The 242866-nt window shown below is 40.0% G+C and overlaps 8 protein-coding genes across 15 annotated transcripts; 1 reads left to right on the top strand and 7 right to left on the bottom strand.

Annotated features, from left to right (window-relative positions):
• Positions 1–5603: 5603 nt before the first annotated feature.
• urod (uroporphyrinogen decarboxylase) lies at positions 5604–12035 on the bottom strand. Its single transcript, XM_072364651.1, has 10 exons — positions 11866–12035; positions 9884–9996; positions 9659–9738; positions 9335–9397; positions 8928–9125; positions 8675–8836; positions 7790–7924; positions 7330–7430; positions 6880–6946; positions 5604–6326 (listed from the first exon to the last, which is right to left on the bottom strand). The coding sequence occupies exons 1-10, from the start codon at positions 11886–11888 to the stop codon at positions 6162–6164; spliced, it is 1107 nt and encodes a 368-aa protein (XP_072220752.1). The 5' UTR covers positions 11889–12035; the 3' UTR covers positions 5604–6161.
• Positions 12036–12985: 950 nt separating this feature from the next.
• lyn (LYN proto-oncogene, Src family tyrosine kinase) lies at positions 12986–30858 on the bottom strand. Of its 3 annotated transcripts, none has more exons than XM_072363940.1 (13): positions 30686–30857; positions 25951–26084; positions 25348–25390; positions 24265–24370; positions 24016–24114; positions 23809–23912; positions 23539–23688; positions 22902–23054; positions 18685–18867; positions 16514–16590; positions 16013–16166; positions 14199–14330; positions 12986–13895 (listed from the first exon to the last, which is right to left on the bottom strand). In XM_072363940.1, exons 2-13 carry the CDS (start codon positions 26077–26079, stop codon positions 13693–13695), a joined length of 1533 nt encoding a protein of 510 aa, XP_072220041.1. In that variant the 5' UTR covers positions 26080–26084; positions 30686–30857; the 3' UTR covers positions 12986–13692. The 3 variants fall into 3 exon arrangements, with proteins under 3 accessions (XP_072220041.1, XP_072220042.1, XP_072220043.1); XM_072363941.1 differs by having other exon boundaries at positions 26011–26084; XM_072363942.1 differs by lacking the exons at positions 12986–13895; positions 14199–14330 and having other exon boundaries at positions 15891–16166; positions 30686–30858.
• A 2154-nt stretch (positions 30859–33012) lies between these two features.
• On the bottom strand, positions 33013–39421 carry LOC140268748 (cAMP-dependent protein kinase inhibitor alpha-like). Of its 2 annotated transcripts, none has more exons than XM_072363722.1 (3): positions 39138–39421; positions 38516–38727; positions 33013–34644 (listed from the first exon to the last, which is right to left on the bottom strand). In XM_072363722.1, exons 2-3 carry the CDS (start codon positions 38697–38699, stop codon positions 34571–34573), a joined length of 258 nt encoding a protein of 85 aa, XP_072219823.1. In that variant the 5' UTR covers positions 38700–38727; positions 39138–39421; the 3' UTR covers positions 33013–34570. The 2 variants fall into 2 exon arrangements, with proteins under 2 accessions (XP_072219823.1, XP_072219824.1); XM_072363723.1 differs by having other exon boundaries at positions 38537–38727.
• A 7773-nt stretch (positions 39422–47194) lies between these two features.
• On the top strand, positions 47195–193825 carry ctnnd2b (catenin (cadherin-associated protein), delta 2b). 5 transcript variants are annotated; one of them, XM_072364637.1, is made up of 25 exons: positions 47195–47432; positions 82976–83112; positions 98464–98576; positions 123684–123718; positions 126042–126158; positions 133461–133612; positions 133810–133983; positions 134914–135059; positions 135987–136231; positions 136501–136632; positions 141237–141480; positions 144222–144278; positions 156053–156185; positions 160162–160375; positions 170186–170372; positions 174245–174362; positions 175456–175638; positions 180110–180283; positions 181058–181208; positions 183740–183989; positions 186082–186166; positions 186340–186466; positions 187800–187928; positions 189456–189532; positions 190969–193825. In XM_072364637.1, exons 2-25 carry the CDS (start codon positions 82981–82983, stop codon positions 191230–191232), a joined length of 3639 nt encoding a protein of 1212 aa, XP_072220738.1. In that variant the 5' UTR covers positions 47195–47432; positions 82976–82980; the 3' UTR covers positions 191233–193825. The 5 variants fall into 5 exon arrangements, with proteins under 5 accessions (XP_072220738.1, XP_072220737.1, XP_072220741.1 ...); XM_072364636.1 differs by having other exon boundaries at positions 135987–136237; XM_072364640.1 differs by lacking the exon at positions 144222–144278.
• A 4506-nt stretch (positions 193826–198331) lies between these two features.
• ankrd33bb (ankyrin repeat domain 33Bb) lies at positions 198332–205901 on the bottom strand. The gene is made up of 5 exons (XM_072362980.1): positions 205557–205901; positions 202531–202660; positions 200375–200515; positions 199075–199238; positions 198332–198988 (listed from the first exon to the last, which is right to left on the bottom strand). Exons 1-5 carry the CDS (start codon positions 205899–205901, stop codon positions 198332–198334), a joined length of 1437 nt encoding a protein of 478 aa, XP_072219081.1.
• A 4296-nt stretch (positions 205902–210197) lies between these two features.
• On the bottom strand, positions 210198–225862 carry LOC140269512 (E3 ubiquitin-protein ligase MARCHF6-like). The gene is given in 27 exon segments (XM_072364641.1): positions 210198–212926; positions 212928–212975; positions 213184–213319; positions 214141–214273; positions 214492–214581; positions 216982–217116; positions 217226–217407; positions 217508–217577; positions 217671–217863; positions 218014–218151; positions 218243–218343; positions 219009–219128; positions 219216–219350; positions 219524–219598; positions 219771–219839; positions 220085–220165; positions 220275–220333; positions 220541–220592; positions 221118–221150; positions 221439–221500; positions 221844–222090; positions 222477–222657; positions 223002–223074; positions 223848–223991; positions 224113–224186; positions 224465–224564; positions 225618–225862. Coding segments are annotated over 27 exon segments (2931 nt in total). The 5' UTR covers positions 225637–225862; the 3' UTR covers positions 210198–212745.
• Positions 225863–225915: 53 nt separating this feature from the next.
• Positions 225916–227712, bottom strand: atpsckmt (fATP synthase c subunit lysine N-methyltransferase). The gene is made up of 4 exons (XM_072363589.1): positions 227200–227712; positions 226816–226953; positions 226659–226709; positions 225916–226475 (listed from the first exon to the last, which is right to left on the bottom strand). The coding sequence occupies exons 1-4, from the start codon at positions 227473–227475 to the stop codon at positions 226254–226256; spliced, it is 687 nt and encodes a 228-aa protein (XP_072219690.1). The 5' UTR covers positions 227476–227712; the 3' UTR covers positions 225916–226253.
• A 371-nt stretch (positions 227713–228083) lies between these two features.
• Positions 228084–241178, bottom strand: LOC140268208 (neuropilin and tolloid-like protein 1). The gene is made up of 10 exons (XM_072362979.1): positions 241151–241178; positions 240868–240933; positions 240234–240368; positions 239315–239563; positions 233092–233133; positions 232189–232316; positions 231461–231689; positions 230500–230613; positions 230236–230380; positions 228084–229107 (listed from the first exon to the last, which is right to left on the bottom strand). Exons 1-10 carry the CDS (start codon positions 241176–241178, stop codon positions 228540–228542), a joined length of 1704 nt encoding a protein of 567 aa, XP_072219080.1. The 3' UTR covers positions 228084–228539.
• Between the last annotated feature and the right edge of the window lie 1688 nt (positions 241179–242866).

Genomic DNA, 242866 nt, shown 5'->3' with positions numbered 1-242866 from the left:
AGAGTCGTTACATCGGTTTTGTCCTAAGTTTTTCTGGTTACAACAGCAGAGGTGTAACAAGCACAACCTACACAGTTAGTAACATATTCTGTATCAACGGTTTAGAATGTAAAATTGAATCATTATGTGACAGCTTGACACAGTCCTCAAAAATATGCCCATGTGGCATTTGCTCCTGCTGTCAGATGCAGCCAATAATAACACCCAAAGAATATATGACCTCTAGTGGTCATGGACAGAAACTACATGTGGGGGGTAAAAATGGTGTCGCATTGTAAAAAGATTGTTTTCTAACCCAACCAAAGCATTTAAGAAATGTTTAATTAAGTTAAGTTATGGCCTAAAGACAACCAGGAAATGACAGCAGAGGAGAGCTGGGGAGTTTAGCAGCTTGAGTGCGGCAGATCTGAGCTGAATAGCAGAGATTTAAACTAGCAATGTCACTTTCCTCCATTTTGCTAACTAACAGCTTTGCAGATGAGTTTGAAGCCATTATTCAAGATGTTAACCATTTTCCAGGATGCAGATGGGAGGGTAAGGGTAATCGCAACATGGCGGACATACTGGAATAGGAAGGTATCATCAGCAAAGGAGGATTGTCACAGCTGTCAGCATCTGCATTAGCGTGAGGCATCTCAAGGAGTTTCACTCCCTGCCTTTGTCTCCCTCCACACAAACACCATGGTAATAATGCCTATCAGTCTCTGTCACTGTGGGCTGTGTGTGTTCGTTCATGCATGTGGTCATTGAAAGATATGGTGTGTGTGTGTGTGTGTGTGTGTGAGGGGGCGGTCACTGATAAAGCGCTGATAGTGTCCATCCATGACAGATGATGTACAGCTTGCTGTCTCTCCAGGCAGATTGGATTTTCAGGCCTGCTGATTTGTTGAGAGATGGAGCCTGGACCTCCTTCAAAGACACCCACCCACACACACATGCACACAAACACACAAACACACAAACCCACATGCAGAAACCAACAAACACACACCCACCTGTTCAATCTCTGTGCACAAAATAAGCACATAAAAGCCCACACACAAAGACACTAATACACGAAATGAAATGATCTGCGCACATGTTCACATTCAGACGTGCAAACACACACACACAAACACACACACACACACACTTATATATCATTCTCCTGCCAAAGCCTTGAAAGGTTCCACGTGGAAATTGATCTCCATTTCTAAAGAGCACATATTCATTGTTACAACCTTCTCTCTTTCTCTCTCTGACTAACGCACACACACACACACACACACACACACAGCCTGTCACTTTATTCCCAGATGGCCCACTGACACAGCCCCAGCCTCTTCAGTCTTACCTGTCGCCAATCAGCAGTGATTTTTGTTCATTTGTCTTCGCTATTTATGGGGCCACAACAAAAGCGTGTGTGTTTGTGTGAGTGCGCAAGTGTGTGTTTATGGTGCTACAACAACACAAAGGGCTGAGATGAATAAAGCCGCTGATTGTCCCCCCCCTCCCCATCGGCTGCTTTGAGCTCTGTGTGTTTTTGTAAATATTAATAACACTCACTGTTGTACAGTCTTCATCTTTTGGAGGCTCGATTTCAGCGTTTCCATTTTAAGCTGAAGTGCGTTCAGCAGGCGAACCAACAAAGGATCTCCATTGATCCTGCACGGCCTCGGTGTTGCGCCGCGTGGCCTTGATCAGTGTATTTTGATTCAGGCTCACGAACGCCATTGTGAAGCTGTAAACGTAAACACAAGCTCAAGAATTCTTTTCATATTGAGAAGCTGAACATTAGTTCCAAAGACAAGCACGGTTTGAAAGCCATCGCACATCAACACTTTGTTCAAACCCCTCAGTTTATCTCTCCATAATGAAATATAATCAACTTTAAAGCTTGAAGGTATATAGTAAAAGACAAAACAATACAAATTCGAGGCCCTGCCATGAAGACAGATTTGTCCACCTATATTGTTTCCAGCTGGCAGGTTTAGACGGGCAAAGCAAGGTATGTTGGAGTCCTTTACTTTTTCACAGCAAACTTTGATCCCTTTAATTCATTCAGTGTTTTCAAGGTGTTAATTCCAAAGCTTGAGAGGTATTTAAACATATAATAATCTTTATTTCTTACAGTTCATCTAGACCTAAATTAAGGCTTTGTGAAAGCTGTTTTTTTATCCTCAAACACGTCTTGAATCCTGCATATAAACTGATGAAATATCTTCACATATCGCAAAATCAAACAGACAAAAAACTTAAAAGAAGAGAGAGTCGGCTCCGTGATATCTACAGCTTCACTAGAATAAAAAAATTCAGTCACGCCTCTGTTTTGAACATTTTAAACAGTTTTTAAACAGCTCTGTCAGGACTGAGCCTTCTTGTGGAGAACGCTCATCCCAGTCAACACCAGCAAAAACGATGGAATTCAGTGACGGCCGGTGAGGAAGAAACTGCATGGGTCCCCTTCCTTCACCCCCACATGAGGGGGTTGCTGGAATCCGACACAGCAACAACACCATCAGCAGCAACAACAAACGGATTTACCAGAATCTGCTTATCTGGCGTTCTTAGCTGCCTCCCAGAGAAAAAACATCATTTTGGATTAACTGGTCTCTTCGCTGATACTCACGATTACAGTAATGAAGCGCATGACTTCTGCGTAATAACATGTAGCTTTCTATTTACTCCCCATTTACTGATTTGTTAAATCCACTTGGAGACAAAGGACCTTGAGGACTGGGATTGGATGCTGCATCTCATGCATGGCCGCTCTTAAAACTGTGAGAGGCCCTAATTGGCAGAGACAAATTTGGACTCAAACACCTCGGTCAGTGACTTTAAAACATGGAAAACATACCAGTGCTCCCAAACAGCTACATATTAGTGGCAGAAATTGTGTGAGCGTTGATGCATGTCTTCCTGGAAGAACAGCTTTTTTCTACCTGTAGTTTGGGTTCACTGTTCCAGTGTTTACATTCCTGGTCTCCCCTTCAAAAAATATGACAGAATGTTTTTATTTGAACCGTGGACCTCCCGGGAAGTGTTGCTCTACTCTAAACCAACTTTACAACCACCCTGGATTTAGTCCAGGTAGCTATTTGGACTTTGTGCAGTTTGCAAGGAGGCAAACTTCCACTTGCCGGCACGGATCATTAACTGCTAACTGATGTAATGTTTCTTGGCATTGGCCTTCAGCATAATTTCAAGCTGATTTTGTGACATAACAGAGAAATCCAGCTCCGAGGCATCACATGAGCTACTGGTTTTCAGGCTTTAATCCAAACACTGTAGCATATGGTGTTTTGTTTGTTTCCCGAATGATCAGTCAAGCCATCATGGCTCCAGTAATTCTAAAAGTTAAAGTAGAAAACACGGCATGCTACTTATTGTTGGCCAACATGCCAGTGTGAGGGAGCTCCACTTTCTCCCTCATCTGCCAGGTGATCCGATTCTTTTTAATTGAGTTCAACTGCGTTTAGGACTCACTTCATTTGATTAATACATTCATTTATTAAGTAGGTTCAATCGAAGCATGTTTACTCATATTTCCATTTACTGTTTTCTCTGGAGTCCACTTCCTGGTTGAAGACGGTGTTCTCATGAACGTGAACACACGAACGCCTCTTCCTTCTACCAGGTGTTGGTAATGAGGTGTCAGAGGAAAATTAACAATAGCCTTGACTGTTACTGTCTATATTGACGTCTATGCGAGTTATAAATGGTTGACAAATATACATCAGCTTTAATAGTCCTTTTTATTTGCTATTAGACAAGCAGATTAACCTGGAATTATTTAAAGCTGGTGTGCAAAGGATTTGGCCTTTTGTCAGCAGCTGTGTTGGTGAGTTTCTCTTTTTATCCTTCTGTGGAGGCAATTGAAAGACTCTTAATGGGCTTTAAAAGCGTTTGTACGAGATGTACAACTTGCCAAAGGAGGTGTTTTTCTATTTTCTTGTAAAAGAAAGAAAAAGTGAATTTGGTTGAAATGAATGTGTCCTTTTTACAACCAGATCATGTCTTACTCTTAACTGTTCTCATGAGTTTCTCACATATTGCTTCCAAAACTTGTAAATGCCACTGAATTATGTTTAAACTAAAATGAAATTGTTATGATTGATTATGGATGTGCGAGTCCTTTTCACGATTTGATTTCAGGCCTTTATTCAAAGAGCTGAATGTTGCACTTGGAATCAAAGCCGAGCTTGTTACAGATTCCATTTCTCCACTGCAGCGAACTGGCTTTATAACAGGAGCAGATTGTTTCAGTTTCCAGGTTCTAACCAAGTCTGAAGGATAAACAAGTTATGAAACCCACTGTCGGAACACTTGAAAGCCGTAGAGGTCGGGGGGGGGGGGGGGGGGCTGTTTTGTACTCCTTACTGGAGGACTGCCAAGGTCAGGCAGACAAAAATCAGCGATGTGTTAAATGTGTATTTTGACAGATGTTGTGTCACTTTCAGTCTTTCTCTAAACGTATTGATTCAGAAAAGGTCCGATTACGCTGTTCCAGAGTCCACTCTGCACTGCAGAAGATGTTTATTTCTATAGACCTTCATTACAAAGTATTTCTCAAAGGACTTCGGCGGGGCGGATAAAAACAGATCCCCACACCTTCCGGCAGGACACTCTCACTTCTGTCCCAGTTTCAGCCCCAATCACTGTCGCGTCCCTGTCCCATTTTCTTAACCAGGCCTCAGTCTCGAACTGCACTCTCCACATAATCCATCAAAACAACAGAGAGAGGAAAGGTGGAAAAAGTTTCTCATACAGCTTAACTTTCGTTCTAATTGAAGAATAAGCTTGAACTCCAGCCAACATTTGTACATGGGGCCTATATAGGTAATAATGGGCTTAGGAATAGGCCCCATATGGGATTGGACCCCATGTAAATTGTCCATCTGGGTTCAGCTATATGTGGTCTACTAAATTGGGCCCCAGTTAAGATGCCCATGCCTAAAAGGTAACGATGTACCCAAGCATAACCAATGCGACCAACTCACATGTGGCCGCAAGGTAATCCGTGAACAGTCCCATATGGAGGTCATTACCCACACGAGCTCCAGATACAAAGTCAAAATGAAAGAGCAGCTTGAAATTGGATTAAAACAAACATCAGTCTTTATTAATGCTTGGGGGAAAAAAAAGACATGCTGTGTGTTTTCTCCTGGTCACTTCACTCGCCTTTCAGTCAGGGCCGTAACAATCACTTCATAAACCACATTTAGTACAACAACTCGATTTAAAAAAAACAAAAACAAAGAAACATTTTAGCCTGAGTAACAGACAAAAGCAGCACAAGGCTCCCACGATTTGTATTTCCTGAAAGATTTTCAATCGGCAGGATGAAATAAAGAAAGCTCTTCCCGCTGCGCTCCAGCGGGGGACTGGCTCTGTTGAGATGTTCGGCAGTGGAATGATGAACCACTGCTGTGTGCCGACACTTTTCCTCAAACATTTTTTTTTTGTGACGGTAGTGGAGGGTCCCTTGCTGAGACCCCTTTTCATCAAATCACCAGCTTTTGTTTTCAGAGCAGTTTTCTTTTCACTGCAACAGCCTCTGGGAGGATGCGTTTGGTGCATTTATGCATTCTGAGGTTGGTCTTCTTTTGTTTTTGCAAGTGCCCGAGTGGCATCATTGGGATAGGATGAAAAATAACAAAAAAAACCGGCACGCATACCATTAGTCAAAGCTGTTAAAAGCTTTTTCCAATAGATCCAAAACTATTACAAATATGATCCAAAATGCCCCTGTATGTGTACGTATACATGCTTAAATCTCTTTTTCAATCCAAACATATAATCCACTCATGGTCTGATAAACACATTACAGATGAAAAGAAAATCTCATGTTGAAAACCAACATGTTTATCCTGAAAGGCTGTAGTAGATAAGAATGTATTTCTACGCGTGCCGATTTCGATGTTTTTCATCTCGTACTAATACTGAGGCGATGTTTTCTTGTTTTCCTGCTTGCACAGGCTCATCGTGATAAGAAATGACAGAAAATTGATTTTCTTTTTCCATCGACTGAACACCAAAGCAAAGCTGGACAACTCCTTAGTCCGTCACACTATTAAAAACATTTACTTCTGTCTTATTGCAGTTTATATGATCGGAAATGCCATTTTGGGGAAAAAAAAACAACAAAAAAAAAAAAACCACTTCATAAGACGCATCTGTCATCATATCTGTTTGATCATGAGCTTAGAGTGTTGATGGACAGCTTCGACGAAGGCGCCGACGTTCTCTGGGTCCATGTCGGGGTAGAGGCCGTGGCCCAGGTTGGCGATGTAGCCCCGTGTGCCGAAACCCTCCAGCATCTTCTTCACAATTTCAGAAATGCGCTCCTGAGAAGGGACAGAGTTAGGTATCAACTAAAAGTCGGTTAAAGACCAGTTTTTCAGCCAGCAAGCCTGACAACAGCTTTCAGAACTGTGTGCAAACACCAAACCTTTTTGCTGTAATACTTGGAGAAAAGGGCCGAAATGAAAGATTCAGCCAGGAAAAGGAAAAAAAAAAATGTAGGAAAAGCCAATTAATATCTAACCAAGTCATGCTAAACCACTTACAGGATACAACATGTGGTCGCTACATGTCTCCACAGTTTGGCCGTGTTTTCATCATCACGGTGACAAAATGGCAAACGGCACGAACATTTGACAGGAAAAAAAAAAAAGAAGAATCTCGAGATCCCTTTGGGAAGACCTGGATTACAAAATGTGGTCTGATCTTTCAGTTATAATGAAAGCTAAAGTAAATCTGACTAAAATACATGCAGGTATACTTTTCATGTAAACCGATTTGACCAAATTAGAAAAACCAACAACTTCTTCAAAAGCTACTTGAAGTTGGTGGTTTTTTTTTGGTACTTTTTCTAAACAAAGAGGGGGTAGAAGTTACCTTTGGTGCATACAGAGCACAAGGGTCCATGTTCCCCTGCAGGCTGACCTTCCCTCCTGTGCGATCCCTGAACACACACACACACACACACACACACACACAAATCACAGGACACTAGTTAATCCTTTAACCAACAGGTGAAGCATTTGATGAGTAGAGCAGGAAACGCCAACGTTTGTTCACTTGAATTCTGCACCCGGTGGCAAACCAGGATGAAGGAGAGGTCACCAATAGTTAACCTGCTGCTCAGCAGAGCAAGCATCCCAACTCCGACTGAACACATGAGCTTCCTGCTGCCTCCCACCTCACAGGTGACAGCTCAGAGAGCTCCATTCATCGACCTGGGATGGTGTGGTGCGTTTGAACACAGAGCAGCAACTCACGGGTAAAAACAAAAACATCCAAGTCGGGACACTTAAGTGTAAAACAGTGTTTTTGTGCGTGTATTACCGTGCCGACCGTGGGTCAATGGTCCAGTCCAGCCCGACCGTCTCGTAATGAGACTCGGAAAGATCTTCCAGACCGTAGTGAGCATCCTTAGCGAACACAATCTGGAGCACACACACACACACACACAAGCACATTCACAGGAAACTTAACGGAGCAGACTTCCAAACTTCTTCATGCAGCATTTATGGTGAAATGCTGCCACCTACAGGTAACAGAGTATAACAGCATTTTACATGTCCTCTCGAGGAAAACTGGGCTGATGAAGCATCGCCGCACCAATAACGGACAAAAGAGGTGAACGTACAAATAAAACGACTGCTAATAACAAAAAGATGGAAATAAATTAACAGCTCGATGCAACAGAAACCGATGAAGGAAGCTGCTTTCACCGATTCGTTCGCAGGTTTGGCGGCTGATGCGCTCGTCAGGTACGGGTGTAAAAATGTTTTTTTTTCCTCACCATGGGAACATCCTGCCCGTCCTCCTTTAGTTTATCTTTGACACGGCGAGCGATGTCTCTGAGGTAAGGCAGAGAAAACTCTTTGAACTCGGCCGGTCCCAGAATGCCGGCGTGGGACTCGAACACCTGCAGAGCCTGCACCACACACACCAGAAGAGGAAAATGAGACTTAAACCGTTACACAGATGAAAGGTGGCTGCTTTTAGTCTGGAGTTCAGACAGCCCGTCTGAGTCATTCCAGGGAAGGAGACTTGTGAAATGTCAACTGAAAAGGCATTATTCATAATATTAAAACAGAATTGTATCAAAGTTCACAATGGCAGACATGATGTGATGCAACCCTACTTTAAAAGAGAAGTGAAGAAAAAAACAAGACTGACTGCATCGTTACTTTGAGCATATTCAGCAAGTTTTAACACTTGTTTTCAGGAGGTTTCCATGTCATCAGAAGCACACACATTAACCGAGTGAACTAGTTTTGAGTGAAATCTCCAGCAAAAGTATGACTCCGCAAAAGAAAAACGTCTAGACGTGCTGTAAAAAAGGTTTGTGCTCCCAGCCTGTGGTCCATTTTTGGGGAACAACGAGAAGAAAGAATGCTGCCTCAACTGTATTTAGTGCTGATACTCGGAAGCAGTTTTGTTTCCATGCGGAGTGTAGGCAGCAGCTGGCACAATCAGCAAATAATGTTTGTGTCCATTTCTCAAATATGCTGCCCTATACAGAACAACATATGCTGAGTTTTACTGCGGCTGGTTGGCACCAGCAGCTACTGACACACAAACAGAGGACGTGTTCTTCCTTTCAGCTTCAGGTTGTAGAAAGAAAAAAAGGATTTGCTAACTTTCAAAATGTTTCTACTGACTTGAAGGCAGAGGGTCTGACCTGAGCTCCAGCTGCTACCTGTCCCAGCAGATACTCAACAATCACATCTGTCAGCATCTTCAACAGCGTGTGGCTGGCCTCAGGGTGCCGATAGAGCCAAAACTTGGCCTTAGAGTGGGTGTTGGAGCCTCCGCCTTCTATCATGTAGGACATGAGGGTCCACTGTGGAGGCACACAGTAAGAGGTCAGCTTAATGCGTTACAGCTTTTTTATTACCATGTAAAGGTTGATTTGTTTTGGGTTTGTATCCAACCGGAGCTCCTGTGAATCCTATGAGGGGCACTTTCCCCTCTATCTTGTGTCTGGTCAGTGTGATGGCTTTGAAGACGTAGCCCAGCTCCTTGCCAACGTCCACGTTGGCCCGCAGGCGCTGCAGGTCATCGGGTTCCTTCAGTGGGTCTGGGAACGTTGGGCCTTTACCGGCCACCATCTGAACATCCATACCCAAGGCCTAACGGGAGGAAGGAGAAGGAAAGGTACAGCATGATGCTTATGAAGAAATGAGAGAACTGAAACCGAGGTAAGCATCTTCAGCTTCTGTAATGTGAGATTTACACTAAAGCAAGGGCAAATATTTCTAAGCTTATCTAAAATGCAAGATAAGAACAGGATAATAAACAACATAATGCCCCTGATTCCCATGGTGAGTCTGGTTGATACCTGTGGGACAATGAGGATGTCGGAGAAGATTATGGCAGCATCGAAGGGAAACCGTCTCAGAGGCTGAAAAGAAACAAAATCAAATAAGAGCAGTCCAATCTAAGGCCGAATTAAAAAAAAAAAGAAAAAAACAGTAATTAACAGTAATCACTTCTGACGCTTCCAAATTGGGCCACACACCACCTCGAGTAAAAGCCCACAACTTTGTGGAAATAAAACAAAGTACCAACGAAAATACAGTTTTTTTTATTTTTTATTTGCAGGGTTTTAAGGGAAAGGCTCGACAGTGAAATTGGACTTTTCAACATGCGTCGAGGGTTTTACCTGCAGGGTGAGCTCACAGCACTGCTCCGGGGACCGACACGTCTCAAAGAAGTCCTTCCCTGCTCTGGACTCACGAAACTCTGCAGAAGAGATTTAACGAAAGACAGACGATCTATGGTGTGAAAAAGCGATTGCCCACGCTGAGCGGCTTTTGGAAATGCGTCTCATTTTAAGTTGCGTGTCGCGGAGAAAAGGAAAAACAAAGCTCTGATGGGAGGTCTGTACCTGGCAGGTATCTTCCAGCCTGTCTCATGCACCATACCGGAACATGTTCGGTTTGTTCTCCGCGCGCCGCTCGCAGGAACGCATCATTCTTCAGCTCAGGAAAGTCCTTGGGCCTGGATGGAAAAACATTGCAGGTTAGCATCAGTGTCTTCTCTGTGCAGAAAGAGGACATGCTATTCAGCCCTGGTGCTAACATGTGTCCTGAGCAATCCCATCACAAGCGGCCTCGGCCGCATTCTTATGACGGTGTAAATGTAATTGTGTCCTGTGTGACAATCTCACAGAAAACTACCTTTTCCAGCAGAAGCTAACAAAGCAACTGAGAGCAGTGGCCAAGCTTCAGATCTGTCCCATCCGTCCTTAAAGGTGCCTTTTGGCGACCCGTTGTGTTGCAGTTGCCAAAGCTGCTGTTTACTGTGAACAGATGTTTTGCGTTTCTGTTGCCAGAGTGACTCAAAATGAAAACTGAGAGTTTAAAAGCTTCCATTTGTGCACCTTTAGTTAGTGTCTACACTGAACTCTGCATCATCCCAACATATTTAGTTTAAGCTCCTTTTAGTTTTCTCACAGCACATCTGTTAAGATTACAGAGTTTATTCAAATGTCCGTATAACACATCTGCAATAAATGTCACTCAGGCAAAAGGGAAACATGGTAATATCTGAATAATGACACAGTCACCAGATGCATTTGTGATTTTATAGAAACATCACGGACACTGTGGTGTTCACCTGTAAGCTGACTCTGGGATGTGGGCGGTGCATTTATGGTCAATATAGAGCGGGTAACTGTGATCCAATCACAACTCAAGTCTCCATGTGGTGGCGCATTTTCTCGCCAGATCTGATCACACATACTTGGAGCAAGTTAACGGGTTCCAACAGCATGTTGCATCAAACACTAAAGAAAATCCTGCCATAATAAGAGGAAACTAAGGTGCTGCTAAGGTCCAGTCACAGACTTGGAATGATGTAATCTTTTAGTGGGTTAGTTACATGAGTAGTGTAGCTCCCAATGACTCCCATTATCCAATCGTTCGCACTGACTCTACTAAAATAACTTCTAAACAAACTGATGCACATTTCTACAGAAGTTTTACGATATCCTAATTCTAAAACTGTGAGGCCTTGCTGGTAGTGCTCTAAACCATGAGCATGCTGTAGTTATCTACACTATGTGGCGTACTCCTCCCTCTCTCTGCAATCATCCTGAGCATCCAGCTGACCTGCTCTCAGTGATTATGAGAGATAATTCTCCTCTGCTTTCTTATCATCTCCCAGCAGTAGAAAAAACGGTTGAATCAGGGGGATGGTGTGGATGCGCCAGTGATGTATCACAACTGTGTCAGACTAAATATTGTCGTTACATGGTCAAAACCAGAAACCTGATAAGATAACTTTAAATGATGTACCGTAGACACAAAATGCTGTTTGACTTCTGTGAAATAGACCCTATCTGGTAAAACACACACTATCAGTATAGGTCTTTGTCTGGGATGAGTGACGCTGTGATCTGGCCTGTCTCTGGGTGTTCACATAAGAGTTCTCTCGCATACGGGAACATTTAAATTCAACACACGTCGACTAGTCCGTGTAAGAGTTTGAAAGCACAAACTAACCTCTGCGTGTATGCCGAATACATTACAGGGTACTCGAAATGGGTTAAAGCTTATCATTTCTGTTGCGAAGACAGGTCATCTTCAATAAGAAGCAGAGTTTATCAAACTGCTGGGTTTCTAAACGTGGATTCTCCTAAGAAGAGCAAGATGAGCCAATGCCGGTGTCACGCGGCACTACAGAGTGAAACATTTGATGAATAATATTGTTTGAGGAAAACATGGCGCTAAAACGATTAAGTCGCCATCAAGAAATGTTTTCATAAGAATGACACAGGAGGTTTTCATAAGGTCACTCTGGACAGGCCAAAATACTGGCGTGAACCCAAACGTTGAAACGTTCAGAAAAAAGAAAATAGGTACTCACAGGATTAAATCGTTCTTGCTCATGTCAGCAGGAGTACAGGGGTGACGGACTTTCTTAGAAACTTCTTCGGCAATCTCTCACGATATCAATTGAGACCGGCAGCTTCATTCACTGTCATTTAAACTGGTTCTCGTGAAGCTACTGTCTTAAGTGGGCGCGGCCATCTTGAAAGACCATGTGACCAGACCAGGAAGCGAAGTGAGGCTTCAAAATAATAGATTTTCGTCTGCTCTTACACAGAAAATACAAGCACGTATATATGTATATATATATGTATGTATGTATATATCTTATATTTTATTATATTATAATAAAAAGTCCAAATGATTTTACATTTTGATTATATAGACACACACATATATATATATATATATATATATTACCTAAAAGGGGAAAAGCCTTTTCTCCCTGTTCCCCTTCCTTAAGAATGGCTCCTTCCATGGACACAACTTCTGATGAGACTTTAGTGGACAGCATATGTATCAACCGAAGGTCCTCTAAGGTCCTTTTTCAGGTCTTTGCTGGAACCTTTTTCTGTTTCTTCAGGACATCGCTTTCAGATTTTGTTAATCTACTGTAGCTTCTAAAGCCTAACACTTCTTCTTTTTCCCATTACAGTTTCCTCAAATTTTCAGCAAACAGCTTTTTGGAAATCACTATGTTGATTTAAACACTATTGTATGCCTGTCAAAAAAAAAAGTCTCTACCATAGGCTGCTTGTAACAAAGTGACTAAATATAAACATTGAGCTAAATTTCTAAAGAATTTCAAATTGGTTCTTTGCTAAGTTGTCTGTTATGTGTAGACACAACACTGTTTCATCCCTCGATTCATCCCCAAACAGAAATTCAAACCCACACTCCTCTGATAATCAACGACAAGACTGAAAATGAGTGAAAAAGCAATCGATGTCCAAAGAATATAATTCACTGCATGCAATTTTAGTTCATACTAAATTTGTATATTCTCATTAAAACGCCTAACATGAATAATGATTCCATTAAAGACAAACTGTGTTTCCACATAGCCCGTACACTAATATTATACCTTTCTGTTAAATACCTCCATTTTATAGGTTTGTATTTCAGTTTCACCAGTTTACTATCAAACCCAATCCAAGTTTCTGTAGATAAAAGATTTTATTGTTCAAACAAAGTCAATATTTGAAATGATCAAGGAAAATAAGCTTCTATATTCACCAAACAAACAAGAGCTATGCACAGCACTTCAACATGAAGTGAGCATAGAGATGATTAAACCCTCACTGGCTGACAAAACAGAAGGTGACAGGCACTTAAAACAGCAGAATTTAAACCAAAAGTCACGGTCTTATTGTTAGAGCAGAGGTTGAATAGTCAGACCTGAAATGTAAGTGTCTTTCTACCAAATGTATGACCTTTTATCGTCTCCTTTCCTTGCAAACTCTTTGTATAATGTCTGCTCTTTGTTCAGTCACTCTAACAATGAAATTGAACAAATAGTCCATTTGCCCCATATATTGAAAAGCCTATCTATAAGACTCTACTATGAAACGATAAATGAAAAATAACATTTTGACAGTTTCTTTATGTACAAAAGTGCTCGAAACAGACAACCATCATACACAATTACTCTTTATGTGTATCAGAATATGCTTAAACATATGTTTTCATCGTCATAGATGACACTTTCATTGGTCACGGTAAAGTATATCCTGGAACCTGCAGAGTATTTTGTCAACAAATGAACAAATTAAATGAAAGTGCAGCATACTTTACAATCTGACACATAATGTTCAGGGAATGCGAAATGTCCTTATGCGTGAAAAGTCTTTATGGCTTGGTGTCCTCATGGCTGTTGCTGGTACTGTCCCTCTGTGGCAGTGTAGAAGTCACCCAGGGTGTTCTGCATGTAGTCAAAGGTGGGTCTGTCCTCTGGTTTGTTCTTCCAGCAGGACATCATGATGTCGTACAGCTCGTGCGGACAGTTGTCAGGCCGGGGCATCCTGTAGCCCCGCTGCACCGAGGAGATCACCTCTCCTTTAGTCATGCCTGGAGACAATGCAGACACAGAGTGAATGTTGAGAGCCTCTGCAGGAAAATTGAGAGGGTGTATGGCGCTGAAAAGTGGCATCAAAGACGTAAGATTAACCACTAGAGGGCAGTAAGTATCAGGTAAATGCTCATGACATCATTTCATTCCAACACTAGTACTATCACAGCAGTAAAATCTTTCATAAAATTCTATCTTATTATATTAGCCATATGCTGTAAAATTGATGTGATCAAAGGTTTAGTTTACAATGGTGCTAATAATGCCTCACCATGGTGACACACAGTCCACTTCATGTTTACCTGGGTAGGGGATTTTCCCGTAGGTGATTATCTCGTAGAGCAGGACTCCGAAGGACCACATGTCTGATTTGATGGTGAAGCTACCATAGTTAATGGCCTCTGGAGCGGTCCACTTTATGGGAAATTTGGCTCCTGAGGTGGTGCACACATGTATATATGCCATTAGAAAAAATCTATAGAGGATACTGAGATTCAAATGAATCCATGTAAATAAGCTCTTCCCCCACACACGCCCACAGAAGATTTCCATTACAGTCCTATAGCTGTAGTTTTAGTGTCTCCTGGTTCCAGATCAGTGACTAGACAAGTTTCATTTATGATGCAGAGATAGATTCAGAGAGAATTTACGCACTTTATTTATGCGTGGATTTCAGTCTAAATGGTCTAAAGTCGGCCAGTAATCTTCATTCAGTTACCCATAATGATGAAGTGAAAACATGTTTTAAGAAATATTTGCAAATCTGTTGGAATTAAAGATTAAAACTGACAAAAAATGTAGATCTTATACATTTGTGTGCTATGTGCCCTCATTACTGAGCTATGTGGTCACCCTGAAAGGCCAGTCTTTCAAATGTCTTTTGGCAAACTTCATTCAGGGTGTTATGTGTGTTTTACTCAGAGAGCAGAACTCCTGCTGAGTTTCATCCTTCTGGCAGGTTAATTTGTCTCTGGACTTTTGAAGCTCTGTGGAATGGCCTTTGGGTTCTTTTCACCTCTCCGATATGGGCCAGTTTTGCTTAGAGGCATGTTTTGGCTGCGCTGAATCATACTTCGAAAGAAATGGAAATTTCTTCCACTCTTTTTTTTTTTTTTTGCAGTTCCTGGTGTCACATCGGTTGGTTTTCTCATGTTTTACTTTGGTTTCCCTTGCCCTGTCACTCTTGATCATTAGTTCACTTACTTTACCTGTCTATTCCCCCTCAGCTGCACTCCATCACTAATCACCTCCCTTCAGTATTTAGTTTCCAGGTTCTCCCATGCACAGTGCAAAAATCCTCACCGTCTTTCATGTTTGATGTTCATAGGCTGGTTTTGTTTGTTTGGTCATCATCAAGTTTTTTGTCACAGTCAAGTAATCCGGCTCAGCTGCGCTTTGTGTTTTTTTTTTTTTTTTTTCACTTTAAATATCTGCATCCAGGTCATAAACCTCCACCACGCCACATACCAACCTCATGGGAATGCTTTTTGAACCGTTGTACTGATCTATGTCTTACCACTTCATCAAGGAAATCTGCAAAAAGGTTTTTGTCCTTAAAATGCAGAATATTTTGGGATCTTACATAACCAGGTGCGTGTCTTTCTGAACTATGTAGCTCAGACTACCACAGTTACTCCAATTCCGTTGACACCGCCATTAAGAATAATTTAAATTGGATTGATGTAAGTGCAAAGCAAACTTTTTCGAAATTAAGTTTGTGGCACAATTCTCCCTTTTCTCACTGTTTTTTTTCTCCACTTATTTGTACAGCACAGACCCACAGAGATTGCCTGTGAGAAAAAAGGGAAATGCCACTTGGGCTGGTTTTAGGGCTGACAAAGACGTTGGCCTCTGTGGTATTAACACATCATTTAAGTCAGAAAGAGTGGCGCAACCACAAAATGAAACTATGTGTTCATCTTGTTTCGCTGCACAATGACCTGTTCGGGAGGTTCAAGCTCTCACAGGGTTTCTTTTTACTTTGACTTTTTTTATTTTTATTTTTCAATTTCATTGTGTCTTTGGAAGTGACTCCTCTGTGTGATGAGAAAATGCTTACATGACACAATAAATGGATACAGACTGATATTACCACACACACGCGCGCAACATTTACCTTCTCTGGCGGAATATTCATCATCCTCTATGACTCTTGCCAATCCGAAATCAGCTATCTTGCACAGCAGACTTTCAGACACAAGGACATTAGCCGCCCTCAGGTCTCTGTGAATATAATTCTCCTTCTCTATGTATGCCATTCCCTCTGCTATCTGAAATGGAAGACAAAAAAAGGTAATTATTACCTGTGTTAACATCATCATCACACTCAGTCTTAAAGGGTTATAGGCAGAATGCAGCATTCATGCAGACAAGTCTCACATGAGAATGTGTCCAAAGTGTAGTAGAGTCAGAATAAGAGACTGATTTTTTTTTTTTTACTTAAGAAACTGTAGTATTTTATAGCGTTGGACCCTTCATTATGAAACTGCTACGTTTTGGACAGTGGACCAACATAGCTGCTGAGGTATTGCATGATGTACTCACAACAATGAGGAGTGAGAATAAGGTGACACACACAAGAAGCATGATGTGAATAATAACCAAAACAAAACCCTACCTGTGCTGAGAAATCAATGAGCTTGGGTAGTGGCTGATTGCATCCTGTGTCACTCTTTAAAAAGTCTAGCAGGCTCCCTGAAGACGAGACAGAATGTAAAACGGCATCACTGTTTGTATGTGGGAGCCTGTATGCGCTGGTGTGTTGCATTTTCACTTCTATATGCACATGTTAGCTCTTATCCTAGAATAGTGTCTTTATTTTGTGAAATGCAGTCACCATAAAAAGAAATGAAGATCTATTTAAATTCTAAGGTTTTATCCTGAGTCCATAAATGTTAGGACACTGTGTAAAATGTAAATGAAAACTATGCAGTCATTTACAGATCTCATAACAGGATGTCTCTTAATCAAAACAGAACATAGAAAATTTAACACATGTTGAATGTGTGACATTTTGAGTGAATTTGAAAATGCAAGAAAAAAATCTTGAATTTGATGGCAGCTACACATCACAAAAAAGTTGACAGGGACATGTTTACCACTTTGTATTATCCCATCTTCATTTATCAAGTCCGTAAACAACTGGAGAACTGAAATGACCAGCTGCTGGTCCTAATTGTCCCATCCCTGCCCAACATAGGATTCTAGCTGTTCACCAGTCCTGGGTCTTTTGTCATATTTGGTGTTTCAGTTGGTGAAAGGTCTGGACTGCTGGCAGGCCGGTCCAGCACCCAGACTTTTCTATTACAAAGTCATGCTGTTGTGATAGATGCAGTGTGAGGTCTAGCATGGTCTTGATTAAATATGCGAGGCCTTCCCTGGATAAAAAAAAAACGTAATTTGAATGGGAGCATATTTTGCTCGAAACCTGTATATGCATTTCAGTATGAATGATACCTTTCCAGATGTGCAACTTCCCATCTTCATAGGCAGAAATGTACCTTTGTGCCATCAAACATGTGCTTTTTTGTACTGAGCGCTGATAACAAGCTGGATGGTCCCTCTTCTTTTTAGTCCAGTGGAGGTAGGGTCCATGATTTCCAAAAGAATATCAAATTTTGATTACTCTGACCACGGAGCATTTTTTCACTTGGCCTATAGCCATTTTAAGTTAGTTTAGAGAAGACAGTGCTGTTTCAGGGTCCCGATCTCGTATGGTTTCAGCTTGACATGTTAGAACTTTAACCTACATTTGTTGATGGCGCAGCTAACTGGGTTCACAGGCAGTGATTTCTGGAAGTGTCCATGCAGTGAATTCAGTGACAGAATAATGCCTGTTTTTAAAGCAGTACAGCCTGATCACGGATCACGGATCACAGGCATCCAATACTCATCTTTAGTCATGCCCCTTGTGGTTCCAGTTTCTCTGAATCTTTAGATGATAATATGTACTGTACATGACCAAATTTTCAAAATCTTTGCAATTCTATGTTATAAAGTATTTTTTGAGCAGTTTTGTTTGGCAGATTGATAAACCTGTCTGTTTACTTCTGAGAGACTTTGCATCTCTTAGATGCTCTTTTTATACCCAATGATGCCACTGACCTGTTGCCAATTAACTTTCTTAGTTGAAACATGTTCCTCTAGCTTTTTTTTAAATGTCTTTTGTTGCCCCTGATCAAACATTGTGAAATGTTGCTGCCATACAATTCTGAATGAGCTCATTTTTAAAAAATACTAAAATTCCTCAATTTCAACATTTTGAGTTAATAAAAAAAAAATGGTTAAAAATATTGTTCATAAAACTATTTGCATTTTGCACAATGTCACAACATTTTCTAATTGTCAATACAATAATGAAACAGTCATGAACTTTAACATTTAACATGCTAACTTTGGCCTGTTTAGTCTTAGCTGTAGCTTCCAGGATTTTTTGGCAGTTTCTCCGAGTATTGCATGATCAGACCTTTCCACTCCCGGAAAGCCTTCTATCTGTCTTGAAAGTTTTTCCTTAGTGAATTAACTTACTCACTGTCGAATGATGAACTCTAAATAGCTTGGAAATGACCGTTTTACCCTTTCCAGATTGATGGGCAGCAACAATTGCTCGTCTGAGATCATTGCTGAGGTCTTTCCTCCTCGACATTATCTTAAAACACACCTGAATCCTTAAGGCCGTTAAACTGTCCATGGAGCCACAAAGACATTGCTGATGCTGCTCTCCATATTGCTGTGTAAAGCAAAAATCTTTCCCTGATCAAAATGGTATGAAATAAACACCGTAGTTACCATTTGACATATATTCAGTGATGATGTAGATGGGTTCTATCTTGGTCACGACAGCATAGAGCCGCACCAGCCTGTCGTGTTGCAGCGTCTTCATGACATTGGCCTCCTCCATGAAGGCTTCAACTGTCATGGTGCCAGGCTTGAGGGTTTTCACTGCTACTTTGGTTGTGTTGTTGTAGTACGCTGAAAGTGCAGAAAGTACAGACGTGGCACAGGGAATGGAGAGCTTTAGTATATATATGGATCACAGCAGGGAATTTTGCTGGCATGATGTGCTCTCATTAGGCTTATTTTAATTTGGAAAGCTTGCTTCAGTAGAACAGTAGTGATGTCCAATAATTTTAGATTGAATTTTCTTTTTGACCTGTAAACCCTGTTAAAGTGTAAAATCAGAGCTAAGACTGAAGGTGGGCGGGTCCATGTTGGATGTTCGGTTACAAAACTCCACAAGGCAAAACGGTGCAAGCTCTTCCACCATAATATGCACAAAATAAGAGCTGCAGGTGGGCCAATAGATCAAATCAAATCAAGCAGTCTGTAAAGGTCTACACTTCAAGGCGATGGGCTCGTGGTGGCTTCATTTCCCATTAAATTCTGTTGTAGCCAGTCTGCCAGTAAACTTCCTCTTTCAGACTCGGGTGCAAGTTCACCTTTGTTTGACTTTAACTGAGAAGATTAGCTTGTTTGGCCAAAACACTGCTGCACTCTCAGTGTGGCATGTTTACTCTGATTTATAGTAATATTCTAACAAATTACAAATTGTATGATCACTCTCATATTAATAGGCTTATATTTCAAAACATTTCCCATATTAGAAATAAGTGCAGGTGCATTTTATTGACTGGGAGCATCATGTGACATCATCAGCATCAGTGATGACACCTGTGCATGTGCGCTAAGGTTAAGCATTGCCTTAATTATTATCAGTATTAATAATCAATTAAAGACATTGCTAATGTTGGGGCAATGTTGATGATGCCATTCTCACATGATATATTTATTAACTTGTCATAAACAGCCAATTAGAATTAAATGTGTGGGCACCCAGACATGTTGGGCTTCGTTGAACCTGACAAGGTTAAATTTTGACTCTAATTATTCAAAATTAGTTGAACTTTGTAGTTGAACCTGACAAGGTTCAATAATTAGATTGAAAGGCTGCACTGAGTTATGGAGAGCCTTTATATCCCAGTGAAATCACTGATTACTCATAGCAGCTTAGCAAAGCTTCAAAACACTTCTGCAGAGCAGTTATGAAGATTTCAGAACTTTCCTCGGCCTTCAAATGAACTATTACTCTAGACAAGTTCAAGTCAGGTCCTTTTGTTCAACCTCGAATCTTTAAACTGTCAAGAATACAACATACAACTCATATTTGAGAGAGAACAAAGAAGAAGTTTGGACGCAGTTTACGTGCTCGTAAACTTGCTGGATAATGTACAATGAAGACGGGACTAAGGAAGCATCCTGAGGCAGCCTTAGGTGACTTGTAGGACGTTTTGGACCCTTCCTCATATTGTGCAAAGTATCCAAATGTAAATCCTCTAATATATTGTTTTTTTGTTTTTTAAATCACTCAACAGTTTTTCTATGCATGTTTTTCTACTCTGGCTCTACAGTAAACTGGTATCTTTCATGATACACCTCCTATCTGGAACCAGCACCTTAACTTCCCCTGCTAAACCCACTCAAATAACAAATCTCAAATAGCCTTTTTCACTGTTGTCACTTACTGTACTTCCCTTATGTTTTAAAGAACTTCATGCCACGGTAAACACAGACTTGCTAAAAAAACATGACCTACAACTTGTTTCTTCATAAGAATCTGAAATGTTTTTTGGGAATCCCTTCACAGACATCACAAGCTACGTTTAACATTACTGGCCATATTGTCCAGTTCTGATTCACGTCATAACCACATAACCAAGTGTCTTGCATTTGACTTGTGTTCGGAACTGCACACATGTGCTCGAGATAACTTAAGTCTTTTGGATAACAGCAAACATAATTTTTGTTAGATCACTCTGGACAGTAGCTTGAAACACACATTGAATTCTTACGTCTAAGGTATCGTAGCCAACTTTTGTATGACATTTAACTCATCAAAGCTGTCATCAAGACAGCTTTATACCAACTCAGAAACATCAACAGAATTAAAGGTTTTCTCTCCCAAAAAGATCAGGAGAAACTCATCCATGCATTAATCTCCAGTAGACTCGATTACAGTAATGGTCTTTTAACTGGACTTCCCAAAAAGAGCATTAAACATCTGCAGCTCATCCAGAACGCTGCTGCTAGAGTTTTAACCAGGACTAAGAGATTGAACACAGCAGTTTTAAAATCTTTACACTGGCTTCCAGTCAGTCACAGAATAGATTTTAAAAGCCTACCGATGGTTTACAAATCCCAGAACGGTTTAGGCTGTGATATGTTCAGAGAATATAAACCCTACAGAGCTCTTAGATCCAAGGACTCAGGTCAGCTGACCCAGTCCAGAGTCCAGACTAAACAGGGAGAAGCAGCATTTAGCTTTTAGGCTGCAAACAAGTGGAACAAACTGCCAGTGGAGATTAAACTGTCACCAAATGTAGGCATTTTTAAATCCAGGTTAAAAACATCTCTTTTCTCATGTGTCTATGCATGAAATCTGCACGGTATATTTTAACTTATCAAGACTGTAGCTTGTTTATATTCATTTTAATTATTTTATTTCTTTCTATTTATATTCTTTTACATATTTTCAATGCTTTTTCTGCTCCCCGCTGCAATGCTTTTATTTTACATAAAGCACTTTGAATTGTTTTGTACATGAAATGTGCTATACAAATTAATTAGACTTTGACTTTAGAGCATGGCAACTATTTGTCCAACTTTATGTAAAAAAAAAAATTGTACAGCACAATATAAGCCAGATGGCTAGCTTTGGCTGTTTTAACGGCTATTGGTAGTAGTGCTGTACTCATGCTGCAGGCCCAGCGTATTAACAAAAAGCCACACGGAATCCATTCGAAGCGTCACTACTCATGTTGTATAGCCATCTATCTGATCTAGAAGCACATATCAGATTTGAACATCAGAACTGACGATTGGTTTTCTGTGCCCACACTGTGCTGAGATACATCATGCCGGTAATGAGAACACAACTTCATGCATGAACGATGTGTTATCACCACTTTTCAAATTTCCAATGCAAATCACCCTTTAGATTCAATCCTCTGTAAAATGACACTGATCTACATATGAATGGGATCCTGTGTACCCAGCGGGAGACATAGGCACAGTTAACGGTTCTTTTTTTTCTTTCTTTTTTTTTTTATAAGATAAAGCTGTTCTAAAATGCATGAAACACTTCATGGTTAGCTAGAGGAGGAAGCAATGTTGAATATGTATACAGGGAAATGGAACTTCCCCACAATATTTACTTCTGCAGCTCTGAATTTATAGTAAATAAGAAGGAGGATCTGAACTAAGCACAATGAGGCACACACAGATATATATCAAATCACCAAATTCAAGCTACTGTTGGTAGGATAATAAAATGTGCTATTACAAATTAATTTGAATGAGAATTTGTTAATTGTGTGAAAGCCACAACTTTACATGAACAATTTCACAGATTTATTTATTTTTTTTGGCTTGAATATCACCCGCCAATTATCTATATTTTATGCTAGTAAGTAAATATTCAATCCTTTCATATCATATTTGTTAACAGACATCTGCCAGTTATTTACTGATGATAAAATGCCACAGACTCTTTGAGACACTGCTTTTCATTCTGCTGAGAAGCCATGACCTTTGGATGCTGGATGCTACTTTGACTCACTCCACATACCTAAAAATGAATACAGACCAAGCATGGCACCAGCCGATCAGTGTGCCCTATCACATCACAAAAACTGTTCAGAAATTACCAGAAAAACAGGGTAAAGAGATGCAGCTGATGACCCTTCATGATCCAGATTTAATCAGACATCTGCAGGGAAACTGAAATGAGCCTAGTTCAAAGGCCCCACCTGGCAACACACAGGATCCAAAGAATGTTCAGCCAAAGTCCAGGTGCCACACACCGCAGGACAACTCTAAAGCGTCCGTGTCTGTGCCCCCAAATGATATTAGGTTGATTGGTGCATTTGCCACAGGGGATTACGGATATGTAGGTTTTGGACATGAGATTCTGTTTCTAGACAGAATTGCAAATTGCATTAATTACTCACCCATCCAGACTTCTCCAAACTGTCCCGCTCCAAGCTTTTTCACCATCTTAATAGACTCTTTGGAAATCTCCCAAGCATCTTTATCCCATGGCTTCTGAGCTTTGGGCTTTACACACGGACGATCGAGTTTCCGACACAGGCCATCCGCTTTGCCTAAAGCAGTTTTCAGAGAAAATTTCTTAATTTCAGTGTTCAATATCATTTGGTAATGATTACAAAATAATTTTCAAAGGAGAACACTGACACCACACTCAAAGTTTGAGTAAAATAAAGACCTTTTTGTGTTTTTGTATAGAATAAACAAATAAGATTACACTCATAGTAAAAGTGAAACCCAGGTAGCTCTGTGAATCATATGCAGTCTAGTCTGTGAAGGACAGTGAATAAAGGTAAGTAAGATAAGAAATCTATTTTCACTGTCAAATGAAGGTCTTTGGACAGCCTAGAACGAAATCAGCAATTGGTCGCTGCAAGTTTTTAAAAATATCAAAGAGACTGGAGTCAGAGAGTATTTCTAATTAAGAGTATTGTGCATTTTCCAATAACTTCTCCTCTGGCTTAACTGCTAACTTTGCTACGGAGATGAACAAGTGCACCCGGTGGTGGCCTTTCTCTTGAATTTCAGAGCCATACTCACTGTGATAGTGTGTGATCATGCTGCCGATGTCCTGAAAGGAGATTTTGGGAGAAATGTAGAAGCCACCATTATCCAGCTTCCTGATTTTATAATGTTTTACTGAATCCATTCCTTGGACATTCACGTCTCTGATTGACAGTGAGTAACTACCTGTGAAGAAGTCAGAATAAAATTGACTATAACTAATGCTCCCAAATGGTTAAAGTAGGCACATCTGAAGTCCTTATGTTGAGTGTGGATAATGCTTGTCACTTGTTGGGAATGCTGTACCTTCTGATGTTTCACTTTCCCTGATAAGATAAGAGCCTGGTTTGTTTGCTGGTGCCAACAGCTGCCTCTCTGCATCCTTCCTTGTAATATCCTTGAAAAACCACCTGTAATGAAATGGAAATACTCTTACAATATTTACCCTTGATTAGCGTTATTCATCAGTATACTCTGAATAACACAATCATTTATTAGGATGCAGTTACGCACTCCTCTGTTTCCATGGTGTCAGCCTGGGCAACATAATTGGATGGGATGAATCCTTCTTTGTTGCTTATCAGAGACCTTGCTTTCCACCATTCGCCATGCCTGCGAATGGACATCAACACATGTCAGTGCAATGACTATTTAATTTTTGATGGTTGGTCCCACCGGAGGTGCTCTCAAAAAATTTAAACACTGTAACGCTGTAACATTTTCTGCAGTTCAGTCATTCTATAATAAATATCAGTCACTTACTCTTCCAAGATTTTCATCTTTTCTCCCTTTTTGAAGCCTAAGTCATCAGAATGCGTGGCTTCGTATGGGTAAAGGCTGATCATGATTTTACCGACCCCTTTTTGCTCTGAGACAGGAAACAGAAATATGTTGACATGTCCAATACTGTGTGACAAGGTAAATGATCGAAATGCTCAGTTACCGCCATCAAACTTGCGTCATATTGAAACTTTAAATCTATAGAAAAATGTCAAAACTTGATGAACAAACCCTAAATAGTGACAAAAAAGACACCAGACTGGCAGCAAAACTTTTTACTCATCAGCAGTTATCTTTTTTAGAATTTTATTTTCTCATTTTACATTTTCTTGAAGTAGGAAGCTGGAAATGCTGATTTTCTGTTTGCTTTGAGTGTAGCATCAAAGGCATAGTAGGAATTCGCCATCAACAAAACCAAACTTGTAAACACTGGTGAAGCTTGTGCCAACAATAGTTATAGAAAAAGGAAAGCTGGTTACACATTTTGACGAACGCTGGTAAAAATTTTGAAACACTTCACGATAGACCTAATAACGTGATGCCACCATTTCTGAAAACAGCTATAGAAATAAATGCTAAAAAAAGTCAAGTTTGAAAGTGCAGCCATGATGATTAACACAAAGAAAGAATTTTGCTCTAACTAAAGCTCTGCAATATGGTCACTAAGTTTGCAGAGCGTAGAATTTTACAGCCACATCAAGTTCGACTTCACTTTAGCAACAAAACCACCCAAAACAAGAACTGTGTTTTGATCTCTATGCTGGTGTCACAAGAGAGTGATACTTTATGACCGGAATGAAAAGTAACTATTGATTATGTACATATTGCATCTTTTTTAATTTAGTCTCAATAAAGAATAAAAACCGATCAGTATAGTGACATTATTATTGACTAAATACACAGCCAGCATAGCTCATAAGTATAGCTTATGACCAATAGCAAGTAGGCTTCAGACTTTAGTTTCTTCAAGTATCATAACTTTTGTTGCTTTGTTATGACATACTTTCCCTGGATAAAGTAAGGGGAAGTAAATACACTCAAGAAAACGAAAGAAAAGTGAAATACCCTCCATCTTTTGGAACACTTGACCAGGTAACAGGAAATTATTCTGCAACGGCAAACAAAACATGTGTTACATGGTATCTCTGCCTGCGTTTCATCCATTATTTCAGCAAAGTTATTAATTCAGGCTCCACACTTTCACAGTCTGCTCATTCAATTCTGACCCACATCATCATTTAAGGAAGGGACATTCTCTCTATTAGGAAATATCTGAGTCACTTTCCTGTAAACCAGTAGGAGAGAATATGTGAAATGGTTACTCGAGTACTGAGGGTTTTTTTTATACACAGTACAAAAAAACATTTAGGTTCAAGTACCCTGCCTTTCAACCAATGACGGTTGGGATAGGCTACAGTTCCTCTGCGACCCTGAACTGGATTAAGCAGGTATAGACATATATCATACATATGGATGATATTTCTGCCATGATTACGGGCAGTTTGTATTTTCACATTCTATTTGTTATATTTCTTAATTCACAGGGCATGTTAAAAGCCATGAAATGCTTGATCACTATCCCCATGGTTTTTCTTTAGTTTTCAGTTTGGGCTAAAGTCAGCCACATGAAATTCTGCTTTTGCTTTGCCCAGTTCTCTGGCTACTTACTATGTTGTTTTTTGTATTGGAGGTGGGGTCTCTGACATATTGCATTTGGTCGGTACGTACAGTCTGCTGGATGGTTTTGTCCCCACCACTGCTCAGACCGTCGTTCAGCGTGGACTTCATACAGCCCATCCTGCCTGCATGAGGAAGTGAGAGAAAAAAGGAAGAGTGGAGTAGACCGTTGCACATTAACAGCTGCTGAAACTAAATGTTTGGCACCAAACACCTGTGACTTTTCAGTTCTTGCATGTAAAAATAACACAAACAGATGACATCACTATATTTAATGTATACGTGCCATATTGTAACAAAAAGCTAGCAGCAATAATATGCTGAGTACTTTTGCCTCAGACTCCACCTGCTCTCAGATCTACTTGTAACGCTGTATAAATCATAGTCTGCACTGAATCTAACAGGAAATGCCCAATCATCATTTAATCCAAATCACATCTAGTCATGTAGTCAAAAAGTAGGATAAGTACTGGTAAGAATAGCTCATACATGTGTAAGCATACGTGGTATGTATGTTTTTCATCGTGTGACATGATTATAAATACATACATATAAACAGTTTGAAAATTAAGATGGGTATGGGCTGCATTAAGCTGTTTCAGAAAATCCATTATGTGGAAATCAATGTTGAATATATTTAGAAAATGTATTAGTAAAAGTCCATTATCTGCTTTATCCGCTGGTTAGTGAAATAGAGTTCCTCTTCAGTTTTGTAGTACCTCAAAGCTTGAGGCACTATCGACTGCAGTAGTGGTCGATTGCAGTAGTGGTTGCTTAAGTTATTTTCAGACATGACAACCAGACAATTTCTGGTGAATGAGGTTCCCTGATGACTGTTGTTGTGTTGCCATAAGTACCACATGCACCTGGATATATCCATGAAATCATCGAGAAAGTGGAGAAAAATCTCCATGACATCAGCTGCAGCCTTTATCAATAAGTGTCCTTGATTGCTGTGAATACGACAGAGTATTTTCTGCAATATTTGCGTATATTTTCACTTTCTACTAGATTGCTTGTTGGATTATCTCTGCAAGAAGTCAGGCAGACTGATCGGAAGTAATGTCGTTTACAGTTTACCCAAACCCAACCATTTGGCGAGTCATTTTCATGGCATAAAAAGACGTGCAAAAGCCAGACATACCATGCTATTTAGTGTTATGACATTATGTTAAAGAGAGAGCAAATGTTTCAAACCCCTCCCCTCTCAGAACATCTGAAAAAAATGATTAGGGATTTGAAGGACCAGTTTGGATATATTAGAAAACTACAGTATTTTCACATTTTGTCATATATTCTTATTGGCCTTCAGGAAGGTATCACTCATTATGTCTGTACATGAATTAGAATATTATGAACCCCTTTTTTGGACTGATGACAACCTATAATGTTAATCTTTAAACTGTTAAACTGATACTTAGACTGTTACTTTAATGCAAACAGTTTAAATACAGGTGTGAATTGGAGTGCTTTGATATAAAAGGTTGAATCCAATGAAAGTGACATTTGAGTGCTGAACTGAGCTAAGCTTGATGTTTACATGTCATCAGTTGTTAAAGCTATGTTAGGCTAATCACTGATTAGCTCCACCTTTATATCAAATGCACAAAGACATTATCAAACTCTATGACAACCACATATCAAACAAAGCATCCACTGAAGTAAACCTAAAAATACACGGGGCATGCAACAAAAACCTTTAGCCGTCTCAGGTGTGTGAGGTTCTACATTTCACACCAGACTACGCCTCTATTTTGTTTTCTCTTGAATTGGGAAAACAAAAATAAAATTAGGTTGAAGTAACCCAGTGATTTTTTTTAACTCGGATTTCCTGTAAAAGACATCCTATGAATAAGAAATGGGTGCATTTTGAGTTGGAAGAAATTAAATAGGATGAGATTTGGAAGCTCTGCTTCAAAACAAACAACAAAAAAAAAAAGGTTTTCAAACTATGCTGTTGACCAAATGATGTATTCACTCTGGTGAGCTTTTGACAAAACAGTTCTAACATTTGTTTTGAAAAAAAAAAGACCTCGAAAAGTGTTTCTCGGGTATTTCTACTGACTGCATCAGGTAAACTATATTATCGTGAGTCTTTAGAAAACAAAGTGAATCAAACTGTTATGTTAGTACTGCTAGTGTTTTCTGTCCAGTCAGTCATAAAATATTTGCAGCTACTGTGATCCGTTTGTTATTGTGATCTTTGACTTGTCTATTAATAGGTCATAAACCCACAAACTGCCGGTGACGTACCTTAGCGTTAGTATGCAAGCACAAATGACCTAGTATGCACACATGACCAAACTTCAAAAATAGAAAGTGAAGAAAAAACAAAAAACCTCATCCTAACCTTAGAAGAGGTTGTATCTCAGGTTTTACACAGTGGTCTTGGGAGGAAAAACACATAAAAGACCACATAGTAGATATCTGAAATAAAGATGAGTATGGCGTGAAGGAACAGTTCTTTTTCATGCAACTCAAAAGCTCTGTGGCATTGCTTGAGTTTATAATCAGATGGACATGCATGCATTTGAATTGTTTGCAGTGTGTTGTAATTCAAAACTTTGACTTTTATTGTGGCAAATTTCTCCATGTCATAAGGAAATGTGATAAGAATGCTCTCGACAGTGCAGACTGTGGGCAAAGCTTCTGTTTATCTCAGAGGGCAAAACTGTGTGAAGAGCCACCGTAACAGCACTTACGTCAGCTCATGTGGCTGGAATGAGTTAAGCTATAAGAAGAGACTGAAAGCCGTCATTTATTTATTGAACTGATGGATTAAATCCAAACATAGAGACCGAAGATGCATAAAACACAACTATATTCAGAACTAAACATAAAGGTAGCACGTTGTCTGATCCCAAATAAACTAAGTCACAACAATGTTATTTGCAACAAGTTCTCAAAGAGATTCAGCATGAAACAAAATGAGAGAGAAACTCTTCACGGGCTTGTGGCTCACTGAAGTGGCAGCATGTTTGCTATGATGATGGCTAGTTTGCACATGAAGTTAGCTATAATTCACCTTAACACAGAATCACGTAAAATGCCCATTTAAGGGTAATTCTTGATTTCATTGTTCTACTTTTGCAAATCTAAGTTAAAGCACATGAGCTTGCCTGCAGCTTTGCTTACACTTTGCAATAAAATATGGCTTTATCCTTCCACTTAATCAAATGCCGCTGCTTCTCAGCTCACGTAGAGTACACATTTACGTTGCCTGCGCCCTCTCAAAAAAAGCCCACGATGCTCTGAAGGTGCAGCTCCAGGTCTGAGCACACACCGCCCACCATGGAGTCCCAGCTCTGCTGATGTTGTTGTTTATAGTCATTATAATCATGCAGAAGGGAAATTAAGGAGAGATAATCAAACAAGTTGATGCTTTGCTGTGCTGAATTGCCTTCTATGTCCTGAATAAATTCAGCAACAACACAACCAAAGGATAAACAACATCTGGAAAGCTTCGGTCAGTGAGGAACAAGCTCATGTGGTGCAACGTGCTTTTTCAGGTAAGACAGTGAGATCCCACAGGTCAGAACTCAGGGAGTAGACTGGTTGTCGTTCAGTTGAAAGGTGGATTTCCAGCTTCCCCTGTTCACATGTCCAAGTGTCCTTGGGTAAGATACTGAACCCCACATTGCTCTCAGTGACTTCCTCAGTGATAAGCCGCTTCAGATAAAAACATCTGCTAAATAATTGTAAAGCATTTTTCCTTTCATGATTTGAACAGCTGAAGAAGAACGCACCAACCCCAGGAGTAACGTTTACCATGTAATCCATTTTAGTCACAGCTTTTCGAGGTTGGTTTGGCTGACTTAGTGTTAACTTGAACGAAATAATACAACTTTGTAGGACACATCACGATATTACATCCAGCAGTTGCTGAGACATTTCTCTCAAAACAACTGTTAGTACAAACATCAGTTCCAATCCATCCATCAGTGGATACGTTTGTGTCTTGGACTGCCTCAGAATGGCACTTTTTGGAACTTTGCACAACTGGACCTGGTTAACCTGATTTTTGGTTGTTTGGCTAAGGGAAGGGAGGGGGTTGGGGCACACCTCTAACCCAGCTCAAACAAGCTGAACAAACACCTGAAAAACTGCATTACCTGTCTAAGTTTACGTTTCAAAATCTCAGTGAGTAAGTGCAGGTTAAACACTGAATTCTTTCCTGTGTGAGCCGGTCGGTGAACTCAGGTGCAGCTGCGGGTAATTCGGCTCTTTTCAAAGCCTTTTTGCAGGCTTCTTTACGGCTGTGTTAGTTATATATTTTTAATTTTACCATGAGCAAACAGCCGGAAACTGAGGGTTTAAGTGGATCAGGAGCCCACCCTGTGACCAGTGCACAAACTTCCCCCTTTAGCAGTGCAGCTAATCAAATATGAGAGGTATGAAACAAAAGGAAGCAGAGGACAGAAGATAACCGAGTGTGGGATTTAAATGTAAGATTTTGACAAATGGGGACAAACTGAATTTGACACAATGATGAACACAAAACAAACTGAAAGGGAACAGATACGTGATTCACCTAAACAATCAGAGGCTGTGCCTCACAAAAATGTTAAGATTAACTAACTCCACCTCTCTCTGTGACATTAACCTCCCTAAACCCCCCCATAAAGACAGTTATTTGCATTGGTTTTGATTCTAACAGTGCGTACCTGTGTGTGATGTGTTTGTCTCTCACTGATTTCATTCACATCTAACATGCATCAGTGCTCACCTCTCTAAGCGCGTTTTCCTGCTGCAGGTAATCCACCGAGTAGAATTGTCGCAGTCCTCAGTGATCTTCTTTGAGCTTTTTATCAAGGTGCTGACACACTCAGAGGCATTTGACAAGTGAATCACTTAGTCGTCATGGACTGTTGTACCAGAATGAGGAACTTGGAGTAACAAGCCGGGGATTTTTTTCTTGCCAAAACTTCCTGGTACAATTGTCAAACCATTATTTGCATAATCAGCAGCTTTCTCTCTCTCTCTCTTTCTCTCTCTCTCTCACACACACACACACTAGCACACACAACAGACGTATTATTTTTCATGAATATAAAAGCTGAAACACAATATTTGATGAAGCCGATGTAAAGTTAACAATGTGAATCCTATTTGATGAATTCTGACGCAATTTTTAAACCTTGTAGTGACTTATCATGTTCCTTTAAGCATTTAATTCTATTTGAGATATTTGACTTCATTGTATCCTTACAGATATGGTGAGAATAATATAGACACATTAAAAATTCCAAACATAGTTCAGTGTTTAGCTTTCATAAATTCCCCCACGCTGCCACCTGCTGGTCGAGCTCTAGAAATGCAGCGACACGGGAGGCTTCCCCCTCTTTTTCTCGTCCGGTTTATTTGACTTTGTTTGAGAAGAAAATGAGGTTACAGACAGTCTGACAAACAGCTACTTGTTCAGCAGAATCATGCACCTGCCCAACATCTACATGCTAAGTAATGAACAGCTAGGTTTTACACAGTCTTCTTGACGCCCAAGTCACATGTCAGTTTACAACTCGAGCACCTGATTGAATAAAGGTTACAAAAGAAGAGCTACATTTGCCTCTTCTGATTCCGTCAGCATGAATGAATCCCAGTGAAGCTGCAGTGTCACAGGAAGGTAAAGGAAACTCTAGTGAAAAAAAATAAAAGACATGGATAACGTATGGGTGCATGCACAATGGCCTGTACAGATGCTGATTACATAGAAGCTACTACACAGGGTGGCAGAAATGCAGGTCAGCCTCAGTGTCAGAGATAGAAACTTTCACACAAAAAGACAAATGTTACCGTTCCTGGAAGCTCCACTGAGTATTGCATATCCACATTTAGGAATAGTTTGACATTTTTGGAGAATGCACTTACTGTTACCACTGCTGAGAGTTAGATGAAAAGATGTGTACCACTCTCATGCATGTGGCGTGGAAAAGAAAGTACACCCCCCTTGGAATTCAAGGGTTTTACAAATGTTGTCACAATAAACATCACCTGTTCTGTTCCTTATCAGTTTTTAAAAGAAGGTAAATACAACCTCAGATGAACGACAACACATGATATATTACACCATTACAAAAACCAAGGCAAAATGTAGAAGCACCATGAAGCACACCCCTCAGCTACGTGGCTTAAAGATCCACCTTTAGCAACAATAACTCACAGTAGCTGCTCCCTGTTTTCCCTCTTACTTTGCTGCTGGATCATTTTGTCTTCTCTTCTTGACAGCGTTGCTACCTTTGATTAAAGGTGTGGTGTCATTCCTTTAATGCTGTGCATTACTACCATTATTATTGCTTCTATAGAGGTGCTCACACTTGAATAATAAATGAATAATGATCTAAAGTTAATTTGATCAGAGGCACCAGCCTGCAGTGTCCCGTTTTGTTTTTACACCCAGTTTCGGCTTTTCATATTAGTTTTAGTGAAATAATGACACATACTACGTCATGGGTTGCTGTCCATATGCTGTATTTGCTTTATTTTAAGACCTGGTAAAGACCAGATGTTTTTTTTAATTTTTTATCATGACTTAGTATAGAAGTACTAAATGAAGGAGAACTGTTTGCTAAATATGTAGCTGGAGCCAGCAGATGAGCTGAGCGTACGTTTATCTACCGCAGAACATAAATCTGAACCCATTCTGTAAAACCATAATAACAGCAGCACCACTCCTTCACCAGGAAGCCAAGGGACAGAAAGACAGGAAGAGCACACTCAGGAGCTTTAGTCCTAGTTGACTTGTTGTTGGTGATTTTTGTGTGTGGTGTCCTGTTTGAACAGTTCATTCGTTTACTTATTTTATCACTAAATAATCACAACATCGCTACCTTTCATTTGACAACGCTGCGGTTGCCCAGCAATTCGACACTTGCGCTCCGTACAGAACCACAACAAACCGAACAGCAGAGCACAAGCCCACAGTAATTAGGTGAACAAGGCAAAAAGACGGGAGGAAACGTAACTGACTGGTGGAGAAGACATATGTTGCATCTCTGTTCTAGTCATTTGGGTCCCAACGAGTCTGGCATTACGCTCAGTGTTTCACAGAATTTTCTTCAATGCAGCACGAAATTTTCCCAAATTTGCAGTGGAGAAAAAGACCTTTAAGCAGACTCTACTTCACATTGATGCTGCCTTGTGATCAGGGGTATAGGCAGGTTCTGTCGGATCTTCTGTTCACTCTTCAGACACAGTTTAAAAACAGCCAGATCACTACATCCAAAACTGAAATGTGAAATTATTTCCTCAGTTTCTTTGTCACATGGAACCACAATGCGGGTAAGCAGAGAAAAAAATCGAAATAAAAGTCCAAACGTCTGAAACCGAGGGTGTTCTGGTGTTTGTGGGTCATTTCTATAACCATGTCCCAGCAGTAGGGTGAGTAGGAAATCTGATATGTTTTGATTTTGCTTCAATATCGAAATGTTTTCTAGCTTTTGCGCCTGGGACCATAGGCGTTTCAGTTTTGAAGCATTGGGTTTTCTTCTTTGGAAGCCTTTGTATTTAATGGAAAATTATCTGCTTATCAACTTAGAGATGATGCAATTACAGTAAAAAGACTGAATGATGAATGATCTGATATCCAGTTGCTTCCATATGTACAATCACTGTTTTTGCTTGTTTCTCAAGCTTTGTGAAAACGAGATATTTAATGTTAATAAGCTTTAGATGTGAAGGGAGGTGGATTTTATCATCTTTGGATACAGCAAATCTATATGCTGTACCCCCCCCCCCCCCCCCCCCCCCAAGTCAAACTACTGAACTCCAGCTAAATACAACAAAGAGACTTCCTCTCATCTAACTCCTGATAAGAAATGGAATAAATGTATTTACAAACCTGACAAACTACCCCTACAATGTGATAAGTATAGCATTGTTAGAAAAGTTTAAAAAAAGAAGTAGAAACATTTTGAAGGATCCTACTCCATCGCCACCTCTTGAACCGCTGCGTGACAAATATTGTTGGCGTCAGCAGAAGACTGTCACATCACCATCATGCTGCTCTGCTACAACCTGCTGCTTTCTACAGTATAAAACACAATCCGTGAACACACTTCAGCTTATATGCGGCTTATAAAGTCTCAATGTTTTTGTTCTAATACAGCTGAGTCCTAATCCTTCTGCAACATTGTCAGTTCAAAGGAAGCACAAGCCATTAACTGGTAATACAGTCCCTATCAGCATCACTACCTCTACGAAAATGCTACTCCCACTGTGAGCCATTACATCAGCGCGTCTCAGTGGTCTTACAAATTGCTTGAACTACTACAAAACTCACCTAGGAGTCCTGTCTGTTCCCTCTATTGTTTTACTCGTTCTGCCCGTGTGTTTGACAGCAAAGACTAAAAGTTAAATCAAAGACCTACAAATTTCTCATTCTGTGTTCACTGAAAAGCACCTTTGTAATTCTAGTTCACACAATGCAGCACCTCTATTGTGAATTTGGGGGGGGGGGGGGGGGATTGGGGTCTTGCTGCTCCATTTAAAGGCGTATCAGCAGCGATGGCACTACCCTCCAGCTACCAACCCACTTTGGACAAACAGATTCATCACCATGACATCTGTAATGCATTTTGCAGCTCTCTGTCTGCTGGCAGGAGTGTGTGGAAGGTTAGCTATTCCTCTGCTCTGCCTCCCTCTGGGCCGAGGCCGAGGAGCTCTGGCTGTCCTCGGTGTCGTCTCCATCTGCAGAAAAAGAAGCAACAGTGGCATAATTCCCCAACTCCTATGTTCCAAAACTACTTTATAACCTTTTACTCAGCGGAATACATTATCTCTAAATCTCCAGTAGTGACAGATTTCAGTCATGAACAGAAAGCAGACAAACTCAATTCAAAGGGAACTGTGAAATGTGTAGGGAAGAGTTGAACGTTTCTTCATCACTTCACAAGCTGTGCTCTAATGTTCACATCCGATGTTCCCTGCTTAGGGAATGTCAGCTACTGTAAGAGAATTTCCCTGACAAAAATGAATATATTCAGAACATCCTGCAACGTACCAATGCAGGCAGCCTTCCCTTGATGCACTACACTGGTCTACCATTCATCTCAGAAGTGTTAATGTTGCGGTTGTAATTTGATCGCAGAAAGCTAATAGCGCCACAGCTAAGCTCTAGCTAGTGCTAGCTTAGCCTTCTAGCTTGCTTTTCAGAGATAAACCTTCAGAATTTTTGAAGAGTTTTGAAAATGGTTGTTTCTTGAATACGGCAATAACATTAATTACTATCGTAATACTCGTGTAAGCTGTTCAGCAAGAACTGTATCTCTCTTTTTTTGTTTTTCCAATTAGGAGCTCAAGCAAGCTGCAGTGACAGGCTGACCTCGTCAACTGAGTATGTCTTCTTTACAGTCTGGAACATTCACATGCAAGCAAACCCTGTGCAGTCTACTTCACAGGAAACTACACTTCCACAGTAAACTGAATAGTAATATTACCCCAGTGTAATATTATATTAGTATAATAGTATATTTGCTAGTTTGCAAATGAGTTTCAGTATGAACTGCCATAGTAGTTAATGTCATCATTACTGATGTGATATCATTACTGAAGCTGTGTTGACTACTGCTAAATATCTTTAGCTGTTGGTGCTGAAATTACAACAGCAGAAAAAAAAGAAAGATATCCAAGGTGACTGGGTTATCAGGGCAATCCATTGAAGAGGGACAGTCTGTGTTTGTAATGTTGAAAGGTATTCTGAATCAAAGATTTTGCCAAACATTCCTTGAGTAGGGAGTAAAAGGTACAGTTTATGTCGACTGTTAAACAGAGTGCAGAGATAGGTTGCACTGACATAAATCTGCACTGTTAGTTTCAACAGTGCCTTTAAAGCCATGAATAGACTTTTTGTTTGAATGCTCTGCTGTTACCAAGTCCTTCAATCTGAAGACACCATTTGTCTCTCTAAAAACAATCAATTGGAGTGTTTCCTTAACTGCTGTACCCATCAGCAGCTCCAAATACAGTATTTCCTCACTTCAGTTCGGTTCAGACATAAAAACATCCGAGTTTGGGTTCAAATCGAGGGCCTTTGTTATTCCAGTCTCATGTGTTAGAGTCAAACTTTCTGTCAACCCCAGACTTGGCTCCCATGAATACATCATCTCCTGTTTTGCTCCATGCATAAATAATGTAGCCACTTGCAGGGAATGTCACAATGAAACATAACTCTGGGTTGTAGAACTTTCCTCGCCCTAATGATTCATGGTTGTGTGTAAAAATAAAAGTTTTACTTTTAAAAAGCTCAGAAAGGCATAGATCCCCGTTTTTCTTTTCTTTTTAATCAAAATAAAAGTACACTACATTTTCAAATCAACTGCGAATCCTTGAAGTGTCATGATATACGGTTCTTTATGTTTCATTTTCTGTTTTTTTTTTTTTTGGGGGGGGGGGGGGGGGGGGTTCTAGTCTTTTCTATGGTTTCATTATTTCTTAGCTCCTTGGTTTACTCTCTGTTCTATGTTCTTAGTGGGTATTTTGTTTAAGTTTATACTTTCCATTGTGTTTTAGATTCGTGTTCTGGTCATTACCCCGAGTTATCCTCAGTTCCCCTGTTTGGTCCTGAACTGTCACACCTGTCTCCACTCAATCAGCTACAGCTGCAGTCACTTCTTCATTAGTTCCCCTCAGTATATATCCTCCTTTGTGAATCTCTGTTCTTGCAGATCCTTGACGTTACTGCCATCAGTGGCAAGCTCTGGTATTCTGTTCTGGTTTTAGCCTTGTCCCGGCTCAGCTGCACTTTCTATTTCTTTTAATGACAACCTCAGTAATTTATTCTTGGGGTGGCACTGTCATATCATAGCAAGAGCAAACCTTGGTTTAGCTGTCTCTGTATGGTTGGGACTTGTTGTTTTGTTGATTGGACGTTTAATTTAGTTCTCTTTATCTTATTTTAGGAAAAGCAAAATGTGTTTAAAAACTGTACTTCCCTGTGAAGTACACTGACTTACTAGAACAGCGATTCTCAACTGGTGGGTCGCGACCCAACAGTGGGACACGTTCTGGGCGGGTCGCGGACAGCTTGTTTTATTTTTATTTTTTTAATTAAAAACAAATAATGGGGAGACAGAGAGAGGCACACGTCAGTGCAGTATTCTTGTTGCCATGGTAACCACATTCATTTGCAGGTTACCCTTCTCTTTAAATTTGCTATGATGTTCGGAGGCAAGATGGCGAAACGCAAATATAACCCGGAGTATTTGAAATGTGGATTTTCGTTCATTGAGGACAAACGCGGACAGAAACTCCAGTGCGTTATTTGTGATGAAGTGCAGGCACAGGAGAGCATGAAACCATCCAAACAAATCCGACATTTAAAAACGAAACATCCCGCATGTAAAGACAAGCCGGTGGAGTTTTTTTTTTCCAAAGACGACTTCATGAGCTGAAGGTATCACAGAAGTGTCTGACAGCATCTTGCTCCAAACAAGAACAAGCGCTCCGGGCGTCTGACCACGTAGCTCACCGTACTGCTAAGGCCAAGAAACACCACACCATAGCCGAAGAGCTTATTTTACCAAGTGATGGAAATGGTAAGAAGTGCTGGATCAGTCGGTGGCAAACTATACTCCCGTCCAATGATGCTGGAGCTCGGCGTGTTGAAGACATGTCTGGTAACATAAAACTACTTGCAGTCAAAACGATCCTACCATTCAGCACAACCTATCGTTGTGAAAGTGGCTTTTCTACCTTGGTCCAGCTCAAGTCAAAGCAGAGAAACGGGTTGAACACTGAGCATGATCTGACAGTAACTCTGTCTTCTGTCACCCCAGACTTTTAAACTCTGATCAAAAGTACATGCCCAACTGTCTCACTGACTTCCACAAAAGACAGGTTAGGTGAAAGCATCTTGTTACTCCTTTTGTGCAATTTTGATATCTAAATCTATTGAAGTAACTTTTATACATGCAGTTGGCATGTATAAACTTGTCTTAATGCTTTTAAATGAACTTGCATGCATATGTATGTTTAAATGTGTTTTTGAGGGCCATTTTTCAAAAAGAAATGTTTGGTTTGTATTCTATAAAATGTGGGTCCCGGGCTGAGACCAGTTGAGAACCTCTGCGCTAGAATATGCTTTTAGCACATGAAAACGTGTCAAAAGGGTAAATAATAAAATTGACTTCTCACACAGTTAGGTCTGAGAACGCAGCTTGTTTATATCATTTGCAGTGAAAACTTGATGTTGACTCCTGAGTGACTGCTGTTGTCTGAATTTGGTGCACGGTTTGGCACACAATAATGAATTTATTTCAGAAAAAAGTGATTACAAAAAGAACTGGAATCAAAATGATCCGGTCATTCACAAAGAGGACACAAATTAGTCTTAACACCTTAATCTTCATGGTAGATCATCGCAGTGAGGGTTCACAATCCTCTCAAACTCCTCCAAAGTTTGAGATGTGACTTTAAATTTGGAAAATCTAAAAATAACTGCTTTATGATGATATGACACCGCATAGTTCTATTAGCGAGGGACAGTCACGCTTGAATTGTGAACGTTTAGAGTGCATTATCGAATGCAGGTTCCAGGACGTATGCAACACACAGCACTTACTGTAATGATGCGCTGGCTTACCTCCCCCTCCTGCATTGATGTGGAGCTGGGACAGAGACAGGGTGAGGGGCAGCTCTCGCCCCTCGGGGTCGGTGGGACTCTGCAGGATGTCATGCAGAGCGTTTCTGCGTCCCGTCCTGCCAGAGGCGATGAAATCTGCGTATGTGGCCTCAACATCAGACATCGCTCGTGCATCGCTCACACAGCAACACCTACAAGAGAAACTACAGCTGTATGTCCAGTGAAGGTTCAAGCATACACACCGCACTGTGTGTACTGGAGCTCATGTTGTAACATCACAGTTGAGTGGAGCTGTCCTCACATGACTTCCTATTAAATTTACATCTGCACATCTTTACATGTTACTCTACAAATAACTTATATGGCTGAAAAGAAGGCTTTGACAGGACTATATCATTTAGCTTAATAATCACTTTCAACCCTGCACAACTCGATGATCAGGTCAGCTTTACAGACTGGATTAACATTGCAGCACGGTTGTAACTAGGCCCAGAAGTCAAAGATCGGGAATTAAATCAAGACAACAAGTCAAATCCCATTCCCATAATAACCCAGAACACGATTTGATTGCATTTAAATGCAGTTTGTAACATTTCCTTACCTTTAGTGACGACACTTGCAGTGTAACACCCTGAAGCTACATTTTGTAGGGAGTGACTTTACCCAAAACAGCGCAACGGCCCGACATGACATCAAACGATCCAACAGAATAAACAAGACAAAACCAGTGAAGTAAGAGAAAGAAAAAACCACCACGACCGTCAGCGTCCTGCGGTCAATAATTCCAAGCAGACTGCACGACACTCTGCGACGTATCGAAGCATGAAAAAGTGGATTATCAATCACATCAGCTGGACGGTTTGAAAAGTCCTCAGTCAATTCTCCGTGGACATAGCATCTTCCTCCTTTGCGACCAATCAGCAGCCGGCATCCCGTTTCTGGCAGCTGATTGGACGGCAGACACAAAAGGATGAGAAGAGAGAGCGCTGAGCAGCACCGAGGCTCATGATGCATTCAAGGTCACCTCGTAAGGAAAATATGAAGGGCTTTAAAAATTTATTAATTTATTTTTAAAAAAGCAACAACGCTAGAAAATCTATTTATACACGTACTGTTGTTTACTTTTAGGTTGCATTATTACATAAAGCAATGACAAACCATACAGCTATTATATGATTTTGATGGGAACTGAACGGTATAAACTGTTAATCAGAAGAAAATGCAGAGTACGATTTAGAAACGAACAAAACATTAAACAGTATAAACGGTTCTCACAATCAATCAAAAAAAGGGCCAAATAATGTTTCCATCTTTTTCTGTCCCAACATCACAGTAAACTGGTTGTCTTCAAGTCCGACTAATATTTTATTTTTTTTTTCCTCTATTTATTAATTTGTTGAGAAGAAGATGATTAGGATTGATAGAGAGAATAACTAGCATTATGACCAGTGATTTTAAAAAGTCTAAAAAAGAGAAGTTCACAAAAACTACTCAGCCTGATTGTGGCCTCTGTGAAGGTAGGCCTTAGATGAGAATGAACAGTTGGTAGTACAATGTGGGTTCTGCAGATGAACATGGAGATCCCAGTATAGGCAACATTGATGGAGAAAAGGCATGCATACTTTGCCTGTTCTATCATGACAGAAAATCTCCCATTTGAATATATTGGTTCCTGTGTATGATTATAAGCAATATAGTTGCATAGTACCAGGATAGCTCTGCTGTCAGCATGAATATTAATAAATGTGTGTACTATTGTTCTTTACTTTCCTCTTATCCTTCACCAAGTCTTCCCAGTTTGAGAAGGAGCTCTCAGAAGACTATATTAAAAACATTTGTGTTTTACAATCTCATTTACCCTGAACTCTGCTGACGGAAGATCTGGATCTGAATCGGTATGAGCTGGGAATTCTGCCAGGCAACTGTTTTCATGCAGTACACAAAGCTGTCTGATGGTTTTAAGGATTTCTGAGTACTTTTTTTAAAATCCTCAGAATGAAGGAGACTTTTCTATTTCAAAAGGATTTGTTTTTTTGTGTTCTGCATGTGAGATGCTTTATAGATCAATTATATTATTGCAACTCAATTTTACTGGTTGAAGAGGACACCTTTTTATCTCCTCAGCTAACCATTTAAGGAAATACATGTGTAGAAATGTGTGTTGCATAACTTTTGGAGAAATTTTTCAAGTAGCAATTAGTTATAAATGTATTTATCAACATTTACATAAAGATATCTAACAATGCTTTCGGTTAAGTTGTTGTTTGAATAAGACAAACTTTTGAGTGGTTTTTCATGGTTTCTGTTGGTCAAGCAACATTTCCACTTGTTAAATTAGTTTGAACATTAGCGGTTAGTCAAACTAACTTTCAGTTTTTTCATGTGTCAAATCAATCTTTGATGTCAGATTATGGTAAACTGAACAGTGGTCTTCCAACTAACCACTGTTTGTCATTTGTTTCGCAGGTTTCTAGCACAAAACCTAAATAATTGTATTCTGCTGTTTAAGTTTAAGAATGTTGAAAGTTGAGGATGTGGTCACATGAGACTGTCTTCCTACACAAAAGTTGCTCATTTGTTCATGTGTGCAGATACGGCCAATAATTACATTCAAATGACCTCTAATAGTCTTAAGAGTAAAAATGGTGTCATCATGGTATGGTCGCGTTGTAAAAATGATTTATTTTACCTAAGAGGTAAGAGGTTTTGATTTCAAACGCCAAACTAAATATTTCTTCTTATAACTAAGCAGAATGTGACAACCTCACAGACTCTCAAACAAAAGACTTGACAATAACAAGTTTACTTTTGCCTTATGGAACACTTTAAGAGCACTTAGTAGGGAGCTACAAGCAACTCCCTCTTCCATTTTTCGTATTCTCTTTACTAAACTTAAAGCAGATATATCGAGTAATATCTTATAGCAAACAAAAGGGAATGTTTATGTAAAGGCTTTTGGCTCAGGGGACAAACCTTTTAGAGATGGATGTCCATCTGACAGCACTAAGAAGCTGTGTGGGAGCAGTGGTTGAACCTCATGAAGGTTGATTTCTAATTCCTCTGCTTGCACCACTGTCCATCTCATTAAATGTGAGTATGGTTCGAGGCAGTTTGGAGTAGATCAATGAAATTTGCTGTGTTTTCCAACCATATGTTCAGTAAACATTGCAACTCTCACTCCCGTGCTAATAAAGTCTCTCTCTGCCTGAAGCCTCTTCCTGTCTCTTTGATTTTTGCGAGAAGGGTAATCTTCAGAGAAGACTTTCTTTACAAACTACTTTGAGAGAAAGTGACATGATGCAGACATCTGTGAATGGAATGTCATGTTTAATTCTCTGCTCAAGATGTAGCCGGACCTGATTCTGCACACAAATTCGTCAGAGAGAGAGCTGCTCATGATATATTTAAAAAAATAAAAAAATCTTACACATTCAACTTTTAATTTAGATTAAAGATTATAAAAAAAATTGCTGGTCCATTGATATTGATATTTTTAGAGTTCTTGCAGGAAATCTATGTATTCATACATTTCTGTATGTATATATCCACAGTAAAGAACACAGCCTCCTGTCAGACCATATTACTGATACTATGGTCTTTTTTTATTTGATTTAATTGTATATCATGTGTGGAGAAGTAGTGGAGTTATGGGGCTGCAGCTGTTCAGAGTAGCAGCGAGACAGGAAATGAAGTGTCTGATGCAAAGTACCCTGTCAAAGTTAATAAAATACATCTAAAAGGCAAAAAGCTTTGCAAAAGGAGAAGAGGTAAGAGGTTCTAGAGCTGCATTAAACTAAGGAGTATTTTCAGTGACATGTCAGTGCTTCATTAGCCTGGCAGAGATCCCCAGAATTGTGCAAATTACCGCCCTATATCGCTAATTAACGCAGATATCAAAATTTACTCCAAGGTTATCGCTATGCGTCTGGACAAAGGCGCATGGAAGTTAATCTGGAGGCAAGAAGATTGCCAAGGAGTCAATCTGGACCAAACTGGGTTCCTTAAAGAACAGTTGGCATCAGATGATCTACGCCGACTTTTACATCATCGCCGATGCCAAAAAGACAGGCTTGCCAGGTGGACAATTTCTCAATGCGGAAAAAGCATTTGATCCCTTGGAATGGGGATATCTGTGGAAAGGGTTGGTAAAATTCAAATTCGGTCCAAATTTTATTAAGACATTTGGACAATGGGAGACATCACGGGCCAAAACGCAATTTTGGATTTTCCCAATCTAATATCCCATTTTGGTATCCCAAGAAGCTCACAGTTCCTCTATTTCAGAGTAAGATCAGCACTTAATTCCCTCAAGGTTCCTTGGGGGGCTGAATTGAGGACTCACCCTTTAATATTACTGATGGAGAGAGTTCGCCAAAAAAAACCCCATGTGTGTTCCATGGGGGGGGGGGGGGGGGGGGGGGGGGGGGGTACTCAATGTGTCTGTTTGTTTCCTGTATAATTATTGTTTAAAATCAATAAAAAGTTGATTACAAAAGAAATAAGGAGAATTTCAGAAAATCAGGAAAGGAAAAATATGATATAAACCTTTTTCTTCCATACTCTAATGTGGTGACAGTTTATGGGACCAACAAGCCAAAAGGTGATAGAACTTTCTCAAAATGTGAACTTGAGTCAACTTGTTCTTGTGCTTTTGTGAAACCTCAACATGGTCTATGTACTGTTCCGCTACAATATCTTGCCAAGTGTAGTATAAGTACAGTATATAGGTACAGTCTCAACTAAAAAAACTCTAAAAAAAGAATATATATATAATTTTTTTGTATGAATATGTTTCCTAACCTTTTAAAGAATCTGTCCAGATGAGTATGCTGAAATTCAGGAGAATTCAATGAAAATATTATGACTGACCAGTAGGTGGCGATACTGTCTACATAGATAACACTAAAATACAAGAGAAGAACATTCTCAGCATGCCTACTGAGGTGATTCTTCTTGAGCAAATTTTCAGTACACAAACGGTTGTTTGTGCAGTGACAAAACAGAAAAACAAATACGATTTGTTTGTGTGGACGGACGAGTTGTTTCTCACTAATATGATAAAGTATAAGGTGACGAAAGAGAAGCCAGTATATAGATGCCCTTGTTGCTATGGTCTCCAGAGTGTGCTCATTACACCAAGTAATAGTGTGCATGCACAAAGGATCCCGTAATGCTCAAAGCCTTTGTGTGTCATGTACAAACTCTTAGACTAAGAAAGGACTTTTCAAACATCCTCACTTTGGACAGTGTGTTTAAAGATTTCTGTCTGAAAACAACATTTGTGTGTGAATGAGAGGTGCAAATGCAGATGAAAACTCTTACTTTGTCTAAATACCCATCTTAGTGTAGGCAGGAATTTGCAGAATGCATTTCATACCAGTCAGTAGTGATGGTGGAAATAAGCTGTGAGGCTGTAAGGAACCTGGCTGGGGAATACCAGCCAATTCTTGCTGAAAGCAAGAGACCGTTGCATCTCAGCAATAAGCCCCCCAAACAATGAATTTGATTAAATCTAGCTCGCTTCTACTGGAAATTGCAGGAATTTTACAGTTGCTAGAATTTAGACATTTATATTTCTGCACCAATATGTATAATCAAAATATTTCATTGTCCCAGCTGCTGGATTGTTTAAAGATTTACTGTGCTGTCAAAGCTGATGCATACTAGTTATTTTGGAACCTGGCCCATCTGGACACGTAATGGCAGATTATGAATATTTAACCTAATCTGTCTGGAAGGGCGGGACTGTGCCCAAAAAACTTCTCCATGGATCATTTGTTCATGCAGGCACATACGACCTACAATTACATTTAAATGTGCAATTCCTTATGGTTGTGAGAGCAACTGCAAGTGTGAAAATGGCATCCATTAACGTGGCAAGAATGTATTTTATCATAGTTTTTAACTTTAACCATGGAGCTTTGCTTTTAGTTAAATTAAATTCAACTCAATAATACTTCCCTTATCAGGGCTCCAAGCTCGTCCATTTGATCTATTAGTGATCTCACTTCCCATGACAATCATGGGGAAAAACGTCCCACTCCTTTCTCTTCCTTTTGCTCCTGCTCTGCATGCTTGACATCTGCTCTTTAGCTCATTTGGATTTGAGGTCTTAGGCTGCAAAATATACTTGCTGTTTCACATCACGTTCGTGTAAGCAGCTCTCCGTTCTCAGCTGATGGCTCATTTTTACCGGAGGATTCCACAAGGGGGCACACCTGTCGGATTTACAGAATGTAAACATAAGCACTCTGATAAAGATTAACATGGCGTTAGTAGAATAGGTTAGCATTTTCTTTATCTCAAGCTCACGACAGAAAAAGCGATAGCAGTGGTATCACAGATGGTATGTGAGGCCTCTAAACCAAGCATAGCATGAAAAATTCACTATTAAAAGAAAAAAGAAAAAGAATTCAAGCAGCACAGCATCCAGACCAGCAGAGGAAAAAATATTTAAATATTTTTAATATTTTATGGCAGACATAACATTTTTTTAAAAAGATAAAAATATGTCCAGAGCTTGTGCACCAGGCAGCGGCATGTTTTTTTTCCAGCCATAATCTTTTCCTAACTCTAATGTAGTGTGTGTGTCTAAACCAAGCCAATTTTGGTGAGAAAGTAAAAAAGAAAAGGTGTCACTGAATTTTCAGCCACTGAGACATTTGAATTTAGACCCATGCTTGGTTGCACAGTGGAACAAACCGTTACCAAAGTTGGAAGGATTCATCACTTCAGGGCCATCACAATTGAATTTGGTTACTGTTGATATAGTTTACTTTGGGTCAGAGCTGTGGATAGACAGACCAACCGACACTGGCATCCATACAGCAAGGCCTCTCGCATGGCTACAACACAGAAACATTTCTCCTACTATGAATGTCACATGTTGCCATGATTTTTCACCAGCTTTGTGTGTGTGTGTGTGTGTGTGAAACCAGTCTCACACCAATCTTCTTGCCTCAGTTCAATATAGGTTCATATATGAATTTGTGTGCACTAGTCCCCGCAGCATCCTGCATCGCACACAAACGCCCACCCATCCTGACACCTGCGAGCTGCTTCTTCATACAAATCCGTTCCCCTGCTGATGGACAATGAGCAGCTCCACTGAAGCAGACAAGTGCCTTGCTTAAGGGGACTTCAATTTTTAGGTTAGGTCAGATGAAACTTTAATGTTACCCGTGGACATGTCAGGTCATTAGATCAGCAGATGATGGGTTACAGATAAGAATAGCTCAAACAAAGTATACGGCAAGAAATAGAGCTAGGAAAGCTTATTAGGAGTAGTGCAGTAAATAAATGAGAACACAGACTCTTTCCAACATATGTATTCATAAAAAATAAAAAAATAGCCCATGCAATTTTCAAGAATGAGTGCTGAGGCAACATAGATGCATCTGCTTCTGTTTGGGGATCCTTTATTGTTAGCTTTAAATTAAAATTACTGCTTCTTAGAGCATCACGGTATGACATTTTGGCTGTGTTTCGTGGTTAATTTGAAAATCCAAAGCCATTTGTTGCTCAATGAAGCAAACGGTTCATATGAGAACATTGTCTGCAAGATTTATTTAGCCACTGACACCGCTGACAGTGGCATTTGGAAAAAGCTTACAGCTGAATGAACAAAGAAATGTTATACAAACGGGAACAGAGAGAATGGAGGCAGAATGAGACGGAGACGAATATAGATGGATCCAGAGATAGAAAAGAGTGAAGGGATCTGTATATTCTCCGACTCGCTCAACTCAAGTAGGTTACAAACTTTTTTTCCCCAGCGTTCTTTTGTGCTCCAACTCCCTCTTGTAAAAGCTTTGTCCTGATTTGGCACACGATTCTGCATGTATTGTGTTCTTCCAGCCAGTTTAACAAAGGGGTTAGAGTTTGTCTGCGTTGGTAAGAATGCACAATAGACTATGACTGAGAAATGGTGTCAAGAGGTATGGTGTGATACGATGTGAGATTCTGCTTCCTGGTGGCTTCCGCTGTGCTGCTGGGTGTGATGTTGTATTACCACTGCAGCCACTGGGGTTTGAGGACTGTGCTGCTTTTGGCTGGTATAAAGAGGCATTTTGAGGGTGAGTAAAGATATTTTCATTGATGTTGTCACTACGTTGTCTGAATTACCCACCCCACCCCCCCTTTTCTCCCATTTTCAACATTTTAGCACAGTAAACCTGTACCTCAAATATCAAGGTACAGTTTAAAAAAACGTGTGAAAATATGCTGTTTTATAGGTCACATTAATGCCAAATTATTGGAATTGTTAAGGAGTTGACAATCTTTAAGCTCCATTGTAATGACCCAGGTGTGTCTTTTAGGACTATAATGTACACCCAAGCTTACATCTTCAGTTGTTTGAGAAGCGTAAGAGTTGCATATAAGCCCTTTTTGTTTGTTTATCAGCTAAACGTTTAGGCACCTTCAGCAGAATACCTTTTACACTCTTCTCTCTTCCAGCTGTTCCGGGTCTGTGGCACTAATCACCCCCCATAATGCAGTCCCTCCCATCACCGGTGGGTGTCGCTGCTGACACTGGTACCCGAGCCGTCTGTCAGTCTGTCTGGCAGAGATGGGGGGGATGTTTTATTGTGAACTTGGAGAGAGAGGGAGTGAAGCACCTCTGCCGCTCTCCTTGCCTCCTCTCCTGTGCGCAGTGCTCTGGCCCTGCCGCTCCTTCCTTCCTCCCTCATTTCCTCCCCACAGCTGGCTCTCTCCTCTCTCGGATGCTGGCTTTCCTTTTCCCACTCAACCGAGCAGGAGCAAATACTTCGGAGGGGTGGAATGACTGACTACCTGTTTTGCATGGTCTGAATTTCGGGAAATTCGCTCGTCGGAAAGGAGGAGAGTCAAGAGGGAAGAAAGGAAGCTCTCCATTCCCCGGGGAATTTATTTTACAGTAAGCAGGCGCAATGTCATCCCACTTTCCACATTTCGCTCCTCTCACACCTCCCAAATGAGTAAATGCTTGACATAAGAATTTGCTTGAATTTGACAGCGTGTTGGGAATATGGCTGGCTCTTGTATTTTGGCTTAAGTGTGTCCCAGGTGTTTGGATTTTTTTCTTTAAATTTCTGCTTTATCTCATGTCAGTTTCTCCCGAGGTGTGATGTGGATTGTGTTAATTGTAATGATGCATTGAAGGGCTGCGGTGCGCTTGCATTGATCATGGACTGAAAATGGAATCCCCACCACCACCACCACCACCACTACCCCTCCTCCCGCCCTCTATTTCATCTCAACTCGCCGTGCATACATCCATAGGCCGGTATGTGTGTATGTGTGTGATGGGGCGGGGGTCGGAGCAGCGGCAGGGATGGAGAGACCAGGGGGTTGGCTGCTCCGAAAACACTATTACTTTCTGATTGACCTAAATTTGAGCGACGTTCGTAAGATTATTACGTGACAGCGGCTCATCGCTTCGCGTCTTTGTGCTGCCTTTGCGGTGCCATGCTTGGACGTTCTGAAATGTGGCTCCCCTCGGCCATCAGCTAGGCATGTGCACGGATGAAGAGCATCTTGCCGCCTGTGTTCTCCGTGTTGAGAGCCGAATACACCCCCATATCGTGTGTCTGACAAGGTTGTTTCTGCCCTTCACGTGGAGTAATTAATCACATTCATCACGTTGCCAAGAGTACTATGTTTCAGCAGAGATCATCACAACATTTGCTCGCGCTAATTATCTGTAAATTTCTGCTCCCTGACCTGGCAGACATGGGGGGGCCCTTCCTGCTGCCTGAGCTGTGATATTTCACCAAGTTTTTCAAATGGACCATAGTGCTGTTGATCACGGGACCTGATAAGAAGTCTTATTTGATGGATATTGCAAACATAGCAGTGCTGGGGTTGGTAAACAGCGGAGCAGATTAAGCTGGACAGTGAAATGTCCGATTAAGTTGCTTATGCTGCTTGTTTCCTGTACAGTATGCTTGGTTTGAGTGGAGAATCATGAAGGATTTGTAGGTATTGTAGCTTGAACATCAGTTTGTCAGTTTGCAATACTTGTTTCTGCAGTTTATGAACTAGGCATCCTACCACAGGAGTCATTGGAGTCTCTCAGCTGTTATTTTGTGCTTGAACCAATCAAAGCTACTCAAGACAACCTCTTCATCAGACTTGGTTGTTGTATCTACAGTAAAAGCAACAGTTTTACCAGGCCTCCTGATTTTTTTAAATTACTACAGTGGCTCCCAGTGGTACATTAGCCTAATACAAGCCGACAACAACACCTGTTAGGATCCCACAGAGGCTCCTGGTATGGTGATGGCATTTTTATGAACTTCTGATGGGGTTCCTGCTGAGGAAGAACAGCAATCACTAGAAGTCAGATGAGGTTATAAATTTGGCATTGCTTTACTTGACGGCTGTGCCTCTGCTTTGGCACTTGGGTAGGTAGTTAGGGGGTGAATTTGTAGATTTATTGTCAATTTAAAGAAAGGCAAAAGAGAAGCCACAACTTGCTGAATTTGACTTTCTGGAAATAAAAACAAATTGAGAAGAAACAACTAGTGCTCCTTCATATTTATCTTGTTACTCCACATAGGACCTCACGCTTCACATTTTGTAACAGGCTTGCCAAAGACTGACCTCGTAATGAAACATTGGCTTTATTGCCATTATCTGCATTTTAATGCAAGCTGTTTTCTCATGTTGCAACTCAGAACATGACCACAGCGTCACCTTCTTGTATCCAGTTTTCATTTAGTCTGCCAGAGCACACACAGTTTGTTTACTGACTGCTGCAAGTTAGGTTTTCAACATCCCAAAGCAGGGATCTGAACACTCAACACACACGCACACACACACACAGGTGAAACCGCTAGCCAGTGTTCTCATCACACAACATTTAACGGATCAAAGAGCTTCTTTCCTCTAATGTAGCATTCTGGTAACATGCTGGGCAGCATTACGGGAAGGCAGAAATCTTCAGAGAACAATTCTACTGCTACTCTGGGATATAGTACCCCTTATCACCCCACCACCATCTCCCATCTCTCCAGCCTCTTTCTCTCCATTTCTCTGCCTAATTGCCAAAGATTCATGATATATGGTGGAATGACCCTTTATAGCAACGTCCCTGGAGGAAAGTCTGAAAAGTGATTCACTCCGCCACGGTACAGGGAAGTGTTCGGTGGATGCTATCATCCTTTTCCAAAGACTCGCCTCAGCTGCTTCTGCCTCAACAGGCTTCATTAAGTTTTTATATTCATAAGATGATACATGTGATGTGGACAAACTTCTAATGGCCTCTCACTGACTTCCCGGGACATATAGCTTCCTGCACAAGACTCGGAATCAAAATATTTTCCTTGACAGTCTCAAGCCCAAGATCAATTTATATAATTTGCACATCTGATTTAAGACCAGAAGGAAAGGGAATGAGTAAAATAAGTGACTCTTTAGATACAGTGCTGTTATCCCCTATAGAAACAGTGATTGAAACCCCAAAAAACAAGACCCACCACTAATATTCTCCATCTTTAACAGTGTGGTAACATAATCACAGTACTTCAAAGCTGGGCCACTTATAGGTGGACATCAGCCTTTCAATGTGTGAGTATTTGAAGTGTTTAGCACCATTAGATGATGTATGTGTCTTTGTCTTAAATCAATCAATGATTCAATGAGAACAGAGTTTAAAAAAAGAGGTCAAGCTACTCGGAGGAAAGAACTTGTGGAGAGAAAACCATCAGGGATATTGCAGGTACCATATGCACATCCTATAGGTTGTTTGGCAAATAATTTATTAGTAGAAATCATCCGGTGACCCACTTTGGAGGCAGCATTACTATAGCGTGCTTTGGTATCTAATGTTGTTTTTATGAGTGCTTATGTCATTTAATTTTTCCCTGTAGACTCTCTGACATATTGCATAAAAAATAATAGCTGCAAGGAGATTCTCTACATTGATATTATTATAAATAATAAATACAACTGGATGATGACAGCAATATTTCTTTTCTACAAGGCTATTCCCATGACACTATTGTGCTCTCTTTCTCCTGTTGTTGCAAACAGTAGCAGTTTCAGAACAACTGCAGTCTAATGTGATATAAAATGACAATGCGGGACAACTGAGATACTTTTTCTTTTCTTTTCTTTTTTTTTTTTTTGGCAAAACCATTTGTGATACGAACCAGTCAGCCATCATCCTAACCTGATAATCTCTGCTGATAACCTTGTTCTGACACAGAGACACATGGGGAGCTCGACTCTGTTGCCAGGTCATTGTATTTCAATTGTTGCTGCATCTGATTCATATCACAGCAGGCACCCCCCTTACCCCGGCATCAGTGAGTAGATGGTGAGATGCGTTGCCTGGTCAACTGTCTCCTTCTGTGAGCCACTGAGAGCAAAATAAGATGGTAGGAGATTAAAAAAAAAAAGAAAAAAGAAGCAGGACAAGCACAGGACCACATTTTCAGTCAAAGCTGACACAAAGAATTTTGAAATAATAAGTGAAAGATGAATCATAAAATTGAAACCGTATGATGCCATGAATTTGGAGCCAACAGCATATTTATTAATGAAGTGTCTCCAGTTGGACCTGTAAATAACTTCATACAAAGTGTTTCCTGTTAATCTTTGAAAATGAATGCGGCTCCAGTCGTGAGTAACAATTGGAATTAACATTTTTGCACAAGATCCTCTCCTGTCTTTCACTCTTTCGCTTACTTTGTTACACTCTGATTTTGATCTACATTTGCTCACACTCAAAATTTTCCTCTGAAGCTACATTTTCCAATCGGATGGGAATGGTGTGCATGAGAAAACCTGAAACTAAACTGAGTAGAGAGGTTAGGTGTTGGCAAAAGGAGGAGCACATTCAATTCTGGTGTAGATCCAAATCACTTTAAAATTGCAAGATGGGTGCAGATAGGACTGCGCTCTGAGTGCCCTTATAGTTTATTCATGAAATAAATTCATCTCTCGTTTTCCAAGCACACAGCAGTTTATTCCATGATGCTGGAAAGGGTAAGGATGAATGTTAACTCCATATCTGTCACTTAAAGGCAAAACATCTGCATTTAATCACACAAGTCTTCTCTGACCGGCTTTATAAGGGTTACAACACCTCCTGTATTGGCACAGAAGAAAAACCTGGCAACTTAAGAGACCAGGTAAAGAGCGACATTTGAGTGTGTGTTAATGGAGCACCTGCAGCACTGACCAGGCGCAGAGCTCAGGTGACTGAACAACCACAACCATATTCTCTCTCTTCCACTCGTGAGTCAGGCTAGTGCACTAATGGATGCTGGCGAGTAACAACAGCACTTTGCTTTTCTGTCTCAGGCACTGAGTGGTTTTCCCTCCCCTCTGTCACAAAAATAAAAGGAGAGCAGATCGCTGTATATGGACGGGATAATGGCTGTTTGCTGGACACATCTTTTTGTCACTTGAGTTCTGTTCTTTTCGCTCTGTGGTTGAGTGTGTGCACTTTCCAGAGGGAAGACTCCCTTCGCAAAGTCACTTTGCACCATTATTTGCTATGACTCCCATCCTGTTGTGGAAAGAACAGACATTTGAGGGAAAAGGCGCCTATGTCTCGTTAAGTTAAATGATGATATTTAGTTAAGCTTAATAACTGCTTAGCCAGAAGCTCTCCAAACTATCCTTTAATCAATGCAGAACATAAGCAATTGAATTAGTATTGGTTAAATGAGAGGCATCTTTCATCTCTGTGTTAAGCAGAGTTCAGGCCAGGTCTCTCATCACTGTTTCAGTGAGTCCACAATCCTCTCAGTTTCTGGCAAAGCTAAGACCCTGCGTGTCCCTCTGCACTGAGGGAGACAATAATACTCCTCTTAATCCACCTCTCGCTGCATTGCTCACCCAATCAATCCCCCACGGAGTGGAACGTAGCCAAGTTGTGGATGCCAAATTTGCGGTTGCCCTGGCAACATGGATTTGTCATGATGTCATCCAGGTGCGGTCCGGCAGTTTGGACTCCAACAAGGCCGACCTTTGTTGGAGATAATGAGCCAGACTCTGCTGTCATGGCGATGACTCTTTTTGTGGATGAGGTGAGGTCAGCAAGGGGTGACTCCCAATTAGCTTGGCGTGTGTCAGGGAGACAGTGAGTGGGTGGATGGGAGTGGGAAGGCAGTGTTCCCCTTCAGGTTTGTTGCTGTAAGATTGTGTGTGGGCACATGATCTTCTTTATAACACATAATAATAAACCTATGTGGCGCATAGATATCCTAAAACAATACAATGGTCCTTGGAGGTGTATTTAAAAAAAAATTTTCTTTTTGAACAATGCGACAACGAAAAATGCACATTATTGTTTGTTGATTTAAAAATAAATAAATAATCAAATTTTTAAATTTTTGTAAGAATGACGGTAGTGACATTACTGTTAGTGGAACTTCTCCTTCGCTTGATGCAGATGTTTGCCTTCTAACATGTAGTTAACCTTGTAAAACGGTATATTTGAACTTAACCCATGATTATTTATTTGATTTAACCAAGGAGTTTGGGAGCTTAGACCTACTTACCAAACAAATCGGAACCAAACAAAGAAGCGATAAAGCAACAAGTCCTCTAACCGAAATAATCAAATCAGCCATTTGTTTTAAATCACGATGGCGTCCAGTGCTGTCAGTCATTCATGTGTTCACGAGCAACATATTGGTAACTTTAACAGCACAATCATTACCTTCATGGTGGCCGCTTTGCTGGTTACCATGGTTGCATGGAAACACAACATATTACGACAAAAATTGGTTACCTTTTGATTGAGTTTAGGTGATAAAACCTAGTTTAGCATTTGTTGAGCTGTGTGTGTGTGTGAGCTCAATTGTGAGAAGCTTGGTTCTGTATGATTTTGGTCGGACTAAAACGTTTGAAAAAAAAAAATCTTGTTTTGGACAGATCAAGTTTTTTTTTTTCTTGTGTCATGCAAGTTTGCCTAATATCAGATAGTCACTATTGTTATGTTTTACAGAAATGAAATGTAATCTTAAACAGAAAAAAAGCTTGAATTTAAGCTAGTCTAGTGTGATGAGAGTTTATGGGAACATGAATAAATGAGGCTAAAGGGGTGTCAAGAAGGGGTCCATGTCCTGCAGTTTTTAATCTCTTTTTGTGGGGGAGAGCTGGACAAGTGGCGTGGAGCATTTCTCAGACAAGATCATTGATAAAACTTGTGATTCATATTTGGTGTGAAAACCCATGAAATGATGCTGACCAAGTAATTGATGCAGTGGTTACCTTTACATGGAATCATGTGTCGATTTGTAGTTCGTTAATTTGTTTTGTAACCCCCCCTTACATCTATTTCCCTTTACATGAATAAAATTCCAGCACAAACAAATAACCAAAACAACGGAAGCCAAGAATGGCCGCAGATTTTTTTTAATTTTTATTTTTTTAATGCACTTTAATCTCGTGATAACAACTTATTATCTCATTATCTCGATATAACAAAGATTATAACTTTATGGCTCAAAACGGTGTGCATTTGTCTGATTTACAAATAACACATTTAAAGCTAGATTTAAAATTGGAATTGCTTACTGCTCTTTATTTACTGTTCATGATTCCCGTGGACTGTACAGTTGAACAAAGGCAGCATACTTTTGACACATTTACCAGCTCACACTACTGTCCTGCCAAGGGGGAAGTGCTCCTTTCAATATGTTTGCTTTTTTGGTGCCCTTGTTTCTTCGTAGATGTGTGTTTTGGGCCTGGTGGGTGTTGGAGGACTGTCAGCTGCAGCTCGACAGCTCTTTGTTCTCACTCTTACATGTGAGTGGGCCTTACATAATTACAGATGAGCTTCTTATGGTTTATGCTGCTGAGGGAAAGCCATTAGCCATTATGTCCAGTGGAGCTTTTGGAGCTAGAAAGTTTAAAAAAAAAACAACCCAAACACACATTGTGGTCAAACTCCCATTTATCACTTATCACCTTGATGAGAGCAGTTCTCCCTCTGCTGTATGATACTTCACTGCCTTTGTTCTGTGAAACGGGCTGAGGATAAGTTCATACGGACTTTTCACAGACAGATCATTTTTATCTGGTTGACGGTAAGTGGTTTCAAAGAGGGCATAGTAGCCCTATTAATGTAATGTTTTGCTCTTGTTGGCTAAATAAAACAACACATTAACACTAAACACACTGACATCAGATTGTGATGATCTTTTTTAACTTTTGCAACTGCGACTTTCTTCTCGTTGTCCCCAGCAGCTCCACCCTCCGTGCCTCTGTGGCTTCTTTCTTCCTGTCTTTATCATTTTTCCTTTTTTTTTTATTTGATTTTGCTGACTGGTTTGTATCGGGTCTGTTGCAAACTGTATGGTGTCATTGTTTTCCATTGCTCCAGTATGTGTCCTCGATAATTTTGTCACCAATGGCACTTTGAATGTAATATGTAAAGAAAAAAAATCACTTAAAGTAGACAGAAAGTGGGGAAAAAAATAAACGGAGAAAGAAAGGTCTTCAAAAATGAAAGGCTGTGTTATCTGTTCTTTCTCAGAAAATGTTTGTCCTAAGCATTTTTCATACTTTAAATGCATTTTGTTTATCAGAGCTTTTATTTACTTCTAACCCTTTGCGGGCATTTGCTTGCTTGCAGGTTTTCAGTGACTGGGTTTGTGAGTGTACGCGTGCAGCAGAGGAAGTGGCGTCTGGCCAGTGAGAGCCAGCTTTGTCTGGCTTTAATGCCTCTTCATTCACTGCTCTCACATCCAGCCAGTGCCCTGACAGACACTAATCTCCTCTTTATCTTAAAGGTTTGCTCAGCACTTTGCTGCCCCATTCTATTTGCTGCCGCCCAAAGATATTGCATCATGCTTCTAGTTGACTGTTGACTATTCTGTTCATTAGTTATCAGTGCACTTCGGAGCATGGGACAATTCTGTTAAATCCAGACAGACATTTCTCAGTATCTATTGAATGGATTGCTGTGGGTTATACATCCTATAAGCTTCATACTAATGACATTGGTGACTCTTGTCTTATCCTTTTGTGCTACTGTGAGCTTGACATTGTAGCTTTTTGTGAAATGACTAGCAAACATTACAAGAATGGCCATTAAATCTGTATGAAATTTTCATAGTGCACAAAGAATAAATGACTGCAAACGATACCGATGCTTCCTTTTATGGGAACTCCACTGATTTTGCAGTCCGTATAATATATATAATATTATATTATAATATATATTATATAGTGTATATATAATACTACTGCATAAGAGTAAAATGTTTTGTATCACTGTCTTTTGTGGATCCAGAGGAAACTGTAGAGTCATGTTACTTGGGGCAATGTCATCTGGGGCCAAGGACAACAAGTTTGATAAAAGTAAAAGGGGGATGTGTTGTAGAAAGCACAGACTGCAAACAGTAAATGGTTGGAACCACTGAGATCACACATTAAACTGGGAAGCCTCAGGTTGAGCAGAAGCCATGAATGTGCAGTGGATGACTGAGACCGATGAAATGATGTAGTCCCACTGGCAGCGGATTATCAATCACAACAAAGCACCAAACTAATACATAGCATGCTTTAATCATCTTACTATAAATGGGACCATAATTCACAAAATGGACATCATGCTCCGTTTTATGAAATGTGAAACTAAAACCACAAATTTCTTAGAAAATTATTGCCTTAGGTCATAAAGGTTTGTGTCAAACTGCAGTAGAAAGTGATAGTATTTAAAACCGTTCTTACAATTTCATGGACAAGTCCGAAAATTAATTTGTGCCTTCTGCCATCCTGCAAGCGCTGCCATTATTATGATGGCAAGTCTTAGACATCCAGTATCTACTGCTACCTCCTCACATTGATGGCAAGTCTTAGACATCCAGTATCTACTGTTACCTCTTCACAATGATGGCAAGTCTTAGGCATCCAGTATCTACTGCTACCTCCTCACAGTGATGGCAAGTCTTAGGCATCCAGTATCTACTGCTACCTCCTCACATTGATGGCAAGTCTTAGGTATCCAGTATCTACTGCTACCTCCTCACATTGATGGCAAGTCTTAGGCATCCAGTATCTACTGCTACCTCCTCACATTGATGGCAAGTCTTAGGCATCCAGTATCTACTGCTACCTCCTCACATTGATGGCAAGTCTTAGGCATCCAGTATCTACTGCTACCTCCTCACATTGATGGCAAGTCTTAGGCATCCAGTATCTACTGCTACCTCCTCACATTGATGGCAAGTCTTAGGCATCCAGTATCTACTGCTACCTCCTCACATTGATGGCAAGTCTTAGGCATCCAGTATCTACTGCTACCTCCTCACATTGATGGCAAGTCTTAGGCATCCAGTATCTACTGCTACCTCCTCACATTGATGGCAAGTCTTAGGCATCCAGTATCTACTGCTACCTCCTCACATTGATGGCAAGTCTTAGGCATCCAGTATCTACTGCTACCTCCTCACATTGATGGCAAGTCTTAGGCATCCAGTATCTACTGCTACCTCCTCACATTGATGGCAAGTCTTAGGCATCCAGTATCTACTGCTACCTCCTCACATTGATGGCAAGTCTTAGGCATCCAGTATCTACTGCTACCTCCTCACATTGATGGCAAGTCTTAGGCATCCAGTATCTACTGCTACCTCCTCACATTGATGGCAAGTCTTAGGCATCCAGTATCTACTGCTACCTCCTCACATTGATGGCAAGTCTTAGGCATCCAGTATCTACTGCTACCTCCTCACATTGATGGCAAGTCTTAGGCATCCAGTATCTACTGCTACCTCCTCACATTGATGGCAAGTCTTAGGCATCCAGTATCTACTGCTACCTCCTCACATTGATGGCAAGTCTTAGGCATCCAGTATCTACTGCTACCTCCTCACATTGATGGCAAGTCTTAGGCATCCAGTATCTACTGCTACCTCCTCACATTGATGGCAAGTCTTAGGCATCCAGTATATACTGCTACCTCCTCACATTGATGGCAAGTCTTAGGCATCCAGTATCTACTGCTACCTCCTCACATTGATGGCAAGTCTTAGGCATCCAGTATCTACTGCTACCTCCTCACATTGATGGCAAGTCTTAGGCATCCAGTATCTACTGCTACCTCCTCACATTGATGGCAAGTCTTAGGCATCCAGTATCTACTGCTACCTCCTCACATTGATGGCAAGTCTTAGGCATCCAGTATCTACTGCTACCTCCTCACATTGATGGCAAGTCTTAGGCATCCAGTATCTACTGCTACCTCCTCACATTGATGGCAAGTCTTAGGCATCCAGTATCTACTGCTACCTCCTCACATTGATGGCAAGTCTTAGGCATCCAGTATCTACTGCTACCTCCTCACATTGATGGCAAGTCTTAGGCATCCAGTATCTACTGCTACCTCCTCACATTGATGGCAAGTCTTAGGCATCCAGTATCTACTGCTACCTCCTCACATTGATGGCAAGTCTTAGGCATCCAGTATCTACTGCTACCTCCTCACATTGATGGCAAGTCTTAGGCATCCAGTATCTACTGCTACCTCCTCACATTGATGGCAAGTCTTAGGCATCCAGTATATACTGCTACCTCCTCACATTGATGGCAAGTCTTAGGCATCCAGTATCTACTGCTACCTCCTCACATTGATGGCAAGTCTTAGGCATCCAGTATCTACTGCTACCTCCTCACATTGATGGCAAGTCTTAGGCATCCAGTATCTACTGCTACCTCCTCACAGTGATGGCAAGTCTTAAGCATCCAGTATCTACTGCTACCTCCTCACATTGATGGCAAGTCTTAGGCATCCAGTATCTACTGCTGCCTCCTCACGGTGACTGCAGTATTAGAGGCTGAAATGACTGTTAGGCAGTGGCTTCCAGTTACTGATGAATGTGAAGAAGTAACCATTTTAGTCTGGCATAAAACGTTGACTTTATCCACCGTTAAGCTCCTCTCCCACAAATGTTTAGCTCTAAATGTACATGTTCTGTTTGTGATGCTGATTGAATTATATTTTCTTTGTAGTTTTTGCGTTGTCCTAGTCAGAGAAACTAGTGTAATTTCACAGTAACTTGTCAGTAAGTTGACTGAGTACATTTATTCTGTTCGACCTCCACAGCTACTGGAGTGCCTTAGCCTATAAAAATTTGCTAACGTAGTAAATGATTCCTGTTCCATCATGTTTAACCTGACAGCCACACGCTTGTCATTGTACAAGGAGGTCATGTATTTAATCAGGTCTCAGACAGAGGTACAATTCTAGTAGTAAAAGCTTGATACTGTTTTTTTATATATTTTTCTTATATATCTAATATTCTGTTTTTTTCTAAAGTTGAAGTTTATCACTACTGTTGGAGTATCAAGAACTGTGTTGGTTCTTCCTGATTCCCAAGACACTGCAGTCAAAATTAACTTGGCTTATCTGGTACTTAGTCAAACTAATTTATATAGCTCATGAAGGCACTTGCATATTAGCTTAATTTTTTAAAACGGGGCATCAAGTCCATAACTCCCTTGACTCTACTCATTCAGTGGCAGGGATGCCTCTGAGCTGCTTGCTCCTACGCAGTGTTGTCATGTGTGGTATTAGAGGCCTGCAGATTGTGTGAGAAAACTAGAGACATTCTGCCACTTCTTACTTTCCCTCGAGGTGATCATCGTTTAACTTTTTAACATGTCCAGAAGATGTTTTTTTAGGCGTTATAAGACATCATAAGCAAGGTCAGTTATCAGTGCTATGGCTGAAGTTTTCTGATTTAAACACTACTGAAAGTGTTTGAAATGTCAGACAAGCCTGTATGTGTTACTTAAACTCTAAAATTCAGAGGTACACAGATGGGTTTTTAGAGGCCGTATCTAAAAATCAGGATTTTGTCAGAGCAACAGCAATCTTTGAAAGAGATAGGGTTACTTTTCACTTTAAGTTTCAGATGCGTTTCTGACAGAAACAGAAAAAATATATGAATGAGAGCACCTTTTTTAGGGAATTTGTCTTTATACAATATTTGTGAGCCTTGAGAGCATGAGTAAAGGAAAGATGAGCTGCCATGAACCAGTGTGGAGATTAAATATGGTGATGTCATAAATATGCTAATCAATATATGATGTAATCTGGCAACATTTTGCACATTTTTAAAAAATGATTAGTAAGCTTTAGCTGCATTCCATTGAAAGTAATTGGCACACTGTCCAAGACATCGTGTGTCATCATCTCCTCTCGAGGCCAGTGGCTGGAGGCAAATACTACACCATGATATCTCTTATTTAACTGTTGGTAGTCATATTACATTGTGGGGACTGTAACCACCAGGATCTAACAAGCTAACATGATGTATATGGTTCTGTTCATACTCGGACTTGGAGCTAGTTTGTCTCTGGGGCTTCTAGCCCTTAAATAGCCTTATGTCCATAAAGCTTTTTCTCTTAAATGTAGATACTGTTTGTCTATGAAAGACATGACAGTAAAACAGTCAACAACACACCGTAAACTGCAAGCAAGGTCATGTCATGCAATATTACACCTTGTTTCTTTAATTTTGAATTTGTGAGGGTTTTATATTTCTAAAACACCCATAACTTGGAAAATAACATGTGTGCTGAGCATAGATTTGCAGGCAGAGCCAATGGAGGAAATATTAATGTGTGTGTGCACTGTGGAATCAAACCCAGGGGCGAGAAGCCTTTTTTGCTCATACGTCAGACAAGTAATTTTCATTTAACAGTCACCATCTTTACTGCAGCTTTTTTTTCCTTTTAAAGAAATACTGCATATTGTGAGTGTGGAGCTGTTATAGGACTGACTTTCAAAATATTTTTTAACTTTTGGAATCAAATAAATGAGTTATAATTTTCAAATGCACTTCATCTGCCTGATAGAGGGTTATACAGATTCAGTTTTTTTACATTGGTCATCTTTGGCCAGTACGGACCCAAACATATTGTAGACCCGGACGAAAACATCCAAACCTTTGTCCAAACTGGCGAGATGAGACCTGTTGGAAGAGAAATGAGAACATTTTTTGTGACCAAGACACTTGAATTGGGTGAGGCCCAGATCAGTTAGGTGTATCTGGATATGTGTGTCCATTCAGCTGAACAGCACATTCTTTTGTCATTCTGCTACCACAATAGTCAGGACGAGTTTATACATTTTCAAGATTAGTACCATTGAAGTTCATAGGAGAACATAACATTAGTTGTTACTGTTCGTAGGAAACATTCACATAGTTGGTTAGCTGGAATTATCTTGTTATCAGACGTTTAGATGCAAAATGAGCATTGCAAATAATGAGGATGTTGTTTCTTGTCACTGCCTGTGAAGCCACCCCAGCTCACACGGCCACAGCAGTGCTCTTAGTGCACTGCTCTGGATTGGGGATTAGCTGAAAGCTGTGTTGATCAGCCCACACAGATAAAATCATTGGCAAGCCCACCTCAACTCAATGTATATTTTATGAGCATATGAAGGCTGAAATTATAGCACACATGGTGTTTTTGCTATTGGCACACTTAGCACTGCATGACATGATTACATTTAACCCTGAGTCCTTATTCATCTGGAAAGTTATTGGAATACAGATGAAACGTGTTAGCTGTGTTGGTGTTTTTCTGAAGCTTTTTAACCAAAGCCAATCAGGCAAAAAGTGTTCCATTTGCTAGTTGCTTACTGAAAATCTCACACACTCCCTCTTAACAAAAAGGCCTGGAACAAAGAATGAGCTTCTGAATAGAACTTAAGTCTTTTTTCTTTCTCTTTTTCCCTCAGCTCTTTCAAAGTTTACTAATAAGGATTTGTCAGGTTAAGCTGAGCTTCTCGCTGATGAGAGAGTTAGTTGTTTATTGGTTAAGGGTCAAATCCCTCAGAGATTTCCACTCAGCTGGCTAACATACAGCACTCCATGTGCTTCAATACACGAGTTAGGACTGGGATTTCCTTATTTGCACTCCACTCAGCTGCTTTGGTAAAATAACGGTGTACCCTTACTTATCTTGGCCTTCAGACTAAATTAATGGATGTCATTGATTTGTGGCAGTGATATAACACTGTGTTCCCAGTTAACTGTCTTTCCAGCTTAATTAATGGCAGCCATTGATCAGACAATGATGAGATGAATGTATGCATTACCAGCATACATTACCTCTGTCAGTGGCTATGGATGCCACCCATGATTTTCCCCAGTATGCTTCCTATATCAAAAACATGTACCATCCAGGCACAGCTGTAACCTGGAGCTTAATAATATGGTGGTTTTCACAATTTGTGGATGTCTGATCAGATGAATCTCGGCGTACTCCATCTTTCACCATATCTTTTTCTTTATATCTTGAAACATTTCTTTCTCTCCTTATCTATAGCTTCCCAAAGTCTCCATTAAACAAATCTGACATTGCACACAGTTAGTACACACAGCTAGTGTTCTAACAAGAGACTGCCCTCTCATATATATATATATATAAAAAAAAAGAAAGATCCCAGAAGTCGTCTCTGTGCAAGCCATTTATTACAGCTCATACTTCCATTTCATTGTGTTGGCTTTCTCTAGTGAGCAGTAATCATAAAGTGAGCAAAGGAGGAAATGTGGGGATGTAGTTACAGAGTCACAAAGTCCAATCTGGGAGGAGTGCCCTGGAGGATAGTTGGTGTCACATCCAACTGGACTTTACTGCTGGAAATTGCTATTTGTTTCCTCCCTTTTTCTTTATTTATCATTTCTTTTCATCTTGGCTATACCTCATGCTTGTTGTTGTGGTGTATAACCATCTTAACCAAGCTTCTTTAGTGTAACACAAATCCTAATCTTTATCTAATCTGACCCAGCTGTTTTTGTCATTAATGAGTGAGACACTGAGTGTCATTAATACCACTAATGAAATGTCGACTAAAAAAAGTCTTAAGATAGACTTTTACAGCAGGTGTGAATATATAAACCTCATTGGAACAGCTGGAAAGATCTTTGCCCAATTACTATTTGATAAAGTATGTCTCGGATAATATTGTTTGAACTCAATCAATCTATTGCCAGATTTGACTTAAAGAAATGCCCAGTCATTGTAAAAAGTAGCCCAGCTATAGTTTTTATTTAGTTTTAGAGAGCACTTAAGAAATCAAGTAACAGAAAGCATAGAATGTGTGAATGTTTTAGTCCATTTTTATGTATAATCTGGAATATTAGGTGTGATGAATTAAGTTATTAACAGGTCCCATTTATTAGTTGATCAATCACTTGAATGCTAAAAGTCTCAAGATATGATGATTTTCAGGCAAGATCTGAAATGATAAAGATTGTCTGTCTGTTTTACTTGTGTCAGCTATCTGATGTACTTGGAAAAAGTTACACAAACTAAATAGTCATATACATGCCATTTGTTCAGATTTGACCAAGAAATGACAAAAATCAGTTCCAAATGGCTTTCTTAGCAAGCTCCATGAGCTTCAGGTCATAATGTTGAGGAGCTATTGATGAGCAGGGCCAAGGCACCTCTTTGTGGGTGGGGACTCTTAATAGTATCACAAACAAATCAGTCCTTACTAACTCAGTTTAAAAGTAGCAGGAATCCAGTTTGGCTCATGAAAGGATTCCTCTCTTATCTGCTAGTGTTTGCATAAAGAAAAACTACTGACATGAAAGAGTACAAGAAAAGGTCACTATTAATTTTCGCTGTCCTGTAAAACGATAAGTAATGCTTGTTCAGTCACCAAGTACATATTCAGTCTTTTTTTTTTTTCTTTTTTCTCCGTAAGCTGCCCTACATAGGATATCTCTGGCTACTTGAAAAACACGTGACTCGAACCTGGTCTACAGGGAGGAGGCATGGGAAGGAAAGAAGAGAGAAGGAGCAAACCATTAGACTGCAGAATGTAGACTGAAGAGGTGCATGCAAGCACAGAAGGATGCAAGAAGAGACTTTATGTGCGCGGTGAACATTCTTCACTCGTGATTGTGGGAGCCACTGACACATGAAATATGAGAGACAGCAGCACTCTCCACTATTTATAGCACTGCAAGAGAGAAAGATGGAGAAAGCGGCTACAGCACTTACACTCCGGGGCAGAGCTGGCATGATTTTTTCATTCGCTAAAGAGGAAAAGGAGGAGTTGTGCCCAGTTTTTAGAATGCACATATATCGCTGCAATTGCTTTGGACAGACCAGTTGGGTTTGTGAACATGCGTGTGTGGTGACTAAATATGCCTCTGCATCTCCTGTTTTTAAACTCGCGGAGCAAAGCAGATGCTTCGGGGAAGCACCGGTTGTGGCTTTGTGTTTCTGTTTCAAACCCATCTGTAGCCCGGCACTATTTTATGCAAACCGCTAAAAATGTATCTGTGCTTCTGGGAAATCAACAGCATGTCCTGTCAAGAGGGAGACTGTGTGACGAGAAGACAAAAAGCAGCAGAGCGAAAGTGGCCTTTCGCTTAAGAGATTCCAGTTACGCAATGTTAAGACTTATGAGTAATAAACAGACGAGACTAAAATTCATTGAGCTGTTGTGGCCTCACAGGCATAAACAGTAAACACGGTCGCCAATGCAAAATGAATGGGGGTCATAAGGTTAGCTGTGGTTATGGATGGACTGATGAATTATTGGAGAATCCTTGTTTGACATCGTCTGCTGGGTTTTCCTTTGATACAACATAATTTAGTTCATCAATTTAATTAATCAAAACATGAGATAAAGGCAACAAACATAGGAGGAAACCTTTTATTTAGGATTCACAGCAGCTTTGGGGTTCATTAAGAAAGCAGCAAGCATTCCTATCTCCCTGTAATAATCTAGTCCCAAGAGAGTGTAGAAACTCTTACTTTTTTTTTTTTCTTGAAATTTCAGTGATCCATAATGTGTGTGAACTTGCATTAAGTTGTGATCTTGGTTAACGCAGTTGATCTCGCTCTTACACTCAAGCTTTAGCCACAGTCCAAGGCAGAAGCCAGAGGCAGCTGCTCCTCTTTGATGCTGCTTTCCATAAGCCATTTCTTCAGTGATGTCATTTCTTCTGAGAAAAACCCTTCAAAGTCATACTGATGTTTTATGCATTGCACTATAGTAGGCAGCCAGTGTGGTAGTAGTGCTTTGGGGTGGTAATGGTGATGCTCGTTGTGCTGAGAATAGCAATAGAAATTTGAACTGAAGGCTCATTCGTAGGCTGAAATCTTCTATGGTCAACCTTTTCTTCCTTTAAATGTATATTACATGTGTGACAAGATCATCAAATGCATTTTCATAAATAATCTTTACATTTGCAAATCAGAAGAATATGTATTATATTATAATACATCATGTAGAATGCCACTTATTTTCTTGCTTTAGATGCATTTTGAAATACGACTCATTGTTGGTTGTCTTTTCTAATTTAAGCAGCCAGGACAAAGGAGCGCAGATTTTTCCTCAGTGTCCATACAGAAGTGATGCATTGTTCTTTTTAGTTTTTGACTCAATGTTCCTATTATGTTGAAAGTACAATTGACCAGATGCCCAAAGACTGAAGTGTCTTTTGTGAAAGCAGTAAATCACTCTTCGTGAGCTAATGAGTCGGCAGAATCTGGAGCATAAACTGAAGAACACATTGCTCTTCTATACACTTAAGCCAGATACACTAGTTAATTACTTTGGCAACTGAGGTCCTTAATCATCTTTTGGCTTTTTTACACATTGTGTATTCTTCACAGGGATTTGTTCCATTTTTTTTTTTTAATTGTTGCATTAAAAATGAAAATGCTCATCTCCACTTGCTTCTGACAGTACCCATATATCAAGCCAGAGAAGAAGTGCAAGCTTTTTAGCTGCCATGCTAAAGGCAGTGGATAAGAATGCTCTTAGTTATTAGCATGAATGTAGACCAGCAGCAGTCATCGTTGGTTTAAATCCTGTTTTAAAGCTCATGGGTAAATTATCAATTGATCGATCCTCTGTCTGGACAACTTTTTCCCACTTATTAAACTCAAGAATTTAGTTCTAACAAACCTCTGGCAGCTTTTTTAACAAACGTCACAGATTGGCCAGTGTGGTTAACTTTGAAGTGTCTCAGTTTGTAACTTTCATTCCTGAATCTTTGTTCACAGCTTTGTCACAGTTTTTCTGTCGTCAAGCGGTTTGGATTCCTCTATGGGTGGAGTTGCATTTTAATTTGTCATTGCAATATGTTTGTCTCCGCAGTTGTAACCTCTGTAATTATACCATGTGATGAAGCCTCTTGCGCACACAGCTCACCCAGAGGATCTGTGGAAAATATGTATAATTCATAATGTTGATTGTATTTTTAGCTGCTCCTGTTGGTTGTTTGGAGACAGAGATGTAGCATTAAACATGAGAAGCTTTGTAATGAAGATGATGATCTACTTCTTCAGTGAATAGTTTTCCTTCTGGTGACACATCTGGCCATTTCCTGCTGTGAGGCTGTGCAGACACAGTCAGAGATGTGAATCTTTGCATGGGCAACAGCAGAAAAAGAAACTTCAATTTTCCCCTTAATTTCAAAACTTAGGCTATTCCAGCTTAAAAGAAATAAGAATGAGTTCTACAGTAAATTCAACGCAGCTCCATGTGTACCGTATGTATCTGTGCTTGAGATGTGTTGGTAGTATTCATCCTTAGTAGGTGTTGCTGCTGAGAAAATGACACGGCTACACCTTAGGTACAGTGCAAGAAGAAGTCATGCAGGAAGTACATTATTCATACACAAATGTAACTACATGGTTTTAATTGTTCAGTTTACTTTGAGCAGGTATTTAATGTTGTTCATTGTTCATGGCTACTTTATTCCAAGGGGATATTTTGAGCTCAGCAGCCATTCTATTGTTTTGAAAATGCTATTTTGCTGTTTTGAAATGTCACCTTGGTGCAATAAGGTAGCCACGAGTGGAGCTCTGCAGTGTGTGTGTGTGTGTGTGTGTGTGAGCCGTCTTTGTTTTTTCTGTCATGATTCTTCTATGCGTTTTGGCCCAACACCTGCAGCCTTCCCTGGCGTGTTTTGGTTCGCGCTCTCATTGTTCAGTTATTGTAACATTTGCAATAGTTGTTCCCTCTTGGGTTTTGATGGTTCATACACTTGACTGCAGGGACTGGCTTGCGTGCACGCTTTTCCCTGCAGGTCTTCATGTTTTTCAAACATGCCACTAGAGTGTGACGGCTTAAAGAAAAATATGGACCGACGGAAAAGACAAGAAAGGGCTCAATGCACCAGGTATTGTGATGTCAGTTTTGGCCTCCGCTATTGTTTGCGAGGTCTAGAACAATGAGCGTAACCATATGTCCTTAAGGTTGTTCAGAGGTGTGCCCGTCTTGTTGTCCCATAACCTTGACTATAGGGGTCTCTCTCGGGAATTCTATATTGACAGCCAATCACAGTGAAGCTCTTTGGCTATGTTTGACATGCTTCTTTCAAATGCGTGGCAGAATTATTTTTTCTTTTTCTTTTTGGTTCTTGTGGGCTTTATTCAAGAGTGGATAAAGACAGCAGAGGACAGAGAAAGGAGGATGACATGCAGTAAAGCAGGGGTGTCAAACTCAAATACACAGTGGGCCAAAATGAAAAATTATGCCTTTCTTGCATTCTTAGTTAAATTTCAATGGTAACCTTTTTTTCACAGACTAACAATAGTAATAAAATATATTTTTTTGTGAACAGATTTTCTGTTTCCCACCTGTCCAGAAATCTCCGGTTTTCCACCTTTCCTTTGGCCTTTTTTTGGGAGGCCCAATGCAACTGGTAGCACGAGGTCGCTAACGAATGGCAACAGAGGAGGGGGTGCTTGTGGGTCCTGATTGTTGTGCCAATGCACCAGTAGAGCATTCTGAGATTTGTAGTGTTAGTGGTGCATGCGCTGTCTACCGGCAGGCCAGCTCTAGTAGACATTTGGGATTATCTTGTGGGCCAAATATAATAACACTGTGGGCCAGATTTGGCCCGCAGGCCGGAGTTTGACATTTATGCAGTAAAGAGTCAACGGTAAGTAAGTTCTAACAAGTTAAGTTTTACACTCGGGCAGGATGACCTTGGCAGAACCTTCCTGAAATAATACTCAAGGATTCATCGTTATGACTCTGTTATCGCCATCAGGGGATCAATGCACATCCCAAGGATACCTGCATAGGAGATTTGCTTTGATATGGCAGCAGTTTGACACTGATATCTTTTTTTTTGACCAGTTTTCATGTCTTAACTTCAAATGTGCAGATAGATGTGCAAGTAGATGAGAATTAGGACTTGATGAAATCTTAAAAAGCCTTTTCAACAAAGGTATTTTTCTCAGGAGTATGGCAAAACATGGAGAGGCTTGTGTGTGTGTGAGAGTGAAATAGATGACGAGAAATTCGAAGTAGCAGTTAGAAGAAAATGGTTTGGGGTTTATTTCTGCTTTTTGTTTTCTGTGTTTGGATAACAAGGAAACAAATGCATTCCTTTCGAGTTTAGTACAACAAATCTCAAGGGGCTTAAGGAAACATCTGTATTCATACAAAACGGGAGAATACACACACACACACATATATACAATGTTTCATAGATATCTTCATGAGAACATCTCCTTCCTTTTGTTTCAGTAAAGTTTCACACCATACTAACTGTCTATAATACTATAATACACTTGCTGACATGAGTACATGAGTACAAAGACAAGGACTGTCTCTCTCCTTTCGTACAAAATATCAATCTGTACATGTTGGCTTTTTTTTTTTGTGCCAAGTATTGTATTTCTATATTCAGTTCACACAGCAATTCCCTGATGGAAAAGCACATTCCCAGTTTAAGTTATTTCATCTCCCACTGGCTGCATGACTTTGACCTCTGCCCCTGGGGGCTTTCCGCTGAGATTGACTGACATCTTACTTGTGATTGTCTCATCGTTGCTGCGCACATGAGCTCATTGTCAGGGCTTTTTACACACCGATGTGAAGAACCAAAGCCGATGAGAGGCACATGGGTGGGTCTCCTTGTGTCGGCTGGCCAGAATGTCTTCACATACACGCATTTGCTATGCTGGCAGACTCTTTCACTGACAGAAAATAACACCATTTCCATAAATTGTTTTGACTGAAAAAAGACACTGTTGGCGTTTTACAATGGCGACAGGGTGCAAAAACCAAAAATACAAGAGACAGACTTTCACCAATATTCCAGACATGCAGGACGGCCGACTGTCGGCTTCATGAATAAGGCCCTGAAACTACGCTGCTCCGTCTCTCCCTCACATAATTTATAGATGCTTGGCCAGGCTCACTTGGCATCACTTCTTTACATGGTGTCACTTTTAAGTATTTTTGTAACATGCAGAGTTGTCCCACAGACTCCAAAAAGTGTACCTCAGCATCTGATGGCAAGAGACGATAGCCAAATGTTCTCTGCTAGTAATGTCACTGTCATAGGACCAGTTACTGTGGTAACCCAGAAAATGGAGGAGAAACTTGAACAGTTTACAGTTGAAAGACGTGGTTAACATTGTTAAAAGTTGTATTTTTTATTCAAACCATGATGTATTCATATAAATCGGTAGTTTTAAGAGTGTAAGACAAAAAGCACTCATGGCTTGCTAGCTTTAAATTCGCCACGAATCAGGGTATTTTTTTTTTTTTTCATTTTTGTAATTTAACCTGCCATCATAAGGCTGTCTGTTCCCATTCAAATACCTTTCATGAAAAGTTAAATGCTGAAATTCAAAAAAATATTCAATAAAATACAAATAAATTGGAAGTCCTGTGTCTTACAATGTTCTCCCTCCACCCTTTTACAGACTTTTTTACAGACTGTTAACGTTACTCGGCAAGATCCTGATCAGCATCCTGCACATTAAAAAATGTAGCCAGGAGGTACCACGTTTGTTTGAATGTGTTGGTAAAGCAATTTTCTTTACTGTTATAGGATATATGTGGACCTTAGCATCAAATAAAATGCTCAAGAGTTTTCGAACTAGAGGATACACAGTTAAAGCATGATTTTAAGACTTAAAGTCCATCTGCTGATCCTAGCAATCTACAATAGACTATGTAATATGCTAAGTTAAACATTACATTAGCACACTAACATATTTGAAAAATTTAACAATCTTGCAAGAAGACAAAGCACAAATTGATTTTCTTTTATGGTTGTCTTACATCGAACCATTAATGTTATTGGAAATATCTCAGTTATTTATTAATGGCCTCACCTGCTTCGGGTTATGAAGACCTGCTGTATTCGTTGCCTTTCTTATCTGAGATGGACATACTCGAGCTGTGGAGAAACTAACTTTCACATCAAACTGAAAGCATCCCCAAGGAGATGTGTGGGGAAGTTTTTCTCATGAAATGTAACGGCAATGCACACAGATCAGATTTGTGCCATAGTAGCAAGATGTTTCGTCTCCCCAACAGACTGACTCAGTGTGCTGAGGTGAAGCGTTGTTGGCTCTAATGACAGTGATGATCACATAGCGACATATGGTGTCTGTGTCTGTGTCTGTGTTCAACTGATGTTTAAGTATACTGATATATTACTCAGCTGAAAAAATCTCAAAATGGGTGAAGTTGAAGTGTGACAAGATAGAGTGTGTGTGTGTGTAACCATTTGCATGGATTTGGCAGAGTGAAACATGGGATTCCTTTTTCTTTTGTGTAAATGTTGCAGTTGGACTTTTCTTGGACTGTTGAATGACAATGATAAGATTATGTATATATGAACAATTTTATCTATACAGGACATTTCTCCTATTGAACAGTCACCTTAGTCTTCCATAGGTTTTTAGAAATGTTGACGATATTAATGTCTAAGTTTAAGGGATAATATATTTTCTGTACGGTTCCGTTTTTCTTTTTTCTTTTTTTTTCAATTTATTTTCCATTGTAGGTAGTAGCACATAACTCAACCTAACTGATGCTTTTTTTTTTTTTTTTTGGTGCTATCTCAGCCTAGGTTCTGAGATAACCAAACCAATAGTATGTGATGATGTGGAAACAGCATTCTGCTTATTGGTCAGACAGAATCATCATTTCTCTGTGTAAACAACAACGTCTCTGAAGTGGCGCACACAACGACACATTGTCTTGTTCTACCAAGTTGTTTTGAAAGTCCAACACACAGTTTATAACAGAAATCCCAGATGTCTCTTCTGTGCACAGACTGTGCGCCGTGTGGATTACTTATAAATGAATGTTTATTAACCTTGAGATTTACAGACTAATCTTTTTTTCTCCACTGACCGGAGTTGAGCTCCAGCGCTTAGTTATTATGCGTCCTCCCAAAAGGTATTCGACTGTTCTGCATTGCTTCTGCGTCCCTTGCGTCTTGGTGACAAAGAGACAACTTCACATATGCTACAGTGCTAAAGTTAAATCGATAAAGTTGAGTTGATACCGTCTGCATCATAAAATGAGGCACAGGAGAGCCATGTAGAGTTGAACCGTACAACACCACATTATACTGTACCATGTTATAAAAAAAAAATACCATATGAGAACATGTGAGACAGCTATAACACAATGAGGTCTATCTTTAAAATCTGTTGAGGATGTCATTTTGTAGACCCAAAAAAGTCAGTTGTGTCGTGGCTTTTTGAAAATGAACTGAACTATTTGATTATTTTCATTGGGCTTTCGACCTTTAGAAATGCAAATAGAACAGAAGGAACCTTTAATTCCACTTAAACTTCCCAGAAGTTAGCCACTGCAATTAAAAGTTTCAGGAGGTCCATTTGACGATTGAATAGAAGTTAAAATGGGTATATGTAATGAATGAATGGATGATTAAAAATCATTAATGTATGCTGCCACTCTGATATGTGTGTATAGATAGCGATTTGCAAGTCCACCTTAAAGGTTTTATAACTGTGTTTTGGCCTCTATATGTGCAGTGTTGGCATGTGAACAGGTAGAGATAATGTAACTCTAATGAATACAGTTGACTCTGATTACAGACGAATTCAGATAACTGAACTCCATTGGAGGTTTATTTTAGCCTGTGTGAAGTTTAAATATAGAACAAATGAACTTGAGCTTTCATCAGCAGCTGTGAAGATGTGGAATGATACAGTTTTACAGTCCAGTCAAATGATTTGAGAGCATATACAAAACATACATTTCTTTAAAATGGCTTCATATCAGGGAGAACAGTAAGCTTCTTTCTTTTCTTTTTTTTTTGCCCTAGATTAAATAAGCTGTGCTCTACTCTTTCTGTTTCATGTAGTGCTAAATAGATTTAAAGACATTGCAACCTTTAGATGCATTTGTAGTATACAGACTGACTTTAAGTACACTGACTGAATTTTTTTTTTTAATCATCTATTGTTGTACGTCCAGTTAGCTCAAGAGCAGTCAGTTGTTGGTCCCTGAAATCACAGGTTGTGTGACGTCGACGTTTTCTGCTGTGGTGTAGCCTTGTTGGCCTTTTTATGAGCTCTTATCAATCAATGTTTTTATTTGCGTTTTACTTTTTTGGCGCAAGTCTTGGTTTACTTTGTTGTGAAAGACATGGAAAAGACGAGTCTAGTTCTCCAAGTAGCTTTAAAATGCTTCTCAGCTGTTCTCACTTTGTTAATGATGCTGCAGCTTGTGTCTTTGGCTTCTGTCATCTAAATCAGTTCACAAATCTTGAGCATAGTAGAAACCATGTAAACTACATGGTTTCTACTATGCTCGTCATAGTCATCAAATGAAAAGTTAGAGTTTGAATGTGATGCACAGCTCCAAAAAAAGAAAATCACAATGCAGTGAGCAATTAAAAAAAAACAAAAAACATTTTGTGGCATGTAAATAAAGTAATGTATAGGAAACTCTACATCGCCCATGATTGTGCAGGAGTTGTTACAGTTTTCTTGCCAGCTCTCTCTCCAGTGTATTCTGTACTCTTTCAACCCAGTCTCCTGACAGAATGTGAAATATCTGCTATTGGAATCAATGACAGATTCACATTAAAGACATCTTTTCTGTATACCATGTTCCGTCTTACAAAGATGCTGCTTAAGTTTTTCTACTACATTTCTTCTTCGTTCTCACCTGCAAATGGTTATGGTGATCAGTTCTGCGCTGTCTCTTATAAAATTAATTTTGTCCCGTTCTGTGTCATTATGTGCTAATAATGTGTGTCTAACAGCCAGATTAGCACAGCTGCTTGTGTATTGTGCCTGAAGGTTTGTGAAACCTTAAAAAGGATCATCGAGCTTCTGTCATCTCTGAGCATCTATTGCTGTTCCACAGCTTCCTTATTAGTCACATTGTTCTCTGGATTTGCACCACCTTAGTTGCAGTGTGATAGTTGATTATGCTACTATAGGTAATAAATCATATGCATGTGTAGAATGACTGTGTTGGAGAATAAGAAAAAAATATCTAATTGTTATTATTTGTCCTTGAATCATTAACATGTTATGATCAAAATTAAATTAAAGCACAACCAGAATCAACTGGATTGTGAACATTTTTTCAATGTGGCAGGCAGTACATTAACAACACATCAGCAACTCTCTGAGGTGGTTTGGCAAGTGTTTGCTTTGACATGTAAGTGGCTTTCTGCTCTCAGGCTTTTAATAATACATTTTTTATTAAATAATAGATTTTTATTGTGCCCAATTACCTTGAAATGGTTTGTGCATGGCTCAGAATATCACTTAAGGATAGCAGCTCTGATGACATAGTATCAGTGGAGTAGGTACAGTTAAGGTTTGTGAGCTCTCTTAATGGTATAAATGTCTTTTAGCATCTGAACTTTTTCCGCAGTAAGCTTTAGTTGAAGGGTGATTAGCCCTTATTAATGCTCATCAAGATATCTGCTATTGCCTGCCAGTGACAGCTCTGTGGTGAAAAGTTTTACTTTGTATGTGGATATACGGATAATGAGTGATGTCATCACACTGAAGTTATCACTGTGAATGTAGACAGATGTTTTGGGATGAAATGAGTTGGGGAATTTCTACCTTTTATAATTCACTGAGAGTCACAGATTGTATGTAAAGATAGACAACAGATCCACAGGGATGAAAAAAATCCCTGAAAATGGAAGCTACCAATTTCTGCTTTTGATGCCAGGAGTTCGCACAGCCAACATGAGTGAGATTTTGGGTTGAGGGGCTCCCTGCCTAGTCCTCAATACAAAGCTGAGAGCACAACACAATTTATTTTGAAAGAAAGCTATGCAGTCAAACTGTGAAACAAGTTGCAGTTATTGATCATTTTTATCTAAAAGATGGCAAGCTTACAGTAAGAATCAATTACAGATCAAGACAGCCAGCACTGCAGTGGCTGGGGTTAATTTCTTTCAAGCTGTGTGTTCTGTGCTCACATTTTGGCCAGACAGGACCTCAGTACTACCTCTCCATACCCCAGTTACTAATAGCTAGACTGTTTTTTACAAGGGAACCTGCACAAGTAGGCAGAATCTGTTTCTGTTATATTTCACCTAAACTTTTCTTTGGTGGAAAGAGGTAGTGATGCATTGAATGTCTTTTTTGTTAGTCTATAATTTTTACAAGGATTACACGTGTCACTCTAGCTCCTACTGAGTTCAGCCTGAGTGAAGGTTTGCAGGACTTCAGAAAATAGCTCTAGACAATCTGGTAATTGTATTGCTCTCGTGCTGCACCCTACAGTTGTGGAATGTAACTCCACTGTTGTTAAACAAATACTCATCTGAGCCATGCACATGTACAACCATGCACATTAATTCATTGTCATGCTTGAAAAGACTGACAAGACACCACCACAAGACACCAAAAATGTCATGGGGTCATGTTACAGGGTCATGTTACAGGAGAATTTTAAAAGATTAATAATTTTGTATATAGTCATATATGCAATGAAGACCACTTCACCATTTCATACAAAACAAACTTGTTTGTCTGTAATATGGTTTGCTTTTCTTGGTTCACATTTTTTTTTAAGCATTTGAATGTGGCATATGTGTGAAACCAGTACGTGTGCAATGTATTGCACATTGTAGATATTATTGTATTGCCAGATAGCCTTTGGAAAGGCTGAAAACATTCAAGATTTTTGAGTGCGATTAGAAAAAAACTGACCAAAGGTTTTTACACGAGAAGAATGTATTGACATGGTGGTCTAAAACAGGATGGAGGTTGCTTACCGAGGCTTCAACTGGAAGGCAGATAGTCTCTGGTGAATAATATAACTGGGATGAACATGTTGCTGTTGTTTAATTCCCAATAGCCATGATACAGAACCCGAAAGCAAAGTCTGAGTAAATAAACATGCTGCAAAGCGGCATTTGCATAGAAATAATACATACATAATGGCATATGAAAATTTGTCTGTTTGATGTTTCTTTCAGTTGTTTTATTCTAGGGATTGAACACTGCTTCAGCTTCCTCTGATTCACCACCTACACAGAATCGTAAAATGCTAATCCAACAATAACTGTAGCAGAGATGATATACTGCTAAAATAACATCTGATTGAAAACAAAGAATATTTTAAAGATCACCTTTAGGATTTTTAAACAGCAGCTAAAATTCTGTTGAAATGATCAGAATCTTTGCATGATTATGAACCCACAAGTGGACAAATTTACTGACAAAGCAAAGCAAAGTGACAACACAGAGCAAGAGACCTAATCCCTTACCAAAAGCAACCAGTGACATGATATCCATGACATGACATCTGTCTTAGATCCTGGTTTTATGTTTTTTTTTTTTTCCCTCTAAGCGCTCTGCAGCGATCAAATATTTACACTTGTTTGGTTTCTTTCTCTCTTTCTCTACTTTGTTTCCCCAGATAGGGTCATTTTAAGCCTCTTCATCCCTTCTGCCATGGTAATCGTCTGTAACGGCAAAATTGTTTTTTTTTCTTTCTTTTTTCAGCTTCTTATTTGAAAATAGCCTCTTTCATTGCGAAAGTGTCTTGTTATCCTATGACACTGTATGCTAAAACAAAATGCAATTCTCGCAGGAAATGACTGTTGCAAACTGCAGTATGTAAGCCACCAGGCTCTTCAGCACAGCAAAAGTATTGTCAGGCACACATATATAAGGTCCTTATTCTTCTCTGGTGTGTCTTTAATGTACACTAGTATGCGACTTTGATCAATTTACATTATTACTTTTTCTACAGTGACATTTTGTGAAATGCATTTTGTGTGCTTTGTGTGCATGCTATGTGTGCATGCTATTTAAAGCCTGAACATCTATATGGTTACAAGAAGGAAACTCAAGCACAATTCACAAAAGAATTGAAGCACATGCCAGGCTTTTTCAGTATTTGATCAGAATAATGTTGCCTCAGGCTTAGACAACTGTAACATTTATCTAAAACTAACAACATTTGTTTTGTAAGACAAAAGCCTTTGTCTCCAGTGTTGAACTTTTTTGATTTTAGTTTAAAACCCTTTTTTAGAAAATAAAAATATAATGAAGTTAGAGCTTTGTGCCAGCAGTTGCATGTAATGTTAAACAGTTAAACCTGTTATGTTGATTGATAACTTCCTTCCATATTCTTTCAAAACATCATGGCCTCTGAGCTATAACTTGAAGGAGAGATTTATTTATTTATTTTTAAATCTTCCTTATCTGTAACGATTAGTATGCTCCTTACATGGAACAACAAGCTCATTCAATAGATCGTAATCTTAAACATGATAAGGCTGTGTCACCAGGCTCGACCTCAACACCAAGACAACCAATTCATCTGCTGTCAGATTAACAGAGAAGGATGCATGTCCAAAAGCTGCTTTACTCCAACCTGTGCCCGGTAAATTCAGTTCAGTATCAGGAGTTCAGTATCAGGGGTCCAGTGTTCTGACAAGATGAGGTCTTGACTCATGCTGTCACCTACATCACTGTGATGGGACCTCTGTGGTAAGGCAACACTTTTTAAATTGATCTTTTGCCCCTTCAAGGCTGTGAAACAAGTTTTGACAACACAGACTTACAAAGTTAACATTAAGTCTGACATTCACTCACACATTTAGTTTGTTTTACTGATACAAGTCAACTTTGAAGCTAGATATACAGTTAATGTAAGGGACACTGGAAAAAAAGCAGTTGCAAGTCATAAAATCAAAACCATGAGCTTAAAGATGCTAAAATACTTTGTGGGCCATTTTATTTGAATAACTACAGTATATTATGTACTGTAGAAGTATTCCTGTCTTGTTTATAGCAATCAGTGCAAGCTTAATCTACTGATCTGTTTAAGGATGAAGGACTCACAGAATTCTTTAAGGTAAAAATGGATTAAAATAGGAACTGAATTAAAAATTTAACTCTCCTTTGTGAATCCTGGAGCTTGGTAAATACAGTGTGACACAGACAGTGCTAATTACATTACTAATGAAAGTGTTAAACTATTAACTTACAGGCAGACCCATGGGCAACCGGTCCAGACAAAGGGACAGATGACTGACTAAACAAAACACTGCACAGAGTTTTAATGAGGCAACAAGGGACTGTCCGTCAAACCGTTTGCATCTCAGAAGGGATGCATGAATACACACACAAGCATGCTTTAGTGCTCTATGTACACATGAACATGCACAGAGGAGAAAACACAGCATGTCGTACATTCACTACACAGTGGTGAGTAAGACAGTAAAATAAAAACATCTACATGGCGGTTTGTTGCTGATCTGTGATGAATTCCATCTTCACCTAAACATTCCTGTCTCAAAGCGAATGGATGAGCTTAAAGGTTCAAGAGGTTAAGCTCAATGTTCCCCATGTCAGGCATGTCAGTCATATCATGGCTAGCTGCATTCACAATGCAATAGCAATATCAGAGATTACCGCTTTGAAATGCAGGGCTAAATACCCCTGCATTATGACGCTGAAATATAGACCTAAAAAAATCCAAGATTATAGTTGAGTGAAATAAAGCCTTTTGGCTTAATCCATATTCAAAGTCTTGTCTGTAGCTTCTATAGGCCTCAATAACCTAGTTCTGATGGGGGAAAGCTGCTTTGTACTGGTCAGTTGTGTGATGAGGGCTTGGACACGGTCTGTTGTGTTGACCTATATCTGGCTGGCTTCCTTGTCTGCACAGTGGAAAACCCAAGCTTCCCCCATGTTTTGCTCTATAGAGCAACTGGGCTGCTGGGCATCTTCCTCTGCTCTCATCCACTTCTCTGTTTAAATTTAAGCTCGATTGTAATGACAAGTGACTATAAGCAGAGGACTGATACGCAGGTGCAGAAGAATTTTGATGCAGCAGTGCTTATCTGTTGTCAAATGATGCTTTGAGTTAAAAGTTAGTATGCCAATTTTTTCAGTGTTAAAATGTTAAGGATTGCTCTCTTGATTTAATGTTCCAGCTTAAAGGGGCTAGTTACTGGTATATTAGGCCTTAGACCGAACTATTACCGATTGAAGGGGTCGATGGAAAGTTAAAGGATCACAAGGCTTTTAATTCATCCTTAAAGGATGATCTCATCATTAAGACCTCTGTCAGAGATTTTTTTTGCATCCAGGTAACGTGAAATGAAAATTCTTTAAAATCGCTTAAGTCATTAGGATTTATCTCCAAGTAACATAGAGCTTATACTTGACCTAAAAGAAACCCAAACTAGTAAAACCTGTAGGGCTTATTGCATTAACTCTGGTACGTGATATTTAATAGGCTCAAGATGTGTTTATTTTTATATATTCAGGAATATTTTTCACTCCTTGTTGTTCATCACAATGCATCATTGGTAGTAGTCAGCTGGCTGGCCGGAACAGCTCCAGTCTTTGGACACAACCGTGGTACAAATATGTCTTATGTTTGACTTTAATTTGAACTTAAAATATAAGAGGAAGATAACCAAGTTAACTTTAAGTGAACGAAAATTAAGAAGGAGCAGAGAAGTGAGTTAAGTATTGAGCAAAGTCTACAAGCATGCAACAGTTACAGTTCAATGCTAGCAGAGGAGCTCCATCTTCCATTATCAGTTGTTTCAAGGAAAAATACAGCTGAGATGGGATGCAGCTTTGACCGAGGACAGTTTCAACCTATTAATGTAAAGTCTGAGTAAAGCAGAGAGAAATATTAAGTCTCAGTTTATCACACAATAAACAAATGTGTTATAAACCACTCAACCAAACATGATTAATGAAAACTGTCACCTAGTAAACAGAATGGGGTAAATGAATATGAGCAGTCCTCTCTGTTCTTACACATAGCTTTCATGTCTCAAATAAATTACAACAAGCAAACTGCTTTGTGTTTTAGTTGTTGAGGTTTTTAAGGTCTGTTGAACGCATCTTGTCTCAAGGAACTCTTCTTGGTGATTGGACATTGAATGATTGAGAGCAGTGTTATGTGTCAAATAGCTATAGTTGACAAATTGGTCAAATATATCAGAGACGGAGTGGTGAGAACACAGTCATGGGTCTTTTCTTTGTTTGGAATCTAGAAGTGGTTGCAATAACGGGCTTGACTTACCTGGTTGCTTTTCAGCTGGAAACTACAACCCAAAGTAGCACCATAAGGTACTGAATCGATATCTTTAATTATGGCTGGTAAAAATCGCAACATAATCAAAACAGTAGCTGTCGAGCATGTCAGGATCAACTCACAATACATTGTGCACATAAAGTAATGGCAGGTAGTTCTGTAGTTCAAATTTTGTAAAAATAGTCAAGGATTTTTTTTAAATGATCAAAATATCCTGCGTATTTGACAAGGCATTTTAATAGGAAAAGGTTTGGATTAGAAAACATTAAGGTCTTAAGTTGTTGTCAGGGTTTAATTTAGCTTTAATAATGTATTTCTGTCCACCCTATACAGACATTTTCCCACCAAAACTTTTCTTTTTAGAAGTACTCTCCAGCATAGATGCTTTAGAAAATGCCTCTGACGTGCTGCAAAGTCAAGAGGAAAAACAAAGCTTTCTATAATCTCCTGCTCTTTTTCTGTACGTTTTCTATTTCAAGGGTTTTAATGTTATTCAGCCTGACTTCCTCTGAGTCCTTATGAAGATCCTGCTCTGGTACAACACAACACTTTAGAATTGTATTGATAGTAAAAAGAGTAATGCAGGCTGAGCAGATCAGACACACAGTAAAAAGGAGACGTAGCGAAAGGCCTGTGCAATCACAAGGACTTTATCATGGCTGTGTTTAATATTACTTAATTATATCTATTGCTGAAATGAAACAAAAGACATCAGCAGTGATATAAATGACGCTTATGTGATCAGCATGACAAACTGCAGCAGGTCTTTACTCGCGTCTAAAAACTAAATGTCATTTCTTAACAATGGTTTCTTAATGGAGACACGATTGGCCCTACTTTTTACATTTTCATAAACAATGACCATGTGGCTGGTGTTTAAACGGTCTATCTCCTCTGTATTTTAACAACGCATACATGACTTATTATGGCTACGGTGAATGTTGGATAAAAGGAAACTATGATTCTGTTGAGGTAACTTGGAAACCCTCCAACTATTCTGATTAAATAACATGTCAAGTAATTTCAGGCAAGTATTCTGATAGTACTTTTGAAAGGGATGTCTTTTCTCGTTCCATTCCAATGGTGCTTGCTTTGAGGATTGTAAATCTAATTTGATGAAGCTTGTTAGCTGATCGAACAATAAGGGTACACAGTTTATATTCCAAAGAGGTATTTGCCCCATAACCCTTTGTGCCATATATACACAAACCTCTGTTGTGGAGCAGTCCAACAGGTTGAAAAAAAACAACAAAAAAAAAACCTGGATGTTGCAAGCTAATAAGATGTAACAGCCTTCTCCGTTTTGGAGTCTTTTGCTTTTTGTTATGTCAAAAGTCAGCACTGTCAAGATTATTTGCATGCCAAGTTTCTCTTTGCACCCCTGCAAGCAAATCAACTGATTCCTGCGATAATTTTGAAATCATCTTTTGGAAATTGAGGTAAATTTCAGTGTACTGTTTATCTGCAGTGATCACATATGACCACAGGGGTCGCTGTTCAGCAACAGTTATTGATTCCTGCTTCAAATATTAAAGATTGGCGTGTTTAGCAGCAAACATGCAGCTTGACTGACATATCGCCACAGCTACTGTAATCCGTGGTCCTCTTCTTACAAAAAGTGAAAATTGGAGTTAAAAAGATATTTTGGAATTATATTCTATAGAGAGGGAGAAATATGAAGACAGTAGGATTAGACAAATTGGTAATGAGAGAGATGACTTTATGTCACAACAGAAGCAGCAGAGACCAAACTAGACACGTGGGGCTGATTTAAAAGAAAACGGCACAGTTGGATGGAAAAATTCCAGAAAAGAGAGCTGACGTGAAAAATATCAAGCATGCAGTGGTGTCACAGGGCCAAAAAAGCAGTGTCTCAATGAAAGGTACAGTGCATGCTCAGAGTAGTGGAGAGGAGGGCGCTTAAAGGGCTTGGGTGCACTGTAGCGTTGCAGGTTCCAGTCAAACCTTTTGGGTCATCCTTTATCTGTCACCCTCTGCTAGATGCAGCGTACTAAAGCAGACCTAAAGCAGGTCAAGTGAAGAGAAGTGGGCAAAGAGAGCAGCATGGAGGGGGAGGATGCAACCAGAAGAGGCATGCGGAGGAGACGAGGACAAAGTATAAGTAGCAAGGTAGATGGTTATGAAAAATTTAGTTTTTCAGAAACAGTGACTGGAAAGATGGATAGAGAGGAAAGGGAATACTTTCCGAAATGGAGGACAAGTAAAGCCAGGTCAGCTCCATTAACAGCCTTCAATGGCCAAAGATTGCTGCCTTACAGCATGTAAAAATAGTTGTTTTCTTCCTTTCTCTTCATCTCTCATCTCTTCTTCATTCCCCATCACACTCCTACTCTCCTTTTCTCCTCACCTCGCCTCCATCTCTCTGCTGGCCTGTCTGTGCTCTGTCATTCTCACACTCAACCTTCCACTTCTTTCCTCTCTTTTCCCTCCGCTCTACTTACACTATTTATTTATTTTTTTTTACCTCGGCACAGGGCCGACGCTGCTTCATGCCCACAGCCAGTTTTTCTGTATGCAAGTTCAAATTCTTCATGGCATGCTTTTCATCAGTGTGGAGAGCCGGCTGATGCAGCCGTTACACCAGCTCTGTGCTGCATCAGGATTACATGGCACATGTGGAACGCGTGTCCTCCTACACTTGATCAAATACAGGATGACACATGGCATCAAGCAATTAATTCTTTGTTTGTATTCTAATGATGGTCCTTCTGGGGTTGGGTCTCTTGAAACTAAGAATCTGACAGAAATATAGTACATGGGTGCAGCAATTTACACACTGCATTTCCAGTTATGTTCCCAATTGTGATTAAAAAGGCAAAATCTGACACTTTTTCTTTTGCCCTCCACTTTAAGGACACCCCGTGCACCATGCAGAGAGATGTTTTTGGCTTGCAATTTTTGGGAAAGACCTTGCTGATCCAAAAAATACGATTTTTAACCCTGTCAAGCTGCGTTATCCTTAGCATTTTTTTCGTAAATAATTTTTTCTGTTCTCTCAAACCCCAGCTGGTCGAGGCAGATGGCCACCCTTCCTGGGTCTGGTTCTGCCAGAGGTTTCTTTCTGTTAAAAGGGAGTTGTTTCTCTCCACAGTTGCCTCATGCATGCTCGGGACTAGAGATTGGATGGAAGAGAACTTTCGGTACAATTTGTTGGGTTCCTTAGCTTAGAAATTGTTTTTGAATTGGATTTCTATGTAGGAATCAGACTAATTTTGAATGTAATTCAATGGATTATGATTACAATGAATTGGACCCTAATTGTCTTGAATTGGACTGAAGTGCCTTGAGCATTTTTTTGTGATTTGGCGCTATATTGATAAACTGAATCGAATTGAATTGATGCGTCTTTGTGACAAGTTACTAGTGACAAAGAGCTGAAAGGTAGAATTTGATTTTCCTTCAACACTCAAAAAACAGAAACAATTAAGTGCATTTTTCTAAGCTTGAGTGATTAAATCATAATCCCTAAAAATGTAAAGCTAATGTAAAGCACTTCATGGTGATTTCCTTATAAAATAACCAAATACATGTGCTTACAGTACGAGTTAAGTTTGCACACCTATCCATTCCTTTTGATGTCTAAACGTTTGACTGCCAGTGTTTATTCAATGATTTTTAATGGCCTAACAAACTCAATACCCATGAGCAGTAGATTACTACTTCCATGTCCAACTGAAAATAAAATGTCTGAAAAGGACTTTTGAGACTAGTACTGATTCTTCTCTTATGATTAGAAATTCTAATGTTAAATATTCCTTTGCTCCTGCCCACACAGCCCACAAAATTGAAAAAAGATGAATTTTTACCCTTAATATTCATCTTTTTGTCCATGGGGGGGATTTGAAGTAGTCTTCTTTAATCTTGGCATTACAGTTCAAACAGAGAAAATGATCCGAGTTAAGAGAGGTTGAGAATTTAAATCAGTCTTTACCAGACTGTCCCTTAGATAACTTGAATATTAATCTTTATATATGTGTTTCAAAGCATGTGATTTTCTGCAGCTCACTCCAACATCCATATATAAAAGTATGGGTGAGTACTGAAGTGAGGCAGAGTGTAGGTGTGACAGTGTCTCAGCCTAAGTGCTGGCCTTTCAGAATGACTTTAACAATGGTAAAAGAGTTCTACGCTCTCTTGTTTTCCAGGAGGTATGCCAGTGCCTGAGGTGGCGTCTGACACTGCTAGCGCTGCCGCCATGTTGAGTCCTGTCCTCAATGCCTCCAACGGAGACGGCTCAGAGTCTGAAACCACCTCCGCCATCCTCGCATCCGTCAAGGAACAGGTTTGAAGATTTTCTTATGCATGTTTCTGTGTGCAAAATGCATGGAACGTTGTCTCAAATTAAGGGAAGATGAATGCCAGAAAGTAGCGTGGATAATTCCTCCATCCTTTCAGGGTAAAAGAATGTGACAGTAAACAGTAAACACAAATGATGGAAAATCCATCTGAGCTGGTGTGTCACAAATATGTCACCCCACCTTGATCTGGTAGGAGAGAGCCTTGGGGCACAGCTACCCTAAAGTGGTGGAATGCAACGTTTCCTCGCACTTTATCAGAGTCTGAGCAGCTTTGTTGGAGAAACTGCATGTGATGAGTAAGCATGGAGAGTCACCTTGATTTTATTTTCAGTATAGCTAAGATTAGGCTTCAGAGCTCGGCTCTGTTTGATGTTTATGTATTAATGAGGGATAGAATATTCATCAAAGTGCTCTGAATGTATTCAGATTTTTTTTTTAAACTGCACTTTTATTTTCGACTTTGAGATACTTTAGGCATCTTTCAATAGTGTCAGCAGCACTACTATGTGATGGAAAAATGGATCACATGTGTCATTTGTGTTACTCTGCCAGGGCTTCAACATGTGAGTCCAATGTATTTATGAATTCAGTTACGACAATATAGGTCTACTCACAAGTGGCAGACACATTTTTGCAAATAGCTACTGTCTTGGATTTTCTGTAATTTGCACTGGTTAAAATTCAAAATGCACCAATCCGTCTGAATCCGACATTGCGTCTTGTACATATAGTAATGTTACTAGTGATTTGTGAAAATGAGCAAATACTTTGTCACAATATTTCTAAACAAATCATATCCTCGAAAGATCCTGTTTGTTTTATTTGTCTGAACAGTCAGTGTCTTACATACCGTGGACAGTAGTCAGAGCGCTCTCAGATTGAAGAATTACAAAGGAGTTCTGATGCCCAGCTAAACTAACAGCGACTTTGTGTCGCTTTGCGACATGAGCTTTGGAAATATTTTGTCCACTGAAATTTGGACATGTTGGTGACTGAGTCAAAAGTACAGGGAGTGCCAGACTCATCATGTTTTTAGCCACTACAGGGCATTAATACACCAAAGTTCATGTTAATCCATCCAGCAGTTGTCCACATTTTAATCTGGACTAAAATATTAAACAGATGGGCCAACATTGTCACCCCAAGAGCTACAACACTGCAGTATCTAAAACTGCTTTCAACAGGCTTACTCTGCACTGGGATAAGTACCTATAAGTATGAAGTAAAATCAAAACAGATTTGCAAATATGTCAGCGTGAGATCCCATTATGTGCTTTAACCTAAATTTTACATTAGATTCTGTTTACAGATCTTGGGGAGGACTCCTAGGGGAGTACTGCTGCACTTGTATGAAGCCCTTTGAGGCTCCAGAGGGAGCTGTTAGAGATCTGTTGAACTGTCTCATGTGTGTCAGTAACAGTTGGGACTGAATACTAGAAGTCTGGACTTTAAAAAATGTGGAGGAATTGTGTTAGGACGAAAAAGTGATCTTTTCAGAGGTCTGCAGCACATACTCCTCGCTGCATGGGGCCAAAGCCTAAGGTCTGCGTTAGCTACAAAAAAAATCCATCTGAATTACCAACTAAATTGAAGGCAGTTGGGGTTGTGGTGTGAGTAACGATGGTGCCAGGTTTTAATCATGAGTAACAATGTCTGAGGCATGTTATGTGAATCAAGTAATCTTCCTTAATGACAGTGGAAGTTTTCTGAAGCTAAAGATAGATAAAGGTGACAGTGAAAGTAACAGAAAGTATGAATCCTGCATGTTTTTACACAAACCTACATCTGAGTTAACACTAAATTCTTGAAGTAATCAAAGTAGTAGACTTTAAACACAGACACAAAGGCATGGGCCAATATGACATCCGGACAGCAAGATAACCCTAAGAAAAAGTATCACACAATTAACCACCAGAGAGCCAGCTTGCAATTTTAAAAAATTGGTGTGATTTTAAACTGATGAGCACAATGGTAGTCAATATAAACAATGGTATAGAAGTTATACCTGCTAAATGTAATTATAATACTAAAGTAATTCAAAATAAAAAAAGATTTCTGCAAAATTAGTACTTTTCAGCTGATGTTATCTGCTTTTTTGCTCTGTGAAGTTGCATTAGGAGGGTAGCGAGCCGTGTTATCTACCTCATAGCAAGACTATGTATAGAAATCTGTGTGCTATTAATGTCTTAAAAACCTGCAAAATTCTCAGACAGCTTAATTGGTGTTTTTTCGAACTGGGGAAAAAAAGATGGTGAGGGGGGTGGCCTCCTTAAGCCATGTTACACAGATGACTGACTGCTTGCATCAACAGGAGGGGAAGGGGAAGCATTACTCTACGCTGCACCCAGCTTGAGGGTTTTCAGTACTTTCTGTCCTCAATGAGTCATAAAAAACATTCCGTACTGTATGATGGAAAACATTTTTAAGAGACATAGCTTTGAAATCAGAAACTAGACCATGCCTCCTCACACCCAGATACTTACACATGATGAACATCTCATGTACACACACCTTTACTGATGGTCTGGGGCCAGATAATGGCCTTCTGATGAGAATGTATACTGTTTGGAAAGAGTAAAGATGAAAAGATCGGTCCTCGCTCACTCCTCCATCTCCATCCTCTGCAAGCTCTATTTGTTATATTTCATGCTCCTGCACCATAGTGAAGTTATTACTTTTTCAAAGCAGCCATTTGACATTTCCTTTAATACTTGTTTTTGCAGTGTGTAATTTTTCAAAGTGTTTGGGTTGGTGCCAGTGTTTGTTACTGGGCTATAAAGCAAAATAAAACAGGCATGTATTATTTTAGGCAGGGAGCACAAGTAAAGACACACACAACAAAGTTTACTTTTCAGTTCAGTTCATGAAGACTGGGTCAGACACGAGAGACCAAGAAAAAGCCTAATGCACACTTACATACACAGACTCAGCCTCTTGTGCCTGTGCACTCGCATCAGGAGATCCCGTCTGCTGTTCTTTCACCATTTCCTTCTACCCACACTAGATTGATTAACTGTTCAGTGTTGTATTTATCACATCTGTCAGCTTTTGTCTTCATATAGTTCATCATCTCTGCTGTCACCATGTCTGATATTGAGAGAAGCTCAGTGTGAAGTATAAAAGAGTTTAATTCTGATGTGAGAAAAAAAAATCAGACACATTGTCTTATTCAGTGGCAGACACAGTGAAAGTGGTACAAGGTATTGATTTTCTGTTTTTTGCTTGTGGCTTTGTAACATTTGATAATCCGGTTCAGATATAGTCATCCAATCAAAAGGAGATGACCCATAACAGATGAAAATTGTTTTTGAGAAAGGACGAAGACAAAAAAAGCAGCACAGCTGCATATTATGTTGTGTGTTGTCTAGTATTGCATGTTCGTGGAGGTTTTCTTTGGTGGCATAATATAGAGGAGATAGCGAAAATGATTCTAAAATTGCAGCTGCACCTGATCAAACATAACTGCTGGACCAATGTGGAGAGGGAACACCTGTTAAACTCAACATCTGTGAAAAGCAGGTGTACAATCAGGAGTGCATAAAGAGTTCAGACTGTTGTAAAAATAAAGTTAAGATTTTAAATCAAGTCAATATCACATTTCATATTCTGAGTCAACCCCTCTCATCAGGTGCAGAAAACAGTCTCTCCTTGCACATTTGTGACATCTCTCGCTTGGTTCATCCGCCACTTTTGCCTTAACTTAAATATCCAAAGGACAACTGGATGGACTTACATTCTAATTTTTGATACACTTTATTGAGCTTTTCTGTGGGATTTTGCGACAGAGGAAAAATATTGATTTACACAAAATGTATTAGATATTTATTTATTTATACACATATCTGAATTCTTCTGTTAAAATATGTATGTTTAACATAACATGTTATAACATGTTTTATGTAAATAACAGATGTAAATCAGATGTGCTACAGCTTATGTATGTAGTCTTGGTAAGTCACCATTTTAACAGAAAAATTGCTTTGATGTAACATTTTGTTCATTCAAGCTATGCATTTAGCTTTTAGCTTCTTCCATGCTGAAAACATGACCTCCTGCTGTGTTTTTAGATGTTTCAACGGGGGGTGAAATGTAAGTTTGGAAAAAAGAGATGTTGTTGAAGTTTGCCTCATTAGGGAAGGAAAAAAATTATATCACCAGGGCTGTTTTATGATTATCATATCAGAGATTTTAAGGCAAAATGTGATGGTTTCTTTAGATTTTCAACCTCTGGATAATCAATGTACATTATGGCGCTCAGTGGAAGCAGCGCAGCTGAAAATAGATTCTCTCAGGTCGGAAATGTGAATCATATGAACCTATATGATAGTGTCTCCCGAGGTAGATTAATTTATACTTTAATTTTCACTTCAACTAATTTAGCTCCTTTTTGTTCATTGCTTTACACACAGATACATCATTGTGAAATCTGTCACACATTTGATTGATCTTTGTCTTTACATTAAGAAAAATATACACATAACACATTTTAAGTCTTCGTATTTGGCCAATATAAACTTTCCTATACACTTATGATTTGTGTTCTGGTATATGGAATAATAAGAACATAGGATGCATTTTAATTCATTAGGTTAGATAATTCATTAGACTGTTTTTATTAGTTGTTGCTCAGCAGCCTTGAGAGAATAAAATTATTATCCTCCAACTCACTGCTACTCTTTCATTTCCTTATTAGGAATTAATTAAGATTTGTTTAGCATTGGCTAACTCATTAAATGACCAAATATAGATATTTTCATAGTTCTCAGTTAGATATTCAAGTTGTTTCAAGTGGATCAAATGTTTATTCTATTTTACTTCTTTCACAAGTGGGTGTGCAGTAAAGAGAAGAGCCAATTATTTGCATTATTAGGGATTTTGGAGGAATGTGTTCTCTCCCTTCATCTCTGGCATAGTATTGGTATTTTGGAAAGTCTTGACAGTGCTTTGTAGTGAATGAAAGCCTCCAGTGCACCATCAGAGAAATATGTCAATATCTCTCATCTAAGCTCAGTGTCATACCCACCTAATCACTCATTGGGGCTTTGTCAGGACGCCCATCTGTTGTGTACAGATTTCCCTTATTAAAGTGTGTATTTAAAAAACAAACCATGATCTCACTTTTACATAATCAAAGTTCTTGCACCAAAGAGTATGAGCGAAACTGAAAATACAACAGTATTACCATATAACAGATTTACCATATTTACTTAATTTTTTTCCTCTGAAATTGGCAGTGGCGTTGCAGTCTATAGATTTTACAGCTTGTTGCTTTGCTAACTTGGTTTTTAAGTTAATATCAGCTCTTCTTGTCTCAATTTGGAGTTTTCAGTTGAAAGTGGTTAAACACAATGATGGAAATGGAACTGCTCACTTAGAGCATGAAGCAAAAAGATTTTCCCAGTTTCTGTATTTGCTTCTGTGTTGCTTAACCCCATTTGCATGCCAACAATTGTTATATGAAATTAGAAATTCTAATTATTTCTTTTGGGAATAAGGCTTTTCGGGTAGACATATTTGCATGCATGTGTCTTTCAAAATGGAGGTAGACTGTGTTTAGTTTGAAGCGGAATGCAGCAACAGTGGAGGCAGAGCAGTGCATTATGGGTCTCTCCATGAATGACCAAGGGGATTTTACATTTGGCAACTCAATCTTTTTGTCGAGTTTTCCTCTGGTACCTGCCAAAGCCAGAAAAAGTTGGTGACTGGAGGTTGACAGGCAAGTGTGTGTGTTGAGTCTAGCGCTCCAGACTTGACTTGTGGTGTGCTGTATTATGCAGAGAGAAGAACAGATGGCTAACACTGTGATGGATGAGATACCAAACTTGATATATGAACATAAGTCTAGCAGTAGATGTTAATTATTTCATTACATGCAAATGAAGACAAGGCAAAGATTCAGCAATATGGCTTGAGCTGGGATTTCAGCTCATTCATTAAAGAGCACAGAGCATTTATCTAAATCCTCTTCTCCTACCATTTCCACATGAAAATATCCTTTTCATTCAAAGTTTGTATTCTAGTTTATGTACTGGAGAAACATTGATTAGCTTCTTTTATGAGTTTTTCTGATCTCAAAACTTAATCAGAACTGTTTAATTCAAGGTCTCAAGCAGCTATACCAAAACGTACCATTCTTGTACTTCTTTTAGGAAAATAAAATGTATTAATCCACAGCTTATTTTATCATTAACTGAAGTTTCAGTTACTGAACGCAGGTACCAAAGTGTAAATGGCATGAGGTATAAACTTGCTGTAAAGAAAGACTAAATCATTTGTAGTCTCCAGCTGCTCTTGGTCTTCTCACGTTGTCTGGCGTTAAAGTTTCTTCTCCCACATACACAATGTGCATATTAACAACCGTCCTTGATCAAAGCATGTCCTCTGTGCTAGACTCATCTCCTTGACGTCAATGAAAAACATGAGAAATTCCAGAGTGAATAACCTTTTTTATTTTCTTTTGATATTGCAGTCTTGTGGATATTGCGGTCTACAAGCTCACATTTGTCTTCGTTAATACAGAGTATACTGAGTTTAAATGCAGGAGTTAAAGATTTGCTAAGCTAAATACCAATATATACATAAGTTCATAATAAATGCAGTCTGATGTTGCATTTTAATGGACAAAATAACATAATCTCAATTGGGTAGCAGGATTGCATTCAAGAATGACATAATTTCAAAATAAAAACTGTATTTGAGGCTTATATTATCCACCATCATCTCTGGTTGATTCAAACAACACGCAGGTAGGGCAGGTGCTAACCGCTGTTATCATCATTCATTCATTATCATCAACAGAATCTCCTTAAATCCAAGGTGACATAATCCTCATCTTTGTTGAGCAGAGGCAAAACCCAAAGATAATCATTCCACTGAGTCATTTGATCAAAGTGATTTATCAGAGTAGATCTTTCAATTAATTGATTACACGACAGATAATGATAGCTTTGTACACATGGATTCGTATCCACACAATAAAACTACAGCAAGAACATCGGGCTAGATATATAACTTATGTTTACACAAAAAAACATGCAAATGACTTTTCCTGCTGTCAAGTGTAAGCTGATATTTATAAAGGAAGAATATGCAATGATGTGCACAACTCACACTTTCTTCAGACCATGCATACACATATTTTTAGAGTAGTAAGCCTGACATAGTGAAGTGGAAAAATGAAAAGGGGCACATTTCATAAAACTAAACAGACCAAAGCGAAATAGCAGTATATTTTTTTTTAACTCAAATTTAGCTTCACATTCATTATTCATTAGTTTTTAGAACATCCGCTTCTAAGATTGTAATTGCTATAAATGACAGCAGCTGTGTGCCACGGTCATGTGTCAAGAATACCGTGGAAAACTTAGCGAATGAAGACTTCATTAAACTGAATGTGTATTTAAAGATTGTTCTGAACATTTTGCACAAGATTGGCTCATGCACTGCTTTAGGCTTCCTAAGACCATTAAATAAAATAACCATCACAGAATAATCCATCTATACTCCATGTCTCCCTTCTGATTATCTCCCTGCAAAATTGTAAGACCCAGTAAACAGGTCATGTGTTCATCCGTTGCAGATAAAGCACGAGTTGTCAGTTCTTGAGTTTTCAGAATGCTGGAGGTTTCTTTAAATTTCACCATGATACTGTCTGAACACTTGCACTAGCACAAACTCAACGAAGACGAAGATTCCTGAATATTTTACACCCGCTCATAATTTGTTTCCCTTAACGTATGCAAAAAACCAAAAGTGTGTAAAACAAAATGAAACAGCTCAAGCTAGCGCAAGATGAGACAAATGCTTCTGGATGAACACTTTTTTGTGTCGTTTCTGGGAAGAGCTAAATCTGCTTGAATCTTTTGTCTCCATCTCTGCAGTCTCCTTCCACTTCATTCTACATGCACATCTTCATCCCCGCTACACCTCGCTCACATCTATCAACACATCCTCTCATATTAACTTGTCTTTCTCTCTCTCTGGGACAGCTTTGTCATCAAATTAACTTACTCTACCTAAAAAATTTCCATCCTGAAACAATATCCCCAAAGTACACAGTTTTAGCTGATACCGCCAGTGTGACATTTTCTCATAGAAAGCAACCCCCCCCAAGTCTAAAACCTCTAAATGCCAGGCCGGCACCACAGGGCCCAATTAGACCACTTTATACTGGAAGGAAGAGGGAGGCCGCGACAACTATGGAACACACGATCCAAATCTACTCTTCATGCTCCCTTCTACTGTCCTCCAATCATTCGTTTTATTTTAGTAATATATTTAATGGGGTTTTCAGGGTACATGGTCCTGTAAGCCCGTGACAGCATGCTCTGACTCTCTCTCACCCTCTTTCTCCAGTCAGAGACTAAGGTCAGAGCTAATCTTTAGTAATGCAATCAGCTGACAAGTACTTGATAGTGGAACTCTCTTATTAAGACCTAGTTAATTGTTGTTCTTCTCCCTAAATTGCTTTTTAAGCAATTCATGATCACATGCACACACACAGACGAGTGGAAAGCAGTCATATATTAATGTTGTCAATTGACATGACAATAACATTTGAAGGAAAAAAAAATCTGGTGATTCATACATAAAACTGTCCAGAATTCACTGATATCAGCTTTAGTAATATGCAGATAATAAACAATAAATTGAAGCAAGTTTAGGTTGTGAAACAAGATTTTTTTTATGGAAGAATTTGCGCAGCTGGGATTCAGTGTAACAAAATTCAGACAAATTAGCGATAAATCAAATTATGTAGAGCTTAAGTAAGTAAAATGGATTAAATCTACAGCTGCCCAGTTGGTCACTAAACCCTGGTGAGGCCCCACCGTCAGTTACCCTACTCCCTCAGTCTGAGCTCCGCTCAGAAATGCTGTGCATTAAATCCAGCAGATGCAGCACAGGAGCCATGTAAACTGAGCCTATTCAAATTTGAATAAAGAAATGAGGCGAGCTTTGCATGTGCAGAGTATATCTGTTGTCATGTAATTGTCAATTTAGTTGGTGCCAGTCAGAAAGCGGGCAAGTGAACAAGTCGGATAAAGGAGAAAAATGAGAAAAGGGGCTTCTTGGCACATTACGGGGTAACTGGCGCCTGTTGGGAGGCCATGGGTTCAGATTTCGAGGCAGACTGTATCTGGGTAAGAGACTAGTGCATGCTTGTTTTTTTTTTTTTTTTTTTTTTAATGCTTAGCATTCCTTCCTTATGAGGGCTATTTGGAAAACAGCTCTCGCTGGTGAACTCGCATAAAGAACAGAGGGAAAAACTTATATTGTCCATTTTTATTAAATATCACATTTACATAAGCATTCAGTCACTTTACTTGGATCACCTTTCCTTTGAAAGTTTCTCCTATTGTTCTTGACAGAAAGATTTGAGATCACCCAGGTCAGATGAGGAACGTCAGTACACAGCCTTTTTCAGATAAAAAATGTTGTTCTAGGTTGCGGAAATTCACAAAGTATTCCTGAAGCAGCTCTTGTGTTTTCTTGGTGGCTCTGTATGTGTCAGGTTGTTTTCCTGTGTCAAGGTAAATTATAGATAAACTACTACTACTTCATACATTTCTGCATCCATCTTTGCCTGTAGTATGACTCTCTGCCAAGCCTCTGGAAATTCATCCTACAGAATGATGCTGCCATCACTTTGATGATAACAAATGATAAACACGTTTGAATAGGTGCTTTCCACCATACAAAATGTTGGAAATATTCAAATCTTGATTTCATCTGATCAAAGGATTTTGTCTCTTGAGTCATTCAGGTATCTTTCAGCAATCTAATATTGGGCTGTCATGTGCTTTTTCATGAGGAATAGCTTTTGTGTGATCGCGCTACCATAATGTCCTGATATGTGGAGTGCTGCACCAATGGTTGTTCTTCTGTAAGGTTTGCCCATCTCCTCAAAAATTCTCTTAATATCATTCAATTGGTTTGTTTCAACCCTTCTCCAGGGATGATTCAACTTGATTGAGATGCGGGATAAAAAAAATCGTTGTCTGTTCCAAACTATTAAAGAATAAGGGAATCTGCTTTGTTTTTGGCACTTTAAGTACATTACTCCACTACCACATTAGTCACAGCTACATCCACTGGACCAATCCAGCAGGTGGAGAAAAATCAACAATAACTGGGCATTTGCAACAGGTTGTCTGGGATATTACAGCCTCAACCAACCGCTGAGAGTTTGATTACAAAGTTACTGTGTCATTAAATCAACAGTACAGCCGTTTATGGTAAAACACAGTTACTTTTGTTTAGAGATCACTTTTTAAGGCCCTTATATACAAAGTTGACATTTGGCCGTAGACCATGTTGAAATTCATGTCCAGTTGCATTGTAAAAAGAACATATTTTAGAACCTAACCAAGTAATGTTAGTGGCTAATCTAAACAAACATCTTCACACAAACGTCCACGGTTTAAAGAGCAGCACTTATCTGCTCTATCCAGCTAATGTGCCCTTGGCCACCATAGACCCCTCGCTTCCCGATTCAGGCCATAGAATTTCACTGAGGCAGAACACGTGTGTGTGTCAGAGTGTTTGTGTGGGCATGAGTCTTCTGTTTTGACTATGTGAATGGGCCTCCCTCCATACCGTTCCATATCCATCTTGAGTCTCTCTCGATTCACCCCCTTTTCTTCAAAATAGTTCTTTGCTTTTCAATGATGGTGGAAAAGGGGAAGGGGAGGGAGGTCGTACGGAGGGGTACAGATGGTCTGGTCAAAAAGAATTAGACAGAGGAGGTAGAGTGAAAGGCAGATAGTGATTGGCAAACGGCGGGATTTTTTGGCAGGGTCGGCCGGTGGGAGGGCACATTGTGATGCAACGTTGCATAAATAATGCCACGGGGCTTCTAAATGCTCCGTTGCCATGGGGACCTTTGTGCCTCAGTGAACAGCCAGCGTATTTGTGTGTGTGTGTGTGTGTGTGTGTGTGTGAGTGTGCTTCATGGCCCCTGAGGAAGGAGAGAGAAAGACACAGACATAGAGACAGAGAAGGGGGGGGGGGGGGGGGGGGGGGGGACTGAGTTGCAGTCAGCTCAAGTGACACTTGTGGTCTCTGAGTCTCTATGTGTTCCTCTCTGTCTCTCTATCACTTGCTGTGTTCTGACCCCGGACAGATGAGTGTTTGGAGGAGGGTGACGGAACGTTGCTGTTGCTTTTTGACCAGAAAGGAGCACAGAAAAGTGGGATACTTTGTGAATTTGTGCTTTTTTTTTTTTTGTTGTTGTGAAGCATGGTCCATGTGAAGGTATGTGTCCTCACAGCTTGCATTTCTCGCTTTACATCTTCTCTTTCTGCCATTTCCCACCAGCACTTTTTTTTTTCTAAATGAATTCCATCACAGTTCCTGCTTCTCCTTCTGCAGTAACAGGTGTCTGCCTGTCAGCTCTGAATTGGAGGGAGCAGAGATCGGAGGGGCAGTAGGGGGTGGGCTGGGAGGTTTGGAGGGGGGGCTGGAGGGGTTTGAAGGAGGGAGCAATCGCTTTTGTTCTGCTGTTTTTAAGAAGACTTACATCTGAATTCTCACGGCTCGCCATCAAGCTAGTCGGTCAGTCTCTCAGTCTCTCGTTATTTGTCTCAGCTAAACAAGCAAAAAAAAAAAAAAAAGGAAAAAAACTGCTTCCACATATTCTCCTTCATCTGCTACAGAGATGTTGCCTCAAAGTAGGTTTCTTTCTTCTTGGTCTTTACATCCACTGTTTAAGGGGTTTCAGATTGATTTGGTTGCACAAAAAGTCTGCTCACACAGGGGAAAGCATGCTGGTTTTCCTGCACAGAGCAGCGTTTGAGATGTAAATAGGAAAATCAGCTTTCAACTGCCTTCGTAACCAGTGGCTGGTTTGGCTTGACATCAGAGGACTGAAGCTTTTTAGTGATGTGATCATGCACACTGAAATGATCAGTGTGCTGCCAGTGGCTGATTGGCTGCTTGTTAAACTTCACCAAATACTGTAGTGATTGATTTTAGACTCTACATGCTTACAAGATTGGTGGCAATGAGCTTTTATTTTCCTTTAATTCAAAGATAATTTATTATCAGCTTAGTAAATAAGCCAATTTCACAATTGATCTTGATTTTCAATGCACAGCAAACACGTCCATGTAAACAGGAGAGTCTGCGTGTCGCTCTCATTGTTAAACAGTGCTCGCACTTTAAAGACCTTGCATCACTGTGCATTTTAACATCAACAGACTGGTGCAGCGTTTTCCCCTCCACCGCTGCACCAAGACGTTAAATTCAATGTTTCACAGTAGACTATATTTGACATTTTACAGTTGCACAAAGGACTTAACTTTGTCATGGAGTCTGTGGGAAGCTTTTTATAACCTGTCACTGTCAGTGACTCTTCTGCAGTTGTGTGTCCTCGTGCGTGCAGTGCAGAATCCATGCAGATGCCTTTATGTGTCTCCATTTGCACATGTGCACATGGACATATTGTGCTCGCGTTTGAGCCTGCATGTATGCCCAGTTAATACTGGTGTGGGGCAGATGGTGCATAATTACAGTGAAACATGCAATCTGATTTGTGAACTTATTACATTAATGAGTCATTATAATCAAATTGTATTATTATGGTGAGAAGCCTGGAGTTGCCTCAGGCAGTATCAGAGTTACATCTACCCCAAACCAGCACTCCATTAAGCATTCTTAGCCAGGAGACGCACATTGTGCAAGTAGATATAAGGAGAACTGATATTCCTTCTTTCTTATGTTGAGACCATTCCAAAAGTTTGGTTGCTTATCTGACAGTTTCTGTGCCATGAGCCTTTTTATACACTTTTAATGATATGCAGTTGCTGTCTAAATGTATGAGGCATAATTTAGCTAGAAGCTTCCTGAGGGTCTGTATTCTTGCCAAATTATTGTATAAGTTAAATATAGTTCACAGAGAAACTGTTGTTTTTGTCTGAGTCAGTAAGAATGACATAATTTCTTACTTTACGGCACAGAATTTAGCAAAGCCTTGTGCAGTATTACACTCATGTCAAATAATTTAGAATTGTATCACCTTACAGTAACTGCATTACTAATGTTTATTTTTTTCTTGTTTATAATTTACCAATAGTTAGAATTTACTTTATCCAAAATCCAGGCCCCGCGGTTGTAACTAAACACTAAAGTCAAGCAGATTTTATGTTGTTTTTTCTTTTACTTGTGATTAAAAAAAACAACCCAAAGGGTGTTCTGTTTGGTTCAAGTAGGGTTTTTACATACCTTTGTGTTATTCTCCCAGTAGGTCTCGGGTTGTTAACATAATGGGGAATTCCTTCTCTGCTAAGTATCTGGGGAATGGGGGCCATCTTGCCAGTCAGTATTTTGGTATATCCCCTGGCATTCATGGCGCCAGTCATAAATGTCATCTCCTGCACACCTTTACCTCCGTGCCTCAATCTTTGGACCATGCCTTCACCATGGTAGGACTGATCAAGTTCATGCCAAAGATGCCCTACCCCATCTGAGCTGTTCAAATTTGCTCGGGCTTCCTCTGATTAAACATGCTTCTGAAACTCACCAGTCTTCTTCGACATTATTCAATGTAGTTTAATCTTGAAGTTTTGTGTTGAAGGCCAAGCTGGACAGGCGATGTGAAGAGATGCCATTCGCAGATGTTGACATTGCGCAATGTTTTTCCAGTTGTCATAGAAACTCTTTTCACTGATAGCCTCTGTACCCATCCTGAGGCTTGCTGTGTAAGACTCAGTGCAGTGTAAGACTCAAATGCAGATTTTCTAGTTGATTATTTCCATTATGGAGCCACAACGGCTCATTTTATTACCATGGTCACGCCGTGAGGCTAACCGGAAGTCAAAGATGTACTTAAATTTGCTTTAACAATCAAAGGTTTTCTAACTTATTTGCGAGTAATTTCTGGTGTATTCTTGGACACACTGATTCCCTATCTCCTGATCTGACGGGCTTTTGAGAAATAAAACCTACCTCTGAAACCAAGAAGAGAACCACTCTGTTTTCCACTAGATTTGAAATACTCCACCAGCCAATTTGATTGGTTTGCTTTTTGTATTTTCTTTTGTTAATGTTTGTTGAATCTTTTGGGCATAAATTGATCAAATCGATTTTGTTTAATCTGTTATAATTATCTTCAGCAGCAGGCACAAATACTCTGATCAGATGCTGCTTTGTTTGTGTGCAACAGCTAATTAGTGGTTGTTCGTCACGTATAAATCAAGCATAAAAATAAGGGTCTTATTCCCAGAGTAACCCAAGGGAAGAGAATTGTTTTCATCTTATTTTCACAGATGTGATTAAAGAGCAACCGTTTTCTTGTATTTGAAATGTACATCATAGATTTGATCAAAATTCTCAAGTGGTCTAATAAAATTGGCATCACACCTACTAGTGTAGACCACACCTAGGATAGTCACACATTCCAACAGCTGCTATTGTTATTGTACCGAAATGCAATGGAAAAAGATAATTTGATCATGACTGAATCATAAGGCATGGCACGTAGACTACCACTCATGTTTCTCTGTTGTGGCAAAACTGTTATTATTTTCATCATGCCGCTGCATCGTTTTTCTTAGAATTGAAGCTTGATTGAAGCTTCTTGAATTGTGTGAGCTTGTGGTCTTTCTTCTGCTAAGGTTTAATAGCAGTCAGTTTGAGATTTAAGCCATTTTCACTCATGATCTTCAGACAATGTGGAGAGATTCAGGTAAAGCCCCTGTTTGGGTGCCCTTTTAGAGATGTATTGTCGACCAACAGAGATCTTTGCATTTCATCCACCTTAAAATGTTACTTGCTCTATATAAACTTGGGATCATTTGGACATTTTACAGCCTTGGGAGATGATAGGGTTAAGTCTGCTGTTTGCACTTTCAGATTGAGCCATTAACAAGGGTGATAGGACAGACAGCCTTCTCTATCACTCCCCTCACATCAGCAAGCTCATTGTAATGACAAGATAATCCATACTGTGCCATTGTATAGATGGTTTCGCCAGAGTCTGTCTCTTTAAGTAGAAAAAAATACACATATCTACTTCCCAAATCCCTCAAACTTTCATGTGTGCCAGAGCTTTGTCAGTGGCAGAATAGCAAATGTCACTTTTGCGATGGCTTTCGTCCGGTGTCACAGTTTTGCAACATGTCAAACTCTTCTCTGTGAATATCTGGCAATATGACACTGGCAGACACAATGATATCTGGCATGTTTTCCCACCGCAGACCGCAAAGTCTCTTTCACAACAATTAAAAATGTGTCTGAGACAACGCAGCCAAAATAATGTTCAGGATGGCTGTAAATGTGATGGGAAACAAACAGACAAACAGACAGACTCTTCTGACACGTTCTCTTTCTCTCTTCAGGAGTTGCAGTTTGAACGTCTGACCAGGGAGCTGGAAGCCGAACGACAGATTGTTGCCAGTCAGCTGGAGAGATGCAAGCTTGGCTCTGAGACTGGAAGCATGACTAGCATCAGGTGTGTGTATGTGTGTGTGTGCACGCGCTTCTAACACCTGTCGGATCCTCTTCTGTACCTTTTTCCTGTGTGTCTGTCAGCTGTGCTCTTGCAGGTGACTGGCTTTACAGCTGGTCACATTAGAGTTCCGCTCCTTGATGTGTGCTGGAAATCACAGTTCAAAATTGTGTTACTTTGCTGCCGCATTTGTGTGGCGCACCAGATCTCGTTCACTGTCCTGTTTCCACACACTAGCTGCACTAGATCTGCAACATGGACTGACATAGTTTCTTTTACCCATTCCTGCTTCATCAGGCTACTAATGTTGTTAATTATTTTTTTCCCTGAGTCAATGCCCAAAGCTCCGAGTCAAAGCGAAAATTCCTACGGCGGATTGTGGTGTTTCATAATGCAGTCAAAGTGTGTGTATTTGTGGTGCTATATTTGTATTTTATCATTGTTGATATCTTATTTGTATACCTCTTCCATGTTTCCAGAAAAAAAAAGGTGGCCATATACAGGTCCCCTTTCATGGTGACCCAAATACCGGCCTGGGAAAACTCACTGATGCTTGTGTTATACAGTAATAAGCATGCATTAATCATCAGGTATATTTGTATGGCTTAAGGTTATTTGCAAAACATATACTTAGTGTTTGGCAGTGTTCAAAGTGACCCAACAGTGGCATTTGATTCCGTCATTCTGTTCCACTTTGTTTTGTCCTTCTTTCCTCTCATCCAGCTGTTGTCACATCTGGTATTCCTGCAAATCTTTCACAAAAAAGAAGTTCTGTTAAAAAGTCAAGGTTATATTTGGCCAGCTGGATGCAAGAGGGCTTTCAGTTTGAAACAAACTGTTTGAAACAAAAGTGTTGAGTTTTTGTTGACAGCAAAATGCAGCAATTCAAAAAGAGCAAACAGGAATGAATTGAAACAAGGCATCAAAATGTGAATTGATCAGACAAAGGGAAATAATGCTCTTCCTGTCATAAAAGTCTGATTTAGTAAAGACGCTACCCACTGCAGTTAAGGTTAGTATCAGTAATTATTTCCCTTCCAACATTCAGTGATTGTTAGGAAGCGTACATGTCAAATTATACATTTGAAGGTCTCACACACACATGCAATGAATAGATAAAAAAGTCATCTTCTTTTTCATCTGTCTTGACAACAGTGCAGGAGGTGAATCCTTGGCTGCTAATTGCTTGGCTGTATTCAATGACTATAATCTTTTGGGTTGCTTTTTCCGAACGAGGCAGCCACTAAACATTTGGTTTGTTTATAATGCCAAGAACAAAAAGTCACCCAGAAGGGTTTAAACTTCTGTTTACTGTGAGGTGGAAGCTGTTTAAAAAAAAAAAGAAAAAAAAGAAATAAAACAAGAGCCGAAAGGGACTAAAACACCTCGTATCTGAGAGGAACTGCATTGTCTGGTGAAATTTTTGTTGTTTTTGTTACCTCAAGTGACACTTTTCACATTTTCCTTGGTCCTCTCATTTATAAGTGTTATAAACATAATGATTTTTGCAACTTTGAAAAACTCAAAAACCAAGTTAGTATATTGCTAATAATGCAAGCTAGCTAACCCCACTCATGGCCATGGAACTTTGTTTATTGGTAGATAGATTATTTTATTTAACTAGATACTTTTTCCTCTTGAGCCGCTTCGTCTCCTAAGAAAATGTTCAATCTACCAATTTCAGCTGGTTAGCAACACGAGGAGCCATATTTACTCATCAGGTTTTATACCACTTCAATCTCATAATTACAGTATGTTCACTTAAGCTGACCTCATTTGAGGAACACATGCTTGCTGTTGTCCGCTCTTACTATTATTATCTCTCTTTTGGCCACTCAAATTAAACATGCGGGACAACAACAGGGCGGTGACAAAGATGGAGAGCTATTAGGTTGTCATTTTGTCAAACAAGTTGCTCAGTCCAGTCATTTTTAGAACCTCACTCGTGTGCTCTGTCAAAACCTCACTGGCAGATATTGCACAACATAAGAAGGGAGGTGTGTGAGTAATGGATGCTTGAAAGGCTTTGAAATCAAATATCAAATTGACATCTGATTTTATGAAACATAATGTATATTTGATATGATTATGTAAAGATCAATGCATGCTTCTTATGCAGGTGATTCACTATATAACCTGTATTAGAGGTTATGAGAAACATGTAAACCTAAACTGTAGACCATACAAAAAGTACTCAGTGTTTCATTAGTGTGCTAACTCTGTAAGCATTAGTTTGATCAAAGTAGCTGCAGTAATTTGAATTCAACTCAAATTTTGGTTCATGTTTGACAGCACGGAAAAAAAATATATTTTTTTATTAATCCATCAAAAAAGAGCAATAAAAAATGTAATAATGTGCAGGAGCCTATTCTTCTGTTTAGAGCTTTCTTATTTCTTTGTGATAAGAGAAAGAAAACTGTACACGATGTGAAGTGATTGTCATAATATCTGCTGCTGATTGAGTTTGGGCATCAGTCTGCTCTCTGCTCTGAGCCCATATAATTCAGTCTATGCATTCTATACCAGCCCCAATGTGAAAACGGCACACTTGACACAATAGTGGTAATATACTTAAGTCTGCCTCTCAGGACAGTGTAACACGATTAAAGCCTCACGCTCTTTTTCTGCCTCACCCCCTCTCCCATACTTGCACATAAACACACTCACGCAATCCATCATCTTTATTCTTCTTTGATTCTCTTAAGTGAGCGGGGATTCTGTCTGTCTCAAACTAATTACTCATCTGCTTCTATTGTCACTGTCATTTCAATTTGAGGGATGGACCAACAAAGAACAGCAAGATGGTCGAAAACTGATTCATTCAGCAGTCTAATTAACTGGTGCATGTATTTAGCTCTTTAACTGTGTCACGGGGCTGCATTCAGGGCCCCAATTTCAAACAGCAGCAAGATGGTATGTAAGAGGCTTGGAGTCCAAAAAAACCACGTCTGCCACTTTGTCACCTAGCTGCACAATGACAGAGCGAATACTGCAGCCTTGCTAACTCGATTAGATGGGTTTATTATTTAGTGAGTGGTAGAGTGTCCCGTGGATTGCACAGTTTTTTTTATAGTTCATCCACTTGATTCGACTTGGAGGTAATTGCTAAATGGAAAAATGGTTTGACAAACAAACCAGTCGACCAGGGCAATACGTTGGAGGTTTGTAGTGCTTGATGTGTTTGGAATTTATCGTTCAATTACCTCTGAAATATTTAATTTGCCGCCATTCTGTGCAGTTTTGTTTAATGCTGCTTGTCCTGGAGATCAGTGGCTAACATACAGTGACTGGCATCTAGAGTTTTGCTGCAAGAGGCTTATGATATTTGATAATCAGTCCAGTGATACTCCAGTCCTTCTTTTGCAGTTTAAGCACATGGCTTTAAATAATAATGCATCATTTGGATTTTCTGACCCTTTAAATAGATGTAAATGAGCTACATGTGCAAAATGTTTCGGCCATTGTCTTTCACAGAGAACAGAAACATTTTCTCGCGTTTTTTTTTTTTTTTAACCAGAAGGAAGTCTTGGGCTGTAAAGGCTCTTATCCACCTTAAATAAAGTAAAGAAGTAGTGGCAACAAAAGGCCCCTTGCGAGTTTCCTCCCGTCACCTGCACCTGTGCAAACAAAATGGCAGATGAACACACAGCAAAGGCAACTTCCAACTGCTGGCGACGACGTATAATGTATACTCACACAAAAAGACATGGCTCACCTGTGCAGAAGGGGGTGATCGTAGCATAGTTAACATTAAGTGAGTTTTCTTTGTGTTTTTCAAAAATGTTATGCAAACCTGGACTCCCTTGCATCATTTTTATAGCCGGTCTTCAGTTCCTTCTCTCCACATGGCCATGTTGTTGTGTGGTTTTCTTCAGAAAATTAAAATGACAAATGGGAAGGGATTGTGTATGACATGCAAGCTGTTTTGTTTTTATGCCACCATGTCGCCTGCCTTCTAGTGCCCTCTTCTGCTTTATGCAGACACTCTCGCAAACAAAAACAGCGCTGATTCAGATACAGTATCTGAGCACAGTGGGAGAAGCAAAAAGATGACTGGGGTTGACTGTGGGCAAAATGCAACATGACATAGTAGATATGAATGTTCAGATTCATGAATGATGTAATCTGCAATAATTCGGTACATTTCTGAGAAAGGTCTTGTTGCCTTCAGTTTGAAGTTGCTAGCAAAACAGAATGCAACACCATTTGTTGCAGGACACACTCGTTCTCCCTTACTGTGTGAATGATTCAAATTTCAATTAACCTACTGTGATGGAATTATGGCTAAATTCAAACTAGGGTTTTTAGTTGATTCAGTTTGTGATCTAAATGTATGGCATTTGTTTTTTTTTTGTTGTTGTTGTTCCTTTTCTTTATACACTCTCTTTGTTTAGCTAGGTTAACACAAGCATGTTGGCGTACCTCAGATATATTAAAGCTAATACGCAAGTCTTTTGTTTGTTGTTATTTGCTTAAATGGTCATGTACTAAATTAGATACATTGCAATTTTGGGTAGCGTGCAAATTGTTTTTCTCTGTCATGTAAAGTTGTTTTGGGGTACTTTGTATTAGCATCACTTCCGCAAGCATTTCTCACAGAACTTCTGTCTAACCATGACTGTCAGTTGTCGGCCTTGATGGAAACCTACAGAGGGAGACAAGTGTCTCGTACCATTAATTTGCAGAGCGGATTGTTGTGGCACACACACATCACTTACACACTCACCTTACACCAGGTGAAACCTCGTTCATTGATTTTAGTGTAAGAATAATATTGCTGCAGCTGCTCCGCAGACAGGCACATTATTACATGCTCAGTGCAGCCACAGCTTTAGTGTATTTCCTCCCTTGTGGTACTGCATCTGCACTCTTTCTTTTAAAAGATGTTAGTACGTTATATAGTCTAGTTACTTTCACAAAAGAATATATCCATTGTGTTGTTCTTGATCTTGGAAACAGCAGTTCAGTGTAAAATCATGAAACAGATTGCTGTACTTTGATCAGACAGGCTAAAGAGAAGCAGGCGTTTGTTAAGGTTTTCTATTTTGCTAAACTGCACCATACCTTTTCAATCGGTAGTGGTGATTAAAAAACGGATTACCTCTTACTCTCAAAAACTAATCAAACCGATCATTAAATGTACTGTTTGAGGATAATGTAGGCAGTTCAAATTTCCACACCAAGAGAAACCACAAGTTAATAGACTGAGGCACAGCAGATATGACAAAAAAATGATAATACCAGTGACTGTGTGACAGTTTCAAGTGTCTTGACAGTGTGCTATAATAAAAGGTCAGGAAAAAGTAAGGGATGGGCTATGTAACTTTTTTAGTAGGAGTTCTCATATTTGAATGGGTTAGACAATAAGTATTGAACGAACTAATGCATTTTGTACATGTCGAGAACAGGTAACGCACAAAAAACTAAATGTGAATCATAGACCAAACTTTTCCGGAAGTTCAGTCTTCTTTCTTTGTCTTGAATGTTAAACTTTGGTATCTCTATGAAAGAACCAGCAAATTAAACATTTAACATAGTGGAAAACCCAGATGGGCAGGTTAAGACTGAAATGTGAGTGTTAGGAGTGGCCTTGCAGCCGCAGGGGTGCTGGCAGTTCACAAATCCAATCCTGTTGTGTTGTGGAAAATGAGGACTTTCAGAGGTGCTAATGAGTTGTTCAGCTCTCTTTGTTTCAGGTCTTTATCAGTCACCACAGGTCACCATGTCTGCCCTGGCATATGCTGCTACTTTATTACACCAAAGAGCACATACCCATGGCTGTGTGACTGTATCATTCACACTGTAACGGTGTCTGCACAAAGAAATGTGCAGCATATGTTGCGTTAATGTGTGATTAAGCATGTGATTATGGTTGCATTGCACACATTCACCTCTGAAGCACAATTCAATCACGTTTGTTACATTGATCCCATTAACGACTAAAATCTGGTGCAGCTGCTGTTTCACATATTTGATCTGATTTAATGTCAACATGATTCTTCTATTGACTGATTGATTTCCATTAAGATATCTTACCCCTGATCTTCCATTGAGCTTCTCTTGTTGTAAAGTTTCTACTGTTCTATTACGTATCACTTAAAAATCTAGTATTTCTAAAAAGAAAAGAAAAAACACAACACTTCACATTAAAATAATAATTTTTTGTTTGATGTTATAAGTTTCTTACATTGTTGAGAAGGAATTTTGGCCCGCTCTGATTTACAGTGAGGCTTAAGTTCATTGTGGTCTGCAGACATTTGTTAATGCACCAGTCTGTTAAGGTTCCGCTACAACATTTCAATCAGGTTTAGGTCTGGACTTTGACTGGTTTATTGCAACACCTTGCTTCTTTTCTTTCTCAGATGTTCTGTTGAGGGTTTGCTGCTGTGTTTGGGATCATTGTTACTCAATTTCAACCAAGCTTTAGCTGTCAGACAGATGGCCTCACATTTGACTCAAGAATACCTTTGCGGCCACAGAACCATGAACTCCTCTGTAAACCAAACAATCCCAGATCATCAGCCCTCCACCACAATGCTTGATAGTTGGTATGTGGCGTTTGTGCTGATATGCTGTGTTTAGTTCCCCCCCCAAACCTTGCACAGTGCATTATAGACAGATATATTGTAGAGTTAAAGAGGGTACACTTTCTTTTTCACCACAATAGAAACTCAAAACAATCTGTAGACAATCTGTCACAGTTAATTGATTTTATTATCATGCCTCATGCATCCTAGAGGGGAACTGACATTGCTAAGAGCTGCACTGTTCAAGCTTATTTATCTTTATATTATAGCAGACTCATAAAGCCTTGGCCAACCAATTATATCAGAAATGGACAAATGGACATTTATATGGCTGGCCCTACTGTTGTTGATGTTAATCCCATCTATCAACACTTTTCTCTTGTTTTCAAGCTGTTGGCTGTCTTTCTGATCTAAACACTAGGTTGGTTGCTTCAGCAGTGAAGTTAAGACATATAACTTTAGGCCCTGTGGCTGTTTTCAATAGTTTGGTTGTTCAGAATGAAAACACTGTCATCAGTCAGTGCCAGACACTGCTTGGAGCAGGATTTTGGTCCATGTTTAAAGCAGCTGCAGAGTGCTTGGTTCCCTTTGATCACCCAGCTACTGTACATCTGTCTATGACCTGGAGACTTGAAATATGACAAGGAGTCAATTGCATCTCAGCCCAGAAAGTCTCTCTCTATGGAGTCCCTGTAGGTGTACCTCTCTGCGTGTTGTCAACCTGCTCTCTGGTTACATCTCTCTAATCATTTAAGTGGACCTTTAAGCACATATCCCCTGTGGGCCTATAGATATCTTTGCTTTAGTGACATTACTGTGGATGGCCACCTCCAAGGCTGGACGGTTTGTCTGCCTCTTTTGGCCGTGCCCATTTGGCATTTGTTTGGTAATCGGATTCACGGCTGCTTGCTTGTCTGGCTGCTGAGAAGTGATCGTGTGTGTTTGTGAGCTTGCACATATAAGCATTGGCCATGACAGTAGTACCCGGCGAGATCCACCACCACTTGTCTGCCAGTAAAATGTGACCTGTCTAGCGAGCCCAGCAAGGGCCTATTACCCAGGAGCTGTCAGGGCTCTCTGCTGCCAGCTTATACTCACAGATCTGCGACTCTCTTCCCAGCAGTAATATACTAACAAGGATGTGTGCAGAGACTTGCAGCTTTGCTGAGAGCCACAGAAAATACTTTCTCACTCACAGATTAATGAGTAATGTTTTTACATGACTAATGGGAATTTAACTGATCAGTGACTGTTTGGACTTAAGACAGGTTAAAACATCATAAACTGCAGCAAGGTTCCTTAAATCTTAGTTTTTCTATTTGACTCTATTCACTATATAAGGCACCACACATGTCATCACCGATTACAGCTGATGTAGTGGTCAGCTTAGATCTTCAATATTTGTGGCCAAAAGCTTTAAATAGAATGCAGATGAAGTCACAATGACATCAGCCAGTGGTTTGTTAATTACAAGTTTTGAAGCCTTGGATTTTTTTGGCATTTGGTCGTTGCCATCTTATGACCATATTTGGACTGGAAGGTGAAGTCTGAAAGTGATACATGAAAGCTGATTAAACAAATATATCGATTTAACTATTGTGTCTTTTTAGATGAACCTCCAGCACACAGTTCAGAGGGAGCATTTTCAACTAATGATGCTAGAACAAGGGGAAAAAAGTGAAAAATGTTTTCAATTAGTACTTCACAAGAGAACTTTAGACTTTTTGAATGGGAGGGTTTTGGAACCATCACCTATCAGTTGTGTGTTCTGGTACTTTATTTATTATTATTATTGATTTGTATTTTATTTTTTTGTGGTATTGCGCTTTAATATCAGCTTTCCATGTCTGACAGCAGATTACTTTGTCCATTTTTTTCTTCAGTCTTGTTGCTGTTAACAAACGGAGGTGATGCAATCTTTAGCTGCTAACTTCATTCATAATGAATTTAATTAAATCAAATTTTGTGTCAAAACATGTTACATGACCTGTGTTATGTAGATTTATTTCACTGTATTGGACAGGGATGTAATTTTCAGCATGCACTACTAATCCAAAAATAGCAACGTGGGGTTGTCCGTGACCTCTAATGTGTTGCAGATATTCTTGCATTTGCAAATGCAACAGAAACAACTGCCTGTATCCAGCTGGTGTCTGAAATGTATGAAGAGCTGTCTTCCCTTATCCCCTTATGAAGCTTCTGTATAGCAGATTCTATACAGAGGGGGAGCGAGTGAACAAGTGGATAATTCAAACACAGCAAAACTCGATTTTTATTAGTCTATTTGCCTAAGGGCCCTCTTCCTAATAGAGCAATAAACATACATAAGTTTGCTTTATCAACTTGATACTGTCTCCTTTTTTATACAGCAGTGGTTTATAAACACGAGTTTGATATGATGATATAATCCCAAGGTCAGCTGACTGGTCCTTATATTGGATTTTAAAATGTTCTGTATTTTCTCTGATGGGTTTGCACAGTAGTTCTGATACACAGGGAACACAATAAATGAGTTGAGTTGGGTGTCTTAGTTTTTTTTTTTCCTCTCTCTCTTTGTCACTTGTTTTCATATCTTTTGCCAGTTATATTTCTCCTTATATTCCACATTATTGCTGAACATTTGGCTTTTGTATGAGGCAGCTGCACCTGTTGCATCATCGTCATTATAGATTTGTGTTTGGGGCTTTTATCCAAAGAGCTCTGACCATCTGATTCATCTATAATAGTTGAGCTCTCCTGTGTAGAAATAACCTGACCATTGAGAGCTTCTTTCCAAACTACTTTATGCACGGAGAACATGCATTACTACTGGTGTACCTATGTAACATAGCCAACTGAGTCACACTTTATGTCATTACAAAAAGTCCCATCATCCAAAACATTATCACTGGTCTCACTGTTATAAGTAGTGATTCCAGTATATTGATCACATTTATCTGAATTGTGAAAATTCAGATAATTCCATTCCATTTTTTGCACAATTATGATAAAGGCTCTCTGAGCAGGTGTGCCTTGGATAGAATTAAACCTCTCAGCCTATTAATTGTATTAGTGATAACAGTATTCATCATGATGTTTGGGGTGATAATATGCATCTTTAAACCTCTATCGATCCACAGAAAGCAACTTGCTTGATGATGAAAGCAGTGGGTTTGTCCATATGTTCTTGCCGTTAATCTGTGTCTCAGAGGAGATGAGAAGGATGGGTGCGTGTTACATTTTAAACGCCAACATTGCTGGTGGTCTGCTCTTAACTCTACGTATTGATCGGCAGTGTGACTGTGGAGAGAAGGAGAGGAGGAATGGGAGAGGTAGTTAGTCATTAGGGTGTGATCTACGGAGGGCTCTCCCTCTTGAAAAAATGAGGGGATAGAGGGTGGAGTGATAGGGAAGACAGAGGGAAATGGAAACAACATTACCAGTCAATGCTCTGTGTTGAATAATCCACCAACTTGTCATCTAGCCATAGACACAATGGGATTTTACAAAGAAGTAGAGTCAAATTCGGCCAAGCTTCATCCGTTCATTATATGACAGAGGCTGGATTAGCCTTAGGGTGACAAATTCTAAAACAACTCATATTCTGTTTAAACATGAGTGACATGCTATCAACACATCGTTTTTTTATTTGCTATCATAATTCTTTCATATTGAAAAAAAAAAAAGGTTACTTTGTTTGGGGCACATTTTACTCTAGTTGTCAAGAGTGGTGTCACCTTTGGGTTGATCAAAATGGAATAGTAATACACACTGAGCGGGATACTTTATGCCATTTATAACTCAGTGAGGCATACATTTCAGCTTTGTTATTTATATTTCTACAATAAGATGCTATGAACACAGCATGCATTGTTTCCAAGCTGTCAGAAGCTGCAGGGCTTTTTTTCTTTTCTTGTAACAAAAAAAAAAGAAAAGAGCTTGAAATTTGAGACAGGGACACGGAGAGGAAGAGGACAGAGGAGAGAACATGGAGTCAGCTCACATGCAAAGTAAGGAAGGAGGCTGACAAAGAGAACAGAGGGGGTAAGGGAGTAACAAGATGAGCCAGGAGGCAGAAAAGGCTGGGGGTGGGTGCTGGTGGTGGGGGGCGCATTCTCATGTTAAGCCCCTTTAACCTGCTGCCCTCCAAACACATGCAAACACACCCGACTTAGTACGAGTCACTTGGAGCCCAGACACTCTTAGTAAGATTAATATCCTCCACAGTCACAGACAAGCTCTGTCTGTCACACATGGATGTTGGTTTGAGTTTGTTTGCGTGTGTTTGTGTATGTGCTAACTGCCTCCTAGTGTCAGCACAGTCACATTTGACTATAATATTACCAGGAGAACAGAGACAGGAGTGTCATGGATAAGCTCCAATGAAAATTGTCTTAAACCACAGACACGCCTACACAGTAAGACCTACTGCACATTTTGTTTTTACAAACTCACAAACAGACCTTCAAACACACAAATGGATCATAATGTTGACATGGAAGAAGCTTCTTTTGAAAAATGCGAGCTTAAACGCAGTATCTGTTTACTGTTTCCTGGGAATGTGCAATGCAAAGCTGCTAATTCAGATTGTTGTAAAAATTGTACAAACCTCCATGTTATAGAACATTTCTTTCCCTAACTGTGATTTGGTTTCAAGTAATTGTTTGTTGGCCATTTCATTTTGATCTTTTACATTCAAATAAAAGGTATTGGGTTAGTAATACCCCAACTTTTCGTAAATACTTTTCGTCTTTTAAGTTTTTGGGATAGCTTGCATGCACAGATATATTCTGAAGTTTGTTTAGGATCATTGTCCTTTAGTAAAAACAACAATATATTCATAATCACCTATTTTTCCCTGTGATGATTGTTTGTAGAATCCATGTTTAACTGAGTCCATGCTTCCTGACACCAGTAGAATATAACTGTGGAACTAGCTACAATGCAGTTTCTGCATCCCTTTTTCTTCATATTTGTCTTTGCTAATTCCAGTTGTTTTAATCGCGTCATACTTCAGGACTTCTGGCTTTTACAGCTGATTTATTTTAATTGTTTGAAAATCAGTTTAAAAAAAAAAAATTCATGACTCAATAAATAAATAGTAAATAGTAAAGCATTGGACTTTGCACCTGTTGTCTACTTGTAAGGAGGTCTTGTTTGATATATATTAGATATAGTATACCATTTATATAGACCAAAGATAAGTCACAAATGGTTGACAAAAAGACATATATTTAATCTATTGATTTGTATCCGCAGATTTTAGTGTTTATTTAGAGTAATATAATGTCAAGGCATTGGAGAAACAGTCACATTTTGACTGATAAATCGCATTTAATTGGCTTCAAAGTCAGCATTCTGAGGTCAGAGGGCATGGGAATGGCACCACACACCTACTGCCAGGTGGGAGAGTCAAGATTGAGTAGTATTGAAAATATAGGTTTAGCATTCGGTTGCTATTTCCTTGCATTTTTGCTCACTGTTTTGATTCTGTTTTACACATTACAAACTACTTTAAGGTTAAGGTTAGGTAATGAAACAAGATTTTAAAAAATGGGTAAGTGATGGTTAAGAAAACATTGTGACTTATAATATGATGGCAGGGCCAAACTCAGATTTCTGAATGCTCTCCGTTGGTGTCTAACAAATCTACATCTACATATCATTTTACTGTCTAATAAATGTGTGGAACAGTCTGAGCTTCGGGCTGCTCTTAGTTGTGTTGGCACTGTTGTTGTTCATTTAGTTTAGCTCTTCTTCGAAATAACCATCAGTAAAAGTGAACAAAGATTTGCTTTGTGACGGAATTAGACTGGTAAACTAATAAAGACTATTCAGTGCAGCTTTTCTTACTGCTTTTCTGTTACTGTTTGACACTCAACCAGTCAGCATTCAATTAGAATGTAGCGTTACTGACTGTTGAGTCACACTCCCTCAACTTAACACACAAAACATGCTGTGCTTATGAACCAGACGTCCCTACCGAAATGCAGTACTTTGAAAGACGTGCTGGATGGCACATATTCTGTCTTCATCAGCACAAATATCTAGTTTTCTGTAGTTTCTGTTTTTCACATTTTTACCGTGAGATTGGGATATAAGAGCTATAAGTCAGTCACTGAACTGCTTAGATATCTTTAAGGTGTTTCCATCTGTCATTCAAATTATCTGCGGCAGCACTCATACTAGCTTTTGATTGCCAAGGACTGTTCCCTGATTACTAATCAACAAGGATATGCAGAACCTTTGGAGTCAGTCTGCAATAGCTTCTGTACCAATAGCACCAGAAAAACAGGTTGATGTTGTCTTAATTGACTTGGTACTCACATTTTCTTTTGTATGATGTTCCTAATCTGAAAACAGTAAATAAAGAGTCCCATTGCTTACGTCTTCCATAGACATTCATCAGACATATGGGTAGTATTTTAATACTTCCACATACAATATTTCTACTTGCACGCAAGCTTTCTCAACTGCCCAGTCATTCAATATGTGAACTCTACCTCAAAGCTTATGTATCAAGAATTGAGGGAACAACTTGCTGACATTCCTACTGTAAACTGAAATTAAGCTCTCCTCATCTAGAAAATTAATCATTTTTACTCAATGCTGAAAGAGCATCAGTACAGATGAGAGATACGACATGCAGTGTTTCAAATGCACCAAATCACAAAATACAGCAAGCCTACTCATTACAAAGTAAGGTCTGTATTTTTTTTCTTTTGAGCGCCAAGAAAGAAGTGTTTTGTTCATTTCCCTCCGGTGGTTGACCTTTAATTAAAAGGAGCTGTGATTCTAAGTCAATGTGAGTTCTTTATGGGTTGCAGTTTTATTGATTTCTTTATACACATATAGCAGCTACCCCACTGCGAATGTGCAGATGTGCACGCAGCTGCTCCAACTTTTGTAAATTCTTACCAGTTTTTTAAGTCAAAACCAGCTGCAAAGGAGACTGAAACATCACACCTCAATGTTTCTAAACCAGTTGATACTTGGTTATGTGGACTATGCTGGTTGTTGAAAATCATTCATCAAACTGAGCACTATTTGGACTAATTTGGATTTATTTTTTTCACCTTATTTGGTACTGACAAGTGTGCCTCATTTACTCGTGCCTTTTCAAACTAATGCTATCACATATTTGGACAATAGGACAGAATGAGAAAATTACACTCAACACTTGGAGATGAATAGCTGGTAACAAAGCTTAATTAACTTAACTCCTTACATGCACTCTTGATGATTATTTTAAAGCTCAGCACGCATGGGACTTAGCTGGAGAAGCACTATGAAACTGACAGCAGGTTGTCAGCAGTTTTGGCAACAAACTGATGTTTTCCTTTATCTAGCTTTGGAAGTTAGCCATCCAGCAAAGTGGCTCTGCTGGACCCGATCGATCCTGATAAGGACACCTGGCACCCAGTTGGTGTGAGCGGATGTACAGTAGCGAATGTGGGTGTGCAATGGGCCAAAGTCCAAAGCCAGCAGATTGATTTGACATCTAGCTAGCTGGCGAGTAGTTGACTACTGCTTTGGCTTGTCAATCTAAAAAGAGAGCACGAAAAACAAATTTGCTGCTTCTAAATCTCTAACAGCTGGATTGAACACAGTGTTTGGCAACAGAGATACATCACATATCGTTTTTGTGGGTGAACTTTTTCAGGCAGCAGCACTTGGGATTTAAATACCAAGCTGAAATGATGGAAGCAAAATGGCATCCTTTCGTGCACCATGTTGGGAAGCATCACCCTACCTTGAAATATGCTTTTTTTTTTCCATTTAACATCAGAGGATGAAAGCATGTCAGAATGTATTGTATGAATGATTTGTAACTAAACTGAAGTACTCAGCCCAGACAAAACCTCAGTTCTTGCAGAGAAAAGCTCTGCTGTAATTTTTCTTTAATAAATGGCCTCTGAACAATTATCCCAAAGGGATTTTTTTTGTCTATTGACAGTCACACTTATTTATAGCTCTTGACAGACCCAGCATTTGGGCCCTTGATAACTGAAAAATCTTGTGCAGTGCTCAGGAAATGGACCCCATCTCGGACTCTATAGTCTTGCAAAGGATTTTGATTCAGCCAAAGAAAGGTTCAAATGCTAACACAGCACTAAGAGACAGTTGTATCTCAAACGATCAAAAAAATATGTCAATCTGCATTTATTTATTTTCCTTATGTATCTGTGTTGGAGAGTATGGACACAAGGCTATTTATTTGCCAAGTAGTGGAATGGTTTTGAAAAATACTGGCTGGTCTCGCACTGAGAACCAACATGTCCTCCTCCTCGGCTCTCATTTACCTCCTGGCCCAAAGTCAAAATGGCTGCCTCCCACACTGGCTGACTAGGGAGTCAATTTGACCAATTTAGTGGGTCACAGGAGACTTCTGCTTCCTTCTCCCTCTTCCTCTCCTCTTCCTAGCCATTCGTTTGGGGCATGTGAATGGGGTATTAGAAATGGTGAGCTGCTCTTCATCCTGCTAAATCACTTGATGAAAAAACACGCTTTAATCACTTGCTTCAAAGGGTCCCGTGTTCCTCTTCCTCTTTTTGGCTGTGTGGAGGAAAATGAAGCTCCACTCCACCTTACCTCTGTGCCTGTGCATCTGAACCAGATGAGATGGATATCTCCCTTCACCTTCTCTGTCCTAGCTTCAGTTTGGCAGCACACACTGAGTATGTTCTGTTAAAAGAGAGGAAGATTTGACTGTAAGGGTATTATCAGTTGTAGCCAGACACAGAGCTCTGCTTTGGTGATTGAAATCTGCTGCAGCACGGCTGGCATTCAGTATTTTTTTGTATTTACTGCTGCACAAAGTTGAGTTTAAATGCTCTTTTCTGTTTCTCTTTCCTCACAATGAAGAATGCTCTGACTCTAAGACTCAAGCCAAGAAGTCTGACTTTGCGACGTTAGTGCTAACACATATATTTGCATGTACATCTCAAATAATTTTTTTCTCTAGACTAAGAATAGCTGACTGGAGTGGAACAACAAAGGCTACCAGCAACATATGACCATTATAAAGATTATCAGTATCATTATTTCTCATCTGCTGCCTTTGACTATGTTTACCATCTTAATGGTTAATTTAAAGCAACTTAAACTCACTTGTCATATGGGCATTAAGGAAACCATATGTAACATATCAACTGATAATATGTTGAACTTGTTGGCAAATTATTGCTCATTAACACATACAGTAGCTGGCAACATTATTGTTCATTCAGAGTTCTGCCCAACTGGCAAATGTAAGTCCAATAATCACTCTGTTAGCTCTGTTTTTGATCGTGTCCAACCGCTGAGGGAAGCTGTCTCTTTAGCTGCTGAATGCTCCTCTATGTTCACCAGCTTATGGCTAACTATCTGTCTGCTGTTTCCAGCAGGTCTTGTACAGTGGATGTTTAGAGGTTTTTAGCTGAAAACAGCAGCCTCCTGTGGCCATAGACGGCACAATGAGAGCAGAAGACGTTCATTCAGCACTTAATTATTATCAAAATGGTTATTTTCTGGTTAAGGTTATATGTCCACGATGGACCAGACTTTAGACCAACTGAAGAATTGGTATGCGGGGGCTAAGAATTCCACAGAGAGCCACCTGTGTGAACGTATAAAATGGTCCAGACACCTAACATGCCCGACCTGCACCTGTTGTTCTAAATATGCTCTGTCATGTTATTAGATTGAAATAGATCTAGCACTCAGTGATTCATTCAAAGTTTCTTACAATACTGAAGATTGAATGTTATTCTTCCTCTATGAGTCACTGAGGCTAAAATTGTGAAATGAATAAATGTACATTTGAATATAGTATAATCTAGCTGTTAAAATGTTGAAAAAGATATAACATTTCCATTGGTTGACTCCATATTGTATTATTATATTAAAATGCAAGTATTTCAGCAATATTGTCTATGCTGGCAGATCAATCAGAACTGATTTAACATCAATCATTGGTGCAAATCTTACATTTAGTCAACCTCCCTTGTAACAGGCCCTTTCAAGTTTGTTTCTGTGTCAGCCGTCAAATAGATTCAATAACTATGCCTGGCACCATTTAGACGTCTTATTTTGTCATCAATAAAGTAAATTTGTCAACTGCACAGGTAAATGAAGGAGTGAAATGCACTATAAAGCTCTGTAAAGAGCTGCAGGGTGAGGGGGAGCTGCACATAAGGATATTGATTTCAATAAAGGCTTGTGACCAGCCCTAGAATTCAGTTTGTTGCTCATGGCCCCCCTTACGGGACCAACTCCAACTCGCAGGAAGCCTTAGACCTTAGGTTGAGAAATTTCCCATCATCTCATAATGTCGTCCTGCCATGCATTATGCACCATACAGCCTCTCTGAGTCATGATGTTCGTCTTTCTCCTGAGGATTTTGACATTTTCAACCTGTTCATTTCTGCCCTCTCTTGAGATATGAGACACAGCCGTGTTAGATAGTACCTGGACAAAGCAGCAACAGTTAGCTATTGTTCCTATGTAATGCATAATTAGGTAAAACTTGTGTGTCCAGGTGAGATAAAGCACCTAGTTACAGAGTGCAACAAGATACTCCATCTTCTGGCTCTGGCTGTAATTAAAGGTCCACAACTGGTGGTGCGAGTTGTGCCTGGGTTTCCCCCTCTGACTGTGATGTATTCTGTGACCGCCTCCTATAACAACAGGAAATATACTGTTGATGCACACTCAGCATATGCATATTCCTCTGCCGAAAGAGTGTGTGTGTTTATCTGTATTTGCCAACAGCCTCTGAAATGTATCATGGTGTCTTGTTAGAAGTGATCTGCAGAGTTCCAACTCAGTATCATATATGTCATGTGGAGTCATTTATGTCTCAAAGGTCGAAGCTCCCAATGTATGCACTCAAACTAATAGACTGACAAAGCGGCTTGTGTGTAACCACTTAGTTTTGCACTATAAACAGTTCTTGGTCCATTGTTGTTCAGCAAACAGCTGCCTGGCGACTCTTCTTCTTCGGTGTGTTAAACACAAAGCAACATCATGGCACACTTTAACTAAGACTACCTCCATTCTTCTAATGACCTATACCACTACAGGCTGCTGCTATCCACCTCCTCTTATTTCATCTGATATCTTTTTAATCTGATAGTTACAGTAATAGAGAGGACTGAACCTTAAAGTGGCTGCAGTCGATATTCTTATAATGATGTATCAAATGGCAAATGTGGAAACAATGTAAGAGTACTTACCCATTCTGAAACAGCCATGATCCAAACTCGCAGCTCCACCTGGGTTTTAAACAGGTTTATTTCAAATTTAGCTCTATATAGTTGTACAGTCTGATACAATAATACGATGGGCCTAATTCCTGTTACTCCAGTTTGGGACATTTTCTCTCCGGTATTGTGTTATATGACAATTTTTATAGGGTTTTTAGCAGACACACTACCAGTTTCATTGCCTTAAGAAAACGAAAAGTTGACATTTTCACACTGCTCGCTGTAGCAAAGTGCCCTCTGGTCTAAAGTGTATAAATGCACAGAGCAAGTATAACACCAGATCCATTCCATGTAAAGGTCACATTTTAGACAATATCCTGTTCATGTTCGTCCTCCACGTAGCAGCAGTGGCAGTACACTCTGGCTATTACCACAGCAACAAAAAGAAAACACAATGGATGGTATGTTGCAGTTATCAGCCACTTGGCTATTATATTCAAGTTTCTCATAAACAGGACTTTGACTTATCGGGGTTATTGTAAATGTAATATTGTATAATAGCCTGCACAGAAATTCAACAACAGATATGCTGCTTGCTGAATAATGGGAACCTTCAGGTTGGTAATGCAGATGGTAATGGATATTAGGGGACACTGTGAAGGTGACTGAAACTCTGGTGAGGTCTCACAGATTCCCACTGAGGTTTTCCAATGCGAAGACATGTATGCTGGATGTTGCTGTACTGTGGCTCTGACAAATGTGTTCACAAGAACTGACACATTTCTGACTGAAAACTAGTTTTACTTTCAAATCTTTCCTGTCTTGTGGCATTCTGATGAGAAAAAGTTTGGATTTAAAAATCATAAAATTAGATGGTACCATTGGGTCCATATTTACACTGCTATATTACTCAGTATTTTAATAATTACTGAGGGTAGGATGGCTACATGGCATGTGAAAAGGTGATAATGTGGATTATTACTCTGCTCTACAGTCCCACCTAATCTTGTGTAACCTAATTGACTGTTTTGCTGGGCACTGTTGTTTTATGGTCCACAGTTTAGCTGTTTAGCCACTGTTATTAACTCTGTTTTCAGCAGTAGCAAAAGCATTCGGAAGAATCTCTCCCGTGGCCTCTATCAGGTTCTTGAGGGAAATGCGCAGCTCTTTCACTGCTTAATCTTCCACTGTCTTCATCAGCTCATCGCAAACTGACTGTTTAGTGCAAATGTTATAAATGTAATGGATATTTAAAGACAGACAGGCTCCAGGAGAACCTAAAAATTCAGCTGAAACTACTAGCAGAAGTAGTGGACTTGTACACTTACTACAAAAAGGCCTCTTGAAAGTAGAACATTTTCCCTCAAATCACCATAACTCTGGAGTCTATGTGCATTAATTAAGTTAACAGAATCTCAATTAACAGCTTCACAGCACTGAGGAAAGCTCCAGCCTCTCTTCTCAAATTTACATTCTAACTTTGCTTTCACGTTTTCAAAACAGGTTCAGTACTCCTCGTTATAGAAATCTACTATGTACTAATTTACTAATCACACCTTACTGCAAGACTGACAGTGGTTTACAATCATCTCGTTTTAACAATGATTCATACCACTCTCCTTTTTACTTGGACAGTGTCAGTCTGACCTCATTTTGTGGTACAAATCAATAGCAGCATCACTGTGTTATCTGAAAGAAGCAGGAGACATCGCACGACTAAGCAAAAAGAATGAAGAGCATGAACATCGATGAAGCTATAAGGATTTGGGGAAAAAAACAAAAACAAGTATGCCTTTTCTTCTATTTAGTGTAAAAGAAAAACTTGGACACATTTTGATGCAAATTCAGACTTTATTTAGATGCTTTGAGCTTCTCTAAAGTGCAGCGTCAGTGGCTGTGACGAGTGGGAATCAAACAGCGTGAGAGGTGAGCAGCAAAGATAAAGTGAACTGTGACGGCTGCAGCTGACAGCCGATGATTAGTGTCAAATTAAAATGAGGCGAAAACAATCTTTCTACAGAGGTCTTTTTTTTTTTTTTTTTTCAAACCAAAGCTTTCCAGTTTGCGTTGTTTTAAATGTAATGTGTGGAAAATGACTGAGTAAAATAGCAGCCGTAGTTTTGCTTCAGTATTTAATCTAAACCGGTGTCTATTTGTTCGACGCTTTCCAAGAGCTCAAAAAGCCTTTGCCTTACTTTATGGATCTCTATTTTGGAACAGCTCTGTCTACATAAGGGCCAGTCATTGTGGTCAGCAAAGATAACAGATAATATGCAAGGCACTGAAATAGATGGATTATATGGAGTGGTTTCGAATGTGTTTATTGGGTGAATAAAATGACAGGATTTTCATCGCTATCTCTGGCATTCACTCCTTTGAGCCCCCCTCATTGGATTTAGCAGGGCTCTCTTTCTTTCTTTCTCTCTACCCATCATATTCTCTCTGTGCTGTGTTTACCCTTTTTTCCTCTCTTTATATTGTATTATATTACCCCCATCGTCCTCTACCTCCATGTTTCCCTTTTGTTCCGTCTCTGGCTGTGTCTGTATCATATTCCTTTTCTCTTTTCTCACTTTCATTTCCTTATCTTTCCATTCTGAGGTGGTGAGAGAGCAGAGGTTTCATTTGCAACACTCCTTTTTTTCCCCCCTCTTCACGAGGAACGGCGTCAAATAGCCAAAAATGTGCTTCTTAATGCAGCTGAAAATATCTGGCCAGATGGTACAAAAGGTGGTGATCATTATTTGAAATTACAGAGCATCACACTTTCATCTCCTCATTCATCCAACTGAACATATCAAGGAGAGCTTTTTACTTCGAGAGACGTAGCTGGGCTCAAGAACTGTAATAGAGAGCTTTTACCCAACTTATTTGCTTGATTTTTCCCTTATCTTGACATGTACAGTCTCATTCTGTGGTAAAGATTCATATTGTGGTCCAAAGATGGCAGCAGCAGAAACATGGTTATGTGCTGTACTATATAATTGGCCCACTTGAGTAAAGTAGCACTCGCAATCTCTTTTTCTTATCTTGTTTCTAATCTTGATAATGCTCTCGTTTGGACTATTTTGAAGTCTGTACATTTAGTCTTACCCCAGCAGATCTCCTGATTGCTTATATGTGTGCGTTGTGCTGATGTTCTTACTATAGTGCTTTCAAATCATTCTTTTTTGTTCGTTGGTAACTTTAGTATGAGCATTAACTCTCAATAGAGTCATCCATGTGTTGCCATGACTGTTTTTATTGCTCTGATCTGTGTTGGAGGTGATGTAATGCACAGGATTTTGACACCATAGGGAACATTTTGTGCTTCCTTTTTTTTTTTTTTTTTTTTTGCTTTAGATTATAGGTTTACAACATCTGGGCGATTAATCAGCACCAGGGCCTAGAACGCTGAGACAGATGGATTGGGGCTTCATCAGAAGCCACGCTGGTCCGATATTGTGAAGAGGGAGCTGAGCCGAAAAGGCAAAGCCTTCAATTTACTGCTCCATCCTTGTTCTAGCCCTCACCTGTGGTCACGAAATTTGAGCAGTCAATGAAAAAACGAGATTACAGATACAAGCAGCTGAGATGAGTTTCCTTCGGAGGATGGCTGAGCTCAGCCTCAAATATAGGGTGAGAAGCTCAATCATCTGGGGGAGTCCAGATTAGAGCCGCTGCTCCTGCGCATTGAAAGGAGTTAGCTGAGGTGCTTTAGGCATCTGTTTCGAATGCCTCCTGGTCGCCTCCCTTTGAAGGTTCTTTGGGCACGTCCAACTGGTAGTAGACCTCAGGGCAGACCCAGAAAACACTGGAGGGATTATATATACATTCTGGCCTGGGGACAACTTAGAATCCCACAGGAGGAGCTGGAGTGTGTCAGTGTGTGAAGTATGGATGGATGGATGGATGGATGGATGGATGGATGGATGGATGGATGGATGGATGGATCGATTTTCCCACTCAATATGACCTAGTCCTAGTACTGCACATGCAGGCACATGGTCATGACCTACTGTGGCACTTAACAGAACTGAGACATAATAACATTTGTTTTGTCTCCTTTTCTGCTGTTGGGTTTGTACTCGCTAAATATCTGTGAGGTCTATCCATTTGTTTTTGCCAATGTTAACATGACTTCTTGCTAGTTTGCTTTCTTAAATCAGCAAATGTTCGTGTAAACTTCATTAATTGTTTGATTTGATGTGTTTTAGTAGACTGAGATACACAGCTAAAGGTGAGCATTCTCTCCACTCATATAAGAAATGGAGGCAACAGAATATTGTCTTGTTTAGGGAAATGCAGGATCTCTCACTGAAGTATTTGAAATTTAGTCGAAAATGAGGACTGAGCTTTCCGTTTGACTTTCACACTCCAGTAGAGTGTGAAAGTTTAGTTGACCTTGTTCAACTCTAGTTTGAACTCTAGTTCAACAAGGTCGGTCTGTTCAGATAGTGGAAAAAAACAGCTAGAGGCATTTTTAGATAATCGGGTATTGCTGCTGAGCTGTTTTGCAGTACGTTGTCCTTTTCACTTCAAATTGCATTGTTTTGGATGATGTAATATTCTGTTTTGTGAAAAGAAGCAAATGTTCAGAGCAAATTAATGTTATGTTGTTGTTGTTGTTGTGCATCTTCCTGCTAATCTGTAGCTGCAGCATATGTCTGACTCAAATGTTTGTGATTTGAACAATCACACATACAATTCTCCGTGTTGTAGTGTATGCACACAAACTAAACCGCACTCACACCTGCAGCCACACAGCATTATGTCATTAGTAGTGATGAAGTACTATGTTGTGGCATGACCTGCGGCAGGAGAACTGGTCACACTGTCAATTAGTCCTCACTTGTTCCACTAATTATACTGTCAGATTCCATTGATGCACCAACGAGATTCAGTAGGGAAAAAGACCTTCTATCTCTCTGTTTCCTGGACCAATAGGTCAATAAGCTGTTTCAAATAGTGAGCACTGATTAGATATACCTGGTGGCCAGTAGAGGAAGAATTGGTAGAGGTGGGAGTGCTGACAGGCTATTAGTCTTAAATCTGCTGGGTCAGTCCCAGGACTAAAAGGGTTTTTGAGCTTCCTCCTTGAGGAAATGGGATGATCCTCTTGCTCTCTCAATTTGAGCCCACATAGCAGCATCACTCTCTGTCGGGCCCATAGACAGCGTGCAGGACAAAGATTCCCAACCTATCTGTTGGCTCCTGGACAAATAATTGATTTAACTTTGTTTAAGCATGATCAAATTCTCTTTTCCTTTGAGTCTTTTCCTTTGAGGTTTTGCCAGTTTTGTCTTTCTTATTGTGGCAGAAATCTTTCGTAAAACTCTGACACCCTCTCTGCTGTTTAATATTCCACCTTCAGCCCTCGGTACTTGAAACCACTTGATGTTAACAACATTTGGCTTCTATCTTCACAGTTTGAGCAAGGTTTCCATGTGGGCCCTCAGGTTGCATTTAGCTTTTTTTTTTTTCTTTACTTAGTCAGACACTGGCCATTGGTAAATAACACACAATCACCTCATTCGGGCCTTTTCGAGAGCAATGAGGCAACATTTTAACACCGGCAAATCCAGAGAACCAGTGTGTCTGTCTCTGAGAAAACAATGACTCAGCCAGTGCTACCAAAAGTGCCATCTTCCTAATCAAGCCAGGCTGTCAAATAAATACACACTATCCTCAAAGACGCCAAAGTTCAGTCTCAATCTCTTTATTCCACAGCTTGTGTGTGCACATGAAGGGGGTGTGTTCGTAACAATGCCTGATGAATGAGGAGTCTGCTATGCTGAAAGGGGGCCCTATTAACATGTGCTGCTCGGCTCCCCCTCACACTTTGTTACTCGCTGTATACACCCACACAGAATGGTGGTAATCAGTGGGATGATTTAGCAACATCTGTTGTTTACAGGTAGTGAATAGATGACAGTCACGGAATTAGTCGTTTAAGGTCTGGAGCTTTTTTGTCACCAATGTGGAAGATTTTATCCCAAAAATACATTTAATTTTCAGCTAAGTATTATTTGCAAGACAGTTGTCATTACCTGAAAGAAAGGGGGGGGGGGGAATTGGGAAACTGATATTTGGGGAAATTTATACGTTAGCTTTTTTTATATTAACAAACTGAAAAGATTGGAACCACTTGTATGTCTGCGTGCTAATCGGATAGGTTACATGCCACTGACACTTAATTTTCTATCAAACATCCCGTCATTCACATTTTTTTCCTCCTATGGTTGGAATGGCAGTATGTTTTATTATTTTTTTAAACATCCCGCCTTTCAGACAATTCCTTTAGCAGCCTATTAAATCCTATTTTTTTTAGAGGAACTCCACAACCTCGCAAACCAACTTTAATAATCTATGATCTATAACCTTTACCTTACCCGCTTCATCATAATTTAGGATGTAGTTCACCTCTGAGCTCACTGGCAGAGTAACTCGCCTTCACTACCTCCATCATATTAATAAGTGGCAGTTCATCCACTATTTGCAGCAAATTTGGCAATAGAACATTTTCAAGGCATTACTTGAACAATAAGCCTCAGAAGAAGATCTATTTTACATCGGTGTTTAACTGACATTCTTAGTGAACAAGAGACTACATGTGATGGCATTTGAGATTGTCTGACACTGGTTGGGCATTTTTTAAGCACTGTGGTTGCTGTGGTTGTTGAACCTCGTGTGTGTATCGTTTGTAGGAGGGAACAATGTGAACTTGAAGGGTAAAAAGTTACGCAAATTCAGTTAAACTTGACTTTTAATGTACTTCGTTTATCTTACTTTATCTTTTCACTTTGCTCACATCTCTTTTTGCTCAGTGCTGTAGTTTTAAAATTGCAGTTGTGATTAGATTTCATAACCCGCTAAGGTAGGTGATAATGCAGTTAATTAAACAAATGCAGGATAAAATGTAATAATTATTCACCAAAAAATAAATTATTCCCACCTGAACCAAAGTGTTATTAGCAGTTTGCGTGTGTGAGTGTGTATGGAAAACTATTATCATTTCATATGACATGTCATTACTGTTTCTCCTTACAGAGAATCCAATCCAGTACTATCTACACTTTTAGAAACTGTTTTATTATTGTTTTTTTTTATCTCACATGTCTCTGTGCTCACACTTCTGAAATCTGTCCAATGACAAAATAACACAACTCTTGGGTAAATATTTGTGGTTCAACATATATTAGCCTGACAATATCGTCTTTTGTAGTGACTCTGGGAAGTCTTTTTTTATCTGAGGTATTTAAGAAGTCTCACCCTTCAGTTTCAGGTGAAAAACAGAGGAACTGAAGCTGAACTGAATGCTGTTACAGTGTAGAATTATCCCACTGATGCTCCAACACACAAAATTTGAAAAAAAAAAAAAAAAGTATAATTGATTATTTTTCTAACCCTGTTTTCTCCTCGTTGTTTGTCTGTTGCAGCTCAGCAGATGAGAAGTTTCGCTGGAACAACCAAGGTAACTTTCCATCTTAAATACTTTCCTACTTCCCTCAATTATTGTCCTTGTAACATTGGTAGCATTTTTAATTTTGTACTTTCAATTCACTGATGGAATGGTGGCTACTCGTGAATAAAACCCAATTCATTCACCATATTGAAACTCAAGTAAAATGTGTTTGTTCACACAAAAAGCTCTTGTCTCACAAATTCTCTTTGTGGTCCTTTGTTAAAGTTGAAAAGGCATAGAAAGTTTTTCAAATAATTGTCAGCATTTGACCAGATGGGATTTTTTTTTTTCTTAAAGGACAACAAGAATCAATGAGCCTTTAGATGATTTAGAAGTCAAACTCCTCTCCAGGCTTGACAACTTCTCTGACAGCATTTTCGTTGGAAAAAACACCAGCAATGCATGACACTTCGGTCACTTTCTCTGCTTCTTTGTCAGACATGTGTTGAGAGTAGATTGATGAGTAGGTCCATGACCTCTGCCAACAAAGAGGTGGCGAGCACAACTAAACCCAGAGGTTTTGTGGTGAAAGCTTTCAGTGCTGCAACTCGACAGCTAGGAAGACTGAATTTATTTATCAGGAAAACCCTTCCTCACTCCAGTCAGGCGTCTTGATCTCATCATCACTCACAAATCGATAAAAACCAATTGCATCTGAGACAAAAAATATTACTCCTTGCTTTTCTGTGCGAGGTTGAGAGTAAATCCAAAGCAACGTCACAGTCAGCTCTGCTATTGTTTTACCAGCAGCATCAGCATCATCAGTCTCCAATCGCATCAGTCCAAGTCAATAAAACAGGCCTCCTAAATCCTCTCACTAAGGACACAACTATTACCGTTTCTCTCTCCATCTCCGTAAGAGATTGATGTTGCTCCTAAGACTCATTTGTAAGCTTTTATCCTCCTTGGCAGCCCTCTCTAACCGGAAGACACTGGGCACGTTGTCTGTCTGACAGACAAACGGCTGGTATCTAAGTACAAAGTGGACCTAAATTCCACAAGATTAGTTGCTGGATTATCAGTGAAGTTTTTACCTTGACCTGTAGTTTACCCTTGCATACTGCTTGGTGATGAGATGCAAGTACAGGCCACTTCTTTACTAACTAATGAGCAGCTGAGTGAGAATCGATGTTAAACTTCTAACAATGGGGTCTAATAGGATTTTAATTAGGGATTGCGCTGCCACTGAGTCAGGTGGTTTGAACGGTCTCGGACAGTTTCTAAGTGTATTTACTTAAATGCTGTTTACAAGTACATAATTGTATTTGCGATCTTACCATGGCAATTCTGAAAAACTGGACATATTTTTCCACTTCTTTTTTCATGTGTTCATTTACATATTTGGAAGGAGCAGCTTGAAATATCAAAATGATTGCAATTTTATTATATTTCAACAATAGTCTTAATCAGGGATGCGCTGATTGTGAAATTTTGAGCTAATACTGATGTTGTCATTTGGCTGGTGCCCAACAGTCAATTCAGTTGTTTTTGCCCTTTATTTTCCCTGTAAAAAATATATGAACAGTTTCAAACCATTTCTGCCTCTCATTGTTCTTCTTTGAATGGACACAAATCACACTAAAGCATCAACAACCTTTACAACCTTTCACCTAAAAAGATCGTTTTGCCTCTAAAAGCAGTTATATACATATATTTTTGTTTTTTTCAAGACTTTAAAGCCTTTTAAACCAATGCCAACCCAAAGACTTTTCAGGATTTACATGGCCCTGCAAACCTTTTTCTTTTGGACCCAACAATGTTAGATGAAAATAAACCAAAGTCAGTGAGACTCACCCAAGATGTTTTTTGCAAACAGGCCGAATACAGTCAATAAGCTGAATAGTGTCTGATTCCGATGTTCGGTGGTATATCTGTGTGTCTCTAGTCACAATCACCAAAAGTCTTGTGAGCTTGATACTTTGAGCACCAGTGTGGCTTTGTTCATAGACGTAATTGTTTAGCATACATCCTAATTAGATTACAAATTAACAAGGTTTTCATAAGGCTTCCCAGGATGTGAATTATAGGCGACTGTCCCTAACCTCACGGCAACAGCCCTTGTCTGTCCCTTCTAAAACTAAAACATAAACCCGTAGAAATCTTTAAAGAAACATTTTTTTTTTATCTTCTTCGATGATATGAGATTGGACCCCATAGGTTGTTTTTTCCAAACAGATTTTACCCACAGATGTTTTTTGATGTGACAGCACCTCCTAGTGATTGAAGTAATTATGAAGGTGGCATAATAGTTAATAATAATTGAATGACACTCGAAATTGTAAACAGTGTCTTTATTTCCACTGATGTTTCCTCTTTTTGTCTGAACATAAAGATGGACAGAAGGACATAGAGGAGGAGCTGACGACAGGCCTGGAGCTGGTGGACTCGTGCATTAGATCGCTCCAGGAATCGGGCATCTTGGACTCGCAGGACACTTCTACAGGGGACAGTAAGATGAATGTTTTGAGTGAGAAAGCCTTGTTTTTTTTTAAACTGTTGCTAAAATTACAGAATGGTTATTGTATTTAGAAGGGTCAATGAAAATCAACTCAAAGTCTCTTGAGTATGATGATTATTTAGTAGACTTTGGAATGACCAATAAGACAGCACTCCACCTTCACCATCAAATCACCAAAAGAATATAGTTTATTTTCACCCGTCTGTATTTCTTCTGGTACTTTTCATAAGACAGTTATGAGGAATAGCTTGGAAGAGGAGCAGTAACGTGCACTGTAAAACAGCAGAAATGTCTATTCCTACCTTGGATGATTATCTTATTCACAAAGAAAGGGCAGTTCCCAGTGCTGGCCTCCATGGTGAGGCATGGCATAGCACTATGGGTCCTTTTTGAACAAGCCCAGAAGATCACTTTTTGTACTCAATGACTGATTTGCACAAGCATGTCACCATCTAAAGGTCCAACAATATGTTGTCTTTCTGGAGATTTCATTGCTTCCTGTGAAATTGATGAAATGCACTGACTTTAAGAACCAATGGGAATCCAAAAAATACATCACTCTTTTAAAAAAAAAAAAAAAACACATTTCCAATTCTTGTTTTAAATCCAGAGCGCAAAGTTGTTTCCAGAGAGAATTCTCACAGAGATCCCAAACCACTCCATGTGCCTCCTTGCTCTACTCTGATCTTTTTGCTTTCAGTCCAGGAGATGATACTTGTTTCTTTGCAAGATTCGACCCCATGGGAGAGAGGTAGCTGTCAGCAGACATGCAGAGTTGTGCCAGTAGTCTGATATGTTAATCCATCCTTGCTGAGATGTCAGCTGGCCTGGTGTTCACAGTGCAGAGAGAGGAGCCACTCCCACAAACTTGCAACTACTGTACACAGCACAGGCACATGAAGCCAGGCAAAACGCACAGAACCTAACCGCATGCTCAGGAACAGAGAAACACATACGGGTGTATAGGCTCGCGTGCTGTACCAGCTATTCAACACTCACACAGCTTCATGCGTCAGCACTCACACTTTTGCAAAACTAGTAACACTATTTTTTTTTTTACATCTATAACGTTCATATAACATTTATGTAACCAACCACCTGACTAGTCTCAGGAAAAGAAAAAAGAAAAAGAATGAATATACAGGCCAGACACAGATGGTAGTATGAATGCAACAAGAGGAGAGTGGGAGAAAAATAAGTTTATGTAAGGAATGGATCAAATATTATTTTGCTCTGTCATGAGATACTAGCTTTAGGGTGTCCAGATTGCTAACTTACTGTCAACAGGAGACAAGCTGCTTCCATATCGTATGGGATGGTTTGGACAGGTCCCATGTTTATTCCTCACAAGCTTTCCGGTTATTAGAAAATGTAAGATAGATGTTTGAATTGTTGTCCCACTTCTACTCTCACAAATAAAAATACACAAATAGGAACAAATGTTAGCAACATTTCTTTTTTTAACGGCTACTAAAAACATGCGGGTTGGACAAAGCGTGTCAGTGTTGAGTGGTAGTTGGATGTTGTGCACTGTAGTACTGTATTAATTAAAGTACAGCATTTAATTTACCCTGACTGTAGAGAGACTTCAGAATTTGCTTGGTAATGCCTGTACTATTGTAAAAATTCTGGACTTTTCTTGCTTGCAAGTGGAAAACTGACATGCTAGCATGTATCTCCAGTATGACGCAAGCAAATAAACACCTCATTAGGTAGGTTATATAAGTTTGTGTTACAGTTGCAAACACCTCTCACAAAAGGGAAATCTGTTTTGTCGTTTGTTTTTCAGACCACTGTTTGGAAGCTTAGGCATGGATGCTATCATGTTAGCGTTATCAACTCTGTCTTGCTCTTTGTTGAATATAATGAAGTTCACAGGTTAAACAAACCTTATTTAACCTCTGTGTTAGCCCTGTGGTAAATGGACTGTACTTGTAGCTCTCGCTGACCACTCAAAGCCACTACTCCATGCAACATTTACACACTTATATAGTGCTCTATGCATAACTCATAACATGCTTCTACTCATTCATACACCGATGGATGCATTGGAAGGCAATGTGGGGTTCAGTGCCTTGCCCAAGGACGCTTTGACGTGGGAAAGGGGAAGCCAGAGTCAAACCACCGATCTTCCTATTGGTGGGCAACTGCTCTTCCTTCTGAGCTACAGCCACCTCTCTGAAAACATCTAAAAGCATTTTTCTTTAACAATACGAGCTTGAATAGGTGTATCTTGTCACGATTTGTGTTTGTTTTTTCTGTTTAGTCTCTATTTTCCAGTTAGTTTTGTCTTGCCATTTCCTCTCCAGTCGGTTCATCAGCTTCACTCCCTTCACCTGTGTTTCTTCCCTCAGCTGCCCTCACTCACTCATCACTCTCCTCTGCATTTAAACTCCCGTTTGTCATTTAGTCATTGTCAGATCCTCTGTTCTCCTTGGACTGTTCTCCCGGTTTGCTATTGCTGTTGTTTTTGGTTCCTACTGATTTTGTCGGTTCCTGAGTTTGGTTTTTGTTAGTGTTCCTTTGATTATTGTATCTGGCTTTGCTGCACCTTTTGTTTGAAATAAATAGTTATTTTTTCACTGACCTGCCTGCTCGTCCCACCGCTCACTCAGAGCCACGGTACCACAGCCAGCACCCTCCTCTCCTACCTGGATTCCCCTCTGAACACCTGTCTGCAATTGGGTCCTCACAGTTGAAAGGGACGGCTAGTAGACCTTGCTGTGACACAACTGGACAGTCCAGTGGCCTCTTATTATTACCACGACCAGAATCACCGAGAATCTTCATCAACATTTCTCTCTTTAACTTTAAGTTAAAACTGTTGATATTTCGGGTGTGGTTTTGTTAGAAAATATGACTAAATTTGTTTGGGTTAATTAAGATGTTATGTGGATAAACTGAGCTGTAATAAGTTGTCATAAAAGTTGATATTGTCAAACCAACTAATTTAAGTTAATTGAACTTGGAAAAAACAAGTTTTATGTTCAGATTTTCTAGAGTAGCCTAGAATTTTCTACAGTAATATATATATATATATATATATATATACATTCAATTAACATGAGAAGACTGTTTTACAAAGTCAAATCTGCAATACAAGAAACTCTCAGTTTCCTATTCTAACGTATATTCTTGCACAGTCACCATTTTAGCCAAGCCGCCAAGATGATATTAGTAGAGTAGTACAGTAGCTAGCTGTCAAAGGGGACAAAGTTTTCTTTTTGCCTACTCTTGTTCAGTCAGATGGTATTTATTTATTGTGGTTGGGGAAAAAAAAAAGGGGGCAAAAGCTGCTTAAACACTTCTATCTCAAACGCAAACATATGCACACTACTTAACACATCGAACATGTGTAAGCATTTGACACCCATACCGCACTAATGAGGATATACATGCACACAGATCCATGCCTCACACATACGTTGGCATCAGTGGAATCCGTGCCTTCGTTTGTGCTGCTGAGCAGATTAGTGCAGCACAGCAGCAGAGTACAGCGAGCATCCTCATGCTTCATGCTGCTTCATGCTGTTGATGCTCGCCAGTGTTCATGTTAATCTTTGTGGTTGTGATTTTTCTGCATGCAGCTATTGGGGACTGTGCATGCACTTGTGTGTGTGTGTGTGTGTTACAGACTTGACGTGTCTCAAAAGGGTATCTGAAATAGGAAAGTGATGAAATATTCAAAGGTGTCAATCGAGAAGCCTACCTCAAAGAAAAGCCACTCAACTTTATGTCCAAGTTAGTGACAGAAAAGGGGATGAACAACAAGAGCAAATCTATTCCAGTCGGACAGTGCACGACTGCGTGCGTCGAGTATCCACGGATGTGCTGCTTACTCGCGCATGAGGTCACAAGGCATGTGTGTGTTCACTCAATTCTGAATATCACAGATTTAAAAATCTTCTTATGACACCACATTACTGTTTACTACACAAATGCCTCCACCTCTTCCTTCCCACATCAAATGGATTTGGTTAAACCTTCCGTGTTTGCCATCTGAGTGATAATGCTATATGAGGACTTTTGATTGCCCAAAAGCTCTGTGACCCCAATGAAACACACCTAAAGCATCAAACATCGCCTGGCTTTGAACACGCACAGGCTTTGTGTGCATATTCGTGTGAGCGTGAATCCATGTGAGACAGCCCAGCAGCACGGATCCCTTCAACGGTGATGTGTTTTATACGCGAATGCATTAATGCGAATACTCTACCAAGATGAGCCTATACCAGACACATAGGCACAGCCTGGACTGTTAACTTTATATCACATTTTTAATAATGCGCCACTACCAACTATATGGCCATACAGAGTTATTGGCTGTATTTTAAAGTGACTTTTCAGGCCACTGTCATCCAGAGTGACTCCTCCGGCCGTGGGCTGCTGACTTAATCTGTCCCATGCAGCGGATACTGACCGCTGGCACTGAGATTCCGCTCTTTTAATAATTGCAAACAAGCAAAAACTTCTCATGCCTTTTGTGGTTTGAGATTGTCTGCTGGCAAAAAGGTGACATCAACAAAGATGAAAGAAACCGCCATTGTTGACAGGGGACAGCTCAAAAACTCATAAATTCCTAGCACTCAATATTTGTGCTCTCAAATAACAGTACATGGAGCTGGCAAATGCAGTAAAGTGCCAAAGAGCTGCAGCAGGGAACAATACAGTAGCTTTTCTGTGTATGCACAGTTGCTGAATGAATGTATTATTGCTGCCACCGGGGTACCAAATGTTCCAAGTTACATTTTGGGTGAAAAACTAAAGATTTTATTTCAGTAATTAAAGCTATATAGTAGGTACATCAATGTCATCATGGCCAAAACTGAATTAATCAAGGGTGCATTAAAAGTTGAACAGCACTTTAGTAAGAGAGTTGTGAGAGGTTTGGTTGTCTGCCTTCCTGTCTTCAGATTTATTGGAACACCCAGGCGCATGAAGTTTACATTTCACAGAACAGAGTGCATTCTGTCATTTTTTTTTTCTCATTCTCTTTTCTGTGCGTGCGCCGTCATGCGTAGCACTCTATGCGTGTTGGTCTATTCGCACTGGAAAATAAATGGTCTGAATAATAAAACTGCAAATGCCTGAGAAACTTTAGGATGGTGAGGCTGCATCTAAAATCAGCAGTGAAGCATTTTATATTGTTGTGCTTTGGCTATTAGGTCACAAGATGTGCTTGTGCAACTCTGTTGTCAGTCTCATCAGTTTGCTCTTCACTGTCATTAACTAGTTTACCATTCCCTCCTGTCTTACTTTTCTAAAAAACATGGACATATTTGGTGCTGACACAAACAGGATGCATCTATTCACATATATTTCCTCCAGTTTGCGACTCTTAAAAACAGATTTCTTGCTGGCTGTTGTGAACCAGTACCCCTACTGTGCTTTGGTCCCAGAAACTAGACTCTAGTTCTACACTAAGCTGATTAACATTGGATAGAACTGGTTTTGTTAGTCCTACCAGAACCAGACTTTTAAAATGTATGTAGACATGTTAATCAGACCCAGCTTCTCAAGCTAACATACCCTTATAATGTGGTTGGGGTTTAAATTATTCCTGCATGTATTTGCTAAGTTAAATGGCCTCACTGAGTTGTAACCTTAGCTTGGTAACCTTTGCATTTGTTTCTTTCCTACCAACTTTGTTTTTGCATCTAGTCAATGTGGCTTAGATGTCCAAATCATTCTAATTTGGGTATGTCAGTTAAGATGTGGAGTGGAGGAGATTTATCAGCCACATTCACAAAGCATCACTCATGATGTTTTCTTTGTTGAGATCTTGGGAAGCTATTATAAAAAGCTTAAAGGCAGCCTGAATAACTCAATGACTTGAGGGCCAAGGCTGGCTGCTCAGTGTGATTGGCTAAATAAGGTAAGATCCGTTGATCTTTGGTTGCTTTGGATAACTGTATGCATGTAGAAATGGAAAACATTTAAGAGTGAGAAGGAGTTGAGCAACTGCAAATCACTGATCCTTGCTTATTCTATTTGCCGGAGGAAGAGTAGAAGCCGTGAAATTATCTAGAGACTTCGCTGCCTCCACGGGAGGTAGGAAGATTTTCACACAATCAGCAATTCCATGATTTATAAGACTATGATCACAAGAGAGAGGTTTTAAGCTAACCTGTGGTAGACTCTGATAAACCACTGGTTCATCCACTCAGCTGTTTTCCAAAGAAGATGGTAGGTGGTACAGTTTGATAAACTATTTTTACAGAGGTATTAGTAGACAAGCAGATGCGTGTGACACCCTCGGTAATGTCCCTTTTTCAATTCAAGACCACCAGACACCATTCTTCAGCTATAAATTTAGGTAATTTTGGCCTGCATGAGCAAACAGCCCATGTGCTCTTACTCATAAGAAGGACGGTATCTGATGTGAAGATAGAATTCACCCAAAAGTTGAGAGGAGACGGAGAGTTAGACAGGATGAGATGAAGGGATACAGTGAGAGAGTCTTGAAAAATATCTTTTAAATGCAGGTCAGGATTAGAGTGAGATATAAGGGTCACAGAGCATTAGAGGAGGGGAAAGGACAGAGGCCAGAATAACATAGTGGGTTAAAAGCAAATGGCTGTTTTAAAACAGGCGGACAAAGAAATTAATTTAACTCTATCTCAGCTTTCCTTCTGCTTTTTCTTTCTGCTCTCTTTGTTTCATTTCAAGGTCTGTTCCAAACGGACATTCATACCGGTTGTATTCCATTCTCTCTTTTTCCCATACAAAAGAATTACATTGTATAACATGTGGGATGCAAACTGGGTTACAAAACGCCTTCGAGGCCATGAAAAGAATAACTCTTTATATGAAGAGTGACTGTTGGAGAAGAACATGGTGATATGAAAGTAGCTTGACAGAAATTAAACCACATAAGTGTTGGTTTCTCTCTCTAAGTCCAACTCCTCTCACTAACACAACCAAAAGAAGAAAAGTTAGCACCTTATGTTTCTGGAGACAACAGATACGTGTAATCTCAACATTTCTGAACCAGAAGAGCCCAGTTCTACTCCAGCAACATCACTCACTGACTTTTGTTGGGACAGGCTGGATTTTAAGACAAAGCACAGTGTTTTCCTAACCAAGTAGTTTTGGTACTTGAACCCAGCCAAAGAGCAATGTTTGCAGAGAGACATCAAGATTACTTGCGTCATGGTTTTAACTCAGGCGAATGAGTTGCTCTCACAAAACATAAAAAAGAAAAGGAGATGCTGGAAGATTGCACCCTTTGATGTTGCTCATCTCCCTTTCATGCTATTTTAGGTCTTCTCCTCTTTTTCTTTTCCCCATCAGGACAAGGACTTCTGTCCCAAAGCGCTTTGCAACTCAACAGCCAGGATGCCTATGCAGCAGCTGGCTACCATAGTAATCAAGGGATGGCACTTGGGGAAATGGTGTCGGCACGCAGCGGGCATGTTGGAGGGGCAGTTCATAGCTACAATCAGGTGCGTGTTTCTTTTTAATCGTCACTTTATTTTCTCATGCCTTCCTTTTCCTCCCATTCAGTTTCCTTCCTCACCCCTCTCTCTGTTGCCATTGTCCACTGTGTATAGTGCCAATATTTGTATTTCTGTACCCCCTCCCCCCCTTTCAATCACTGCTCTAATATTTTTAATATTTTCCACTCTCTACACCTCCCTAGGTGACATCCAGTCGTGCAACTGCTCAGTTAGTGGGCACAGACTCGCCCTCTCAGTCCCAGAGAGACTCGTTTGCCCAGCAGGCCCTTAGCAGCGCCTTCCACATGCCCACAGACGGCGGACCTGCACCTGGTGGACCATCCATGTATTATTCCTGTGCCACTTTGCCTGCACAGGTACAAATCTCTGAAGACACTGCTGTGTTGCCTCAGTTGTTGTCTGACACACAGTGTTATAGCTAGTAAAAACCTGAAGCAACCAAAGAATATTGAGAGGTTTCATGTGTTCATTGTATCATGTCTCATACACTTAATAATGTCCTGAGAATCGAATAATCCCCCCTGAAGGGTTGAAATGCTTCTCTGCAAACTCTGTAGTTTCCTTTTTTGCAGAGAATAGCAGTGTCCTCATCCTGTACACATTTTTTACATTCAGTTCAACAGCTGGTTATGAAATATTCTAAAGAAGTGTGTTTAACTGTCTGAACTGATTGCCCATTTGGCCACCCATTAAACACAGAAGAGGTTGCTATTCATTTGTTTCAGAGCCTCTTTTCAAACCTAACCGCATTTTTGATGATGATTTTCCTTGTTATTGCTACTGCACTGTGAGTGACTCTTTTTCTGGGTTGGTTTCGAGTTAAGCATTTAAGGACACACTAAATCATAGATTTTTCTCTTTTTTTTCCCAATTTAAACAGTTTTTACATCACTTTTCAAGAGTATAGCATCAGTTTCCGTCCGTCCATACTCCTCCAAATGAACTTAAGTTCTGCAACAGCAAGACCTCGCAAATATTATTTCAACTTATTTCCCCATGAGACACAAAAAACATCTTCAAAATTCTGATGGAAGTTAATCCTTACTCGCATTTCATGTTCATTGGTTTTTTAAAGTTCAGAGTCATCCCTTCATGTTTGGCCTGATAACCCTCAGCTCTTCATCTGCAGGCTGTCAGAGATTAGCGTTTCTGCTCTCTGGTTTTCCTGCTCCAGGGGGAGTTGTTCATCTCTCTGAAAATAATGATATGAATGAAAAAAAAAGAAGATGAATCTTTAAACTGACGCTCCCCTTTTAATGAGGTACAAATCATCCTCTGCATTACAGCGTGTGAGCTCTCCTCTGCAGGCGGTGGGATCCCCTACCAAGCTGCAGCGCCTGGGATCGGCCTCTGCTGACATGCCCAGCTACGCCACGCTACAGAGAGTGTCCTCGCCCAAACAGTCACCCAGCCGACTCGCCAAATCTTACAGGTTGGTTCGATCTCCACCTAACTGATTGAGTTACCTTGGCTCTGTTGCCAGAAACAGATTAGGTAAGAATTTTGCCAACCCCAAGGCAAAAAAGAATACATCTGAGGAAGATCATTATGGTTGTGGAATAACACCAATGACTTGACAATTACTTTACACGTCTGGCTTTAGAAGATACATCCAGGCCGGTAATCTGTTTCAGTTAGTTGGAGTAAAATTCTTTTGCTAGTATTAGTCACACCAGAGCAGATACTTTTGTAGCAGACTGTTGGTGGGCCAATCTTGCCAAGCTCATACTGCGTAGCCAAATGTGGTTCAAACCCACAGAATTTTATTTTAGTTTCATGCACAGGTCCCAGAGTTTTCAAAAATACCAAATATGGTGTACTGATATCTGAGAAAATTCATATGGAATATATATGCAATACTTCTAATATATATATATATATATATATATGAGATATGAGATACTTTGGAAAGTGTTTCGTTGTCAGCTTGTCATATTTGGCCAAATTCAGAAATCAGTGGTTGTTTAGGTACCCACAGCACTTTGATAAGGTATGGGAAAGATTTACAATTTTTTCTTGTTAATGTTGAAAATGTGGACCGAGTGCAGCAAGAGGAAGTGTTTATCCTGTTAATATTTAACTGAGATCATAATCTTTCTGTGACTAACAAATCGCTTCTAAACCAAATTGCACTTAGATATCTATATAAAAGCAGGACTGTCAAGCTTTCTCGACTCTTTTTAAACAGGTCGTCGTCTCTACTTTCAAGCACCCAATTTATGAATAGATTCATATTTTAAAAAGCAATTTCCCTTTTTTATGCCTAGTTTTTTTTTTTTTTGAAGATAATCTGCATTCCGACTGAAGCGTAATTTGTTAGAATGAGCCCTCTCATGCTTTCATTTCATCCCTCCCACAGCACCTCATCACCCATCAACATGGTAGCATCAGGCGCTGCTGGTTCCTCCTCTCCACTTCCCATGGCTGCCTCTCCTGGGGGAAACCACACCTCGTCGCCCATCCACCAGCTCAGCTCGGTCGTGGGAAGCTATGCCACCCTGTCGCCCACCAAGCGCATGCTACATCACATCGGAGCCGATGGTTACAAGATTTCCCACGAGCTTTACGCCAACGCAACCCTGCAAAGGCCTGGTAGCCTGGCAGGTAGAGGTCAAGACTATTTAATTTCTACTTTCTCTGTGTGCTTGTTGGTCATGTCATGGAATTACTTTTGGGAATTATCCATTGTAGATCAGTTTGTTTATTTTCTCATTGACATTCACCTGCTATCATTGTGTTATTTTACAATAATTAAAACATATGTATTGTGTGCTCGTATTTGTAACACTGGTTGTCTAATTTGTTGTTTATTGAGAACATTTCCTTATGAAATTAATTAGTAAATCTAACCTCCATTGCTATATGTTCTCCAGGCTCCAGAGGTTCCTACAGCAGCCAGCATAGTCACCTGGGGTCTGAACTGCGACCCCTTCAGTCCCCTGAACACCACATCGACCCGATCTACGAAGACCGAGTCTACACCAAACCCAACCTTAGAGGACAAGGTGAGAGGACATCAGTTGGCAGAGGTTATGTGTTTAAAGCACAGTGATGATGTCTATAAATAGACTGGGGCATAGACAGGGGGTTTGACCAGAGAATAAACACTTGATAGACAGTAAAATACCGTAATAAGATATTAATTTAACTATAGTTCCTAGAGTGAGTACAACTCAACCTGGGAAAATAAAATAACATTTATTTAGTGTCCTCTGTCGCTGTGGAAGGAAGAAGAAATGCACCCGATCTTTCTGCAGGGTTTATCTCAGCTTTGACAAAGCAAGAACGTGGGCTTGGAGTTTAAAGGGATATTTAGTTTAGCTTGAACTACTTTTGGGTAGCTTACCTGCAGTCTCAGTTTTCAGAATCAGGAAGGATTTCAGATGAGGTACCAAGCAAACAGCTACTAATACTGAGGGCCACAGAAGAGCACAATTTCACCGGCTAAAAGAGCTCGAAGCTCAATGTTGTTCAGCTGAGAACATGGTGACTTCGAACACAGCTGTCTGCTGCGGAGTGAAACTTGCTCCTCTGTGGCTCTGTCTCTAACTCTTATCTTGGTTACCTGATCCTCCCTGATCCTCCAAACCAAGAACGTTCTGAAGTACCTATAGGTACTTTACAAAACCCCACATAAGAAAAAAGAAATAGTTCATGTCCTTTAAAAGAGTATTTGCATATAGGTAAAGTGTAATATGTGACCTGCATTATGTAAACTGTAAGCATGTTTTGCAGGTATGACTCGGGCTATGTTTTGCATGAGTAAAACTTGTTGCTAAGTATTAGCCTGTGTTTTATTCAGGCTAACTTACTGCAGATGTACAATACTGCACAGAACCACACACATCACTTTGAACAGAGGTATTCAAACTCTTGCATACTGCCGTAAGCCACCGCTTAAAGGTCCACTGTGTAAAATTTAGCTTAGACAGTTTAGTGGCAGAAAAGTACACGACGACATTCATAACTACATTTCCATTAGTTTAGAATAGCATGTGATCGAGAATTGTATTTCGGGGCATAATAGGGGCAATTTATGTCCTTAAAACCAAAAAACTGTGCTTGAGCTTGTTCCTCTACTTGCCCTTTACCATGTTAAATACAAAACACACTGCTTCAGTGGTTTTTGTGACCATCATAGCTTTTCCTACATTTGAAGGGGAGTCTGACCCACTGGTCACGGGAGCTAAATGTGCATATCCCAAATCTAATTTGGCGATGAAATGATTTTCAGAAGGGCCATCAATACACGGATCTAGCTAATGACATCAAAACAACTTGTGAGAAGGTCTACAAAGAATTTAAAGGTAAAAATTATGAACCTTTTGTGGCATTTGCATGTTTTGGAATCAGTTCCTAGCACACAGTGGTGGTGTTGAATTTTAAGGCACTCTTGCATTGGCTTTGCTTTTGAAGTGGTGAGAAAACAGACTAGGAGTAGTAGTAGCAGTAGAGGATGCCTCAATTACATCTTTTCGTTCAAACACCAAAGGATCACAGTGCACGTGTCATATTTCTATTTTTTGACTTCTTATCTGCTTTGATAATACCAAGCCACGTGTTTCAGCTAGGAAATTGGTTATTGATTTCAATCTTGATGTAGATTTTGGAGGCTGCATTGCTGATTTTCTAACATAGGGGACTCAGATGTTGAGAGTAAATGACTTTCTGTTAGAATGTCTCTCTTCCACTGCTGGCTCTCCTCCGGGCTTGGCTTTTCTCTTCTTTTACATCAGTGACGATAGAAGCCAGCGTTAAAAGAGGCACAAACACTAACAATTCACTGAGGATACAATGATAATCAACCTGCTCTGTGAAGATTCCTTTCACCATGAGCAGAACCCCTTGAGTGATACCTTTGACTTGTAGGTTTTCCACAAGGCCAGGTCTGCGACTGATTTCTTCATCCCCATCTTTTACTTTGAGTTTAAAACTCTTCCCTAGGGTCTTGGATACGCTTCAGATTCACAGCAACCTGGGCTGAGCCCAACAAAAGGGGCTTGTTCATCTATTTATTGTGCAACAACCTTGCTTAGTATAAACATGTAATTTTAGCATTTTGAGATTGTTTTATTGTATTCTAGTGTTCTAAACATAATAGGCACAGAGGACAGATTCATCATTTGTCACATCTTTTAATATTTGTTTGTGTTTTTTCTTTAATGCTGTGACCTGTTTTTTTTAAAATAAAAGACAGGAACTGAAAATTACAGAAAATTACAGTTCTACGTCACTGCATTAACATGAAGTTGTTTTTTTTCTCACAATCTGGCAATTTGTAAATGACTTACCAGGCATTAGTTGTGCATTATGAACTGTTTACAAAGGTGCCCTTGGTAAAAGGAAGAAGGCAAATTAAGGAAAATCTTGCTATAACGCACACTAGGCAATAACAAGAGGAAGAAGACTATCGGACAATAAAAACTATAAATAGCTGCATTGTCTTCTAAATCACACCCTGAACCTTCACATTTGAAAGGGAGAAGAACAAGTCACCGCAGGATACTGCTGAAGAAAAGAGAAGAAAAAAAAAAGCCAAATGGCATGAAAAGACGAGAAACAAATTCAGCCCGGTCCCACTCAGACATTTGTTGTTTAATGGTGTCGTGGTATATCTAAAGCTAATACACATAAGAGATTCTCTTATTGCATCTGATCGTGTAGCACAATTTACCAGATCAGGTAGGTAAATCCAATTGGGGTCTCAATGGCAATTTGTCTCTCAGTCACAGTCTGTTAACTAATTAGTTTCAAGACTGAAAATTAATCTCAATTAATCCCATGGGTGTTAGCCTGGGTGCTTTGCAATCAACATAAATCAACCGTGTCCTAAAAGGCTGTTGATGCTGTGCCTCCAGTTTGGTCGCATCGGTGTGGCTGTGGAAAGAAATGCAGAGGGAGAGAGAAATCTTACTGAGCCACAAAAAGCTTCATTCCAAGCTGTAGAGTTTCAGACAGATTATTTAAAGGATTTGAGGCCGTATTTGTTATGCTGGAGCTCACTGATAGACCACTTTGACGGATCAAATGAGCTCAATCCTCCACACTTCTGTGCCTGCAAGAGGAAGTCACGATAGCGGCAAAACACCACATTATCTGTCAAATGCAGTTTTGCTGTTGCAGCTTGGCCATTTTGAGGTCAATTTAATTAGTTTCAACATGATGAACAGAGTCGGGAACAAACAGGTGATGCTCAGGCCTTGTTGAGGTGACACAAAGAAATAATCCAGCTCGCTTCCCTCATAACAAGGCATTGTACCAATGGTGCAAAGGGCCTTTACAGTTCTGTGTGTTGCAGTGTTTTTTGTGTCTTGATAAAAGGAATTGAGCAACTGATCAAGCCCCTGCTTTGTGGAAATAAGAAAGGAGAACTATGGTAAACAGTAAATGCATTACTAAAGCAAAAAAACAAATGGGTGTATAAAATCGCTCCAACAAAAGTCAGCATAATGTTGCATAAATGTTCCATTCAACCGTTATGAGGTTTTAAATGTTTTTAATTCCAAAAAATTAAAAATAGGTTTCTCTGTGGCATCATTCTGATAACTCAATAATGTGACAGAGAAAGCCTAATTTGGTCTATGGCTAAAAATGTAGCAGTTTCACAATAACAAATAAAAAGTTGTACTACAGCCCTCTACTGCGTTACAGCTCAATGTTGCGCCACGCTACGCAAAACCGCTTCCTACAAAAATGTATCAGCTGTTAGCTTAGCTCTCGCATCAGAATTCTTCCTGATTGTCCAAAGTGAGAGAGCTCTGACTGCCGTCTACTGCTGATAAGATACTGAAGTTCCTCACACAATTCCACTTCAAAAAAAGTTACAGTATAATACAGCGCTGAACCACTGATGGCTGCTAGGGACTGACTTGAAAACCTACCTCATTTCCGTTCTTAAAACATCAGATTTTGCCGTTAAACACTAAGTTAATAATTTTTTCCTGATAATCCATTATGGTGTCATTAGTTAGATTCACTCCTTCTGATCAGCTGGTGGTCTTTCTGAAAATTAAGTCACTTCTGTCTCCAGAAAGAGCAAATGGCACTGCAGCTCTGGCCATTGTTTATTTACAGTGTGTATTGCATTACAGTTGAATTCCTTTTTCTCTTGTAATCACCCTATTTTAAATGTATTTTGTAACCATGTTTATATGTCATCATAGATGACATACAGTGGCATTTTTATTTTACCCCATTTTTTTTAACATTTCTCTTTAATTTATCTATTTCTGTCTGTTTAAGTTGAATAATTACTGTTATATTTTTTCAATTGAGAAATAAGATCAATTGGTGAGTTGAGCTTTTTTCTCCTGAAGTTGCTCCACCTGTTCAGTTGAAGTTGTCTTTGTAGTTTGCTTTTATTAATTTGTTTCATGACTTTTGTTTTTTTATGTTTCCCCTTTGTTCCATTGGTGCTGATGTTGTTGCTTTCTGCTACCCCTGCTTGTTTATACGCACCCTCGTGTTGGGGCTCGTGTTTGGTTGTGATTTCTGCTTCCTCCACTCCCCGCCCACTCAAATCCTGCGATTCAAACCCCAGTGGTGAACCAGTTGTACCAAGAGGTCCTCAACTATCTGTTTTATCCCTACACTCCTCTTCCCACTCTAGCCCCGTCTTCTCCCGGTGTTGATCCAATCCCCTTGCAGCGAACGGGAAGTCAGAGCGCCACCGCCACCTTTCAGAGAGGCAGCTTTGCTACAGGAGGCGGGGTGGCTGACTATGCCAATCCGTACCGCACTCTGCAGTTCTGCCCATCCACCGAGTCGCCTTACAGCAAGTCAGGCCCCGCCCTTCCCCCTGAAGCTTCTCTAGGCCGGTCTCCATCAGTGGACAGCATCCAGAAGGACCCAAGGTGAGAAAAAACATGATATTTGTGTTTAGGGATGAGTTTTGGTTTGTTGATGAAGCCCTTTGCTCTGCTCCCTTTTCACTTTCACTGAACTTACTGAGGGCCAGATTCACCAAAGTAAACGTGATTATTCAAGAAAATACGAGCGTTACCTGGCAAACATTAGGCTTTAATGCTGATTGCGTTAAAATGTAAACCAATATAAATTCAGTGCCAGAGCTACTTGTTGCTACAACAGTTTGTAGTAAAAGTTAAATGTCAGGATTTGACATTCAGATCCAGTGAAACTGGCTGAATCTGGGCTTTAGTATGAAACACACATCACACCACATCTTTCACCGTCCTCTCCAGTTTGCCTGTCGTTGGGGCTTGTTCACACTGTTTGAATGCCTGCACACACCTCCAGGTCCAATTTTAAAAGTTTGCTGTCGCTTGTAGGAATTGAGCCCCTCAGTCACGTTCTGTGAAGCTGGTCGACACAGTTGATGTGGAGAGTCTGCACCATGTGTGCTTTTAGTGGAGCACAGCTGTGTACCAGTGTGGGTGTGTGGTAGAGAGACAGTGACAGACAAAGAAAAAAAAAAAGACAAATACATACAAAGACAGCTTAAAAGCTGTTTTTCCCCCCACTCTTTTTTCAGCTGAATCAAGTTTGAAATACTATTCCAAATGTCTTTGAAGTTTCTCTGGTTTAGCCTTTTTTATTTCTGACTAATGACTTCACAGACCACCTGTCAAAAATAGACACAGCCTCATTGAAGATGAAGTGTCTCTTTGCGACATTTCAGCTCAGGTGTAAGCTGCTATTATACTTTTTTTTTTCCCCCAAATATAATATTTCTAATGAGGATGTCACTCTGCTGAATTGCTGTATATTTCACTGGAAACTCAGAACTGTCCCTGTGTCATTAGGACAGGTGACTCCTGTCCCTGCTGTTGTCATTGCTCTTTCCTTCACCCATCGTCCAAGTGGTTATTTCTCTGTGCACATTGCGCTCACATTGTGTGTTTGCTCACTCTTTTTGTAGCTTCAGCACATCTGCCCCACTACATTAAAGGAACTGACTTGCGATGCATGACATTCTGCTTTATGTTCACCACATGCACTCTCAACATCAGTGCTATTACCATTTGTAGCTATCTCAGAAGCTTGCTCTCCTTGCTGCATTAAAGGGAGGGTCCCCCAAAGACCATAGCCATACAGTAACAGCACGATCCATATCAACATGTCAAAAGGATAAGTCTGATGTGATTCTATATCTTTATCTTTGTTGACAAATCCCATTGAACAAGACCTAAAACAACTTTTTGTCAGTCCTTCTCTTATTATTCTCTAATTTCTTGACATTTTCTGTGACACTCCAAGCTACTGAATTAAATAACTCTAAAAAGCTAGACACAAGTATGCTAAGTATTTCATTACAACAGCTCGGAAGCTAGAGTGTTTGCCAACATTTCCGTGTCTTTAATGAACTGGGCATTTCTTGGCAGATATTAACACAGACTGAAGTAAATTGGAACTTTTTCTTAAACATGTAGTGTTTGTGAGATTGGCCCACACGTCAACATAGCTTTTGAGTGGTTGGGGGGGTGATTGACAGTGGACTTCCACCACAGACTGTGACACAACATAACCGAGGCTGAGTCCAATCCAACCCAGCATCACCCAATATTCTATTTTCTGTCTGTCAGTGTTGGTTTGGGTTAGAAATCAATAGAAATGTGGTTAGGGTTAGGGACAAAAAAAAAAAATGGTTAGGCTTTGATATTAGTCATGCTAACGGGTTTACATCACATTACTGGACTGCTTCCCTTTACAAAACAGCAGGCGATATAAAATGCTACCATGTCACAATTTTCACACCTTTATAGTGACCTTGCTATGTTTTGAACAGTCGCGTGAACAACCGCACCTGCTCTGCATTTTTCCTGTGAAACTGAGCTGTAGCACTACTTAGATTATCATGTACTTCATATATATATAAGATATATGTCATGGCATCATAGGATGCATTCTAAAGCTATAGGAAAGGTTGAAAAACTGAAATGTGTGTATTTATAGCAGCTTTATGTTTTCTGAAATATTTTCAAGTGAGTAACAAAAATGCATTCAACACATTAGAGTAGTCACCTAATTCGTATAAGATATATGTATAGCTTGTAAAATCGCTCTAAATTGAACTGTAACCAATTATAACCAGTCTACACATAACAGGCTTTACATAGCTTGTCATTTGATAACTAGTTAGCTACTCCCCTGCCAGTCCTGATGTTCTTTCTTTCTTCTTTTTTCTTCAATACAGTTGGTCACCTCCTCCCATCCAGTAGAATTAAAAGAACAAAAGACACTATTCTCTGTCACACTTTTTTTCATCCATGCCATCATTCGCCAGCTATGTTGACTTACAGGCCACTTAAAAACCAAACCAACCACTGGCTAAACATATAGTTTAGTGTATAAAAGCAACAAGAAAATGGATTTTTTTCTTTTGTGCCAAGACCCTCTCTTTACTTGTCATATACTGCCATCGTCCCACCAATCACTCTGAGTGCATGTCCTTCACCCTGCCCACCTCTTCCACCATTGCCTGTTAACTAAATGTTAAGAGAGAAAGATGAGTCTAGTGACTACACATTTTTCTATTTACTAATCATCACTATTATGACAATTATTGAATAATTTGATGCCAGACAGCCAACATATACCTCTCTCTTGTGTCTCTCTGCCTGTCCCCCTTCGATAGGTACGACCCTGAATTCCTTGTGTGGAATCAAAATCAAGCCGAGCAAAGAATGACAAAGTAATCCAACTATTTATTTATACATATGTACATTTTGTCTATCTATTTTACCTTTGTCTCATTCACTGAATCTCTCCATCCTCTTTATATGGCACCAATATCTGATGCAGTTGTTAATGTTAAAGGCACCATGACAACATCTCACATTTGTATCGTCACCCATGTAGTCGTTTATTGAACAGGGATCACTTCTATTTTTTAGTGCTAACTATATCCTCGACTGAAGGGTAGATCAGGGTTCATTGCAGCATCTAAAGTACATTCCCTCTGACCTGAAAATGTAACGGAAGAAGCCTGGATTTCTCTTCAAGACAGACAACAAATTTAAGTAACTAACTAGCAGTAATTCAATTATTGATTGGTTTGTTTGTAATTTGTAGACATATGTTTTTTAATGTCAATATTCCTCATTCTCTCCTTTGGCTTTTCATCTTTCCATCCATCCTTCCATCCATGTATCTACTTGTTGGTTAATTCAGTCATTCGTTTGTCTTCATTGTCTCTTCAGGTGATTTCGTGGCCTGTCTTGTGTTGGCTGTGTTCATGTCGCTTGCCCAATTTTGATTTCAGCGCCTAAATTAGATTTTTTTTTTTCGTTTGGCATAGCACTGCTGATGTTTTCATCTCCAGCAGATGGCAAATACTTGTCCAAAATGTTTACATGTGCCTTATGAGACCGTCTAAGCAACAATACAAGAAGGAACAAGCAGTAAGCTAACAGTACTGGCGTACGTTGGCAAGACTAAAATAGCGTTCCCTATTAATACTTGAAGAAACTCTGTGTCAGTTAACAATGTGGCACACCACAAAACAACTGGATTAATCAGATTGACAAAAAATCCTGGTTTTATTGACCATAAGACTCCCAGAATTCACACACTCCCAGACTACAAATCCATTTTTTTGCAAGCAGAGAAAAAAAAATTCTTGGTTGATGATTTTATGGCATAAAAAGAAGAGGCTGACACCATCAATGTTGCTAACTTGGCAGTTTGGTCGCCATATTTGGCTACTTTTCAAAATCCCCTGGTGACTTTTTTTCTTTTTTTATTAAATGGACAAATCTAGCACCAACTCTAGCAACTTTAAGGACAGACATCTGCAGTACTACTCTGCAAATGCAAGGTCTTACACATTGTTTATGCTCGCCGTTATCACCCTCTAACACGTCATCAAGACAAAACTGACGTCACGGTAGCTGGCGCTGCGGGAGCGTTGGTGTAGTCTTGGCTGTTAGGGCATGCCTCGGTTCTTATTACCCGACACGCGCTAACGAGGGGTGCATTTGCCAATTTAATAAACAGGACAAGCTGCAGAGAATAGTGTGTGACCCGGTCCATCTTTACAGGCATCTGTATGATCCATCAAGAATGCACAACAATTGTAAATGTCACAAAAACATAAAAAACTGCTTAAAAGCGACACAGCGTTGTTGAAATGGTGTAATTAGATTTGCATGTTGTACTTTATGCGTGACTTCTGAAGCTAAACTTATTCACTGAACTGTGCAGCGAGCATAACTGCAGCTTCAACCTGCTGTTGGAACACTTCACTCTGCCTTTTCTCTGCTCGTGGATGCTATGGACTTGCTTTTTTTTTCTCTCTTGGAGATTATTATGCATGTAAATACAACTAAAATCAATGTATGGATTATAGCAAAGCCAAATAACATTTTTAATTGCTTTGATAGTGACCACAGGTTAACACCTAGTTATAATGGATCGCTATTCAGTCACACCTTAAGACCATCTATCATAATCTGACAAAAGAAACAGAGAAAAATGCAAATGAGAGTATCTTTGTTGGGAATTTGGCTATATTAATATACAATGTACCATTTGAGTATAATGAGTCTGAGAGACACAAACAGATATAAAGGGCTGATTCAAAGCAGAATGTAAATATGTAGTGATGAAATTAGCATTGTATATTAGCCGTTGGCTGATATGTTTTCTGATTAAATGCTATCAGAAATAAAAGAACACATTTAAATCTACCTGTGGCAGGGAAATGACATTAACAAACTGTACAGGCAGAGAGACAATGTTATCCAACTGTACTGATAGAAACACATTAGTTAATAACGCTGACAGAGACGCAGTGTTAGCTAATAGTACTGGTAGGGAAGTGCTTTTTTGCTAAAGCAGGAGCATATCATTAGCTTACATACTGGGACATGACATTATCTAATGATCATCAACTAGACATAATATTACCATTACACAAGCTATGTTCATCCTGGAAATAAGATAATAATGAATTAATCAATACTGTTAAAGATTAACTATGGGATAATTAACTACAAAGTGACCCACAGTAATACAAAAGAGAGTGGAAACAAGAAATAAATGAAAAAGCATTTCGTATTGCTCTGATGTTGTCTGCATCAGCACAGTGGAAAGATGAGATGGTATAAGGTCATTGTCACCATCTGCAGCTGCCTTCCTAATCATACCTTTATCCTCTGTAAGCTTAAATAAGTATCATTTAGCTGATTTGTCAGGACATGCACTGGTGCAATCTAGCAAATCAAGGCACATTACGATGAAGACAGCCTCTTATGTACACCAACGCATTTCCTCCCTTTGGCTGCCGGTAATTTATGGAAACATTCACACAAACACCGAGACAGATTTGTGCTAGACAGGATCTGACCTGATCATATAAGTGCCTTGTTTTATTTCACATACTTAACACATTGGGTACACTGATTTGTGTGCGTGTGTGAGTACTCTGGTGGGTTTGCATCCACATACAAGACAAATGTTCAGTGGACCAGTCAGCCATGTCATCACACATTCAAACACACACTCTCTGGGTAAGAAACATTTTCTGTTCAGTTCATTTTTATTCATGCAGTACAGATTCATAACAAAAGTTATCTCAGGGCTCTAAAAACCTTAAAAAATCCTTAATTCTTTTCATGCAGCAAGCTCTTGGCATTTGTGCCAAATTGTATGTATGGATCTCGAAACTTCTTTTCCATATGACATACACTTTTACTGTATCAATAGTTGTACCTATGAATGAAATGTTCTGATCTTCTACAATTACCAATATTAACATTAATTTACAGGAATGGTCAAAGTGGCTGCAGCGAGTCTACACTTAATGTACTCCTTTTTTGAGCACTCTACAGATGAGTCTCTAAGCGACAGTTCAGACTCTGCTCTGACCAATTCAAACTTATTTCATAAGCAACTCATGAGCAGCTATTAGCTAGAGCCAAGACTAACTTAATAAGGTGAAGTGTATTACATTTCTGAGGGAAAATGAAAGACTTGCTTTTGTGTGAATTAAATGTGAACTTAATCTGCTAATGGAAATTATATTTTTCCAAAGTAAATTATTTAGAAAAAAAAACAGTTTGCAAACCTGTTGGAAAGCTCGGGGTGTTGGGCAGCAATAGGTGAGGTTGAAATATCCAGAGATCACCATGAATACAATCCCTCCTCCTTTATTCTTACCTTTCTGTCTGCTGTCTCAGTGTGCCTGTATCGTCTGAAAGCTGGGTATGGAGGTGTTGGAGTCATAAATGTGATCCTGCAGCTATTTCCCTGCAGTATATATAATACTCAATTCAAAATAAATCTGCTGAAACCTTGTCAGTCCAGAACAGTTGCACATTTTATTTGTCAGTGATCTTAAATTTCCTAAAACAAAGGAGGACGTAGTTCTTACTTCCTCCTTCCTTCTCTCTGTTTTACTCCTGCTCTCCATCCGTTATGTTGTCTCTTCACCGCATCGGGATTTAGGGTCTCATACAGGTTTTTGGCTTCGGAAAGCTCAGTCAGCTTCTCTCGCTTGCCACGGTATAGCATGGTTACTCATCATACATTACAATTGTTTAAAAAGTGTCCGAAGCACCATCAGGAATCTCTGAAGTTGCACAGCATCTAAACAATTGTGGAAAAATCTTAATCGTAAGATAAATAATCATAAGAATACCAAAGAAAAACACAACAGGACCAGCGTAAGGCTGCCATCTTGATTACGTTCAAATGGAAGAAAGATGGAAGAAACCTTCAATCTGTTTTCGATAACATTTTGATTATATTTGCTGTGATCAAATTACAATTTTATCATGTTTCTTGCACATTAATGATATTTCCTCCTCTTTAATATCAAGATTACAATCAATTCTGCCATATCACGATACCCAAGACCAGAGCTGGTGTAACAGGTTGCCACAGGTATGGTGTCACTGTAAAATGAATAACGCATTCAAATGGTATTAATTCATTAAATGACCATAGTAAGACTCAGCTAGTGGAGAAGAGTCCTATCATTAAGAAGTGACGTAGTTTTAGAGCCACCATGTGTGGAGGTCGTACAAACAAGTGAAATGATCATGGCTATATTTCTTCACTGATATACAAAACATGATCAAATTCAAAGGTTGTGAGGGGTGGAGGGAGAAACAATTGGATTAATATTTGCCCTTGGGGTGAAACCCATTATAATCATCGACTGAATTGTCTTATTCGTTACTGGAGGTCAACGTCTTGCCATCTAGAGTAACTGTATGTTTAGATCACAATGAACCCTTGAGGAAATGGCTAAAATACTGATCCGATAACAATCCATCACTAAGATTGACAAATTACAGCACCAATATTTGGTCAAGAAATACCTGGACACAGATTTGTAAAGACTTTTTTTGGTTGTAAAGATAAAATACCACAGCAAGCATACACATTGATACCACCACTCATAATAAGCCTGTTGGATTCTTCATTTTGAAGTTGGAGTAAATGATTGAGTAAACTCTCACAACTGCGACCTGTTTCTGGTGGATATTAAGAGATAATACCTCAGAAAGTCTGCAGCCTTCCATAATTATGCAGAGAACTTCTGGCTTGTAATCTACAGTGAAGGGAAACAGTTTTACAAATAATTCTTATAATTTAGATGCCTAATAATAGTGCAGGCTTCACCTGAGAATTTGGTATTCGAATTCACCGCATTCGGTCTAGTTTAAGTGGGCTAAATAAAATGAACATCTGATACTGTGTATGTATGATCTTGACAGAGCTGTGTATATCCATCTAATTAACTAAAAAGCTGTAAGCAATGATCCCATGTTGACTGCATGCTGAGCGGTACAGAACAGACGATGTGTTGTGTTAGAGACAGAGAGAGATGAAGAAGAGCTGACAAAGTGAACACATGCTATGGCATCGTTGCTAGGACGATCGCATGGCTGAACATGCTGCAGACAGATCCTCGTATTTTCAGATTTGTTGTGTTATGCTAACCAACACAACACAGGATTTGTTCGGTTTCATTCTACTCCTTTTCCTTCAGTTTTTGCATGTAATCAGCCACCTGAAGAAAAGTTGATGCACTTTTGACATATTCTTTTTCACAAGTTTCCTCTTTTCTTCTTCTCCTGTCAGTTTACTCTGCAGGGTTACCTCTCAAGGCATCTCTTTCTGTTTATCTCTCTGTCTTTTGGAGGATGAGTCATCAGATGCGTCTCCCCCTCCCCCCCAATGACATTTCTCAGTTGGAACTCACACAATTCACTTAGCTCAATTTCTGATTTCATATCGCTCAGTTCCCAAAAAGCCCTGACTCACAGGAAGCCCTTTCAGCCCGATATAGCTGCAAAATTCATAGACAGTCGATTTATTTACCAGATTTAATTGTTAGTTTGGTTGGAGTAATGTGGTTATGTGTAATGTGGTTTAAATGTTTTGGCTCTGGATGCCACATTTGTCGCCACACACACATTTGCACATATAGCTAGACGACGATGATGGCAGATACCCCATCTGGTTGATTTGGAACAAAAAGAGGATTGACAGTTTATCTGTACTTTGTCCCAGTCCAGTGAACCGTCTAATGAAATGTTAGGAATGGTTCTGTCAGATGCACACACAACGCAGTTAAATTTGTATTTCATAAGAATAGTTATGCCAGTAAATACTACACCATCGAGCTCTCTTTAATAGAAGTGTTCCTCTTCTCCTTGACTGTATTTTCAACATTAAGTCTTACTTTTTGAAAGCCAAATTTTCAAGCCAGTATGAAGGGGTCCAAACACCCAGAGCAATTTGGAACTAAAGACTGAGTGTGATTTCAAAGAAGTTTTTGAGAGTAAATGATTCCTTCTATCTATGACGGTGGTCTGGTTGCTGATTCTTTTATGAGCTTGAATGCACCTTCTTGCCCTGGGTTTAGCCTTTTAGGCTGTAGATTGCTCTTTGGGGTCTGGTCAAATAGTCGTTTATTGCTTTGGAACCTTCCTAACTCAGCCTCGATTAAGGATCAAGTTGAATTCTAATAAAAGGAGCCTTGGTGCTTTCTGTATTTTTTCTGCTTTGCAAAAGAAACTGAAATATCTGAAGAAGGAAGTAATTCAATCCCACATTGATGCTTTTTTCATATAATCTCAATGACTCTGATACATATGAGGACAGGAGGGTGTATGGCTTGTGACAGCAGTTTTATTCAACTTTTCAACCTTTCTTAAATTATCATCCTTCATAATAAAGAAGTCATTTATATGATAAATCACTATACTGAGATGATTTGTGTATATAATATAGCATCAGTTAAACAACAGGATAAGAACATTCTAGGCAAGCTGCAGTGCAATTATTGCAGCTCCACATCACAGCTCAGTGTGGAGGCCTGAAAGTAGATGTTTGTATGCTCTCCGTTGGTGTCATGACAACACAGATCATCATTAGCTCAGATTTGGTGAATCTAATGTAAAAGTAGCGCAGTAATAGTACAGAAATTAAGCACAATGTTTTTATTTTTTATCTTAAGGGATTCTATAGCACGCTGCTGATGATAATAACAATAATAATAATGATATAGTGGTACAGTAAATACATTTATATAAGAATCACATTATTTTTTACAAGGTTTCTATGCTAATCACCTTCTTTTTTTTTCCTGGCTGGCTAATTATCTTCAAAGGTTAGGATCTTGAATAGTTATGATTTACTCCTCATTAAATCACTCAACAGCCATGAAATTCCACAGAATCCTCGTGAACTCATGAGAAAAAGTAAAAAGTAATATTTTTTTTTTAGCTCTTGTAGGATTTGTTATTTTATTTGTTTATTATTTGTCTTCCAGAACAGCAGCACTCCCCAAATACTGTATGTGGCTTATTCTCATCTTAAAACACTTCAAACAGTCTCTGTGTGAACACTTGCCCCCGAGTTCACAGATGACTCCGTAGTGTTTGCTCACCCTGCTGTGATGCTGTCACACAGTCTTTGGGACTAGAAGCATCATATTCTCCTGTGTTCTCTTTTCAGGAGACACACACACGGCAAAAGAGAGAAAGGCACTGAGTGAACAGTTATACAGCTTTAGGCTAGATTTAGTGAATGAATGATCTCTTATGGTGCAACTTTCTGGGGCAGATGACACACAGGAGAGAAGAAACGGGCTGGTTTAATTTCAACTGTAGTTTAATTAGTTTGTTCAGGCTATTCAAAACTGATTTTTGTTTCAGAGATATAACATATCTGCTGACATGCTAACAGTCTACAAACATCGGTGAGGAATCTAGTGTGTGTGGTGTGAACACGTCTTATGAATAAAATATATATATATATAATATTATACTTGGGGCCAGTCTGTGAAACCGAGCCTAAGAAACCTGGGTGTTGTGTTTGATAAAGACAGGTCATTAGTACAACACTGTAAACAGTTCACCAAAAATTGCTTTTTTCAACTGAGGAAAATCTCCAACTTCAGAACAATGGTGTCACAAAATGATTTAGAGCTGATAATCCATGCCTTTGTGTCTTCACGTTTAGACTATTGTAATAGTTTGTTTTTATGTCTAAACAAGAAGGAGCTGTCTCGCCTGCAGTTAGTGCAAAACTCTACAGCGAGAATTCTGACCCGCTCTAATAGGAGGACTCACATAACCCCTATTCTGAAAGCCCTTCATTGGCTGCCAGTTTCCTCTAGGATAAATTTTAAAATTCTGGTTTTAACCTTCAGAGCATTACATGGTCAGGCTCCACCCTACATCAGTGATCTGATCCAGTCTTACACCTCAGCTCTCAGGTCTGTGGACCAGAATTTACTTATGGTGCCATGCACTTGTTTCCGGACCAGAGGAGACCGATCCTTCCAAGCTGTCGCTCCCAGGCTTTGGAACGATCTTGCGCTTTTTCTGCGTTTGATGGAGTCTGTTGACTCCTTTAAAAGACAACTTAAGACCTATTTATTTGTTTAGGTTTTTTTTTTTTTGCTTAGTTATCTTGGGGCTGATATGATTGTTACCGAGTTGTCATGGCCTTTTAAATTCAAAATGGTATGTATTTCCTGTTTATTGCTCTGTTGTAACTGTAAAGCGCTTTGTGACCCTGGTCTGTGAAGGGCGCTGTACAAATAAAGCTTACTTACTTACTTACATATTTGTCTTTGTGTGTGTGCGCCTGCAGAGCTTCGCAGCCTTATAGCTTAGCTTGAGGTTGATCTCCTGTGATGTGCCACCTTCTCACGGGAGATGCAACTATTCTCGGCTCTTGTAACGTTACTCTGTTTGTTTGTGCGTGCGTGCTGCGTGTTGTTCTTATTGTGTGTGGATGTGGATGTGGCACACTGTGTTGCCCGCCGGCTCTCAAGCAGTAGGAACCGTGTGCCCTCATCTGTTTCAAGCAATCAAAGGTATCACTTGTGTGTTTCCCCAACTTGGACTTCAAGAAAGAGGATACTCTAAGACAGAACATTTGAAGAAAAGGAGACGCAGATGATATTTTGCAGAACTGACAAATGTATCTTTTCTCGACCTGCTATTGGTGTTTATTATTTGACTACTGGTGTGCAGGTCACATCACTGTGTGTTGGTCAGATAAAGGCTGAAAAATGTTTTTAATCACTGTCATTTCTGAGCTACAGAATCCCATACATGCCTGACCCAGCTCAAAAAACAAAAACAATTTCAAGGCTCAAAAAACATTACATACCTTCATTTTCCCTTGCAAATTGTAACATGCTCTCTTGTTTTATTATGTGAAACTATCACCCATGATACCATGCAACTTATTACACCACGACCGTCACGCAAAGGGAAGCGAGTTCGAGTCTGTCAAATTCAGAATGATGCAACAGCTTCTCAGTTTCCAACTTTGCTTTCAGCCACAGTTGGTTGGGTTTAGATACTGAAAATAATAGGCTTGAAATAAATAATAAACATGTGACACTTCTCAGAAATTTAAAAAGAAATGTTGTCATCTTACGATTTCTGTGCTTTGTTTTTACCCTTTACCAACAACTTTTATTAAAACAGAAAACCAACCCTAAAGACCGGCCGTTAAGCCTTTTGCCAAGTGGCAAAGAAAGCATCCGCCGCCACACACTTGACCTGTGAATCACTTCCGTGTTTTTTCTTTCTTTCTTTTTCTCTTTCTTTTCTTTTGAGAGTAGAATGGTGGAATGATAGTTGCAGCTTTAGAATTCAGTTTTGCGGCCTATGGTTTAAATATTGAATGAATCTTGGAGTTCTTAATATCAACCACTCCTGCAGTGGTCCACAAATTACTCACAGTCTCCTTTTGCATCCCGAGAACATTGTGGGACACAGTTTCAAAACTTAAGAGTGTCTTAAGGAAAAACTTTTTAAAACTTTTTTTCTTTGATTATTCACCATGAACATGAATTATCGTACATTGTTTGTGTTTGAGGCTCAGAATACCTCAGTCACGTCTGACTCTGTCCTTCCACTAATATACAAATATTTCTTTGGATTATAAATTGTAAAATAGCTGTAAATCTACAAGGGAAATATATAGTGTTTTCCTCTAGAGTAGAATTGTTTTAAATAAAAGAATGAGACAGTATAATAACAAGTACAAATACAGTAGTATATATAGTTACTCAGACCTCTGTCATCTTCTGTATTTATTGCAGCTACATGTTTGTTGTTTTTATCATTTTGTTTACTAGATTATATCATATGGAGTTGTTTCTGCTGGATATCGGAAACCATTTGGTCGGCACAGAAAGCTTTATGTGTGCGCTGGTTCATCACTGGCTTCCCACTTTCTAATCACTGTGTGGAAAAAATAGATTTAAACACACATACATACGCTCTCTCAGGCGTAGCATTAGATGTCTTATCGGCCAATTAACTCAGAGGGTGACATATACTATAGTATGCCATCCTTAATCCTATCCCGTTGAGCCACATGATTCCTCTGTATGTGTAACAACAGCACTGTGGCTGTGTGTTTGTGAATGTCCCTGGAGGCAGGCGGGAGGAGAATCTGAGATGTTGAGAGGAGAGGTTTTCAAAAGGAGAAAATTGTTAAATAAGATGGAGAGAAAAAAAATAACCTTTGAAATTCTTCTCTCCCCAGCTCCCCCATTTATTTATTTTTTTCAAACTTCGGGTTTATCCCATTGGCCTCTAATGATACTTACAGACAAAAGCTTTCTAATCCTGGCTACTCTGGTCTGCCTTTTGATGGCTGGGTGTGTATTCAATCAGTGCGCATATGTGGAGGTGGTAGTAGGGCACTGGATTGCATGTCTGGTGTTAATTGATACTGCCATTCTATGCCGCTGTGTCTATGCAAACCTGCAAGTGTTTGCTTGTGTGTCCATTTCTTTATGTGAGGTTAGAATATACTGAAATCGCTTCCATAGGGATGTTAGGTTGTTGCTGCATCATGAATAGGATACATCAAAGACTGGAGTAAACAGGGATTCTGTGTGCAGCCTGAACTTCTCGCTGCTGTCAGACACACTCCTGTCAAATCGGGAAAAAGTGGAAATGAGAGGAAGGCATTGGATGTGGAGAATTCATCAGAAGCAGCAGGACATAGTCAGATGAATATGGAGAAGAATTTGTATCCAGGAAGTATCATCGTTTATCTTCCTGTAGTAGTAATCGACTCTGAGAATAAAACCTCTCAAAACCAAGTACCGGTCCCACAGATGATGTGTATTGATTAGCCCTGCCTCCTCATCCACCCTCCATCTCACTCTCTGATCCCTCTCTTCTTTCTCTCACATCAGATCTTTCTCACATTAATCTGTTTTTCTCCCTTCACACAAACATGCACCCTTACACACATGTGTAGGGTAAGTGTGCTTGCGTGTATCTGTATGCGTGTGTGTGTCTGTATCCCTAAAGCTTGCCCTCAGGCGAAAGCACTGGTAAAACCAAAGCAGAAGGAGGGAGCTCTCACAGTGGCTAAAAAACTAGTCAGTATTCTCTTCTCCAAAAAAGCTGCCATAATGGTTTTCACTGGCACCAGAATTTCTGGTATAGACCCAAATGAGTCCAATTGTATTCAAGTTTTACTGTCCTGTCATGATTGAGTGACCTGCTCGCACATAAACGGTGACATCAAAAAACGAGGAACACATTGGCCAAAATTTCACGGCGACACCATTACTTTTTGAAAACGATTAAGCTCTTTATTAGTGTTTCTTTTTTTTTTTCTCTCCCCAGATTGTTGCTGTGAAGTTGGAAGCACACAGCTGCATTAACTGTGTTTTGATGTGTTAATACTTGCGAATAATAACGCCACAAATGAATAGCTATCAAAGATCACTTAAGCACAACATGAATCTGTGTAGTTTCTTTTGTTCATCCCCTGCCTCCATTTCTGCCTCTCTTTGTCTCTGTCTGTCTTTTTCTCTGGTGAGCATTCTAAATCAGGGTCGCAGCAGGGAAGCACACTGCCTAGTAACAGGTTGAACTACTCACACAAACACACACACACACACCCTCTGCTCCCTTTAAAACACACTATATATTTTCCTCTGTGCGTATGTGTCTGCAGGGAGTTTGGCTGGAGGGATCCAGAGCTGCCAGAGGTGATCCAGATGCTGCAGCATCAGTTTCCATCCGTCCAGTCTAATGCTGCCGCCTACCTCCAGCACCTCTGCTTTGGAGACAACAAGATCAAATCTGAGGTACTGATCACAACACACAAGTGAAAACACACATCCTGGCAGCGAGGACTCTCATACATGTCACGGTACAGCGATCGGGAAGCCCATCAAGTGAAATCCCTACATGTCTGTCGCTGTATCCATACACACACATCCATGCTTTGGTTCTAAATAAGAGTAAGTTCAATCCAATATCACAGAAATATTTCCCTGACTGTTCCCTCTAACATGCAGTGAGGCACGAGTATAGAGAGGATCTGTCTGCTGAGGTTTTTCCTTTGTGCCTTGAGCACCTTAACTAGAAGATGAAGATGCTTGATAAAAAGCGAGTAAATGAGTGTGTGTTTATGTGTGTGTCCTCATCTGAAAATGATTTAATATTCTTCATGATGTCTTTATGTTTAATTCATAAAAGATACCAAGACTAAAAAAAAAACATTGCTTTTGGAATCAGGTTCCAACAACCCCATTTGTAGCTTTCAAATCTGCACTTTTCAACACAACCTTTCTGCGTACACAAAGTCATTTCTTATGCGACATACCATTGGAAAGCTAAGATTCTTTTGATCCCTCTAATTCTAAGCATGTACACAGATTTCATGCCCCTATTCTGCCGGCTGTAAATGAGCTCGTTGAGAACTGTCCCATCAAACGGCTAATTAAATTCTGAAAATGAGAATATTCCCTTCTTATTTGAAAAATTGCAATTCGAAGTCCTGTGTAAAGTAACATGGTTGCAGCTTGTAAAAAATGGGCATTTCATTTTCAAGAGTTTCTTGGAGCTTCTGAGATTAAAAATAAGTGAAATAGAAAGAAAAATTAAATCTGAACTACATCTCCACATCTGGTCTGGGGTGAGAAATATCAAACACACAGAGAGACATTTCTCTGGATCTGATTATGTTTTTCAGCTAATAGCTCCTAACTGTAGTCATCTACAGGCTTAAGTTTACAGAAAATATTCAAATGATTTGTTTTTTCATGTACTTACTTATTCATTCATTGAGTGTGTTCAAAACCAAAGACCTCTGCAGAAAAGTTGGGTTTTTTTGTCTCTTTGCTGGTAATCAGATAAACAAAGTAAAAGTCTTGTCTGTGGACACGAATCAATAAATTAGATTCATATTATTGTTTCATGCTTTGCGTCAAAGGGTGTTTTGCGTTTGTGAGGAAAAATGAGAAGCTATAGCCAGCTGGAATAAAATTTAAAAAAATATAAAAATCAACCTATCAGCATCTCTGAAGCTCACCTGTTAAACCCTGTTCTCCAACAAATGATTTTATTGGAAGAAATCAGCAGTTTAGAGGTATCATAGACCTATGAACCGGTATCGGCATAAACCCCAAGTCTGCTATTATCTTGCCATTTACAGAAGCTGCATTATATAACATAAATAACAAAAATACTTCAATTTAAAAACCTACATCAAGCTGGTAAAGCTAATGCGGTACTGAGCATCACTTAAGGAGGCCTTGATGCCCAGAAACTGAGCAGATAAGTTGTAAATACTTGCTTTGTTGTGATGCAGCTGTTACCTTTGAAAGAGTAATTATCTAGCACGTGGCACTCCCCCAGTGATGACAATTTGTCTTTATTCAGAGGAAACTCCGTCCAACATATCTGGGTGAGCTTCGCTGCTCTCCACATCAAACGACATTAACTCCTCATTATGCACACTTTACACAGCTCTGAATATAGCCCTGCTCATGAACTCTCTCATCTCATCCTTTAGAGCTGTCATCAGTCAGAGTCCTGTACAAAACTGTTCCATCTCTCTCCTCAGTGTCAACTAAATTCAGCTCAATTCCACATTATTAAACTCCTACTGAGACGGTGGCTATAAGGACGAACAAAGTTCTTCATGGCAATCGGCTAATAGGCAGAGAACACCGAGTATAAGAGAGACGGAATGAAAGAAGAGATAGTGACTATAGTCGGATGCACTGATTAAGGTTGTGTAATGTCTGCCAAGCTATCCTGTGATGATGAAAGACGGTGATTGATGAAAAAGCTTCAAAAAGCTTCCACTTTCCCTTTACTTAACTGCAGCTACCGTAAGCACCATCTCAACTGAAAAAGCTTCACAGGGTTAGTGAGCATGAACAAAGGGAACAGGCACGTAGCAAATTAACATATCACCATATATGGACCTCACGAAAGCTTTTTAATACTACTAAAGTCAATCTATTGTTAGACACTTGCTGTTAGCCAAATGGAGACTTGGCTAAACTGTGTTGCTGCATTAAATTCCACAGACTAATTAGTGTCCACTGTTAACAGCACTCTCTACACACTGTTCCCTGCTCAGGGGATTTCTGCTAAGAGAATTGCCCCGTATAAAATTCCTGTGTTCAGAACAACCTGCAATGTCACCTATATAGATAGCACTCTCTCTATCCAGAGAAATCCAAAGAAATGATAGAATTCTTATAGTGTTAGACACAGTTGAATTTACCTCAAAACAGCGATCAATAGCATTGATCTAACTGATGTGTAAACTTGCTTTTCAATAAGTGCTCACTACATATCATAGTTGACTTATTAGCTTTCCTACAGTCAGCTATAGCGATAGATGTTTTTTTCTCCCTCAACCATGGCAGTAACATATCTGTTTCTTGCTCTGTGCTTATGTCAATGCACTGAGCCCAACTTCTGTTAGTTTTCTAGCTTCTGCTGTAACTGAGGCTCTGTGAACCACTGACTCTTGGGGACATTTCCAATGACTACTCGAATGTAATAAAGCTGTTAGAATGCAATGTGTCCTTCCTTTCGCTGTTGCCCTAACATGCACAACTTTATACACTTCACACGTACATTTCATAAGGATCACATGCCATCGATATCCCTGGAACCCATCGGCTACAGACAATGACATCGCTCCAAGGCATCATTACAGGCCTGTACTACATCTGTATCTAAGTACAAGGTTGTGTACATTGTGCACACTGTAACCTATTTATTGTTACCTGCAGCTCATCTTGTGTCACCTAACCACTGCTGCAGCCATGTTTCAGATTATGTTGCTGTTGCTTTCCTAATTGCTCTCATGCTAATGAAGTCACACATCTGGCTTGGGTAGTTTTCTAACATTGCTTACCATCTGGAGCCATGTTGCATTCGACAAAACCCAGATCAAAATTGAGAATACTTTGGTGCTGTCAGGTTGTTTTGTAATGACACCTGCTTTAACTGGAAATGACACGTGTACTCACTTATGTTGGCCTGTTTTGTCAATAAATTACAACCAACCCATTTTTACCTTACACTCCAGTGCACAATGTGTGATTAAAAAACAAAGATAGTGGCTTATATTTAGTGGCTTAATCTATCAAAAATAATCAAATAACATTTTATTGTAACTTAAATAACAAAAAAAGTTAAATGTATTTATGCCTCAGCTGTTCAATTACAAGGAAATAAAGTCTAAAGGGACTGGAAGTGGATTGCCTTGTCTACAGAGGTAAAGCTAAACATACAGTAATTGCCCTGCTTGTTGTGTTTTTGGAGGTGTTATGACATTGTAGTCTTAGTCTTAATCTTTTTCCTTTTAAAATAATGATAATCATTATAAGGCACCAGGTTCTGAGCGTCATGTCAGAAATAATTTCCTAGAAAATCTGGGTCCATTTTCAGAGACAGTGCACCAGCACAGCACAGAACAGCCAGTCTGCTTTGCATTTTATTTGTGTCTCTAGTAAAGAAAAGAGAAGCTGGGAGAGTTAAAACCCACACAGAGGAATTATGGGACAGAAAATGCTCGGTGTCTTGAAATAAGTCTTGGATCAATCTGATCATGTCAATCTACATGTAAACCCTGTTTATTTTATTTCTAGTTTTCTAGTTTTTACAAGGTAAACATTGATATTTACATGGCCAAATAAGATTATGTTTTCTCTAACCTTTGTAGCTCTGATGTCTTGAGCTTGAATGAAATCACTGCCATCATTCATAAATAACCCTCGAACCGTTCTTACCCCGTCTTCCCTCCTCTATCAGATTCGACGGCAGGGTGGAATCCAGCTGCTGGTGGACCTGTTGGACCACCGGATGACAGATGTGCACCGCAGCGCCTGTGGAGCCCTGAGGAATCTGGTGTATGGCAAAGCGAATGACGACAACAAGATCACCCTGAAGAACTGCGGAGGCATACCCGCTCTGGTCCGACTGCTCCGGAAGACCACAGACGTGGAGATCCGGGAGCTTCTCACAGGTAAGGTGCCGAAGATCAAAGGATGCCACCAGAATCTACTTTGTGTACCCTACACCAGGACCTGTAAAAAGCTTAGAAATTAGCGTATTGTTTACTTGTACATTCTTCCAAAAAGCATTTTAAATATGTATGTTGTGTGTCGCGATGCTTCTGTCAGGGCTAAGTACTATATGTCTGATTTGAAATGCAGTAATATAACCAACCAACCACACATTACAGCGCAGAACAGCTTTCAACAAGTGGAGCATCGACTGTGAGATGCTTCTTTTTAACCGAAGATTTGACAATGCTGTGGCATTTTACAACCTTTCTGAACAGCCATCAGACTTAATACAATGTGTTCAATGGGCTTTTAGAGGGCCATAAGCTCACTTTTTTATTTTTTTTATGTCTGGCCAATATCACTCCAAATAAATAATCAAATGATATTTTGAAGACCTACTGTAACTATAAAAGACTATCTCTAGAATCTTGAAGCACATGTTTTGGTTTTCTCTCCTGCTCCTACAGTACACCCCCTAATGCATGCACAGTTATTAGTAGAAAAACAAACATTTTGACTCTGAACAGCCAAAAATACCTGTTTATACTCAAATACAGAGACGTGCACACACACACACAGATGCAAAGACACAAAGAAGAGAGTTGTGTACCACCTCCCTGCTTCCCAGCACTCACCATGAGCTGTTGTCTTGTCAAGCTACACTGTGCTAATATCCACCGCATATTTGCATTCTCTGGAAGGAAACACAAATATCTTTCTCGTCATTAATAATGTATTTAGGGTTGATTAATTTGGGATTTTAAGCTACATTGGGTCTGGGAAGTAAACACAGATGGATTAAAGGATTAACAGGCACGCCTGTACCAGTGGCTGGTACATATACAGTATACATATCGAGTAACACTCGTTAAATAGTTCTCATAAAGTGGTATCTGTCATGTTGTTTCCTATTTTTAAGACCAGCCGCCAGTTTAAAACAATATTTCTTTTCCAAATTTGGAACAAGACCATCGACACCAAGCTGAACAATTATACTTAGACGTATCAAATGTTAGGAAACTGTATCTGTGAAGCACAAAGAAAAGTCATCAAGAGTGAAGGTTTTGCAAGTCAGAGGCACAGGTTTTAAACAGTCTCTGCCTGAAATTGTTGTTCATCTTAGTTTTTTCTTTTCTTTTTTTAACTGTTCCAGTGTTGGTTGGGGAGAAAAGCAGTGAAACGTCCCATCAAGTCTCTATCTTAGATGTCTGACACCTTTTACTAAACATTAAGTGGTGCAAAACAGACAAAACCCTTCATCACTTCACTGCTTAACAGCAATGAAACTCACGAAACTCTCAAACATTAGGAGGCTCCTCCTTCTTTACCGCACAAGTACCTAACTCAGCTGTCCTTTCCAAGCTTTCTAAAAGCAGGCTGTCTCTGCGGGCTTTTGAGCCTGTTTTCACACTCCAAATCATTTACAGCAGTACTTCACACCTCGGGCTGATGTGCGATTCTGGTTGAGGTACATTTTTAGCATAATTCGCGCTAACAGGAGGCTGTCATGAATACTAACAGCAAAGCACGAAGTGACCTCACGACTTTCACATGCAAGCAGATTCGATGCAGAATATGACCCACGTGTGCGTTGCTGTACATGTGTAGATGTGGGTAGCGAGTCTAGAAAGGGTTTTAGGTTTAGCAGAGATGGAAATAAAAGGGTTTTGTATGCTGCTAGAGTCTTAAAGAAGATTACCATATAAATTAGAGCAGCAATTCAAGGCACGGAACACAGAAATCCCTCCTGTCACAAATTAATCAGCTGAACGACTGACCGGATGCAGGCAGACCGCACTCTACTCTCTTTCAAAGACCTGTAGGAAACAACTCAATCTCTGCTTTTGGGTTTTCATAATTGGTGTCTCCTTCTCCTTTTGGCTATCTCTCGTCCTCTTTGCCTTTCTTCGTCTTCCTTTTTTTCACTCCTCCTCTGTATCGCCGGCCTTGTCTGGCTGCTCCTCTTTCTCTGGTGGGCATTTTGAATCAGAATCACAGTGGGAAGTCAAGCTGCCTGCATCACTCACTACAGATTCAGCTGTGTACACACACACACGCACGCACACCTGTGTGGACACAACCAAACACACACAAAGGGCTTTATGGCTTTATGTCTATCAGATGTGCAATTTGCTTGAAGGTACAATGACTCACAAACAAGGTTTCTGCCCTTTGTCTTCAGTTGCTTTGATTTTCTCATTTCTGTCTTTTCTGTCTACTGTTTAGAGCTGGAAGTGATCATTTGGAGGGAATAAAGCTGATTTAAAACAGCAGATATAACCTCTGCCTTTGGAGATTAAAATCCAGCATGAACATGCAATGTGAATGTTTGCTTCTGACCTCTATCTACTTGAGATGCTCGGCAAAAAAAACCATGTCGACCAGCTTTGGCGACTTTCTTGTATTTCATCATGAAGACATACAAACAAACCAATGGCCACAATCATATCACATCATATCAGAATACATGATTCCCAATGCTGATGAGAAACAGCAGCACTGAGGCATTAGTTATCAGACTAATTTGTTTTATTATTAAAAGGCCAAATTAGCCTAACAATAGCCAGGTTTCTATTGCTGTTTTTCATGCACATTCAGAAGATGCGAATAAGACAAGATGAATGAAAAACAACGAAAATAGAAGAAAACAAAAACTTCCAATGATGTGCAAAAAAAAGTCTATAGACATGCCTTAGTTGAATTTAGTCTGTTTTGAAGGAGACTTGAGGCACATTAGTTGAAATGAAAATGTTGGAATAAAAAAGGGGCCTGGTAAAGATCACAGACTTGACTTACCAGCTGTTTACGGTCTTAGTCAGCGAGCAATAAACTCCAGAGACAGACTGGCGTCTTCCCAGACATGATATAATATCCTAGATATTAAAGTGATTTGTGAAGAGGAGCTCTCTTCTTTGTCCTTTTATGGCTATCCACCACGGTAGTTCTTGTTTGTTTCCAGTTAGGAGAACTACTTCTTCTGCTCAATTACAACCACTGTACTGCCTCCCTCTGGCAACATGACACATCCTAGTTTATTTGTTTAAAGCCAGTCAGTCACATCTCAGCTGTTTTTCATTTCCAGTTGTTAGAAACTGTATGCAAGAAGCAGCAAGTTGCTGGTGTTCAAGCAACATACCATGCAAGAGACATTGCCGTCGCACTAAGTCATTTTTAAGTGACTTGGTCGGAGAAATCTGAGGAAATTGCCACCTTGAAAGTTATGCTTGTTGATCTGTCTCTATGTTAGCGAAATTATTAACCAAGCTTTAACTAAACAGCATAGGGCAACAAATGCATCACTTCAGGCATGTCTGAGTTTTTACCAGATAATACATAAAAGAAATCACTGGTGCTGTGGGATGTTAAAAAAGCACAGCATCTCTGTAAAGTATACACCTGTCTGCCTCAAGTGTCGCCCACTGTGTCCACATCTGGTCAGAGGACATCCAGAAAATTTCCCTTGAAAGGGTCAGGAGATCTGCACTCATATAGTTCTATTAGTCCCTGACTTTACTCTTAAGGGCTTGAATCTTTCTATTTCAACGTGAGACCCATTTGACTGCAATGTGAAGCTGTTTGTGAAAAAGAGAAGCAACAACATGATATCAGCCCTCTCGCAGAGTTCCAAGCTTTCCTTAACTTCTTTATTCCCTTTTAAACTCTGCGGGCTATCAGTAACTGTGGTTCCACTTGTCACTATGATGCAGCTTTTTCATTTGCTCTCAGCAGCACACATCACTGCAACAGACCTGCACACCTTATAATGTTGTTAGCTCTTCAGAGGCAGATATGGATGTTTTAAGACTTGAGCTGATGGGAACCTTCCACAGTCTGGATGCAGTCCAGTCACACTGTCCATCACGTTTAGGGAAAGCAGAGAGATGCAGGACGACAGCTTGAAAGGCTGCTCATATTTAAAACTCAATGTGAAATTTGAAGATAAAGCGAAACCTATACAAAATTGGATTAATTTTATTAATTAAATTTTTGCCAGATGGTCATTGCTTTAAAAAGAAATCAGTAAAAAGTCTGGCTGGCTCACCATGTGAGAATAGAACAGGTCTGATGAATTCACAATCAGCAGCTGTGATTGCGACAACTCTTCTCTGCTTACCCGTGTCCCTTTTCTAAGTTGTTATTGTGGATAAGTTGGTAGCCTCATTCGCCACCCATAGCATGGCACCATGCTGGTATTTCCAATAAGGAGAGCATGAGTTTTTCTGATAGACAAGTACGTGACTGAAAGGTCAGCAGCAGTCTTTACCTGAGATTAAGGACATTGTCCAATTGGAACTAACTTGAGGGAGCTAGATAAAAATGAGACACATAATTTTGTGCTTTAAAATGATGTCATAGAATGTCTGTTCAAATCTGAAATACACTGAAGTCACTTTTAGAGCCAGTGTAGACATTTAACAGCATGAATCTCTGATATGTGAACTTAACCAGCGCATTATGAAATATACTCATTCTGCCACCTTTCTTATACATCCAAACTGCACGGAGGCTGCATGCTTTGAATCTCTTCGTAGGGTGAACATTTATGCTGCTTCCTGTGGCTGTTCAGCCTGCGTATGGAAAGCTCGATCTGCGTCATGTGAGGGATGCAAATGTGAGCGGCCCTGCAGCTGGCTCAGCATGTCACCGCTGATTGTTAGAGCTGTATTCTCCATTTTGTTTCTACACCAAAATGAAAACTGATTTATCTGCTGAGCTGTTGAAAGGACTCATCTTCTTTCCACAGATCCACTCAGAGGGAAAGTGATGTATTCTGTGTCTGTCATAGGAGGGTGATCTCACTCACCACAAAGGCACATTGCCATTTTCAAGGTCAAACCGCCATGTGGGCCCTTTTAGAGACTTTTAGAGCGTCACTAACCCCGTAGGCCAAATTAACACGTACACAAGCAGCTCCTGAGGATGTCACTGATTGCTTGTTTTGACATTCAGTAATTACAGATATTCAGATAAAAGGCTCAAAGCTGCTCTGCACAGGAACACGGGATTTGTTGAAACCCAACAACAGCCATGTTCTCTGAGTTAGTCATTAACTGTAGGCGTATTACTACCCCTTTCTTTTCATTTAGTTTCCTTGTCATTTTTTAACATGGTGTTGAGTGATGGTTCTCTGGGCTTCTTGAAGGCCTTTTAACGTTTTTCTTTGGACAATGGCTGCTTTGTCACTCATTTTCAGTCCGGTCCTTGTACCTCACCATTTTCAGAGGAATGTGTTTTTTTTGTTTAAGTTACTTAACATTGACCTATCTTCCAACTATAAAAAGGCACCTAACTCAAAGGGCCCAACATCTTTTGTGTCTACAGATAATATTTATTCAAAGGAACATTGTTAACCGTGGCCTGTCACAAAAGGAACGGGTTGCTATGAAAAAGGGTGGATGTAAAGAAGCCATTCTTAAAAAGGAAACCGGGAGAAAAGGCTGAGCTATGCCAAATGAGACAAGAAGTGGACTGAAAAATCAGTGGCAACAGGTCATATGGAGGGATGAATCTACCCAGAGCCCGGATCTCAACATTATTGAAGCTGTGTGGGATCGTCTTGACAGAGAGCAGAACAAAAGGCAGCCCACATCCAAAGAAGAGCTTTGGGATGTCCTTGAAGAAGCCTGGAGACCAAATAATGACCTGCAAGTCTGTTATAATTGTACAATTTACATTTGCTTTATTTGGCATTGTAATGGTAACAAAAGTGCATCACATTTTATCCAATCTTCATCTTTTGAATGTGAGGAAAATTAAAATTGTGGAGGGGGGGGACTCTGTACAAATGCTTTTTGAGAATGAGAGACACAAGCTCATGAGTACAATATCAAGTATTCGAGGGGAAGCAAAATATCAGAAAGAGATCTGAAGAACAAAGAGACATGCTGCAGTGCTCCAGAAGAGACTAATATGACAGGGAATGCAAGCACATTGCAAATGAGAGATGGGAAACGGCATCAGAGACAAAGAAAGATGACCAACATATTAATTTCCCCTCTCTCTATACGACAGCGCCCTCACAACCTCCTGCTGCCACTCATGATGTAAGGCTGAGGCAATTAACCTCCTTCATCTGTCACACACTCATGGCTGTGTTTGTGTCTTACCTCTCAGAGCTTGGATGTGTACGTGTATGTTCGTGTGTGTTAGAAAAGCCGGTGTGAGTCGGTGAGCGTTTCATGGTTATTACGTGTGTGAGACGGTTTGTGTGTTTGGGAGTGTATGTTTCATTTCAAAGATGAAATCCCACTGCCTTTCACCTCAGGGAGATGATGTCATACTCTGCACAGTAAGTAGTGATTCTGGCAAACAGCTGACTTTTACTCAAGATAGTAAAAAAAAAAGACAAAAAAAACCTCTCTGTCTTGCAGCTGCAACATGACATCATGCATTACATTTTGACTTACAATTTATGGTCATTATCCACTAAACCAGCGGTCTGGTAAGTTCCGCTTTTAAAAGTGATGCTCATATCCTCCTCAGAAAGAGAATTGGGTTGTTTTCATGAGAAGTATGCCTGTTAATTTCATAGAGACCGTAGTTTCCTTGAAGCAGATTTACTCTGGGGACCACTTCAGAAAACAACAAAAAATGCATTACAAGTGCCACTTAGTTAGAGAAGATAATATGGATAATCATATTTCTCGCTGGCAAATCTAATTTTTCATGGCATTTTGTTGTTTTGGATCTAAAAACGTCACTGTTACATCCAAATGTCTGCTGGATTTTTCTAATGCGTGACATGACAAAGGGGAATCGCATGCTGTGCTCAAACAATTAAGCCACAGGACATTAAATGCATTATTTAGTGAATTTGTTTAGACTTTGCAGGATGTGATTCATTATTTTCATCACAGTGAGCAGCCTTGGTGGTGTTGAGAAATAAGACAATGTTCAACTGACATGGTTTTTGCATGCAGCCCTGAAAACATTCAGTGATTCAGGCATGCCATATATCCTGCATACAGCCTGAACAACAAATTAGAGAGCAACACAATTTCCAAATTTATATGACGCTCCACGAATAATTGCATAAAGAAATTGCACTACATGACCTCCCTGAAAAGAATGTCTCAGTTACATACCATGATCTACTAAACACACATTTATGGAGGAATTACTTTTTTGCCAACAAATTAGATTAGAGGCGGAGATCATTTTTTTAAAATTCAAATTTCCATTTCATTAAGCTGGAGTCAAAATAGCTGAGCAGATTGAACCAAAGATATATCTACATAAATGCTCGTTTTTTTGGATTTTTTAAAAATGTTTTTTGCATAGATTAGTGAGTATAGGTTATCCCACTTTATAGCATATGTAGTATATACTGTATGTACCTATTTACATCTGTACCATGTGTGACTATATAGTTTCCAGAGTTTTTCAGTCAAATCTACTCCTCACTCATAGCTCATGGTTTTCTTGACTCTTTTTCCTTTCATAAATACAGAGGCACAGCTAACATCTCACAACTAGAATGCTGACGTTTGATGTCTTGGTAGGCCTGTCTTGGCTAACATCCACATTCAGCATCTTACCACGTGATGATGCAAGCATTTATCAATTTATTTTGGCCACTATCGCTTTTAAGGACAGGGCAGACAGATATATTAGTGCACTAACTTCCATGCAAAAGATCCAAACTCAAGACCCATGTCACAGAATTCTCTACTTTGCTCTCTGCCATGGATGGTTAGGCTTACAAAAATGGTTAGGGTTTACACATTTGTCCATCTTGACATGTGGATGCTACCTCACAGAAAACAACTGCCCTGGGATGTTGCCCAGATGTTGCCATCTGACAGTTTCTAACTCTGGATTGTGACACTGTTACGTTTTGGACATGTGGTCACACCTACCTATATTACATATTACTCTTTGCTGGTGAGATTGAGCTGCGTGCTGGATACCGTTCTAATGCCGTTCTAATGCCTCCATTAGACATATTTTGCCTGGTTAATGTTAGCTTAAAGGGTGTAGATGGGAAACAACATCTAGCTTAGCTCCTTCAAAGCTGACCACTCCCAAAATGACTTCTAATCTAAACTTGAACTAGAGTCGTTCAATCAAACTATTTCAAAGGTGTATGCATCCCAGCTGTTTTACTTATAACCACAAGCTGTTCACAGCAGTTTGGTGCTTTCATAAAGCTATTTTTTTAGTTGTTGATGCTTAGTTTTTGTTTGTTTCCTCTCACGGTGTTAAGCATAGTGCTAAATTTTTGACTCATGCTTTTTGTTTAACTCTTACTTTCAAGAATGGAAAGGTAGAGGATTTCTTTTAGAATACTGTAGAAGCAAAACATTTAGGCTCTTGCAAGTCCTGGTCAACTATAATAAGGATGTTTTGCATTGAAAGTCTGGATGAAAAAAAAGAACGACACTCTTTGTCCCGTTTAGCTGGAGATAATGGGACACTTCCAACTAATCACTGTTATGAAGCAAAAAGTCATTTAGAAATTCCTTTTGATCACAAACAGACACTCAAAACGACACGCAAAATCCAGTCAGCTGACAGGGTTAAGTCTGATTTGTCAAGGAGCTTAGATGCACACAGTCAAACATATGTACACACAAACACACACAAGAAGAAATTCATATAAATATACAGATAACAGAAGCTGTAATTATACAGTCTCTGTTAAGCCAAGGGTGAACAACATGCCTCTGAAGAGAGGATGCCTTATTCCAAACACGCAAACACACACAGACACAGATCTGAGGATAGGATGCTTTACCATTACGACGGCTATAATTACTACCATAAAGAAGAGGCATAGATAAGTGCAGATATGACATGGTTGACACTCATAAAGGAGAAAACATATAATTACACATGAACACAGATTAAGACGCAGACATTCTTCAAGACAGGGGTCAAAGATACAAAGTGCTGTGATGCGCTTATCGCAGTTTGTGTGTTTGAGTGTGCTTTGCTACCATTCAAGATATCAAAATGTTTAACAGCAAGATGTGATTTGCCTCTTACCCTCTTTGTCCTCGGCTTGAAAGGTTCAAGATGACTTATGGTTGTGTGTGGGAGAGAGTTGGTCTCAACAGAGGAAGAGCTTTAGTCTATTCTAGTGTGTGTGTTTGTGTCTGTGGCAAAAAGAATAGACGATAATTGGTAGGCAGAAAACTCACTCCATTTTCTTGGTTGGCTGCTCGCTGTGTGTTGAATTCGCAAGAGAATTAAAAACAGAAAGGAGACAGAGGGAGGCCCTGTGGAGTTTTGGCTAACTAATTTACATCAATACTGTTTTGTTACATTTTCAGGTAGAAGCACAATCATGACCTAAAGCAATGAATAAACTGTTGTTTTGCCTGGAGCACAGGAGTTTGCCAGCCTCCAGGAATCCAAGCTCTGTAGCACAATGGGTTTCATTTTGGCCTTTTTGAAGCAGTTTAGCCAGTAAAGTGCTTTGCTGCACCATCAGTTGGCTAAGTTTGTTTGATTCATACAAAGTTATGAGTTCTGTTCAGGGTGAGACAGCGTTCCACCCTGAATCTGAAGCTGCTACCATCCTCTCACTGTGATGTGTCAAAATGACAGGCGAATAAGACCTGCGATACCAGTTTTTAGAGCATGTGTCTGGCTTTTCAGGCTTCTGTAAAGCCACAACTATAACTGTGACTGCTCAGTCATGCTGTTCAAAGAAACCTACTAAATATTTCAGTGGCTTCAGGCCTGCAGTTGTCTGTCTGTTGTATCTCTCGGTCTTCCTATCTGCATTGTTTTTTCACCTCTCGTGTCCCTGCTGTCTTCAGGTGTTTTGTGGAACCTGTCGTCATGTGATGCCCTGAAGATGCCCATCATCCAGGATGCCCTGGCTGTGCTGACCAACGCTGTGATCATCCCACATTCAGGCTGGGACACCTCCCCGCATACACAGGAGGACCGGAAGCTGCACCTCCACTCCTCCCAGGTCCTCCGCAACGCCACAGGCTGTCTCCGGTCAGTGTTTGACCAAACTTTTTACCACTTTTTTTAAAATCTCTAAAATCTCTGAGATATGTATTCGCTAACAAGCGTATAATTTGCTTGAAAGTATTTTCTTCTTGCCTCAAAGCTGTCTGATATTTTTCAGAATAGATGTGGCTATGTTTCTACCACTCTACACAGAAAACTGAAGACAGAGCTGCATTTAAGATGACTCAGCTTTTCATTTTTTCAGCTGGTTTGAGGCATAATGCTACTTATACACTGGGAGCAGTGGAGCTGTGTGACATGTTTTTGTTCTTATCTTGATTCTTTACTCCAACATGGTGGATTTAAAATGGAACACTATGAAGTTCTAATCTATTTTTCAGTAAGATACATGCATTACTTAAATATTGGGTATTTCAAAATGGATAGATAATCCAGTCTTTTCGAGCCACCTTAACAAACACGTTCTTAAAGCTTATTGCTGGTATTAAATGACTTGGCACAATTCACTAATTAGGAATATATAGAACAAAAGGATAAGAAGTGATGATAATTAAGGCATGTTTGATAATGGTGGTGTCTGACTAACCTAAAAAACTAATACATCATCTGCCACCATAATGAAACAGTGTCTGCATGCATTAGTGTGTGAGTGTAATCATTTATCATTTCCTTATTGGGCCCTTTTCTTTTATAAATATCAACTTTGTGGGGACTAGTCATCCTCATGAGGACCACAGGCCTGTGCTAATGAGGCAAAAACTTCTATCAGGTTACTGAAATGGGGTCATGAGTAATGTGTGAGCTGGTTATGGTCAAGTTTAGGGTTAGTGTTTCCTGATATGGATAACCTTAGCATATGCTGAGACAGCAGTGCTTTAAGGACTCAATAAATGTATCCCATGTGCACAACTCTGATAATGGAAACAGAATGCTCTCCACTACCTGTTCAGCAACAAATGAAACTAACAATGAACTTGGGAATTATTCAGCTCTGCAATCGCCAGATGGTCAGGAAAAAAAATTAAAAATTCACAAATGCTGATGTTTCTCTCTGACTCCACAACTGCTGGATGAGAAATAAGCAACTGTTTCCCAACAAGCTGACAGTCGAGAAGTGATTATGTGAACATGTTGTGTTCACAACTCGCTCCGGCTGTGCAGAGTGGACAAAAGAGTAATTTACTGTGAGTTTGTGACTTAATGAGCAACAATGAACAGTTACATTTGTAATATAACATTGCTGTCATGATGTTCCCCACATTAGTTAATTTCCAGCAGAGGGGTCCACAGCCTGGAGGGCTCACCAGTCAAAGCTTTAACGCTGTTGCATGTTAGAAGTTTAGAATGTGTCATACATAAACTGTGACCATTTTCATTTGAAATGTAATAGAGTAGATGTTTGTAGCTATGCAAACTGCCATTGCTCGGATGAGAAAAGTCCTTTCCAGCACTGCCACACATTCACACACATGAAATGATCATTTATAAGATGTTACTCAAGCATTCTCAGGATTTCCAGGACTGCATGATGAAATTTTTGTGGCTTAGTCGGAGCTCATAAATATTTCTAAAAGACACACATCGGCTGTGTACCAGACATTTTTAGATGTGTTATTCATCCCTGTCCTTCAAGCACTGGATAAAATGAAAAAATATGAAGATGCATGCCTTGGAGACATTGGAGTCTGAATTCGCTTAATATTAGTGTTTTCACCTGTCTTTTGTTGCTTAAATTCTCATTGAGCATCGATCAGTATTTCAGTTTGTTATGAAGTGCTTTCATTGTGCAACAAATTGCTTAATTTCTTGCATTTTGACAGTGAGGAGAGCGTCTCTGCATATTTCTATGTTAGAATGAGATGGATATGCAGCACAGGTTGAGTGGGAATCTCCTGCTTCTCGTTTCTGTTTGTCTGTCTAACTATATGTGTGGCTCATTAATCTCTATGCTAACAAAAGCTTCACTAGCCTCTAACACTGTACCTGTGTGAAAATGTGAAAATGGACTGATCTGGTAGCGTAATGTGTGAGTATTTTTGAGCGTAGCTGTGTGTGCATGTTGCAGGAGACAACTTTGAGTGGCTCAGCTCCCTAAACTCGAAGGGCTAATTCATCTTTCTCACGCCTCGTTAGGGAATGCTGGGAGTCTGATTAAAGATTGAATATTTCATGGTGGGTTTGGTATATTGCTGGCCACCTGCTCTCTCTTTTTATTTCACTCTCTCCATCTCCCATTATCCTCCGTGCTTCCTCATTTTCTCTCCCTCTTCCCTTTAGTCTTTCTGTTCCCTCGCTCCAACTCCATCTCATCCCATTACTCCATTTCTCCTCTCTCAATCATATTATGCTGCTTTTCTCCTTCTGTTTCACTCTGTCAATGCCTCACTGTCTCCCACTTTCAGGCACCCCTTCCAGCTCACTTCTGTTTACACTCCATGCATGCACATATCCTGTTGTGCCGGCTAACAGACAGATTTGGAATTTTTTGCGGTGACTTGGCAGATGGGACACTGACTCTACAGTAACTAATAAAGAGCAGTTTATCTCATTTATTGTGAGCTTGTATCCCAGTTGCACTTCTTGTTTTTTAGACAGATTAGTGGACTAATTTTTTTAAGCCTAAATGAGTTTCATTGTTGCCAGATGTTTGTAACAACAATTAGCAAATCACTTGGACCTAATAATACAACAGCAATGTTTCAAGCTCTTCTTTTAATGGTATTATGTATTGTAGATGAGGAAATCCCCAAATTGTTTCCACATTCAGGTTTCAGCTTGTGAGCAGCAGCCAGACCCACTTGAGTATAGTTGAGCGTGTACATGCAACCCCAATATATGGGTGTATTAGCCCGACTTTTAGAGCTTTGATTTGTACAATTTTTGCATTTTAACATGAATACAAGTCCATTTTCACTAAACAAAGTGAGATCTTCACAACAAAACTTCTCAACTTGTTTCAACAATCAACGGAAAATACAAGTTGAGAAATTTGAACTGCTTTCAGTTAACAAGGGTTTAAAAGATTTGCAAATGATTGCATGTTGTTTTTATCATTATTTAACTTTTTTTGGAAATTGTCCTTCTTCAAAGAGCAGTCTTACATAAAAAAGATTTGAATGGGTATGTGTGTTTAAACTTCAGTCAGATGTGTTCAAAACTGGCCCACATGCACAGAAAGGGAGAATAAACTTAAATAATGTGTCATTTAATTAGCATTATTTCTTTTAAAACTCTTAGATTTTAGTCAGAAGGTGACATCACAATAACACACAGTAACATACAGTGGGAGAAAAACTGTATTTCTTGAACATTAAAGCATGAAAGAATATTCCAGTAGACTGCCAAAGTAGAACTAAGAACCTGTAAATGAGCACAATATGAGCTTAAGTTTTGCTTAGTAGAAATTATATATTGTGAATGGGTCTGTGTTTTTAGGCTTTCTTTCTATCTCAGCTGGTTGAGTTTTTTTCTGTTTAGCTTGATGGGGCAGAAAAGCTAAAAAATATATATTAAAAAAGAACATATATATATGTATAGACATAAGAGCCTTTATAATGATAATAGGTCAGTGTAGGTCCAAAATATTTAGATATTAACAGAATGTACTAAAACACATTAAATGATGCTGTATAAGGATGCCAAAGGAGTTTTAGCAGCTGGTTGCCATTTCACATGATTTCACTGATGATGGTATGTGCATCTCTTATGTTAAAGTGTATTTCTCTCAGCTTCTGTCAGTGGAGCCTCACAGACATGCAAACACTTGAAATAGTGCATCACCATATGTTTCAGGATGCACACATATGGAAAACTTGTCAGAAACTAGTGCGTGGACAGTTCCGAAGCTGTGCTGAATCTCTGTTTATTGATGAGATGTTTGTGTACCTGTGAAACAGGAACGTGAGTTCTGCAGGCGAGGAAGCCCGGAGGAGGATGAGGGAGTGTGAGGGCCTAACAGACGCTCTGCTCTATGTCATCCAGACCGCTCTAGGGAGCAGTGAGATTGACAGCAAGGTAACACACATGTTGCACACACATAAACAGCTGGCACACATAACTGCAAGCTTGTGCACATACACAATATTCTGATTAAATACCTAAACACCTCATCATAGAAAATGGTGTGTTTGCATGTGTCAGCGTTGTGTGAATGGCTGTTATGTGACAACATCTTTCATAATTATCATTATTCGTGCCATGAATGACATTTGCAGAATAATAATGAATAATGAATAATGAATAATTTGCAGAAAGATGCATTGCAAATTTTCCTTCAGACTTTTTTTTTTTTAAACATATGTAAGTCTGTAGATTATATATTTCTTATGACCTTTAAGTTTGTTGTTTAGTACTTATAGTAGTAGTATTTATTACCTCTGCATTTGATGCAAATCTTATAGCAAAGACTGATCGCTTCCTTCATCAACAGTCCCAGTCCCAAATCTGTTCATATCTTGAAAGAAACTACAGTTTAACTTCATTCATAGAAATCCCAAATAAGGATGAACTAATAATCGTATTAGTAATAATCGTAAAGAAAAAATACCTATCTTGCTTGTGTTGTAATGTTTTAACAGAATAGTACTCAACCCAAATTGACAGTGACACAGAAACACTGTTTGTAAGAATGCTTTGTGTGAGTCTATGTTTATCCATGTGTATGTGACTGGGTTCGGGTTGTGAAAGTGCTGCATGTGTTCATGTGTGTTTGATGAGTCACCAGTGTTTGTGGTTAAGTTGATGCTGTTGAGTGGAGGCTCATCACTGGAAGTGAAGTTTTTAATCCGCAGAAATCCTCCACCAGATCAAAGTCTGTGACTGTTGGCTGCGTAGCCACTAACAACAATAGGATTAGCGTGTGTCTGTCTGCTCTATGCACACTGCAAGTGTTTATGTCTGGGTATTTATAATATATAGAGTCTGCACTGCACAGTTTGTTTGTGTATATGTGCAAGTGTCCATGTACATGCTGTACATCCACAGTATCTTTGAGTTTCTTTTTCCGGTTGGCATCTATGCTTCCTTCATCTTTGTCTCTTTTTGTATCCCTTATTCTCCATCTCACTCCTTTTCCCCCCTATTTTCTCTTTTTCCTTGCCTTCAACAGACTGTGGAGAACTGTGTGTGCATCCTGAGGAACTTGTCATACCGTCTGGCTGCAGAGACATCCCACAGCCAGCAGGGTGGGTCAGAGGAGCTGGACGGTCTGTTGTGCGACACTGGCGGCAAGGACGCAGAGAGTTCCGGTTGTTGGGGCAAGAAGAAGAAGAAAAAGAAGGGACATGACCAGGTGAGAAAACATCATGTTTTAAATCACTGCCTCATCTCACTGGTTGATATCTAATATTTACTGGATTTAGTATACTGCCAAGATTTTAATTACGACAGATAAGAGTAACATGGTAGGTTGTTCTTTAACTGTCCTGTATCAGCCAAGTCCTCTGATAAAGATCCACACAACAATTGGACTGTGTGCAGACTGAGCTGGAGGCTGCTTTGCTCTCTGTAACTGAACAGAAGTGTTTCTTTATTTATGAATATTTCTTGAAAAACTAAGGAGACATTCAGGATACAAGGCTTTTATTCCAAAACCATGCATCTACTCTGAAGCTTATGGTTGAGACAAAGAGATGCATAGATGCTAGTTTTCTTTCGCCAGCATACATTGAGCTGTAGACACAAAAGTTTCCACATTTTCAGCATGAATGCAACAGAAGCCACTGTGCAAACATGTAGGCTCCAAGCAGTGCAAGGTCAAGTGTCAGGCCACAATGAAAAAGTGCATTGTTGGTGGTCGAAATGGCCTATAATCACTGATGCAACCACATACAAATCGGCATCATTACACACAGATGTGTCCGATAAGCTTACCTTATCTACTAACGACACAAGCACAACCTCTTGCCTATGATCTGACAAACCTAAAATGCTATAAGCTTGAAGGTGACCAGGCTTTCCGTTTCCACCGCTGGATCACAGCATCAGTCCAGAACACAAGTTCACCGTGTTCTGAATGGGTGTTTTTCTGCTGAATGGGTGCTGAACTGAAAAGCACCTTACTTGCTCCAGACCGAACTGGAGGAGCATCACTCTCCCCAAGTCTAGTTGTAGTTGCATGGTGCATGCTTTGCAACACTGCAGTGAAGACACTGAAGAACTGCAGGGCAGTGATACTAACCCTGAGCCAAACGCTGATCTCAAGCAGGTGATGGCAACAGACACCAGATGTCTCAGTCAGAACGTTTTTTTTTTTTTAAAACACCCACGTTACACTTTGTACTGTGTATGAAGAATATGTGTGTGTGTGTGTGTGTGTGTATAGCCCACACTCCTACATTCATACTTGTAATATGTCTTCAATCTCAAGCTTAATGGCATTCAAATTTCTCATTGTTGTTCACTGTTCAGGATCACGGACAGCATGACAGTGAGGTGATTACTGAGTCATTAAAGTCTGTTATAAAGCCTATTGCAATTTCTTCCTCAATAAAAGAAAAAGTGAATATTTCTAGGCCTGCCATTCCCAGAAACCCTTGCACGACATCTTGGAGAACACTTTGGCCATTTAGAAATGTTATATACTGCTCCACTTTTCCTGTTCCTCAGAACTAGGGACAATGCAGGTGGGAAAGCTACAGAAACTATGGTACATCAAGAGCTGGGAGCAAGAATATGAGAAGTTGCAAGTTTTAGCACAGGCACTGTGTAACTACCCCAAGGTAGTACCCATGTTTTATCAAAGTGTCAAATCAATAAGCCGAAACACGAGCCAGATGCAGGGAAGATAGATGGAAACATAGTTATATTAATTTGATGTGATGTTATGTTCTTGGAAGTTTTGTGTAGGTCAACTCAACTTTCCTACGCGTCAATATATTGAAGGAAAAATACGGCAATGAGTGTGTGTCAACCATAAGTTCTAGTTTCCAAGTTACCAGCTGAAAAAAATCAACTGGAATGCCTCCCTGAGTAAGATCTCTCAATCAGAGAATCAGAGGAACCTGACTTCAAAACATAACATGGCTTCCCTGCACAGACATAGTGGTGAGAGATAGTGGCCTGTTTATTTGAATGTCAGTCAGTTCAATCAGTTGCACATACTGTACTGTTCAACCTCTATCAGTCTACACGGGTGCAGCAGAGTTTGTGTGGGTAAAATAGAACATCATGTGTTGCTATCAGCTTGTATTAATTATAAATGCAACCTTGTGCAGTTAGCCTTAAAAAATATCAAATAATACAGTTTATTTCACTTCCAACTCAAATATGGGATCATGCTGTCAACTAGGCAGGGTTATCAGCTCGGGTTTGGATTTCCAAGGCAAATGTAAAGCAGCATGATTCCTAATAAAAATGTATGTTGCTAAAGCTCGTTGAGCAGGGACCTCAATGAAACATCTGGCGGTTGGAAATGGCAGCTGGCTTTTACTGTGGAGTGTCTGTCTGTGTCTGTCAGAAAACAGAGACACTGAAGACTTGAAACAGATTCAGTTGGGTATTTCAAAACTCTGTGGTCTGCTGGTGGTTTTAATTTACAATTTAACTTATCTTTATCTTACAATCTGTCTCTCCCACTCCTGCTCCTTTATCTTTCTCTCTCAATTTTTGCTAATCCTGTCATTTTAAAATAACATTTTAATGATCTTATAAAAGCCTTAATTTCTTGTCAAAGTGGTTCCTGTTTAAAGATTTTTTTTTCATGCTGGGACTCATAACACAAAATTGAATGTTTTTTTTTTGTTATTCCATTGTTAGAGATTTGTTCTCTGTTCATCCTTGGTTCACTCTGTCTGAAGTCTCAAAAGAAAATTTACTTTAAACAACTACAACTTTCTTTCATAGTCATGCTGTTTGAGGCAGTTTTTTTTTCTGTTGACAACTGACACTCACCTGTCAACTGCATTAATCAGGGTCGCATCTGCAGAGCAAGATATTCAGGTATATTTACACAAAGAGCTTGACCGTTATACAGCATCAGACTATTATAGCTTTGCTTTTAGATCAAGTAGTGTTCATTTCTGTTCATGCTTGTGGAATGGTCTTGCATTTTCTTGCTATTGCTCTCTGGATTTTTGGGTCTCATCCTCTTGTAGCTTAAAAAAAGAAAGACAGAGAGTTCATCAAGTTGATGAATTGGCAGAAAGCAAAAAGCTGCTTTGGAGAAGGCTCTGGGCTCTTGTCATGCTAATAGGCAATCAGCATCACATTCTGGTTGAGTGGAGGACGTCTTTTGCTACTTCTAGTGAAGATGTTGGGATTGAAAATCCAACACTTCCGGTTGATCGTGGTGTGTGAATTGCTCATTAGCCCTGCATGCTATTTTTTCCACCCATCTTCGTGCAATGGCAAAGAAGGCCGATTTACCCTCTAAAAAAGAGACAAGAAAAAAATTTAAATGAGACAGACCTTTACTTACACTTCTAGCTGTTGAGCTAACCTTCAGTGATTTATTTTTTTCTGTCTCCAAGGAGACGAGGATCATAAAAACTAACCCTGAGATAAGACTGCAAAAGGACCAAACATATCCTCTTCAAATAATAATACAAAACCCGCTGTGTGTGTGTGTGTGTTTCCACTCCAGTGCAGCTGTGGGTGATTATCATGAAGCAGCGATTTGGGTGCATGTTGAAGAGGGCAATACTGTATCAACTGTGGGGCAATTAGAGGAGAGGAGACGAGTGAAGAGGAAGTCGTGGTAGACCTGATAGAAAATACAAAAGCAAGAGGCAGGAGACAGAGGAAAGAGAAAAGAGTGAGCGGTAGCATAGTCAAGTCAAATTTAGAATAGAGAAGCAAAAAGCTACTATCAGTATTACATCATCTTAACAGATGTCATCTCAGATTACTTCATTACAGTGAGGATGGGACATTAATATTGTTTTCTATTAGAATCAGCTTTGGAAAATGATATGATGACGAGTAGGAGGCTTACAGGACATTAATAGATGAGACATAATATAATTGCTAAACAAACGAAAATCCTAACATTACATAAACATACATAAATATCTACTATTCTGTTATTTATTCCCATGCATGCTGCTCAGCATGATTTAGTCAGCTGCTCCTATGCAACACTGCCTCCCACCTCACCCCGTACACACACACTGTCATTTGACTTGTAGCAGATAGCTTTTTACTTGAATATCCTGTCATTTCTGTTTTTGGTCACTCCAACCTGAAGCCATCATTTAATTTCTCATCTCAATGTGTCATAAATTCTATTCAGAAAATTTCCATCCGATATTATGTGTTCAGTAAGTGTTTTTTTTTTGTTTGTTTTTTCATTGAGATAAGCAGAAGATATTTCTAATTTTACAGCCAGAGCTGCAGTTTATGCAATCCAAGGAGCACATGTCAAACAAATACAAAGGAAAATAAATCTTTAATTAATATAATCGAAAGCCCAGTGACAGAGAGCACATTACCAGCTGAAAATGAGACATTTTGGGGGTAGCTGGGGGTATTTATAGCTATACCACAGACATATTGCTTGTGACAAGAGCCAACATTTTCACTGTTACTTTTATTGCCCCATCAGTACAGGAGAAAATGTCTAGTTTCAATTACAGAATAGACAAAGGAACGGAATTACCAAAAAATTGAATGCCACCGTATTTGCACACCACTCATTACCATGAATAGTAATTCAACTTCTTTCCCCTGCTTTTCCTCTGAGGGGATCCTGCTGGCCCTCAAACTTTGCCTCACACAGAATTTGAAATTTGTTGCCATTATGAATTATGTCTCATCTTCCGCAGTGGGATGGTGTGGGCCCATTTCCTGACTTGGCAGAGCCCCCAAAAGGCATCCAGATGTTATGGCACCCCACTATTGTCAAGCCCTACCTCACACTGCTGTCTGAGTGTTCCAACCCAGACACCCTGGAGGGAGCAGCTGGGGCTCTACAGAACCTAGCCGCTGGCAGCTGGAAGGTAAGAGCTGTGCCATTGTTGTTCTAAAGAGCAGTTGCAATGGGTTGTTGATTTTCCAGTATGTGTCAAAATGTGCTCTGAAAGAAGCAAATCTTGGGATGAAAATAGCAAGCCAAATGTCTCCAAATATTTAGCTTATTTTGCCCTAAAACATAGCAAACATTGCTTGCTGGCCTTTTGAAATTGCTCCTGGCTGGATGTAACAAATCCTTACACATCATTCTGAAATCAAAACTTTAATTATATCTGAAACCCTCCACTAAATGAATAAGAAAGTAAGAATGTCAGATGATAATATGACATTTTAAAATCTAAAGATGTTAACTACTGCCATTAAGTTGTCATTGCTGAGTTCAACTTCTAAATGCTCATGACAATGTATTTGGTTAGTTGGACCATTTACGAAGGTAATTAGAATTACGGAGCGGTGTTTCATTAATTGTGCATCATGCAACTAATAAAATAACTAAATCTAAACCTCTGAAATGCCGTATACTGTACTGTATGTGGAGCCTGTTTGAGTGTTTTCGTCAACCTGCAATTTTCCTTTTCAAGAAAGCTCTTTACCGCTCAATTCATGTCTAAGTAGGCATCTATAAATATTTAAAATGGCAACAATGGTCTGTCTGTATACCATTAATTTTTCCTATTAACCAGTAGATAGATGGACTGACATGAAATATAGGATGGTAGATGAATTAAGGTAAAATTACATATAAACAAAATCTCTAATGTTGTGTCCATCTGCCTCCCCGCTCCTTTACTCCTGCCCAGTGGTCCGTTTACATCCGAGCTGCAGTGCGCAAAGAGAAAGGTCTCCCTATCCTGGTGGAGCTGCTGAGGATAGACAACGACCGGGTGGTTTGTGCTGTGGCTACCGCCCTGAGAAACATGGCTCTGGACATCAGGAACAAGGAGCTCATTGGTTAGTATTTCAGTTACAAAAGTCACACACAGAGAAGGACACATTTATGTTCCAGTCAGAATGTGTATGGTCAGATGACGCCTTTACATCCGAATTTACCCTATTGTAAACGTATGATGAAGAAAAAAACCTGCCAGTGCGAAACACCATCATTAAGAATAATATTTTAAGCCTTTTGCGTTTCGACATGTATGTAAAACTGAGTAAAGCTGAATCTTTACAAAGTGGATCAACAGTGATAAAAGCTTGGTAATATGCTTAATTCTGCCTCGACTGAAATGATTGCAGAAAGAGGAATGCAGTGATTTTCAGCTGCTGCTGGGGCAGTAGACTTTCAGATGTAATTTGTGAGGATAATTTTTGCTGGTAATGAGTTTTATAAATTTAATTTTAATTTAAAAAAGGAAGAAAAAAAAAGAAACTAAACGTTTTCATCTGCTCTTTTTTTTGCCGACAGTAGTGGTAGAGGTGCTCTGGCTGACTCTAGGTTCTCCATTGGAGACCGAGTTATGGCTGTGATAAACTCTGCTTTTCTGCTGGTCCCCATGGCAACGACCACATGTTACTCTGCTTGGCGCTTTACGCTTTGAGCTAAATGGTGTGATGTTTTAGTAAGTGAATGCCACCATCCATGTGCGGAGTCTTTGTACGCTGAAATGTCAAAATTTTCATTGTGCTGCCACTGGGCACACAGGTATGTGTTGAGAGAACATATTGTGCTGCCCTCAGTTGTGTTGTGTTAACATGATGAAACTGTATTAGCAGCGCAGCATACCGTACTGTCGAGCCAGCAGAGAGTTCCCGGCAGCATATATCAATACTGTCAGTACTGACAGGTCTGCTGTGAGCAAACTGTTGATTGTGACAAACCTAATAATGGTTTCAGTCATATTTTGTGGCAATAAACCTGTTTAAATGTTGAATCGCTTAGATTATCTGAAGATAATTGTGTGGGTTTTTTTTGGCTGTAACATTTCCGTGGCTAGCAACTCTGGCTTCATACTGCAGAGCATTTTCTGCTATCCACAGAAGCAACAGGCAGTCAATACTCCAATCACCAAGAAAACACTTCTGTAGCAATAAAGTGTTATTCTTAGATTAAAAGGTACTTTGGTTTCGTAGAACAGAGGCAGTGGCAGGATTTATACATCTATAGTGTGGATGTGAGCTGTCAGCCAGTCATGATAGGCCAACACCACCGCAGGGTGATGACCCAATGAGAATGAGGGCCACAGGGCAGCATGGACAAGATTTCCTGACAGCAGTACTGAGGTGTCATGGGAAATGTAGTCAGTCTGTGTTAGATCATGTGACCATGTCTCGGTCAGTGTCTGACAGTTACCCAGCCAAAATGCATTCCTTCCTTTTAATGGGTTGGGAGGTATTGTTTTTCTGAGATGAATTGAGATTTAGACTTGATTTAACTTCTGTTCCGTGGGATTTTGCTACAGTCTAACGGTTGCATCCAAAATCTCATTTAATGCGTGATGGGCTTTATCAATAGTTATATTTGTAAATGAGATATGTTATTTCATACTTTGCTTTATCAGCTTGTTGCTACATCAGCATCATTGTTTAAAGAGGAATATCACTAAAAATATCAAGTCAAAACATGATTGAAACTGCACAGAAAAATATGCATGAAATTAGAGATCAGCAGCTCATGTTGCCACCTTTTTTCCGAAAGTAGGTGAATTTAATATCAAACAGTTAAGTCTTTATTTCAGTTTCTGCTGCAAGTTAACTTTAATTCTCAATATCTCTTCCAGGTTTTAATGTAAATGTATTCAGATTTGAATAATAAATGTCTGGAAATGCTTATGATGTGTTTTTACTTCCTATCATGTTTTCAACAAAACATGACTCAAAATATACTGAACTAAAAATGACTCTTCCTTGTCCCTGTGTTAAGGTACAGGATGTATGAGTGCTTATAATTGATGCACAGTTTAGAGTTTCTTAAGAAATTCTTTTAGGTTGCAGCTCAAACTTTTATAAACTTCAGTAAAACACACATTTTGCAGATAGATTTTTCAGACTATGGAAAAGTTTCCCCTTCAAGTTTCCTGCAACTCTTAATGAGGTTATTATAAAAATCCTTCAAATTATTCAGTTAAATTATAGGTAGATGAAATTAAATAAAAATCACAAACATTTAGAAAGTTTAGAAGAGAGAGATGTGGTAGAAATCTTCAGAGATGGCAATAAATAAGTCAGGGTGTTACTTTTGTAGCTTGGCAACAAGTCAGCTGATGATGTCACACATAGTGTCAGCAGGTAACACAGGTGAACCCTCTCAGTAGACAACATGGGTAGAAACTCAGCGTAGAAAAATGTTTTAAAAATACACGTTTTCACAGGAAAAAAGCTCAGCAGAAAAAAACATTTAAAAAAGAGACACCCTTCAATTCCAGAACAATTATCTTTTTTTCGTCTAATATTCCTACCTTTTTTTTCAACATTTCCACCCTCCAACTCCTGACTGCATCATTCCGCTCTAACTTCCCACGTTTTCATCCTTATCATTACAGGTAAATATGCCATGAGGGATCTCGTGCACCGTTTACCTGGGGGCAGCAACAACAACAACACTAGCAGCGGAGGAGGAGGAAGCACCAACAGCAGCAGCCTGGTGGGGAAGACCATGTCCGACGACACCATCACAGCTATCTGCTGCGCGCTGCACGAGGTCATCACCAAGAATATGGAGAACACCAAAGCCCTGAGGGATGCTGGCGGCATCGAGAAGCTGATCAGCATCGCTCGCAGCAAGGGAGACAAGTAAGCCGAATGGGGTGATGTCAGGTGAAAGAGAGGGGAAAACAAAGAGGATGAGAAGATGTGCTCTGATGCAGGTAGAAATGACATCACGTGGCAGTGTAGTAAGGATACATCAACAGAGCTACTAAGATCTGCATACATTTAAGCCTATCAGAGTATAGATCCTTATTGACAAGAAATCACTGGGACTTTTGGTAAAAAAATAAAAATATGTCAAGTTAGACCAAGGGCAGCAAGGATCTTGCCATCTAATTGTGAAGTTGCATTGTTAATACAATGTTTATACAATTGATCAGCATACTGAAAGTGACTTTATTCACAAGCATCAAGTTCACATGTTGGGTGGATTCAATATTTGTCACTTTGAAACAAAAAGCGTCGATCACAGAATGTATAGCTGGATGAAAGATCTGGTTGATTGTGTGGTGTCCAACACACCACTGCACATCATTGTTAATCAGATCTGTTCTACATGAAAAATACAGCTGGTTATTTTCTCATCAGCAGAGCCCAGAGCAAACAGGTGGAGGAGGTGCATAAGAAAGTAGGCAGGTTGATGAATTATGTAGGCCAAGATAGAGACGAAGACTTTAAAAGAAAGGTCTGGCATGTGGATGTGGTGGACGAGAAATGTGAAGGAGCAGCAGAGATACAGGGTGACGCAGGAGGGAAGGTAATTAGAGCCTGTGTGCTTGTTTCAGGGCTGCGAGTCAATAGGACTGAGATTGAACTGTGGCCAGTGAGCTCCCTGTGTGCTCTCTGCACCGACTGTGTACCTGCACACCTACATCTTTTATCATCTGTGCGATTGGACAGTTGACTGTAGCGATGGAGAGGAAACATCTGCATTTTGGAAATCTGTTGTTTATTATCCATAACTTTCATGTTGAAACTGACACAGATAGATGATGACTCATTCATTAAACATTCAAATCAAAACCCTGACCTTGAAAGTAGCTTAGCCTTTTTTTGTTTGTTTGTTTCTGACATGTTTAGATTCAGTGATTGCTTTACTTGATTAAGTAAACAAAATAGAAACAGAATCTTGACTTAAAATCATATCATACAAGGAAAAATCAATATGTATGTGGCCAAGCTATAACTGAACTTAGCCGTGATTATCTTGCTCATGGAAAGACTGCTGAACGCCCCGGCCCACGTGGCTGTTTGGTGTATTTTCCTGGTAATGGTGTCTCAGTCCTGATTGGACAAGTCTGGGACCTTTTTTACTTTTGTGTATCTGATATCTCATTTCATTCATGATCAAACCAGTTAGCTTTTCTTTTATAACACGTTCTTGCTTCGTTGGTAAAGTTTAATCATTTTGAGTTCAGTTTTGTTGAAATTGCAAAATGAAAAAAGTGTTTTTCACGGAAACTAAATATTTCTATTTTCTCTATGTAATAAAATATTTGCAGGGTGTTTGTTTATTTTCTTTTATCAAGTTAATTTCTGTTTTGTTTCTGCAAGGAAACACACTTTGCCTTATACTTATGTAGCCAACTGATTTCCTGCGGTGCTCCAAAGAAAATCATAGACTGAAAATAGTTAATGATGACTTTATCAATAGACTTCTTTCAGAGAAACCAAAGGTATTGAAATATATTTATTCACTAGTTTCTTGCTCTTCAAAGAACAAGCAGGCACTCTGCTTTGCATCACTGCAAAGTCACCATACATCATCCCTCAGTCCAAAACAATACAATTTACCAAGATGTCTAGAAGAAACCAAGTTTAATTTCCCAGACACTGATAAGGCTGTATGAGCCAATTAAAGCCCCAGCCATTAGTCAGCTGAGTCAAACCCTGAAAGCAGAATGAAATATTGGCTAATCAATCAGTCAGAAAAGCAATTATCCAATTTAGTCTCAGTTCAATTGAAGTGCCGCAGCTGAGAATATGAAGACAAAGTTTTCATTGTTGTTTTCTTTTTCGAAGGTGTGGTTAGCTCATTTACATTCTGTAGTGTTGGCCCCTGCTTCCCTCTTCATTGTTCTGCACTGTGATGTTTTTGTGGCTTCAACCTGCATAATGTAGCTTAAGAACAGTCGAGCTTTACGCTGTGTGTGTTTCTTCTCTGCTGAATTCCCAGACATAGTCCTAAAGTGGTGAAAGCGGCATCGCAAGTCCTGAACAGCATGTGGCAATACAGAGACCTACGCAGCCTTTACAAAAAGGTACAACCAATCTGCTCTGGGTGTAAAACAATGGTGATGTCGGTCCTGTCTGTGTTTTCATAATTCATATTAACAGACTCGAAAGTGAGCATTGAGAATATGACATATGACAGGCATGTGAAATAGAGCATTATTTCTGACACTGTCTCCTCTCGATTCTCCTCTTTGCTCAGGATGGCTATTCTCAGTACCATTTTGTTGGCTCCTCCTCCACAATAGAGCGGGACAGACAGCGACCTTATTCCTCCTCTCGTACTCCGTCCATCTCTCCGGTACGGACCTCGCCTAACAATCGATCAGGTGAGTCCACACCTCCCCCTCTACTGTCTTCCCTTACAGCCTCCATCATTCTCTCAACCAGTAGAGTCCAGTCAAACAAGCACCGCTTCATTATAGCTCAAGTCTGTTTTCACCTTCACACCACAGTGACTTCTGATAAATTACTCTTCTGTCACGTAAAATCCTTGCACCATGCCCATTAAGAAAGTTCCCCGCCCTTGTGTTGTCAAAGTTAGAGGTTTGAATAATATGAGCCTTCCAAGGTTTCAGTGTTTCTGGAGTGATGATGACATTTTCTGAAAATGTTCAATATTTTATTGTTAGGCTGCCACACTGACCGGGACCGGAACAACAGCAGCGAAACAAAGAGAACAGTGACAATAGATTCATTTTAGTGCTCATACAGGTGGAACTGGATCAGAATGTTTCCCTGATATTAGTTCAGGTCAGGACAAGCCTAGAATTATCAACTAAAGGCCTTTTGGACACGGCATATCTGTGTGATGAAGAAATAACTTTTTCTCAGTAATGCATCATTCAAATCAGAGAGCATTTGAACAAGATTTGTCTAACCACCTACATTTAGAAATAAACTAATTTGTCCTTTTTCTTAGTTTTGTCTCTGAGTTAGAAAGCATGTGTGTATGGAGCCTTAGAAATAAGTGCATTTCAACAGCAGCCGATGACAGATGGTGATGGGCTGATATTGCAATAGACTAGTGATATTTGCAGAGCATTAATGAGCATATGGATCAATGCTAACAGCATTATAACATACAGAAGAGAGACAAAGAAGCAGATGTAACCACTCAAACCGGCTGGCCAGCCATACAGTAGCTTGGAGCTTCTATGTGAAAGGCTGTTGAAAATCATTTGTGAATTAGAGGAAAACGTATCCCACTGAATTGATAGGCAGGTTTCTTCCATCGTGGCTTGCCAGAGCTAATTCATTGTCTTTGCCTGTCATTACATCACCCCTTTTTATTGTTCAGTTTTTTTAGTTCAACAGTGAGGAGGAATGACTCTAAATGTACTCAAAAATGTGTACGGTTTGTGACTGTTGCCGCAGACTCGCAGTACAAAGTGAACACAGTACCCTTGTTTTTAACTCGTTCCAGTTTAGAGAAAATAATATATTCAGAGTGCTGTGCATTGGTTGAGAGTCAGTTCAAATGCAACAGCTTAGATGCTCTCAGAAACACAATTTTTTCTGGCTTTTCAGCCGTTCAAGGACTCCAAAATGATGTAAATCCTCGTCCTTCCTTGTGTATTCTCCTCATATATACTGATGAAGGGTTTATGTGCTGAAGGGTGAAGATATTCACTGTGTGTATGTGTGTCTTTCTGTGTTCAGCAAGCGCTCCTGCATCCCCCAGGGAGATGATGGCGTTGAAGGAGAGGAAGGCAGACTACGAGTCGACTGGCAATGCCAGTTACCATGGCAACAAGGGCGAGCACACATCCCGGAAGGACGCCATGACGGGTAAGTATTCCATCATGCACGTCTGTCAGAGAGACAGATTCTCCTATGAAGCAGCTGTTGTCCCTTGAGATGATAGTTTAGGGGGAAAAAACAGCAAAATATCAATCCGTCACATGAACACTACTGTGCAAAAGTCTTGAGACACCTTTTATTTTTTTATGTTGCCAGGAAAACGAGAAAGAAAGAGGTGCAGTGATTTACTGAAATGTGCAAACATATGAAAATATAGTATATTAAGTTAAAAACAGAGTTTGTACAATTCTAACAAGCTTGAAACTCAATCCGTTTTTGAACCTTTATTCTTCAACACAGCCTGAACCCTCTTAGACAAGCTTTCTGTCATTTCTTTTAAGTATTCTTCAGGAATAGTTCTCCTGGCCTCTTGAATGACATTCCAAAGCTCTTCTTTGGATGTTGGTCTGCTGGGCTCTGGGGAGGATTCATCTCTTTGTAAGACCAGCTGCCACTGATTTTCAGTCCACTTCTTGTGTCATTTGGCATATCTCGGCTTCCTTTAGAATGGCTTCTTGACAGCCATCCTTCCATGGAGACCACTTCTGATGAGACTTCAGTGAACAGTAGGTGGATCAACTGAAGATCTAGAAACTGCTCTCAGGTCTTGTGTGTCAGATATTTGCTGGATTTATTTCCTATTCATGAACTTACAGATAGTTTTTTAAACCTGCCACTTCTTCTTTTGTCCTCCACTTCACCAGTTTCCACAATTCATTTAAAGACACATGGCACACTGTGCTCAGATATGCCAAGTTTTCAACTATTAGCTCTTTGGGAATCCTCTTGTTGGTGCTATAATATTGTTTTATGCCTTTGTGCATTTTTTCAAACATGCAATTTAAGGAAACAAACACAGGTTCTTAGTAGAAAAATGCTTAAAAGGTGATGAAAATAGTTAAACAAACCAGAACTTAAATGACCTACTAGACTACATTTTTTTTTTTTTACAGATTACACAAAAGTTTGGCTCCTTAGAAAAAAACAAGTTAAAAATGAGGGGTGGCTCGGGACTTACTCAGCACAATACTATAGACAACAATAGTTCAGCATTCTGTGAAACAGAGTTATTTGTTTTAAACAGGTGAAAGGATGAACATTGCTCTCTAATCTGCACATTAAATGAAGCTGGAGGCAGAGGAGGGTTAGTTTAGACATATCCACATACCAGCACCTTTTAAACTTACTAATTAATCCTTAAGATTAATCTTCCAGGATATGAACAAGATATAACAAGTTAACTTGTACATTTCAGATGTACTGATGAGACAAAAAGTCTTCCTGTTTCCTCTGTTTCTAATCTTCATGCAATGCCAAGCTAAGAGTAATGGGGGTCGTATCAATCTTAGTCTATTAGTTAACATTTGTTAAATCAAATAGATAAATGAACAAGTTTGAAATCGCAAATCCCCCGCCTACGCTGTTTGATGGCCTCCAACAGTGAACCACTTTCTGCTGAATTAGCTCTAGGGTAAATAATTGTAGAGCAAGAATTCACCCTTACTGTCTCCCCAGGTCAGATCTCCGGTGGTTCTTCAACACTGCACAGAGGAGCGTATGTGTCTCCCACTGAAGATCTAAAGTATAATCAGGTAGGACAATTGTTTGGACTTTATTTGACTCGTCACATTTATCTCTCACAGCTACATCGGGTGTATCCTCCTTTGCTGTATCCCTTTTAAATAGATGTTATTCAAATGAGCTGCCAGTTTGCTGAGGAAGGCAGAAATCGAAATATCGAAAGTCGAGTGATTTAATTTCAAAGCAGGGGTGTCAGATGTCCCAGATTCTCTGAGGGAACATTGAAACGCCCACGAAACTCCAAACCTGATAGACTAGAATACCTTTCCATCACTCTCCCTTTGGGTGTTAGTGTTTTCCATTCTGCACTGCAAGCTGTTTTTAATTCTTTATGACTCTCCCCACTTTTAGGGGAATGATATGCTGCAGTTTCTCTGTAATAAGTTATAGATGGAGATGCCAAAACAGAATAAATTACAAATGTATGGTAGGCAAACCTTAAAGAGACCAAACTGTACGCCTATGTAGAAATCAATTTAAGCACTACAGTATTTCAGCAGGCATGGTGTGATCATAAATCATCCTCATATTACCTGCTACAGTCTTTGGCAGCGGTATCACAGGCTGGTTGTGTCTTTAAACACAGGTCATGGCACTTTTACAACCATTACTCACAGTTGTATCTACACGGTTAGTCAACCACTGTGTTGTGAAGCTAAGCCTCTTGAGTTAAAGATATGTGTCAGTGCAGCGAGCAATACAAACAAAACAGAGTGAAAAAAGTGAGTGAATAATGAAGCTTGAATGAGGTCTACTTGTTTTTCCATACAGTATAAGAAACATAAGTGCATGAAATTTTCATTCCAATTCTCAGAGCCCAAGCTGATATATTGAGGCAGTTTGCTCTGTCCACAGTCCAACACCCACCCAGTGTTACATTTTTTATCCTCGATCTCAAAGAAAAGCATCAAATATTAACAGCAGAGAAGGTGGAAAACCTTTTTTTTCCTACTGCAATCACAAAGGTTTAAATGGGGGGTGGGGGGAGGCCAAACCCCTGCCGGCTGTTTTTCGTGCATGAAGAATCGGCTCTAAATCTTTTTTTAATATTGTTTATGATTGTTGTTTTTTTTCTCTCTGTCTGGGACAAACATTTGCATTCATGTGTAAAGTATAACCTTCATGTGTAAAATATAGCCTTATACTGAATTATCATGTGTCGTGATGGCTCGCTGGTGGCAGACGGCATGCAGTGCATCATGGAAGGTTTATGGCAATGCCAGGAGAGAGTCAAATTCAAACTTAATCTCTAAAAGTGCATGAGCATCAGTGTCGTTTAAATCATCAGTCAGCCTCAAAACTCATGCACATGCTGTGTGTTTTCTGCTGGCTTTCATTGTCGGCCACGAGTGCGCCATCATTTAGGATTCACGAAGTGTCATCAGCTGGCCACTTAAAAGGTTTGAATTGCTTTTGTCTCAGTCTGTGACTTTTGCTCATTTTGCAGGTCTCCTCTCAAGGCTTGCCATCAGAGCCTTACCCCCCTTTCCAAAACCCTCCGCCACCCGACAGTGGCAACTACGAGGATCAGGCCTTCTACGAGAACCAGGTTCATGCGGGAGGGCGGCCGCCGCAGGGTGAACTCAACATGCACCTGCAGGGCCTCAAGTCCACCGGCAACTATGTAGACTTCTACTCTGCCTCGCGGCCCTACAGTGAGCTCAACTATGAGACCAGCCACTATCCAGCCTCACCAGACTCCTGGGTCTGAAGGGAGATGAGGGTGGAGGAGGAGGAGGAGGAGGAGGAGGACAGGATGAATGATGAGATGCAGAATGGTGAAGGAGGTAGTTTTTCTGAGAGATATTTTTGCCTCCCTCTTCATCCTCCCTGTAGCTCCTGAGTAGCATTTTAGATAGCAGGATGAAGGAGGGAGAGGATGGAGCACAAGAAAGTAGACGCGAGGACGTAGACGTGACATTACGCTTCTTTTGGAGACGTCTGAGGGAGGTGGGAGAGGGAACAGAAGAAGACCTGAAGAAACAGGAGGAGCGGCCACGCATGTGCATGCACACCACCAACCAACTGACAGACACGTTTTCTTTCTGTGTTAAGTTTGTGATTGTGATCGACAGCTGGTAGAGCGAGTTCGGCAGGCAGAAAGACCTCGGGCCTCTGAATGCTTTTGGATACAGAATGTGGGAAAAAAAACAAAAAAAACAAAAAAAACACTGGTTTTGATGAGAGTTGGATTGTGAGGGAGTGTGTAAAGATATGCGCTGAGATTAGAAGGGACGATGAAAGAGAAAAATGGATCTGTGGAATCGGATTGGGAGGTTTTGCAAAGCGAACAAAAAGCGTCAGAGATATCTGGGTGAAACCTGTAAATATGTGGTCTCGCAAAATGGCTTGTAGTAAACATCAAGCACAAAAAGCAGAGCTGTAGGATACGTAGGTCTGTCACACAAACTTTGGTTTCTCTCCATGGCTTCGGAAGGATGTATCCTCCTCTGGGCGAAAGAATCACCTCTGGACTTTTGGTCATTTGTAAAGATTTTTTTCTTTTTCTTTTGTTTCTCTTTCTTTTGTTGTGTTTCTACTTTTTTAATTCTGGTTGTATAGTATCTGATGTACACTGTACATTTACAGAGAAGCATTGTGTACTGTACATTGCACTATTTTCTGTGTCATGTCAGGCCTTTCGCCACTGGGTCAGCCTCACCTCCTCACTAAGGATCCCCTCCGAACACACACAAATACACACAATGACTGCGAAACTCACATCACGGATGTCGACTTGTTATTAATGTGAAACACTGGATATGATTTGCAAGGTCACGGTGCTCCTCTCACTGCCCGACTTAATGTAGACGGTACAGCTGCCAGATCTGCAGAAAAAAGGATGAAAACAAAAAGTTGAGCAGCTTCTTCTGTTCTGCTTGTTTTTCTTTCCTTTTGAAGCTAGCACTGGTGTTTCGGCACCTCTCTTTCCACATTAACGCCACATATCCTCCCTTTTTTTTTTCTCCATGAGCCCTTCCTTTGAGTGACCTGTCCCCCATTGTGTATATAATCGTGCCAAACAAGCGTTACTCCCCCCCGGCTGAGGAGGGGAATGTTAAGGGTGCGTAAAAGGGTCCAAGTTGAAAGCTGAAATTTTTCAGCTCAACATCCTCGCGGTTCTAACGATGCCTGTTTGTAAATGCTTTCGTTTTTCTAAGCTGTGTTTTACTGAGACGACAGTTGTCTAGCTGCACCTACATTGGGAAGAAAACAAAATGGTACAAAACGTGAAAAAGGAAACCAACAGAAGGACAATGAGACCGGCTGAAGCCTCACTTCCTTGAGAGTTGTACAAATTTAGTTGATTTGTGTGTTGTAAAATAATCAATGTTTGAAGTACGAGAAAAAATAAGGAAAAAAAAAGCTTTTCTGAGAAATGGGTGGCAATTCTAACTTCATGGTAGACAAACCTGTTAATAGAGTATGGATATATATTATATAAATATAAATATATACTTTTTACGTGCAGATGTGGATGTCACTTATAGCAGCAACATTTTGGGAAAACACTTATTAAAAAAAAAACAAAAAAAAAACAGCTACATGTAGGAACTTTCTTCACGTCTTATTTTCTGGTTAACACACTAAATTGTCAACTTTGTGTAGTAATGTTGTTGCTATGTGGAGTAGAGTAGACCAGGGCCCAGGGATCCACGTTGTCACCGAAGCAGTCCAAAAAGATGACACATCCGTGAGAAGTATTTCCAACATGTCTGTATTCTAACTGCACAATATGCTATCCCCCGCCACCCTTCTGCTGCACTGATAACAAATCAGAGTACCAGGTGTGAGTTTGATGTTTTACACAGGCACACGCCCCAACACACACACACATACACACACACATACCTTCTTTCTGATCTTCTGATCGCCTGATCTCGTCATTTCAAATAGCAAAGTGAACCAGTGAACCAGTATTTTGTCATCAAGTGAGAAAGGCTGAGTGGTAACACAGGACAACAGACCCTGGCTCTTCCTACCCACTGCTGTTTAGAAGTCCTAGAGGTTACCTTCCGATGCTTGAAAAGTGACTCATAATGCAGCTGTTCCTCACAAACACGCACTGGACGAAAAGCAGATGTACTGTATTTGTTAGTAAGCATCTGGAAACTGACAAAGTTATGTATGTCTTTGTGATCCTTAGGCAGAAAATCTGACTATAAGACCTGTATGGAGATATAATGTCGGTGCCCTTTTTGTTGCTAGACCAAATGTGTTTTAAAAAGAGAATTGTGAATCTTTCTATTGCCTCAAACAAATTGCAACTGCTCCAAAAAATATAAACGGACCATCGAAGAACCTTTCATTTCTTGAGTTGTTTGTTCTTGTGTATTGAAAAGGAGTTTGAAATCATGATTTGCTGGGAAATTTGAATGAATGCAACTTACAGGTCCCTTCCTCCCTCTCTGCTGTGCTTTAGCCCTGCCTCCAAAGCCCCTCCCTGAAGTGGAGACTGTTGTGCACAACAGGTTTAAAGGACGCTGACGGTTTCAACAAACATGGCAAAAGTTTGTACACAAATAGCCACATCAAATTGGATTTCATGGGGACTTTAAAAACCATGTCCAGCAGCTTCACTGACACAGACCGAGAGAGCTTGCTCCACTACAAATGAACACAATGTGCAAGAAAAACTGTTTTTATTACATGGCAACAGTATTATGTGTGTCGACGTGCAGAATTTTACTGAGCTCCTTTGGGATGTGGTGGTACAGTAGACCAGAGGCATGAATGTGCAACGGACAAATCTGCAGATATATATCGTCATGTAATTATGTCATAGGAATCAAGGAATTCTCAAAGGAATGTGGAATCCATGACACCAAAACCTGAGACTGAGACATTATTTTCTAATGAAGAATATTTAGTTACAAGAACAACAACAATTGGGTGGAAAAATACTAAATAAATATCATAGTAATTGATTTCTACAGCTATTCATTTCTGCACTGTTAATATTAATTATCTGGACCAAAACCAATCCAACAGAATGCAGTTTTGTCCTTTAGGGTGTATGTTGTCAAGGTTGAATTCAGGAATTGGGGTTTGCTGCTTTCATAATGCATCAGTATGAACCAAAAACACGTGACACATTATAAGAGCAATAACACACTGTACCTACAGATGAAAATTATGTAATGGATGTTGCTCTGTGTCATAGAGCAGCATTAAGAAACTTTCTAGTGCTTCAGAAAATAAGAAGACAAGGAGATGAGTACAAAACCCCATGAGATCATCTCTAATTATGTGTAAAAACAAATAGTGTAATTGCGAGAGCATGTGCGTGTATATGTCTTTATGTGAAAGCTGAAGGCTTATACAGATTGTTGACCTGTAAAGGGTCATGAGTGCTCCCTGGTGGTCATTAGGGAAACTGCATCGCGGGTCAGGATGGCAGCCATTTTAGTCTTGCAGGCCTGTTCTGCATGACTCCACAGATGGATCAACATGCTGCAGGCACAGACTGCATCTGTGAGAGGTGGCGGTCAGGTTTTTGCAGCTCCCATGAAGTGCCAGAGTGAGGAACAGAACACGGGTGGACTGTTGGTTACAGCTCCAAAGTTAGGCAGGGAAATTCTTCAAGGATTTAGTCATAATCCACCTCAGAATATCTGATCTATCAAGTTTATGGTTACAAATGGGTGTTTGAAAATGTTTCTGTTGGGGCCATAGCCAAGGTTTCTTTTTATTGGTGTGCACTTCAACAGAATCATCGCAGGTGTGTGCATAGTGTTTTAAAAGGATTTCAAAATTAAAAGGAAATCACTAATTCTGAATGCCAAGTCTTAGACGGATGGCGACATGGTGAAATGCTGTAGGTCGTGATATTAAAGGGATTTTTCAGCCGAGCAACCCCAGAGAATCGCAAATTAGGTTTATTGTGGCCAACTATAGTTCTGTTGGTCTGTCTGTAATGAGAAAGCTCAGAAAAAGAAATGTCATAGTTGAGCAGTTTATTACAGCTATGCAAAAAATGTTTTCCATCTCTCCAAAAGACAAAGAAGAGCATCACATTGATGTGTAGCCCTTTAATGTAGCTGAGCCTTCAATATTAGAGGTAAAAAATGCACATCAGTATTTTTAGATACATCAAAGTTACATTCAGCGATACACAGTCAAAGATAACAAAAATGTCAACATTCAAGTCTGAGTTAAAAACCAGTGTCAGTGCAATGTGAGTAGAGTTTTTAAAAGACTTTGGCATTTAGATTTGGTCTCCTCGTCATTTGTGTTTCTGTATAAGTAGAACAAGAAATTCCAAATTCAGTTTGTCCAAGTGACTGTGTTTAAATCCATCTCAAATGTTGTTTCTTTTCCCAGTGAACATGTCACAAGACAGTCTCCTGTGCAAAAGTCTACTGCTTGGTACGTAAGATGTCCCATCTTTGGCAGAGATAGACACAGACCTACAGAGGGAGTCTTACAGAGAACCGTGGTATATTCCAGCTTTGAGAGAAATCTATCAAAAAGTGGGGAAAATTCAGATTAATTTGGTTGCAATCATTTGTCACTTTGCCGTTGCATGTTTTACTGCTTTTCCACTTCAACAGTCCATGACAGATGAAATACTGAAGGAGCAATTAGCTGAATTTATCCTGGCTTACTGCAGTATATGACTGGAATGAATCTGCGCTGAATAGCTCACAACAAAACTAAAAAAAATAAACCTCTTTTTCTGCGTGTCTACACTACCTTAGCTTTTAAAGTTCAGGCTTTGGCAGGTGTAAGTCAAGGTCTCCCCTGAGACTGTCCTCGCTTTCGCCTACTGAAAACACAAAATGCCTCTGAGGAGCGCAGATACTCAGAGTGAACGTTCAGTGATGCGAGAGCCATTCTGTTTTCAAGTAGCTTCCCATTAAAATGATAGACATTTGCACATTCATGGATTATCGCTTTTTTTCATAATAAGATAAGGTGCATTTATCCTTCAAAGATTTTACTCATTGATTCCGTTTCTGATGGGAAAAAAAACATGGCTAACAAAAATACGAAGCAGAGCAATTTCTACATGCGTATGGAGGGCATGTGCACTGTTTGTTTGCAATTCCAAGTTGTTGCCACTAAAGGGCACAACAGATTATCGAATGCATGGAAAATAGGTATTTTGTTTTTTGGACTACAATTTTTAAGCCTTGGTCCTAACTGTGTTTGGCACCAGAATTGAGTATATTTTGACGAGATCCTTCAGTTTCAGCAGCTGTACTACCAGCACAAGCCGGCATGCTCCGTTCGAAAATGGCATAACTTCTGGTAACTACGATGTTCATTTGGAAACTAACTCTCTTTTCTCCATTAAAAACACTTCTAAAAATGTCCATACATCTTTGGAATGCATTAGATGTTGTCTACCTAATATTATATCTGTTTATTTGGTCAACTATTCAAGGCTCTGGGTACTTCTACCCCTGAACCAGATGTTTTATTCTAAAATAGACATGTATATTGTTTTTTTTTTCTATCACTTATTGACACTTGCAAAAAAGCCTTTTTTTCCTTTTCTTCTTTTTTTTTTTCCTTACTGCCATTTCAAAGCAAAATTCAAATAAGGATTGCGTCACACAGGAACAGGTAATAATGGTCCTCATATCTTCTCCAGCATTCACAGAGCAGGTGTCACAGACCTTACTGGCAGTGGAATAGCTCACGACAAGTCAGCACGTCAGAGTAAAGAATTAAGCTGTTTATTTTTGGCTCTGCCTTTCAGCTTCTCCACAAAGCCCTGACAAAGCCTGTGTGAGCTGGCTGCACAGCTCAGCTGTCAAACTCTTTACAGACGCTTCTCTTTGTTGAAAATACCTGTTGTTTTCGTGATCAGCGTAGACTGACTTTTTGACGTCCTCCTGCATGCTCAGCGGTCCTGGTTCAGTCTGCTGTACTGGCCGGCTAGCAGTAGTCAGATCTCCTTTGTCCATCCTACCTTTTCAAGCCCCATATCTTCCCTCTCGATATTCCTCACCAGCATAGATTATTCCACTTTATGGCACTTTCAACCCCATACATCCTTTACACCTTCTTCTCCTCTCCTTGGCAAGAACTCTCATCATGTTGCTGTAGTTTAATGCATACATTTTTTCTCTCATTTCTCAGTACATTTTAAACTAAATGGAAGAGTTTATACCTGCATGGTTTACAACAAAGTGAATTTGGTTACTGATGTGCATCCTTGTGTGTGTGCATGATGCAAAGTCAATTGTGATGTGATTTTCATATAAAAATGTTTCTCTGTACCATTTCCAATGGCTAAAAATCTCATTAGACAGAAGTGGCTCCACCAAGTTTTTAGGTGGTAAAATCAGTTGATCTGTCAAAGTATTATTTTTTTTCCTTGTACCCAGTCATCTGTCATGCAGTAGCAAATGTTCCAAATGTTCCAATCCACAGCTTGAGGGCACCTTAAAGCATACTGACACTTTGGCTCTGCTTGTTCCTTTGCCACATGTGTTTCCGTAAACTGCATCAATACACCATAATAAAAGCTGCCAACATGAAGAGGATTTATGGAAGACATGTCCTTGCAGGGATTACAAATAATGAATGCAGATGTTTTTTCTCATGTTCCCCCATTTCCCACATTGCATCTCAAAGTGTATCTCACAAAGGAAGTGCGTGAATCCAAGTAGAAAACAAGGCAATAAGTCCACCAAAGTTGATGATCTCAGCGATCAAGATAATTTGCAGCCTGATTTTTTTTTTTTTTTCGGTTCAGGCTCTCTAGGACTCCAAAACAACTGCAAAAAGAGGTTCTCAACAAGACACTGAAGCTCTGTAAGGAGTCATATCCTGCTTTGTTTTCTTCCTCCCATCCTTCATCTTCTTCTTGTCAGAGATAGCATTCTTTTCCTCTCCTCCTCCTGCTTCCTCTCTATTTTCTTCATCTTGTAATCCCATTTTGGGATCTGGAGCTCGTTCTGGTTTGTGTCTGTTCTGAGTTTTGCTGGTATGAAGCTCGGAGGTGGGGCCTTGCAGAGCCTCACCTTTGGCACCACAATGCCCGGCCGCACGCTGCTTCTCCGCAGCATGTTGAGTGGCAGGAGACTGGCTCGTCTTATGGCCACCGTGGACGCCGCAGCCACTTCGCTGAGCAGCTGAGGCTGCAGGCTTGCCCTTCGATCCTTCACCTTGGGAATGAGGAGGACCCTAGAGTTCTGGAAAAATTTCTTGTAGTTGTTCAGTCTGTCTGGACCCAGCCGCTTCAGCTCCGCCACCCGTTGCCTCCTCAGAATCTCCTGCACAGCGGGACGACGCTTCCCAATGCACGGCGGGCTGCCCGGGCACACAGTGTGGCATGCTGTGGCTATAAATGGACTGGAGATGCTGGTGGTGATTCGGACCATGTGGTCAAGAACACCATCATCAACAGGGTTTACCTTGTTGTTCATGTAAAATCTACAATTGCAGCAAGAGAGGTAGTTGATCAGATTCATCCAGCAGCTCTTTGGTTCTTGGTTCTGGACCACCAGCTCCTGCAGGAAAACATGTTTAGACATTTAGAATAAGCATGGGGTGTCGCTTTCAATACTAGGACTGAAATCAATTGTAATGTATTAACCTCTAACAAGGGCCACTCTCGGGGGAAGGAGTCACAGAATTGCTCAGCACAGGGTTTTGACATCAGCCGATCTATCATGTTGGCCGTCTCATATCGGCCAGTGAAGAGAGCCCACTCCCTGGGTGTCATTCTGCGGCCATAGTCCCGGGCCTGGATATCACTTCCTGAACACATAAAGACATGTTGAGATGATGTGGTGTGAAGTGAAGGTCTGTGACTAAAGGTGTCCTGGAGTTTGCATTTCCTTTCTCCATTAAAGTGTGTCACTTTTGATGTATTGGCTCACAGTGCAGGGCAAAAAAACTGGTTTGTGATCATTATGAAGAACAGTTCCTGTAGGTTCCTAGCATGGATCAGGTTGACTTTCTACTTTCTACAGGGCATATTCTACTGTGAGTACTGTATGTGTTAAAGGGGACGTGTTACTGAAAAATCCCTTTTTTTCTCAGTGTTTGCGACCATATACTTTTACCAAAAACTCAGAAAAAACACTATTTGGTCCCTTTAATATGAGAAAATGTGACTTTAGGTCAGCCTTTTATATTTTCAGGGTCAACCTTTGTCAGTTTATAAGGTCATCCAGCCCATTTTATCCTTATCTTTCAAGCCTCAACTTCAGAAGATGTTGCATTCGCTGTACCTCTGAAGTGGGATGTTTAAGTTCTGTTCCTCTTGCCATTTGCTTGGCCTTTCACAAAAATCGCAATATTTATATGTTTCACCAAACTGAATAAATTAATGATCTAATATTGCCATATCAGTATTCAGTTTCATATCTTATATCCTGACAAGGAAATCTGACTACTGATTTGCATTCTTTATTATTTTCTTACCACTCTGGACTTGGAAATTCCAATTCTTACATTCTGAGCTGCCTGTTTAACAGTTTGGGGCATTTCAAGACATGATTCATGACAAGATTGTTCCTAAATGAGGGATCGGAGGCCTACCAGCTGCACACCAGGAAAATGTAAGTATTTGCAACAATACTGCCAGTCAAAAGTTTTTTTTTTGTTTGTTTTTGTTTTTATCAGATTGGTGTGTGATTTTAGCTCAAAGTACACAGTAAAAAGCTCTGAGGCTCTCTGTTGCTGCAAAAACATGTTCAAAAGAGGTATACCCTGAAGAAGAGAAGGGTCACTCCATGCCTTAAAATGATCTGTATGTGTAAAGGTGTGTCTTAAGGGAATAAAAATAAGTTGCTGTGGTGTCTCTCTGTGTTATCTTGTTGTAGACACTTCATTAAGATTTCAGGATTTTGTTTGCCTGTGAATATGTGTCTCCTGTAAGCTGTACATACCTGCCAGCATGAGTGCTCTGACACACCCGGGCCTGCCCTGCATGGCAGCCTTCATCAGAGCTGTGAAACCGTGACAGTTCCTCCTCTCAATGTCCAACCCAGGAAAATAATTCAAGAGAAAGTTTGAAATCCATATATGACCTGCAGACCAAAGAGAAAGATGTGTCATGAAATGTGTGCTTTTAAGACTTGAAAGGTGTTTTCTCGTACACATGTAGTCATATAATTTTTTTTATGCTAAAGCCATCGCTTTTATTTTAGACAGTCACCAATATAAACAATATGAGAGGGGGTTAGGAATGTAGTACAAACCACAACATTAAAACCACTGGCAAGTGAAGTCATGATGTAAGGCTGCTAGGAAACTTTAGGCTCTGCCATTCGTGTTCACAGTGATCTAGCACCACGCGACTTAACATTTGGAGCACACTCGGAGGGCAGCGACACTAGACAGTAGTGGCCTCACTTCAGCAGATCGGTGGAGAGACAGCAAAGGAAATGCATATGTAACATAATAAAAAAAGCCTGAAGGGACTCCCCACATCCTAATCCGATCAGGCATCTGCCGGATGCGTCAGAACAAGCCAGATTGTTTGTTAATCCGTATGCCTGATTTACAATTTCAAGAGGGCAAATTAAGCTTCTTGTCAAATAGATCCGAGCTAAACCAATGAGGCAGTCCATTTTGCTGAAATTCTTTCAGATGCGCACAATTCAGTTTTGGCGCACCACAGGAATTCATTTTGAAGGTGCACCTAGAAACAGAAACATGTCTGAAAGGAAGGTCAGGGATGATGCTAGAGGCTTGAGCCTGATTCCATAACTATATCAAGACACTGTCTACACCTTTGTGAAAAGTTTCCAGAAAAGCTTCTCTAACCGTGCAGTCTGCTGCTGTGCTGTGGACACTCAGGGTTGGTCACCTGTTTTCCCCGAGGTGTTGCAGTGTTTTTTTTGTTTTTTTTTCTCATGAAAGGGGATCAATACCTCTTTTAATGAAGCAGAAAATGAAGAGCAACTCTGCAGCCATTCATCACAGGACACAGTGAGCTATTCATCATCATTAGGTGTTAAGAGGCTGGGACCACGTCTGACGCATGTGGCTGCATCGCTTTGAAATGACTTATGATCGTATTCTCTAATGCCAGTAAATAACAGTGATTTTAGCAGTTGGAAGCACCAGACCTCATAATATGCCATGAGCTTTAATTTGTTTCTATAATAAATGGCCCCTTACATCACAGTCGAATTTCTTCCACTGTAAATTGTGTATCAAAAGCAGACAGATTCGTCATAGTGTTTTAAAAGTCAAAGCTGGTAAGACCGTTTGTCCATAAAGGCAGAAACCAGAAAGGAAGTATTGTTTCCTTTTTAACTGTATGAAAGCAGGCACACTGGAATTCAAGTCTTTAAGAATTCCTCTTTTTTTTTTTGTTTTATGCACTTACCAAAAAATAAAATTAAAAAAAGTATCCGCCTAACTAAGCAAAATCAGGTGGGGTTACTTCAGCCAGTCAGGTCTTAGTTCAACAATGTCTTGTGCTCAGAAAATGAGGGCAGCTGACTACTTGAATATATTGAGTGGCCAGGTTTTTCCATCAATAGATTTTTTTTCTTTCCTAATGGCGCAGGCACATTCTAAGATGACAGTGACAGGATTTGTTAGGCTCAAAATGTGGTTGAGTGATTCAGGGAGCATGAGACCTCATTTTTACACAGGAATTAGCTACCACAGACTCCAGACCATAACCCATTAGAGAATCTTTGGGATGTGCTAGAGAGGACCCCACGCTGTGAACCCACCACTCCCATCGCCAATACAACATCTTGAAGAAAATGATTGAATCTCTGCATGGAAATGAATGTTGTGATGTTGCATTAAGTGTCTTAAGATGGTAACAATTTATTTACTTGAGAAGATCTAATATACATGAATCGCGATCTGTACATACACAAGTGGTATCAGCTTTAGCTTACTACTAACATTACAGTTAAAGAGCATGTATTTAAAAAAAAATGTAGAAATACTTTTCAGTGAAGAAGAAATGCTAGCACTGGCGATGCATGTGATGTTCAAGGCTCTCCTTCCTAGTTTTATTTGAATCACACAACAGCTGATTTTCATCAGTTCAGAGGCCCTTTGTTGCATTTCTTACCTGCTTGTGCTGCTGTTATAAGGGCCGTGTTGCCTTCATTGTCCTGCCAGTTAACATCCAAGTACGGGCACTGAGAGAGGCTCATGACCACATCAACGTAACCATGGTAGCACGCCACGATGAGGCCAGACTGAAACACAAAAACAAATGAGGATTCTTTTTTTCTGTCTTCTTCTTCTTCCTGTGTGTTCCATAGATTTAGTCTCTTTTTAAAAAAAAGGAACATGGCTGTCAAAGCTCAAGTGAAGCTTTGTGTTATGTTCTTTTTAAATACAGTAGATTCACACATAGATTTCCCCATAGGTTAAAGTCACTGCATCCATTAATCACAATGACTCTCGTAAAAGAGTACTGATCAGTCAGCCTGTCGAAGGGATGAATAAGTGGGACGTTTTTTCAATTAAATTGAGAGGAGACAGAGCTAAGAGAATGTTAATTTTGGATTGACAACGGTCGTTATTACTGACAGATTTGCTCTCAGTCTCCCACAAAAATAGGCAGCACCTCAGTTCAGAAACTACCATGCAGAATTTCACGAAATTTGGTGGCGAGGTGCAGCAAAATAGTAATGCAGGTAGAACTGTCTGTGATTCTCATGAGCTTTTCTAAAGGCATCTGAATCACTCAGACCACATTTGTAAATGGTCTGTGATGCCGGTAATGTGGTCAGATCTTAACTGGGTGTAACTAACTAACCAATGGGTACCACATTCTTCGAGAATTTCCTCATCATGCATCATGTGGTCTGTTCATTATTATTAGCTAGTGTATGCATACCCTATCTTTGGATGTTGCAAAAAACAAGTTTCTTTGAAAATAAATCAACCTTCACATGCTTGTTGTGGACCAAGAGACGAGTTTCAGCTGGATTAGTTTGGTCCATATGCTGTTATTTTAATCAAGATAAGCCTTTAGTTTCTTTATTTATTGTATTTCTTCTCTTTTTTAAAAAAAAACTATCATAAAGGCAACCCTGGCAGTCTCTGGGTATGTTCTGGAATAAAATCCCACAGATGATGTGAGCAAATAGACAACGGTCCTCTGGATCAATTATGGTGATCACTTCCTTCTGGATATCTTGAACTCCAGTGTTTATGTGTGAAATAGCTCATAACTGACCTGAATAAAGAAAAACTCAAGCAATTGGCCAAGGACACAGCTCTTTAGTTTTACTGGGAGAGACACAAATTTCTTGTTTTGTAAAAAAAAAAATTGAGCACTTGGGTGATGGATGCACACCCAAAGAGATAACTGCCACACATTTAGGTTCTAACTCGGTATCAATAGAGGTCCTTTTTGCCCTAGTTCTTTTTTTGTTATCATAATTTTTTTATCTCCATTGTGCAAACAGTGGGAGGCTTGATTTGGCATTTGGATTGTCAGATAAAAAGGTGACTTCTGATAAAGATGTCGTCCTGCTCAGTAACCTCATATTTTGCTCCTTTCCACAGCAACATATGCCGTTCCAACACAATCCTAAGGCTGCTACAGTCACAGTACTCCAGAACAAGCCAGATCTGTCTGTTCCAGCTAAAGAACATAGTATCTCTTACCCAGTGCTAAGGTCATTGTCTTCATTGAGCCCTTTAAAAGCTGAGCTCTCATGGCAAGCTGCTTCTTTAAGTTGTTACTGTGCAGTTTACACTCCCCATCTGTCACTGAAAGCTTAACCAATTGCTCTGAACCTTCTATCAGGATTTGTCTCTCAACCCACTGGGGTTTTGATAGTATTTTGTCGACTCTAATTCCAGCATCAACTCCCCTTTGCATTACCAGCCAAGTTAGTTCATATGAACTTCAATCTCTTCTCAAATTGTACCATATACCTCGGCTTGGAGAGCACATTTACCAGAAGGACCAATGTTTCTGACTTTATTTTATCTGCAACTGAAATGGTCTGTCACAGAAGAAGTTGGTCATTTTGTCCACGAAAAGCAACAATCAGCACTAGCTGAACAGCTTGTTAACATACATCTTTTTCAACAGTGGTATGTACTGCGAAAATGATGAGGAAATATGTAGGGTTTGCTGAGAAACTGACAGGCCTTAAAGCTTTTTTTCAATTTAGTGTTTTGAACTGGACCATGAGCTGTGAAAGGCTCATTTGAACCAGACTTTAATCTGCAAAGTGTTGTCAACTCTGCTTTTGCAGGCTGCAGCAGCTGAGGCATGTGTGCAAGCTTTGTGAGGAGATGCTAAAAGTTGGTGCCTGACTTGAGCAGCATTATGCAGAAGACTGGCGTTCGAAGCTTTCAGTGTTGATGACTGACCACACTGAAGCTGTGAATACAAATAAAACTTTATAAGGAAAAAAAATGGAACACTAAAAGTAATGCTATCTGAAATAGAAAATGATGGCTCCTGTGAGCATATTTGCAACTTATCACGGTTTAGCCTTTTTACTTTAGATCGTGAGTGCTTAATATCAGCACTGAGCTTTACACAGACCATGCTGTGCAAATGGACTGGGAAATATTCTCTGATTGGTTCAACAGATTCTTTTCCCACTGGTTTTCTTTAGAAAAACAATAGAACTCTTGTCCAAAAAGCTCAAAAAGAAAACATGTGGACTTCTGGGGTGGGGTGCCGCAACAACCCCTGGTATACCTAAAGATTATGTTAACCAGAAAACAGCAATTCTAGTTCTTGAAGATATTTAACATCTCATCCAAGAAGCTTGTTCAGTTCGAGCTGACTGGGAGTCCCAGGTATCAGGGCACATTGAAAATCACTGAGGTAGAACTTTTGTTATTGACCCACTAAGGTGTCGTGGAGTCTTATAGGCAGTAGAAGTCAAATCAAGGTCTTGATCAGTCAATCAGAAATTAGTCTGGTTGCTCTCTACTTAAACTGTAAGGATTACCATGACTGAGATGACTGATAATCTACAGCACACTTTGGGACTCTATGTTTCCATCAGAAAAGTTTAACTTTTAAATATCATTGGCTTCACTTAGCTTAAAACAGATGCACAAGAGCCTCAGAACATAGCATCTAGTAAAAAGGTACTAAACCCAGATACCTACTCTTCCATTCCGGTCTATCTCCTTCACTTCCTCTTCGGTCACTCCTTGTCTGATCATAATCTTGACTATGATGGCGTTGTTGTTGCAGCAGGCCTTGAAGAAAGAGATGGGTTCAGGGCTGTCGGGGCTTGGAGATCGGTAAAAGCAGGAGACGACTGAATTTTCTGGGGGATAGAAGGAATCATCGGAGGTGATGCTCTGTGTCTCTGGGTGATCCGGCAAGGCCTCAAAGTCCAATTCCTCAAACTCCTGATAGATATCGTCATCATCCTCCCAATAGTTTTGCATGTAATCAACTTCAGCCTCACACTCATCCCCATCTTCATCAACATCACTGATGGACATAGTAGGTGTATTTGTAGCCACTTCATTAGCTCTATGATCAGAGTCAGTAAGTCCAACCCCTCCAGCCACTCCATTCTCTTGAATCTTTGAATCTTTTCCTTGCTTCTCTGTTATTAACACCATTTAAATCTTCCCCCGTCCCCACTTACTTTTCAGAATTTCTAAAAAAAAGTTCTAGTAGTACCTAGTGTTTAGGTCCACCAAGCCATCACAGTGCAGTGTCTCATTTTAACCCACCACAAGTTTCAATCCCACGTGGCACTGATAGCAGTTTCCAGCTCACAGGTAAACAGTCAATAGAAAGCACAGAGGAGGCATGAGATCATTGCACTTGGTGCCGATTCTCCAACATTGCTGAATAAATCTTGTAAGGACACTGTAGAAGCTAGAAGTCCCCACAGCTTCATAAGATGATGTCATCAAAGGCTTGATCATAAACATAACTGTCTGGTGAAGTGGCCCAAAAGAGTCGATAACAGTGGAGTTCTTTTCTCCCTTAACAAGTATGTCAAAATTGTGTTTTCAAATACGCAGAGCTTGAAAAGTCCAAAAACATCCATGAGTTTTGAAATGCGAAAAAGCCAGTGCCCTTTTCCACTTGACTTGTTGCAGTAGCACCAGAATCCTCGCCCGTCACATTTTATATACATTGCAATAGAAGCACACCGGGCACCTTGAATTCCCGGATTCTTGATGTTTTGAAGCTGAAGTTTTTCTGAAGTAAAAAAGCAAAAGAACTGGCAGCCTTCGTGGTTCGAAACTGATGGCACAGAGCAACTAATCCAGCGCTTCCCTCTGGAGGAGCTCAGGTTCTCTTTGATGATGGCCAGCAATGGGATGAGAGGCTTTCTTTGAAATACCTCAGGATAATCCATTTAGACTGTCTCACTAGCTCTTGTCCTTCTGTTGGAATACAATAATCTGTCAGATTGACTGACAGAGGGATGATGGGAACTTTAAAAAAAATTCTCACTATTTACATTTTATGTGTGTAAATAATACAGTTTACACAATCTGTTTAAATATATTTATAATTTTGTTTGTGTGTCAAAAATGTAAGCAAATATTTTATTTCTATAATATGATAAACTTGATGTAAATTCAGGTCTAAAATGAAAGAAGTAATGAAATTGAATATTATTGTATTAGTTATATTATATTATTGTATTAAGTTGAATTATATTATTGTATTAAGATAAATTATATTTTTGCTGTATGATAATGAATATTTGATCATCAATATAAAATGAATAGATAAATAAAAGAGCCAGTAAAAACAGTCGTAGGAAATAAACCAGAATAATGAGTCACTGTGGAAGGCCGAGGGCAGGAATGATCTGCAAGCCTCTGACGGAAGACACGGATGTTTAATTGTCATGTTGTGCAGAAGATGTGCTATTTTCAGCTATGTAATGCAATCTTCTTTTCACACTTAGTTCCAGGGGCTCCAACATTTGTTTACGGCTTTTGTACTGACACAGTTATTCTAATTAGTAAATGAATGTGATTAGTTTCACTGGTTAGGCTGACCCCACCCCACTTATTTATTTTTTTATCTCCTGATGAACTTAACACCGCCAACTGAAATTGGATTTCCCAGCACCGTGACCTTATTTGTATAACAGCAACAGTGGAAGGTCGGCCATTCTTCCCTCTACCTCGGGCCAAGAGAGTTCAGCTTTCAAATAGAAGCACACATTTTGTGGAGTGAGGTTCAAATAATCTATTTAACGTGTAATTACTGCACGCCACTGGATTAATAAGTAACTTTCAGAAATAATCAAAGACTGACAAAGAATGTGTGTAAGTGTGATAATAGGACTTTTAAACTGCTGAAAACCTGAAGTGAAGTGATCTTCAACTAATTTATTAGTTATTAGATTACTGCATTTATAGTTTTTAGTATTTGGCAGTGGATTTTAAGTGGTTAAAAACTCTATTGTCAGTTCCACGATTTAAATATCAGGACATCAGGTCTTCATGAGATCTCAAAATTAGGTAAATACAACCAAAGGTGAACCTGGCATGCTACACACATTCATTATCTATTGAACAAAAACTAAGCAAACATTTGGATGAAGACCTTGTGATTTAGCAATAGTCAGTTTTCTGTATGTTATTGGTCTCATTTTGGAGGAATTTTGGCCGACTCCTCTTTTCGAGCAGTTTGTAAGCACAACTCCCTTAGGGACCGCAGATTTTGAATCTAGTTGCGGTCTGGACTCTGACGGGCTCGTTGCAACACCTTGGTTCTTATCTTTTTCAGCCATTCTAATGTGGATTTGCTGCTGAGCTCATTGCCCTGTTGCATGACCCACTTTCTGCCTTAGCTTGAGCTGTCAGACAGATGGCCTCACAATGCTGTAGAATACTTGGGTTCATGGTGAGTGACTGCGACAAGCGCAGGTCCTGTGTCTGCAAAACAAACCCAAATCATCACCCTTCCACCACCGTGCTTGATAGTTAATATGAGATATGTTTGTTTTGTTTTTGTTTTCTCTAAATGTGGAGCTGTGTATTTTGACCAAACATCTCCACTTTGCCATGTCCTTTTAAGAGGCTTTCCCCTTCCAAATAAGAAGACTCAACCCTGTTCAGCCTTTTATAACTGCACTGTCGTGAACTTTAACATTTAACATGCTAACTGAGGCCCGTAGAGTCTGAGATGTAGCTCTTGGGTTTTCTGCAGGATTTTTGAGCATTGTACACGCTGACATTTGGATGAACTTGCTGGGACGGCCACTACACAGAGCCAACATGTTTTTGGGGGGCATAATGCAATCTGTGCTTGTTAAATCTTGCCTCTATTGCCAAGCATTACACAACTAAATACCTTTTAAGAGGGTAAAATAATTTCTATTCCTGATGGGAGAAATAATACTGATTTTTATGTGTGATGTCGGAGGTCTGGTTATAGCGGTGAAAAAGAAAGTCTTTTAGAGACTACTCTAATCTCTCCAGAGCTCCAAAAGGAGCCACAGATCAGAGGCGCTTACTCGGATGATTTGATCGCCATGGAAAAGTTGATCCCATTGTGCTCGTGAAAAATGAAGCCCAGGTTGAGAAAAAATCACATTTAGCTCAACATGAGAAATCTGGTTTGAGCTTCATGTGCTCCTAATCTGCACTTGGACTAACTGTTAAGACTTTGTATTAGCAGAGTGATAATTGGATTCAGCAGAAATAACCCCACATCCTGTTTCCTGGAGCTGCACTCTGCACCAGCACCAGCGATGATCCCATATTCGAGATGAGCTCTTCTTATCAACTGAGCGATGATACGATAATTCTGAAAACATGAGATATGTGACACGTGCCTAAAGTTTAAAGGTGCCTCGTTTCTTTCAAGGCATATAACAGCCCCAGGTAATATTAGTCGGTAAACTTTATGACATTTTTGGCATGTCCTCCACTCTGAGGAAGCAGGCTCTGCTCAGTTTGTTGTTGAAGGCAGCAGCCTAAAAGGCCTCTTGTCTTTGATTCTCCACAACTGAAAGGCTTTGAAAAGCTCATGGAGACAGATCTTCCAACATATTGGCATGTGCTTAACCCCAAGCAGTTTTCCTATAGGGCACACAGAAGAGATAAGAGTGCTGCAACCAGTCTGCTTAACCTTTCATTTTAAAATCCAGAGGGGGAAACAACCTTTGTAGAGATGGCCCCTCATTGATTTTTCCTCTGCCTTTAACAGAGCCCACATATTAACCACCAGGCTAGAAGAACATTTAGAGATGAGTCAAATGGTGAGGGTTGCGTCAGGAAGGGCATCTGGCGTAAAACATGTGCCAAATCAATGATGTGAGATCGACTTGCTGTGGTAACTCCTGGGTATGTAATAATAACTGGTAATCGAGTTGTTTTAAGACAGCAATGAAACCTAAACCCAGAGCTAACAACCTGGAACAATAAAAGTGAGAATTAACCATGATTAAACACATATTTTTACATATAAAAATGAATGCAAGCATCCCACTTACCTCCCGTCAAACCTAAATGTTTAAATATCATAACAATGTCATTTTGATGATATCAAAGGTCTTGTGGAGGCAGAATTACAAGATTTGACCCTGAAGCAAAGTTTAAAAAAATAAAATGTTTGAGACTAGGGATTTCACTGCTGCTAGTTTTGATCCTGACATCCATCTTTGCTCGTACTGAAACATATATTGCACTCTAATGTGTGTGATGATACAGAGCCACAGCCGTGAGGTGCTATTTAAATAAGTAAAACTATCCTCAGTCACACTTACCTGAAGTGAATACTGGTGGTGGTGTGAAGAATAAGCGGCACTTCAGTCGCGTCTTTACAACTGTTTATTATCGTTTCATGTGACAGAACCAACAATCGATAGAACTTTAGGTGTATAACCTTTAATGTTACAGTACATGCCACTGCTGTTTATGCACATATAAAAAAATAGAAATCATTTGCTTTTAGAAATTGAAATTCAACACCAAAAATTCAAAGTGTCCAGCTCAGTTTGAAGGTACTAAAAGGTCACTTTATACCATCTTAAATATATATATCTAAATATATATATTTAGATATATATATTCAGATGTGAGCAGCAGCACTACAGCTGTCAGCACTAATGTTAATGTGATTCACAATCCGTATCGACAGAAAAGCAGTTAATTACGAACTAAAATCCTAAAAAAAATGCAGTGTGTGAAAAGACAGAACCAAACTTAATTAATCTTTTAAGTTAAATCCATTGTACAGAGTCACCGCTGTCAAATACTGACGTCCCTCCGTCTCAATAGGGGCAGAGTTAAAAACACACAAATCCAGCTATGATGATTGTGTTACAACGGAGTCTGAAATGATTGTAACTGTGGTATAAAGTGCAACACAATAAAACATGTGAATGAAAAATTAAAAAACACTCATCTCCACACGATCGATTCTGATCCAAAGAGAGAGAAAAAAGAAAAAAAAAGAAGCAGAAACATTTCAAACGTCTCCTCCTCACTGTCAGTAAGAAGGATTGGAAGATGATCTGAGGCTTTTGTTGTCATTTCTTTAGTCGTTTTCAGTTTTTTTCTCTGTTTTGGGGCCAATGATTCTGGCTGACGACGACTTCTGATGTTCGAAACACGAAAATGTAGCAGAGCAGACGATGTGTCCGCATGAGTTGAGACAGTAGGACAGCCAGATAGAGATTTCACATTCACATGCAAAGAGGCCGTCACAAACGCGAGGAGCTGAGGTAAAGGTGCGGCGGCGAAGCAGCGAGGAAGCATATTCCCAAAATGTTAGGTGAATCCACTCCCAATACTTCCACCCACTAAAGAGATTTCCTTTAAGACTGCACACTGTCATTTCTATGTTTGCTCTTTGTTTGTATAAAAGCAGGAAAGATGGAACGTGGTAAATGGTGATCTTCAGAGCTGATGCTGTTCTCTTTGGAAAGGGCCAACATCGCTGTTTCCAGTCTTTACGCTGCTAACTACTGACAGTGGTGCCACTGTTTCATCTACATCTACATAAAAGCAATAAAAAAAGTAAGTAAGTGATTCAATGCTGGATAGAAGAGCCACTGATGATTTCCAGAACTCATTTCGTTCCTGTTCTTAAGCTGATTTACAGCTGCCCCCGGTTTATTTGAAGCGTCTCAACACTGACAAACCAAAACCAATTGAACAGCCACTGCAGTGGCTCCTCCTCATGTAGCGCCTGTCGGGATATTAGACGAAGAACTGGGGGCCACATCTGATTTTCTCCCATTAATGAATAATCCGATCTGAAAACTTGTTTAGTTTGAGAGCACATAGTTTACACTTTGCTGGTGGATGTTGATTTAGAGATGCTGAAAACTCCACCTGAGCGCAGTTGAATCACAGCAAAGACCGTGTGTAAGGCTGATAACGGCCCAGGCAGAAAGAACGGAGCTTTTCAAACCGTCTCCACAGAATCGAAACGTAAGAAAACCAACCTGCCGCTGTGTGGACAAATCATGTCAGAGTGTGGCACAAATGCAGGATTTAGTAGAGGAAGAAGAGAAATGGCACGACAATGACAGAAGTTTCTGTGCTGACTTTGCACTCGCAGATAGCTTTTAAAAGCATTCGAACTCGCGGCTGAAATGGCGTCCCGGGCCCTCTTTGGCGGCTGTCCGTGACTGGTTTGCTTGCGTGTCCTCTGGCTTCTGTTTAAAAATGAAACGGCCGGTCTGCACGTGTGCCACATTAGCCTGAAATAAGCATTTTGCATTTCTTAAATCAGGCCTAAACGTAGATGTAGCCGTAAAGTTGCTTTTCTACGCTGTACTCTGCTGGGGTACAACTAAAAGAATCTGAGAACAAGGTACGACAAAGTCCATTCTGTTAAACGCCAGGGGAGCACCAAAAAACGTGTCCTTGTCCTTAGCTTTGTCCAAAACCTTCTTTGATTCTTTTTCTACATTGTTAGCTCCCTCCAGAAACATGTTCTTTAAAAAGAAGAAGCTGAACTAAATGAAATAAATGAAAACGGATGTAAAGAAAAGTAAAAATTCTATCACATTCCCACCTAATTATTGACAATCTTTGCAGAGAATCAGCAGTAGGAGCAGGACCACCTCATCCACAGCTCAAAATAATATGAAAAGACACTCGACCTAAATAACTTCTTTCACATCAAACATTTAAAGCCAAGCACAATCTGAGGTAAAAGCTACGCTCTGCTTACCTGACTTCAACCCAAACCTTTGTAAAATCAAATAAAAATAAGTTTCAGTCGAGCTGACAGTTTTCCAGGTTGGTTCAGAACCTCGTACAGAATTTCTGCGCCGCTTCTGCCTCCAGTCGTCAACATCTTTGCCTCCCAGCGAATGATGGTGGGAGACGTTTGAGAAAACAAGGACTACGCAGCGCTCAAAATTTTATGGATACTGTTTGAAGTTGACAGCCGAGCAGAGAGGAAGCGAAAAGGTTTCACCCCGGGAGCTGCCGACGGCCTCCAGGACTGGCCGGAGTGATTCGGCGCCGCTGATCCAACAGCAGTGTCAGGTCTATGAGGAGGTGCTGAAGGAGGCGGCGGTGCTCCTGCCTGTCTTCCGTTCGTAGTTTACAAGTCGCTGTCCCACCAGGTATCTGGAGCCGGAGGACAAATGAAGGCAATCGTTGTTTGTACATGTTATTTAGACGATACATTCACAAAGGCAAATGCTTTGAATCTCATCCGTTTGCCCTTCCTTATACTCCCACCCCTCATCATTTTTCACACTCACAGTCTGACAAACTTCTCTTGTTGCCTCCATGTGTCAGCTGGCAAAAACTGATTCTTTAAATGTCTACTAACTTGTCGTTTTTGATGTGTTCATAGAGGCGTTTGAACTGGCGAATCTGAAAGGACAGGACAGCCAACAGCATGGCGACCATCATCAGAAAGGGATAGATTCTCCTGTCCACCAGTGTCTGCATGTCTGGCTGAACTCCTGCAAACAGCGAGAAACAAAAGTGGAAGCAGTGGACCGGAAAGCACATAAAGACATCGTTCAGGGCTTTCCATGAGATGGTAAATGATTCACACCATCCTGACTGTGATCCTTTCACAAACTCTGTCAACATTAGTGAGGCTCTGCCTGTGCTGAGGTCTGAGTCTGTTACCAGTGAGCCTCGATTTATGCCTTTCCACCACCAACAAAAACGGTTGGATTTCAACATCCAGCTGCATAAACCTCACCCTCCTCTTCCAAGCTGGCAGGGAATAAGGTGGAATAAGGTCATTATTTTGACACTGCAACACAATTTTATCAATGGTAATGTGGGAATTCAATCAGCCCAGCAGCCTACTGTACTCGCGGGCTGCTTTCTGACCAAAACCGCTCCAATGCTGACAGCTACAGTTAAATTTGTAGTTTATACGGGCCCAATAACTAGCTCTCTGTTTGTAGAAGCATTACACATAAAGTCCCTATAACATAACAACAAACAAGAAAGCAGCTCAGACAAAATGCTGTTTCAGCTGCTAAGTGATTGGATGCTTCATATATTACAGCAGAATAATATCAAAATCCCCCAAAAAGGAGGAAAAAACAGAGCTATTAGTCCTCATTCGGCCATCTTTGACACGACTAGTAAAAACAGCAGAGCAGAGAGGATGAGAAGCAGCTGGGAGGAAATGGGAGAAATGGAGGAGGCAGAAATCGGTTCTCTTCCCCCCCTCCAAGTAGCTTGAAAACCAACGCCGGTGTGTGTGTGTGTGTGTGTGTGTGGGGTGCTCTACCCTGACACATTACCATTCAGAGAGACTCACCTAGCAGTGGTGTAATGCCGTTAGAGATGCTGTAGGGCACACAGAGAGACAGCAACAGGACACAAATGACTGGGGCAGCCAGCCTGCGCACGATGAAATGGAGGTCGATGTTTCTTATGCCGTTAGCATACACCTGCAGGAGTGAGACAGACATGCTGACTTTGTCTCAAAGACTGTTGAGTTCTTACCGTCCTTTATAAAAAGAGATTTTGAGAGAATATGCATCTGAACAGGCCATCTAAAATCTAAAGACCTCATCCAGGTTTTAGCATCTTTCAGTGTATTCAAACATCACAGTTCCTGTTTTGGTGCTCGTTGATCAGATGGAACTCAGCAGAATGTGAGACTGACCTGCTCAATGACTGTTTTCAGCCACCACTGAGGCCCCATCAGTGTTATGGCAGCAATGATTTTAGCATGAAGGACGCCCAAGGCCCAGTCCTGTAGAGAGAGGCAGAGTAATTACAGCAGACACAACAAAGTTTAGGTTCGACAAAGATGGCCTACTAATGGCTCACTAATACACCAAAACAGCCTCGCCTCACAGATACAATGAAATATCTTTGTGTATCAATTCCATTCTGGCATTTCTTTCCTCTTCAATATTACAATGAGATTAAGTCAAGTCCGATTTATTTCTATGGCACATTTCATGTAAAAAACAATTCAAAGTGCTTTACATTAAATAAAGCATTGCAGCGGGGCGTGGAAGAAGCATTCTCAAACATCAAGAACCAGGACTGAAACATAACCAGAATCAGTGTTCAATCTGATGTCGTTTAACACTTTGACCAGAGCTGTTTCAGAGCTGTGATGACGTTAGAAGCCTGATTGAAAGTTATCAAGATTTCCACTTTCATTCAGAAAGTCATTGAGCTGGTTAAATGCAACTTTCTCAATAATCTTGGATATAAAAGACAGGTCTGTAGTTGTTCATCACAGAGGCGTCCAGAGTTCTCTTCTTTAGGAGTGGCTTCATGGCAGCTGACTTGGAAAAAATGCCTGATGCCAGTGAGCTGTTAACTATTTGTAGGAGATCACTTTCTACTGAGGTAAAAACAGTTTTTAAAAAGTCGGATGCTATTATGTCCACAGTGAAAGTTGTTGATTTCAGATGCCAAACTGTTTCCTCCAGGATTTTCAAATCAATAATATGAAATTGTGACATTATTTCTAGGTTTTAGACAGATTAGTTTTTTCTTGTTGCTCTGTGTGGATGTGAATGTTTTGTCTAATTATTTCGATTTTTTTGGCTAAAAAAGTTGGCAAATTCGTTGCATTTCTGGGTGGAGGACTGGGTTTAACTGTTTAGGAGGATTTTTTCAATCATAGCAAACAGAGTTGGAGAATTGTTAACATTCTTATTAATCATTTCAGATAAATGCAGCTCTCAAACCTTGCACGGTTCATTGTTAGAACTACGCAGACTTCGTTCATACAGCTCATAGTGAATCTGAAGCTTTGTTTTCCTCCACTTACGTTCTTATGTTCTTTCCTGCATTCTCTTTTCAGGTTTTTCACCATAGTGGTATTTCTCCATGGTGTTTTCTGTTTGCTAAAGGTGCTCTTGATTCTTATCGGTGCAACAGCTTCCATTACATTCAAAGTTTACAAGTTGAAACTGTTGGTAACATAGCTTTGACCTCCCTAAACTGAGCACTAGTTTTCTCATTAATGTACCTCTTCTTAAATGAGAAGCTGGTTGTTTGAACATTCGAGTGATCAATAAATCAAATAAAATACAGAAATGGCCAAATCAATAACCACAACCAGAAGAAATATCAGCACCTTTAGAAATGACCAGGTCCAGAGTGTGGGTCGGTTCTGTTATATGTTGCCACAAACCAAACATTACCATCCGTCATATTATCTATGTGAATGTTAAACTCCCCGGTCCAGGTAAAATGGTTAAAATCAGTCGAGATAACAGACAATAATTCAGAAAATTCATCAATAAAACTTGCACAGTATCCTGGAGATCTGTAAATGATTAAGAACAGAATTTTAGGAACACCCTCTAAAATAAAACTAAAATATTCAAAAGAAGTTAAATCACCAAATGAGATCTCTTTAAACTGGAATGTATCTTTAAATAAGGCAGCTTCTCCCCCACCTTTCCTCCCATTTCGGCATTTATCCATAAAACTAAACTTTGGGGGTGCTGTTTCATTAAGAACAGAAGCACTTGTGCTTTCTGTTAACCATGTTTCTGTCAGGAAAAGAAAATCTAAATTGTGTGAAATTATGAAGTCATTAACTAACAGTGACTTACTGGACAGAGATCTAATATTAAGTAGAGCGAGCTTTGTGGAGTTTACACTGGTCTCTGTTGTATTCTGAGTTCTATGTGGTACCGTTAGCAGATCAGATAGATTCACCCAGCAAGTTGACTGTTTCCATTCCTTCTGTTACTAATACAGGAATCCTACTGGGTCCCAGCTTGTTCTCAGGACAGCTGTCAGTAGTAAGATTACTATAGCAGGGACCCTGAACGCATCATGGCATGTTATCTTTGTTCTGAACTCTGCACATCCCCCTGTGCCCTGCTCTGCCAGGACAAGTTTAGAAAACTTTCCGAAAAACAAAGCAGCACATTTAGCGAAGCAGCTTCTCAGATGTACGATGACCCTCCACTGTCTGTGCTCATCAGAACCCATTTCAATTTGTCTCCTGAAGTGATGAGGAAAAAGCTTCTGTGTAGAAGACCCACTGCACTACAGAAAGGTAACGTAGGCACTGAGGGAACTGAGATGCACTTTTTATCAGTTAAAATCAAATTCCAGCTTAACAGCTTCATTACCTTCATTACACCTCCCATCTCATATTCACTCATATTCCTACCTGCCAGGGGTAGAATAGAGGTGTCTGGTCCAGCGGGACTCTGAGAGGAGCAACGATGACCAGCTCAAACAGCAGACCCAGCAGCAGAGGAATCACCCCGGCTAACATCACAGCCACCACAACGGTCTTTACGATCTGCTCTCACCAGACAAATACACATTAAAATACACGTTTACCATCCATTACATGAGAAGTCGTGTTTGTGCCTTTAGCTGGGCTGACAACGGGGAGAGAACGACATTACCATGAGCGTCCACTCGTGTACTTTGAGCAGGATGACGGTCCGTCCCTGAGGCATCCAGGACAGCATCACTGTGGCAGCTCGAATGGACAGCCAGCAGATGTACAGACCGCTGGCTGCTGTGTACAGCTCGTGGACCATGGCGCTGCCCATCCAGAGAGACATGAGCCAACGACCCACACACACTGAGCAAGGGGAAGAGAAAACAGATGGGGGCACTGCGGTGACTTACTGAGGACAGGAAGAGGAGAGGCGATGTGCAGACAGAGCTTACTCTGTGCTCACCTGGCAGTGTAAGGCATATCAGACTTGCTAGTAACAGAGTCACACACATGAAGACAACAAGCAGGATGATCTAAACAGATGATAAAACAGAATAAAAATGAATGTTACCTTTCAAAATGAACAAATTTGTCTGTAAAGTGATTAACTGCGCAGTTTGAAGCACCTTGATGGGGAAGTTCAGGGGTCGTTGGTACGGCTGGAAGCCTACAGGCCCACCCTGCTGCAGAATGGCCTGGTGGGCAGCGTGAAGCCCCTCCCCCAGGCCAGGGATCCGGTTGTTGTTATGGCGACCGGGAAGGTTATTTGGTTGGTTTTCGTCGTCTTCGTGGTCCCCCAGCAGGTATGAGTGGAGGTCGCTGTGGTGGAACAAAGTTTCCTTTTATAACTTTACGTGACCAAGAAGCAAAGAAAAACAAACACTCCAGCCTTTCTGCAGAGTGTAAATCTGCAACATGTGTGTGTGTGTCTGTGTGTGATTCTGCATGTGCGGTGCACATGGGACCTACAGCGCATATCCAGCTGTGAACGTCCAGGCGTGGACGACACGTTTGAGCCACTGGCGAGTGTGACCCTGCTCCAACAACGCCGGCAGAACAACCTGGAGGAGGAGCAGCTCCAGCGACAGCTCGCTGACCGGGGCATCGCTGCAAAGAGAGCACCAAACAAGACTCACACTCACTTCCAGCTCATCCTCTCATCTCATCTCAGTGAGAGTGTAATGATGATTTTATGTACCTGTAAAGCATGACATTGTAGGGGAGGAAGTTGGGGAAGAGCAGTTTAATGATTCGGATTGGAAGCCAAAGCATCAGTAGAACTATGGAGCCAAACACCACCTGGTAACACACAAAATACATCCATACAAGATATTCACAGCTAGTTGTTTGCAGTTATACAGGCTAAGCAGAGCTTATTTTTTCTATCACACACATACACACACCGGTGAACGCATCAGAGACAACATGGTTCAGTGTCTGGCCCCAGGACACTTTGACATGTGGTCTGGTGAAGCCAGGGATCGAACCACCGACCGTTCAACTGGAAAGCAAACGCTCTTCCTCGTGAGCAGCAGCTGCTCCAGTGTTGGCTTTTCTTGCAAGATCACTACATCCTTACACATCAGCTCCAAAACATCCACATGATTCTAACACCGAGAGAAACGTCACGGTTACCGTGAACAACATTTGACATCTTTACACACCATCTATAAAACGTTAACATAACGTTACCGGAAACACCACAAACATAAGACCTGAACTGTAGAACACAATGTACTCCAAGTCCTTTGACTGGATAACTAGTCCCCAGTTGGACCTGGCCTAAGAGTTATCCCGGGTATCATTCAGCACAATTACACTGAGTGCACAGCATAGTTGAACGACGGTTACAGCTCGGTTTGGCCTTTTAATTGGACCGCCGCCCACGTCCCAGTATACGTGCACAAGAGGGTAATGACTTTGAAGTGAAAACTGCATATAAAGCAGGAGGATATCTGACTGACCACTGAGAGGATAAACCTCCTGAGGTGGCGGTAGATGGGTAGATGGATCATCTCCTGCACTGGGTTGAAGTCTGGATCGTTCAGATTCCTCAAAAACCACAGCACACCGGGCCGAAGAACCTGTGCACACAAATGTTCGCGCTCAAAAGGCTGAAGAGTGTGACTGTTTTCTGATTTTCTTTTCTCCTCTTTTGTCATTCATTTCACCTCTCTGAGCAGAAGAATGAAGGAAGCGAAGTAGAAGACGTAGACCATGCCAACCAGCCAGTGGAGGAACATGGTGGTCCCGGGAGCAGAGTCGAAACTCTGCTCTCTGTCCTTGAGAGTGGCGTCAAACATCTCCTGCAATAAATAACAGGTCAGCAATTTCAATGTATAAAACCATAATGCAGTTCTTAGGAATTGGTCACGACAAAATAATGTTTAAACATTCTTTTTTTTTGTTCTTCATCGAACGTGCCTCTTTGGTTAGTCAGAAAGAGCCAGCTCAACAACACTCAGCATGTTTGTCTTACCAGTGAACAAATGTCGAGCCACCAACCACAAATGAGCGGGAACAAGCCTATCTCCATGACAACCAGCAAGGACACCTGAGACATATAAAAGTAAAAAAAAAAATGTTAAAAAATGTAGTTTCTGTTTTAATGTAATCTGAATTTTTCCTCATCACTGTCTCAACTGAAAGCTTTGCTAGTTTGATGCAAACACAAAACAGAGACGGACAGCTGAGAACGCTCCAGTGCAAACGTCTCACGAGTTTACCTTGACAACAATGTAGCAGACACCCAGAAGGCGTCTGGACCGCTGGAACCTCACTAATGAAGCCAATGCCTACAGGAGGAAAGGTTAAGGACTCACACGGGCTTAGGCACGAACAGCCTGCAGTGTACATTCTTTTCCTTACTCACTTCCTGCTTTTGAAACACACTCTGGAAGTTCAAACATTACTGAACCAAATAAAATCATACTGAACATGTATGGAACAGATCCAACATGGAGACGTGAGAAACAAAGCATACATGAACACCGTATATATCATTTCACACACAAAGTGACCTGTGGCATGTGGAGGATACGTGGCAGACAATGAGAGCTCCAGCCAGGAGGATGTACCCCAGTATAGTGGTGATGAGGCCGTCAAAATGGGACGCTTTAATCTGCAATAAAAAAAATAATAAATGCATTCCATCGCTGCGGGACATATCTGAAAACTACTGTCATCCTCCAACTGTGGTAGGTTCTCTTAATGCATCGCTGAGCACTTACGTAGTCTTCAAAGCCCAGTCCAACCACTGAGAAATGGCCAATGTGATAGGGGCAAAATGCTAAAGGGAAATAAAGACAGGTCAGAGCTGCTGGAGCGGAAAAGGCAGACATGACCGTCTCATATTGTATAACGGCCTCTCTATTACTAAAGTATGAGGAACATCCTTCTAAAGTCAGAGGAAAGACTTTGCATTATAATAAACAAAAAGGCGTCTAAGTTACTTGAGGGCGAGCGACACCTGCATGAAAAGGCAGGTTGGACTCACCAAAGACCAGGATGAAGAGCGTGTTGAGAGACACCACCCAGAAAACATGCTCCTAAAGAAGACACGCAACAGGGCCCTCATTCATTATCACAGTTTGAGGCTGGGCCTTTGCATCAAAGTGTTTGTATGAATATTCGTTTCCTCTTATCGGAACAAAAACTAACCATAAAAAACCCCAGTGCTGAATACAGTGCTTTCTGAACAGCAAAAACCTCCTGTAAAACATATCTGGGATGCATATCCATGGATACTAATCTTTATATCTTATCAATTACGGCCTTTAAGGAGCATCTGTAAGGGACCAAAAGCAGCCGGTCAAATGAAGCCGAATTATTAATATGGCGCCAATCATTACTTCTGATTCACTCAGACACCAAGTTAGTGGGTCAGATTTGCTGTCTTTCAGAATGAGGAAGCTGAAAACAGCCTTTGGTGGTGATAAACGGCTTTCAAAGCTTTCAAAAGTTCACTGCATAGGTACAAATTTGAAAAGGAAAGAAAAAACATCAGCATGTAATTCTAATCTATTTGAAAACAGTTTCAGCTTTGTGAGAGTGGTGCAATAGTTCATACTCACCAAGAAAACTAAAGAGCCGTCCAGCCCCAGCATCTGAGACACACATCGAGCGCAAAGTCATGATCACTACTGAATTAATATGGCAATACAAATCATTTCACCACAACTTCTGCTTTTACCAAGCAGAAAACGTTGACTAATTCAGGCTGCTATGTAGGCCCACTACACAGAGATGAACCATTTCTGTTATAGAGGCCCAAATGTGTCATCTCACTGGGTCTGCTCGCTTTCCAATGTTTTTTTAAATTTTTTTTTTCAATGGCCATAGCAAGGCACCTTATGAAGAAGTACATGGAGGGATAAAAAAAAACACATTCTCACTCTTTCCCAGGTCAGCTCCTCTGCTGCTCTGTCCCACTCCAGGGCGTTCCAGTTCAAGTCCTCTGCAAAGAGACACCCACAGAGGAACAGGTGAGGAATAACAATGTGGCTGCACTCTTCCATTGGTGGTTATAGGCGCTCGGACTGACAAAACCAGCTGAATTATACCGCCATATGTATTAAATCTTAAAGACCTTGACAAAACCAGCTGAAATATACCGCCATATAAGTTAGATCTTAAAGACCTTTTTGAAAGAAATACCTCCATCGACTTACACTGAGGACATTGCCAAACTACTTGTTCATTTCCCACAATTAACTTCTTCTTTTTTTGTTATAATTTCGGTGAAAATTCAGTAATTGTGTCTCCCAGAAAACTCCAATCCCATCTCCCTGAACACTGACCTTGTCCTCCATTGTTGGCATCGGCAGCATCCTCTTCCCTGGCCTCTTCCTCCTCCTCGTCTTCATCTTCTTCCCCATCATCGTCGTCATCTCCTTCATCATCATCCTGTTCGGCTTGGTCTCTGTTGTCGCCGCCGTCGCGTGGGTTGGGAGGTGCCTGCTCGTCAGGACCCGGGTCGGCGGGATGCTGGGCGGCACCGGCCCCTGCAGCAGCCTGGCCGTCGCCTGCGGCGTTGGCGCCAGGGTCCTGCAGAGCCGTGAAATAATTCAGAGACGCTGACAACAACAACAAAAAAACAAAACACAACCTTCATTCCACTCAATGAGGTAAGATTTGGTTTCTTTTCGGCTCGTTAGCCATACCCAGTTTAGTGACTGCTTTCATTCCTCTAATGACGAAAAAACATCAAAAAGTTATCTTGTCATTTCATAATAGGTACGTAGTTCTAGTTGCCCAGTGCAAATGTGACCCTACAACACATTTCAATCTGCTGTTTAGGCAGCACATGGGGTTCTACACAATGATGTGGTTTGAACACTGAGGCTGAGCAGCGTACAGAGATGCCGATTCTTCGTCTCACACATGGAGACCAAACAAGAACTTTGCCTGCCTTCAGCATAAAGCAAACTCACCTCGTTGGCCTGCGCAGGAGCGTTGGGCTGGTTCGGCACCAGAGGAGGTTGATTCTGCTCTAACCACTGTGGGGCACCACCGTGGACGATCTGCTCTCTGAGCCACACCAGACTGATGAAGGCACACAGCGTGCATGTGACCACAAAACAGCCCTGGAGGCAGTCAGCAAGCAGGTTCTGCCTACAGGTAAGAGATTTTCTCATCTTTTACATCATGTTGGCTATACACACTGCAAACTGTTCCAGAGGAATTGGAGCAAAGGAGGTGAGAGAATGGAAAAAAAAAATCAACTGCAGGAGTAATTGTGAATAAGAAAAAAAATGTGTTTTTACAACTTTTAAGAGCAGGGGATGGTGGTTCAACTGATGTGAAAAATAGTAGAAGCCTTAAGCAATGAATAAATGGCTGAAATTAGAGAATGTACATAAAGATGGGTAAAAACTGCAAGGATATGGCAGAAAAAGGTTTGGCCCATGACATACAGCGATGGATAAAAGAGAAAAAAAACAAGACCAGAGACTTACGTTGAAAGCATATCTAATGGCAGAGTAAGAAGAGAGCTCACAGAGCCGGTAAATAAACACTTGTAGATGCGACCTGTTGGGGAAAGAAGAAAAATAATGACAATAATATCAACAAACCAATCGCAAGAGCAACTTCTTTACCTGTCAGCTAGCAAAGAACTTGCATTTCAAAGTAAAACTGGTAAATATTGCACCAAAAGACTTATTAGGAGTTGTCGATGTTTAGGACCGAAATGTGCTGCTCATGGCAGCCAAACGAGACCAAAAGTTCAGATTATGTTCAGACAACAGAGTGTCCCGCTGCAAGCTCTAACTGTCAAGAAAGTTGCCAAAGATCATGCAGGCGGTGCGTGCACCCATCAGGCTTCAATGATCTCACTTCACATTCACTTTGAATGAGGGGATCTTTGTGGATCGCCCAAACTAATAACGGGTCTGTTAATTCCCTTCAATTGGCTGCGGAGGCACCAGCCAATCAAACCGTGTAAACGATTGTCATCAGAATTCCAGATGTCAAGCAATAACCTGTGGCATACTTGCCATTTATTCTTAATGGAGACTGAACTCCGGTGAAAGCTGAATTAGATTATCAATCAAAGCACAAACTCGTGGCTTAAAAAGGGACCCATTCATCCTTTTATCTATACGAACATAATGCGTTTACCTATTTTGATGTTGCAGAAAAAGCATAATTTGCAAAGTACAAGTTGGGAACTGTGCTATATCTGCAAGAGGGTGTGAACAATGAAGGACTTTCTTTGACTAATCAAAGAATTGAGAAGGTAACTGACAGAATCGTGTACAGAAAAAAAACAATCCCTCCATGTCAACTAAGGTGTGGCTTACATGCTGTCAGAGGTACTACACCTAGCCAGGCAAAGGCCACCAGTGTGTAGTGGAACCAGTATCTGATGGCCGTTCCGATACTGGTGACCAAACCTGCAAAAATATCCTGGACAGGCAAGCGAGACGGCATGTCCGGAGAGTAGACTGGGGACGGGGGGAATGGAGAGGTGAGAGAATAGACAAATTGGTCATTTAGAGGAGCTTCCAACAAATGAATGAACTGTGGAGGTACTGAACGATTTTCCGGGAAAAACGAGCAACTTACTTGGTGTGAATGCAAACCTGTGTTTGCATAATTCACAGTATTCTTTTCTACTGTGTTTTAGCCACTGCAGTAAGCTGTGAAGACAAAAGGACACGTCAGAGAGTTTCTCCTCTCTGTCCCACAGAAACGTTCCCGTGGGTCCAAAGTAAAATCACACAGCTGTGCCGAGTGTTGGGCGTTTCTTCGTTCTACTGTCTGCGTCTGACCTTAAATACAGTTTATCAGGTGTGTAATTATCCGTCTACATAAATACATAATTTTTTTCTAAAGCACTTGACGTTTAATGACGAGAACCAAAGCGTATAATGCAACTATAACCATCTTTAAACAAACATTTCATTCACTGACATACCACTCCTGGTGGATAAACTTGATGCTGCCAGTGCAAACACAAGGATGATAGAGGGGCTTGTCCTGGGTCCCCTCTGACCGACATACTCGGCAGATGTCCGCTGTGCAAAAGACACAAAAACACAAGTTGATAAGATCCTGTAGACAGGCTTTCTATTCTATTCTATTCCATATAACCCTGTTTCATTACATCGATTTAACCTGGCAGTGCGTTTCATTACCAATCCACATTGTGAAACTGCCTTGCACAATTAATGTAAGCTTTGTGCAGGGGGAAAAGTCTTCAAATGTGTATCAATGTGGAAAACGAGATACATTTGTCATGATACGAACATGTGACGAGCACAGGGCGACTGGGCCAAACTATAATCCTTGGATTACCACTGTAGCTCAAAGACTAAAATAAAGTTACTATAATTAGCCAGCAATGACATCATTCAGGATACCCTTAGTATTTACTGGTTGTGATAAATTACTGCAAATTATACCGATATGAACAAAGCATTGGGCCAAAAAAAAAGTTATCTTTATTTAATTTATCGAAAAATGAGTTCTGTACATTTTATAAAACTACAAACAATAATGACAACTGCGAGATAACACATTGTGACGAAGAAAGTAATATCTCTGGAGCATTATGTCGTGATAAATAACCGTACACGTAATAAACGAGCCTTGCTATCTGGCTGAAGTGGCCCAGCGGCGTGTCAACATATCGCTACCGTGTTACTGTACGTAATGTTGTGATAACGGTTACGTTCTATAGACTTAATCATCGTCTTCCTGTAAGAGAATAATTAACGATATAACGTGCATCTAAACTGTTAAATTGCCTTCCTCTATGATGTCAGAAATTCCCCCAACTCCACAGTGGTTCATATCATATTTCTCATTGCGAAACAACAGCACCCTATTGCTGTTTCATTTACAGTTCTTGGGTAACGGCTGTAAGCTAATGTCCGTTAGCTGGCTAGCTAAGGCTAATTTGCTAGCAGTTTCGTGACAATGTCATCGTTCCAGGAGACATAATACCCATTTTTTCCCCACTGAACATAGTTGAATGTGCCAGACTGTGACACATACTGTGTCATTATTATGAGTGGTAAAACAAATTAACGCCAACAATCAGGTAATCAAGTTTCAACATAAGCTACCTTCCTCCCCGGTGTCCATCTTGACTGGCTGCTAAGGCAGCTCTGCACAAAAGCAGTACTCCGGTAAGACAGTCAGTATAAAAGCAATGACCGCTTGCTATCTACATCTAAACATTTCAAGTTAGTGTTTTGTTGAAGCTGCGACACTCTTTTGACGGCACCATACGTTTCAAGATTTGAAAGAGCTTATTTTAGGTAACAGTTCGTTCGCTTGCGGTCCGGACACGCTCAAAGCATCAACACGTGATTGTGCTGTATTTTCACCACTAGATGACACCCATGCGCAACAAGTCGGCTGGATAATAAATTATAGATTTTTAATAACACATTCACAAGTTAAAAACAAGTGGTACAGTGCAGTTTTACCATACAAATTTACACGTCAAGCTTCCTTTCAGAGAAGCTCGGCCTCTTGACAGTGTTGTATACAGCTCAACTGCATCTCCCAGGAATAAGTCACCTTCTCACATTATCTGTCTTTTCCCCCCTGTCTGGTGTTGAGCTTCAGACGGTAAACCGGCCATTGTTCCCCCTCCATTTTCAATATCACAACAGATCATTGATGAATGCACCTCATAGCCTGACAAGGGTTGTATACCTGTTTACAAAAATGACAACAACAAGAGCTGTGTGAGCTCATGTGTGCGACTCTGTTGAGTCCTGTTCCTCTGGTGCTGTCTTTCTTGTCAGTCCACGGGGAACGTTCGATTGAAATGTTTTGGAATCGTACACCCACACAGTATCTATGCCTTCCCCTTCGGTATGTTCAGGGACCCATGTAGGAAAGGGGAAGCGGCAGGCCACCACCTTGGCTGTAATCGGCAGCTCACTTGCAAGCTTGTGCTCCAGCTGGTCCATCTGCAGGCACAGAAAGCAACTATTATGACCTTAAGTCGAGAAATAACGTTATTTGGTTATGTTATTGACTTTATTTGGCACACACGGGACATTATATTCAAGGATAATAATAATAATAATAATAATAATAATAATAATAATAATAGGAATGTTTCAGTATTTGTGACAAATAGCAGAACTCACCATTTGAGGCACTCCAAAAATAACAACATTGGAATACTGAGCAAAACTGACCTGGCAAAAAAAAAGAAAAAGAAAAAAGACAGTCTTTTGTTAAGATTAGCTGACAACCTTCTCCATATCAAATAGACACATGCTCCACTAATAAGGAGTCACTGACCTTCCACAAGTCAGAGATGTGGAAGGAAGTGGAGCGATGGACTCCTTCTCTCCAGGCCTTGAAGCGAGAATACCACACCAGCCAGGGGTTCAGTTCAAAACCGGAGGCCTGAAATCCATGCTTGGCTGCGGCGATCACCTGCAAGAGGAAGGAGGCTTTTAGAGGCGATCGATGAGTGTGAAAACAATGCATTCCAACTGTGGCAGCAACTTTTTTTGTTAAATTTTGTTTGGCAAAGGAATAACCAATTGAACTCCTTTATAACTTTCCTTAAAACTGGAGAACATGACAAGAATGTGGTGAAAACTGAAACAAACAAAGCATGTATGCTTTAACTTTCCTCTGGAGATGAGGTGAGGTGAGACAGGTGTCCACGGCACTTACTATTCTTCCGTCTCCGCTTCCGATATCCACCAGTGTCCCTGACCTGGCTTGCAGCACCTTGAGGACATTTTCCACCTGAACCGTGGTTGCAGGGACAAACGGGAGGCAGACTTTCCTCAAGGCTGGGGCGACAAACGGAGTGGCCACAGCGTACAAGGCGACCAGCGAGCCCCCAACTACCCCAGTGACGACGAGACCGAGGCGGCTTCTGTTGCCTTTCTCCTTAACACCCCCATTAGGCTGTCCCGAGTCGACGAAAAGCTCGTCCTGCGGCATGATGCTAACTTTACGAAGATATCAACAGAAGCTAACGTTAACTGAGCTCCATCATAACGCCAGACTCTGATAAAGCTAAGCTGCTATTATTGCTATTATCAATTCAAGGTTGCCCTACGCAAAGAAAAATACATGCAAACCAACCGCAGTTACCCCAGACACACACTTTAAACTTAAAGTCTTAATAACTGAGCTTACACTACTGAAGGTGCTGTCCTGTCACTGACCTGTGCACCGCTACTACCAAACCGGGTACGTCACAAGGATAAGCTATCGAAGGTTCCTCTCCAATTTAAGGTCAACATTGCAGGTACATAGGAATGTGCGGAATAAATGAACAAATAATACAGAAATAAAGTGACAATGTGGAGGGATAATATTTAATCAAATAAATAAATAAATCAGACACAAGGTGGCATGAATCAAACATAAACACTGGTGACTTAACATGTAACACATCTGTTCTTGCTTTGGTGGTACAGTAATGCCCAAACATAAAGGAACTAAGTAATATTTACAGCCACTCATTCACAAAATGATTACAAATAAAACTAAAACATTCGACAAAACAGTATACTGTACAATATCGTACTACACACTGCACCAGAGTTTAAAGGTCAGGAACAAAAGAGGACAAAAGGGAACTGTGATTCAGAGCAAGTGGTATATATTTACATATCTACCTTTGATGTTCTCCTGTGATACTTCACATTTCTGCACCTCCACTGTTTGTTGCATTGCCGCAGTTGTGTATTAATAAACACAGATTCTTAACTCTTTGGTTTGAGGGAATTTCTTCTAAAACCACAGTACATGTTTATTTCACAAGCCTCAGTACACTCTACTCATTTAATGTGAGGACTGGATTTGAGTTGGACACACTCCAACAAGTCTTATTAACCAGCATTATGACTTTAAAAGTCAAGGCTGGATAATGAAGAAAAAATAGATTATAAACTACAATTTTCATCATCTAACCTACTTTTTGCTCATTCCCCCATCAGTTGCATCACATTTCGGTTTAGGTGCTGATTATTCTTTTTTGCATGTCACCTTGCGGCAAATTAGAAGTCATTGGACAGTGTACGATGGACAGTGTGGTCCAGCCCTGACATGCCATGGGGGATCTGATGGTGGTGCATGTGGTGCATGTTGTTAGTGGGACCAACATCCATCATCAAATCATCCTCCTCGTCCTCCGGTCGGTACCCTTCCGCTCCATCCTGCGAGTAGCTGTGCTTCATCACCAGGATGCTCCGTCGACCTGCTGGTGTGTTATGGTGAGACTGGTGTGGCGACATCTGGCTCACCATCATCGGTGATACAAGAGCCCCCCCGTCAGGCGCAATGGTGGCGTCCCTCATGCTCAGGTTGCTACGGCTACCGTGGATGCTGCCGTGCATGCTGCCGTGCATGCTGCCATGCATGCTGCCATGCATGCTGCCCTGGTGAGAGCCGCAGTGGTGGTCGCGGATGCATTTGCTTTCGGAGCGTCTGAGTTTGTGAAACTTCTCAAAGTCTTCCGCCAAGGCGGCATCGGTCAGCTCCCCAGAAGGGGCACGGCGAATTGTGCAGAGCTCATAGTGAGGAGGCTCAAAACCAGGGTGGAGGAGGGCAGGGTCAAACTCATCTCTGTGGATACAAAGAGGGAAGGAGAGTAAACACAAACACAGATGAGGTAAAGTAAATGTTTAAATCCCTATAAAATCAGATTTGATTATTGAGTTTTTATCTATGTTTTGAGTATTTAACAATTACAAGCGCAAATTTCTGGCCTCCTTTACAAGGACTTCAATACCACTATAGAGTGCAGGTATAGCCATTTCTGTAAAGTGTGATGAAAGCTTCTATCATAGTTTCTTCCACAGCTGATAAATCCTGGGGTTCTCTTTGACTAAGTCCAATTAAGTCCATGAAAGTTGTCACATATTTTAGTGATTCTCTTCCCCTCTCCCAGAGTTTGGAGGCAAAGTTGAGAGTCCCCCATTAATTCTCGGCTGGTTAATCAGAATCAGCAGTGTTCATTTACTTTGCATATGTTAAGTAATGCTGTAAATGGCTAACATGACTCCTCTTGTATAAGTTATTTTACTAAAGTATTTACTATTTTTTACATGCCACATGCATCACTCCAATGGTAAGTTCATAAAATCTGAAGTTTTAAAACACGTGGTTTTCATCGCTGGCAGCTGATTTCCATCTTCTTCTGAACATCACAGTAACATTAGCAAAACACTGAACTTGTCCAACATAACTTCCTCCTGAATAGCTTCCTCTTCTTTGTTTTTTTTTCTGGCAGTTACATGTAGCCTACCACAACACTGAAACTGTGCAACTTTTAGCTAGCAGTTGCACTGTCCTCTGACAACTGACTTGAGTATAGCTTATATGTTATCTTGATGTAAACGCCATTCCTGAGATCTATTAGCGATTCCTTGTCTCATTTAGCCTGCTGCTAAGCATAAATTCTGTGACATAATTTAGACGATGTCCTCTCCATAGAATGACACAATGCATGCACCCAAAGATGAAGTGGTGAAATTGGTACTCAACGGTTAAAGTCAAATTAGATTTCAGTTAATAATTGGAGCAAAGTACTAAGTTCAACGGCTAATTGCTGTCTTCTGTCTGCTGTTGCACTGCACATTTATCAGAACATTTTGTCGCCATCTTCAGCTGGGAAACAGCTCAATGAGTTTTTAAAATAGTAAACAACACAGAACTTTGCAGTAATCATCTCAGTGAATTTGAATCTCTCACCTGCGAACAATATATTTCTTGCGTGGCTGTTTGATCTGAATGATGATAGATATAATGAGCAGGATGACAACCAGACCACAGGTTACTCCAATGATAGTGAGGTTTGTGTTGTCCAGGGTGTCCAGGATACTGGCTTTTCTCTTCTCTAGTCAAACATACAGCACATGAAAAAAAAAAGAAAAAGAAAAAACAGAGCACAGCCATGTGTTGCAAATGCAGGAAGTAGTTTGTGGCTGGAGTTTCTCATCCTGTGTCTAAGCCTACCTTTACAGCGATTCTCATCCCATGGGTAAACGCAATTCTGGATACCGTTGCAGACGAGGGTGTTGTTGATGCACATGTTGCTGTGGCAAAAGAAAGTGTCTCCTGCACACGGAGCTAAAAAGCAAAAGGCAGAAGGCCGATTTAACTTAATTTGTATTAACGTTTGAAAGTTTATTAATGAAATATTTAATGTTTTGTCAGTATATTGAGTTGGCATTAGTCTTTTTGTAACCAGAAGTGATCATACTTAAGCAAGGCGTTGGAGCTGGAGAGTGACACAAGAAAGCTGATTGGCATTTCTTTGAGGATTTCTATTTAGTGAGTTATAGAATTTTATTTGAGAAGGGCCAGCAGCCCAAATCAGAGGGACTGAATCTACTGTAGTTAATGACTCATGGGAAAAATTCACTGATGTATTATTTGATGAGAGAACATGACATTTTTTAATGGGAGTCTATTGGAGCCATGATGTTTAATCACATTAGGAAACTTCCCCAACAGCTGTGTCTGACAGCAGATGTCTTCATCTGTCTGTTATAAGTTATCATACCCCAAAAATATGAGCAGTACATCTTAAAGTGGACATTTTGGGGGGAGTTCCTTCTTCTTCTTGTGTTGTATAGCTTTTTTTGTCGTCTCTGATGCTACACGGCCTAATTCCACGATAAAATGAGTTCTTCTCTCCCACTGTGGCCAATTTGCCTTTTTAGAATCCATCTCTCACATGACAAACAGTTTGTATTGATATTAAAGTCAGCCGCTATCAGAAAACAGCTCTTATCATGTCTGCCACCAGACTAGTCTTGGGTCATTTCACTCAGTTAGAAAACCTCCTCAGCAAAGAAAAATACTATCAAGGTTGTCATCACTTGAGCCAGCTGAGTCTGATAAACATCTATACCACACAAGTGTTCTTTGTTTTCCTTGATGTAAACATTAATCTTTAAGGGCCGTCACTCACGTTCATGGAAAGTTGTAAAGAGGATCTTGAATTTGCTTTTCCTGCTTCCTTCGTCTGCCCACATTCTAACCACACCCACAGAGGACACCAGCATGACGTCGTTGGCCACCGTGGAGCAAAACTTATTCTTCAGGTGCTCCACTGAACTGCTGCCATCGTAGATGCCGACAAAGTTGCGCTTGCACTCATTTGAATTGTGCATTTCATACTCCAGAAAACGCATGTAGATCTGTGAGGAGTTCAAGTTGAGCAGAGGAGATAAAAGGAGCAGTAAGTGGACCACAGTTCAACAAGTGACCCTTCAGGCTACCTTTAAGGTTCAAGAAACTTTACATTGACAGAATTCTTATTTGAATTGGCTCTAACAGACACAGACCAATAGGTAGACTCAGTTAAGCAATAGAAATTAAATTAGTAAAAGATATCTTGTGAATCAAAACATGAATACTGACAAGTTTAGTGTCATATAAGCGTGGTTGATGAAGGTGCAGTGTATGAGATGAAGTGACACCTGGTGGCATAAACTGCAAAACGCGACCAAGTGAATTCCACCACCAACAGTTTTTATGTCTATCCACCTAGATTCCTACTAATATGGGCAATTAGTTTCCTTATAAGCACACATAATAGCAATTTACACCGGAATTGGTGGATTCAGTTGTACGCAGGATATTTCTTGTTCAGATGTAGCCAAATGTAAGTTAATTTGTAATTGTTAGCATACATACCCTAGCTTTTGGTGGCGCCCTGATGTACCACCTGCAGTCCACTGCATCAGTTCGCTGTGCCCGACCCTCCCTTGCTATCTGCGCCGATTCCACATAACCCTCTGGCCCCGTCAGCTCAAAGTCACAAACTGCAATTTTGTGTACCAGGTGAAAAAAATTGTGCTGAGTGATCCAATCACAACTACACAGTTATAAATATATGCAAATGTTTTCAAGATGCACTAAGGAAGCACTGATTATTGACAGTCATACTAAGGGATGGTCTGCGCTGCCTGGACATATTTATCTAGCAGTACGATCTTGGACAACATTGAAGGATCGCCTACTTATTCCTGTGCCTGCCATGGTTTCTTCAGATGAAAAAGTTACATTTACTACAGCCCCAAAGACCCGGAGATTGTTAAAACCCCAGTGGACAGTGCAAAAAAGATTGAGAAGAGAGAAAGTGAGAATAGTTTTTAGACAGGGCACTTGAAAAAATCTTTTCAAGCCAGAAGAATTTTGTTGGTAAAAGAACATCGCTTCAGCTCAAATCATTTTGAGCTCAACTGCTTGATGCCTTGACTAGGACTGGGTTACAAGAAGTAAATGTAACACCCACACTGCCAGCTGAAAACATCCAGTGCAGACATCATGAACTTTTGACATACTGCGCTTGTCAGGCATGCTCTCTTATGGCTTGGTTTGAAGTTCTGTCTGCTCTTATTTGTTGCCCTCTTGGATCACTTTTTCAGCAAATTCACTATGTTCTGAAACCCAACTTTTCTAAAATGCTATTTTTCTTTTCGAACATATCATTTACATCAAAGTTCAAGCATCTTTTCAGACAGGCGCTGCGGTAATTTCTGCCAGTGGGTGCATTAAGCATAATAAAATTATGGGTCATGAAAAATTAATACTCACATGGCAGAGCTGGCAGCACCCCAAGTTCTTTAAACTCAGGATCTGAAAGTAAAATATAATATGTCATGTCAAGTTAGAGACACGCTATGCACCAGTATATCCCATTTACATTCTAAAGTTTAACCAATCAAGACACTAATAAAAATGATCTGGTCTTCATCCGGGATCAGATGCATAAAACTGCACGTTTGCAGTTTTCTTGAACAGCTCCATGTAGGCCTATGAGACAATCTTGTGCCATAAAAAAAAAACTCATTATAGGTCCTCCAAAGAAATCACACTGCAGTTATTCACCAGCCACCATTACAGTAAATAAGAGTATATTGTAAAAAAATTGACAATGAGAAGCCAAATCAGAGAAAAATCACTATCACACCGAGCAAACTCTGTGAAATAGTCTCTTTAATTTGATGGTAAATTATGAGACCTTTTCACATTTCCACCTTATATCAGGACAACATTGCTATATTTACAAGGTTTACATAAAGAGCACGTCTTCCTTTATTACCAATTGAACAAAGGAAAAGATGCAGACATGGTTTTTGTGAGGATGCATCATTTAGGCACCAGGCCCCAGGTTTTAAAATGAGATCAATAACGCCTCAGATGAACAACAAGATATGGCATATCATACACTGTCATTATTTATTTAGAAATAATTAAACCAAAATGCAGAAATAGTGTGGGGGATAATTATACAACAAAGAGAACTAAGAACTAAGAGAATTTAGGAAAAACTAAGTACACCCCATAATTCAACAGCATGCAGAACCAGCAATAACTTGAAGTAATTGCTTTCCGTTTGACATTCAGTCTCACTCAACATGGTGGAGGAATTTTGGCCCACTCTTCTTTACAATGTTGCTTGAACTAATTGAAGTTTGCAGGTGTTTGATTATGTACAGCTCTCTTAAGGTCCCACCAGAGCATTTCTATCAGTTGGTATGAGGTGTTTGTGCTGATATGCTGTGTTTTTGGCAATTATAGTGCTGTGCATTGTGGCCAGTGGTTTGTTCAGAAGTCGTGCTGCCATGTTCTTTTTGGAGAGAAGAGACATTCTCCTGGTAATCCTTCCAAACAAGCCTTTTTTTGCAGTTTCTCTGAGCATTGCACAACTTGCTGGGAAGTCCACTCCTAAGAAGAGCAACTCTCATGAATGTTTTTCATATATGAATAATCTTTCTCTGGTGCACTTGATGGAAATGGCCCTACAACCCGCCCAGGTTGATGGGCAGCAACAGTTGCTTCTCCAAGATCATTGCTGAGATCTTTCCTCCTTGGCATTGTGTCAACACAAATACAAACACAAAGTAGCCCGCTCTTGTTATTGAGCAATTAATCAAGTTCATTTGAGTTGCAGCATCGAGCTGCTGCTTACCCTCTGAGTTCCTGTGTGTAAGGATGGGCTTAGTTTTTTTTACACACTGCTTCTACCTTTTGGCTTTATTTTTACTCAATAAATAATAACACAGTGTAGTATGTTACGTGATTTATTAATCTTTGGTTGTATTTACCTACCGATAAGACCTGATAATAACTAGACTTTTTAAAAAGAGAATTATGACCTGTGAATGAACCTGTGAACAGATGATTGGGGGTTTGGGGAGGGTCTCTGTACTCTGAGTGCTGATGTACAAGGGTGTGAATCTGTATTTAGGTGTGATTGTCTCACAAGGGCCTGCTGTGGGGTTGTTGTTATATAGGTTGAATACAGTTTGGTACGTGTGTGTGTACGTACATGTATGCATATGTATGTATGTAAGTAGATATATATATATATATATGTGTGTGTGTGTATATATGTATTTATTTATTCAATTTTTTTGTGAATTTTGGATAAAAACATAGAAATCAAACAGGAAAGTTACTATAAGGGCAATTAGAGGGAGAAGGGGTATGAATAAATATGTTTTGCTTCATCATATGACTTTTCAGACAATTTGCATTAATTAATGTCATATCTGAAGGTATAAATACTTACTAGTTTATTCGATTGTAAATGTTGTTGATAATATTAGTTTCTATTTATGCTCAAATTTATATATGAATATGTAATGTAATGTTGAGTTAATACTGGTTAATATGTATATGTTGTTTGGGATTGTTCTTTTAGTAACTACTGTATACCAGTCACTTTTTCTTCGTCTGAAATAGATTCATTCATTCATTCATTCATTCATTTTAGATTTTTGGATTAAGAACAGAGAAAAAAGAAAAAACACACATCAGAATAAAAATACAGCATTAAAGGCATATTGAAAAACAAAATCAACAAACAGCTGGCTAAAGCTTACATAATCTATGTACCAGAACATTTCTTCTGCCCTCATTTGAACACCCCTGAAACCCTGATGCCCTTCATCAAAAAAGAAAAAAATACATCTAGCATCAGAAAGGGAAGAGATATTGTTCTCTAAACCTTTGTGATGATGAATCTACTTGCTAGGTGGATTAAAAATCCTCACAGATCAGTTTAGGTCAGGACAGATTAGGCTTTAGCAGCATCAACTACAGCAGAGTGATAAAAAAAAAGTTATTTCTACTCATGACTTCTCTGAAAAGCACCTTCTTTATAATTATAATTAATAATCATTTAATAATTATAATTATATTATTATTAAAAATAATGCTCTGACATAAAGTGTAGCCTAAAATACTTTTTAAATGTTTTCGTCATTGGTTGTGCAGAACAGTGGACAGAAGTAAGGTGATGAACTCGACAAGCATTCTGTTTAATCCACCCATGCTTCTTACCAATTCTGCTTCAGGCCGGGCCAGATTATTCACATATGTGCATGTGTGTGTGAGAGATGCTATGATATACTACATGGGGCTTTGCAGGGAGTACAAGCAAAACATTTGTTTGACTGAAATCAAATTAGATGTATGATGCAGGGTGCACACAAGAATGGGGACTTTTAAATTAAACCGTTTCTCAACACCCTGTGGAAAATAGAAATAAAGAAAGAAAGCGTTGGTTTGCAAGACGTATTGTTTGAAAAAGACATACTCGCTTGTAATTTGACCCCACTTTTGCGAATTGTAGGCTAATTGGCATTATATTGGTAATACAGGTATTATAATGTCACAGTATAACGGTATGGAAGATAATTGTAATGTTAAAAGATTGAAAAACAAAATTGATTGCAAATTGAGGTGTTTGTATAGTTTTCACAGTTCCTTGTCTCCTACTTTCAGACTAATTGACAAAAATTAAGGAGACAAAAAAAGATGAATCTGATAGTAATATTGTTTTCTGTTGATATTACAGTCATATTTTTACTGTGAATTTGTTTTGGTCTGGAAAATTGCACAGTAATAATCTGACATCATGACAGCCCTGGCTGTTAACATGATTTTATCCAAAGTGAATCTGGAGAAATGGCTGAAAACCAGAAGTCATTTTTACAACATGTGCTGATTTACTTCACCAATGTGTGAACTAACGTAATGAGTGCGATAGCCGACAAATCTGAGTTGCCGCCACAGAACACAAGCTTGAACATAACTGTGATGTAAAGGATTTCATTAAGCTGCATTAACAAGAAATCTCCACAAGAGATCCAGCAGAATGTCTCACATTCTGGAGACAAAGTTAAGAGTTACTAAAACAGTTTTCTGACTAAATTTAGTCTGATTTGTCAAGATGTCATTTTTGTGCTTTTTGGTTTTTGTCTGCCACCAAAATGCTTAATTAGGGAAGAAAATAATAAAGTCTCTGCTCCATAAAATCAACTTTACATTTCTAAACCTTCTTTATTATTAAATCCTCATGTTTAGATTACATTCTGTGCAGCATCGTGTGTTTATGATTAATACTTTTTTTTCTGATTATGTTGCTGCATGTCACGGATTTTGGACATTCACATCTGGACTCTCACACAGAGAGCTAACGCTGTTCTGTTTCTTTGGGACCAATCTTGGACTGATGACTTTAGTTTGAATGTAAATTGCACACATTAGGCTAATGGTGACTCATCATCTGAAGGGCTAAACTTACCATTTTTATTATTTTATAATGTATTATAAAGAAAAAGGAAGGTTAGCTGAAAGGTTTGTTGGGTCAGACACCAGTTGACAGCCCAGAAACATTACCATTGTATGTCCTCATTCCGGCGTTATCGAGCACACAGCTGAGCCGACAATCTTCTCTCAGAATGTTGTTGTGTTTTGTTTGGCTGTAATCATGCAAGCATGCAAGTGGGTGAATGTATTCTCTCCTGCCACTCCTGATGGGTGGAATTAGTGAGAAGATTAACTTTTGACCTTAAGTACTTATTATATCTGATGTAAATACACAGAAACCAGCATCTTCTCATCTGCTAATAATGGAAAATACTCTCTTAAAGGGACAAATCATGTCAGGGGCCTGTTTACCAAAAAAAAGTGCTTATTCAAATGTACTAGACCCAGAAAATGAACTCTTAAGTTTGCTTCACTTGTAGTTATTACAAGCAGAATGGAGACCTCATTAAAAGATGTTGCATAATGCAGAAGCCGAGTGTTTCATATTTTTCAGAAAAACAGCGCTGAGTCCTGACGTGCACTTCTAGCAAGCAATCTCGGACCGCTGGCATCTTCAAAACTACAGTGTGCAGGAAAGGCCGAAGAGTCTACAACTGGAAAAAAAATCCATGAGGAATAAAAACAATAACAAAGACTACATAGATAGATGGGCAGAGGGATGCAGATTAATCCCTGCCCCTCGTTGGTGTAGGTGGCCTATAAAATCTGTGGTTAATAAAGTCTTTGCCTCGGACTCCCTTAAGCTGCTACCGCGGCTCAGCACTGACAAGCTGCATTCCCTGAAGACAAGCTTTCATTAACTCCCGTATGTGTGTGAGAGAGAACCAAGGGAACAAGTGCCTCTGTGTGTGGGTGTATGTACTAGTGTGTATCTGCATGTGCTCCCCTCCTCTTCTCCTGTCAGCTGCAGCTGCTGTGCCTGCACTACAAATGGAAATGAGAGCACATCCACAGCAGAATGCAACCAGACTATTGTTAAAGTTGCAATATGCAACTATCTGCAAGCATGTACAATTAAAAATCAGCAAAGCCTTGCATCCATTTATTGTTGTTGAAAGATTGCAAAGGTTCCTTATGATACTGATCTTGTAGTATCATATAAAAGTGAACTTGGATATAATATTATGACATTGGGAAAACAAGATTCAAGCAAGTAAATGCAGTTTGGTTTATGTGTTTATAACAGAAAGGGACAGACAGGGTTAAAGAGGTAGCCAGGTTTGACATGCAACAACGTCAAACTCACAGCTGGTTGTGAGAGAGTGCCAGGAAATAAAGGAAGAGGCTTAAAGCCACAGTAATACTCTAATCATCAACCTGCCAGCCACATCAGTGTAGCAGAACTTGAACTTCATGTCTGTGTTTTGCACTTTTTATTTGCACTCTTATTTCATGTTCTAATTTTCACTTCATCAACCCGACAGACTACCACAGAAGCACATAATATATTGCAGGGAATTTAGTAACAAGTAGCCTTGGCATCCTCACTTACCTAAGACACAATGTGAGGTAAACTGCCTTTATGGCTGAAGTACTCTCTACAGTTCATTACATAAATAAAGTCAAAACCTGTATAACAACAGCACCACAATCGATCCTACTTCAAATCCAACTAAATCATGTAGGGAGTATCTGCTTTCTGTTGACTATGCCTCTCTATGACAGTTTATGCTGGACAGAGCCACCCAGTTTCATGAAAAACGTGAAGTAGTCATAAAGCAGAAAACTTTGTATGCAAGCTGATAAACACCAATCCTGCTAACCTTTCGTTTAGCTGAGTGAGTGGTAGTAAACTTATGACATTAAAAACTGCTGTTGAGGTTAACAGTATCTATCTTAGCAAGATACTGTAAGATACACGTGAATCTGAACGAACCCACAATAGTAAGGAGCAAGTGAAATGCAGCAAACAGGTCAGAAGGAGAGTGAACCAGTGACGCTCACCAGCACGCGCACCCCTTAGCTAACTCACAGTAAATGCTCCGGGATATTTGCTGCTACATTTGACTGTCATAAGAAATCCAAATCAAACACGGCAGAAATTTCCGTTTTCATGCCATCGCTTGGGAACATGGCTAGAACATGTGCATGTGTGAAAATGGCTAAAATCAGATGCCTGTTAAATCCACAGAATCAGCTCAAAGATGTACCAAAAACTAAATAGAACTGCTGAGAGTTGTTAACCTCAATCCCTCACCTTGTGTGAAGTTATACCGGGCGGAGAAACCCTTAGCCTCCAGTTCACCATCAGCCACAAACTTGATGTACAAGTACCTCCCACTGGAGCGGATGTAGGTGGGGATTTCCTGCCCACAGTAGCGACCAATAATGGGGGAGAAACCAAAGGGACCATCACGGACTTCAATGTGGTCGAACCTACACTCCCAGGATGGCTCAATGGAGTAGCTATCTTCAAAAAACAGGTCGATGCACTGGCGTGGTGAGGCTACAGTAGGAAGACAAGTTAAAGAGGGGGGAATTAAAAGCAGAAAAGGTGGAGGGAGGCCGACTACGTTTACGTGCACAGCAATATTCTGCTATTAGCCCCTTCTGAAAAAGACACAGCTATGTAAATAGCATTTTCTGATCACCCTAACCTGGATAAAATCAAATCTGGAGCGAACAGCATTAAACTATGTGAAATATGCCAACCTTACATGTATAAACTGAAGGCATTTCATGGCATTTTAATCTTCACAGTTGCCAGGTCTGCTCATCGTGAGCAATTTTGGGCTTCTGTTTTTTAAGAACCCAGGGGTTTGTTTTGGCCTTATTTTCACATAATGAGTTGCCTGTTTCTGTCACAAGACCTGGCAACACCAGTTCCAGCAGCAGAGTCAGTGCAGAGTAGCATGACTGCAGATAAAATAAGGACAGACTTTTGGGGCGAGGGAAGAAACCACAGCAGTGCTCCATGTTATCAGGCATGTGGATATAATAGAACCTTTGGAGGCACACAAATATCACAATGGTGCACATAACATGGGCATGAGGCATTAATCAGACTATGCTGACTATGCGACATAAAAAGATGAATATGAATGGAACATTCTGTAAGACAAACAGATAGAATACTTGTGCACGTAAACATAGAGGTTAGAAATGTTAGGTTTCACCTTCTATAATGTAGATGCATTCCCTCTCTGGTGGGTATTTCTCAGGGTAGTTGGGGGAGGTGAAATATCCTCCATCGGGCTCCTTTACCCAGGTCCCACACTGTTCAGCTGGTACCACACCTGAGTTGTTCTTTACTGACAGAACATGGAAGAAAGCACACAGCTTAACACGAGCAGAAATTCTTAGTTATTATGCCTCCTTTTTATTAGGTTAACAACACAAAAGCTCCCATTTTTTCAAATCTATTTGTATTGTCTATTTCAGAATGTATAACTCAACCAGCACACAATTTGGCACATTCCAAGCCACAGAAAGATTATTAATAACATAATTTCAGAGGAAATGAGGAAGCTGTGATTCTCCCCTGAGTGTTCATTAGAACTTTGTCAACACTCTGATCTACCCAAAGAACACCCCCCAAAAACACCCCCACCCTTTGCCCATTCAACCTGTCTCAATAATCTAACTCAATCAATCACCTGATGATAGTATGGAGAAAGAATTAGCTACTCAAACTCATTAGTTGGAGGTGTGACAAAGAACTGACGCTGAAACAAGCCGCAACTGTCATTCAGTCTATAAAATGTATGTATGTTGTCAGTGTTGTGCGAGCAGCGTCTCAGGATGTGATACCTTGAGCTTTTTTTGTGGTAGCTGTGGCTCCAGATGCCTCATGTGACATGAGGCTTACTGCTAAAGCTGAGAGGACACAAGAGAAACGAGATGAAATGTTATACCATTTGTGAGAGGGCAGATGGACAAAAGAAAAAAAAAGAAATGGGGGAAACACACACGCGGAGAGCTGAATAGTTACAGGTCTACTACACGGGGCAATCAAGGTAAAAGTATCAGATGTCGTAGTGATCATTCTTAAAAGATAAAGGAGAGGTGATATATGTTCACTCAGTCAACTCACCGATGGGCAGCAGAAGTTTGTGCACCATTTCTGTTCCCTGAGAATGAGAGGCTCTGTCTCAATTATTGCCATTAAATTGTCTTGACGTAGCGGTCCGTGCGTTCCCACGCCTCTTGTTGAAAAACTACTGTTAAACCCAGTAATTCCCCCTAAAATGCGCCAAATCCAAGAGCAGACATCTCCATCCCCCTCTCACTGTCTCCCGACGGCTCAAAGGATTAAACACACGTCCGCCACAAACCTTCACAATTTTTGCTCCACCTTTAGGCTGTTAAATCCACACGGAACATTAATGAGCAAACGTGAATTTACGCAGTTGTGCGCGCATTTCTTGCGATAATCTCTTTCAATTCTATTTTTTTCTTCTATTATTCAGTCATTAGCTGCGGCGCATCATTCAACTGTAAGTACGTTTTATTCATATAGCAACTTCCAAGCACCTATGTGTCACAAAGTGCTTCACAAAAAGTAAAATGAAAACAATAAATATACAATAATTAAAGGACAACGCGATCGCAAGTAAAGATAAAGCATTCCAAACATTATACAATAGAGTTAAACGAAAGAGTTAAAATGTGTCTTAAGAAGCTTTTTAAAAATGTCCACATTGCTCACACATCTAAAGTCCTGTGGAAGAGAGTTCCAAAGTTTGGGAGTAACAACCTAAATAGCGCAGTCTCCTTTAGTTCTAAGCCTGGTTCGGGGAACAGCCACAAAACCCTGATCAAAGGACCAAAGGGTCCTAGCGATGGCATATGGCTGCAGCAGATTTTCAACACATAAAGGGGCTTGACTATGTCAGGCTCTGAATGTGAGCCCAAAACTGGATTCTGAACCTGAACGGGCAAATGTAAAGGAATCATAACTGGTGTACAATGAGACCTTTTGGAAGTTTTTGTCAGTATCCTGGCAGCTGTGTTCTGAGCTATTTGTAAGTGGGTCAGAGAAGCAAGGGATGAAAAAATAAAAGAGATAAAAGCACGGACAATCATTTCCATGTCCACTAGGGATACAACAGACCTGATTTTGGTAATATTACTAAACTGGAAAAAAAAAAACATGAACAAACTTTGCTATTTACATGCTGATAAGGCTCAAATCCTGGTTAACAAAAACATCAAGATTATGGAAAGTAGGTTTGACAGAGGAAGACAGAGAATCCAGAGTCTCTCTCACATTTGGGCCAAAACAAAAGCAAAAATAAGCACTTCTGTTTTCTCTGTGTTTAGGTGAGGACAATTTTAGAAGCACGGATGTCTTCGAAGTGTCATGAGACTTAAAAGAGATATATAGCTAATCATAATCTGTATGACAATTGCAGGATACATCTTTAAATGTACTTCTTATATGACCCACAGGAAGCAAGTTAGGACAAACAGCACTGGGCCCAGAACAGAACTTTGGGGAACGCTTGAAGACCAAGATTGCCGTGATATATTTCTGATGTTTTAATAGGCAATAAAGAATGGAGTAGGCTGAAAGAAAATGTAAGCTACAAATAATTTATTAATCACATTGATAAATACACTGGTTTTGGGGACCCATCTTTTATTTATATTGCCAGAAAAACAGTAGATAGGAGCAGAGATTTATTTAAACACGTTGAAAAATAAATGCAATATATAAAGAAAAATTCAAACAAATTAACATAATTTTTTTTAAAAAACCTTCTGAACAATTCTGACAAGCGTGAAAGTCAGTATTTAATATGAACAC

The sequence above is a fragment of the Leuresthes tenuis genome, unplaced genomic scaffold (genome assembly GCF_036924035.1).
Source record: "Leuresthes tenuis unplaced genomic scaffold, fLeuTen1.0.hap1 SCAF_14, whole genome shotgun sequence".
NCBI classification, from domain to species: Eukaryota; Metazoa; Chordata; class Actinopteri; order Atheriniformes; family Atherinopsidae; genus Leuresthes; species Leuresthes tenuis.
Note: the sequence above shows the minus strand (reverse complement) of the source record. Positions and strands in the feature narration are given on the sequence as shown.

Bases quoted from the DNA above. Each gene is read 5' to 3' on its own strand.
- urod (XM_072364651.1), bottom strand. From the start codon at position 11,888: ATGAGCAAGAACGATTTAATCCT. The intron at 9,126-9,334 runs GTATCAACCAGA...TCCTCCCGTTAG, and splicing joins ACATCCTCATTGTCCCACAG to GCCTTGGGTATGGATGTTCA. The intron at 7,431-7,789 runs GTGAGGAAAAAA...TGTGTGCTCCAG, and splicing joins ACGGGCAGGATGTTCCCATG to ATTGTGTTCGCTAAGGATGC.
- lyn (XM_072363940.1), bottom strand. From the start codon at position 26,079: ATGGGCTGTATGAAGTCCACGCTGAACGACGGTCTGAGCAGTGGTGGG. The intron at 24,371-25,347 runs GTATTTCACTTT...TTCCTGTCTCAG, and splicing joins AGTGTTCCAAAAGATGGAGG to AGCAAAAAGGGGTCGGTAAA. The intron at 13,896-14,198 runs GTAAACATGAAG...CATTGTCTCCAG, and splicing joins CGGGAAAATCCCCTACCCAG to GCATGACTAAAGGAGAGGTG.
- ctnnd2b (XM_072364636.1), top strand. From the start codon at position 82,981: ATGCCAGTGCCTGAGGTGGCGTCTGACACTGCTAGCGCTGCCGCCATG. The intron at 98,577-123,683 runs GTGTGTGTATGT...TGTCTGTTGCAG, and splicing joins GGAAGCATGACTAGCATCAG to CTCAGCAGATGAGAAGTTTC. The intron at 187,929-189,455 runs GTAAGTATTCCA...CTGTCTCCCCAG, and splicing joins CCGGAAGGACGCCATGACGG to GTCAGATCTCCGGTGGTTCT.
- LOC140268748 (XM_072363722.1), bottom strand. From the start codon at position 38,699: ATGTCTGATGTTGAGGCCACATACGCAGATTTCATCGCCTCTGGCAGG. The intron at 34,645-38,515 runs GTAAGTGCTGTG...CTTTTTCTGCAG, and splicing joins TAAGCCAGCGCATCATTACA to ATGGAGACGACACCGAGGAC.
- LOC140268208 (XM_072362979.1), bottom strand. From the start codon at position 241,178: ATGGTGCACAAACTTCTGCTGCCCATCG. The intron at 240,934-241,150 runs GTGAGTTGACTG...GTGTCCTCTCAG, and splicing joins CAAACTTCTGCTGCCCATCG to CTTTAGCAGTAAGCCTCATG. The intron at 240,369-240,867 runs GTATCACATCCT...ATGTTCTGTCAG, and splicing joins TACCACAAAAAAAGCTCAAG to TAAAGAACAACTCAGGTGTG.
- ankrd33bb (XM_072362980.1), bottom strand. From the start codon at position 205,901: ATGTCCATCAGTGATGTTGATGAAGATGGGGATGAGTGTGAGGCTGAA. The intron at 200,516-202,530 runs GTAAGAAATGCA...TTTGGTCTGCAG, and splicing joins TATAACAGCAGCACAAGCAG to GTCATATATGGATTTCAAAC. The intron at 199,239-200,374 runs GTATGTACAGCT...TTATGTGTTCAG, and splicing joins CAGAGCACTCATGCTGGCAG to GAAGTGATATCCAGGCCCGG.
- atpsckmt (XM_072363589.1), bottom strand. From the start codon at position 227,475: ATGCCGCAGGACGAGCTTTTCGTCGACTCGGGACAGCCTAATGGGGGT. The intron at 226,954-227,199 runs GTAAGTGCCGTG...TTCCTCTTGCAG, and splicing joins GAAGCGGAGACGGAAGAATA to GTGATCGCCGCAGCCAAGCA. The intron at 226,476-226,658 runs GTGAGTTCTGCT...CTGTGCCTGCAG, and splicing joins TTTTTGGAGTGCCTCAAATG to ATGGACCAGCTGGAGCACAA.